Here is a 269,605-nt window from a genome sequence, read left to right on the forward strand (position 1 = left end):
TCAGTCAATTACACAACTGTGTCTCAGTAGCCTTGGTAGGGCCCAAATCAGGATATTCTTTGGGAAGTTTCACTTTGTACTGAGCCAAGCATAATCTCCCGGGATCTAAAATAGAAAATTCTAGACCCACCCCTCCACATCTTCGTTATTGAACCCAATATGTCACCCATTTACCATGTGCTCAAATCTCTACCTACTGCTGATTCTCAGATCAAATCGTAACCCAGGTTTACCATGGTCCAAACTCTGACATCTGATTGGGGCCATGTCATCCTGGTTCAGGCTGTCAGCCCCAAGCAGGTGGGTCAGTTTGCCTCACCCTGAGAGCAGGTTGCCAGGGCAACCATGAGGCTGCATAAAAAGAACCTATGACAGGATGCATATGAGAGAGACAAATGTCTTCACATTGAAGAAGGGGAGGAGTGCACCATTGGTTTTCCATCCTCCAGATGCACTAAGCTCCTACCTAAACTGTGCCCCCTCCTTCTTTGAAACACATCCCATCCTTAAGCCTTGGTAGGAAGGAGAGCCATCTGGAAGCCCTGAATCCTATGGAATGCTGAGTCTCCCTTCTCCTTACCCCTTAGTGTTGGAATTCTCATTCCCCAAAGTCTTGGATTTGACCTTGCCCGACACTGACTGGAGAGAAGCATCTTCATATTCACAGGAATGAGCCTTAGATCAGACTTTGCTCCTCTCCTGGGAGCTCCAGGACACTGAAAAGCCAAGCTTGTTACCAATACTTGCCCTTCCTTAAGTACATTAAATACATCCCAAATAGTTAAACAGATTCCTAAACAGCCAGGCCATTCTCCCTCCTTCTAACCCTCATCTCCTCGGCCTACGAAAGCCCAGATGTGTGATCCAGGGCTTGGCTTCCCCTGTCTTCCCCATCCCAGCATCCTTGCGGGAAAGGGCTGCTCTCTCTCTCTGCTTTCAGAAGGCAAATTTCCTTATCACCTATGAGTCACAAACCCAGAGAGTGGCCAAACATAGCCAAGCTGATGCAAGACCCTGGGAAGGGGAAAGCTGCAGGTGTGTTTGTGCTGGGAGGAGTGCTGACCCTCACCTCAGAGACACCTCCTCTCCAGATCCTCAGGAGGTATAAAGACAGGTCCTCCACCACCAGTCAGGCACACTCTACCACCATGAATCCACTCCTGATCCTTGCCTTTGTGGGAGCTGCTGGCGAGTTTCATGCCATGCCTCAGGCCCCAACCACCCCCTTTCCTGGCAGACACTTGCCCTGCCATTCTTGCCACCTTTCCCATTTTGACTGTGTTCTGATATTCTATTTCCTCCATCTCTCCTTCCCATCCTCCTTCGGCTCTCTTTAAGCCTCACCTGTTTCAGCTTCTCCATGATTTCACTCCCACCACTGTCATTCATCCATATCTGAGCTGTGGCTGGAGAAGCTGGGAAGGGAGACCAGGTGGGGCGGGCCCACAAAATGAAGCAGCAGCCTTCAGGCTTGGCTCCATAGCACCAGTATAGCACCATTATATCTGCTCTTAACCTCAAATGCACCTGGGGAGGTTGAAAAATTACTCATATCAGAGACTCAGCTTTAGAAGTTCTAACTTCATTCTCTGGGGTGCAACCTGTGTACTGGGCTTTTAACATTCCCGGGTGATTTTTAACATTTCCATGCATGCAGCCAAGGTTAAGAATTGCTGTTCTATTGGCCAATAACAATGTCTACCTTTGTTCTGCCAAAGTGAGCCTGGGGGCTGCCCTCAACTCTGCCCTGACTACACAAATCTGAGCTATGGGGGAAGCTGGTCATGGCCAGGTCTACGCAGCCAGGGGGTTTTCCTAGCTTGGCCAAAGTATACTGACAATCCAGGGCTCAAATCGCCAGGGGAAGTACACAGGTGATGAATAAAAGAGAGAAGCACTCAGTGGGTGAGACAACCACATCCCAATTCCTATCCCACTGGAAGCATTGTGAGGACATTCCTTGAATCCTCAGCCTGGTGACCCCGGGGAGAACTGAGCCCCTGCAGGGTACCTAGCTACATGCCCTGCAGACACAGAGACTTGGGAGCCACATGCAGTGATGCTTACCAGGGGTGACAGCGCTCCCTCCCTTACCTAGCCTCACTGTGCTCGTTAAGGATTTCTAATTAGCAGGAAGCAACCGAAGGCTGGGAGCGCTACCCCTAACATGCTACTGACTTGCCTTCTCCTTTCCCATCTCCACTCCAGTTGCTTCCCCTTTCGACGACGATGACAACATCATTTAGTGGTATACCTGTGAGGAGAATTCTGTCCCCTACCAGGTGTCCCTGAATTCTGGGTACCACTTCTGCAGTGGCTCCCTCCTCAGCGAACAGTGGGTGGTGTCAGCAGCTCACTGCTACAAGTAGTAAGTGTGGGGCCCCTGACTGCAAAGCTCCCAGCCAGGCTGCCTGGGAGAGCTTGGCTTCAGCCCAGGGAACTACTGAGGTTGGGTAAGATGGATGGGAGAGGTGGTGGAGAAGAAAACTTGTTGGCAGCAGCGGACTCTCCAGAGCAGAGAGCGAACACAAGACAGGAAGCTCTCACACCCAGGCAAATCCATGAAACAGCAAGGGTTGTGGTCATAAAAGCAGGCAGGGATGATCTTGGTGTTTGGCAGAGCTAGTAAGAACAGCAGGCAAGTACCCTTTGCTGGTTAGCTACACATCAAAGTCACTTAAGAAAGAGTTTTTAAAAGTACTGATGCCTGTGTCCTATCCCAGGGCAATTATCAGGAATTTTCAGGAAGAGGGTGTGAATATCAGTGAGTATTAAACATTCTACCTCTGGTAACTGTAGATTGTATAGACAGAGCTGAGAACTGCTCCCTACACCAAGAACTCTCAAACCTGAGTTTGCCTCAGAACCACCTGCAGGGTTGTTAAAGCACAAATCACTGGGACCCATCCCCAAGGTTCTGAGCAGTAGGTGGGGGTAAGGACCAAGAATTTACATTTCTAACAAGTTCCCAGGAGATGCTAATGCTATGGCTACCCTTAGGTTAGATTACACAGAAGGGTGGTGCTCACCAGGCCAAGAAAGGAGGGAGGAACAGGCACTGTGCACAGTTAGCAAAGGCCTGGGGTGAAGAATGCTGGGAAAACTTCAAAGAGCTCCTTGTGCCCACAGTGCTAGTGACTGTGGAGATTGTGGGAAAGAGGCTGGGAAGGAGGGTTAAGGAGCATCCTCCGGTGGAATCCTTTTGACTCTTCCCAACCCCATTACCACCAACCTCTGAAACAGAAAGGTCCTGGGTCTCACAACTTCACTGACCCCCATCCCTCTCCTGCCCATGTGATATGGCCACACACCCCACCCGATGCCTCCAGAGCTGCCCATGAGCAGGGAGCTTGAGGACCCTGGGGAAAGTAAGATGGGTGTCCCAGCTGTGGGAGAAGGTCTTCACCATGCCTGCCCTGCCCATCAGCCGCATCCAGGTGAGACTGGGAGAGCACAACGTCGAAGTTCTGGAGGGGAATGAGCAGTTCATCAATGCAGCCAAGATCATCCGCCACCCCAAATACAACAGTTGGACTCTGGACAATGACATCCTGCTGATCAAGCTCTCCATGCCTGCTGTCATCAATGCCCACATGTCCACCATCTCTCTACCCACCGCCCCTCCAGCTGCTGGCACCAAGTTCCTCATCTCTGGCTAGGGCAACACTCTGAGCTCTGGTGGTGAGTGGGACCCTTTGTCCTTCTCCTTCCCTCCATCCTCACAATTTCCAGAACAAACCATGCCCCTTAACTTGAATCCTCTCACCTCCAGGCTTAAGACACATTTCTAGTGCCCATTACACACAGGCTGTACAGTGGATGGACATCAGAGAGATGCAAAGTCTCAAGGACTTGGCTCCTAAAATCAAAAGACAGGACATATAGAGAACTTGCTTTGATCACGTCTTGGAAGGGGTTCAAAAATGATCATTCTGGGAACTAAAAGCCAGAGTCCCTTGCCAGGACTTAGGTTTCGGAGTCCTCTCCAGGGACAGTGTTCCTCTTCAATGTTCCATCCTAGATTATTGTCTCCTTCTCTGGCCTGATCTACACTTCTACTTTCTTTGTTCTCTTGCTGATCCTCACAGCCAACTATCCAGATGAGCTGCAGTGCCTGGACACTCATGTGCTGACCCAGGCTGACTGTGAAGCCTCCTACCCTGGAGAGATTACCAACAACATGTTCTGTGTGGGTTTCCTTGAGGGAGGCAAGGATTCCTGCCAGGTGGTTTGACCCCTTCCCATGCTGAGGTTCCCACTGATACCCAGGCCCCACCCAGGAAAAAGATTTGAACTCCCAAGGTGGCGGGGCTCAGGAGGCTCCCTGCACTGCCCCCATGGAGAAGTGAGGAAGACTCCCTTGGGCTGCATCCTGTCTGCTTAGGAAGAACAGAGAATGGGCCACTGTGCGAAGGACGTGGAGCCAAAGAGCTGGCTGGAAAGGAGTCTTTTAAGGTTCAGAGCAAATGTAGCTATATTCTTCCTCTTTCTCTCTCTTCATACAGCTTGTCCCTTCTTCTCCCCAGGGTGACTCTGGTGGCCCTGTGGTCTGCAACGGACAGCTCCAAGGAGTTGTCTCCTGGGGCTATGGCTGTGCCCAGAAGAACAGGCCTGGAGTCTACACCAAGGTCTACAACTATGTGGACTGGATTAAGGACACCATAGCTGCCAACAGCTAAAGCCTCTGGTACCTCTGCAGTCTCTATACCAATAAAGTGACCTTGCTTTCACTGTCTGTGTCTGTGCCTGCTCCCTCACACTGCTTCACACTGGAAAGCATCCTCCAATCTCAGGTCAGCCACGACTCCCCCCCTTAAAGGTAAGCTGAACCCTCATCTCCCAAAATGTGTTGCATGGTACACTAGATTAGCACATACAAATAGATGGAATCCAAAAATTATAAGAAACTTGGGAGAAAGGGGGGCACTGTTTTCTAGAGAAATGTGTGTTTCAGAAAGTTGGTCTTTGGTGGGGGGGTACTGATTTTTATTTGGGCTTCTCACAGTGGGTAGAGCTACTCTGCCTTCAGAACAATCACAGCACAGAAAATGTTGTCAGCATCTTCGAGGCAGCCCAAAAAATCCGACCAGCTGAATCTTCTTGCTAAAATACATCAAAAAAGACAAATGCTGTTGGTGATGACGTGCCTCTCACAGGAATATGTCAGCACCAAACCCTCAACCAAGCCCTCCCTCCTCATTCACCTGGAAAATTAGACTCAAGCAAAGCTCCCTGGCCTCCTACCTCTTCCCTCAGTTCCCTAGTTCCATCTCTGTGAGCAGGCTAGAGAGATGTTCCACCTACCATAGCGGGAGCTAGACTGCGACTTGGGAATCAAGCCAGGTCTGCACGCTGCATTTTCATCTTCTTTGCCTTTGGGGTAGGACGCCATATGAATCCCACAGTTAACACCAGCTCCCCACTCTGACCAGGGAAAGAAACTAGAGAGGGTCAAGATTCACCCATTTGATCAATTAACTGAGGTAGGTTTCATTTTCATATAACTTGCTTGCCTTTGAGATACTTCAAGTGACTTACGTGGGACTCCTTAAAAAAAAGTGGAGGGAAAGACATCTGAGCAGCCACTCTGGCCACATGTTGGCTGGCTTGCACCCACTGGATGCAGCAGAGGGAGGCAGGCCCCCTGGCACCTCTGGCACCTGCCAAAGCCTCTTCCAGGCAATTCTGAGAGGGACCATGTTGGGGCTGTAGCTCATCCAAGCTTGTCACCGAAGATCCAAGCAAGCTTCTCTTTGAAATTCCACCTTCATCTTCTGTCCCAAGTGGTTGTGGACACCCCTGGGAGCTGGTAACAAGGGCCAGGAGCAGCCAAGGAAGACAGACAAGTTCAGAGCACATTTCCAGTTACAGGGAACAGAGCACAGGCCTCCAAGTGTCCACAGAGCAGTGTGCAAATTGCAGGGATGAGTAGAGGAAAACCTCTACATGGAGCACAGCATTCCTGGCAAACACAAGGGACCGCAGTCCACATGCTGTGGAATAAACCCAAGTATGCATCGGACACTTGTTTGGTAAACAGTAAATGTGTAAGATCAATTACCTTGAGAGGGCCATCTGGGCTCCAGATATGTAGTTCATGTGAGGAGACGGCTACCACTCACTATCTTCAGAGGAAAACAGGGCTCAGGGCTTGCACACAATGGAGATACACACAGGTCACCCAGAACGTCAATACATACAAACATCACTTTGTTCAACATGGATTTTGTTTTTATGGAGTCCAAACGCAGACCGTAGTTCACCTTACAGCCTTGGGTTTGTCTGCTTTTGGAGACATATATCCAGTAGATAGATAGACAACACAGATACATTTTTTTCCCTTTCTTACTGTAACGTCAGTGCCTCGTCTGAATATCATCATCACTCAAGAATCAAGGGAAGAACAAAATGCTTCATATAAACAGGGCTGGGCAAGGAGTCTTAGTTTCCCCTGTTTTCTGTCTCCATTCAGATCATTCCTATCAAAGCCCAGCTGGTTACCTCAAGCCAAGAGACAGACATAAGGATCCCAATGGCCTTCTAGATGGCTGCTTCCACCTCCTACCTGGGCCACATAGAGTCTTTACACAGAAATCTGAGTTAGCCCTGTGAGAAGGGTTGACAGCACAAACAGTGCATGAAAATCACAGATAACCATGGTATATCTCGCAAGTGGTCAGTGTAAAATAAACCACCACCACCACCACAAAAAACACAAAACAAGCAGAAAAATGCTTATTCAAAAATCTAAGACAAAATACTGTGTGAGAAACAGGCCACGGGGTTGCCTTTTCTCAGGCCACACAGCTTTCCCATTCCATGTGCTCACATGGACCGTGAGATGTGAAAGTCTGCAGGGCGTGTGCTCGGGATCGAGGCTGGTACTGTTCACCTGTGGGTCCAGACCAAATGGCAAAGAGGCAGAAAGCTATAACTCTGTCCACCGCCACGGCTTAGGGCCTCCTTCTCACAGAGGCTCCAAAGAGCCCCCACCTCAGCCTTCACACAAAACATCTCCTTCTGGCTGAACAACAGCCAGGCTGGAGTGCCGTGGCATGATCTCTGCTCACTACAACCTCCACCTCCCGGGTTCAAGTGATTCAGTCTCCCAAGTACACGGGATTACAGGTGCATGCCACCATGCCAAGCTAATTTTTTTTTTCTTTTTTGTATTTTTATTAGAGACAGGGATTTACGATGTTGGCCAGTGTGGTTTTGAACTCCTGACCTCAAGTGATCCAGAGTGCTAGGATTACAGGTGTGAGCCACAGCTTCTGGCCCAGGCCCCATTTTTTAAAAAATAATTTCAAATTTTATTTTAGATTCATGGGGTACATGTGCAGGTTTGTTACATGGGTATACTGTGTGATGCTGAGGTTTGGGGCACAAATGATCTCCTCACTCAGGAACTGAGCACAGTACCCAATAGGTATTTTTTCAGCCCTTTCCACACTCCTTCTCTCTTCCCTCTAGTAGTTGCAGTGTCTACTCTTCCCATCTTTACATCCATTTTTACCCAATGCTCAGCTCCGACTTATACATGAGAACGTGATATTTGGTTTTCTGTTCCCATGTTAATTTGCTTAGGATTATGGTCTCCAGCTCCATCCATGTTGCTGCAAAGGACATGATTTCATTCTTTTCATGGCTGCATAGTATTCCATGGTGTATATGTACCACATTTTCTTTATCCAGTCTACCGCTGATGGCCACCTAGGTTGATTCCATGGCTTTGCTACTGTGAATAGTGCTGTGATGGACATGCAAGAGCATGAGTCTTTTTGGCAGAACAATTACTTTCCTTTAGGTAAATGCCCAATAAAGCAAGTGCTGGGTGGAAAGATAGTTCTGTTTTAAATTGTTTCAGAAATCTCCAAACGGTTTTCTACATTAATTTTTCCATGAACTGATTTACACTCTGGCCAACAGTGTACAAGCATTCCCTTTCCACTGCAGCCTCATGAGCATCTTCTATTCTGTGGACATTTTAATAATAACCACACTGCAGCCAAGCTCTTTCAAGCCCAATGTGGGGAACAGCCACAAACATCCCTTTTCCCAACGAGAATTCTTGCCTGCCCACTGGTAGAATTCTTGTTTTCAGCTGTCTTTCATTGTTTGCTTTTCAAAGAAAAACCAAAGGTAAAGTGGTATGATCTTCCACACGTGAACCAGTTTGTAGCCACCAGAGCCTGCTGGGAAGGGGCCCCTCACGCATGCATTGATCTTGTCATGTGGAATTTGAGAGATCTAGAAGCCCCACAGCAACCTACCATACAACTGCCTATCAGCGCTCATCCTTTCACAGGATTAGCTCAATTCTGGCTCTGCAGACACTGGCAGCCACGGGTGAGAAACCCTGGGCCTCTGTGGGCTTCCTTCATCACCCAGGGCCACAGTGGGCTGCCTGTCCTAGGCAGAGACACAGCAACATTCTCTTAAGCTGAAATTAAGCATAAACCCACTTCACCAATAATCATCTGAGGGCACAGTCCCTGCCTCCTTCCTTGGGGATTTTAAAACACACATCTCTCTGACCAAACAGGTAGGTGAGATCTGACTTTAAAGGGGGGAAAGTGGGATGAATTGGGGTATCAGGAATGAATCCCAAGTGTTTTTGTGTGGCGAATGGCATCCACATCCCAAAATATACTTGGAGATGGGGAAAAAAGCAGGAGAGGAGAAGGGTAAAAAAGGAGGACAAAGTGTCTGAAAGTCATTGAAAGCTTCTCTCATGGTTCTTTCTGGCTCTGGTTGCTTTGCCAAGGTCTTGAGTGCAGGCAGGGCTGGCTCTGGCTGGGAGCTGCTGCTCTGGAACATGGAAGAGTCACTTCACCTTCAGAAAGCTCATTTGCTCATCTGTAAAGTGGGCAATTCCATAGGTGGTTGTGATGATAAAATGAAAAAAAAGTTCTTAACTTATATGAGTGACATGCTGTATAGTAAGTTACATGCTATATAGGAAGCACACAGAAATGATTCACTGTTATGATAATGGAAGGACAGTGGTTTGGCATGTTAAGCACTAAACACAAGCCAGAAAGATATCTTAGAGAAGTAGACAAAGAAATCTATAGTTCAGAATGAACAGTACCAAGAATGACATGTCCCCCAAATTGAGCATGGGTAGCTGGATCTGAACCTATCCTACACATCTGAGTCTACAGTATGAGGTAACAGTCTTCACCTATAGCTATCTCCTCTGCCTGTAAGGTCATTCCTTTTTGAAGAAAGCTGACCTCAGACTATACTGTGATCGCTTAAGGAAGAGCACAAAATACTGGAGAAGGCTAGTCTTCAAGCTCTAGATACAGAAAATCCTCAATTCTTGGGTGTTACCTTTCAGAAAAAGAGTCAGAGCTACAAGCCCTGATCCAAAAATCCCTTTTTCCAAAAAAATTCTCCATCTTCTACCAAGGTTCACCTCCCTGTTTAGTGCACACTGGTGTCTATAGTTGCTAGAGCAAGAGTCTCTCCTTATCCTCTAAGGCAGGAGTTCTGTGAAGACCCCATGACAAGGGGACAAAATGAAATAACATGTTCAGCGACAACACAGCAAAACCCCATATTATCAATGCTCTAAAACCTAGCTACCTCAGGCTTGGCCAGTTATTCATGAGCAGAGAGGTGTGTCATCTACATGGCAGTCATGGCCTGGATGGGTCTGGAACTGTGGCAAGGTAAGGCTCTGAGAAAAGGTGCCAGGAGAAAGATGAATTCAATCATCTATTTCTGCCAGGAAGAAAAGCACCAGGAAGGAATCAGATGTACAGTTTGTCCTCTGGGGACCTCTGCCTTGATCCTCAATAAATCTCCTTTTAGATGCCACGTGCAGCAATTCCCACACTTCACAATGCTCTCCATGGCTTCTGTTGGCCTTATGGTCAGCTCTGCCAAGATCTGTATTCTTGGGCAAGACAGAATCCTTCTGAATCTCAGTCTCTTCCTCTATAAATGGAAATAATTTTGCTCCACACAAGTCACCATTAGCACGTTGGTGGGAAGTTAAACTGCGAAACTCAGCATAAACAAAGAGCAATGTACCACTGTTGCTTACGTGAAAACTCCCGTGAAGCAGTCAGGCACCATGCACCATCTAAGCATAGCAGCGTTAGGTATCAGCCTATTAGTGATTAGAGAGGGTACCGGGGAGAGAGGGGGCCTCAGAGCAGTGGGTCTCCTGGCTGTGGGGAAGCTGCCTCAGTGGCCATGCCAGGAGCTGAACCTGAAGGTACTCTGTGTGTCCTCTCAACACCATGGACCCTATTTTGGTATTTTTTTCCAGTTACCTCTGGTTTCCATTTGCTTCCTCCCTCTAGCCCCCTGGCCATGTCCGATTTCTCCAGCAAGTTTCTGAGCTTTTCTCATTTTGCTCACTGTCTCCAGAACATCCCTGCTTCTTTTACCTTTCAAAGAATTCAAACTTGAACTCTGCTCACTCCTGCCCATCACCAACATTAGCTCAGAGTTGATGAGAAGGGAAAGCACCCTCATAAGGAAGCCCCTCCTTTCCTTACATTATTAGACCTGAGCGCAGACAGCATCTCCATCTCCACACTGCTCTGGCCAGGTTATGCCTCAGTCAATTACACGACTGTATCTTAGTACCCTTGGTAGGGCTCAAATCAGGATATTCTCTAGAAAGATTCACTTAGTACTGAGCCAAGTATAATCTCACTACATCTAAAATAGAAAATTCTAGACCCACCCCTCCACATCTTTGTTATTGAACCCAATATGTCACCCATTTACCATGTGCTCAAATCCCTACCTACTGCTGATTCTCAGATCAAATCATAACCCAGATTTACCATGGTCCAAACTCTGACATGTGATCAGGGGCATGTCATTCTGGTTCAGGCTGTCAGCCCCAAGCAGGTGGGTCAGTTTCAATCACCCTGAGTGCAGGTTGCAAGGGCAACCATGAGGCTGCATAAAAAGAACCTATGACAGGATGCACATGAGAGACAAATGTCTTCACATTGAAGAAGGGGAGGAGTGCGCCATTGGTTTTCCATCCTCCAGATGCACTGAGTAAGCTCCTACCTAACCTGTGCCCCCTCCTTCTTCTCATCCCTATGCCGTGGTAGGAGGGAGAGCCATCTTCAAGCCCAGCATCCTATGGAATGCTGAGTCTCTCTTCTCCTTACCCCTTAATGTTGGAATTCTCATTCCCCAAAGCCTTGGATTTGACTTTCCCACTGAGTGACTGGAGAGAAGCATCTTCATATTCACAGGAACAAGCCTTAGTTAGATAAGACTTTGCCCCTCTCCTGGGAGCTCCAGGACACTAAAAAGCCAAGCTTGCTACCAACACTTGCCCTTCCTTAAGTACATTAAATATAACCCCAATAGTAAAATATATTCCTAAACAGCCAGGCCATTCTCCCTCCTTCTAACCCTCATCTCCTCGGCCTAAGAAAGCCCAGCTGTGTGATCTGGGGCTTGGCTTCCCCTGTCTTTCCCATATCAGCATCCTTCCAGGAAACAGCCGGTCTCCCTCTCTGCTCTCAGAAGGCAAGTTTCCTTATCACCTGTGAATCACAAACCCACAGAGTGGCCAAACATACTGATGCAAGACCATAGGAAGGGGAAAGCTGCAGGTGTGTTTGTGCTGGGAGGAGCAGTGACCCTCACCTCACAGACACCTCCTCTCCCCATCCTCGGGAGGTATAAAGACGGGTTCTCCACCAGCAATCAGGCACACTCTACCACCATGAATCTACTTCTGATCCTTACCTTTGTTGCAGCTGCTGGTGAGTTTCACGCCCTGCCTCAGGCCTCAACCAACCCTTCCCTGGCAGACACATGCCCTGCCATTCTTGCCACCTCTCCTCTTTTGACTGTGCTGTGATATTCTATTTCCTCCATCTGGCATTTCTTCTTCCCATCCTCCTTGGGCTCTTTTTAAGCCTCACTTGTTCCACCTTCTCCTTGATTTCACTCCCACCGCTGTTATTCATCCATATCCGAGCTGTGGTTGGAGAAGCTGGGAAGGGAGACCAGGTGGGGCTGGCCCATGAAATGAAGCAGTAGGCTTCAGGCTTGGCTCTGACAGCACCACAATAGCACCACTATAGCTGCTCTTAACCTCGAATGCACCTGGGGAGGTTGAAATTACTCATGCAAGACACTCAACTCTAGAAATTCTCACTTCAATTGTCTGGTGTGCAGCCTGTGTTCTGGGCTTTTAAGCTTCCCAGGTGATTTTTAACATTTCTAGGCATGCAGCCAAGGTTAAGAATTGCTGTTGTTTTGACCAATAATAACGTATACCTTTGTTCTGCAAAAGTGAGCCTGGGGCTTCCCTCAACTCTGCCCTCACTGGGCAGATTTGAGCTGAGGGGGAAACTGGTCATGGCCAAGTCGATGTCGCCAGGGGGTTTTCCTAGCTTGGCCAAAGTAGCCAGACAATCCGGGGCTTAAATAACCAGGTGGAGTACACAGGTGGTGAATAAAAGAGAGAAGACTTCAGTGCTTGAGACAGCCACATCCCAAATCCTATCCCACTGGAAGTATTGTGAGGATATTCCTTGCGTCCTCAGCCTGGTGACCCCAGGAGAGATCTGAACCCCCACAGGGTACCTAGCTACGTGCCCTGCAGACACAGAGACTTGGGAGCCACATCCAGTGATGATCACCAGGGCTGGCAGCGCTCCCCCCCTTGCCTAGCCTCACTGAGCTTGTTAAGGTTTTCTAATTAGCAGGAAGCAGCCACAGGCTGGGAGCGCCACCCCTAACATGCTACTGACTTGCCTTCTCCCTTCCCATCTCCACTCCAGTTGCTGCCCCCTTTGATGATGATGACAAGATCGTTGGGGGCTACATCTGTGAGGAGAATTCTGTCCCCTACCAGGTGTCCTTGAATTCTGGCTACCACTTCTGCGGTGGCTCCCTCATCAGCGAACAGTGGGTGGTGTCAGCAGGTCACTGCTACAAGTCGTAAGTGTGGGGCCCCTGACTGCAAAACTCCCAGCCAGGCTGCCTGGGAGAGCTTGGATTCAGCCCAGGGAAGTACTGAGGTTGGGTAGGACGGACGAGAGAGATGGTGGAAAAGAAAACTTGTTGGCAGCAGCTGACTCTCCAGAGCAGAGAGTGAACACAAGACAGGAAGCCCTCACACCCAGGCAAATCCATGAAACAGCAAGGGTTGTGGTCATAAAAGCAGGCAGGGATGATCTTGGGGTGGTGAGAGCTAGTGAGAAGAGCAGGCTAGTACTTTTGCTGGTTAGCTACACATTAAAGCCACCTAAGAATGAGTACTTAAAAATACTGATCCCTGTGTTCTATCCCAGGGCAATTAACTCAAAATTATCAGGAAGAGGGTGTGAATATCAGTGAGTATTTCACACTCTACCTCTGGTAACTGTAGAGTGTATAGACAGAGCTGAGAACTGCTGCCTACACCAAGAACTCTTAAACCTGAGTATGCATCAGAACTCCCTGCAGGCTTGTTAAGGCACAAATCACTGGGACCCATCCCCAAGGTTCTGATCAGTAGGTGGGGGTAAGGACCAAGAACTTACATTTCTAACAAATTCCCAGGAGATGCTAATGCTATGGCTACCCTTGGATTAGATTACACAGAAGGGTGGTGCTCACCAGGCCAAGAATGGAGGGAGGAGCAGGCACTGTGCACAGTTAGCAAAGGCCTGGAGTGAAGAATGTTGGGAAAACTTCAAGGAGCTCCTTGTGCCCACAGTGCTAGTGACATGGAGATTATGGGAAAGAGTCTGGGAAGGCAGATTGAGGAGCAGCCTCTGGTGGGATCCCTTTGACTCTTCCCCACTCCACTACCACCAACCTCTGAAGCAGAAAGGTCCTGGGTTTCACACCTGCACTGACCCACATTGCTCTCCTGCCCATGCAATATGGCCACACACCCCACCCCATGCCTCCAGAGCTGTCCATGAGCAGGGAGCTTAAGGACCCATGGAAAGGTGGGAGGGGTGCCCTGGCTGTGGGAGAAGGTCTTCACCATGCCTGCCCTGCCCATCAGCCGCATCCAGGTGAGACTGGGAGAGCACAACATCGAAGTCCTGGAGGGGAATGAACAGTTCATCAATGCGGCCAAGATCATCCGCCACCCCAAATACAACAGCCGGACTCTGGACAATGACATCCTGCTGATCAAGCTCTCCTCACCTGCCGTCATCAATTCCCGCGTGTCCGCCATCTCTCTGCCCACTGCCCCTCCAGCTGCTGGCACCGAGTCCCTCATCTCCGGCTGGGGCAACACTCTGAGTTCTGGTGGTGAGTGGGACCCTTTGTCCTTCTACTTCCCTCCATCCCACAATTTCCAGAACAAACCATGCCCCTTAACTTAAATCCTCTCGCCTCCAGGCTTAAGACACATTTCTAGTGCCCATTACACACAGGCTCTGCACTGGGCACCAGAGAGATGCAAATTCTCAAGGATGTGGCTCCTAAAATCAAAAGACAGGACAAATGGAGAACTTGCTATGATCACTTCGTGGGAGAGGTTCAACAATGATCATTCTGGGAACTAAAAGCCAGAGTCCCTTGCCAGGACTTATGTTTTGGAGTCCTCTCCAGGGGCAGTGTTCCTCTTCAATGTTCCATCCTAGACTATTGTCTCTTTCTCTGGCCTAACCCACATTTCTTTCTTTGTTCTCTTCCTGATCCTCACAGCCGACTACCCAGACGAGCTGCAGTGCCTGGATGCTCCTGTGCTGAGCCAGGCTGAGTGTGAAGCCTCCTACCCTGGAAAGATTACCAACAACATGTTCTGTGTGGGCTTCCTCGAGGGAGGCAAGGATTCCTGCCAGGTGATTTGACCCCTTCCCATGCTGAGGCTCCCACTGATAACCAGGCCCCACCAGGGAAAATGATTTGAACTCCCAAGGTGGCGGGGCTGAGGAGGCTCCCTGCAGTGCCCCATGGAGAAGTGAGGAAGACTCCTTTGGGCTGCATCCTGTCTGCTTAGGAAGAACAGAGAATGGGCCACCGTGAGAAGGACGTGGAGCCACAGAGCTGGCTGGAAAGGGCTCTTTTAAGGTTCAGAGCAAATGTAGGTGTATTCCTCCTCCATCTCTCTCTTCATACAACTTGTCCCTTCTTCCCCCCAGGGTGATTCTGGTGGCCCTGTGGTCTCCAATGGAGAGCTCCAAGGAATTGTCTCCTGGGGCTATGGCTGTGCCCAGAAGAACAGGCCTGGAGTCTACACCAAGGTCTACAACTATGTGGACTGGATTAAGGACACCATAGCTGCCAACAGCTAAAGCCCCTGGTCCCTCTGCAGTCTCTATACCAATAAAGTGACCCTGCTCTCACTGTCTGTGTCTGTGCCTCCTCCTTCACACTCCTTCACATTGGAAAGCATCCTCCAACCTCAGGTCAGACAGGGCTCTCCCCCTTAAACATAAGAAGAGCCTCCAGCTCCCAAATGTGTTCCATGGTACACTAGATTAACACATACAAAGAGGTGGAATCCAAAAATAAGAAGCTTGGGAGAAAGGGGGGCACTGTTTTCTAGAGAAACGTGTGTTTCAGAAAGGTGGTCTTCGGCAGGGGCTATTGTTTTATTTGGGCTTCTCAGAGTGGTTAGAGCTACTCTGCCTTCAGAACAATCACAGTACAGAAAATGTGTCAGCATCTTCGAGGTGGCCCAAAATATTTGACCAGCTGAAACTTCTTGCTAAAATACAACAATAATTACAAATGCTGCTGGTGATGACGTGACTCTCCCAGGAATGTGTCGGCACCAAACCCTCGACCAAGCCCTCCCTTCTCATTCGCCTGGAAAATCAGACTCAAATAAATCTTCCTGGCCCTCCGACTCTTCCCTTAATTCCCTAGTTCCATCTCTGTGAGCAGGCTAGAGAGATGTTCCACCTACCACAGCGGGAGCCAGACTGCGACTTGGGAATCAAGCCCAGCTCTTCATGCTGCATTTTTATCTTCTTTGCCTTTGGGGTAGGATGCCACAGTGAATCCCACAGCTAACACCAGCTCCTCACTCTGACCAGGGAAAGAAACTACAGAGGGTCAGGATTCACCCATTTGATCAATTAACTGAGAAAGGATTCATTTTCATAAAACTTGCTTGACTTTGAGACACTTCAAGTGAGTTATTTGGGATTCTTTAAAAAAGGTGGAAGGAAAGATCTGAGGACTGTGACACAACCAGCCACTCTGACCACACATTGACTGGCTTGCACCCACTGGACACAGCAGAGGGAGGCAGGCTTCATGGCACTTGCGGCACCTGCCAAAGCCTCCTTCTGGCAATTCTGAGAGGGCCTAAGTTGGGGCCGTAGCTCATCCAAGCTTGTCACCCAAGATCCAAGCAAGCTTCTCTTTGAAATTCCACCTTCACCTTCTGTCCCAAGTGGTTGTGGACATCCCTGGGAGCTGGCGCTAAGGGCCAGGAGCAGCCAAGGGAGACAGACAAGTTCAGAGCACATTTCCAGTTACAGGGAACAGAGCACAGGCCTCCAAGTGTCCATGGAGCAGCGTGCAAATTGCAGGGATGAGTAGAGTAAAACCTCTACATGCAGCACAGCATTCCTGGCAAACACAGGGGACCACAGTACACATGCTGTGGAATACACCCAAGTATGCATCAGACACTTGTTTGGTAAACAGTAAATGTGTAAGATCAATTACCTTGAGAGGGCCATCTGTGCTCCAGACATGTGGTTTGTGTGAGGAGACGGCTACCACTCACTATCTTCAGAGGAAAACAGGGCTCAGGGCTTGCACACAATGGACAGATACACATGGGTCACCCAAAACGTCACTGCATACAAACATCACTTTGTTCAACATGGATTTTGTTTTTATGGAGTCCAAATGCAGACCCTAGTTCACCTTACAGCCTTGGGTTTGTCTGCTTTGGGAGATATATATCCAGTTGATAGACAGACAAGACAGATACATTTTTTCCCTTTCTTACCACAATGTCAATGCCTCATCTGAATATCATCATTACTCAAGAGTCAAGGGAAGAACCAAACGCTTCATATAAACAGGGCTGGGCTGGGCTAGATGGGGAGTGTTAGTTTCCAGTGTTTTCTGTCTCCATTCAGATCATTCCTATCAAAGCCCAGCTGGTCACCTCAAGCCAAGACACAGACATAAGGATCCCAATGGCCTTCCAGATGGCTGCTTCCACCTCCCATCTTGGCCACTAAGACTCTTTACACAGGAAAGTGAGTCACCCCAGTGAGAAGGGTTGCCAGCGGAAATAGGGCATGAAAATCACAGATAACCATGGGATTTCTTCCAAGTGGTCAGTGTAAAATAAACCACCACCACCACCACCGAAAACACAAAAGAAGCAAAAAAAGTGCTTATTCAAAATCCAAGACAAAATACTGTGTGAGAGTCAGGCCACGGGGTTGCCTTTTCTCAGGCCACACAGCTTTCCCAGTCCGTTTGCTCGCATGGAACCGTAAGATGTGAAGGCCTGCAGAGCGTGTGCTTGGGATGGAGGCTGGTACTGTTCACCTGTGGGTCCAGACCAAAGGGCAAAGAGGCAGAAAACTGAAACTCTGTCCACCGGCACAGCTTAGGCCCTTCTGCTCATAGAGGCTCTGAAGAACCCCCACCTCAGCCTTCACACATATCCTTCTGGCTGAACTACAGCCAGGCTGGAGTGCCATGGCATGATCTCTGCTCACTACAACCTCTGCCTCCAGGGTTCAAGTGATTCAGCCTCCCAAGTAGCTGGAATTACAGGCACCCACCACTGTGCCCAGCTAATTTATTTTTTATTTTATTTATTTATTTATTTATTTATTTATTTATTTATTTATTTTGTATTTTTAGCAGAGACAGGGTTTCACCATGTTGGCCAGACTGGTTTTGAACTCCTGACCTCAAGTGATCCAAAGTGCTGGGATTACAGGCGTGAGCTACCGCTCCTGGCTCAGACCCCATTTTTAAAAAATATTTTCAACATTTATTTTAGATTCATGGGGTACATGTGCAGATTTGTTACATGGGTATATTGTGTGATGCTGAGGTCTGGGGCACAAATGATCTCCTCACTCAGGCAGTGACCATAGTACCCAATAGGTATTTTTTTAGCTCTATCCACCCTCCTTCTCTCTTCCCTCTAGTAGTTGCAGTGTCTAGTCTTCCCATCTTTATATCCATGTGTACCCAATGCTCAGCTCCCACTTATACATGAGAACGTGATATTTGGTTTTCTGTTCTTATGTTAATTTGCTTATGATTATGGTCTCCAGCTCCATCCATGTTGCTGTAAAGGACATGATTTCATTCTTTTCATGGCTGCATAGTATTCCATGGTGTATATGTACCACATTTCCTTCATCCAGTCTACCGCTGATGGCCACCTAGGTTCATTCCATGGCTTTGCTACTGTGAATAGTGATGTGATGGACATGTGAGAGCATGTGTCTTTTTGGCAGAACAATTATTTTCCTTTGGGTAAATGCCCAGTAATGGAATTGCTGGGTGGAATCGTAGTTCTGTTTTAAATTATTTCAGAAATCTCCAAACTGCTTTCTGCATTAATTTTTCCATGAACTCATTTACACTCTGACCAACAGTGTATAGGTGTTCCATTTCCTCTGCAGCCTCACCAGCATCTTCTGTTTTTTGACATTTTAATAATAGCCACTCTGCAGCCAAGCTCTTTCAAGGCCAATGTGGAGAAGAGCCACAAACATTCCTTTTCCCGAAGAGAATTCTTGCCTGCCCACTGGTAGATTTCTTGGTTTCATCTGTCTTTCATTGTTTGTTTTTCAAAGAAAAACCAAAGGTAAAGTGATAATGATCTTCCACACCTGAACCAGTTTGTAGCCACCAGAGCCTGCTGGGAAGGGGCCCCTCACGCATGCATTGATCTTGTGACCTGGAATTTGAGAGATCAATAAGCCCCGTAGCAACCTACCATACAACTGCCCATCAGCGCTGATCCTTTCATGGGATTAGCTCAATTCTGGCTCTGCAGACACTGGCAGCCACAGTTGACAAACCCTGGGCCTCTGTGGGCTTCCTTTGTCACCCAGGGCCACAGTGGGCTGCCTGTCCTAGGCAGAGACGCAGCAACATTCTCTTAAACTGAAATTAAGCATAAATCCACTTCACCGATAATCATCTGAGGGCTCAGTCCCTGCCTCCTTCCTCGGGGATTTTAAAACACACATTTCTCTGACCAAACAGGTAGGTGAGATCTGACTTTAAAAGGAGGGAAAATCGGGTTGAATTGGGGTATCAGGAATGAATCCCAAGCATTTTTGTGTGGCGAGAGGCATCCACATCCCAAGCTGTACCTGGAGATGGAGAAAAATGCAGGAGAGAAGAAGAGAAAACAAAGGGGGACAACGAGCCCTGGTTGCTTTGCCAAGGTCTTGGGCACAGACAGGGCCGGCTCTGGCTGGGAGCTGCTGCTCTAGGGGTTGGGAGAGTTCTGTTCATCCATGGTGCTCAGCAGCAGGGACTGGGGGCCGTGGTAGGTGCAGATGCCCAGACTCTCAAGCTTGCTCCTTGCATGGCTGGCAGGGGCATTGCTCCTTGTCACCAGGTGACTGCACAGGGCAGCTGTCATGGACATCCAGGGGGCCATCCAGAGCATCACTGATGAGCATGTTGAATGCTTTGGGGCCATCGTCATGTTGGCCCCAGTTGCACACATGGTATCTTCTCTTTGCTTGGGGCGAAGGGGGCGGGGAGGGGCGGGGATAGTCTGCCATGCTCAGAGTTGTAATCATTCAGCAGCTGCTCCATATATTCTAAATCCTTGCACAGGAAGGCTCCTCGGCCCAACTCCCCCAGGCTGGCCACACAGACACTGGGCTCCATTCCCAAGTCTTTGGTGGCTGCTGTGTCAGCTGGTGTCAGAGGCCCCAGGGTCAGCAATGAGTGGGGGTCTTGTGCTGCTTCTGCTAGGCCCAGCCAAGGGGCTGCTCTGTGCCTCCTGGGAGTCCCAGGGTCACTGCCACCTTAAGGGCCACATGCCATAGCTGGAAGTCACTATATGTTTGGGGAAGAGTTGGAGATCGGGAAACCATTCCCTCATAACAAGGTAGTAAATAGTTTGGCAAAAAACTGAAGATAAAGTGGCAGTGCTGAGTAATCATGGGCTTCCTACAGGTGATCGGGTTGATTTCTTGTTGCCACTGCCTGGCCTGAAGACAGTGCTTGGCTCAGCGGTGGCAGCAGACGAAGCAGCAGCTCAAGAGGATGATGATGGTGGCCCACACCAGCCAGAGCCACAGCAGTGTTTTTTGTCACAGGTGTAGCTTGGATTGTTGGTACCACACAGGCTTATCCCATGGGGGTTCACCCTGGGTTGACAGGGGCTGGGCAGCACCTGGAGGACCAGGAACACCACCCACACCCCCACACACACACCACCCAGACCATCTCCTCTGCAAGCCCCTCCTGCTCCTGCTCCTCCATCACAGCACTGCCCTCCTTCTGCTTCCTCTCCTCCTCTGCCCTCCAGAACAGTGGTCTTAAAGAGGTTTCTTGGCCTTGGCACTTCTGTGGGCTCCCAATGTGCTGATGTGTGACACGCTGGCATGCTTGGCAAGACCTCACTGCTGCCTTTGACTACACAGGGTCCTCTCTGTACCCAGAGCAAACATATGCAAGGAAACCCCAGCACTGACCGAATCAGCTTCCTCGGAGGCCCCTCTCCACATGTGCTCCTGCTAACCCAGTCTGTACTCCCCACAAGCTGATGTCCTGCTTGGAGATGATCGTGCTGGCCCTCTTGCCCAACAACTGGCTCCTGTGTCTGGAGGGGAGAAGACAAATCCTTGGTCTCCATCCCTCATGTTCTTGAGAAGTCTGCCTTTTATTCCTCCACAGAATAATACCAACATGTTTACACTATTCCTATGTATAGACATTTTCCCATTTAGTTTTCTCTCCCCTCCGGAGTGGTTATTAATCCAGCGGTACAGATAAGAAAACAGGTTCAAAGAGGCTTATTAGTTTACCCACGTCCCAAGCCCAGCAGATGGTAGGTCTGGGGTTGACTCCTCATTTGCCTGGCTTCAAAGCCCACGCTCTCTGTGCCCCGCCTCACATCCCGCTATGACTGTGGTCTGAGGTGATGACAAGTCCGTCAGCGCTGACCTCTGATGTTTCTCCAGCCCCCTGTCACTATCACCCATTCCCTTCCTCCCTGCATCTCCTGAGGGGCACCTCCCAATTGTCCCATTCCATGCGGCAAGACGACTGCTCTCAGAGAGCTCCTGGTTATGGCATTGCTCCCTACCCTCCCACAGTGATCAAACTAGAATTCAAGCTCCCTGGGGAAATGTAGGGTTCTCCTGGCACCACCCTTGCCCCCACTCCCAGTCTCATGCCTCTTCACTGCTCTCCTCCCCTGTCCCCTCCCCTGCTCAGAAGCCCTGGTGGCCCATCCAACAAGCCATGCGCCTCCTGCCTCTGTCTCTGGACACTATGGCACTCTCAGACTGGAAGCCGTTCCTAACCTCCCCTTCACCCTTTTCAGAAAAGTCTTCCTGATTCTTCCTTGTCCCCACCTCCCTTGGGTCTGGCTCTGCTGGCCCTCCCTCGGGTCTGAGGCAGCCATCCTCCTCCTGTCTCCGCTTGCCTCTGTCCTAGTCCTGCTCAGGTGCTCAGGTGCAATAGATGCGTCCATCCTGGCAATCAACTGTGTGCTCCTCAAGCGGGTACATCTTGTCTTACATATCCTGATATCTCCAGTGATTAAGCAAAGCCTGGGATGTAATAAGCACCCAGTGAGTGGAGGAATAAACATGGAGTGGAGGGAAATGTGCTGAGAAAAGAAAGACCCTTCCAGAAGAATGATTCTCAAAGAGTGGTCCCTAAGCCAGCAACACCAAAATCTCCTGGGAATTTAGGAGAAACACAAAAGCTAGGCCCTACCCCACACCCACCGAGTCAGATCTCCTGGGACAGGGCCCAACAAACAGCATATTTTTTTATTTGAGATAGGGTCTTGCTCTGTTGCCCAGGCTGAAGTGCAATGGCATGATCACTGCTCACTGCAGCCTTGACCTCCCAAGCTCAAGTGATCCTCCCACCTCAGCCTCCCAAGTAGCTAGGACCACAGGCGCACACCACAAACCCAGCTAATATTATTATTATTTGTAGAGATGGCAACCTCATATGTCGCTCAGGCTGGTCTCAAACTCCTAGGCTAAAGTGATCGCCTGCCCCTTTGCCTCCCAAGGTGCTGGGATTACAGGCGTGAGCCACCACACCCAGACAGCAACCTGCATTTTAACATATCTTCCAGGTCTTCTGATGCCCGCTGAAAACTTGAGATTGGATACGGTAATGACATCCTTAGGCCAGTATTGAAACCGCCATTGCAAAATTGTAACTGAGACAGTGAAACAGATCTGACCCAACCAACTCTATCTTGCGGTTTTTTTTGTTTTTGGTTTTGTTTTTTTTTTTTTTTTTTGGAGCCGGAGTCTCAATCTGTTGCCAGGCTGGAGTGCAGTGGCTCGATCTTGGCTCACTGCTACCTCCACCTCCCAGGTTCAAGTGATTCCCCTGCCTCAGCCTCCCCAGTAGCTGGAACTACAGGTGCACACCACCATGCCTGGCTAATTTTTTGTATTTTAGTAGAGGCGGGGTTTCACCATGTTGGCCGGGCTGGTCTCAAACTCCTGACCTCATGATCCACCTGCCTCTGCCTACCAAAGTACTGGGATTATGGGCGTGAACAACCGCGCCTGGCCTCCATCTTGCTTTTAACCTCCAAGCTGTCCTTATTCCTTCCCCAGCATAGGCTGAACTAACTTTGGGAAGAACTTAGTTTCTAGTTTGAAACAAAGACGGTAACAGTCCTTGCCCAAAACAAACCTCCTTTTTGCCTGGAGACTAGACTGTCTTATAGGACTAACAAATTTGCCAAAAGATTAGAAATTATGGTTTAGGAGTCACGTAGCTGGAGTCTGCAAGATTCCAAACCTCCCCAAATTGCTCCTGGGGATAACGTCACTATTGTAAAACCTAAGATCAGTGCTTGAGATATTTTAAAGACCCTGCACTTGATGCATCAGCTGGCACAACGCAGATCGATAAACTAGTTCATCTGATCTTGTGGCCCCCACTCAGGAACCGACTCAGCACAAGAAAGCAGCTGGGGTTTCATCTCCAACCCAACGGATCAGCACTCCCGACTCACTGCTTTCCCCTCCGCCCACCAAATTATCCTCTAAAACTCGGATCCTCGAATTCCCGGGGAGACGGCAAGATTTGATTTGAGTAATAGTAAAACTCCAGTCTCCCACACAGTCTGCTCTGGGTGAATTACTCTTTCTCTATGTCAATTCCCCTGTCTTGATAAATCGGTTCTGTCTATACAGCAGGCAAGGTGAACCTATTGGGCAGTTACGATATCTCTCTGAAAACAAGTCACTATTTTTTGTTTGTTTTTGTTTTTGTTTTGTTTTTGAGACAGAGTCTCTCTCTGTCGCCAGGCTGGAGTGCAATGGTGCGATCTCGGCTCACTGCAACCTCCGCCTCCCGGGTTCAAGCTATTCTCCTGCCTCAGCCTCCCAAGTAGCTGGGATTACAGGCAAGCGCCACCACGCCCGGCTAATTTTTTGTATTTTTAGTAGAGACAGGGTTTCACCATGTTAGCCAGGCTGGTCTCGAACTCCTGACCTCAGGTGATCCACCCGCGTCCGCCTCCCAAAGTGCTGGGATTACAGACGTGAGCCACCGCGCCCGGCTTCAGTCACTAACATTTTTACTGACTCTTCTGGCACCATGATTAACCCCGACACGCACTATCGCATGCAATTCTCACAACCCCATGAGGTAGGTATTATTATTGCTCCTAGCTTACAGATAAAGAGACAGAGTTTAAGAGGTTTAGCCACGCTACGGGGCTGCTGGGAGCCCGGCAGTCTGGCCACAGGAGGTCGGTTTCACGGAAGGGCAGGATGTGGCGGCATCTCCTGAATTTAAGGAGTCTTGGGGGCGCGGTGCTTCTCTGTCATTGGGCAACTCATTTTAGCCTCTTGGGGTTTCAGTTCCTCAACTGAGAACAAGGAATTTAGGTTGAAATGAACATGCTGGAAAGCTTTCAAGAATTGCACACGTGAAATGCTCTTTGCGTGTCTCCCGGTCTCCCACCCGCCCCCGACACAGAGGCGCAGGAGTAACCCTGCTCCCTTCCGCGTCCTCGCCCCACCACGAGCTGCGCATTCTTCTCGCCCCCTCAAGTGGCCGAGCTCAGATTGCAGTTACTTAGGTCTAAAAAAATAAGGAAAGGCTGCCCCCTGCTGCCCACATGGATGCATGACCCCAACCTGATACCTGCCTAACTGGTCTTCCTAGCTTTTATGGAAAAAACGCTGCATATGAGCTTGGGCATACCGTCCAGAGAGGCAAAACTGGGACAAACTCCATCGGAATTCTAAAAAACCATGATGCCAAGACAGAGTGGCATTATTATTTATAAGGCCAGTAGGGATGAGGGCCCCCACTAGGTGATTAAAAGACACTAACTTAGAGGATGAATTATTGATAAGTAAACGAGGTGAGTAAGGCAGGAAAACATGCAGAAATAGATCAAAATAAACTGAATATTTCAATTAGGAAAGGTACTGGCAAGAGGCTTTGACACAATCCAATGGATGAAAGCAATCAACTTTTTTTTTTTTTTTTTTTTGACAGAGTCTCACTCTGTCGCCCAGGCTGGAGTGCAGTGACTCAATCTCGGCTCACTGCAACCTCCACCTCATGGGTTCAAGCGATTCTCCTCCCTCAGCCTCCCGAGTAGCTGGGACTACAGGCGCACACCACCATGCCCGGCTAATTTTTTTGTATTTTTAGTAGAGACAGGGTTTCACCGTGTTAGCCAGGATGGTCTCGAACTCCTGACCTCATGATTCGCCCTCCTCGGCCTCCCAAAGTGCTGAGATTACAGGCGTGAGCCACTGCACCTGGCTGCAATCAACTTTTTATGCAGGCATTTGGTAGCATGTTGCGAGGTCCATCACTATTAATGCCGTGAATATACCAAATCCTCTTTTTCTTTCTTCCCTAAGTTCTAAGGGCCATGCCCTGGCACCAAACTTATGGCAGTCCTAGACTACCCTCTGATGTTCACCATGGCTTACCTCTGCCCTGTTCTAGTTGGGGACAAGCTGTGGGTCCCAAGCCTGGCATTGTAACAGAAACGCCCAGGGTAATTTTCTGTTTGTTTATTTAAATAAATAAATAAGTAAACTCAGTCTTGGAGATTTTAACTCAATAGGTCATGAAGACTACTCAGAAATCTACATTTTTCACAGTTGTCCAAGTGATTAAGTCCTCACTGAGCAAATTCAGGACAAGGAAACAACTTCTTACATAAATTCTACATAACTTCATACATAACTTCACACATAAACTTCTTTGGCAAAAAAAATGACTTTGTAAATTAAACAAGTAGGTTTTTAAAGTAGCATATTTTATTTAAAGCCAAATTTTCTTGATTTTTAAAATTAACTTAAGTTTGACTTTCAATAGACAATAGAGCTATATGACTCTAAAATGGAAACAACCCAGTAACGTTGACACTGGGAAATGTAACTTTTACTTCCGCTCTGTTTCTGTCTACTCCACCCATTCTTTCTTTTCTTTTTTTTTTTTTTTTTTTTTTTTTTTGTTTTGATAGAGTCTCACCGTGTCGCCCAGGCTGGAGTACAGTGGCGTGATCTTGGCTCACTGGAACCTCCGCCTCCTGGGTTCAAGTGATTCTTCTACCTCAGCAGCCTCTCAAGTAGCTGGGATTATAGTCACCTGCCACCACGCCCAGCTAATTTTTTTTTTTTTTTTTTTTTGTACTTTCAGTGAAGATGGGGTTTTGCTGTGTTGGTCAGGCTGGTCTCGAACTCCTGGCCTCAGGTGATCTGCCTGCCTTGGCCTTCCAAAGTGCTGAGATTACAGGGGTGAGCCACCGCACGTGGCCTACTCCACTCATTCTTAATAGGTCATCACTCTTGTCAGTTTCTGTTGTATCTTTACAGTGTTTCTGTATACAAAATGTATACAAAATCAAGTAAATACAAAAGTATAATTCTTCTTTTCCCCCCTCTGTTAGACAAAGGTGGCATCTAGTTATGCTATTCTGAGACTTTCTCTTTTCTGGGTTAATAATGTATCTTAGAGAATTTTCCATAGCAATATAAAATATTTTGATTCTTTTTTTAGCATTGAATATTACTCCATTGTGTGAACATATCACAGTTTATCCAGTCCCTTACTGATGGGCATATAATTCAATTTTGTCAGTCAAATTAGTGAAAAGTGTATTTTGATGAAGTTTTTTTAATTTTATTTTTCTTATTGTGATTTTTTTTCCCTTATAGTTAGGTACCATTTGGATTTATTTTTCTCTGAACAATTTACTCTTCACCTATTTTTATTGGGCTGCTGGATTATTTTCCTATTGATTTTTAGGAGTTCACCACATGTTGAGGAGATTAGCCCTGATGGTGAGAACTAGGAATATTTTTCCCAGATTGTTATGTATATTTTGATTCTGTTTATATTTTACCATGCGAGTGTGTCATCATTATGTCGTTGTTTGTCTTTTTTTTTTTTTTTTCTGGATTTTAAGTCATAGCTTAAAACCCTCCGAGTGACGCACAGCCTCGGGGCAGGGCCAGGGTAGTGATGGGGGCTGTGGCTTCTCTATAAGGACATGCCCCAACGTGACAACAGCTTGGAGAGGGGTGGGTACTGGAGAAGACCAGCCCCTTCGCCAAACAGCCTTACAAAGACATCCAGCTCTAAGGAGCTCAAAACATCCTGAGGACAGTGCCTGGAGGTGAGAAGGAAGCCCCCGGCCTGGTCCATACCCCACCACCAACTTGCATAATGGGGGGTGATGTCACCCACCCTCCACTCCCCTCAAAGGAGCAGCTGCTCTGGTGGTCTCTCCCAGGCTCTGGGGGCGGACCCATGGGAGGGGCTGTTTTTGTACAAAGCTGTAACATTGTGGGGACAGGGGGCCACAATGATTCAACTCTACGGGAAACCTTTACAAAAACCTCTCTGGCGGTCCCAACTCCCAGAGTCCTCTTCTTTCCTCCTGGGTCACAGGTCTTAATGCAATTTGGTTCAGAATGCCTCTGCCTCACTCCTGATCACATGTCAGACCAAGACTGTGGACAAGGACAGGCCCAGATGAGAACTAAAGCTTCCCAGGCAGAGAGAGGTCAGACATAAGAAGACTGCCTCAGGAACCTCACAAGTGGAGGACTCAGGGAGGGTCCCAATCCCCAAAAATTGAGACAAAGTCAGGTGGAAGGTTCATCGGAGGTGACCAGCTCTCCAGAGGACTCGGGAAGAAGTCAGGGGTATCTATAGATGGAGTCACAGGTTCTGGGCCCCTGCCATCCTCTGCAGGCCATGCACTTTCCCTTTCGATGGACCCTCACAGAGGGAGCATCTGAATGGGGCATCCTTTGAAAAAGGAACCTAGGACCCTGTGGATGGACTCTGTCATTCTCCATGGTCCTAAAAAGCAAAAGTCAAAGTGTTCTTCTGTGTAATACCCATAAAGCACAGGAGGAGATTTCTTAGCTCACTGTCCTCCATCCTAGCCAGGGCCCTCTCCCCTCTCTATGCCTTCAATGTGATTTTCACCTTGACCCCTGTCACTGTGTGAACACTGAAGCTTTCTTTGGACAAGGCACCAGACTCACAGTTGTAGGTAAGACATTTTTCAGGTTCTTTTGCAGATCCGTCACAGGGAAAAGTGGGTCCACAGTGTCCCTTTTAGAGTGGCTATATTCTTATGTGCTAACTATGGCTACACCTTCGGTTCGGGGACCAGGTTAACCGTTGTAGGTAAGGCTGGGGGTCTCTAGGAGGGGTGCGATGAGGGAGGACTCTGTCCTGGGAAATGTCAAAGAGAACAGAGATCCCAGCTCCCGGAGCCAGACTGAGGGAGACGTCATGTCATGTCCCGGGATTGAGTTCAGGGGAGGCTCCCTGTGAGGGCGAATCCACCCAGGCTTCCCAGAGGCTCTGAGCAGTCACAGCTGAGCCCAGGGTGATGGGGCAGAAGAGGGAAGGGGAGGGGGCCTCTCCTCATAGTTCCCTGAGATAGCCCAGAGAAAGCCCGGTGGGTAATGAATGAGCCACAACACCTCTCCATCTATCTGCTTCACTGACAGAGGTTCTCTGTAGATTCTTCGTATATTCCTGTGCTGGATTTTATAGGAGGCCACTCTGTGTCTCTTTTTGTCACCTGCCTGAGTCTTGGGCAAGCTCTGGAAGGGAACACAGAGTACTGGAAGCAGAGCTGCTGTCCCTGTGAGGGAAGAGTTCCCATGAACTCCCAACCTCTGCCTGAATCCCAGCTGTGCTCAGCAGAGACTGGGGGGTTTTGAAGTGGCCCTGGGAGGCTGTGCTCTGGAAACACCATATATTTTGGAGAGGGAAGTTGGCTCACTGTTGTAGGTGAGTAAGTCAAGGCTGGACAGCTGGGAACTTGCAAAAAGGGGCTGGAATCCAGACGGAGCCTTTGTCTCTAGTGCTTAGGTGAAAGTGTATTTTTGTCAGGAAGGCCTATGAGGCAGATGAGGAGGGGATAGCCTCCCTCTCCTCTCCACTATTTTGTAGACTGCCTGTGCCAAGTTAGGTTCCCCTACTGAGAGATGGGTAGACTCAGCTTGGAAGGGGTCACCTTGAACATCTCCTGTCTCCTTGAAGGGTGCCGGTCACGGCCATGACAGATAAAAGAGCCTCTGACCTTACCACCACGGTCCTACCGTTTCTCTCCCTCACACAGAAAGGAGAAGGTCACAGAAGAGGGAACTTGGGGGATCACACGGGGCCTAATTGGTCTGCTGACCACCGCATTTTGGGTTGTACCATTGTCTACCCCTCTACCCACCAGGGTTAAAATTCTACTAAGGAACAGGAGAGGACCTGGCAGGTGGACTTGGGGAGGCAGGAGTGGAAGGCAGCAGGTCGCGGTTTTCCTTCCAGTCTTTAATGTTGTGCAACTAATGAAAAACTGTTTTTTGGCAGTGGAACCCAGCTCTCTGTCTTGGGTATGTAAAAGACTTCTTTCGGGATAGTGTATCATAAGGTCGGAGTTCCAGGAGGACCCCTTGCGGGAGGGCAGAAACTGAGAACACAGCCAAGAAAAGCTCATAAAATGTGGGTCAGTGGAGTGTGTGGTGGGGCCCCAAGAGTTCTGTGTGTAAGCAGCTTCTGGAAGGAAGGGCCCACACCAGCTCCTCTGGGGTTTGCCACACTCATGATGCACTGTGTAGCAATCAGCCCCAGCATTTTGGTGATGGGACTCGACTCTCCATCCTAGGTAAGTTGCAGAATCAGGGTGGTATGGCCATTGTCCCTTGAAGGCAGAGTTCTCTGCTTCTCCTCCCGGTGCTGGTGAGGCAGATTGAGTAAAATCTCTTACCCCATGGGGTAAGAGCTGTGCCTGTGCCTGCGTTCCCTTTGGTGTGTCTTGGTTGACTCCTCTATTTCTCTTCTCTAAGTCTTCAGTCCATAATCTGCCTCCTCACTCCCTTCTTGGCTCATCCTCCCTCTTATGTGCATGGCTCTGCCTCTCCTAAGCCTCTTCCTCTTGCGCCTTATGCTGCACAGTATGCTTAGGCCTTTTTCCTAACAGAATCCCTTTGGTCCAGAGCCATGAATCCAGGCAGAGAAAGGCAGCCATCCTGCTGTCAGGGAGCTAAGACTTGCCCTCTGACTGGAGATCGCCGGGTGGGTTTTATCTAAGCCTCTGCAGCTGTGCTCCTATAATTCACCCCTCCACTTTGGGAATGGGACCAGGCTCACTGTGACAGGTATGGGGGCTCCACTCTTGACTCGGGGGTGCCTGGGTTTGACTGCAATGATCAGTTGCTGGGAAGGGAATTGAGTGTAAGAACGGAGGTCAGGGTCACCCCTTCTTACCTGGAGCACTGTGCCCTCTCCTCCCCTCCCTGGAGCTCTTCCAGCTTGTTGCTCTGCTGTGTTGCCTGCAGTTCCTCAGCTGTAGAGCTCCTTGCTTAGTCTTCAGGGCTGTGTGTTTCTTTGCTCTTCTTTTCATTGTTTTCTGGGACTCTTCTCATCTCTACTTTCTTAGTGGATGTATTGTTTTACTTTCCCTTTTTTAAATTGCATCTTCTCCATTTTTTCCTTCCCATTCTAACTCCACTTCTGCATTGTTGACTCCTTTTGGTGACTAGCTCTGTCTTCTATGTTAAGATTCTCCCCACTGCCAGCCTCCAGCACAGAACTCTGCTCATGTCTTCATCTCCCTCCTTCTTTCTTTCTCTACCAGTCTTAGAAGATGCATCTATGTCTTCCTGAGGTAGTTTGAAGGTTCATGAGCCAGGCATGACCAGGTTGGGGAGACAGGTGGTTTCAGGGTTGCTCTTGAGGCCTGAGGGCAGAAGTCCCTGTCACAGCATTGGGCGAGCTGCAGGGAGTCTCTGAGGTGCCTGTGTTTGGCAGGTGTTTGGGAGATAGGTCTGAAGAGAGTGTTACAACTGGAAACTGACATTATCTTAGCAACAGATAAGGTATAAAGAAGACAAAATGGGTAGGAGACTCTATTTTCTTTTTTTCTGAGACGGTGTCTAGCTCTATTGCCCAGGCTGGAGTGCAGTGGCACGATCTCGGCTCACTGCAACCTCCGCCTCCTGGGTTTGAGCGATTCTCCTCCCTTGGCCTCCCGAGTAGCTGGGATTACAGGTGCCTGCCACCAAACCCAGCTACTTTTTGCATTTTTAGTAGAGATAGGGTTTCACTGTGTTAGCCGGGCTGTTCTCAAACTCCTGACCTCGTGATCCGCCTGCCTTGGCCTCCCAAAGTGCTGGGATTACAAATGTGAGCCACTGCACCCAGCCAAGACTCCATTCTCTTAAGCCTCAGAATCTATGCTAGAACAATAGGGTAAAGGCCCCACCAGGAAGCCCTAGTACAACCTTCCCCATGCTGGGGAGGAAGCAGACAGGCGGTGGAGCGGGGTTGGGATGGGATGAGGTCTAGGATGGAGACATAGACAAGGGTGGAGGAATGGGACTCATAGGGTCTACCAAAGTTTAGGGGCTTGGGCAGACATTAGTGTAGGTGGGGACACACACCAAGACGTTGAGTGGAAAGTACAAATCACCAGATTCAAAGGCCTGGGTTCAAGGGGCTGTGGTGGGGGAGGTGTGCAATTTGAAAAGCAACTTAAGCTGCCTCCTCTCTAAGACATAGAAACAGAAGAGACTAACTTATATGAAAATCCTTTGTAAAGGATTTTGTAAAGGACTCAACTTGTGGTGACAATCCTTTTCATTCCTGTTGTTTATGATCACTAGGTCACAGGGTTTGCCTTTTTCCAAACCTGCATCTCAATTTTCCCATCAAAAACATTTCCCAAATTTGGATAAAGAACCCATATCTAGACTTGCCACATTTCTGCACCAAAAGCTCACTCTCATGGTTGGAACAGAGCCAAGCAAAGGGCACAGTAAATTGTGGTTTCTTCCACTCCTCATGTGTCTTCAGATGAAATCATTCTTTCCAATAATCCCAGAAATTCTTTCTCTCCTCTCTCAAGCATGTGAAAAGGTCCAGAGCTCTGCAGTGTGAGCTTTCTACTGAAATGGCCCTTGGACTTTGTGGTTCATTCATACTCAGTGGTCTAGCTTGTACTACTTTTGAGAATGCAAAGCTTAACTGTGGACGGATTCCAATCCTGGCCAGGCAGGGTTGCTGGACACTCTGAGAGAAGAAAGGGTTAATCCCATGACCATCAACTTCCATGGGATTTCAGCCATCCTGGACAAGCTACCACACCCTCCTGCCCCAGGGGAGGAGGAAATGTGGACCATCCCATCAGATATTGACCAGGTTTGGCTCTTTAAAGAGGGTTACATGCAAGAAAATAAAATTTTTTAAAAAGGTGCTGGGCAGGTGGGGGACTCAGATGTAATGGAAAAGTGTCTTTTCTAGAAAAGAAAAGCTAATTCTAATATGTGTCACTACCCCACGAGACAAATATATACATCTTGATTTAAAAAAGGAAAATTATAATTAGAAAAAGTCAATTTAGTTATTGTAATTATACCACTAATGAGAGTTTCCTACCTCGAGTTTCAGGATTACATAGCCATGCACCAAGCAAGGCTTTGAAAAATAAAGATACACAGATAAATTATTTGGATAGATGATCAGACAAGCCTCAGTAAAAACAGCCAAGACAATCAGGATATAATGTGACCATAGGAAGCTGGGGAGACAGTAGGCAATGTGCATCCATGGGACAGCATAGAAAGGAGGGGCAAAGTGGAGAGAGAGCAACAGACACTGGGATGGTGACCCCAAAACAATGAGGGCCTAGAATGACATAGTTGTGCTTCATTACGGCCCATTCCCAGGGCTCTCTCTCACACACACAGAGCCCCTACCAGAACCAGACAGCTCTCAGAGCAACCCTGGCTCCAACCCCTCTTCCCTTTCCAGAGGACCTGAACAAGGTGTTCCCACCCGAGGTCGCTGTGTTTGAGCCATCAGAAGCAGAGATCTCCCACACCCAAAAGGCCACACTGGTGTGCCTGGCCACAGGCTTCTTCCCTGACCACGTGGAGCTGAGCTGGTGGGTGAATGGGAAGGAGGTGCACAGTGGGGTCAGCACGGACCCGCAGCCCCTCAAGGAGCAGCCCGCCCTCAATGACTCCAGATACTGCCTGAGCAGCCGCCTGAGGGTCTCGGCCACCTTCTGGCAGAACCCCCGCAACCACTTCCGCTGTCAAGTCCAGTTCTACGGGCTCTCGGAGAATGACGAGTGGACCCAGGATAGGGCCAAACCCGTCACCCAGATCGTCAGCGCCGAGGCCTGGGGTAGAGCAGGTGAGTGGGGCCTGGGGAGATGCCTGGAGGAGATTAGGTGAGACCAGCTACCAGGGAAAATGGAAAGATCCAGGTAGCAGACAAGACTAGATCCAAAAAGAAAGGAACCAGCGCACACCATGAAGGAGAATTGGGCACCTGTGGTTCATTCTTCTCCCAGATTCTCAGCCCAACAGAGCCAAGCAGCTGGGTCCCCTTTCTATGTGGCCTGTGTAACTCTCATCTGGGTGGTGCCCCCCAGCCCCCTCAGTGCTGCCACATGCCATGGATTGCAAGGACAATGTGGCTGACATCTGCATGGCAGAAGAAAGGAGGTGCTGGGCTGTCAGAGGAAGCTGGTCTGGGCCTGGGAGTCTGTGCCAACTGCAAATCTGACTTTACTTTTAATTGCCTATGAAAATAAGGTCTCTCATTTATTTTCCTCTCCCTGCTTTCTTTCAGACTGTGGCTTTACCTCGGGTAAGTAAGCCCTTCCTTTTCCTCTCCCTCTCTCATGGTTCTTGACCTAGAACCAAGGCATGAAGAACTCACAGACACTGGAGGGTGGAGGGTGGGAGAGACCAGAGCTACCTGTGCACAGGTACCCACCTGTCCTTCCTCCGTGCCAACAGTGTCCTACCAGCAAGGGGTCCTGTCTGCCACCATCCTCTATGAGATCCTGCTAGGGAAGGCCACCCTGTATGCTGTGCTGGTCAGCGCCCTTGTGTTGATGGCCATGGTAAGCAGGAGGGCAGGATGGGGCCAGCAGGCTGGAGGTGACACACTGACACCAAGCACCCAGAAGTATAGAGTCCCTGCCAGGATTGGAGCTGGGCAGTAGGGAGGGAAGAGATTTCATTCAGGTGCCTCAGAAGATAACTTGCACCTCTGTAGGATCACAGTGGAAGGGTCATGCTGGGAAGGAGAAGCTGGAGTCACCAGAAAACCCAATGGATGTTGTGATGAGCCTTACTATTTGTGTGGTCAATGGGCCCTACTACTTTCTCTCAATCCTCACAACTCCTGGCTCTTAATAACCCCCAAAACTTTCTCTTCTGCAGGTCAAGAGAAAGGATTTCTGAAGGCAGCCCTGGAAGTGGAGTTAGGAGCTTCTAACCCGTCATGGTTTCAATACACATTCTTCTTTTGCCAGCGCTTCTGAAGAGCTGCTCTCACCTCTCTGCATCCCAATAGATATCCCCCTATGTGCATGCACACCTGCACACTCACGGCTGAAATCTCCCTAACCCAGGGGGACCTTAGCATGCCTAAGTGACTAAACCAATAAAAATGTTCTGGTCTGGCCTGACTCTGACTTGTGAATGTCTGGATAGCTCCTTGGCTGTCTCTGAACTCCCTGTGACTCTCCCCATTCAGTCAGGATAGAAACAAGAGGTATTCAAGGAAAATGCAGACTCTTCACGTAAGAGGGATGAGGGGCCCACCTTGAGATCAATAGCAGAGGTTAATTCAGCGTGAAAGGCAGTGATGGGAGCTGAAGAGGTTACTTCTAGAACAGTCTAGGAAGACACAGATGTTGAGTATAGGAATTTTCTATATCCAACTATACTGTTCTGCCCAGGAAAGACGTGCTCAGAGGAAGAGCCAACCTATACAGGTGTGTTCACCCTCCAGCTGGCCATGTCCCCGTGACTAACAAAGCTGGATTCCATAAGCATCACCCACCTTCCTTGCAGCTTTCTTATTGAGCACTCCATTCATCTTCATTGGTTCACCAAGTTGATTTCCCAGCTCCAAAGAAGAGAGGCTCTGACTTGCAAACTTATTTTCAATGGAAGATGTGTCTTCCGGTTTAAGTTACCCATCTGTTTATAAATCTCTCTCTAGTGAATTAAACCAGAATGAAAATGTCCCCTAATCATTCCTGGAAGGTTAGAAAATAAAGGTATCTAAAACTGAGAATCAGCCCCATTCCTACTTCTAGAATTCCTTCAAAAGCTCCTTCTGTTGTCTCACTGTCACCATGGTGATGGAGTCCCAAATCCCAAAGGTGGCACAGAAGACCGGATGATTATCCTTGTCTCCTTCCACACTCTCCTCACTTCTCTCATCCCTGAAGCCCCTGAGCTGCTTCTTTCAGGCCGCTTTGCACATGCTCTTCCTCCTGGGGTGACAAAGTACTCTTCTCCCCATGATAACTCCTGCTTAGACTTAAAGATTTAGCTCCAATGTCTTCCCCTCCAAAAAGCTTTCTCTGGCCCTTTCTTGCCTCTTCCTTACCTCTTCCTCCCTTGAGGCTGGATTAAATACACCTTTATTTTGCTATCACAGTGCCTTGTGCATAACCTTCTTTGTGATACATCACACTTGCTGGAAACTACCTCTTTATTTGTCTGACACCCCCAGGGACTATGAACTCCTTGTTAACAAGGATACATTTTAAGATAGTATCCCAGGGCTATAGTATAGTAACCTCAGTTTAGTGTAGACACCACATAGGTATGTATGAATAAATAAATGAATAAATGAGTGAACCCAAACTGACCCAATCCAGGAGCAATCATCACCGTAAGTCCTGCCTGAAATAGCCATTACCCTTCCATTTATAGGACTACACCACACAGTCTTCCCTCTTTATTGCAACACATACATGCATTCAAAGATGCGTGTGTGCATGTATGCACACGCGTGTATATGTTTATATTTACACACATGTACACACATCCACTCATTAAACACATATCCCTGTGATGTGTTGTTATCAACTTCCAAGAAAATTAAGATACCCAAATTACAGTCCCCAAGAAGCGTATCTGTTCACAGAGCAACTCAATCATGAACAGAAAGAGCCAAACGCAAGTCCATGCTTTGAAAGAGCAACATGAACTGCTTACTAAAATGCAGTCAGAGAGTGGCCCTCAATTTCTCACTGGGATAATCAGTAAAGAGTCTGAGAAGGTGGCAATCTCTTCAAAGGAAGAATTGGTCTCAGTTGTTCACTCTAGAGAATGGCCATGCTGGTCAGAGGCATGAACAAAAGCCCTAATGACATGGCTAGGTACCTCTGGGTAGGCCCGTTTAGCTGGTTGCAAGGTTCAGAAATGGGAGTGCTCAAAATTAGCGCTGGAAAGGCAGGTTGGTGCATGCCACTCTGGGAATAAACTTACCTCCATGCAACCAGCATGGAGCCTGCACATGGTGGATGTTCACTAAACACCTGTGGAGTAAATGAAGAATATGGAGTTCAGACATCGTTCAGGAAGCAACTGAACAAAGGGAAATTATAGAGGTTTCTGGATTGTTTGTCCTCCTGTCATAAGGTGCCATCAACTGCTCTGTGGATTTTCCTATGAGCTGCCTGCCACCCCTCGCTCCTCCCACCCACTTCACTATAAATGCCAGTCTGAGCAGGTGGGCACAGTGAGCCCCACCAGGGAGACCCAGTGACATAGATGGTCTGCTCAGGGTGATGCATGTTCCAAGGAGGGACCTCTCTGCCCCCCACCATTACCATCACTGTGACTTTCCCCAAGCCCTTCCCATTTTAATTCACTGCCTTTGTCTTTTCCAAGCCCCACACAGTCAGACTAACCTCTGCCACCTGCGCTTCCTGCCGCTGCCCAGTGGTTGGGGGAGGGGGACTAGCAGGGAGGAAACATTTTTGTATCATGGTGTAACATTGTGGGGACTAGCGGGAGGGCACGATGATTCAGGTAGAGGAGGTGCTTTTACAAAAAACCCTGATGCAGTAAGCATCCCCACCCAGCTCAGGGAATGCAGCTACCAGGTGGGAAGAGTTCTCTGGGGCTGGTCCCAGCTGTGGTCTTGCAGGGTCCCCCAACCCAGCGAGCACCTGTCCATCTCCCTGTCCAGACTCGGCTTCCAAGGAATAAGAAGGCCAAGACAGCAAAGTGGGATTATCACTCAGCACTTTTAATAAAACTTGTTCTTGACAAAGTACTTGCACATGCATTATTTATTAAGAACTGATGAAAACCCTGAGGGAAAGATATTGTCCCATCTTTCCAATGAGGAAACTGAGATCAGAGGTTACAGGTCATATAACTAGGAAACGGCAAGGTCTAGCCTGCAATATCGCCCAGCTCCAGCCGTTCCAGTACCACCAATGCCCCTTCAGATTTCAAATCCACTGTGTTGTCCCCCAGCCAAGTGGATTCTCCTCTGCAAATTGGTGGTGGCCTCATGCAAGATCCAGGTTACCGTGTCCAGCTAACTCGAGACAGGAAAAGATAGGCTCAGGAAAGAGAGGAAGGGTGTGCCCTCTGTCTGTGCTAAGGGAGGTGGGGAAGGAGAAGGAATTCTGGGCAGCCCCTTCCCACTGTGCTCCTACAATGAGCAGTTCTTCGGGCCAGGGACACGGCTCACCGTGCTAGGTAAGAAGGGGGCTCCAGGTGGGAGAGAGGGTGAGCAGCCCAGCCTGCACGACCCCAGAACCCTGTTCTTAGGGGAGTGGACACTGGGCAATCCAGGGCCCTCCTCGAGGGAAGCGGGGTTTGCGCCAGGGTCCCCAGGGCTGTGCGAACACCGGGGAGCTGTTTTTTGGAGAAGGCTCTAGGCTGACCGTACTGGGTAAGGAGGCGGTTGGGGCTCCGGAGAGCTCCGAGAGGGCGGGATGGGCAGAGGTAAGCAGCTGCCCCACTCTGAGAGGGGCTGTGCTGAGAGGCGCTGCTGGGCGTCTGGGCGGAGGACTCCTGGTTCTGGGTGCTGGGAGAGCGATGGGGCTCTCAGCGGTGGGAAGGACCCGAGCTGAGTCTGGGACAGCAGAGCGGGCAGCACCGGTTTTTGTCCTGGGCCTCCAGGCTGTGAGCACAGATACGCAGTATTTTGGCCCAGGCACCCGGCTGACAGTGCTCGGTAAGCGGGGGCTCCCGCTGAAGCCCCGGAACTGGGGAGGGGGCGCCCCGGGACGCCGGGGGCGTCGCAGGGCCAGTTTCTGTGCCGCGTCTCGGGGCTGTGAGCCAAAAACATTCAGTACTTCGGCGCCGGGACCCGGCTCTCAGTGCTGGGTAAGCTGGGGCCGCCGGGGGACCGGGGACGAGACTGCGCTCGGGTTTTTGTGCGGGGCTCGGGGGCCGTGACCAAGAGACCCAGTACTTCGGGCCAGGCACGCGGCTCCTGGTGCTCGGTGAGCGCGGGCTGCTGGGGCGCGGGCGCGGGCGGCTTGGGTCTGGTTTTTGCGGGGAGTCCCCGGGCTGTGCTCTGGGGCCAACGTCCTGACTTTCGGGGCCGGCAGCAGGCTGACCGTGCTGGGTGAGTTTTCGCGGGACCACCCGGGCGGCGGGATTCAGGTGGAAGGCGGCGGCTGCTTCGCGGCACCCGGTCCGGCCCTGTGCTGGGAGACCTGGGCTGGGTCCCCAGGGTGGGCAGGAGCTCGGGGAGCCTTAGAGGTTTGCATGCGGGGGTGCACCTCCGTGCTCCTACGAGCAGTACTTCGGGCCGGGCACCAGGCTCACGGTCACAGGTGAGATTCGGGCGTCTCCCCACCTTCCAGCCCCTCGGTCCCCGGAGTCGGAGGGTGGACCGGAGCTGGAGGAGCTGGGTGTCCGGGGTCAGCTCTGCAAGGTCACCTCCCCGCTCCTGGGGAAAGACTGGGGAAGAGGGAGGGGGTGGGGAGGTGCTCAGAGTCCGGAAAGCTGAGCAGAGGGCGAGGCCACTTTTAATCTTTTTTCTGGGGTGTTTAGAGAGAAGGTGAACGATGGAGGAGAGGATTTGTTAGGACTCTGGGAGAGGCGAGACTGGAGAGGACGAAGGGAAATCCTGGTTTGGGGAATGGGTAGGAGTGGGGGTAACTGCTATTCGTAGGCAAAAAGAGCTGAGCAGGCTGGGAACAGCGCGGGTGGGCAAGGGTCAGCACTGCGGGCAGGCGGGTGGGTGTTAGGGGGCAGAAATCCTGCAGCCGAGGGTGCAGTAGAACACAGAAGAAAAAGCCTGCCAAACAAAAGTGGAACAGAGAAGCCAAAAAGGGAGATGAACATGAGTCAGTGAAGAAAAGAATGAAAGTTTACTGTTTAGCAGTGTGGATCTCTAATCCGACTTAAAACTCCTTGTTCCCGATTCCTATTCCTCCTAAGCCAGAGATCCCTGGGTCCAGGGTGAGGGCACGGCATTCATGCTTACCCACGGGCTGGTCAACAAAGAGGTGCTGACCTGAGAGTAGGGCACATAACCTCAGCCACTGGGGTACACTTACCACCCCCGCCCCCGTGTAGCTCCCTCCCCTATCCTGAAATCTCCCTTAGCACACTAAGTATTCTAGGTTAAACAGCCCAGATGTTCAGGGAGTTCATTCGCCACAAACACACATTAAAATGCAGACAATTTGCCTGTGAGATGAGGAAAATTCTCTGGAAGATTTAGGCCCTGAGAGCTGAAAAGGGACCCTAAACATTACCTGGTGACAACTGCCCTGAGGCCAGAGAAGAGAACTCACAATATTGGTATATTAACCGGTACCATTTGTAGTTAGGCTGTCATTAATCTGGGTGTAATGGGGCTCAGCTACAGAGAAGCGTATCCAGAGGAAATGTGGGGTTCCTGCAGTCAGCTGGGGCACCGAAAAGACCCAGACTTTAGAACCAGATAAAGGCTGAGTTCGAACCTCTGGTTCTTTTGTGATGTGGTGACCTTGGGCAAATTAATGTGTGAACCTCAGTTTCCTCAACTATAAAATGTAATGAACAATACCTACCACTTACTATTGCTGTGAGGAAGAAAAGAGAGTCAACATGTACCGTGTACAGATTATTGATGTAATTCAATGGTTCTTTTCCCCATCCTCCTAGGAGGTCACTGGGGAGACAGGGGGCAGGGTCAGCCCAGTGCCAAAGGATGGGCAGGATCTGAAGTGTGGAAATGGAGTAAGGCTGTGTCTGTGTCAGAGGTGGGTTGGGAAGATGTGAGACAAACATCACAATTTTGCCTAAGGTGAATCCAACCCACAAGTAGAGCACAGGCCAACAGCAGCTCACTAGTACACATACTTACACCAGCAGCTCACTAGTACACACACTTACACCAGACGCTCACTGGTACACACTCACACCAGAAGCTCATTAGAACACACACACCGTCAGCTTGCTAGTACACACACTTACACCAGAAGCTCACTAGTATACACTTACACCAGAAGCTCACTAGTACACACACTTACTCCAGAAGCTCACTAGTACACACACTTACACCCACAGAGACAAGCCCCACACCACACGGACTCACAAATGCAGAAGAAGAGTTGACCCTGCCCTCATGTACAGATAGTATGCTGGTGTGTAGTGAGAGGCGGCTAGTGTTCGCCACGCCTGTTGCATCAATAACTATTCCACAGAACAGCATACATGGTCAAGGAATATTTTTAATATTTACAATGAGGACTGAGTGTTTGCTAAATGAAGAAATCAAAGGAGTACATTCTGGAGGGCTGGTAGACTCCCAGAGCCAGGGTTTTTGAGATGAGAGTGAAAATAAGCAGGCTGAGAGCAGAAAGAAAGAAAGTTCTGCAGATAGAAGTTAGGATATTACCACTTCGGCCCCAGCCCAGCCAGTAAATGTTTAGAAGCATAGTAGTAATTAGCAGGTAGGAGTTGTGGGGAGGAAAGGAAACTGACATGATGGGAAGCAGGACCAGCTACAAAATCTTCAGGACCAGCTCAGAATGAAAATGCCGGGGCTCGTGTTAAATCTTAGGATTTCAACATGGTGACAGCAGAGCACTAAACCAAGCAGGGGGCCCTTCTAGCAGGAGGCCCCATGGGGACCTAGGAAGGAGGTCACATCCATACAAATGTAAAGAAATGTCAGAGTAAATTTCCTCCATTGTCCAGGAGATTCGGAATAGGTTCTCCTAAGACTGATATTTCTTCATTTTAATAGAGTTGCTCAGAAATGAAAAACAATCAATGGGAAGAAAAAGAAAAAAAAAAAAGATAAGATGAGTAGGAGGGCAGGTCCAAAAGAAGTGATTCAGCAAAATGAAAGGGGTCCTCAGGGATTAAAGGGGATGAATTTACCTGTCATCCCTAAGAATCTACAAAGGAGATGCTCAGGACAGAAACTGTATCAACACAACTAGTAGCAAGAAGTTACTCTGATGATATCAGATGTTTATTTGGGAAACTTGCTAGTAGAGAAAGCTACATATAATATTTGGATGCAAAGGGACACAGAAGGTTGAAGAGTCCCTAATTTTGAAATAAGGGAAGATGACTAACTGTCTGAGCTGAGAAAACTCAGGGGTACCTGGAGGCAGAGGAATGGATAAGATGACTTCATGCACCACAAAAAGAAAAAACCTCACATTCTCATGAACGCACTGTAAAACCAAAGGATGTCCTCATGTGAATGCAAAAAATAGGCCATCTGTAAATCCAAAGAAAGCCCCCAGATCTAAAATGTCTCCCTCATCCCAGATTCCCCTTCATTCCTGAGCACCTTAGATTTGGTATAAATAACCTGCTTGGGAGGGGGCTTTTTGAATTCGTACATAATTTAACCTTCACACAGTTTCTGCAAAGTCAGAATGGTGATTATTACCTCACATGCAGAAAAAAGTGATAGGAATTTCTGTCTTAAAAGTCTTGTTGGTGGACAAAGGAAGTTCTAGGATTTGGATCTTGTTTTTTTGGGTTCCAATCCCTTGCTCCAGTTAAAAAACTACCACATAAAATGGTGAGAAGTAGGTAGGCAAGTTTTTATTGATAGAGAGGAAATCAAATAATGGCAATGAGGAGACATCACCTGGAATGTTAGGCAGTGCCTAACTGGGGGATGGACAGACAATGGGCAGTGCCAACCCATAGGGTGGATACAAAAGACAGGCAAGGAAGGGGTAGAACCATCAAAGAGGAATAGGCTGGTGACCCCAAAGCAAGGAGGACCTAGTAACATAATTGTGCTTCATTATGGTCCTTTCCCGGCCTTCTCTCTCACACATACACAGAGCCCCTACCAGGACCAGACAGCTCTTAGAGCAACCCTAGCCCCATTACCTCTTCCCTTTCCAGAGGACCTGAAAAACGTGTTCCCACCCAAGGTCGCTGTGTTTGAGCCATCAGAAGCAGAGATCTCCCACACCCAAAAGGCCACACTGGTGTGCCTGGCCACAGGCTTCTACCCCGACCACGTGGAGCTGAGCTGGTGGGTGAATGGGAAGGAGGTGCACAGTGGGGTCAGCACAGACCCGCAGCCCCTCAAGGAGCAGCCCGCCCTCAATGACTCCAGATACTGCCTGAGCAGCCGCCTGAGGGTCTCGGCCACCTTCTGGCAGAACCCCCGCAACCACTTCCGCTGTCAAGTCCAGTTCTACGGGCTCTCGGAGAATGACGAGTGGACCCAGGATAGGGCCAAACCTGTCACCCAGATCGTCAGCGCCGAGGCCTGGGGTAGAGCAGGTGAGTGGGGCCTGGGGAGATGCCTGGAGGAGATTAGGTGAGACCAGCTACCAGGGAAAATGGAAAGATCCAGGTAGCGGACAAGACTAGATCCAGAAGAAAGCCAGAGTGGACAAGGTGGGATGATCAAGGTTCACAGGGTCAGCAAAGCACGGTGTGCACTTCCCCCACCAAGAAGCATAGAGGCTGAATGGAGCACCTCAAGCTCATTCTTCCTTCAGATCCTGACACCTTAGAGCTAAGCTTTCAAGTCTCCCTGAGGACCAGCCATACAGCTCAGCATCTGAGTGGTGTGCATCCCATTCTCTTCTGGGGTCCTGGTTTCCTAAGATCATAGTGACCACTTCGCTGGCACTGGAGCAGCATGAGGGAGACAGAACCAGGGCTATCAAAGGAGGCTGACTTTGTACTATCTGATATGCATGTGTTTGTGGCCTGTGAGTCTGTGATGTAAGGCTCAATGTCCTTACAAAGCAGCATTCTCTCATCCATTTTTCTTCCCCTGTTTTCTTTCAGACTGTGGCTTCACCTCCGGTAAGTGAGTCTCTCCTTTTTCTCTCTATCTTTCGCCGTCTCTGCTCTCGAACCAGGGCATGGAGAATCCACGGACACAGGGGTGTGAGGGAGGCCAGAGCCACCTGTGCACAGGTACCTACATGCTCTGTTCTTGTCAACAGAGTCTTACCAGCAAGGGGTCCTGTCTGCCACCATCCTCTATGAGATCTTGCTAGGGAAGGCCACCTTGTATGCCGTGCTGGTCAGTGCCCTCGTGCTGATGGCCATGGTAAGGAGGAGGGTGGGATAGGGCAGATGATGGGGGCAGGGGATGGAACATCACACATGGGCATAAAGGAATCTCAGAGCCAGAGCACAGCCTAATATATCCTATCACCTCAATGAAACCATAATGAAGCCAGACTGGGGAGAAAATGCAGGGAATATCACAGAATGCATCATGGGAGGATGGAGACAACCAGCGAGCCCTACTCAAATTAGGCCTCAGAGCCCGCCTCCCCTGCCCTACTCCTGCTGTGCCATAGCCCCTGAAACCCTGAAAATGTTCTCTCTTCCACAGGTCAAGAGAAAGGATTCCAGAGGCTAGCTCCAAAACCATCCCAGGTCATTCTTCATCCTCACCCAGGATTCTCCTGTACCTGCTCCCAATCTGTGTTCCTAAAAGTGATTCTCACTCTGCTTCTCATCTCCTACTTACATGAATACTTCTCTCTTTTTTCTGTTTCCCTGAAGATTGAGCTCCCAACCCCCAAGTACGAAATAGGCTAAACCAATAAAAAATTGTGTGTTGGGCCTGGTTGCATTTCAGGAGTGTCTGTGGAGTTCTGCTCATCACTGACCTATCTTCTGATTTAGGGAAAGCAGCATTCCCTTGGACATCTGAAGTGACAGCCCTCTTTCTCTCCACCCAATGCTGCTTTCTCCTGTTCATCCTGATGGAAGTCCTCAAACACCATTTCCATACCCAGGCATTCTGGGTCCCCACTGGAGGGTTAGTCTGAAGGGCAATGGCTGGGCTTTGGAAAACCAGCAAGATGAGGACAGAGAGGAAGGCACACAGCAAACCATAAGCCCTTACCCAGTGCAGGACAGAGGATGCGGGCAGACCTATGGGTTACAATGTCTGGTCATTTCCCAATTCCAGATTAAACTGTCACCTGTTTTACCTTTAGTTTTATTAGTTTGTAGTCTTAACACCTCCAGCTTCTCTTGTTTCAGGATTTGGGCTTAAAATTGAGTGCTACTCTGCATGTCTAGTTTGAAATACTAGAGAAGGCAGAGTTGAGACAACTGATATGTAAAGCCTGGGGAAGAGTGATTTCTCAGGAGCGAGACACACTAAGTCAGGAGCAATGGGATATAGGGCCCAGTGGGGGCTGAAGTGCTATGTTCAGAGTAGCCCTTCCAATGGGCTTCTTCGTTTGATGGATGGAAACCAAACCACTCCAAACACAAGGTGTTAACTGCTCCTACTTGGGCAAAGACAGTTATCCTGTCAAGGTAAATTCTGCATACAGGCTGAATGCATTGTGGTAAAACACTACATGGAGGAAGAGGAGGAATGGGATTAAAGAAAAGGAGGCCTAGAACAGTGAGAGGGGCTGAGAGAGGCCATGTCGAAGTTAGTTGAGGAAGACTGTCAGGGGAGAGAAGAGAAGTCTGAAAGCAGAGAAAGGTTGGGAAAGAGGAGGGAGCCCTTTGTTGAGAGCCTGCTTGCTTCAGGCCTCAGGCTGGACGCTGCTACCTGTGCTGTCTGCATCTGCACAATGATCCCAGGAACAGGTATTATTTTCCCCATGTTATAGATGTGGAAACTGAAGATTACAGTTCAAATTACTTATGAGTTGTGAAACCGTGGCATGTTCTGCTGAAGATGGCAATTCTGGAAACTTTTTCCAAGTAGTTACCAGGATGGTGGGATTGCTCCTGGTATCTGGGTGATCCTAGAGCAGCTTCTCCCAAACTCCAGGCAGGGCCCATGGTAACACACTGAAGACACCTTAATGCCTTGGTGTCTTTGTTTCCCACGGCTGCCGTAACAAAGTACCACTGGTGGGTTTAAAACAATAAAAACTTATTCTCTCACAGTTCTGGAGGCTAAAGATACAACACCAAGATGTCAGCGGGTCATCCTGTATGACAGCTCTAGGGGAGAATCCTTTCCTGCTTCTTCCCATGTCTGATGGCTTCTGGCACTCCTTGGCTTGTGCCAGCATCGCAGCAATCTCTGCCTCTGTCTTCACATGGCATTTTCCCTGTGTCTCTGCATTTAAGCTCCCCTCTCCTTTCTCTTTTCAAGGCATGGTCTTAGGATTTAGGGCCCACCCTAAATCCAGAACAATTTTATTGAGAGATCTTAACAAATTATACCTGCCAAGTCCCTATTTCCAAATAAGGTCACATTCTGAGTTTCTGAGTGGGCATGAATTCTGGGGGAACACTCTTCTTCCCACTACACTGGGGATCTTGGAACTGGAGAAGAGGGTTCTCTGGTGGCAGCTTGCAAAGACCAGGAAAGGATGTGCTCACAGCAGGGATGGGGCCCAGGAAACTCATCACATGCCGGTCATTTCCATCAGTCGTAACTATCTCTAGACTGCTCAAAATGCAGTATAGTATTTTGTTGGCTATTGTTGTTACATATGTGCTGGTTTGTTTTTATATTGGCTAAAAAAAAGCCTAAAACAAAGGGGACAGGCTTTAGGCCCTAGACCAACATTCATGCTTCCCACTCCTTAGACCTGCGTGGAGGCAGCAGGCATATCCTTGTGGCTCCTCGCAAAGGTAGGACAGGAGGATGAGCAGCCGAGGGAACAAGGAAGCACTTCAGAGAGAGCAGAACTGTGGGGGCCAGAGGGCGCAGGCTAGGACTGGGGATATTGGAGGATAGTGGTTTGTGTGGGCAGAGCTGTGAGGGGCTGAGCAGCTGTAGTGCAAGATTAGAGTGGAGGTGGGAAGGGGGAAACACCTTGTAGAAGAAAGATAGTGTCTGTTAGTTTGATGGCCATCATCTTGGGGACGTGGAAAACGGAGGCATTAGCAGGTGGGAGGATGTGGGAGGAGTTTCTTGTTAGTACCCTAGAGTTTGCAATCAGACCCAGGTGAATGAATTCTCCTCTGGAGGATAAAAGGCCATGTGAATTTTACCCTCTCAGTCCAGGGGACTTGACAGAGATGGAGAGAGCTTCAAGCTCCATCTGGTCCTCCCAACACCCTACTTGACCCAGGGCAGGTTCCTCTTCCCAAGTTTTTACAGCCATTTCCTTGTCTCTCTCAAACAACACCCCCAACATTCAGCACGCATGCACTGGGAAGTGAATCTCTTCTGCCTCTACCTGCCTTTTTCTCTAGAATCGAAGTGGATTCTTCTGGGCCAATTCTGGGCATCCTCTCCATTCTTCCTCAGGTAACACTGAGAAAAGATGAGTTCGATGTAGGGCAATAATATAACTTACTGTAAGAATTGAGATACCATTGAAAATGAAAGGGGCCCATTGGCCACATGGGATGCTGGAACAAGAGGAGTAAACCAGGAATGGTCACAAGGCCCCTCCAGTGGAGAGGCTCTGAGGGAGTTTCTGGGTGCAGCATTATTCCTGCAAAGGGAGGTACTAAAGGGACTCCACACCAACCTGGACTTGTTGACTGGTTCAAACCTCAGGGCTGACCTAAGCATCATCCTATGAAGAAACCATGTGGACAGAATATAGGGCAAGGCAGGGACAACAGCATCCAACACAGGTGACACCCAGTGCAGAGCAAAGCATGCTTACTTATTGAAAAGAGTTACAAGAAAAGCATCTCTGGAAGAATGTCTAGGGTACCCCAAGTTCTCGCTGAACTTAGCATGGAGTAGCTCTTAAAGAGAAGAACTTCACCTGTGACCTTTACAGATTTATTTGGGAAATTGGAAGAAAAAGGGGGTCATCCAAATGGTTGTGTAATAAAATAACTTCTTTGTGGGGGAAATGGGATTCCCGTGAGCATCCCAGAGCCCCAGTCACCATCACTTCCTGAGAGGAAGAATCTTCCCATCAGCACCAGTATCCATAGAGATTTTCCTACTACTAGGCTCATTGCTGGGCCACATAAGGTTGGGGAGTGGGGATGGTCGGGAGCTGCTGGGACAATCCAAGAGAAAAAGGCTTTTTCTCTCTCAAGGGAGTGATTTCATAATAAGAGTTTGAGATAAGGGCAATGGATCCTAATAGATATTAAAGTCTCCATTTCCGTCCCTGAGCCATTTCCTCATTTTTCTTCTGTAGTGGCCCAGAAAGGAGGGGTGGAGATAGACTGATATCAGCCCCTAACAGTCTGTGTGACACACAGCCCCAAATGTCCTATATAGGAGAATCTTTGTGAGGTTTCTCTGGTTATAAATGAATGTGGGAATGGAATATTGGTGCTTTGAGACCTCTGTTGAAGCTGCATAGTGAAAACAAAAATGAGTTTTTGCTTCTTCCTCAGGTAACACTGAGCAAAGATGTCTAGCCATATTTTCATTTAGGGGTGTTGGGAGATGCTGGTGGAGATCACGGGAATGGCTAAAACCCAGAGGTGAACTCAGCTTTGCCATGGACCCATGAGTGAATCCATTTTCTGCTTCTCTACTGACATCTCAGACTCATCACCAGGTTCACTTTTACCATGTCCTAGAAACTCCCCTATGCTATATAAGAAGACTCATAGTATAGAATGGCATGAAGCATGGCCAACAGTTTTAATCACAGTTCATTTCCATTGCTTGTGGCAAACTCCCATGGCTCCCAAAAAGCTGATTTCTGAGGCTTGGGACCCCATAACCTAAGACTACCCAACCCACCTAGACTCAAACACAACATATTCCCTGCCTTATTCTAGGGTTGAATGTTCTTTCCTCCTATCTGGAAGCCTTCCTTTTCTTGCTGTCTGTGTTTGTGAATTTGAAGTTCCTGGGTTCCTTAACATCCCTACATCTCTGCCTGTCCTTTTATTTTTTTTATTGTGGCAGAACTTATGAATCATCTCCCTCCAACAGACATGATATTTTCTATTCGCCATCCCCCTCTCCTATAGACTCAACTACATGCCTTTCTCTCCCATCTCTATCCATAGTCTTTATCTCTGCTGCTGGTGGACTCCTGAGAGGGCTTCTTGGGGAATATGGGGCCCCAAAAATGAGTGAATGGCTTCTGTAGGTCAGCAAAAAGGATCTGAAAATGAGCCTACACCTGTGACTATTTCCAAAGGATTTTTATCAGCTTGCTCTGCAACTGATCTCAACTGCCCTCTGTGAATATGAGCATTTAATCCACACAACATGTAAAGCTAATTCTCAGCTCCTTTTTGCCAACCTACAGTTGCTATTCACTTATCTCTGGGACCCTATAGTCCCCCCAAAAGCCCTCTCAGGTGTCTACATGCAACAGAGTGCCCATATTCTGGCAAGAACCCATAAATCTATGCGAGACAGAATCATTAGAAACTTTAAAACTTGAGTTTTTGGAATGGAAAAAAAGCATGTAGTGGATGGATGAAAACATTATCGTAGCAAAGAAGATGTTGTAATGCAGAGACCTGGGTTTAAGCCTTAGTTCTGTCATTTATCAACTATGTGACCCTGGGCAAGTGATCACCTCTGAGACTCAGTTTTCCTTGCTGTAAAATGAGCTCAATTACAAGCCCAACTTCATAAGATCGTTTTATCTCATTTAACCCACACAACATGTAAAGCTTTTAGAACAATATCAGTAAGTATTAGGTGTTATTATAACTACTACCAACCTGAAGATTTTTTTCAGGCAAAACATTTTCAGTTTTCTCAATTTTGTTATTATAGGGCACAGTTTTGAGCACGTCCTACTTTCCATAGCCCAATCACTCCCTTCTGAAAACATTAAAGTTTGTTTTTATCCCTCTATCTTTTAAAAAATGTGTTGTACAGGACCTGACCCAGCACCAGGTGGGTTCTGACCTACAAAGAGTAAAGGGGGAACTTTGCCTCCTCTTTCTCAACATCTTATACGTTAGTTGGTTCCATTAGGACAATTTATCTACTTTTTGTACGCTCACCATCCCGTTGACTCACAGAGCTCACTTTGACTCACCCCCTGGGTGTTTTTTCACATATCCTTCTTTCACATATTCCCCTTCCTGTGTTCATATAGATGGTTTTCTCTGTTTGGTGGGGGAGGAGGGAGAGAGAGAATGTTTATCATGTTTATTCAGCTTATCTCTCCAACCTATTAAGATTCTGCAGGATTCTAATTTTGTGATTCATTATATTTATCCTTCTATCCTCATGCCATCTCAGATATGATCATCTTGCCTGATTCATTACTATAAGAGTGATTCATGAAATTCATAGCAAGATCACAGCTCAACAGAGACCCCACATTCCCCAAGCCTTGTCTGAAGTCCAGGAGCTGCTAAAACACAGAGAATTAGCTTCTGGTCCTCCTCTGGCCCCAGCTGCATGGCTCTGAACAACTCATTTTTATTCTCTGGGCTTATATGTCCTCCTCTGTGATATGAGGACATTGGGTAAAGTGATCTCTAAGAATCTTCAAACTCTGCTCTTCAGATTCTCTGATTCAAAGCCTGCAGTCTCTGAAGTACCAAGAGAATGGGAACTCAGAGAAGCTAAGCTCTTCCTGGCCTCAAATCATACATATCTGTGACATAGTCTCAGACAGTCTGATGGTGGAAGAGGACAGCACTGGCACTGGAGTCCCACAGTTAGCAAGAGTCAACTGGAGCCCTGACACCTGTTCCCTGGCCCTCCTCCATCAAAAAGGTCTAGGGCCATGAATGACAAGAAAATTGTGTTAAAAAGGAGAGTGGCCCTGAATCAAAAGGTGGGAAGTAATGAGATGTAAATCGGGGTCTTTTAGGTAATAGCTGACAACTGGGGTAGGAATGGGGGTTCTGAGCCCAGTGCTGGCTGCCGGGCTGTTTATCTCTGAGTCACATCAGCACCAAGCCACAGCAGCCACCTGCCCTAGCTCCATCTCTTACAGTCACAACAGGATGTGGTTTGACATTTACTGGGTCCTGCATCTGGGGTGCCTGTGAAAGTTGCTCCCTCCACCCACCCACCTTCAGAGCATCATGAGAACCACACTCACCGCATCCGGCACCCAACCCCCTCCTATGCTGCTCTTTCTACCTGGGCCCCTGGTTAGCATCCTGGCAGTAGAAATAGAACTTCAGAGGGGAGGGGCAGGGTCTCTAGAGGGGAATCTAGGTATCCCAGATCCATGTGCAGGCCTCCCCTCCCCCAACACATCTTTACACCTGCTGGAGGTTATGCACAAGATCAAAGGCCACAGTGGGCACCATGAAGATAGTGGAGAATGAAAAACAGCTGCAATAACTGCTCTGACCCAGTTGGGATCCCTTCTGGTCCCACATCACTCAGGCAACTCTCTCTTCCCACCTGCCCCCCAAACTCCCTTCCACCTCCCTCCACATGTATCCTCCCACTTCCTTCCACTCATGTAATGAGAGGTGCTGATGAGTCACAGGAGAGGTAGCCCTAGATAACCAACAGACTGCAAAACGGACAGTCCCTGGATGTCTGAGCCAGTGTTTGTGCACTGCATTGACTGGCTCCTCGTAGTTTTTTCCTGTAGTTGCTAAAGCCTGTAAGGTCTGTGTGATGAATATTTTCTAACACATCTTAGAAGAACATAATGCAAGACAGAATGAAAAACTAGAGAGGCAGAAACCCCCAAAGTAAGTAGTGGGAAATTACCAGGTATATAATAGGTCAAGCCTGCTCTGCAGGAGCTCAAGGGATTGTAGCATTCTTATCCCAAACCACTGAATCCTGGGCAAAAATAAGAAGTCGCCTAATTTTAGTATTACCAGCTTCCCAACCCCGGGCATTCTTCATCTTACTCAAGCTGTCCAGAGGCCCCAGGGTGACTCCCTATAAGTCCCATGGGTGGCTGAGATCTATTTAGAGGCACAAGGGTATCTCCTTATAAGTCCCATGGGTGGCTGAGATCTATGAGAAGCATCTTGGGGAGAGTGCCTCTGGCCACCAGCATGTGGCCCTGAATCTTCCATGTGCAACTGGCCAGGGAAGGAGATATATGGAAATAGTCATCCTGCACATCTGCAAAATCAGATGCAAATCCTGGAAGCTCTCCTAGAAAAGAGACAGCCTCATCTGATTAAAGGGGCAAGTGAGTTTGATGAATTATTGGCAAGAGACAGCATGTCTGAACAGGATCGGTCATCCTAAACTGCTTTCCTTTGTCCCCTGGAATTATAATGACTGTGGATTTCTGAGTCCTAGATGGTATGGAAACAGTTATGGGAATGAACAGTCTTGCATGAATAAGAGCAGATAACATGGAGGATGTTAATTTGTTCTGCTGAATTTAGGTGGCTTTCAAGCCTCTCCTTCAATGCTCACCTGTCTCTAGGATGCTCTGTGCAATGATCAGGACTTTTTTTCTTCAGATTCTCTAAAACTTACAATATTCACATAGACCTGCACATTTCTACACAAACTGACTCTCCTGCTTGCAATGTCATTTTGCTTATATAACTATTAGCCTCCTAAAGAGCTAAACTTAGCTACAATTTTATGTCCTTTGTGAAGTTTTCCAGAATTTTTGCAGTATATTACAGGAAGGAAAAATCTGCCTCAAGTCTCTACTAATTCTACTTGACTAGTGGTGATTGCCTGAGACATTTCTCTATTAATGAGGATTCTGAAGCTGTATAAAGCCCCTACAGAATCAGCATCTGAATAGGCACAGCATAGGGTTCAAGTTTCATGGTTTTGCCATCCAAGCATGTTTAGCATTTTAAATATTAATATTTATTACATACTTGTAGTTTATGATTTGAAATTTTTTAACTAAGTCTTCCTCTTGGGTAAGTTGTAATGAAAATAATCTTGTAAGCTTAAGGAGCGGAAAATAATACCTGTTGAAAATTAGAGCTTGTAATAGGGCTTTATAAACACCATCTCATTTAATACACATAACAATTCAATGAGGCAAGTTTTATAGGTGGGGAAAAACTTGAAACTTAGTAAAATTAAATAACTAGGTCAAGTTCATAACAACTAGCAAATTTTTAGACTACAAAAATCAAGTGCTTTGACTAAATCATGCTATGACTGTGCCCAACACCATCTCGAGTACATTTTATTTTTCTTTTTAATCCTCAAAATGACTCACTGTGTCCAGCAAATAATAGCTGCTTAATACATAGGTGATCCTTAAAGTTCAGTAGGGACCCCTGGGCATTATTCCATATGTTCTTGATCACTCTGTGTCTACATCTCAGATTTTCCACTTCAGATTAAATGATACTAGAAATATGCACGTGTCTGGATTGATCTAGGTTAAATGATGCCCGGAATGGAGTATTTTAAGACATCTTGTGCCCCCTTGTGGAGGGGAAGGGACATTAGAAAGAAAATCTTTTTAAGAACAAGGACTAGGGAGGGATGGGGATGAGGAAGGAAGCTCAGTTGCCAAGGTAACCATCGAACCTCTTCCCAGCCATCCACATCAGCCTTTTCCTCTCCTTCATTTCCATCCAAGTGATTTCTCTTTTTTAGAGCTCAACCATTACACACACGGTCCTCTTCTTGCGTATCTCTTGGATCACCATCTGTCTGTCTTTGCTACAAAGGAAGGGCTACAAGATAGTACAACAGGACATTTTTTAAAACCTCAAACATCACCAAAATTTCTAAGTGCAAGCTTATTTTTATTTTTTTTTTTTTTGAGACAGAGTCTCGCTCTGTCACCCAGGCTAGAGTGCAGTGGCATGATCTTGGCTCACTGCAACCTCCACCTCCCAGGTTCAAGTGATTCTCTTGCCTCAGCCTCCCAAGTAGCTAGTATTACAGACGCCTGCCACCACGCCCGGTTAATTTTTGTACTTTTAGTAGAGACAGGTTTCACCATATTGGCCAGGCTGGTCTCAAACTCCTGACCTCAGGTGATCCTCCTGCCTCAGCCTCCCAAAGTGCTGGGATTACAGGCATGAGCTACCACGTCTGGCCTAAGTGCATGTTACCTATACTAACAAAACCACACTTCTGCCTCGAATGAGAACAGTCTCCTGAACATCTTGCCTCTTTGCCTGACTCAAAGCCTCAGGTCTAAGCCTCCCCATAATTTCTAGTCTCAGCAGAAAGATCAATGACAGGAGACTCTCCAGGTGATGAAATTAACCAATTAAGTAACCTGGGTTGGCATCCTCCCGTTTGTTCACCAGCTCACCTCCTGCCACAGGTATATCCTTTCTCTCAGCCATATATGCACAAACCCCCTCCCCACGGCACACATAGAAGAATTTGGAAGACTAGAAAATCAGGCAAGGTATAGCACACCTTGAGGGCTGGAGTATGGTAGCCTGGGCCGGGACATCCATACATTGAGAACTTGACTATGTGCAGGCAAATCACAGGTTCTGCACACATACAATTTTTTGTTCTCCCTGAGAACTTAGTAGAGTCTTTTGTAGAATTCTCGCTTTATTCCATTGCTTTCACATTGGCCAGCAGTCAGAAACCTACTTACAAATATCCTCCACCCAGTCCCTAAGTGAAGGCCCCTGGGGAGTATGGTTAGGGCTCAGGAGAGGGTGGGGTTTTTGCACAGATGTCTGCCCCACCCAGCTCAGTGTGACACTCCAGGCACAGAGATAGAAGCCAGAGTCACTGAGAAGGAGCTTCTTAGAACTCAGGATGAACTGCCGGTCCTGGGGTCTGGAGGCTGAGAGATTCTGGGGCACCTCAGAGCTGATCTGGCCAATACCAACGGAGTAGAAGAGCAGCTGGAGGCCCCTGCCTGCAGCCTGTCGGTACCAGTATAGGTTGGGGTTTGATGTTCCCTCCACAGTGCACTCCAGAGAGAGCGGGCTGCCCACAGGCTGCACCAGGGTCGCTGGCCATTGATGAATAGTCTGAGATCTGACCCCTGTGGGAAAGATAAAGTGCCATTTACAGAGGAGCACCCCAGCCTGGCTTGCCTTCCCCAGACAGAGGGGCAGCTCAAGCTCTTGCATGACACAGGCACCTGGAATCCATCATGGGGAGTAGACTGGGGGAGCCAAGGATGCAAAGCATCCCTGGGCCAGGGAAGACCAACAGAACGAACTCCTTCTCAGGAGATAGAGAGAACTAAGAATCATCAGATCAGCCCCTAAGGCTAAATTCCCATATCTGTTCCAGACAATCAGGAATAGACTCAAGAGTGTCAAACCAACAGCTCAGACTCTGCATTCACGGGATTGGGGTGAGGGTGAGGATGAGAAAAGAGGCTTGCCAGAGAGGAGGGCACCCACCAAAGAAAGTGCCCAGGAGAAGGGCAAGGAGAGAGCAGAGCATCATCCAAGCCAGCCTTTCCTTCAGCTAGTCTGGGGGACAGACGCCTCCTCTTCTGGGCCAGTGATGTGGTCAGGCTGCTCCCTCTGGGAGATCTGCTGCCAGAGCAGAGGAATCCTACCCCATGAGCTGGGGAGGAAATGAGGCTAGTCTTCTTTTAAGAGTGTGGTGAATCACCCCCAGCCTCCCTGGGAACCAGCTATACTCTGCACTTGTTATCTTCTTTGCATTCCTGCTGACATCCTGGTATGTAAATATATTTAATGACTCATTATTTACCTGTAAACTAAAGGTAACTCTCCAGCTCCCCCGGGAGACATCAGAAGCCTGGGAAAGCTTCAGAGAAACTGTGATACTGATAGAAGGATGAAAAAAGATTTTAGTTTATCTGAAATTGGAAACTAGAGCTAGACATGTTACCTGGGAGATGAAAGGATAGGGCTCAAGAGATTCAGGTATTTTGGGGTAATCAAAGCAGAAATGCTCAGTTCTGAGGGCAGGAAGCTTCTATGACAGCCAAAGGGATCGCCTGCATAATCTTCATCCCTGGCAGACAGATTTTGAGACCTGGACAGGCATAATTAACTCCTGAACTGATCAAAGTTGGAATCTGCTCCATGTGTCTCTAATGGGCCAACTAGATCTAATTTATCCTCTAAATGCAATATGAGTAATAGGAAACATCACAGAGACTTGGAATCATATGGATTTGGGTTCATTTCACAGCTCTGCTTCTTGCTGGCTTGGGAACTCTCAAGCAAACCCTGATTCTCAATTTTCTTATCTATAAAGTGAAAATAATGATGACAATATCTAAAAATTGTTGAAAGATGCATTTTGCCTGGTGCACTGCAGGCAGGCACTCTTACATATGTTGGCTTTTTTTTTTTTTTTTTTTTTTTTTTTTTTTTGACTCCCTATGTCTGCAGCAAAGATTGGGAGATTTACAATGGCATGGGGTGGAAGGTAGGGGCTGAAGGGATCACGAGCCACAAAAAACACAGTCAAGCCACGAATTCATAATAGTAAGGATTCATAATAGCTAAGCATGGGACTCTGCTAGGTAGCTGCTAAAATGTCATTCTGCTGAAATGGGACAAAAGACCTTCAGATGCCTGGAGGACACCAGCACACCCTTGGAAACTCCTCTTCCCTCTGTCTTTGCCATGCTCTGTATTCTGAAGGATTCATATTCAGAACAATTACTTAGTTTGGGTTGGATGTGGTGGAGCGGTTTGAGATGAAAACCCAGGAAAGAAAGCCGTAAAAGTGGCTGAACAGGGAGAATAAGCTTTAAGCAAATAAAGCATTTGTAACACTTTCCCATTTCATCAGGGCCTAGTGATGTCATATGTTTGTTGTTGTTGCTGATGCTACAGTAACACAATTCCAAGTTAATGTTGGGGTTCTTGCTTCTGACAGTTTTGGCTGTAGCACATTTTTTTGTTTGCATTTGAATACACCATATGTATAGGGGAATGTTTTGTTTTTTATCATTTCAAAATGGAATTAATCCTCTTATAACATTTATTTAAATGATAAATCAAGTGGTAAATATAGTTTGCTTGCAGTGAACATTTGGAACATATGATGAAAAATAGCTATAGCCAACGCAAGAGCAGTTTTCATTGAACAGTTGTTCAATCTCAGTTTTTAATAAATCTGATAATATAATATCTGTGCATGTTAGGATTGCAGAGAGTGAAGCCAAAATAAATATGTGCACACATAGCCTATTCCTCCCTTTCTTTCCATTTCTGTTCTCTTTCCTCTTTGCTTTTGAAATTTTTATTTAGTCCTGAGTGGGGATGGGGTGGAGAGAAAGTGGACAGTGGGTGGTGGGAGATACAGGGAGAAAGAATGAGAATTGCTCTTGTTCTCAAGGGTACCGCATCACGTTTTCCTCTGGCTGGCAGTCTTTAACACCAGCGTATCCTATGAGACCTGACTTCACTCATCAGCTGCATCAGCTCAGTGTCATTACCACATGTAGACAGCAATGTAATCCTCCTTCTTAGAGATGCTGCAGCAGATTGGAGGGTGAAGAGATGTATCAGTCAGATCAGAGTAACCAGCTGGCTCCTGGCTCCTGATCATTGTCACAGCTCAGTAGCTGGAAGCTCCTTCCATATGGCTGATGCCTTTAAAAAAATCTCCTCAATCTCCATCCCCATCTGCAATACTGTTTAGTTATTCAATCATTTAAGTCATTCATGTATTGAAAAGAGGATGGGGATATGATCCCTCTGCTCTGTGGCAGTAGATCTACTAATGGGAGAGTCCTGGCCGCACATCTGGCCTGGGTCTGGAGGTGCCCTACGGAATTGAAAGCTGGCTGGAACTGTCATCTTAACATGTCCTGGTCATCTTAACGTGTCCACCTCTCTGGCAAGCCTCTTTTCAAGTCTTTTTGTTACCATCTTCAGCTTTTTCCCTCCATACTAGATTCTTAATGAATTGCTGCCAACAAGAGAAAGCTTTATACATGAAGAGAATGGCAATAAGAACTAACTCGTCTTTTTAATTTTAAAACTGGTATATATTCCTATATAATAGGAATGGAAGATACTTGCAAAGCCTATTTGTTCCTCTACAGAAGAGTTAAAAATTACCTGGGCTAATGGAAAGAAGGGAGAGTCAGCCAATTAGATGCTCCTGAATGCCCTGAATTGTGACTTACCTCTTCTTATCCACATCCTGATCAAGGAAAGGGATGAGAGAGAGGTGGAGAGAGAAGAAATGGAAATTCAAAAGTTTTGACGGCAGAGGAAAATTGTGCTTATTTCCAGAATGAGACGAACAAGGTCCTGGGTCCCTACATGTCATACTGGCTAGAGACTGGTAAGTAGAAATGACTTGTGGTCAGCAGAATAATGGCTCCCAAGGATGTCCACATTCTAATCCCCAGAATCTGTGCATGTGTTAGATTACATGGCAAAGGGGAATTAAGGTTGAAGATGGAATTAAGGTTTCTAATTGGATGCCCTTAGAACAGGGAGAGTAGTCAGAATTAATCAGGTGTGCCCCATACAATCACAAGCATCTTCAACATGGAAGAAGGAAGCAGAAGAGAGTCAAAGAAAGAGATGTGGACATGGAAGCAGGCAAGAGAGATGCCATGCTGCTGGCCCTGGAGGTAGAAGGGGGCATGAGCTAAGGAATGAAGGTGGCCTCTAGAAGCTAGGAAAGGTAAGGAAATGGGTTCTCTTCTAGAGCCCTCAGGGAAGAATGCAGCCTAGCTGACAGCTTGATTTTAACTCGGTGAAACCTGTGTCAGACTTCAGAGTTACAGAACTGTAAGATAATAAGTTTGTGTTGTTTTAAGCCACTAAGTCTGTAGTAATTTATTAGAGCAGCAGTGGAAAACATACATGGCTCTAGAATGTGTCTTAACAGAGGGACCTGAGGTAGTCTCCAAGAATCCCCAAAGATCTCAGGATAGATCAGGAATAGCCATTTTCTCATTCACAGGGAAACAGATTAACTGAGAGAAGCCATCAAGCCTGAAGAGACATCGTGTTTGAAATGTGTAAGGCACAGTGTACCCGCCGTGGATCAAAACAACCTGAAGGACAGACAGACAGACACACCGAGGATCAGCAGATATCAGTGGGGACAGGTGCTGATGATGGTGCAAATGAGAGTCATGAAGGAAAGTTAAATGATGACCAAAGACCAAGTACCTTCCCCACAATGCTTTGACAAGCGCTTTTATAAGCACCCTGGAATTTAGACACTACCCGGGGAGAAAAGGAAAGGGAGACAAGCATGAATTGTCTGAGAAACCCCTGAATTAATCATGTGTACCCCAATGCAACAAGGATCTAGATATAGAATAATTTTAATTATAGAAAACAAAATTATATTTTACCCACCCATATTTGATGCCCATGAATTTCACATCTACCTTACGTGCACATAAAATTCAAGCTTAGATAGACGGAAAACAAAAAATCAAGAAGCAATATTTGCCTTCTAATAACTTATCTATTGGAGGAGGTAAAAGATAGAAAAGTAGTTCAGATGACAAATACTAAAAGAGTTAGGAACTTCTGCTTCCACTTACGATGAAGGAACTTGTACTCAATCCATCCACTTTGTAATTCTCCTTGAGCTGCTGTAATAAAGTACCACAAACTGGGTGACTTAAAACAACAGAATTTATTGTCTCATGGTTCTGGAGCCTAGAAGTCTAAAATCAAGGTATCAACAGAGCTATGCTTCCTCTGAAACCTGGAAGGAAATTCTTCCTTGCCTATTCCTAGCTTCTGTTGATTTGCTGGCAAATTTTGACATTCCTTAACTTGCAGCTACATAACTTTAAACTCTGCCTTTGGCATTACATGGCATTTTCCCTGTGTGTTTCTGTCTTCCCACGGCTGTCTTCTTACAAGTACATCAGTCATATTAGGAGTCCACAGTGCTCCAGTATGACCTCATCTTAACTAGTCACACTTGCAATGACCCTATTTTCAAACAGAGTCACATTCTGAGGTACTGAGGGTTGGGATGTCAACATATCTTTTTCTGGGGGGATGGTGGGTATAATTCAATCCATTATACCCTCCAATAATAAACACCTAGAAAACTGGGCAATATACGTGAGATAATTGTTTTCTAATATTGGACAAGAGATGGCACAAAACTGTGATCCATAAGTGAAAGGAGACAAATGAGGTGCGTGCTGTGATCATTTCCGTTTTCTACCCAGAATTTCCTGGGTTACTGTACAAACAAGAGGGACCCAAGCAGAGCATGGCACCCTGAAATTCTTACTGAGCTGAGGACACAGCTCAGAGAAGAGGAGGCCATGCACGGAAAGAGCCCCGCAATTTTCATGAGGTCTCATTGAGTCTTTGGGTAAATACTAAGCTGGCATCCATTGGGTGAAACTCCACAGGGGCAGGCAAAGAATAAGTACTGGAGAATTAACAACTGCTGGTGAACTACAGTATGAATAATTACTAGATCTTGGTCGAGGCTGAGAGAGATACAGCTCTGAGCCATCAGAATAGCTTTGTTGAATACCTGGAACATTGAACAGGTATCCCAGGAAGCCCATAACTTAGAGTAGGACTCAAATGGCATAGAATAAGTCTACCGTCCATTAACCCTAACAAAGCTTAAAAGAGCCCTTGAAAGGAAAAGCAGACAAGTTGACCTGCAAGCAAGTCAACTGCCCACTAGAATAAAGCTCAACACTCTTTGAGAGAAGAAAACAAAATTCAGATAATAAAAAAGTAACATTCATAATGTTGAGCATCCAGTCAGAAATTATGGGATATACTTAAAAGCTGGAAAATGTGTCTATGCTAAGTAGTAATATTAGGCAATTGAAATCAACCCAGAAATGGCAGAGATGGTAAATTAAAATAATGGGACTTATAAATGGCTAATATACTAAAATGGCTATTATTAAATATGTTCAAGGATTTATAGTGAAACACAACATAATGAAGAATGAAACAGAAACTATAAAAAAGCTAAATAGAACTTCTAGATCTGAAAAATATCTGAAATGAAAATTTTGCTAGATAAGCTTAAGTTGGAGTAGACACTATAGGAGAAATGTCTATGAACAGGAAATCAGGACAACAGAAACTGTCAAAACAAGAGAGAGGAAAATAAAGCTAAACAACTACAAAAACTGGAAGAGGTCTCAGGGAACTCCCAAACAATATCAAGCCACCTAGCACACATATCATTGGAGTCTTCAACATAGAGGAGAGAAAGTGGTGGCAGAAAACAATTATTTTTAAAATAGTGGCCAAAATGTTTCATACATGATAAATAATATCCACCTACAGATCCAGGAAGCTTAGCAAAACCCAAGCAGGATAAGCTCAAAAAAGTTTGTTTATGAAAGAGATTACTTTCAGGTATGAGGCTCAGTTTAACTTTCACATAAGAGACAGACTCTGAGATGGTCCTTGAGAAGTCATAGGGTTTTAGACTGATAAAAATGACATTAAAAGGCAAGAAAGGATGAATGGTACAGAAATGACCAAAGGTACAGAGGCTGAAAGTACAGGACATCGGTGAAGAACAGTAAGAAGATGAACCTAAAGGGAGAGGAAGAGAATACATGAAGATAGGTTACAGTAGAATTTCCTAAAGCTTAACACATCTGTGTCTGAGGGAATTCTATGATGGGGTAACAGAGGCTGAATTTACCCTCAAACCTGAAACAATTAAAATGCATGAAATATATGAAACTCTGGACAACAGATGGCTCAAGACCGTGATCCCTGAAAGAAGTGAAATGAATAAAGTGAACCCTGTGATGGCCTCAGTTTATAGCCTGGAGATCTTTTTCAGGCAGTATTATAGGGAGGAGAAGCCCAAACAGCGCCTGGCAGTCTCTCTGAGTTAAGGAGACTTGCATTCAGGGTTTGAGGAGGCCAAAATGGCTAAAATTCCAGGGAAGAGACCCAGGGAGGAGAAAGCGGTGGGTGGGAAGTGCTCTGGAATGTGCATTGGACTCCCAGTGACTCTTCAACTGCTCTGACCAGTGAGTACAAGAAAACAACCTGAGGCTAGGGAGAGACCACTCGATGGATCAAGCAGAACCATCTCAAAGTCCACACGGGGCCGGGAAAAGATGGTGCTTCCATCAACCAGAGTGGGAGACCTCCTAACACAGAGGGCATTGAGGAGAATTCTCAGAAGCGGATCACCCCAGTCGCGGGAAGCAAATTTGCTGTACACTAAAGGCTGTCCTAGATACAACTTACAAAGCTCCAAAACAAGACTCAGAAATATCAAATTGTTTCTATGTAATCTATCTGCATCACAAAATAAAGTCCCAAATTTATTTAAGGGATACAAATACTCCAGTAGCTAGAAACGTAAAATTCAAATATCTGATATCCAATTTTAAAAAGTCATATATGCAAAGAAAAAGAAAAATATGGGTCATAAGGAGGAGAAAAACACTCAATAGAAACAGATCCAGAAATGATATACATGATGGAGTTAGCAGACAAGGCTATTAAATATATATTCAATATGTTCGGCAGGATAGAAGAGAGTGTACATATGTTAAGAAGAGACGTGGAAGATTTAAAAAAGACTGAAATAAAACTTCTTCCGATGCAAAATACAATGAATGTGATTTTATAATATACTGGATGGGATTAACAGCAGATTAGGTATCTCAAGTCAAACTTAAAGATAAGGTAATAGAATTCACCTAGGATAAAAACAGAAAGAAACTGACTTAAAAAAAGTGAGCAGAGCATCAGTGAGCTGTAGAACAGCATTAAGCAGCCTAATATTGAGAGTCCTATAAAACTGGAGGACTAATGCAGAAAAAAGAAATTGAATAACTAATAGCTGAAGCAGTTTTAAATTTAATGAAAAGGAAAAGCCACAGATTGAAGAAGTTTCATGAACTCCAAGCACAAGTAACATGAAGAACACTTTAACAAGATATAGTATCATTGGATTGCTTAAAACTAATAAAGAAAAATCTTGAAAAGCAGCCAGAGAATAAAAGACACACTATGTACAAATGAACACAGTTAAGAATGACTGCAGTCATCTCACTAGAAACAATTCAGGCAAAAGAGTGTGGAGAAACATCTTTAAATTATTTAAAGTAAAAAAAATCCTCTTAACCTAGTACTCTATATCCAGTGAAAATATCTTTCAAAAACATTGGCACAATAAACTTCTCAGACATGAAAAAACTAAAATAATTCTTTGCCAGGAGACACACACACTATAAGAAATGTTAAAGGATGTCTTTCAGACAAAATGAAAAAAAGTCCAGATGGAATTGGTAAGCCAGCTCCCTGTGAGGGATAAAAAGGAAAAAAGGGAAAAGCCTGGATTTATAGCATTTTGACCAATTTTGTGAATATAAATATTCCCACCATGGCCAAATTCAAGCAAACAACAATTTCTAACAACTGGTTCACAGAATTTCTGGATATTTAACAACTGGGTCCTATGAGCTGATACAAACCAACTACAGACTATTACAGATAGAATATCATTAGTAAATATGTAATAAATATAAAAAACAGTATTTGTGCCATTTAAAAAATCTCTTTAAAAATAATTGACTTTCTATTTCCAGTGAAAACAAAGTAAGGGACAAAATACATAAAGCACCAGTTGTCAAGACATTAGACATCAGGCAAGGAAGGACAAGAAAAAATGAGGTGAGTTTTATAATAAAACAAGCTTACCACCTTGAGACAATTTCCAGGCCATGGCACAGAGAGGGGAAATCCAGGGGGAAACCATCAAACTCCTCGAGTCAAGGAGACACAGCTGAGAGGAGAATAAGTCAAGTAGAGTTCACAGGGCTGAGGATAGCAGAGGAGAGAAGCGGGCAAAGAGAGAATTTGTGAGGTCATCAGAGAGCCCACCCTCAGTATTCAGTAGGGTATTAACAAGAGCATGAGTGTGAAAAAACCACCTGAGATTGGGAAAATAACCACACAAAGGATTAAAGAAAACAGTAACTGAATTTCATGTAGGGCCGGGAATAGTGTATAGTTTCACCAGCCAAACTCAAAAACATTAAAATTCATGGGGCATTGGGACAAGAGCTCAGAAGTGTTTGGGCTCAGAAGTGGAGGATAATGATCTCTAAACTAAATGCTGCTCTGCTGTCATCTAACAAATGATTAAAGCCAGGTACAAAAGCATCAGATTATTTCAAGAAATGTAACTGTATTCTAAAACAGGGCTCAAAAATATTTATAGAAAAATAAAAAGTCCAACACAAAATTAAAACTCAATGTATGGAATAAAATAAAAAAATTACCAAGCATACAAAAATAGCAGAAAAATGCAACGTATAATGAAAGGAAAACTGGCACAGATGTTAGAATTAGTAAAAAAATAATAATAATTTAATTTAAAAATAAAATAGTTAAGCTAGAGATGTTAAGCAGACATAGAAGATATTTTTAAAAGCTGCAAAGCCAACTTCTGGAGATGAAAATGACAATATCTGAGATGAAAAATACACTGGATGAGATTAATGATAGATTAGACAATGTAGAAGAAAATACTAGTAACCTAGGAAGATATAGCAACAAAGGCAAACCAAAAATGGAGGATAGAGGAAATAAAATAATTTTTGAAAGGAAACAGACAATTAATTGTTACAGGACAACTTAAAGTGAACTAACATAACTGGGGTTTTAAAAGAAGAGAAGAAAGATGGGAAGAAAGAAAAAACTATTGGAAGAAATCATGACTGAAAGTTTCTAAAGTCAATAAAACTCGAACCTCACATATCCAAGAAGCCTGACAAAACTCAAGCATACATACACAAAATACACCAAAGAATATCATAATCAGATTTCTGAAAATTAGTGTTAAAGAGAAAATCTTAAAAGCAGCCACAGGATAAAAACATGTTTTGTACAGTAGAACAAGATAAAGATGACAGAAGATTTCTTGGTGAAAACAAAGCAAGTGAGAACACAGTAAAGCAACATCTTTAAAATACTGAAAGAAAAATACTGTCTTTTTGATAATGACCAGCCTAACAAATGTGAGGTAATATTTTATTGTGGTTTTGATTTTCATTTCCCTAATGATTAATGATGTTGAATACCTTTTCATATCCCTTTTGGCCATTTGAGTGTCTACTTTAGAAAAATGTTGAATAATCAAAAAAGATGATTAGTGATGTTCAGCACCTTTTCATATACCTGATTATCTTCTTTGGAAAAGTGAAAAAATGAAAACATATATTCTTTGAAAACAGGCGGTTTGCCCATTTTTTTAAATGGATATTAACCCTTTATCAGACATATGGTTTACAAAATTTTCTCCCATTTCATGGTTTGCTTTTTCATTTTGTTGATTGTTTCTTTTGTCATGCAGAAGCTTTTTTAGTTTGATGTATTACCATTTGTTTATTTTTACTTTTGTTATCTGTTCTTTTGTTGTTACATCAAAAAAATTGCCAAGACCAATGTCATGAAGCTTTTTTTTATGTTTTCTTATAAAATTTTTGCAGTTTCAGATCTTACATTTAAATATTTAATCCATTTAAAGTTGATTTTCCGTATATAGTGTAACATAAGGGTTCAGTTTTATTTTATTTTATTTTTTTGGATACAGATATTCAATTTCCCAGCACCATTTATCGAAGAGGCTACCCTTTTCCCGTTGCATACTCTTGGTGCTTTTGTCAAAGATTAGTTGACCATATATGTGTGGGTTTATTTCTGGGCTTTCTGTTCGGTTCCTTTATTCTATATGTCTGTTTTTAAGCCAATACCATACTGTTTTGATTACTATAGATTTGTAATATAACTTGAGACTGGAAAATGTGATGCCTTCAGCTTTCTTCTTTCTTCTTAATATTGCTTTAGCTATCTAAAGCAATATTTAATCTGTGAAAATGCCACTGGAAATTTCATAGAGATTGCATTCAATCTGTAGATGACTTTGGGTAGTGTGGACATTTTCACAATATTGACCCTTCTGATCTATGAAGGTAGGATAGATTTCCATGTATTTGTATCTTCTTCAATTTCTTTCATCATTGTTTTACGGTTTTTAGTGTACAGATCTTTCACCTCCTTGGTTAAATTTATTTCAAGGTGTTTTATTCCTTTTGATGTTTGTAAATAGGATCATTTTCTAAATTTCTCTTTTACATAGTTCATTGTTAGTGTACATAAATGGAATTGATTTTTGTATGTTGATTTTGTATTCTGCAAATTTAATAAATTTGTTTATTAGTTCTAATACTTTTTTACTAGAGTCTTTAGGGTTTTATATAATTTAAGATCGTATCATCTGCAAACAGAGATGGTTTTACTTTAATAGTAATTTAGACACCTTTTATTTCTTTTTCTTTAATAATTGCTCTAACTAGGAATTCCAGTACTATGTAGAATAAAGGTAACAAGATGGCATATTTGTCTTGATCTTGATCTTAGAGAAAAGGCTTTCAACTTTTTACTGTTGAAAATGATGTTAGCTATGGGCTTGTAATATATTACCTTTATTGTGTTAAAGTATATTTCTTTTATACCTAATTTGTTGAGAGTTTTTGTCATGAAGGGATGTTGAAATTATCAGATGCTTTTTCTGCATCCGTTGAGATGATTATATGGCTTTTGTTCTTCACTCTGTTAATATGGTGTATCGTTTATTGATTTGTATATGTTGAGCCATGCTTGCATCCCAGGGATAAATCCCACTTGATTATAATGTATGATCATTTTAATGTGATGTCAAATTCAGTTTGCTGATATTTTGTTGAGAATTTTAACAACTATATTCATCAGAAATATTGTCCTGTAATTCTCTTTTCTTGTAGTATCCCTGTCTGGTTTTGGTATCAGGTAATGCTGGCTTCATAAAATGAGTTTAAAAGGACTCCCTCTTCTCCAATTTTCTGGAAACATTTGAGAACAATTAGCATAAGTTCTTCTTTAAATGTTTGATAGAATCTGGCAGTGAAGCCATCAGGTCCTTGGCTATTATTTGATGGGAAAAATTTTATTACTAATTTAATCTCCTCAATCATTGATCTGTTCAGATTTTTTTCTTCATGATTCAGTCTTAGTAGGTTGTATGTGTCTAGGAATTTATACATTTCTTCTAGGTTCTCCAATTTGTTGGTGTATAATTCTTCATAGTAGTCTCACAATTCTTTGTATTTCTGTGGTATCAGTTGTAATATCTTCTCTTTCATTTTGGATTTTAATAAAAAAAGAATCAAGTAGTACAAGTTACATTATCTCTCTCCAGTGGGATTATATTAGAAATTAATAGTAGAAAAATCTGGAAAATCTCCAAATACTTGGAAACTAAATACATGTATATAAACTACCTATGGGTCAAAGAATAAATCAAAGGAGGAATTATAGAGTATTTTGAAGTAAATAAGGATAAAAACGCAATATATCAAAAATTTTTGAAATGCAGCTAATTCAGTACACAGAGGAGAACTCATAGCACTAAAATATTTACATTAGTGTACAGTAAAGGATTAACCTTGCCCAAAGAAAGTTTTGGTCCTCCCTTTTCCCTAGGCTTTGGATCATAACTTTTAAACCCTTGGAATGTCCTGCCTGATTAAAATAACTTTGTTTATCTGGGAGGGTTTGGGCCATACCAGACAGCCTATGCTAACAATGATTTATGGTGGGGACTTTAGGCTACACAGTGTATTAGTGTGTCCAAACCCCTGTAAAAAGCTCTGGACAAACCTCCAATAAAAACTCTGGACACAAAGCTCAGGTGAATGACTCCAGTTTTAAAAATTCGAAATTTGTGTGAAACCACCAATAACTAAAGTAATATTGAGAAAAAAGAAAGTCAATACTTTATGCATACTGTGACACATCATTGCTGAGAGAAATAAGTGCTGTTTGCACATCTCTGCTGGGGACAACTGGAAGCTGCATGCCTACGCTCTCTTGAACCCTGCTCTATGAGCCTCTTCCCTTCACTGTCTTTAATCTGTATTTCCACTCTAATAAACTGTGAGTATTGTGGCCTTCTTGAATTCTTTGAGTTCTTCCAGTGAATCACTAAACAGGAGTGATTTAGTGGAGTCCTCTTGAATTTGCCACTAGAAAATGAAAGTTCTCAAATCAATGACCTCAGATTCCACCTTATAAACTAGAAAAAGAAGAGCAAATTAAGCCTAAAATTAAGCTGAAGAAAGAAGGTGATAAATATCACAGGAGAAATTAGTGAAATGGAGAACACAAAACCAGTAAAGAAAAACCAAAGTAACCAAAAGTTTGTTATTTGAGAAGATCAATAAAATCGATAGGGTGCTAGCAGACTAATCAGGAAAAAAGAGAGAAAATATAAATTACTCATATTAGGAATGAGAGAGAAGGTACTGCTACAAAATCTACAGGTATTAAAAGAATGTTAAAGGAATATTATAAACAACTTTATGTCAAAAAATTTTGAGCAGAATAGAGAATCCAAAAGTAGATCCACACATATTTGGACAACTGACTTTCAACAAAGCTGAAAAGGCAGTTCACTGGGGAAAGAATAGTTTTTCAGTAAGTGGTTCTGGAGCAATTAGCTAACCATATGCAAAATAACAATAATAAACCTCAACCTTGCCTTATACCAGCAACACATACTCACTCAAAATGGATTATACATTTAAACAGATTTGCTAAAACTATAAAGGTTCTAGAAGAAGACATGAGAGAAAATCTCAGTAATGTTGGGCTTATTAGTGATTCTTAAATAAAACACAAAAAGCATGAAGCATAAAAGAAAAAAGCTGAATTTCATCAACATTTAAAACTAGATGGTGAAAAGATAACACTAAAGGAATGAAATGTTTGCTGGGTGCAGTGGCTCACGCCTGTAATCCCAGCACTTTGGGAGGCCAAGGCGGGAGGATCACTGGAGGCAGGGAATACAAGACCAGCCTGTCCAACATGGAGAGACCCCATCTCTAGTAAAAATACAAAATTGGCCGAGCGTGGTGGCACATGCCTGTGGTCCCAGCTGCTCGGGAGGCTGAGGCAGGAGAATTGCTTGAACCCAGGTGATGGAGGTTGTGGTGAGCCGAGACTGTGCCATTACACTCCAGCCTGGGTGACAGACAGAGACTCTGTCTAAAAAAAAAAAAAAGAAAGAAAGAAAGGCACAGGTCCACACAAAGACACAAATTTTCATAACAATTTTATTTGTAATAGTCAAAATTTGGAAAAAATCCAATTGCCTATTAATGGGCGAACTAATGCTGAAATTGTCATGTATCCACACAAAGGAAAATTAGCAATAAAAAGAATGAACTATTTAAATTTAAAACAACATAGATAAATCTCAAAATAATATGATGAATAAAAGTAAAGAAACAAAAAAGAGTACATAGTTTATAATTGCATTATATTAAATTCTAGAAAACACAAAGAAATCTATAGTAATAGAAGAAGCACTCTATCAGTGTTTGTCTGGGAACAGCATGGAGAGAAGGATGGAATTATAAAAAGCCACAAGGCTATTCACAATAGCAAAGACATGGAATCAAACCAGGTGCCCATCAATGGTAGATTGGATCAAGAAAATGTGGTACATATACACCATGGAATGGTACGCAGCCATAAAAAAAGAATGAAATTATGTTCTTTGCAGCAAAATGGATGCAGTTGGAGGCCATAATCCTAAGCAAATTAATCCAGGAACGGAAAACCAAATATCGCATGTTATCACTTAAAAGTGGGAACTAAACATTGAGCATACATGGATATAAACAATGGAACAATAGACATTGTGAACTACCAGAAGGGGGAGAGAGACAAGGGGAAGTGTTTTGAAAAACTACCTATCAGGCACTATCTTCTGTACCTGGGTGACAAGATCTGTACTTCAAACCTCAGTACAAACCTCAGTATTAGGCAATATTCCCATGTAACAAATCTGCACATGTTCTCCCTGTATCTAAAATAAAAGTTGAAATTTAAATAAATAAATAAATAGCGGGCCACAGCAAAACTTTTGGAGGTGATGTGTAAGTTCATTACATTAAGTTTTATGATGGTTTCCCAGGTGTTTGCGTATGTCAAAGCTTACCAAATTGTACATTTTAAAGATGTCTATTGTTTGTCAAGTGCATTTTAATAAAGCTGTAAAAGAAAGAATTATTTTTGATACAGTGTTAGGACAACAGAAAACCACTGAGAAAATTTAAGCAAGAGAATGTCAATAATTAATGCCACATTTTAACTAATTAACTGCAATTAATCACAATCAATCAGTAAGAAAAGGTTTTGTGCTGAAGATTTTCCAGAGAGATAAGTAAGCAAGTATATCATGCATGCAGTGGAGCAGGGCAGAGCCTCATAAAATCCCTCTTAAACGTGTCTGTTCTTTTGCCAAATTTCCATTCTGGTTGCCAGCTACCTTTTTCCTCCTCTTTCTTTCCACAGCCACTGCCATCCTCATTATAGCCCCAGACAATTCAGCTCTTGAAAGTGTATCCAGCAAAACAAAAGTGTAACAGCAGCTCAGCACCACTTGGAAAGCAGTTGCATAGCCACCTCTTTCTCTACAAGCTCAGTCCTTCCTGAGGTTGCCCTCTCACCTATTCCCCTACATCAAAAGTGACTCATCAAAGTATTCAGTAGACAAAATTAGTCTCTATCCAGGGAGAATTCACTACTTGGAAAGTAAGATGTTCTGTTTCTCATTACATACAAAAAAAAAAAAAGTTGATAAAATCACAGAATTCAGTTTGAGAGAGAGGAAGATACTAAATGTCATTTGTCATTCTGACCTTGAAGTCACATTGAGTCCAATTCAATCAGAAAAGTGCAAGTGAAAATTTGGATTTTTAATGAGACACCAGGACTAGAAATACTGACTTCAGGGGTCATCCGCAGAGAGAAAATAGTTGAAATGTTTGGAATGGATGAGATCTCCAAAGCAACAAGTGAAGAAAAAGGAACAAAGGTCCAAAAATAAAAACTGTTGAACATCCACACTTATAGGTAAAAGGAGGGGAAAAGTAAGCTTAAGAAATTAAGAAAGTAGTTCTAGAGGGAAGACAAGAAATGGGATGGTATCTTGGAAGTTCAGAGGAGACTGTGGGTACAAAGAGGTGGCAGCAGGATTTAAAAGAACTTTAAAAATTCAGTAAAATTAGGACTGAATGACTTCACCGATGTTGTTGACTAGAGGAGGAGAAAGTAGCAGATTCAGAGCACTCATTTGACAAGTTTAGGGGCAGAGCGAGTAAGGGAGAGGTTAAAGGGAATGGTAGAGTTGAATACAGTCTTTTATTCCAACGTATTTATAGTCTGATTATATAGAAAGCCAAGAGGAAGAACTACATAAAGACAGGAAAATTGAAGATGCTAAAGAAAGAAGATATTTGAGAAACAAAGAGGCATGTGGATTAATTATTGGACATCAAGAAGGGGGAACTTTTTTCCTCTGAAATAGGAAAAGAAGAGAAAATGCGTAAAAGATAGACCTGCACTGAGGAAGGCCAACATACATACAGAAAGAGGCTAGATCTAATGATCGGTTGAATGTAATGTTTTTAAAAACCCACCATTTCACCCATCAGATTGGCATAATTAAAAGAATCAATAGTATCTGATGTTGGCAAGCATGTAGGGAAATAACATGCTCTCATGCACAGCTGGAAAGTAAACTGCAACAGTCTTTATGGAGGGTAATTTGGCAGTGTTTATTGAAACTCCACATGGCCGGGCGCAGGGGCTCACGCCTGTAATCCCAGCATTTTAGGAGGCCAAGGCGGGTGGATCACAAGGTCAAGAGATCGAGACGATCCTGGCCAACATGGTGAAACCCCGTCTCTATTAAAAAAAAAACACAAACATTAGCTGGGCATTGTGGCACGTGCCTGTCGTCCCAGCTACTCGGGAGGCTGAGGCAGGAGAATTGCTTGAACCCGTGAGGTGGAGGTTGCAGTGAGACGAGATCATGCCACTGCACTCCAGCCCGGCGACAGTGCAAGACTCCGTATCGAAAAACAAACAAACAAAAAAACACAAAAAAAACAAAAACTGCACATAACATTTGACTCAACAACTTACTTCTCAGAAACAATTCCATAAAAATACATGCATAGGTGGGCAGAAAATTTTGCCAGGACTTCTGTTATAGCCTTATAAAGGGCAAAGTATAGGCAATATGTAAATATCCATCAGTAGAGAATTGGACAGATAAATATCCATAACATACATTTTAACAACAGTTAAAATGAACAAAATAGAACAAGATGTGGTAACATGGAAATATCCCCAAGGTATGTTGTTCAGTGAAAAAAGTAAGTTGCCAAGTAATATGTACAAAGCAATATGGTTTATATCAAAACACATTCAAAACATACACAAAGCAGTTAGCATACACGTGTGTGTATATATGTGTGTGTGTGTGTGTGTATATATATATGTATGTGCCCACACACACACATATATATGTATGTGCCCACACATACATATATATATATGTATGTGCCCACACACACATATATATATATGTATGTGCCCACACACACATACACACAGATACACATTCATTCATTTAACCAAGAGTAATGGGGTGCCAACTATCCATTTCCATGAAGTTTATTTTAGTAGAGAATGCAAATACGTAGAGAGAAAAAGGACCGGAAAATGCACACAAGATTGATAATAATGGTTATTTCTGGAAAAGACAGCAAGAAAGAGAAGTGTCAAGATAATCTTTGATCTGCAGTGTTTATATTTTTGAGGTACATGTATTTTTAGACTATGTATTGAGAACCACCAATTATGAGTCCAACTTGCACTCCATTTTACTTATTTGAGAAGGTAAATAAGAGAATTCAGAACATTAGGCTCAAACTCCAATTCCTTTGCTTCAGTCTATAGTAAATACCTATTGAGAATAGCACCAAAAAGCAGTCAGAATGAGAGGAAAGAAAAAGAAGCAATGATGTGAATGGATGATCCCAGAAAGAGTGATACTATGTGGATTGAATATGCTGGAAATTTTTTTTAAATGTCAAGAAAGACCTGTCTTGTGAGACAAAGGCATGCAGTTTTTGTCCCATGTGGTGTAAGATTTAAGATCTAAAGGGTTACTCAATAGATAGGCTGTCCTCATAAATAAAGGCCAGAGAGAGAGAAACGAGAAAAGAACATTAATCAGTTACTGCATCATCTTTGGATGTGAAAATAGGTCAACAGAGAATGTTAAGTCATAGATTTCAAGGGGTCTGTAGACATTAAAGGCAAAGACCTCAAAGAATGACAAGCAGAGATAGGGTGGTAGAGATGGCCAAAAGCATATGAGTCCCCCACCACCCACCAGGGCCTGTCCTGCAGTGTTGGTTTTGGAGAGCCCATTGGTAGAGAAAAGTAGAAATTTTAGTATCCAAAGAGAAAAATCATGGTTTAGATAGGGCAAGGATGTGAATCTAGAAAGACACTGAGGAAACAAGAGAACAGCGTATACAACATAGCAGACATTAACTGCATAATGTGATTCACAATAGGGATGAGACTGGATGTGACCAACAGGATGGCTCAAAGGAACCAAGTCAAAACAGCCAGGATGGGGGTCCAGTGCACTGCCTCTGGGAGTGGTTAATTGGGATAATGGAAACATTGGGGCAGCGAAAAGAGGAACCATTCAGAGGAAAGTCAGAATGAGGACTGAGGTGTCTGGTTGCTCTCACTCCCAGAGCAAGATACATCAAAGAAGGAAAATCAAATTCAAGGAGCAAGAGGTCAGCATACGTGTGCACAAACACAAACACACACACCCCTACATACACACACATATACACATGCACACACATGCACACTTTCATACATGCACCCTAAGATTCCAAATGTAAGGATTGCACTGAGTCATACCAGCAGCAACAATCACTTGACCTGTCAGGGATGTTTATTTGTGACTATATTATGAAGAGAAGTGAGGATGTGAGAAAGTTTTACTTCATATCTCTGCTTAAAATCCTGCTGTGCTCTGTTAAAAGTAATGTGCTATATTATAATTGAATGGTCACTGACTAAGGGATGTTGAGACAAAAGAAATGTGGAAAAAAATTTAGGAAAGTAAGGAGTTACGAAAGAGGTGTTTTATGAAAAACAACAAAGTTTATGTGCAAATTGAAAATAAATGACAAAGAAAGTCCCAAATCAGTTTTGAAATTAGTAGACCAGCCTGGCCATCATAGTGAAACCCCATCTCTACTAAAAATACAAAAATTAGCTGGGCATGGTGGTGCGTGCCTGTAATCCCAGCTACTCGGAAGGCTGAGGCAGGAGAATCCCTTGAACCCGGGAGGTGGAGGTTGCCGTGAGCCAAGATCGCACCACTGCACTCCAGCCTGGCAACAGAGAGACTCCCTCTCAAAAAAAAAATAAATAAATAAATACATAAAGAAAAAAGAAAAAATTAGTAGACTAAAGAGACATAAAGGATGGATAATTTCTTTTATTCTTAACAGATAACATATTATATTATGAATACTTGCTGTGTCCAGGTGCCATCTAGTTGTTTTTAACATTATCACCCTTAAAATAAAGCTACATAATCCTGAGAGGCAGTTGTTATTTGTCCCACTTAACAAATGAAGGCATTGAAGCTTGGAGAGACTAAATTACTTGCCCAGAGTCACACTGCACAGGCAGCATCTGGGTCCAATCTAATGCTGACTGACTATGAAGCTCACGTGTTTAATCTACACACTGTATTATTTCCCATCATACAGCAAGAGCAGCAGGGATTTGTGTCGCAACTGTGCAGACACTGCAGTTTCTCTGAAATCTATTAGTTCTTCTTGTTCCCCAGGCACTGTTCTTAGTGTTGTGTGTGTTTAATTCAACTTTATCCTGATAAAGTCCCTATGCTGTAGGTGCTTATGTTGTCACCTCTACCCCACAGATAAGAAAGCTGAGTCAGAGATGAGTTTGAGGATTCTGCCCATGGTCAACAAGATTAGTATTTGAGCCAAGCTACCAAGCCAGGAGTCTGACTCCAAAGCTTTCAGTGGTAGAGAAAAGTAGAAATTTTAGTATCCAAAAAGAAAAATCATGGTTTAGATAAGGCAAGGATGTGAATCTAGAAAAAACACTGAGAAAACAAGAGAATACTGTGTGCAACACAGCAGACATTAACTGCATAATGGGATCCACAATACGGATGAGACTGGGTGCAACCAACAGGATGGCTCAAAAGAACCAAGTCAAAACAGCCAGGATGGGGGTCCAGTGCACTGCCTCTGGGTGCGGTTAACTGGGATAATGGAAGAAGTGAAGGATCAGAAGATAAGGATTAAGGAAAGAGAAAAGAACATGTATCAGTTACTGAATCATCTTTGGATGCCAAAATAGGTCGACAGAGACTGTTAAGTCATAGATTTCAAGGGGTCTGTAGACATTAAAGGCAAAGACCTCAAAGAATGACAAGCAGAGACAGGGTGGTAGCGATGGCCAAAAGCACGTCAGTCCCCTAACACCCATCAGGGCCCATCCTGCGGTGTTAGAATCTGTTACAGAGATAAGAAAGCAAATAAGGAGGGTAAAGAAACAAGTGCAGAGGCAAATAGCTTGTGAGACACGGGCAGAATTCATGAGATGTGCTAAGGATAGATAAGTAAGTTTGTAAACTCTGGGACACATATGACCAGATAAAATGTCATCTGAATGTGCCAAACATAGAAAAGAATAAAAAAAGCAAAACAAACAAAAAAAAAGGAACAGAAAGAAAGCAGTTGGTACAAGTGAGACTGACCACATAGGCAAAGGGAGAGAACCTTTGGAGCAGGCTCCAACTGAAGGCAGAGTGGTAGACACAGGGAGGATGAGTCATGATGAGAATCTCATTAAAGGAGTGGCACTCATCAACAGGGCCTACAGGCGGGAGGACACTTGGCTCTTAACACAGGACATTATTACAAAGCATTAGCCACTGTTTTTCTAGACTGAATAAGTAAAACAATTATCATCTGGGAGCCCTTGAATTATATTTACATAAAAAATAAAATCATCTCTTTGGTTGATTATATTAGGAAGCATTGGTCTAGGTAAATCGTTCCAGTTCACCATGAGTCCATAGATTCATTCATTCCCACAATGAAAGGTATTCATAGTTCATTAAGGTCAACTCATTACATTTGTGGATGAAAATAATGAGCACTAAAGTTGTTAAGCAATTTTCCTCACTTGATCAGTTTCTCATGGTCTGTTCAAGCTCAAAGAAAAGGTTGCTGTATAAACTAGACTGTCAATTTATAAATTTAAAATTCCATAATGAAAAATATTATTTCCACTGATTCTGGGGATGGGCTCTTCAGCCAGCACATTATTTTCCTGGAGTGGAGACGTGTAGGGAGACAATTGATAATTGGAGGTCATTTTGTAAGTTCGGGTGGTTCAGATGATTTGTTACATTAGCCTGGCTTAATCCGCTATGAATACTTGAACAAAAGGAATTCTCCTGCATTAAATACTACTTATTTATTCATCTGTTTATCTATACCTCTATAGTACACCTTTTATATTATCTAATTAGATCACAATGACATCCTCTTAACTATCTAAGAGGATGAATGTAAAATTTAAAAATTAGGCCCAAAAATTATAGAATAATGGAGAACTTGAGTTGAATAAGTGGATTGATTTTCCAGATGTGCCCCTGCTTTGACCTTTTGTGTGACCTTAAGATCTTTGGGATAAAATATTGACTACAAGGAAGATTTTATATTAAGAGCCTTATTCTTTTTCCTCTTCTCTTCTTTCTCCCTCTGATTTTCATGTCCTGCAGTTCACCCTAGCCAGTTAAATAAAGCCATCACCAATCCACAGAACTATCCTCTTCACTCCCATATTGAACAATGGGGTGTCACCTCCCCTGGGAAGGGGGACAGAGTTTGTTGGGATAGCCATAATAGATAATTATTTCGTTTACTTATCCCTTCTAACTAAGCCTCAATGCTCCCACATAATTATATCACTATTCATCAGATTCACTCTTAATTGGCTGTGTACCTCTAAGCAATATTCACACTTCATATATCCTTACATCTTTATTCTTTGATCCTTTAAAAATCCATAGTATCTCTTGACTCTTCACTTCACAATATGATGATATTGGTATCCTCAAACTTTCCTTTGTTTCTTTTATTTCCTTCCATGCAATACATTTGTCATCTGCACTTTTACTTTCACATTGTCAAGGCTGATAATATTTACATTCTATTAAGTAGCATAATCAAGTATTTTCATGCCTTGTCTATAAGTTGATTCTAAAAGTTGAAACAAATTGTGTTTACATTATTAGGACTTCATAAATAACTGTTCAGCACAAGGTCATACAGATATAATTACAGTTACTCTCTTTTATAATTTGATTTTTTTCCCCTGGAATAAAGTTCTGCTTTTCTTAAAACAGTTGACTTTATCATATCCTCAATTTACTTTTTACGCTATCTACCAAGTAAAATATTCTGCCGTGGCAAAAACCTGCTATTTGTCCCTCCAGTATCTGTTCTCCAATTTCTGCTCTAATAAACCAAAATTAAATTTAGCTTGGAGAGGGACATTCGGGATAAAAAAATGATAAAACTTTTTTTCAGATTTGCTTATATTCAGGTGCAGTCATTGACTTAGTTCTGATGAAGGAATGTAAGGTTCAGTGTTGTGTGCAACTTTCACTAAGAGTCCTAAAAAGAATCTTTTAGTACTGTGTGTCCATTCTTTTTCCCTTCCTCTATTCCGCTTTCTGGTATCTTAGAGGGATAGCTTGCACTCAACCTTGGGCTACTATTAGTACTTCAAGGGGAGCAAAGCAGACCATTGTTCTGGGTCCTAGATTTTGATGTAGCTGCTGCAGCTACTTGAAGTACTTACACTCAGGCTTTTATGTGAACGGAAAATAAACTTCCACCTTGCCAAAACTGCCCTGCAGCCTTCGTAATGGCTCAAGACTGCCTCACTCTGGGCTTCTTTCATGAGAAAAAACAAAACAAAACAAAACAAAACAAAACAAAACAAAGAAAACTTTTTTAGGGGGAGGTTGTTTGAGCTACAGTTATTTAACATCTCTTCCTAGCAGAAAAATTATAACCTAACTGACATAAACTCAGAAAGAATATCATTGTTTTGAACAAGTGCTTGACTCATTTACTTCATAAAGCAATACATGGAGGATGTTCAGAGTTTATTCTGGGTCACAGATGTAGGAAACTAAGTAAGACACAAGGACAGCTGGAGTGAGTCTAGTGAAACATATTCCTAATCAAATGAATTTTAGACTGGACGTCAATGGAAAACTATGGCTTCATTTAACTGGCTAGGGTGGACTTCAGGACACAAAAATCAGAGGAAGAAAGAAGAAAGGAGGAAAAAAATAAGGCTTTTAATATAAAATTATCCATGTAGTCAATATTTTATCCCAAAGATCTTGAGGTCACAGAAAAGGTCAAAATGGAGGCACAGCTGAATCAATCCACTTATTCAACCCAAGTTCTCCATTTTCCTCCAATTTCTGGACCTAATTTTTTAATTTTACTTTCACCTTTCCATATCCAAGATTATCCCTTTACCCACAATATCACCCTACTTCTGCTCACTTTATTCTTTTCAAAGCTCTGTCCTTCCTCCCTGCCAGCTTGAGATAAAAATCCTCAGAGCTCTTGAGTAGACCAGAAATCTGGCCTCTGTGTACCTTTGTCATATTCATATATAGACACAGTGGGAGTGGGGGGTGAGTAGAAAATCACTTAGCCACAGTGATGGTGTACAGGAAAGAGAGGACAGCAGTCTTATGGATAAATTGCTTACACGCAGATGCTCAGCTGAATCTGTAATGAAAAGGAAATCTGAATGCTTGGCCAAGGAGAAGTAAATTCCCTGAGGTCAATCCTTTGTTGTTCTCTTTGATCTTCAGTAATGGGTCAATCAGACCACCTGCCCCGAAGCTTAGATGCTGTCCACATGATTTGCTTGCTGTCACTGTGTCCTAGCCAGAGTCTTGGGATTTAGGTTACTCTCGCATTTAAGAGGCCTTTATTGGGAGAAAGGATAATAATACTTAACAATTATATTCTACTTATATGCCACTTCTGTGTATTTTTACATATATTATCTAATATAATCCTCCCAACCAACCTGAGATACAGGCAGGTGGTTCATTTTAAAAATAATTTATCATTTTAAAAATAAAATGTACTGTATATTTAGTTTATGATAGGCATGTATGAAGTATATGTTTAATCTTTACAACAGCCCAAGACTTAGACCATGTTTTACAGTTGAGTCAACCAGGGCACCCAGTTAGTAAGTGCTACTGGTATATAAATAAATTGTTAATGATTTTTTAAAATGCTAATGCCTACTGCTGATGGCCTGTGAGACAGTAGGGTGTGTATTTCTGTAGAGCAATTTGCTATACGTACATGAAGTCATAAAAAAGCAAATATTTTCTGACTTGGCAAATTTGCTTCAAAGAATTTGATCCAAGAAAATAATTAGACATCTAACACCTCAAGTACAAGAATATCCACTGCAGAGTTTTTTAATTGTGAAAAACAATACTGGCTGGGCGTGATGGCTCACGCCTGTAATCCAGCACCTTGGGAGGCCGAGGCAGGTGGATCACCTGAGGTCAGGGGTTCAAGACCAGTCTGGCCAACATGGTGAAACCCTGTCTCTACTAAAAATATAAAAATTAGCTGGACGTGATGGTGCATGCCTGTAATCCCAGCTACTTGGGAGGCTGAGGCAGGAGAATCACTTGAACCCAGGAGGCAGAGGTTGCAGTGAGCCGAGATCATGCCACAACACTCCAGCCTGGGTGACAGAGCAAGACTCCTTCAAAAAAAAAGAAAGAAAGAAAGAAAGAAAGAAAGAAAGAAAGAAAGAAAGAAAGAAAGAAAGAAAGAAAGAAAGAAAGAAAGAGAAAGAAAGAGAGAGAGAAGAAGGAAGGAAGGAAGGAAGAAAGAAAGAAAGAAAGAAAGAAAGAAAGAAAGAAAGAAAGAAAGAGAAAGAAAGAAAATACTGAAATAACTTAAATATTCAATCAGAGGAAATGAGTAGGTAAATTATAGTAAATTATAAAATGGAATATCTTTTATATTTCAAAACTTACTTTAGAATATTATTTAATGATATGCAAAATAGTTTTATTGGCATGAAACATCATATTACGCTAAGTGAAAAATTTAAGTTCAAAGTCATAGATTGAGAAAAACTCATTTATCTCCCCTCACTCCAAAATAAAAGCAATAAAGTATAGAAATATGTTATAGGAAAAAGTATAAAAGAGAAGAAAAGAACATAATTGTCAAATACTGGATGGAGAATATTAACAAAATAAGATTTTAAGGCCGAGGCAGGCAGATCATGAGGTCAGGAGATTGAGACCATCCTGGCTAACACAGTGAAACCCTGTCTCTAATAAAAATACAAAAAAATTAACCAGTCGTGGTGGTGGGCACCTGTAGTCCCAGCTACTCGGGAGGCTGAGTCAGGAGAATCCCTTGAACCCAGGAGGCGGAGCTTGCCATGAGCCGAGATTGCGCCACTGCACTCCAGCCTGGGTGACAGAGCGAGAATCCGTCTCAAAAAAATAACAATAAATAAATAAATAAGATTTTATGAGTTTCTCAAAGACCGGAGATGGATATGGCCAAGGTGATTTAATGTAAATCAGAGCGAAAAGAGACTAGCTCAATAGAGGTAGAAGAGAAAGCAGCAGGTGAGGCAGGGTCATTTTTATAGCATTCTATAAGCCCTTAGAGATGTAGTCAAAGCATGAGAAAGTGCTTAAAGTAAGACAACTGATTGAAGAACTGTATGTCCAATGGCTGCTGAGTCACACATCGCACACATGAGTATGTGTAAGGAAAGTGCCTATAAAGTGAAGCTGAATGAACTATCAGCCTAGGATGGGCAATGGCTTTCAGAGTACAGGCTGCCAGCTTGCTTATCTTAGAGTACAGCCTGCCTGTCCACATACCACACCCACAAACAGAAATCTTGCAGTCTTTGTATGCAGGGAAAAGGAAACTACTATCAGAAGAAATGTTAGTCAGTTACAGGTAATAATCAACATTTCTAAATTCATAATCATCTCGGACAACTGAGTATCAGCAGACATTTGATTAAAAAGAAAAGCAAAAGGCTCTGGCAAAGACAATTCTATAGATTTATCAAGCCATTTTATCATCCTCTGGGGAGTACAGAAAAACTACATTTCCCAGTATCCTTACATCTAGATTGGGCCTGATGACCAATTCTAAACAGGGGAATGCAGTAGAAACATAAGCCACCCAGGTTTGGCCAGAAACACAAAATCTCCTACATGTGATACTCCTCTCTCACTTTTTGCAGCAATAATGGGAATCCTAGAGTAGTGGTGCTCTGCATCTCTGAGTCATCCCTTATAGGAAAGTTGCCCCGGAGAACTCTCTGACCAGGATGATACGCATTGGCCTTTATGTGAGGTGAAAGCAAAACAAGAAAACTTACATTGGATTAAGGCACTAAGAATTTTGAGATTATTTGTAATAGCAGGTAGCATTAATTATTCTTACTAATATAGCAAAATAAAAGAGAAACACCAAGATAATTAAACAGAATATTGACCCCAGAGGAAACATATATAATTTTAGGAAAAGACAAAAACTTTAATTGAATTATAAGTCTAATTTTTCTTTTTTAAAATTTTGAGGCTGGGTGAAGTGGCTCACACCTATAATCTCAGCACTTTGGGAGGCGGAGTCAGGCGGATCACCTAAGGTCAGGAGTTTAAAATCAGCCTGATCAACATGGTGAAACCCCATCTCTACTAAATACAAAAAAAAAAAAAAAATTAGCCAGGCTTGGTGGCGCATGCCTGCAATCCCAGCTACTTGGGAGGGTGAGGTAGGAGAATTACTGGAACCCAGGAGGTGGAGGTTGCCATGAACTGAGGTCGTGCCACTGCACTCCAGCCTGGGCAACAGAGCAAAATTCCAACTCAAAAAAAAAAAAATTGAGAAAACGTTATATTTATTTATTTAAAAAAAGAGTAAAATGAAAAAGAAAAAGAATAAGGGACAGTTGACATAAGTTAAAAATTATTGCTTAAATGATAATTTCAGGAGAAAAGCTATTAATAGAAAACATATAAATCACAAACAAAAAAAAAGGATGAAAAGCAGTCAGGGGAAAGGTAAGCACAGTAGATAAATATTTTTTACATATTCTTATACAACTTCAGAATAGAAATGATAAAAAGAAAACCCTACAAACTGCAGAAAAAATAAATAAAACAAATTATCATGGGCAGAATTGAATCAGATTGGCAGCTGACTTCATACCAGCAACATTAAGTACTAGAAGTAAATGAAGTCAGGACTTCAGTCAGACTATAAAAGAAAATGTTTTACATCTCAAATACTATAACTAACCAAAATATTAATAAAGCATTAAGATAGAATAAAGTCATTTAATACAGACAGAGATGAAAGTTTTTCTATAAAGTGTATTAAAATATGAATTCCAGCACACACAAAAAATGTAGTCCTAAGGGAAAAAAAGCTGAAGATAAGAAATCAAAGTACAGTGAAACAAACTCCAAAATTCAGTAAAATTAAATCTCAGGATGGCCAGGATGTTGGTTCTGTGGTAAAACCAGGGAATAAGAAGTTCATATTAGAACAAGAAGTAAGAGCATTCTGCTAGAATATCTTAAGGAAGAAAATAAAATTTTTTAGGAAGAAATAGCATGCTAAGGAGGATGAATGATCTTAGTGAGAAAGTGAATGGATGCTCCATCCCGGGACTTTCTCCATGAGCCCATGTGCAAGGCCGCTCCAAAGACATCAATGGAAGTGCTACATGGGCTCAGTTACATGGACTTCCTTTGCAAGGCTAATAGGAGGTTATCAGCACCAGCAAAAGGAGATACTAAAGTTTAGTCCCCATCATAGCACCATTCTCAGGTGTTTAAGGAGATCTCCCAGAAGCCTGATTACTTTGAATCCCTTCTATCTATCTATCATTAGGGAGACATAACTTAATTTCACAGGAGTATGTACATATTCTCAAGAAGAATTTTCCTTCCTTACCCACAATGTTTCTGTCAGCACCATCATTCTTGGACTTATTGAATGACTTATTCATCATTTTGACATCATCTCTGACCAAAGAACATATTTTATGGTGTTGTAAGTGTAGACGTAGACTTACGCACATAGAATTATCTGGTTTTATCATGTGCCACACCACCTAGAAGCAGCTTGATTGGTAGAAAGACAGAATGGCCTGCCAATGGGTCAGTGAGGAGACCACCCTCTGAGAGGTTGGGGCACTGTTCTATAGTAGTGTTATATGCCCTAACCTAGTGGACAATATATTGCTTTATCGCTCATTGCCAGAACACTCAGGCCCAGGAAACAAAGAGTGGAGATAGGGATAGATTCTTCCTATCACACCTTAAGTGGACCACTTAAGGAATTTTGCTTCCTTTCCCATACCTTGTACTAATTTCTATCCAAGGGAGAAATTTTTCCTCTAAGAAATAAAGTCATTGTTCTATTAAATGGGAAGCTGAGATTGCCTTCTGGCATTTGGAGCTCCTCATGCTACTAAAATAACAGGCAGCAAAGGTGGTCACTGGCTTGAATGGATGATCCCCATGACCATTCATGGGAAATTCAGTGGCTGTTCCATAATAGTGACAAGCAGAACAATGCCTGGAACCCAGAGAATTCCCTGGGGTGCCTTTTAGCATCCCTTGTCCAATATATCTAGATAGGAAACACAGCAGCAACTCAATGAAGCCAGGATCCCAAGGACCAAGGACTCAGATCCTCTGGGAATGAAGATATGACTCACCCTACTAGAAAAGAACTTTGGCCTGCTAAGGTGCTGGTGGAGGACACAGGGCATAGGAGGTGGAATAAGGTCGTTTTGATTATTAATTTAGTACTCATGATCAGCTACAGAAGCAGGGACTGGGGCAGCCATGTTTTGTGTCATTTCAAGGACTGGGGCGGCCATGTTTTGTGTCATTTAATGCTTTCTTTTCCTCCCCTCCTTACAAGGCACACATTATGGGACGAGTCCTGGAATAGTGGCTAAAGCTTTAGGTTTCAGGAGGATCCAACTCAAGCCTCTGTTCAATCTCCTGGCTTCTTAAGGCAACTCAGACATCTGCTTTCCTTGATCCCTATACTCCTGAATCCACATTTACAGTTTCTGTTTCCTCCATACATCAGTTTGCACATAGGGTATATTCGTGAGGGTAACATTAGCTGCTGTAATAAGCGAACTCCAAGCTACATAGTGGCACGATCATGATGGAAGTTTATTTCTTGCTCATGTAGAGTGCTAAATGGTTGTTCCTGGTTGACGGGAGTTGCCTCTCCAAGGAGTAATTCATAGACTAAGGAGTTGTAATGGTTGTTCCCATCTGTCATTTTAAAAATGTAACTTCTGAGATCCTTCTGCTCATCTGTATCAAGTGAGTAAAAAGAAAAGAAAACAAAGATAAAGCACACCTGTCTATTGAGCTGTTTGGTCTGGAAGTGACACAGGTTATCTATGACTGCAAACACCAGGGAGAACTAGTCACCTGCACCCCTGGAGATCTCTCTCTCTCTCTCTCTTTTTCTCCTCCCTCATCTTCCAGCTTTACTGCGTCTTTTGTACTGCCCCAGATCCTCCTTCCTCTATCTCAGAGCCCATATGAAAACTTCCAAGTGGCCCTCCAGGCAAAGCCATATTGTGATTTTGCTATCTTAGGAAAAATGAACAGAGGTACATGATTATGACTGATTATGACTAATTATGGCAGATCATGACCATTATCCAAACAAAGATAACCCAGGGTTATCTGAACCTTTTCCTTAAAAATGCATGCCTGTCTGTACTGATAAAAAAAAAGTGAGCCTTACCCACCAATACTTTGTTCAGGAATCTTGTTTGCTTATACTTTTGCTTCCTTAATTGATTACAAGGAAAGTTGCCTTTTAATATCTCAAGGCAAAAGTAATTGCTAATGGATTTTCCTTCAAGACACCTGAGGAAGCACACCTCAGGGTTCTACTTCAGAAAGAGTGACATTAATGACCATAATACACCCTCTTCGTTGGTAGAATAAGAGCCTGCAGAAACCCAGCTTAAGGCCACCAATGACTCTCCTGTTGTCAGCACTCACTCTGTCCCCACCAGAATTACTGATGAAGCACGGAGACCTGAAGTAGCATAGCTGATAGCTGGATCTCCTTTGATCAGTAAATTTTATTGAGAAAAAAGAGTGATCCCCTTTGACTGCCCTCACTTTTTTGATATAATGAAATACACATCTAATTGCTATTTAAAAAATAATTAAACACAAAACCTTAAAATAATTAAACACAAAACCTTAAAGACTCACCCCATTATTACATAAAGCAATTCAGCTCTGCCTAAGCAATTATACCCACATTTATATATGCAGGACACACACACACACACACACACACACACACACACACAAAGGTGAGTCAACCTAATGTAGTCCCTGGATTTAAAGGGCAATTTCAGAGCACTTTGCAGTACTTAAGCATGCACACTGGAATCTCCCTTGCCCCAAATGTTTTACCAACACATTTCCTCCAAATAAAACAAAATGAAATAAAACAACACTCCCCAAGGAGAACTTTCAAACCAGCTGCTAAGAGGAAAAAACCAACAACGTTCTTTATCACTTTACACAAACTTCTACTTAGAATCTTGAATGTCTCACAAACTAGCTTGTCTCTCTGCCAACTAGTTTCTTAGCAGCCTTTTTATTATTATTATTATTCAGTGGCATTTAGCAGACGGAAAAACCCTAGATCACAGAGAAAGGCTCAAATTATAATCATACACAAACTTATCTGAGTTCCAACAAAAAGTCTTAAAGGCCCTAGTCACTTATTTATAAACACATGAAATTATTTGTTTCCATTTGGAAAAATAGACTGACATAACTGGAGAACACACTTATTACTCATAAAGCAGACGAAGCAAAAGTAGACATTTGACATATAATAAAACAACTTCAATATAATTAATGTAAATTACAGAAAGTTCCCATTTTTAGGAGTGTTGGATCCACCATCCTTACCACCACCACCACCATTACCACTACCACTAACATTAAAAAAAGAAAAAGGTGTTTAACTGGAAGCAGAATTGTTTTATAAAAATGCTTACAGAATAAAATTTTGTCAATATACTTCTGAGTGTTCAGAGTTTAAAGCATTCACCAAGGAAGCTATTCTAGAATCTCAAATTGTCTAGTTTTAAATAAGAAAAGAAAACTAAAAATAGAAGCAGACCTCATCCTTTTTTTCTTGTTGACCTCTTAGAACCGTCAGTTGCATACAAAGTTATTTCTAATTATAAGATATAAAAGTTCATAATACTTCCCACTCACTTGGCTTATTTGAAGTCTATTACAAGATATGTATAGATTCTCGTAGGAAACTTTGTTAACTTACCATCGCTATTAGTCTTCAGAATGAATTACATAAAATCAGAATGCATTGCTATGCCCCTTTGTAATCAGCTGCTTTGCTCAATTGCTACCAAATTCAAATTAAAGCAAATGATGGCTTTTGGAGACCATTAGGAATAATTATCCTTTCTACAATCCATAATTTGATCGTGGATAATTATGTGATGTAACAATAGAATAATTAGACTTATTTCTCTATCTGTGTTTGTGTGTGGCCTAGTCATGCCACATTTGCCAAATTATATTTTTAAATGACCTATTAAAATTATTCATCTCTATAAATGTAACTGCTAGAAAAGATTTAGATAATTGCAATGGATGTGTTACTCAAGATTGTATTTTATTTTCCTTTCTTATTACTAAAAATATTAATTTCAGTAAAAATGTTTTATACTGAATTATTTCAATGGGCTAGATACTATTAGTAGATAAGTAAGCAAATCTGACTTGGAAATCATTATGGAACATCAGTCCTGGGGAGGAGAAAGACAATCGTCAAAAACCACACAAATAAATACAGATTTACAATTGGAAACATGATGAAAGAAAAAACAGTCTTCTGTGAGTGAGTGTGATTGAAACAGCAACCTGTGAACTAAGATTTTTTTATTGTGGTAAAATATACATGACTTCATATTTATCATTTTAACCACAATTCACTGCCATTAAATATATTCACAATGTTGTACAACCATTGCCACCGTCTACACCCAAAATGTTTTCAGCATCCTCAACAAAAATTCTCTACAGATAAAACCATAACTCCTCCTTCTGCCCCTGGTATCTTCTATCTATTTTCTGTCGCTACAGATTTGCCTACTCTTGCTACCTGATCACTACAGTCTGAATGTTTGGGTCCCCTGAAGTTTTGTATGTTGAAATTCTAGCCCCCAAGCGGATGCTAATAGGAGGTAGGGCCTTTGGGAGGTAATTAGGTCATGTAGTCAGCGACTTCATAAATTAGACTAATGGCCTTATAAAAGAGGCCCAAGAAAGACCTCTTACCCTTCTGCCACGTGAGGATGCAGCAAAAAGATGACCATCTGTGAACCAGGAAGCGAGCCCTTATCAGACACTGAAGCTGTTGGTGTCTTCATCTTAGACTTCCCGTCCTCCAGAACTGTGAGAAATAAATTTTTGTTGTTAATAAATTTCTGTTGTTAATACCAGTTTATGGTATTTTGTTCTAGGAGCCTAAACAGACTAAGACACTGATACAACTGGAATCACACAGTATTTGTCCTTCTGTCTCTGACTTATTTCACTAAGTATGTTTTCAAGATCCATCCATCTTGTAGCATGATATAGTTTGGATGCTTTTTCCCCTCCAAATCTCATTTGGAAATGTAATCCTTCAATGCTGGAGGTGGGCCTAGTGGGGAGTGTTTGGGTCATGGAGGCAAATCTCTCATGAATGGCTTCATGCTGTCCTTGCAGTAATGAGTGAGTTCTCAGTCTGTCAGTTCATGCGAGATCTGGTTGTTGAAAAAACCTGGCATTTCCTCCCATTCTCTCTGCTGGCTCCTATTCATCTTCCACCATGACTGGAAGCTTCTTGTGGCCCTCACCAGAAGCAGATGTGGACACTATGCTTCACGTACAGCCTGCAGAGCTGTGAGCCAAATAAACCTCTTTTCTTTATAAATTACCCAGCCTCAGGTATTCCTTTATAGTGACACAGAACAGACTAATACAGAACACATACCATTCTGGCTAACACGGTGAAACCCCGTCCCTACTAAAAATACAAAAATAAAATTAGCTGGGCTTGGTGGCGGGCTCTTATAGTCCCAGCTACTCGGGAGGCTGTGGCCAGAGAATGGCATGAACCCGGGAGGCGGAGCTTGCAGTGAGCTGAGATCATGCCACCTGCGCTCCAGTCTGGGTGACAGAGCGAGACTCCATCTCAAAAATAAATAAATAAACATAAATAAATAAATAAATTACATTCTTTTTATGAGTGAATAGTATTCCATTGTGCTTGTATACAACATTTTGCTTATCTATTTATCTGTTGATGGGCATGGATTGTTTCCACCTCTAGGCCATTGTGAATAATGCTGCCATGATGATGGGTGTACGAATATCTGTTCTAGTCCTTATTTTCAATTCCTTTGGGTATACACCTAGAAATAGAATTGCTAGATCATATAGCAATTCTGCATTCAATTTTTTGAGGAACTGCCATACTGTTCTCCACAGTGGCTGCATCATTTTACATTTCCCTCCAGTGATGTACAAAAGTTCCAATTTCTCCACATCCTCACCAACACTTTTTACTTGCTGTTTTTTTAAATATAATGGCTATTATATTTTAAAACATTTTAATTATATTATTATTTTTAAAAATTATATGTTATTATATATAATATATTGTATAATAGCTATTATATATTACATACAATATAATAATATATATTATATATGTAATACAATAGATAATATATATCATATATATTATATAATAGTCATTATATATTTTTTATATATAATGGCTATTATATCCTAGAAAGCATAAAGTGATACCCCATGATTTTAATTTTCATTTCACTAATGAGGCTGAGCATCTTTTCACATACTTATTGGACTGTATATCTGCTTTGCAAAAGTGTCTATTAAAGTTTTTGACCACTTTTGAATTGCTTTGTGTTTTGTTGTTGAGTCTTAGGAGTTCATTATATATTCTGGATATTAATTCCTTAGCAGATATATAATTTGAAATTATTTTCTCCTATTTGTTAGGTCGTGTTTTTGCTTTCTTAATAATATCCTTTGATGCACAAAATTTTTTTAATCTTGATGAAGTTCAATTTATCTACTTTTTGTTTTGTGGCCTGTGCTTTTGGTATAATATTCATAAAAGTGTTGCTAAATCCAATCTATTGAGGATTTTTCCTAATGCTTTCTTCTAAGAGTTTTATAGTTTTAGCTCTGAAGTTCAGGTTTTTTTTTTATCCATTTTGAGTTCATTTCTGTATATGCTATAAAATAAGGGTCAAACTTTGGTCTTTTGCATGTGGATATCCAGTTTTCCCTGGAAAAAAACTGTTGAAAAGATTGTCCTTTGCCACTGAATAGTCTTGGCACACTTGTAGAAAATCAATTGACCGTGTATGTGATGGCTAACTTCTGGGCTGATAACTGATGTTTTAAGGATGGACTGGAGTTAAATTAGTCTGGCATTTAAAGTCTGTTTGGGGTAATTCTGAGTTATTCAATTTACTCTGGTTTTCCAGCAGCATAATATAGGGTGACACTAAATCCATTCTTCTTCCTCATCCTGCAACCAATGTGAGTCATAAATATGCCAGTTTTTATTTTTTCTAGTATCCAACAGGTCATGATGATTCAGAAAAGCAAAACTCCCAAGGCCACCTATTAATTCTCATAAATAGTACAGAATAAAGTTGCAAGGAAGAAGAACCTAATTATCTAACAGTTAGTGAAGCCCACCTTGCCCACAATAAGATTAGTAATTTACGCTATAATCAAGAGCAGTATCAGAAAAATTTCTTCCAGGCAATTAAAAGATTTGTGGCAGGAGAAGGGAAGGGGAGTTGGAGTTGTCAGTGGGGATTTAATGACAGTTAACGGGGGAAATTTCTGTAATTTGAACTAATTATATTTTAGATTTTTATTATCTATCAAATGTCTCTTCTTCATTAATTTACTTTGAAGGAAGGAATATATCCAGTTAAGGAATTTACTCTATTTTCCAATATGAAAATAAATAATTTCATGTCTTCACTTAAAGGGATTAAAATTTTATGCCTATATTTTTGTTGAATTTAAATATGAGTAGACCATGATTTTAAAAATCGTGTCCCACTTTCAAACTGCATCTTTTTAGGTTTCTAATAAATAAAAAGTGGGCTCATTTTCAAGTTATATACCTTTTCATGATTGCTGCTTTAGCTACACAAAGACTTAGATGAAGTTTGAAATTATTGCTTGTAAGAGCCTAATCAATTTTATAGACAAGTCAACATCACCTTCCTGTCTCTCCTTGGGTTGTGAAGGTGCAGGGAAGAGGAGGAGAAGAGAAAAGGTGGGAAACAGGGTAGGGATGGCAATTCCCCCCCTCCAATTACGTGTGTGAGTATGTTTATTTAAACTCCATGATTTAAATATTTCAAAATTATACATTTAATTTTAACAGCATTCATTTGTACTGTCACTGATGGTTGCATTGCTATTTGAAAAGTGAAATGGTCAAGTGCCCCCAAAATATTGTGTCTCTTTTATGTAAGACACAAAAAAATTGTGTTTTCTTTTACATAAATGTTTCTAGAAATGCAATAGACAACATTTATGTGTATTATGAAATGGGAGAGAAGTTTTTTGCTACATGAAGAAATTTCATGACGTACTTATTCCAATGACTTACCATAGAATTGTTCTGGAATATTATGCTTATTAAGACCTTGTACTTGGTTTGACATCTGTCACTTTAATTATGCTTTCTGTATTTTAAGGCTTTCTTGTTATCTTTTACCTATTTTGCTTTTGGATGAAGGAACCATGTCCATTTGCTTGTATCTTTTATCCATGACTTGTGAGGCTAACACCCTATTTTAAAGATAATCTTTCATGATTATCTTAGAACATTAAAATTCTTTTACCTAATTATGTCTGCAATAACTATTGACTTCCTCTGATGGATGTCAAGGAATTTTTCACTGATGACATCCCTGTCTTTGCTATTTCTCTTTTATATTTTGCATTATGACAACCTGGATATTTAAAATATTCTTTTAAAAACAGACTTTGTTATTATACTTACATATGATATTTTACTTTTGTCATCATAATTACCCTCAATTACTTAATTTTCCTCTTACTATTGATTCATGATTTGCAAGTTTGTATTTTGTTTTGTGTTTTATTTATCCTACAATTTTAGATAGTTTAAGTGATTATAACCACTTTTTCTCAATCACATCTTCCCTAATGAAGAATGCAATTGATTATTCATCTCCTAATTGTTCAGAGCACATTTGTAATGCATCTTGCTGGAAAACAGACTTGAGTGGCAAATTTTCTAAGAATTGCAGATTTGAAAATGGCCTCATCTTGCCTTTTGAGAATAATTAGCCCTTGGCTAAAGATCTAATGTCTGCGTCTGTATCTATTAGAGATGTGTGAAGTTGCAAGTAACACAAATTGCAATCACAGGTGTTTATTTTCCTCATGCAACAAGAAGTCTAGAAGTATATGGTCGCTAGCTTTGGCTCAGATGCCAATATGGTGCTGGAACTCCAGCCCTCATGTCTGTGGTAGGCAGAATATTGGTCCCAAAGATGTCTACATCCTAATCATTGGGACCTGTTGATACGCTCATTTACATGTCAAAGGAAAATGAAGGTTGCTAATCAGCTAACCTTGAGATGGGGACATAACCCTGGATTATCCCGGGGGGCCCGAAGTAATCACACAAGTCCTTAAAAGCGGAAGAAGAGGCCGGGCACGGTGGCTCACATCTGTAATCCCAGCACTTTGGGAGGCCGACGCGGGCGGATCACGAGGTCAGGAGATCGAGACCATGCTGGCTAACACGGTGAAACCCCGTCTCCACTAAAAATACAAAAAATTAGCCGGGCATGGTAGCGGGCGCCTATAGTCCCAGCTAGTCGGGAGGCTGAGGCAGGAGAATGGCGTGAACCCGGGAGGCGGAGCTTGCAGTGAGCCGAGACTGCTCCACTGCACTCCAGATGTTGCTGGATTTGAAGATAAAGGAGAAGACCTCAAACTAAGGAATACAGTGGCTTCCAAGAACCACACTGGGAAAAGTGAGGAAACAGACCCTCCTTAGTGACTCCAAAAGGAACACAGCCCTATCAATACCTGGATTTTAGCCCACGGAGGTCCACTTCCGACTTCTGATCTTTGGAACTGTAAGATAATAATTATGTGTTGTTTTCAACCACTAAGATTTTTTCTGGCATTGATAGAAAACCAATGCAATGTTTATGTTTATTTCAAAGTAAGACAGAGGAGAAGAGGCCGTGCCGGGGAATTTGATTATACCGGGAATTCTAAATTTAAGTTTAGGATTCCCTGGCTAATTTTCATATTTTTAGTAGAGACAGGGTTTCACCATGTTGGCCAGGCTGGTCTCAAACTCCTGGCTTCAGGTGATCCACCCTCCTCAGCCTCCCAAAGCGCTGGGATTACAGGCGTGAGCCACCACGCCCTGCCTGACTGTTATGTTTGTCTTCCCCCCGCCACTGTCCCTTTTTATCTCAACCTTTTAATATAGCTTCCACATCTGCTTTTAACTCATTAAGAATATAAAGTGAAGACTTTTTCTTTGAACTCTTACATCTTCATTCCTTTTCTACTTTGCTTCAGATTGTTAAAAGATCTCAAGTGCTGTCGTTGCTGTTTACTCATTCTTCATGTTGACTAGCTCCACTTTGTCGGTGGTGCTTTAAGTTCTGATGGGATAGATTCTCAGAATCCATTTGAATGTAGAGAGAGACGTATACTATAAGACAAGAGAATATGGGAACCAGGAAATGTGTCAGCCACATCTACAAGTAGAAGGCAGATCTCATAGAAATGCAGGCCACCCTTTCAGTTTAGGAAATGCAAATGTTTTCAGAGAGCACTATCTGGAGGCGCAGCTCCAGAAATAGACTGCATTCTACTGGAAGAGCCGACCAGGGGACCATCTGCTCCACATCATAGATCATCCCATCTCCTATATGCACCTGAATGGAAAAGATACAAACCAGGAAAGGAGCAAAGAATGGTGTGGAGTGTTGATCACTTCTGCTCTGCATATGAGGACTGCCCTGCCCAAAATCTTATTAAAATCTAGAATGTTTTCAAGTCCTATTGTTTGTATGGGTAACTGCAAAGGATTTGTTATTTTTCTTTTGAGATCATGTCATGGTTATTTTAGAAAGAGGACACTCCTAGCATTTCCCTTCACTCCACTAACTTCCTGGGGACCATCTTTGAGCATTAAACCTATGTAAAGACAGTGGTCTGGGGGAAAGTACCAGCAAGTATATCCTATAAAAAGGAGATAGAGATCTCTGTTGATTGCAGGGAAAAATGTAGATTACCGTGATCATTTTATTTCATTTGTGGCAGAGGCTGCTGTTCCCCTGGCTAACACGCTTTCTTTCTTCCTCTCTTAGGTTTAACAGCTTTAATTTCATTTTGTGCAGCATGTATTTTGCAGGTTTCAAGCAGGTAGGGGTGGTCACGTGACACTGTCCTGGCCAATAATACATATGAAGTCACTGAATGGATCTTCCAGAAAGGTTCTTTGAACAGTGCTAATTCAGCTGGATGTAGCGTTTTAATCCTGTTCCCTTCTTTTTCTTGCCTGAAATTTGTAGACCTCATAGCTGGAGCTCTGGCTAAAATGTTGACAATCTGAGAACAAGTCCTCATCCTAAAGTTGGAGTCTTGTTGACTTGGGACCTTCATCGTATTTCTGTGTTATCTAATTTGTTTAAACCACTGTTGTACAACTTTGCTGTTACATATAGCTGAAGTCAACCCCTAACTGAGAGAAAAGCCATCCTCTTTCTCTTGGAGGCACTAATATCTCTGAATACCTTGTTATTATTGCATGGTTAAAGTAATATCAAAGTGTAGGACTATGATGGGTAAACTTTAATACCACCATGAAGGGTATCCATTACCCTTGGTCTACAAATCAGTTGCAATCTAGGTTTGACTTTCAAACAAACCAGTAACATAGGAGAATTTTTGAACATTCTAGAAGTTTCTGAACAGAAAACAATAAAAGCTTTAGTTGTACAAATGGGCATTTAACACTTCCATTGGTAAAGTGTTTGGAGACTAGACTCCAGCTTTTAGGAAGTGCAACTGCACCTAGAGGCCACAAAGCCTCAAGACAGTTCAGTGAAGGGCCTGAGCCCTGTGAGGTCATGCATTGGGAGCTATAACTAATGTTTTGGAATAAGAGATAGGGGACTCAGAAGACTCCTTTATGGCTTTTTACTAGAATTCTTATCAGTGAAATTATTTGTAAAGCTCTTTGTTTATGACAACATCAGCTTACATTAGCTGTTCTAAGGGGAAATAAGGAAGAAGAAAATTGCACATCCTAGGGGAGTGAGCAAAGCCCAAGAAGGAGGCAAAAACTCAGAAAAAATGAGGCAGAACCAATCTAGGAGCCTTCCTATCTCACCTGGAGTTTTCTACTCAGCAGTTCCTTTTGGTTCCAAATTTACATAATAGATTGTTGTGTGCCAGAAATGATTAATTCTGTGAGCCATAAACTTTATTAGGTCCTGCCCATTAGCAATACTCCAGGGTTTTTTTTTTGAACAAGTCAAAAAAAAAAAATATATATATATACACACATATATATATAGAAAGAAACAGGGTCTCACTCTGTCGCCCAGGCTGGAGTGCAGTAGGACAATCTTGGCTCACTGCAACCTCCGCCTCCCGGGTTCAAGCGATTCTCCCACCTTGGCCTCCTGAGTGTCTGGGACTATAGGCATGCATCACCATGCCTGGCTAATTTTTGTATTGTTTGGTAGAGATGAGGTTTCACCATGTTGGCCAGGCTGATCTCAAACTCCTGACCTCAAGTGATCCTCTCACCTCAGCCTCCCAAAGTGCTGGGATTACAGGCATAAGCCACTGTGCCCATCCACATAGAAAAAGTTTAAATATTATTTTTTATTGATTCATTCTATAACACTTCTAAGCACCTGGAGTGTCCCAGGCACCAAACAAATTATAGCAAAAAATTTACATTAAACTTTAAAAAGGAATTCATTACTTTGCTTTTTAATAGCTGCAGGTTGCAGCATACTTTAACAATGCATTCTATGCTCTCCACCTACCATTAAAACTTGGTTTGATAAGACATAGGCAATTAGGATGCAAAGCCGACTAATCACAAATTTAAACCTCTTTGCATCCTGAGTATGACACTTCCTTTGAAAACTAGATGCCTCTCAAATTTTATTAACAAGACAAATATAACTAATTACACAAGCCTTGAGCAGCAAAAACTTCATTTCATATTATAGTCACCTAATATGAGGTATATCATGAAATAGAAAAGAAGGCAGATATTTTTACTGTTATGTCAATACAGGATACGTTGCAAATTACTACAGGAATTTCTGGGTTTTATAAAGTAACAACTACGGTTTGGTTTTGTCCATATTTTTATTTTAACATAATCTAGTTATGTGTCTTTTTTTTAAGTTTTCAATATAACCATAGATGTCTAGCAATCAGGCATGTTAATGTATGAGTTACGTAATTCCACACACAATGCAAATTCTGTTTCTTTGCAGAAGTCTTTGAAAGCCTTGGAGATAACCAGAAAATGAAGGAAGCCCTCCACCACTGAGTTTCAGGGCAAAGGGAAGAAACAAGATAAAGTAGAACCGTCAGTACAAGTGGAATTATTAATGACGTCCAAATGCAGTCATTAAATACTATCAGACTTATTTATTGACTCCTGATATTAAGAGTGAACAAACCCCTGGCCAAGTGGGAACTTGCTCGGTAGCCTTTATCTTTCTATCACTCATTCAGTCAATTCATTAAAGCCTGTTTGTCTCTCCCAGGTGACTCTTACTGAGTTTCATTGTTTTGTTTATTGTGTTTGTTGGCTCATAGATCTCTTTCACAATTTTCTTCGGCTTCTGAATGCTCTTTAAGTACCAGTTTTGATCAGCCCATTTGCTTTAATAAACAGGAGAGCAAGATGGGACAGGGCGATACAGGGAGAAAAGGGGGCAAAGGGAATCGCACCGGGTGCTTGTGCTCCCTAGAAAAACCAGCAGGTGGTAGCAACACTTCGTGGCAAGGCCCCAGCCCAGCTCTGTAGGACCCAAACAATAGACCCCAAATCCCCGTCCTCGGCTAGAGAAGGGGTTAGAGGTGGGCGGAAACACTTTTCCTCGCGGCGCCCCCTCGGTTCCTCAACCCTGCCTCCAGGCGCCAGCTGAGAGCACCTTGCACCGCCCCTCCTCACTGCAGGGAGGTTCTCTCCGGAGCGCGGGCGAGGGAGGAGGCACCCAGAGGTGCAGCGACTTGCCCAAGCCATGTCAGAGCCAGGCGTACAGCAGCGCTTCCCCTTTTCAACCCGACTGCCCTGCCCCTTGGGGAGGGTAGATGGAGGGAGGTTCGACTCAGAAGCCCCAACGTTGACCAAGATCCAGACACGAAAAGAGAAAAGAGTTCCCGGCTAGCACGGCGACGCTTTCATACCGAGACGCCCCCCTCTCCCGCTGCCTCGGCTCCCCCTACCACCGCCCGTACTCTCCCAGATTTCTCAGTTTGTCTTTCCCTCCACCCCCTGCTTTTCCTTCCTTCTCTCTTGCTCAGCTCACGCCCACCTTAGTTCCAAGCTGAGTAGGAGCCCCACTGTTTTAGTTCCTAGAGTTAAAGCCGAAGAGGAGGGAGGCGCGAGGGGGTGTGTGCAGGGCTCTGCCCTGCCCTGAACTGCCACGGTCCGCCAGTTGCGCTTCGCTCCGCGGGTGTCCGACCCAAGCCGAGCCCGAGCCCGAGCCCAGGCAGGGGCTTTACAGACAGCCTCTTCCCTTCCCACTTCCTGCAGGCGCCCCACGCGTGCGATCCTCCCGGCCAAGACCCGCGGGAGGAGGCCGCCCCCTTCCCGGCGCACAGGCGGGGCCCCGGGCGCGCCCCGCGTCTCCCCCGCGCGCCGGGGCGGAGGAGCGGGCGCCGCGCACTCACCGCCTAGGCCGGGAGGGCGGGCTCGGCTCCCCGGAAGAAGGGAGTGGGAAGGCGGCCAAAGGGGCTGAAGGGGCGGGCCGGGCCGGCTTGGGAGGGGACGCGGAGGGGGCGGGCCGGGCTGCGTTCGCTCCAGCCGCGGCTCTACAGCAGCGGGCGGCGGGACCCGGGACCCAGCTTGGCGACGGCGATCTCGACGCGGGCCCCCAGGATCTCCCGGCGCCCCACCTCTGGAGCAGCCCCTGCCGCCAGCGTCAGGTCCACCCCGGAATCCCAGGGACTCTCGGCGCCGAACGGACCCGGGCCGGGTGCAACGGGGTCCCCGGACTGGAGAAGACGCGGGTGGCACCGTGCGAGCTCCAGGAGCCCCGGGTCCACTGCGAGGCCTCGGGGGGCGCAGACCTGCAGAGACTGCGGCCAACGGGAAGGTGAGCCCGCGGGGTTAGCAGGCGGCGTTGTGGGGGTCGGGGACAGTATGCTTGGGGACAGAGGAATTAAGGTTTGCAAGAGTAGTGGGGCTCCTCAGCCCCTAGGTGGCTTCCTGAGGGAGTACTGAGGATCCTTCCTCAAGGCCAGAGTGGGGTTCATGAAGGGTGAGGAAACGGTCAACCTGGCTACTCCCCTCTCACTCCACTCTGACCTGGCATCATTGACACCGCATTACCCTTGCTGTTAGGATCCCCCAGTTGCGTTCCCAGACATTCTCCTCTGGCTCTGGCTTGGGAGTCCTAATCTGGGAGGGTCCTCGCAGAGACGGAGCTCCACGCTTGGAACAGGATTGCCACCCCTCTGACTCCAGTGGCATCACTCCAATCCCCTTGGAGCTGGGAGGAGTCAGGAGGCTGACCACACACCTGTCCCCTGCTCCCCACAAGGCACTGTCCCCCCCAGCTCCATGACCACAGTTAAGCCTTGGAGGTGGAAGGAACGCTTGGTTCCTGCTGCCCAGCCATCACCCCCAACGTGCAACCAAATTCTATTGCGTGCTCCTGCCCCAGCTCCACCCTCGCTCTGCTCCCTCCATCTGGGTGCTTGGCCCTGCTTGCCCCACACCCCCACCCACCGATCTTGGCCGTCTGGCACCCTCTCTCCTCCCATCCCTGGGGGAGCTGGCATGGACCCAGCATAGCAATGTTGTAATGTCCCTGGCAGCGCCCATGGAGCGGAGCTGCTGGGTCTGTTCCCAGTTAACCCAGGCCCTCCGCCCGCCAGGGGAACTTGACTGAGGCTCTAGGAGGGGAGATGCTGGTCCTGAGCTGAGAGACCAGTGGGAGGGAGCTGTGTGGGGCTGTTAGTAGACCACAGAAGCTGCCCAAGTAAGGGGCATTGGAGCATTGAGGCTTCTGAGTGCTGCTCAGTGGGGCCACTTGGCTTTTCAGAGCAGTGGGCCTTTTTTCTCAAAGGAAGATTAGCGTGGGGGTGTCTATGTACTTACCTGGTGGCCTCAGAAGGAGGACTTGTTTGGAGTCTATTACTCCATTCAGGGTGCAAAAAGATGGTTGGCAATGACACTGAGTTACCAGAATGCTGGGGAGCAACAGGCTGGGGTGGGCTGAGCATGGGAAAGGCAGGATCCTCCTTCTGGGACGGCTGTTCTGCTATCACTCTGTCCTGAGCCTGGGCCCTAGACCCTGAGTTCCCACTCTAGGTAGAAGGAGGATGGCAGGTTCTGGAGGGTTTGGGAAGCCTCAGGTTTCCCTTTCTTTACCCACTCCTCCCCGCCCCCCACTTGGCTCCCTCTCCCAGCCCAGGTGTTTCTGCAGAAGTACCTCCTGGGGCCAAGAGCAACTCACAGCCAGACTGGGGGTAGAGCAGGGGCCGAAGGTGAGGAAGAAGGGCCCATGGAACCACTCCGGAACCAGCACTGATGTGCATCTTCTGCCACAGGAAAGCAACAGCCCCCATCTACACAGACAGCATCTGCTCCCGCCCACCTCATCTCATACACATTCCCTTACACACTCCACCAGGTAGACACACATCCTCAGGCACTGCTGACGCAGGTGCTACTCCTGGCACTCAGGGGCTTTCTTCCACAACCTTCCACTTACTCATCTCTCAGGCACATTTGCCTCCTGCCTTAACACCCTCCCTTATGCTCTTTTCCAGAGCCACGCATGTCCCCGGTCAGTGCACAGAGTGGCTCATTCTAAGTGGCTGTCTGGCTAGACCTAGACACTGCCTGCATCTTAAAAGCCTCCCCCAGCTCCACAGCCTGGGAGTGGGAGGCACATTTGTCTGAGTCACAGTGCTCTGGGGGACATTCTCAGGGGCTGGAGGCCTCCAGGGACACAGGACTGTCCTCTGCTAGGTAATCTACAAATTGGCTTCTCCAGCCAAGGAAGCAGGGACTAGAAGAGCCGGAGGACAGCCACCTCCTCACTGTCTGTCCTGGATGCCTCCATGAAGCCTGATGATGGGATCCTTCTCAAGGCAGGAGGCCAGAGCACGAAGAGATCTCCAAGGTGGAGATTAAAGGATAGAGGCTTTGGCATTAAACTGAGCAAGGATTATACTGGAATTTCCTGGGCGTTTAACAGCTGTGGAACAGGATAGGGGACAGGGCCTGTGGTACTGACCCCTCCCACACTGACCTGTGTGGCTCACAGGTGTAAGGACCAGCCCAGCAACCACACCAGACATAAAACCTCGAACCGCTTTGCCCTTGGGACTGTTCTGTCCCTGCTGGACTCTGCAGCCTGCTTTGTCTCACTAAATTGTTCCTGTCTGGGCTCGGTTTGGGGCCATGCCCTTTACTATGTGTTCCCAGTGGACAGTCCCCTGGGTTCCCCTCTGTCCCTTCATAGCCTCATCCCTTTGCTTGACATCGTCGAAGAGAAGCATGCATGATGTCAGCAGCGGGACAGTTGGAACTTCTTGGGAGACAAGCTTAAAGACTAGCCAGAGATAACAATTATTTTGGTTTTCTTGTTGGCATTACTTCACTCATTCATTCTCAGCTCCTACTGTATTTCCACCTCTACCTTCTTCTTATAGATGAACATTTCTTGATATTTTGAAACATAGAAGGAAAATGGCATGGGGAGTGAATAAAATGTAAACGTATGCTTATTTGTCTAGGTTTTACAAATATTTTTCTTTTTTGTTTAGATTTTAATTATGAGATTTTACGTTAATTATAAAAATAAGGTATGCTTACTGTAACAAGAAAAATAATTGAATTATGTGTAAGACAAAATTAATGCCCCCACCTACAATCCTTCATTTCTACCTCCCACAGTAACCCATTTTAATGGCCTAATATGTCTTCTGCCTACCTTCCTCCAAGCTTATTTGGCTTACATTATTTAATCTTTAAAAATTCACTTTGTGGATTGAGGTGCATAAACTATATTAAGTAAGCTTGATTTGCTCATGAAAATATCATATTTAGCATTTAATTGGAGCACGATTAATTTTTTAAATTCTTACCAATTTACCAATTTAATTTACTTTTAAGTCATTCTTTTTTTTTTTTTTTTTTTTTTTTTTTTTTGAGACAGCATCTTGCTCTGTCGCCGAGGCTGGAGTGCAGTGGCACGATCTCGGCTCACTGCAAGCTCTGCCTCCCGGGTTCACGCCATTCTCCTGCCTCAGCCTCCCCAGCAGCTGGGACTACAGGCACACGCCACCACGCCCAGCTAATTTTTTTTTTTTTTTTTGTATTTTTAGTAGAAACGGGGTTTCACCGTGTTAGCCAGGACGGTCTCGATCTCCTGATCTTGTGATCCGCCCACCTTGGCCTCCCAAAGTGAAATATTTCATTTTTATAGCAACATAACTCGTAAGCTATGCTTTGTAACCTATGATTCTACAAATCTTTACTTTTTGCCAGTTTCTGAAAACAAAACACAACCTTGATACCTAAGAAACAGTCTTATTTTTGTAAACCAAAGAGATGTAGCAGGCTTGTGGATCTATTGTCTCTACTGTATCAAAAAGATATTAAGTGATATATCTATAAAAGAAGCTGAGAACATATTATAAAGTCATAGACTGCAATTTTTGTTACCTAAAACTTTGTCTAATCCGTCTCGTTTTCTCCACCATTGTTTTATGTTCACATTTCTGCTGCTTCTGGTTTTATATTTTTAAAACCTTATACACATCTGAAATGTGAATATTTTTCTAAAGGAGATAAGTTCTTTTGCACATTCTTGTGTTAGAGAATTTCTAAATACTGACCAGTTCCTTTTGTAAGTCAGAGGAGAGAGGACTCTCAAGCAGGCTGTGAGAGAGGAGCAAGGGGCCTGGCTTTGCAGAGGCTGCTTCCCATCTCTGTGGCAGGAGAAATGTACTGGCCTGTCCCTGGGATGCTCTCCTGGACCAAATGCAGAAGATGCTCCATGCCCACAACCATTGAAGACACCTTTGAAAAATCAAGTTCTGAGTCCTGCTTACTTAGCATTCCAGGCATGTGGAGCAGCCGTGTTCTTGTCACTTATGTTTCTGCCTTTGAAATTGGCTTCAAAAGAATCTGCAGTGGTATGAATTTGCTGACAGCAATTTATTCCATATCTTAATAAAGCTTCCTTTTTCTTTATTTGGATTCCTGCAACAGGGGTACACCCATATTCTTTTTATATATTAAAATTAAAAGTCTTGAATTTATCTGGTTTGTTTGATAAGTAAGAACTCACCTAACTTCCTAGTCTGACTCAGCAACAATTTTTTTTTTCTGAAAAAATGTATTTATAACCTTCAGTCATCTGGATCTGAATCTAAAAGAGGTCCTCATCAAACATTAGAAGTATCCTTCTGGGTACTTTAAGATCCTCAACCATTTCTTTTTAATGAATATCTTTGTTCTTAGTAAAATTTCAAAAAATTGCTGAAGTGGTCATCCACAGGCAGTGTCTCCATTTTCTTCTTTTCTTTATGCTGTTTCTTGATGGCAGAAGCTGAGTGGCCTTAACATCCATGTTTCATAATTGCTTTTGCTCTTTTCTGGATCTTCTGGAGGGAGGCCAGCTTCGTGTTGTCATTACGAGGCATGCTAAGGCTATGCAAGCACGCCCTATTGCAACCACAAGTGACTGTGTTCCTTGTAGTTCGGGTCATCAAAGCAAATATCTTGCTATTCATCTTCCAGAGTGTTCCATATTGGACAGCTGATACTATCTGCAGCGCATCTTTTCTATCTTGCTTGGCTGTCTTTCAAAATAATTCATTGAAATATTTCCAAAATATTTATTGTTCCTTCTTCATGATTATTTGCCTAGTTGTAAGCTTGAGAAGACACAGGGCTTACTGTTTCTTCTTTGTACAGATTACAGAATCCATCCATGTTCTGAGTGAAAGAAAGAGACTATTTTAAAGAATAACTTCTAGGCAAATGGTAAAATAGCCTTCATTGTTTAAAAACCTGCTGCTGGCATTTTCTTTCCCTGATAACAGTATTTCTAAGGACTCCGTGACTCTGGTTTGCTTCAGTGTGTCAAGCACGTCTCCAAATTAAGCCATTGAGAGTTTGGAGGGGATGCACTTACAACATGAATTACTTTAGGATATTTATTAAACAGCCACTGGTGACGGTGCCAAGGTTACAGAATTTAATAGCTATGCCTGCTTTTTACTTCATGATCTCCCCGTTCCTCTCCAAAGCATTTATTTCATCTGTGAAGGATCCTAGTAACATTTCAGACATTTTTGCAAAGAACATTACTTAAGAGCAATTTGCCATATGGAAATGCTCCTTACTTGTCTCCATAGGCTGTAAATTGAACTCTCTATTTCACAAATAGGGTTAAAGATGTATAAAAGGTGAGTTTCAGGGGCTAGTTGGCAGGTGCCCACTCTACATCAGCCCACGCGTATGTAGAAATGGTGTATTTCCATGATAACTTCATGGACAGCACAGCCCGCAGTGCCAGAAAAAAATTAGTAGGAATCAAATTATGATTTTCATATTTGTTGCAATTAAAGTTTCATAGTTTGATTTTTGTTTTATGATAGCTTTCAACAATCCCAAGGCCATATATATCCAGGAAAAACAAATCACAACTTCTCTTCTAATTGGCTTTTTTTTTGTTTTCCTCTCAGTTCTATGTCTTTTGAGCAATCTGGGCAACATGTCTCTTTTTTTTCTTCACAGAAATAAAGGGATTATAGTCCACCCAATTCACAGACTTCTGAGACTCAGACACGAGGAGAGATAGAGAACCGCCAATCTCTAAATCAACAAGCAAAGGAGGTGCCAAGCCTGTTTGTCTTCATTGTGACACTGGAGGTAGCTATTCCTTCTGTTCATTTGCTCGTGAGCTTAGTGGTGTACCTTCTGAAGGCACAGGAAGGTTTTATATAAGAGGTAGCTTACTACATAGTTCTGAGAAGCCATTATGAGGATATGAACACTGTTTTGATTAACTTTACTAAACAGTTATTATCCTATAGTTTTAAAGAAAATTTTAATCAATGATTTAGTTGAAAGAATACACATGCAAGAGTTTAAGAATGCAAAAATTTAAATGGATACAATTAATGAGAATACAATGAAAGTTAAGTCTCCCTTGCACTGGGTCTCAGTCCACTTCCTTTGCCTTTTTCACAGGTTTTGGATGCTCTTCCATAGATATCCTTCCATACATATGTATGTGTATATATCCTTCTTAACAAAGGGGAGCTTACTTTACACTGTTCTCCATTGTCCCACTTTCACTTGGAAATGCTTTTTATATCAGTGCATCAACAGTTGCCCGTATTTCTTTCTAAGGATGTACTATAATTTTACTGTCTTCCAATTGATGGACAGTTAGTTTACAGCCTTTTCTCTTATAAACAATTTGCAATTAATGTCTTTGTTCAAACATCTGTGCAAACCCATACAAGTATACAGTACCTGAAGGACACATTCTTACAATGTAGTTGCTGGAAAGATATTACCCAATTGTCCTCCCAAGAGAATATTCCAATTTGGATTCAAGCAGAGTATGTACAAGAGAACCTATTTCCCATATCTTGTCCAACATGGTAAAAATGGTGTCTTAGGCAACTGTGGCTGCCATAACAAAGTGCAATAGACCTAGTAGCTTATACACAATAGAAATATCTTTCTCACAGTCTAGATGCTGGGAAGTCCAAGATCAGGGTGCCGGCATGGTCAGTTCCTGGCGAAGCCTCTCTTCTAGGTTTCAGACTGCCCTCTTCTTTGTTGTGTCCTCGAATGGCAGAAAAAGGGTGAGAAAGCCCTTTGGGGTCTCTTTCATCTGGGCACTAATCTCATGATTAGTGAGGGCTCCACCCTCATGACCTAAAATTTCCTCCCAAAGGCCCCATCTTCTAATACCATCATCTTGGGAGTTAGGATTTCAACATATGAATGGAGGGGGGGCACAAATATTCCTTCTATAACAAATGGCCTGTTGCTGTAGTTTTAACCTGGTTTCCTTTCAATGTGAGCAAACAAGAAGCATCTTTTCATATGTTAAAGCCATAGGGTTATTCTTCTGTAAGCTCTAGGAAAACATGCACCCCTTGGGGCACGAGGATCTTTGTTCACAAAGTGTATGCCAGACCTCCATAGCTCTGCCCCCTCCCTGCACTGTCTCATTTATCAGACTGAATCTTCATGCCTGTGTTCTTTCTGTATTTATTCTGGTCCCTTCCCTCCCATCATACCCCACAGCCATCTTCCTGTGTCCCTCCCGCTTCACTGCTTCACTGCCCCTCTGAAATTTCTAGAGCATCCAGGTCCATCGGGGGTGGGGCGGTGTGGTGAGGATTCAATTCATGTGTCTGTAGGATGCAGCAGCTTCTTAACCAGCTGCCTTTAATGAAAATCTTCTAACTTCCAATACAGGGTGGCTGTTGGAGGAAGGGAGGAGAGTAAATGAAGAGAAAGAACTGGAATAACCCCTTGCAGAAAAAAAAAAAAAGGGTAAGATTGACCCAGAAACACCCTCTGCCCCACTTCTAGGAAGGAGAGCTGTGAGAAATGAACACAGAGACAGGGTCACACAGGGAGTAGGCACGAACACTCCAAGATGGTCAAATGTGCACCGGCTCAGGAGAGGCAGTATGCAACCTGGCTTCTGTCCCATGGTGGGTGCTGGGGCGATTGGAGAGCTGTAGGAGGAGACACAGACACGGGGTCAGCTTTTGGAGCTTGGGCTGTATATGAAGAAACACTTTCTTCCCACCTGCCTCTTCTGGTCTTGTGTGTCTCCTCAGGAAGCAAGCTTAGCTGTACACCCTGAGTCTTGCAAAAGCTGCAGCCCCACCCAGGAGCAGGGTGGTGGCTGGGGCGATGGTGGACGCCCTGAAGATGTCCCATGGCTACTGAAGGGGCTGCCCAGTTAGGGAACAGAGTGGCGGGCATGGTGTGTAGCCTATGGGTGCTGCTCCTGGTGTCTTCAGTTCTGGCTCTGGAAGGTAAGAGGGAGGGGAGACAGGAGAACCCAGACCTGCCATAGAGACCCAGTGAAAGGGGGAAGTGGGAAAGATTTAGAAAAGGTAGATAAGAGTGAAGACATCAATAAAGGGAAAGGCATGGTGAGGATAATGAAGACCCACATCAGATTTGTCAGAGAAAGGACCCTGATGGACAGCTGTGCTCCTGCTGGCAAAGACATGGGCCCGGGTGGGGCATTCTTTTGTTCGCGGTGGGAATAGAGTAGGGGCTGGCAGTGCTGGCTGGAGGCTTGGCCACTGTGTGCCCCTCTTATTTCTGGGCAGAGGTATTGCTGGACACCACCGGAGAGACATCTGAGATTGGCTGGCTCACCTACCCACCAGGGGGGGTGAGTGCCACTCTAATTCTGAACCTGAATCCCTTGGCCCTGCCCCTCCCTGTTCCCTGGAGAGTGGAATTCATGAAGGAAACCCTGGGTGAGGATTATGGGAAAAGGATCCCTCCCTCTAGAGCACCAAGATTTCAAGGTATCCTCTATCTGCTTTGCTTGTCATTAATTTTAAGTCTCAGTGGAAGAGATATGTCCCCTTCCCTATAACCTCTACCTCGCCGTGCTTAAGCCCGGAGCCCCTAAAGCTTCTCCTGGCCCTTCCTGCAGTGGGACGAGGTGAGTGTTCTGGACGACCAGCGACGCCTGACTCGGACCTTTGAGGCATGTCATGTGGCAGGGGCCCCTCCAGGCACCGGGCAGGACAATTGGTTGCAGACACACTTTGTGGAGCGGCGCGGGGCCCAGAGGGCGCACATTCGACTCCACTTCTCTGTGCGGGCATGCTCCAGCCTGGGTGTGAGCGGCGGCACCTGCCGGGAGACCTTCACCCTTTACTACCGTCAGGCTGAGGAGCCCGACAGCCCTGACAGCGTTTCCTCCTGGCACCTCAAACGCTGGACCAAGGTGGACACAATTGCAGCAGACGAGAGCTTTCCCTCCTCCTCCTCCTCCTCCTCCTCCTCTTCTTCCTCTGCAGCGTGGGCTGTGGGACCCCACGGGGCTGGGCAGCGGGCTGGACTGCAACTGAACGTCAAAGAGCGGAGCTTTGGGCCTCTCACCCAACGCGGCTTCTACGTGGCCTTCCAGGACACGGGGGCCTGCCTGGCCCTGGTCGCTGTCAGGCTCTTCTCCTACACCTGCCCTGCCGTGCTCCGATCCTTTGCTTCCTTTCCAGAGACGCAGGCCAGTGGGGCTGGGGGGGCCTCCCTGGTGGCAGCTGTGGGCACCTGTGTGGCTCATGCAGAGCCAGAGGAGGATGGAGTAGGGGGCCAGGCAGGAGGCAGCCCCCCCAGGCTGCACTGCAACGGGGAGGGCAAGTGGATGGTAGCTGTCGGGGGCTGCCGCTGCCAGCCTGGATACCAACCAGCACGAGGAGACAAGGCCTGCCAAGGTGAGAGCCCACTCGTCTTGCACTTGCCCGACACCTCCCACCCACCCCCAGCCTTTGGGCTCCTCTCTGAACACCCCAAAATTCATTTTATCTGCAAAAGGTCAGGAATAAGCCATCTTAGGAAAGGACCCTGATTTTCCCTAATTTTATTTCTTAAAGCACTCAAACTTACTATCACCCACTCATCTGAAATTTCTGGAATCTTCTGGAGCCTTTCACAGCAATTGCCTTCTCCTAAGTCTTCAGGCCTGAGAAGCGATGGAGACCAAAAGGAGTTTAGCTCCAGCTCCAGGGTTACTATGGAATAGAGTCCTTTGGTTCCCATTCGCCCTTCTGTTGGGAGGGTCCCTGCCTCGCTGGGCCAGGTGACAGGGACGCAGGTAGAGGAAGGCAGTGGATGGCAGCTAGGGAGAATGACTGCAGCAGCAGGCCTCCGCAGAGGGAGCTTATGCAATAAGCTGGGAACACCCACATCTGGCACTGGGCCTGTCTGTAACCCCCACTGCACCTCACTTTCTCCATCCATGGAAATGCAATTCTGTCCCAGCAATTGGCAGAAGAAATCTCTGCCTGAGGGAAGAGAGGGTGGGGTTCAGTCTTGGAAGAAAAGGAGAACCAGCTCTGGGGAAGAGAAGGCTGCGAGGATACCTGCCTGCTGTGTGTTGGGAGCTCAGGGTGGGTGGACAGAGCGAGTGTGACGCCCCCACTCTCCTCTGCCTCCTCAGCCTGCCCACGGGGGCTCTATAAGGCTTCTGCTGGGAATGCTCCCTGCTCACCATGCCCTGCCCGCAGTCACGCTCCCAACCCAGCAGCCCCCGTTTGCCCCTGCCTGGAGGGCTTCTACCGGGCCAGTTCCGACCCACCAGAGGCCCCCTGCACTGGTGAGTTCCTCACCCAGCCCTGCAATGGGAAAGAGACTTGGAGAGGGGCCAGAAGTGGGGGTAGCAGGCAACACTGGGGGCTCTTTGCATTTGGAGTGACTTGTTTTTCCCCTATTTTCTTGGCTTCCTCCCCTCCCTGTCCCCACCCCCTTCTCTCCCTGACCCATCCTTCCCTGGGCCCACATCCTGCCTCTCTGGGCTACCCCCACCCCACGCTCTTCTGTCTCCTTCCCTCTCGGCCACCCACCCTCCCCTGGCTCCTTCCTTCCTCAATCACCCCCACTGCTGCCCTCTTGGCCCTTGGACTGCCATATCCTCCGGCCCCCCAGGTCCTCCATCGGCTCCCCAGGAGCTTTGGTTTGAGGTGCAAGGCTCAGCACTCATGCTACACTGGCGCCTGCCTCGGGAGCTGGGGGGTCGAGGGGACCTGCTCTTCAATGTCGTGTGCAAGGAGTGTGAAGGCCGCCAGGAACCTGCCAGCGGTGGTGGGGGCACTTGTCACCGCTGCAGGGATGAGGTCCACTTCGACCCTCGCCAGAGAGGCCTGACTGAGAGCCGAGTGTTAGTGGGGGGACTCCGGGCACACGTACCCTACATCTTAGAGGTGCAGGCTGTTAATGGGGTGTCTGAGCTCAGCCCTGACCCTCCTCAGGCTGCAGCCATCAATGTCAGCACCAGCCATGAAGGTGAGCTCTTTTCCTTGGCCTTCAGGATCCCCTGCCTCCGCTCCTTTGAGCCCCCTTCCCTACTCCTGATCTCCAGCCTGGTCCACCCCTGCCGCCCTCCCCTCAAGGCTGATCCTGCTCCCAGGGACTCCTATCCCCATAATAATTTTCCTTTTGCACTCTAGTGCCCTCTGCTGTCCCTGTGGTGCACCAGGTGAGCCGGGCATCCAACAGCATCACGGTGTCCTGGCCGCAGCCCGACCAGACCAATGGGAACATCCTGGACTATCAGCTCCGCTACTATGACCAGGTGCGCAGGAGGAGTGGGGGTTCCGCAGTAGGGCTGGTAGGAGCTCATAGGCCTCACAGTGGGGCCCAGAGGTGACCAGGTGCACAGGAGGAATGAGGGGTCCGCAACAGGGCTGGCAGGAGCTCACAGTCCCCACAGTAGGGGCCAGAGGCTGAATGGGCAAGGAGAGGTGCCCAGAAGTGTGCAGCACTGGGCATGTGTCTGAGAGCCCTGTCAACCAGGGAGGGTGGCTGGGGGCCTTAGGGGCAGAAGCAGGGGCAAGAGGGGGCCAGGCAGGGAGTGAGTGGCTGTTACCCCCAGGCAGAAGACGAATCCCACTCCTTCACCCTGACCAGCGAGACCAACACTGCCACCGTGACACAGCTGAGCCCTGGCCACATCTATGGTTTCCAGGTGCGGGCCCGGACTGCTGCCGGCCACGGCCCCTACGGGGGCAAAGTCTATTTCCAGACACTTCCTCAAGGTGAGCGGGGGTCAAGGGCCAGATGGGCAGGTGAAGGCCCAAGTGGGTAGTGAGGAGAGGCCCAGGGACTGTCCGGCCTTGAACCCTGGCCCCGTGCTTCCCAACCAGAAGTTCTGTGGGAAAGGAGAGTGCCTTTTGCTCAGCAGCTGACCTAGGGGCTACTCGGGGAGGTGGGGAATTGTAGGGGTATGTATGCATGTTGAGTGTGGATATAGGAGGGCTGTGGGGATGTGTGTGTGTGTTGTGTGTCCCTGGGTGTGGATGTGGGAGGGCTGTGGGCGTGTGTGTGTGTTGTGTGTCCCTGTGTGTGGATGTGGAGGGCTGTGGGGATGTGTGTGTGTGTTGTGTGTCCCTGTGTGTGGATGTGGGAGGGCTGTGGGCGTGTGTGTGTGTTGTGTGTCCCTGTGCATGGATGTGGGAGGTTTGGGGCATGCGCGTGCATGTTGTGTGTGCCTGTGGTGTGTGTGGGTGCCTGGGCACATGAACAAGCACCTGTGAGAGACCTGGCCCACCTGTGACCCTGTCGGCTGGTCCCCCAGGGGAGCTGTCTTCCCAGCTTCCAGAAAGACTCTCCTTGGTGATCGGCTCCATCCTGGGGGCTTTGGCCTTCCTCCTGCTGGCAGCCATCACCGTGCTGGCGGTCGTCTTCCAGCGGTGAGTCCCCACCCCTGCCCAACTCTGCCCAGCACCATTAACTCCACAGCCAAACCTCAAGTCCTGCCAAGTCTGGAGCCCCCTGCAGAAACCTCACACTGGTGCTCCTCCCGTCAGCCAGCCCCTGCCCTGGGCCCCACGTGGAGATGGGCAGGAGGGCCAGGCTGTCGTCCCCCCTCCACAGACCGACTAAAGAGCAGTCTGGAGGGTGACAAGGGGGCAGCAAGGGGGTGGAAATGGGAGCGTCATCCCCAGTCACCGTTTTGTTCCTCAGGAAGCGGCGTGGGACTGGCTACACAGAGCAGCTGCAGCAATACAGCAGCCCAGGTGGGGATGAGGAGAGGAAATGGGTGGGGCTGGGGAACACATGGGTGGGGCACATGGCAGGCAAGGCTGGATCCCCCCAAGATTGGGGGAGCTCCTTGGCACAACCTTCTGGAGGTAAGTGGGCATGTCTGGGGTGCGCGGGCAGCCCTGCCTTTCACAACACGCTCATAACATACTCCACACCCCTCCAGGACTCGGGGTGAAGTATTACATCGACCCCTCCACCTACGAGGACCCCTGTCAGGCCATCCGAGAACTTGCCCGGGAAGTCGATCCTGCTTATATCAAGATTGAGGAGGTCATTGGGACAGGTACAGCAGGGCCAAAGCAGGGATCAGAGCGACGGGGCTCCCTTGTGGCCTCCGCTGGCCAGAGTCCCATCCAAACACAGCAGGACGCTGTGAGCCTTGATCCCCACCCCAACCTACACCTATTTTCCCAGGCTCTTTTGGAGAAGTGCGCCAGGGCCGCCTGCAGCCACGGGGACGGAGGGAGCAGACTGTGGCCATCCAGGCCCTGTGGGCCGGGGGCGCCGAAAGCCTGCAGATGACCTTCCTGGGCCGGGCCGCAGTGCTGGGTCAGTTCCAGCACCCCAACATCCTGCGGCTGGAGGGCGTGGTCACCAAGAGCCGACCCCTCATGGTGCTGACGGAGTTCATGGAGCTTGGCCCCCTGGACAGCTTCCTCAGGGTCAGTCCAGCCTGGGTGAAGGAGGAGGGTCCTTGGGTCCAGGAAAGCTTCCAGGAGACGAGGTCCTGTATCTTTGCTTCTTACCACCCCACCTTCCATGGTCTCCGTCCTTCCTTCCCAGCCATTTTCTGATTCGACACCCTCCCGCTCTCATGCTGTTGTCTGCTATGCAGTATGTTGAGGTCTCCCCCTGTCTCCGATCACTGACCTCTGCCCCCTGCCCCTTCCCCTCAGCAGCGGGAGGGCCAGTTCAGCAGCCTGCAGCTGGTGGCCATGCAGCGGGGAGTGGCTGCTGCCATGCAGTACCTGTCCAGCTTTGCCTTCGTCCATCGCTCGCTGTCTGCCCACAGCGTGCTGGTGAATAGCCACTTGGTGTGCAAGGTGGCCCGTCTTGGCCACAGTCCTCAGGTGAGAGCACAGCCTTGGGGACACAGCCTGGGGCCTTGTGGCATGCCCCAGCAGGTGCTGGGGTCGGGGGTGAGCTGGAATCTGGGGTAGGTACCTCAGCCGGGGTGTCATAGTCCCTGAAAGGAGGGAGGCTCTCCTGTGTGATGGGGAGATGAAAGCCTAGGCGACGGGGTTTGAGGGATTTCAGGGACCGAGACAAAGGGGATGAGGGAGGGGAGGAGACCTGCAACAATCTAGAACTACCTCCTGCCCTTCCCCCATTGTGGAGATTACACAGACTCCAGAGTCAGCACAGCTGGGTACAAATTCTTAACACTCTGCTCTCCAGCTCTGTGACCTTGGACAAGTTCACTTTCTCTAAGCTTCACCTTCTGCTTCTGTGAAATGGAGATAATATCATCCACCTTGGAGGGTTGTTATGAGGATTAAATGAGATGCTTGATGTAAAACCCTTAACATATCTGAGCACATAGTAGTTGCTCCATAAACGTGACTATTGCTTCTGCTTCTGTGAAATGGAGATGATATCATCCACCTTAGAGGGTTGTTATGAGGATTAAATGAGATGCTTGATGTAAAACCCTTGGCATATCTGAGCACATAGTAGTTGCTCAATAAACGTGACTATTACTATGATTATTACTATTTGCTTTTGACTTTACCCCTCAGGGCCCAAGTTGTTTGCTTCGCTGGGCAGCCCCAGAGGTCATTGCACATGGAAAGCATACAACATCCAGTGATGTCTGGAGCTTTGGGATACTCATGTGGGAAGTGATGAGTTATGGAGAACGGCCTTACTGGGACATGAGTGAGCAGGAGGTGAGCACTGACCTAGACACTGCTGATTTCCCACCCCGATCCCTCCCAGGTTGGAACATTCTAGGACCTCCATTCTCTACTCCGTTTGTATTCTAAGATCTCATGGCTGTTGGATTGCCATATCTTTGAGTTCCTTCTCCACTCCAACCTCATGCTCCACCAGATTCCAGCCCACCCTCTTACCCAACAAAGTACTCCCCTCTACTAACAAAACTTCCCATCGTCATAGTCTTCCTCTGACCCCCAGGTACTAAATGCAATAGAGCAGGAGTTCCGGCTGCCCCCGCCTCCAGGCTGTCCTCCTGGATTACATCTACTTATGTTGGACACTTGGCAGAAGGACCGTGCCCGGCGGCCTCATTTTGACCAGCTGGTGGCTGCATTTGACAAGATGATCCGCAAGCCAGATACCCTGCAGGCTGGCGGGGACCCAGGGGAAAGGTCTGGAGCTTGGGGCTAGAGCCTGGGAAAGCCAGGGAGGGTAGATGCAAACCTAAAGAAAACTGAGGAGAGGGGCTAAGATGAAGAGGAGACCTTGACCCTGCTTGCCCCTCCCCTCTTAGGCCTTCCCAGGCCCTTCTGACCCCTGTGGCCCTGGACTTTCCTTGTCTGGACTCACCCCAGGCCTGGCTTTCAGCCATTGGACTGGAGTGCTACCAGGACAACTTCTCCAAGTTTGGCCTCTGTACCTTCAGTGATGTGGCTCAGCTCAGCCTAGAGTAAGCAGGGAGTGGTGGGGTGGGGGCGAATGCTCCAGGCCCCTGGCTGGGGGTCGTATTGGGGATCTCGGAGAAGCTGGCCCAGATTTGATCCCTTCCCTCCCCACCAGAGACCTGCCTGCCCTGGGCATCACCCTGGCTGGCCACCAGAAGAAGCTGCTGCACCACATCCAGCTCCTTCAGCAACACCTGAGGCAGCAGGGCTCAGTGGAGGTCTGAGAATGACGATACCCGTGACTCAGCCCTGGACACTGGTCCGAGAAGGGACATGTGGGACGTGAGCCGGGCTCCAACAGCCTCTGTGAGAGATGCCCCACACCAAACCCAACCCTCCCGATGGCTGCATTCCCTGGTCCTCCGCCTCTCCACCAGCCCCCTCCTCATTAAAGGGAAAGAAGGGAATTTGCAGGTTTGGTGTGGTGAGGCCTCAGTCTGCAACAAAGGGTGAGGGAGGCCTCAACGTAGGAGCAGAGGGGTGGGGCCGGCAGATGGCACTGCAGAGATGCAGAAGGGCAGCTGGGCAGGGATCCGAAAACGACTTTATTGAAGATGGAGTTGGCAAGACCTAGCCCCACTTCCCACCCCCAGAGCCGTTCCTGTCTCCCTCACTCACACGCTTTCCACAAGCTCTGCACTTCCCTGCACCTGCCTGGGTGCCCTGGGAAGGGCTCTCTCCCCACTTATGACCCTGGGGTGGAGACCGAGCGCCCAAGCAGGCTGGCCTGTTTTTAAAGTGCTCTGACATGCAGTGCTCCTGTCGGAAGGGTGATGAGCAGGCCACAGGAGAGTTCCTCACGCCCTGCCAGCCCCGTGCTTGGGCTGGGCTTCCTCTGCCCCAGAGCTGAAGGAGTAATGCAGGCCTGGAGCAGTGATTCTCAACGTACATTCCTTGGCGTTCATGCTACTCCTCTTTCTCCCCTGGGGCCTGGGAGATGAGACCTCTGGGTGTTTGGTTTTTGTTTTGTTTGATGCACCCAGGAAAATGAGAGCAAGTTCCAGGAAGCGAAGTGAGAACACGCAGTCAGATCTGATATTCCCAGCTCTCCCCGTCCTCCAGACCCCTGTTGATTATCCCACGCAGGTCTCTCCTCAGGGTCCCTTGCCGAAGCCTTTCCCAATTGGCACTGCTGCGGGAGGTACTTCGAGACACTGAGGGCATAGGAAGGGACAGGTGGGGGCTGAAGGGACAGCCCAGCTCTAGTTTTTCCACTGAGTCTTTGTCCAAATCCTCAGAGCCCCGGGTGTGGAAGGCCTGTGCGTAGCGTTGGATCCGCTGCCGGTTGAGATCTTGCCTGTCTTCCACCCTGTGGAATGCGGGAGGACTTGAGACACAGCCAGGACTTGAAGAACAGATCCAAGAAGGATGCTTGTCTGTTATCCCCTGGTCCTCCCATCCCCGCCATTGCTGGCCTTTTCCCTTTTCTGCAGCCATGGTGGATGCCTGGGTCACTGGCCCCTTGGCAGCTAGGCCTCAGAAAGCAGCAGGCTCTGCCACAGACTCCCTGGATGCTTTGGGAAGTCTGAGCTCCAAACGGGACCCCTTCCTCACCAGCTCAATCAACAAGCATAGAGCCTAGGGAGCACACAGGCCTCCACAGGGAACCCAGGAGCCGGAAGCTGTCTGAGCAGGGGGATACCCTGCCGATGAGGCTTCTCAGGGGACACCTACCCCCGCATATCACTCACCGCAGGAACCAGCGGTCTCCCAGGCCATACTCCCGTCCGCAGATCCCGGAGCGAGGCCACAGGCAGCGAGGCAGCTTCCGCTCCAGCATCACTGTGGTGGCCACAATCTGCGTATGGGAACAAAAGGAGAAGTCAGAGATGAGGCTGGGCGCAGACAGAGGTAGGGGTAGGGCAGCCTTTGTTGACCTTCTTCAGTGGGAGAGAGTTGATAGAGCTTGAGACCAACAATTCTTTACCCAATGACCCAACATCCATGACGCAGCCAGGCCAGAGGCAGGAGAAAGACAGGAAGCAGAAGCCCCATTCCCAGGAGCACAGGCACCAGAGAAAGCAAATAGAAAGGGCTTTTAAGGGCTCCCAGATATTTTGACCCTACAGACATAAAGGCCACTTATAAATATAAACATCCCACTTAGAATATCAATATATATTCCTGGAGAAAATATTTTTCTGAGTGAACCTTATTTCCCAGCTTAGTTTTTCCACTCCGTTTTCTACACAGCATAGTTAAATGCCTTCCAGTTTGGGAAATTTCCATTATTTTGCTGAAATGATTTTTTTAGATAAATTATTTTCTAGGTGTTTTTTAAATGAGGATTTGATTCATCTCATGGTCTTCTCTCCCTATCTTGAAGATCTGGCTGAAGATAGCTTCTGCTACTATAGGAAGTTTTGGTGGCATTACTTTTTTAACACATCCTGCTTTCCATATCAAATTTTGCAGACTTAAATATTATCAAGAAGACTTGATACTCCAGTTTTTATTTGGGAACAAAATGTACTGAGTGCAATTTTAGCCAACGTTAATTTTCTTTTGATTTATTTCTTGTTGATTCCTCTAGAAAACACTGAGCTTTTAACTGTTGAGAAAACTGTGAGGCATTCTTCTCAGCGATTCCAGTATTGCCTGGTTGAATTGCTAATCAGTGCTTCTGTACATTTTGCATGATTTTGCTAGCTTTGCCACAACTGTCCAAACATAAGTGGGGTGGAGATATCCTGTCTCTCAGCTTGGCAGGTTCCTTGGTAGGAAGGGGATGACTTGCCCTAACCCTCCCTGCCACCAGGGGGCTCACCTGGGCCCTCCACAGCTCATCCCGCTCATGGGCCACTCGCCAGTGAGTGTCGCCCATCATGGCAATGAGGAGGTTGAGCATGAGCAGTGTGGCGATGATGGCAAAGGCAGCATAGGTGATGCTGTACATGAAGGGCAGGTCCACGTTGTAGTTGGCTGGGCCATCGATGATGGTAAGGAACAGCTCGAAGGTGCTGAACAGGGCCATGGGGTAGTCGTAGAAGTGGCCTAGCTCCTCGGGGTCCTCTGTCTGGAAGATGATATAGAAGGCTGCTCCACCCAAGGGGGTGAGGGTTACCATGGCAACCATGCAGACGACCAGCCCACCCCGGGCTCTGCGTGCATGTCCATCCTGGTCCCTTCATCTCAATATCACCAGCTCTGCAGTGCTCCAAACTTTGGGTTTTTACGGTCCCTAGTTTTGTATGAGCCTCATCTTGATCCTAAGAGCCACCTCTCCCTAACACTCCCGATTTTTCTCACCTCTGGAGGACGTCCCATCCTCTGATACCATAGGTCTCCTCTGATCTCTGCATTACTCCTCCTCCCCAAGTTTAGCCAGAGCCAGTGCCCCCTAGACTTCCTCATCTCTTCCCTGCCATGGCCCCTGGTCCTGGACAGATGATTACCTGAAGCAAAGCCCAGGATGACCACAGCCATCAGCCAGCAGAATCGCATCAGGTCGCCAAAAATCATCTAGAAGGAGCAGGAGGCAGAGAACATCTGCACACATTCCCCAAGCAATTGCCCCATCCAGCCTCTAACAGGTCTCACCCCGACAAGTCTCACAGCTCCACCCTCTGGGACAGGGATTGGCTATCTATGGCCTGTGGACCAGATCTACCTGACCTGCTTTGGTGTGGCCTTTGAACTGAAAAGGGTTTCTACATTTTTTAAAAGGATTGTTAAAAAAGAAGAAAAACATGCAGTGAGGCCATGTGTGGCTTGCAGAACCTGCAATGTCTACTGTTCTGCCCTTTATGGGACCGTCTGCTGACTGTGGCTCTGGGGCCTTTCTCTAGGGAGCTTGGGGGGAGGACTGACCTTCTGAATCATGATGGTGAAGGGGCCTAGCATCTGGAATCCTCGGGCGAAGTACATGACGTTGCACCAGCCCAGCACGAGTGCAAAGGACATGGGTACCACCTCCCCGCTGGCACTGATGAGCCGCATCACCATGGTCACCAGCACCATGAAGGCATAGGTGATGCTGGGGGAGCAGGGAGGAGGGTGATGAGGGGAGGGCTGGGATGATCCTGGGGACCTGACAGCAAGAATGTAGCTGGGAAAGTACCCACACATGCAGATTCAGCCTCCCCACACTCAATGCCCAGGGTCATACACACAGCACTAGAGAGGGGGCTCTGGAGCTAAGGTTCTTGAGAGGTCAGGAATCCAAGGAGTGGAACTGGAGCCCTGTTGAGGGAAGGGATGGGAGTGAGAGGAAGGAAACTCACATGAGGACATGGAATGGGCCCCCAAGGATGGTCTGTCCAAAGAAGCGAGTGACCCCCATTCTGAAGATGTCTGGAACCTGAAGAGGTCAGGGAGACACAAAGGCACTCAGATACCGGAACTTGGGCTGGATTCCTCGGGCAGACAGCCTCACCCAGAGTCCATCCACACCTCACCTCTACCAGCAGGATGATGATAGCCCCAATGACAGTCACCAGCTCCCCGACCAGCCGGATATCGTCCTTAGGGGTCATGTAGGCTTCCTAATGGGGGAGAAGAACAGTCAAAATGCTCAGGGCTTTCAGGCCTCTGCCCTGCATTTCCATGGTGCCCAGGGTCACCAGTCTTAGCAGATTCTTTTTAATCTGTTAGGTTTGGGTCTTCTCAAACTCTGCTCTCAGAGTAAGAGCGTATGTGTGTTTTTGTGGGCGTGCATTTGGAGTTTGTACCCATATATTTGAGATTAGAGCAAGGGGAGAAATGGTGTGAGGGAGGAAAGGGACACCAGTCTCTGAGGACAGAGAGCCAAGTCCTGCCCTGCTGATCTGCTCCTACAAGGGTGTCACCTGAAGTAGCTTCTGCTGTAAGAGGGTGTTGTCCCGGGGGCTCGTGCGGTTATTGGTCCTGGGCTTGAGGGGGCGGTAGATGCAGCACATGGTGAAGCAGATGATGTACAGCAGATATATGGCACCCAGCATGCAGAAGTACGGCCGCCCGTACCGCTTCCACTTGAGGCTCACCAGCTCCTTCACCGGCGTCTGGTCCAGGATCTGGCGAGCCTGCAACAGAAAGAGAACAGGTGGCTCAGAGACCCTGACACCCCTCCCCAGCCACAGCCTGCTGTCATGAGCCATACCTCCCGCTTCTTGGTGGTGATGATAAGTTCCAGCAGGGACTGCTCATCCCCTGAGGAGTCGATCTCTGTGAGGTCATAGAGAGTCGAGGTCAGTGGTCCATACGTCCACTGGGTGTGCTTCCGCTTCTGCATCAGGTGCTGAAACATCTAAGGGAAAGTGAAGATGACTCAGGAGCAGTAAGCAAAGGGGACGGTCACAGAGTGTGGATAGGATGCATGTGCAGGAGGACGGCACCCCTGGAGAAGGTGGCTGCCCTTTCATTTTGATGACAGCCTTTAGAGGGCAGAAGAACCCACATTCACAGTGACATTCATAGGTTCCTCATCCTCTCCCATGACTCCCTCCAGAGTTTGGAAAGGAGAGACGAGAGGCTGGAGGGCCCTGCTCTGGGGGCTGAAAGGGAAGGTGGGCTGGGGCATTACAGACAATCCTAGCATGGGATCTAGACTCTGTAACCCCCAATGCCTCAGGGGAAAAGGAGTGGGCAAGAAAGGGAACAGGTAACCACAGTGGGAGGGGTTGAAAAATTTCTGAGTTGAGAATGGGATCTAAGCATCAGGGATCGCGTTCACCTCTGTTTCTCCCAGGGCCAGCGGGATAGGTTGAGGGTCATTAGAAAGACACCTCAGGGATGGGGACCGTCTCTCACCACAGTGTTACCCTCCACTCCAGCCAGCTTGAAAGGGGTGAGACCCTGGTGATTGGGCACGAGGTCCAGGGGCTGCAGGTGGTCCCCATGTCTGTCGTAGGACAGCAACAGGTTGTACATCTGGCAGGCAAAGGTTTTGTTGGGCTGGAGGATGAGGATGTGTAACACTGTGTTTCCTGGGGAGGACACAGGGTATCATGTGGCCACTGGCCTAAAGTCCCTGATGTCCCCATCCCCACCCTGAGGTCTTCCTGAAGGTCCCAGCCCCTCTCCTCACCCTGTCCCTCACTCCCTGCAGCATCCCAGCTCCCCTCCCCATCTCAGCTCTTACCCAGGGAGTCCTGGGCCCGGATGTCAGCTCCATGCTCAATGAGCAGCCGCACGATCTCCTCACTGTTCACACAGGCAGCAAAGGACAAAGGGTGCTCCCCTGTGGACACAGAGAGATCTATGGTAGGAGAGTGCAGGATGGCAGGATGGGGTGGACAGTCTCCCCCAAGTGACAGCCTTATCTTCCCCCACATCTCAGCTCAGGGCTTGAGGACACTTTTCCTGCAGAACCAGAGGAAGGGTCGTGGGGTAAATTGGCCTCTAGTCTAATTAAGCCCTAGAAGGATTGCTCCTCCCAGCTGCCCAACAGATACGGCTGAAGACAGGATCCTCCTCTGCCTGGCCCTGCCCTGCCTTGCCCACCTTTCCAACTGCCCGTCCTCCAAGCCCAGCCCTGCTCTCACCAAAGTAGATGAGGTTGCAGGGACTACGGCGGAAGGCAGTGCCTGTGGCTCTGGCAGAGACACTGGCCCTGCGGGCAAGCAGGGCTCGCACCAGGTTCATGTTCTGGTTCACAACAGCGATGTGCAGTGCAGTCTGACCTGGCCCAGAGACAGCTGTCAGTCACGGGTCTGTCCCCAGGATCCTGCAGGGGGTCCCTCCCATATGCACCCCAGTCTCTTTCCCTCAGGGGTAGCCTGGGATGGAGAACAGGGAGCTCTCGGGTGTTCAGGATTCCCAGGGGATCCAGCTGCTGCCCATCTCTTCCTCTTCTCTAGGCCCCTGGCATTTCAGGGGGCAGGCGTTCTAGTGATGGGCAGTCAGGACTGACACGGAAGGGAGACAGAGAAGAGAAAAAAAGAGTAGGAGGCTCAGATCCCCTGTGTCTTTCCCAAATTATCCATCACAGAGACTGACTTGAAATACCCAACCAGTCACTCCTGCTCTTCACCCCAGACCCGTGGGCCCTCACCCTCATAGAGCTCAGATGTCATGGGCTCAAAGACCAGCTCCGGGGCAGCCTCCATCAGCACCATGGCGGCCTCCAGGTTGTCATAGAGGGCTGCTATGTGTAGCGCTGTTTCCCCCATGGCTCCTGGCATTTACAGAGAGGTGGGTTATATGGCTTCTGTGGGACAGCGGATTGGAGACGATAGATTCAGAGGCCAACAGCACGAGGTCCTGGGCACTCCTGGGAGGCCCCATGTGTGGGGCTCACCTAGGAGATCATGCTGCATTTGTGCTTCTTACCTCTCTGGTGCACCTTGCAATCCTCATACTTGAGCAACTTGTTCAGGGCCTGGACATCATTATCTTTGGCAGCTAGAAGGAGAGGAGACTCCCAGATCCTATGAAGGGATGGAATAGGAAAGCTGGAAACAGTGAGCATACCTAGTTGTGGAGGGAGAGGCCCTGGCTTGACTCCATTATTATACACAGATGTGTGTGCCTCAGCAGCAGGAACCTCAGGGTCTTCAATCAAGGCAGGTGGGGCCATTGATGTCTTTTCTCTTTACAGTCAGTAAATACAATCAACTTTTTGCCCATTTAGCATGCGTTTTGAGATTGTCCGTGACTGGTTTCCTTCCCCCCTACCGGGTCCTGGGACCAGAATGTATCATGTGTGAATGTATTATCAGTGCATTTCAGGTACGGAGGGGAGGAGTTCTATGTAGACATGTGCTTACCTGCTAACCAGTTTACCCCTGGAGTGGTCCTGTTTGACCCTCACCAGGTGCCCTGAGATTGCCCTCCAGGATAAGCCTTGTTTTGCATGGACCGAGGGGTGCAAGGAATTCCTGTCTCATATTTGTGGAGGGAGTCATATGCACAGGCTAGCAGGATTTCTCCTGTTGCACCATCCTCTGCCTACTCAACCTTCTCAGCAGAACCCTTTGATCCTGGCGCTTCCCTCCCAACAATAGCATCTTCAGGGCTTAACACAAAAGAACAGTGGACCATAAGAACAAGCCTGGCTCCAGGCCTTCCTTCCTCATAGGTGTTCATTCATTCATTCATTCATTCATTCATTCATTATCTCTGTCTCTTCCTTTCTGCCTCTCGTCTTTCTTCTCACATCATCTCAACAGCCTTCCTTCTTAAAGTGGACCCCTGGATCAGCAGCAGCACATGAGCCCTTATAAGAAATGGAAATGCTCTGGCGGACCCTTCCACCTAGTGAATCCAAATCTGCAGTTTAAGAAGATTTCCAGCTGATTCCTGGGCATATGAAAGTTGGAGAAGCATTGCTTAAGTGGTCCTTGCATGCAAAAACCGGTGGCGATAAATCAGAGACAAGCTCAGGGGTCTCAGTTTCCAAACAGCTCACATTAAAGTTTGCGAAACAGTGTTCTCCATCATTTTCAGACCAGCTGTCTAGAGGGCTTTAGATACTACTTTGTTTCGGCTATTGGCCCCTAAGACACAAACTATGGCCAACAATGACAGATGCAGAGAAAAAAGAGAATCCAATCTAGAGGATTCATTCATCGAATTTCATGTGCATCTGAATGTTCCCATTCTGTCTTCGGACCCTTCCTGGATTTACCCAATTTGGGATTCATGGATCCGTTTATTTTGCTGAGTCAGATTAGTCTCTCCTTATTATCCACTTCTCGCTTGTTTTAGGCAAAATTATCTTCTCTGAATCCCCAGATCATCTCTTTATTCTTATACCTACTGTGTGCTAAAAATCTCTTTTAAAATTAGAACTTACCCCAACTAAGACACATGGGTCCCTTTGATTCAATTTTCTCTTGGCCTGGAGCCATTTGGTCTTTCTATGGGAGTAAATGAAATAACTCTATTTATCCATAGTTTGACAATTATGTGACATACAAAAAGACATAGACAGGAGCTCACATTCTAAAGCGCTGGCAGTGGCAAGAAATTGACTCCAGAGCTGGAGGTGGGAGGGCAATCAGAGAGGAGACATCAGCTCACTCATCTCCTCTGCCTTGCCCCCATGCACAGCAGCTGCCACCAGGTCCTGTCAGTTCAGCATGGAAAGCTCTCTCTTCATTCAGTCCCTACCTCCTTGCTCCTGCTAACCCTCATTAATTCAAGTCTTCATTCTCTAGCCCAGATTAGCAAAATGCTAAGGATAAGGAACACAGAAGCTCTTTAAGGTCTTTGTGCAACTACTTTTCCACCCTCTGCACGTCCCACCCACTCCTTAGACCTGGCATTTTGGTCTCATCCTGTCTCAGCACTGCAGAGCACACCATTCTCCCTATGTCTGTGCCCATGAAGCTCTTTCCTTCTAGAATCCAACTCCCCCAGCCCGCCAATTGTTCATTGTGTCTTCTGCACTGCCTATGCCTAGAAATACACCTAGGATGGTGTAGATGCTCACTGACACCATCTGTAGAGTGAATGAATCAGCAGCAATGCCAAAAGGTGGTTTGAATTAACTGTTATTATTATTTTCATCAGCTGCCCGCTAAGCCAACTTTCAGCAAGCATATAAGTGAAAAATAGTACACTTGGTATGCAAACACAGCTTCAAAACAAGTTTTCCACATTCCCTCCATCACCACCACCACATCAACCATTTGCACAAAGCCCTCCTCTCTAGATACCCTAGACTGAGGGGAAAACAATCGCTAGCACCACATACACACACACAGACACTCAGAAGTTCTTCACTCTCTCCTGTGGCCTTACTTTTATTTCAGCATCTTTCACTGGGTGCTGTAATTGCTATGTATCTGTGTCCCTTCCTCTATGCTAAGGGTACTCGAGGGAAGAGACCAGCCACTAACTCTTCCCTGCCCTCCTCCAATATGCTTCCACGTTTGTGTCCCATTTTGACCAAATGTGTGAAAGATTGATGGCAAATCTAGAAATGGGTCCGAGAGAGCACCTTTTCCAAGTCCAGAGTTCTACTCGCTGTATCCTAGATGTTAGTGGTGGTATAGTCAGTGGCAGGCTCAAAGATTCCCCTTTGGTCCCTACACGTCTCTGAAGCTGAAAGTGTCCCCCATAAACCTCCATTCCCTATGAATTCTGACACTCTAGTGGCCTGGGGAAAACAAAAAGCTACTGTCAGACCCAGAGTTGCTAGAGTTACCAAATAAAAATACAGGATGCTCAGTTAGATTTGAATGTCAGATGCACAATTTTTTTTTAGTATAAGTATGTCACGTGCAATATTGGGGATACACTTATACTAGCAGCCTATTCGTTATCTCAAATTTAAATTGAACTGAGTGTCCTGCATTTTATCTGGCAACCTAGCCAGACCACACCCTGCGTGAAGAGCCAGCTTATGACCCAACCCAGCAAGGTTTGTAGAGAACTAGCCTCCTCCGACTGTGAACTCCAGACTCCAGCAAAAAGGGGGGCCCAGCCTGTGGACGGGTTTTGAAGGTATCCGGCCCAGCCATTACTTGCAATAACCTCATATGCCCACAAGGGGACAGCACAGAAAGCCCTAGCTCACCTGCTTGGGAGTAAGGCTGACCCCAAAACACCTGACTCTCCTTGGGTCCCTGAAGGAGGTGCACAGAGCTGACCTACTCAAAGATTCCTGTGCTTGGGGGACAAATAGATTTTTCAATAGCAACTTATCACAGGAGTTTAGATCACAACACGGGGGTCAAAGGCAGGGACACGGCTAAGCACCCTGCACATGACAGCCCTCACTGCAAAGAATTATCCTGTCCAAAATGTCAATAGTCCAAGGTGGAGAACCCCTGATTCAGAGGTACAATGATTCATAATCCGTTTTAGAATGAGGATTCTTCACTCGAAAAGGAATCAGAAATATCCTATACATAAAAATGTTTTCTTATGGATCACTAAATACTCAACTAAGGGAGAAACAAAAAAAAGTCAGATGAAGCCTTTTAAGCTCCCACTGATGAAGTAGTCAAAAGAGATTATAGAGCAAATCTGAAACTGTAACAATATGAAAGGTATTTTCAGGTTCTAGAATGTTTTCTTTTACTAGGCAATTAATTATAATAAAATTGAACGGTCTAGTTCAACATTAGCCTGGTGAAAACCCAACTAAGGGGTTCCTGGCACAAAATCTAGCACATTATTTCTTGAGCAAACAGATCAATGACCTCCTTCTCAGGGCTGCCTCTGGGCCACCAGGGAAGGATTCCTGACTTCCTCTCTCCGTCTCCTCCGCCCCACACCCTCATCTGCTCCTCCATCCTTGTAGATGTGTGCACTGTGTGCATGGGTCCAATTTGGTTTTTAGGTGCTGAGAAACAAGGCAGGATCACAAGACTCTTGAGAAAAGTTCAAATAAGATTTTTAGAGCTAGAAAGCCCCTCAGAAACTGAGTCAAATCTGCTCATGAAACAGATGGAGGAAGCAAGTCAGAGACAGAGCCACGACGCATGCCCCACTGGTCATTTCTTGGTCACGATTCTCAGTTTTAATCAGGGCTGGAAGAGGAGTTAGAGAAGACAGGCATGGGTCCCACTGGTCTCTCCACAAATACCTTTCCCACCAGTGAGTGTACCCTCTGGGCAGGGCTGGGGCTGGTACATAACAGGGTTGCTCGGAGTGCGTGGCTTCTTGCATTCCTGGGTGGATACAGTGCTGTGCAGGGGAAGTTCATGGCCCCTCTCATTCCCGCAGCATCTCACTCATTATCACTTTTGCTCTTTACAACCTTCTAACACCAGCTGAATAGTTCTCCCATGCTTCAGAAAAGGAAACTGAAGCGGCATAACCAAATCATTGCCAGAAGATCACACGGAGTTAAAGGCAGGATGCTTGGCCAAGAATCCAGCCCCAGGCTCTGACCACTAAATTATGTGGTTCTTCTAGTTTTATGGCTCCTCCTGATTTTTCTTGGAGGTTGGGGGGCAAGCCTGAGCAGTGACCACAGATGAAGGAAAGAGCGGTAATGTGTGGGGCGGAGGCATACATTGGGCACTTGTGGGCCACCTCCCTCCAGCTCATGTTCCTGGCAATGGGGATGAGAAAGCCAAAGTGGTTGTTTAGAGATTTGGAATCGGCTGCCATCCTAAGTGCCACAGCTCCTTTTGTGCACATGTCTATTTGCGCATTTACAAGTAGGCATGTGTGTAAGTATTTACCAAGGCAAGCGTGCACAATATACCAGAGAAACCCAGGGATGACTTTTCAGACACTCAATTCACACATTTCATACAGGTATTTAACCCTAAAAAAAGCTCCAACAAGCATCACCTTCCCTCCAAATTGCTCCTTAGATGACAAAGTGCCAGCACATGGGCTGGAGTGGGGTTCAGGTTAAGCAGCCTCTATGAAGCTGCCCAGGACACCCCACAGCAGCCGAAATCAGATCTCACACTTCCCCCTCTATGCTTCCAGAACACTCATTTACACCCTTCTAGTGATGTCTACTAAGCCCATCTTTAGCCCCGTATGTGCCTTCAGTAAACTTTGGTCATAGGAATGAGAACTCCCTGAGAGCAGGAACAGTGTCATATTCATTTTCTGCAGAAAGGTGGAGTGCCTTATGTTCAATAAATGTGTAATGCATTAAATATCAGGAAGTGAGAAAACCCAAGCCCAAGGGGGAGATGACCTGGAGGACACGGGAGAAAGTTGAGAGCTCGACTTGGATCCCAGCAATGTAGATTTAAGCAGAGCGGGCTGCGTGCTAAGCACCAAGAAACGTCCACTGTAAAAAGAGGAGTTTGGGTTCCCGATCATCCTGGAGAGACTCAAAGCCTTCCTTTCTCACTAGACCATCCTGTACCGCATGGAATCCCACGCAATCCCACCCCACAGTTCTCCCTGTGAGTCCCCTTTGGAACAAATTCAACTTCACCATTTACTTGCTCTAGGGTTCTGGGCCTGCCCCATTCATAGGGGGATAACAGGACCCACCTTCCATTATTGTTACCGGGATGACGGAGATAAGGCAGGTGGTAGTACCTAGTACAGCACTGGGTTCTCAATCATTGTGTGCTCCTTTCTTCCATTAGCTCACCCCTCACTTGTCCATATTGTTCCTATTTACTTAGTCATCCCATGTTTATCTCAATGCCCCCATGCCTTCTCTTTGGTTGACGGCACAGATTAGGAAACTCCCCTTGCAGGCAATTTCAGCATCCTTCTGGGAAGTGCCCACCCAAAGAAGAGTCATTGCTCTGGACACCTGATATCCAGCAAGAAGAAGGCCAAGAAAGTGCGGAGGCCAGTAAGGAGATCAGGGCAGGGAGGGGGGATCCCTCCCAAGGGTGACATCAAGCCTTTCTAGCCAAAGTCTGCAGAGGCAGCCCCCATATGATCTGAGGAAAAGTGAGGGCAGACAGGACATGCGGAAGCAGCCTATTCTCAGCCACTCAGCGCAGGGCCTCCCCTCTGCTCTCCCCTGATATCGCACACAGGGAATCTCCACCACCCCTTCCAATCCCCCAGGCCTTTTTGCACTCTGTGCCTGGATCCCCTGGCCCTGGGGTCCTAAGAGTGGGAAGAGGATGAGTGAAGCCAGTGAGGACGACCTACTCTCTAACAACAATGCCATTCTGTTGCCCCAAGATGTCATCAGCCAAACATGTGCTCCAGTCCCCACTCTCCCAGGCCTTGGGGGAGAGGTGGGCGGCTGGAGAGATGGGAAGCCATAATTCACAGAAAGAGACCATCCCCAACCCAGAATCCTTCAGCAAAAGAAAACACAGGGGCCTCCAGGCAGCCTCCCCGGTCAGGCTAAAGCAGGCTCCTACTCTTGGGGTCAGAGAAAAACCCTAAGGCACAAAGACTTCAGGCTTTCCTCTATGACCAGACATCTGCCTCCTTCGTGACCCAGGGAAAGCCCCAACAGGCAGGACTTCCTTCTAGCATGCCACCAACTGGGTAGAGAACTCTATTAGAGACCTTGAAGAAGAGACCACATGCAGGGATAGCCCTGAGTTCCGATTCCCTGCTCCTCTCCTGCTCTGTACTCCAAGCTGTCATGGTGAAGAAAGCAGGACACGGGTTTAGGAAGTTTTCAGGGGCTGGAAGCCACCAGTGAATGTCCTTAGGGCTTAAACGCTAGAGTCTCGATTTCCACCACCTGAATGCGGAAGAGCACAGGTCCTCGGAACATCTGTTATTTTGACCCGCTTCCCCTCAGTCCCCACCCGCACTGAGAGAGAAATACACCTCAAGGTTGGGTTTGAGCGTTGTAGGTCTTCATATCCCCCCAGTGCTGGGCAAATAGTAAGGCCTTGGTCAGTGTCTGATGAGACAGATACATAGGAATGGTCACTTTTTTCACATTTTGTCTTATTTTCTGGTTCCTGGTGTCCGCGGTTCTCTCTGCTTCATTCATTCAATCGTTCACTCATTCCTCCATGCGAACATATGTATACTATGTGTTCCTGCCAGAGAGACTGTTCTAGAGGCAAGCAGTGGAGATACAGAAGGCATTGTCCTCACCTGCCGTCCCCTCTTGGGTGGAGGGGCTGTGATGCTCTATCCTTACAAGCCCCAGCAAGACGCCTGGCCCTTAGAGAAGTACTCACAAGAGGCTTGCAGAATCGAATTAGATCTTAAGATAGTGAACACCTGTGCCCATCTCAACCCCATCCTCTTTCACCAGCCCTACAGGCTGAGGCTCTTAAGACAGAATGCTCCCAAGGAGCCAGTCCGGGCCTGGGAGCACCATCTGTCCAGCCAAAGGTGCCAAACAAAGACGGGAGGTGAGGGAGGGGTGAGGGGTAGAGGTGCAGGCCTGGGGAGGTGGGGAAGGGAGCAGACCAAGGGGGCCTTACCTCTTCTGCTGCAGCAGGTTCTGCTCATCTCGGCTCTGGGCCCAGGACTCCCGTCTCTGGAACCATCTGCAGAACTTGCTCCATAGGCAGAGAATTAGCCCTTTCTCCTTGGGCAGTGACAAACCCATGGGGTGTAGGGCCGGCTCCTTGGGGGCCTGAGGCCGAGGCCAGACCCTGACGGGACTCAGCCTTGGGGCCACATCAGCCCCCCCAAGGGCCGGCCCACCGTCTCCCTGTAGAGGTCCCGTCTCCTGTCTCCTGCCTTCCTGACGAGTTCCTTGGGAGTCTCCCAGCAGCCCCAGCCAGTTTGGAGAGGGCTGTGAGTTTGTTACACTTGGCAGAGCCAGCCAGGACTCTGCAGGGCTGGCCTGTCTGGAGCTCCTGCTGGGAGTGAGCAGGAGGAGCCAAAGCTGCACGGACACGCCCTCCCTCCTCCCAAATTACCTGAGATTTAAAGACACAGGCCAGCCACAGACCTGCCTACCAAGGGGGACTTGTGCCAACTCCAATTCTTTCTCCACCCAGGGCTCTCTCCCTGCCCCCAGGCCAGTCACAACCAGGGAGGCCTTCAGAAAGACTGGCGAGGCCTCCCTTGGACGTCAGAACACCCAGTGACCTACCCTGAGAGACTCTAGGCAGTGAGAAAGGAGGGGAGGAGTCAGGGCAGGCCCATTCCCAATGTTGAGGACTCCCAGGAGGGAGCGCCCCACTTTCCCACAGTGCCTCTTCTGCCGACCACCTGCCTCACTCTCTGCCTCCCCCTGCTTATGTCCTGGAGAATTCCATTTTCTGGACTCTTCCAGTTTCATTCTTGCCAGGCCTGAAATAGGTATATAAATTGCGAAGATACTCAGTTCTCCCAGACTTTCCTCTCAGTCCCCATCACCTTTGGGTCAGCAAACTTTTTCTGGAAGGGCTGATAGGAAATGTAAAGATGTTAGGTTTTGCAAGCCATGTACACTCTCTAATGTACGTTATTCTTTGGTTTTGTTTTGGTGGTTGTTTTCTAACCACCCCCAAAGATGTAAAATGCATTCTTCGCTCACCAGCCAGGGCACAAAATCTAGCTCTGGGCAGACCCCCTGCTCAGGAGCTCCACAGACTGTCCACAATGCCCCGTGCATGGGGTGGGTGCCCGATAAAATACAGGACACGTGGTCAAATTTGAATTTTAGATAAACAACAAAGAATTTTTTAGTATAAATATACCCCACGTTTTGCAAGTATTCTATCTGCCAGCCTTCCCGTGGAGGTGACATTCAGCTGCTACTGTGTGCTGGGCCTTTTAACTGAGCGTTCCCAGGTAAACTCGTAACAAACCTGCAAGGCAGGTATTATTATCTACATTGTATTGATGGGAGAAACCAAAGCTCACCATGGTAAAGGAACTCTCCCAAGGCCATAGAGGTGGCAGAGGCAAGATTCACACCCATCCCTCATTCCAAGCCCACTTCTTTCTCCCTAGCACACCTCCTCATTCTAACTGGCCAACAGAGCTTCAGAGAGGTTAAGTGACTCGCACAGTCATACAGAAGAATGATGGCATTAAGCATGGCCCATCGTCTTCCCACAACAAAGAGCTCCATCATGAGCTTGCTGGAAGCTGTCGGAAAGGTCATTTAGTTCAACTTTTCCACTGGAAAGGGGCAGAAGCCCGGGCTTATCCAACCTCCTGGTGCCAGCCAGGTGCCAATAGCCTAGGGGCAGGTGTCTGGGTGTTCAGAGTCACAGGTGTGTGGATCACTTCCTAGCTTCAGAGTCTGTTTTGTCCTAACTTTCTCTGACTCAGAGTTGGAAGACCCAGCCAGGGGAGTGTGTGTGTGGCGTGTGTATGGCGTGTGTGCCCATGTGCATTTGTGTGTGGTGTTTATGCGTGTGTTCATGATGTGCATCGGTGGGGTGTTTTGTGTGTGGTATGCTGTATGTATATGATGTGCCTGTGGTGTGTTTGGTATGTGTCTACGTGTGTATGATATATGTGATATGTGTAGGTATGGCCTGTAGAGCGTGTGGATGTGGTGTCTGTGATGGTATGTGTGACATGTGTGTTGTGTATATACGTATTGTGGAAAGATTGTTGCATGTGTGTTGTGTGTATGGTGTGTAGTGGGTGATGTATATGGTACCTTTAAGGTATGTGTGCGTGTACATGATGTGTGTGTGTGTGTGTGGTGTATACATGATTTGTGTAGTGTATGGTGGGTTTACTATGTGTGTATGTATGGTGTGTGTTGTGTGTGTATGTATGTCATGGGGTGTGTGTCATATGTGCTGTGTGTGGGGGGAGTCGGTGTGTGGAGGGAGGTGGATGCTGAGGTAGGGCAGGGGAGAGAAGGACCCCTTCAAGTGGAAAGCTATTTGTGTTCCTGCCGCTGGGCAGAGGCCAGGCCACGCAGTCCTGAGCAAACAGTTCAATTGGATTAGCTTCGTCCCCACCCACCTGGGTCAGTGGGTTCGGGCTGGGTTGGGGGAAGGTGCTAGAACCCAAACCTTGAACCCCAAGACCTTTGTGCCCATTAAGCCAGTGGTTTGTCGCTTCAAAGACCTATTTAGCTTCAAAGACCCCAGTTTAGTGTCTGGTGGGGAAGGAGAGAAAGCAATGAGGCCTTCGTTACGCTGGGGAGAGAGGCTGGGGGAGGGAGGCTTTGGGAGGGAGACTTAGGGAGGGAGGAGGATAGGAGGAGGACAAAGTTGTTTTCCAATGCTCTTCCTCTTCCTCAGCCTCCTCCACCTGGTGTTGTGCATGGATCAGCCAACAGACTCAAAATTGGGGTGTCCAGATGGGAGGGGAGGACAAGTTTGCAGGATATAAGCTTCTGGCTGCAATGTTCTCTTGGTCTTTGGACCTAACATCGTATCAGTAAGGGAAGGTGGCCCTAGGGTAGGTGGCACTACCCCCAGAAGCTCCTGAAAGCACCCCCACCAATCACTTTCAGTCTCGCATTTTTTTTTTTTTTTGAGATGGAGTCTTGCTCTGTCATCCGGGCTAGAGTGCAGTGGCGTGATCTCGGCTCACTGCAAGCTCTGCCTCCTGGGTTCACGCCATTCTCCTGCCTCAGCCTCCCGGGTAGCTGGGACTACAGGCGCCTGCCACCATGCCCAGCTAATTTTTTGTATTTTTAGTAGAGACGGGGTTTCACCATGTTAGCCAGGATGGTCTCGATCTCCTGACCTTGTGGTCCGCCTGCCTCGGCCTCCCAAAGTGCTGGGATTACAGGTGTGAGCCACCGCGTCCAGCCTCAGTCTCACATCTTAAACCTGCATCCCATATTGCTTGTTTCCAGGGGACAGGAAGGATGCCGTGGACCTCCTTCTCCCTTGAGACTAGCACAGCCCCCTCTGTGCCACTCCACCCCAGGGCAGCACCTCCTGACATGGGAGGAATCGGTTCTGTAACCCACAGTCAAGGAGTGGGCATGCCCAGGAGGCTGTGAGTTTTGGGGTGAAGGTGGTGAGGGGGAGACTGGAGATCCTGGGAGAGCACTCACGGGGCTGGCCTCTCCCGGTTCCCTTTCCCAGGCTCCAAAAATAATAAGACTTGTGTGACTTCTGAGTGAGTCGCTCTTCCTCTCAATGATTTTATCCATAATGATGAGTGCATGGCCTGACCTCTTTTCTGCCCTCGTGGTGGCCTCTGACCAAGCCCTGAAGAGAACCGAAGGGGTCAGGAGCCAAGAGGGAGGGAGGACAGGACTGGAGCAGGCAACCTGGGGACCAGGTGGTTAAACCAGTCCTCCCTGCCTGGGGCTGAGCCTCAAATGCTAAGTGAAAGTGAGGTCCTCAGGCTTCCCTGGGGGCCCCAGGGCAGAGTGTCAGAGCCTCCTCTGACGGCCCCTGAGAGGGGCAGAGAGGTCACAGTTACACAGTCCTGAGCTGGAGGCACAGGAGCTCCAAAGAGCTCCTGTGCCCCCGATGTTTCCGCATTTGGGGCACAATTTCTCGACCCCGGCACTATTGATATTTCGGAACAAATAATTCTTTTCTGCAAGGGCTGTCCTAGGCATTGTAGGAAGTTTAGCAGCATCCGAGCCTCCACTCACTGGGTGACAGTAGCATGTCCCTCCCCTCCATTGTGACCACCAAGGAATGTCTTTACACGCTGCTCATGAATGTCTTTACACGCTGACATTGGCAAAATCATTCTCCATTGAGAACCACTGATTTAGAGCCAGAAAAGTATATGTATAGTTTTTTTCTGGCTTTGTCACTTTTTATTTGTCCTATGTCTTTCTATGTTTCGCTCAGTTTTTCCTGTCTTACTGCCTCTGTCACTGTGCAATAGTATCTCTGCTCCCTTGCTCTTAGTCTCTGTGGTGAGGGGTGTGTGTGTGTGTGTGTGTAGTGTGTGTGTACATGCATTGCATGTGTGTGGTATTTTGGGGGTGTACTGGTGTATTTCTATAGTGTGTGTGGTATTTTGGGGGTGTATTGGTGTATTTCTATAGTGTGTGTGGTATTTTGGGGGTGTATTGGTGTATTTGTATAGTGTGTGTGGTATATGTGTTGTGGTATGTCAAGTGTCAGTGTGTGGCCTGTGGCAGTGTCCCCTGGCCTCTTGGAGGGCGTGTCCTTGCTCTCTGCTCATGAGGGATGGAACCAGCAAGGGGTAGTGAGGTCAAAAGCATTGCTTACTCACTCAGCTTGGAGTTTGTTCCAGTCACTGGGTTCACCAGCCGTGCGCCAACTCATAAAGCCTGCAAAGGAGCCCATGACAGTTAGTGCATGCACACACACACACCTGCAGACACACACACACCTGCAGACACACACATGCACACACACACCTGCAGACACACACACACCTACAGACACACACACAACCTGCACACACACACACCTACATACACACACCTGCAGACACACACACACCTGCAGACACACACACCTGCAGACACACACACACCTGCAGACACACACATGCAGACACACACACACCTACAGACACACACACACCTGCAGACACACACATGCACACACACACCTGCAGACACACACACCTACAGACACACACACCTACACACACACACCTGCAGACACACACACACCTGCAGACACACACACACCTGAAGACACACACAGACACACACCTGCAGACACACATGCCTGCACACACACCTGCAGACGCACACACACCTGCAGACACACACACACCTGCAGACACACACACGCACACACACCTGCAGACACACACATGCACACACACACCTGCAGACACACACACCTACAGACACACACACACCTGCAGACACACACACCTACAGACACACACACACCTGCGCGCACACACACACCTGCAGACACACACACCTGCACACGCACACACCTGCAGACACACACATGCACAGGCACACACACCCCTGCAGACACACACACATCTGCAGACACATACACATGCACACGCACACACACACCTGCAGACACACACACATGCAGACACACACACATGCAGACACACACACATGCACATGTACACACCACATATACACACATCAACATACACACATACACCCCATACCACACACACACACACAACCACCACACACACATGCACACCACATACTACACAGCCCACACACACCACACCCACATGCAGCACACACACAGGCAGCACACACCACCCATACCACACATACACACCACTTACATACCACACACACACAACCACCACACACACATGCACAGCAGACACCATGCAACCCCCACACAAAGCACACACATGCAGCACACACCTACCACACACACACCACATACCGCACATACTACATACCACACACACACCACACACACATGCGTCACACACCACACACATTGCACACACACCATATACCACACACATCATGCACACACACTACAGACACCGCACACACACACACACACACACACACACCCTACCCCCTACACCTCCCACCCCAGGGATGGGGGCGCGGTACGCTGCTGCGGTGCCTGACTGGAGGTATCTGACTGTCGCGCTGGCTCTGCAGTTCCCTGGGAAGCACTTTGTTCTGAAACTCTCCAATGTCCTTTTGTACTCAAACATCCAGCGCATCTGAAGAAATATGCTTCACCCACGGTCCCAATGCACACGAAGTCACTTCAACTTTCATAGGTCAAGAGGTCTAATTTATTGCAGAACTGCCATGCACCTTTCCCTAGAAAGTGACTTTAGTCCCGGATCCCTTTTCTCATCCCAATCACTCGTTGTAGCTCCATCCCTGGGGCTTCAAGCCCTCATTTCCTACCTCCCAGTCCTTGGCCCCACGGAGCCTCCGCGCCCAAGGAGCTTCACACTCCACACGCTTCCTTAGCAAGATCTGGGGGCAAGATCCAAGAGCAGGGTGGTTGAAGGGCTGAGTTGGAGATGAAAATAGGGCACAGGGAGGCAGAGGTGATGAGCAGCCACACCATGCAGCCAGTTTTACCATCTAGATATGCATGTGCACGTTATTTGACATAAATGTATGCATGGTGTATTTTGTGTCAAAATGAATCAATACATGACAGTGATGTTCCAGAGCAATTGTGTGTGTGTGCACGCAGGTGCCTGTTTTCCAGCATCTTCCCAGCAGTCTATAGATTTCAAGACCCACAGGCATTCAGTCCTCCTGGGCCCCTACCCCTGTGTAGAATGCACCCAAAGGGCATACGTGGGCATCTGTATGGCCACCGTCCCCTCTTCTCCATTTCTCCCCACTGTCTGCCAGTTCTCACCCCTCTCCTCTCCCACTCCCCTCCTCAGTGGAAGGTGGGTCCAACCTTGGGAGTGCTCATGTAGTTTACAGCCCCTCCATCACCCTCTCAATGAGTTTGAGTTCCCCAGCCAGAAGATGTCAGGGGAAGGGCTGAGTGCTGATCTGGGGAGAATGGGTACTGACCCTCTTGGGTTTGTGAGAGGAGGCCTGAAGCTTTGGAGGAAGCCCATATGCCCCACCTGCTCTGCCCAGCTGCAGCTAGAATCCCCCTGCCCCCTGCATGGGTCCCCTGACATCTGGTACCCGCAGGAGGATGCCAAGCTCTTCAGTCTTGCCCTGGGCCCAGCCTCTGGTCCTTCTGGCCAAGTTTCCCCCAAGCCTCTTTTTTCTGCCCCTCATCTTTTTCTCTCTTCCTCATGAGACCCCAAGTTCTCCTCCCTGTGAGAACTGGACCCCAATCCTCTTCACTCTACCATACCTGGCCCCATCTCTTCTCTTGCAGGCACAAAAGACAAACAAGAAGAGAGGCTGCAGCCCTTTGGGAAGCTTTACAAGTAGGCTAAGTGTGCCTTGCAGCGGATCGGCTTTCTGGGAGAAGTAAAATGGAAAGAGCAATTGATCTGTAATAAAGACAGCTGCATTCTAACCCCAGCTGACCAGAAATCACTTGGTGTCCTTGGCCAAGTCACTTACATTTTCATTTCCTGATCTACAAAAATAAGGACTCCAGATATTGAGTGCCCCTGTTCCCTTTTCCATTCTCTGCTATCCCAGGTAGCCCCCCTCAGCTTCCAGCTATAGGCAGGATGGAGCTCAAAGCTTCATTGTGTCAGAAAGGGCTCATCTCTCAGGTTAAGCCTGACTGTCTTTGTCTCTGAGTTACACAGGAAGGAGAGAGCAGGCCGCAGGCAGAACATGAAGACACAAAGCCTCTGATTCTCCTCTGACCTTCCGAATGACAGGATTCTGTGGTCCAAGTAGCTCTGGCTGAAGAGAGGATGAAGCTCCTGAACCATGGTGATTCTTGGAGCTCTGGAAAGCCACAGATATGGAGGGGACAACGTGCGTGTTCCCTCTGACAAGGCGGGAGTGGGCTGGCTCCCCAATCCAGGGCAGTGTCCCCAGACTCTGGACTCTAGGTCACCAACAGTTTTCACTCCATGAGAACCTGGCTGTTGCCTCTTAGCCAGAGAGTGGGGAAAGGAGGGTATGTGGGGGCCACTAAGCCCAGAGTAAACAGCATTATTTGGGGCTCAGAAGACAGGAACAAGCCTTTATCCCAAAGCCCATCATGGCTGTTAAAAATTCAAACCCAAAGCAGAATTCTTTTCCAGAAGCATGCAGTCTGCTCACCATAGCCTTCTGGGCAGCAGGCCTGCAGGGGTGGCATTTGATTGCCAATCTTCCCCTGGTTGTCCCCACCTGCACTTCTTATTCTTCTCTCTTCAACCAACAAACTCAGTGAAAGGGCAGACAGTGAGAAGAACTCTATTGAATTCTATTTAAGGCAAGCAGTCACCCAAACACCCCACCACCTCCTTAAAAAAAAAAAAAAAGCAAAATGCCAGACTTGGTTAAGAGTGGAGGATGGTTTAACATGTACAGACGGCCGGGCGCGGTGGCTCACGCCTGTAATCCCAGCACTTTGGGAGGCCGAGGCGGGCGGATCACGAGGTCAGGAGATCGAGACCATCCCGGCTAAAACGGTGAAACCCCGTCTCTACTAAAAATACAAAAAAATTAGCCGGGCGTAGTGGCGGGCGCCTGTAGTCCCAGCTACTTGGGAGGCTGAGGCAGGAGAATGGCGTGAACCCGGGAGGCGGAGCTTGCAGTGAGCCGAGATCCCGCCACTGCACTCCAGCCTGGGCGACAGAGCGAGACTCCGTCTCAAAAAAAAAAAAAAAAAAAAAAACATGTACAGACATGCCCAAACCATGGGAGGGGGACACACTGGAAGCAAGCTGCCTCTTCTGAAAGGTCTGGGTCTGAGGGGTCCAGGACAGAGAGACCCAGAAGCAGGGAAGGAGCAGAACTGAGGGGGAGGAAGTCCCCTGGAGGTGGAGTAGGGACACACCCAAGAACCTAGGGGCTGGGAGGCACCAGCGAGTCAGGGTGCAAACCTTCCCCAACTTTTCTCACAACGGGAGCTTCGCCCCTGGATAGAACTGCAGTAGGGAGAAGGTGGTGGCTCAGCCTCCCCCTAGACCACAGGGTAGTGCTAAGCTGAGACACCAGGACTGGGCAGATTCTGTGGCAGATACCTGAGCTGGGAGGCTGAGAGGAAGGTGGAGTGGCAGCAGCTGAGGGGGCCAGGAGGTGGTGTCCCAGCTGGGTACAGGGAGGGATGGAAGCCCAATAGTGTGTTCTCCAGATGACTGTTGGGAAATCCTGGACCTAGCTGGGCACCAGGAGCGTGAGGTCGCTAGTCAGTCACTACACTAACAGGAACTAGAAAATTAAAAAAAAAAAGACTTTAGCTATTCTGCAACTCCCCACCTCCCCAGCCTCCATCACACGATTCTTGGAGCATGGGGCATGGTTCCCTCCTGTGTGTAGTGCCCTGTGCACGTGGGAGTGTGGATGCTGGAGTGTGCAACTTGGCTTTGTTTGAGCATGTGTGTGCTGGTACAAGCATGGGGCAAGGTGGGAATGGGCGACAGCTGGAGTATACAATGATCTCCCGATAGGAATCTGTTTACCCATCACCCCTGTCATCACAGAGCTATGTGCTGTGCCCTGGGAGCAGTTCTCCTGCCCGGGGCTCCCACTTGCCCTCCTTTATCTTCTCCTCCTCCTTCTCCTTGCCTTGCCGAGGTTTCTAACTATAAGAGCTGACTTTGGAGTGTCTGAGGGAACCCTGAGTCTTCAAGCTGCTGGGAAGTCCAGGAACTGTTTCGCAGGCAGTACTGGGCCTAAAATTCTTGCAGGCAGACCAAAGTGCAGAAGGAAACTATTGGCACAGGGCTGCCGATCCGAGTCAACACTGAAGGTGCTGGTGGATGATCCTCTGACTGAAGTTGTGTGCCCAACATTGAGGGTGGCTGCTGCAATGTACTAAACACACTGTCAGAAGTGTGCAAGTGCCTGTGAGCTGACAGACTCAGAGGTGTCTTTTAGTTCCATTATCTGTGTTCACCCTTGCTACAGACTTTATGAAGAGGGTTGTGCTCCATCCACCAGGATCTGGATTTGTCCATCTGTCCATACAACGAGGGAGCCCTTGTGGAGACAGATCTCTCCGGGAGCCCAGAAATCCTGGGTCATTGCCCTGCTCCATTCTGGTGAGATCTGTGACTTCAATCAGACAATCTCTCTGAGAATCAGCTTCCTTGTCTGTAAAACAGGAACGCTTAATACTGCTCTGTTTACTTTATGGGGTTGTTTTTAGGATTAAAGAAGATAACGACCATGAAAAGACTTTATACACCATAAAGTGTCATATGAATGCAAGTCACTTGTTTTATCATTTTGCTTTGGGGGGAGTATTTGAAATCCAACCCATCTAGGAAACAGCTTTCTGGTAGAGACTTTAGAACTGTCTTATCTCAGGGGCTCTGAATTGTGAGGTAGAAGTACAAGGTCTTGGAGCCAGATAAATTTGGGTTCAAAATCAGACTCTGCTAATTACTGGCTGAGTGATATTAGTCAAATTGGCACACCCCTCTCAGCCTCAGTTTCCTTGTCTACAAAAGGAGCACGGTAATAGTCACTTGACCTTAGGCAAGTAACTCACCCTCTCTGGGCCTTAGTTGCCTGTCTGTAAAATTAGGATGACAACAGCTAACTTGCAGGCTCCTGAGAATTAGATGAGAGAGAAGAGTGTGGGAGGCAGCTGGCCCATGGCAAATATACAGTAATAGCCTCTGTTCTTATTCCCTCATTCTTCTCTTCTATGGCTGTTATTCTGCCTTGGAGCCCTTTCAGTGATAGACCACATTACCCTCTGGTGAGAAAATCCGCTCTCTCCCTCCAGGAGACTAGAGTAGATCCTGCCTCAGGCTGTTACCACCTACACAGGGTGGGTTTCTGTATCATCCCTTCCATAGACCTCACCCCCTGCTCTCCCAAAGAGACTGTTTACATCTAAGTCTCTTGTTCACTGTTGACTTGAATAGTGAGGAAATACGGGTTATGGCATTTCCCCTACACCAGGCTCTCTAATCAGGCCAATCCTGCCCCAGTTCAGGAAGATGCCCCAGATGATCTGTTCATAAACTCCAGCTCATCCTCTGAAGCCCAACTTGAATGTCACACTCTCTCTTTTCTTCCCTAGGCACCCAACTCTACCCAGTCAGGGCCAGTCCCTGCCTCTCCTGTGCCCCCACCTCTCTTCCCTCCTGCCCTGCATGGAAAGGATCTTACTGCATTAACATTGTCCCTTTGCTTGCCTATTTTTCCCACCTAGAGAGTCTCAAAGGAAGAGGCTAAATCACATCACATTCTTCTTTTTCCGCACTGGAGTGCCTGGCGTAGAGTTTATGATGAACTACGTTTTATGAGGAATGAGCTGTGCCTGGGAAATTGCAAGCTATTTAATAGGTATATTTTCTTTCCTAGGCCCCAAGGGTAAAGGTGGCCCAGTGTACAAGAGAGGGGCTCAGAAGGTGGTGAAGAACAAGGAAAGGTGGCAGGGAGGTGTGTGTGTGCCCGGTGGGGTGGGGAGGGGGTTTTTCAATCCCCAGCCCACACACAGAGAAATGGCCATCTGCTCTTGAAAGATTAATTGGCCTGGATAAGGTGGGAAGGGAGCAGCAACTAGGATGGAGGAAAGGACGTGGTGTATGTAGCAGAGACACCTGTCTCCCCAGCCATTCCCACCCTCCCGCCCTGAGCTTCCCCATCAGGTCTGGCCTGGGACCCAGAGGGAAGGAGTGATCACTGACCTGAGACCTGGGGGGTTGGCACAGAGGCCATGGAACCTGGGATTGCCTCCTTCTTGCCCCTCAGGTTCACCAAGTTCACCTGTGGAGGGAGGGAGAGAGAGAAGGGAAAGAGACAGAGATTTCTGCCTGGGTAAAGAAAGAACAAGTTGCTTGGGCAACATGGCTAAACCCTGTCTCTGCCAAAAAACAAACAAAAAACTAGCCAGGCATGGTGGTGCACCTGTAGTCCCAGTTATTTGGGAGGCTGAGGGCTGAGTTGAGACTGCAGTGAGCCACCATCACACCACTGCACTCCAGCCTGAGTGACAGCGTAAGACCCTGTCCCCCAAAAAAAGAAAGAACAAGTTGTTGCAACCCTCCCTTTGCAGCTTCCCTCTCTGGATGTGGTTTATTTAGGGAGAAGAGAGAGACTACAGGATGAGGGGCTGGAGTCTGAGAGTTCCTGAAGAAGTAAAGAGCCATCATTGGGGGGTTACCCTCTCTGACCTATGGGCATGACAGAGGCTCTAAGGACCTGGCCAGTGTCACCTTCATGGAGCCATGGCCTTTTATTTCTACATCTCTTTCCCTTATATCCTTATTTCTGAATTGGAAGACAGTGTCCAGAGGGGGCTCAGAAAAAGCAGAGGGAGCAAGAGCACAAGAGAAGGGAACCAGGGCAGCCCAAGGTATTGCAATCACTCCTTACAGCAGTAAAATTTTAGGAACGTGTGTGCTTTCACATGCTTGGTGCTATTTTCTTGTCATAATCATGTCAGGTACACAAGTCAGAAATTATCATCATCACTGACTGATGTACAGGTTTCCTCACTAATACCATGGCAGAGCTGGGGAGTAAAACTGGGTTTTCACATGCACACGTCATCCGGCAGGGGCCCCCGTTCTCGAGGGAGCTCTGCTCATGGGGATGAGAAAAGAGGCAGCGGCTGAGGTGGCCTTGGGTTAACCGAGCACCTAAGACAGTACCGACCAAAGAGGGCCCTGGTGGTGGTTGGGGCAGGGTGGTAGTGATGATGTGTCTTGGAGGCAGGTTGTAACCCTCAGTGGGCACCACAGTTTGGTCAGGAAGAAGAAAAAAAGCAGCTCAAGTAAAAGGGCCAAAGAAAGAAAGCTTTGTTGAAAAGAGAATGACCTTTAAGAATCATGAAGGAGGCTGGGCGAGGTGGCTCATGCCTGTAATCCCAGCACTTTGAGAGGCTGAGGCAGGCGGATCACTAGGTCAGGAGATCGAGACCATCCTGGCCAACACGGTGAAATCCCATCTCTACTAAAAAAAATACAAAAATTAGCTGGGCATGGTGGCACGTGCCTGTAGTCCTAGCTACTCAGCAGGCTGAGGCAGGTGTATCGCTTGAACCCAGGAGGTGGAGGTTGCAGTGAGCTGAGATTGCGCCACTGCACTCCAGCCTGGCAACAGAGCAAGACTCTGTCTCAAAAAAAAAAAAAAAAAAGGAATCACGAAGGAGAAGCTCTTCCTCACAGGTAAGTGCAGGAAGCACTGCACAGGTAAGTGTGGAGGCACACACTCAGGCTTGCCATGCTGCAGCTGGCTTGCACAAGCCCCTACCCCCTCAGGCTCAATTGATCCTAATTGCCGCCTCCTCAAACCCAGGGATAACAAAGAGGTGCAAGCAAAATGAAGAAGGTGTGTCCAGTCCTTCCCCAGGTGGCTCCAACCTGGCTGCCATCCCAGGGCAGAGAGAGGGGGGCCACACTTCACCAACTTCTCCCTGTCTGCATGACATCACTCAGCATTACCTGGTTAAAGTATTTCTCACCATGCCCATTTCTCATCTTTTCCTCATTAACCTTTAAGAAACAAGTGAGCTTGACTCAAGGAGGTAAATGATCCTTGACCTCATGTCAAGGCATTCTCTCAGTTTTTCCTGGAGTGATCTCAGGTGTGCCAAGCAGCCTTCTGGATGCCATTGTTGGCCCCTCTCTCTCTCTCCAATGTCTCTTCTCTGCCCTGCCATGCAATGCCATCCTGCTCTAAGGACCTGCTAAGACAGCCCTACCTTGGCTTACTCTCTCCCTCCTCCTTTTTTTCCCCTCCCTCAGCTCTGCCCAGACCTTATCTTGCATTTCTTCAGATGCAACACAGGGGGAGGAATGCTGACCTCTGGCCCCCATTCCTGAGGCTTCCGGCACAGCCATTCCTCAGGTGCAACTCAGCTGTTCTTACCAGAACCCAGCACCTTGTCAATAACATACTTTGCAAACGTCTGAGGGAGGGAGGCATTTTAAAAGTCCAGTGATGCCTCTGAGAACAACATTTTCTTTTTCTTTTCTTTTCTTTTTTTTTTTTTTTTTGAGATGGGGTTTCGCTCTTGTTGTGCAGGCTGGAGTGAAATGGCACGATCTCGGCTCACTGCAACCTCCACTTCCAGGGTTCAAGCAATTCTTCTGCCTCAGCCTCCCGAGTAGCTGGGATTGCAGGCATGTGCCACCATGTCTGGTTAGTTTTTGTATTTTTAGTAGAGATGGGGTTTCTCCATGTTGGTCAGGCTGGGCTTGAACTCCCGACCTCAGGTGATCTGCCCACCTTGGCCTCCCAAAGTGCTGGGATTATAGGCATAAGCCACTGCACCCGGCTGAGAACAACATTTTCTCATTGCTTTCCAGCCTCTGGCCTATGAGACATACAGAAGCATGAATATTTTTTTGCATTCTATATTCTGAAATAATCAGGGATGGGGGAGACAGAGGGGGAAGAATAGTAACCATTTGTGGGTACCTGAAGAATTCCTGAGGCAGAACGAGCAGTGGATATTTCTTCTACTCCCTGTCCCTGTCTCTGAAGTCCTGTATAGAAGCCTTGCAGCTGCCAGGCAGGAAGAGACATTTGCCATCTCGTTTAGCACACGGGTCACTTCCCACATCTGCCCTGCAGTGAGCTGATGTCTGTGTGTATGTGTTCTCTTCCCTTCTCACTTGGGCTCCTGAGGGCAGATGTGGAATCTCACAGATTATCTTAATGCCTCTTACAGAGGGTACCACATACCAGACAGTAAGTGCTGTCCCAGAGCTTTGCTGAAGGACTTCTTGCCCCCTTTTCCTCCTCCTCCTCTTATTCTTCATCTTTTTTCCCCTTCTTCCTTCTTCTCTTCTCTGTCAGTCCCCCTCCTGCCCCTTCTCCTCCACCACCTTTTTCCTCTTCCTCCTCCTTCTTCTCACTCTCTCTCTCTGTGTCTCATATATACACACACAGACACACACACAAATACATATTCACACACACGTATATTTAGGCTAAAAACATGTTCTAGCAATCACATTTGCATTGGTTTTTATTCTTTCCAAAGTGTTTCCACTCATATTATGTGGTCATCTTTAATTACTACAACCTCACTCAAAAGGCAGCTATTTTTTTTACCACCTTTGACAGGTAGAAAAAAAGTGGAAATATGTGTGGCCAGTAAGAAAAGTCAGAATAAAAATAGGTCAATCATTCATAGATTCAGTTAATAAATATTCATTTCACAATACATTGTACTAGGAATTATGCCAGGTACTGGGAATACAAGGGTGAATAAGATGGACATCATCTTTACGTTTGTGGAGCTCATAGTCATTTAAACAAACAAGTGCAATAAAGTCCAGTGTGTGTAATAAAAAGAAAATATAGGTGGTCTAGCAACATAAAGCAGGTAGTCTCTAACCTAGTCTAGGAGTGAGTCAGGGAGCCCCCTCTCTTACCACACATGTGCACATTCACCCACCCTAAATGTATAATCTTTAAGCTGAGACCAATAGGATGAATAAAAGTTACAGCGATGGGCCGGGCGAGGTGGCTCACACCTGTAATCCCAGCACTTTGGGAGGCTGAGGCGGGTGGATCACGAGGTCAGGAGATCGAGACCATCCTGGCTAACACGGTGAAACCCCATCTCTACGAAAAATACAAAAAATTAGCCGGGCGTGGTGGCGGGCGCCTGTAGTCCCAGCTGCTGGGGAGGCTGAGGCAGGAGAATGGCATGAACCCAGGAGGTGGAGATTGCAGTGAGCAGAGATCATGCCACTGCACTCCAGCCCGGGCGACAGAGCAAGACTCCTTCTCAAAAAAAAAAAAAAAAAAAAAGGCACAGCAATGAAAGAGGAAATGGAGGCAGAGGGGTAGAAAGGTCCAGAAATTATGAAAGCCAGGGGGAAGGAGAATATAGCACTACCCAGGAATAAAAATAATACATCATGGTAAAATCATGTGCAGAATGAGACACTTTAAAATATCCTAAGTGACAAAAGCAACAACTCCTTTTCTAATCTACTAAGCTATTATATGTATTTTAAGATAAACATATACATACATATACTTGGAAATGTCTAGAGTATTTTTGGAAGGATAAATAATAAACTTTCATTAGTGAATGTCCCTGAGAATAACAAGCAAGAGGCTGAGACAGAGATAAGAGAGCTTACTTTCCTAGATATCTTGTGTGCTGTTTGGGTTTTGTACCTTGTGATGTGTTATCTAATCAAAATTAGTTATTTTTCAAAGGAGAAATTTAGGGACTAGACTATCCACAAGACGTGAGATCAACTGGATATGAGAGTTGAGATAGAGGTGTGGAGGATGGGACGCCTAGGATCCTGGCTTAGGCAACTTTGTTGTGCTACCACATACTTGGTTGGAAACACTGGTGGAGGAGCAGGTTTGGTGAGGAAGAAAAGCTGTTCAGTTTGGGACATGTTGAGTTTGAGGTGTTTGTAAAACATCCAGGTAGAGCGGTCCAATCAATAGGCGTCCAAGCCGTTCATGCCTGGAGCTCCGGAGACAGATCTAAGGTGACGATAAGGAGCTAGGGATTCTGAGCTTGTGCATGGTAATCTATTGAATTAGGCAGGACTACCCAGGTGGTAAGGAAAACAGCCTGTGGACTGAAAATCTTTAAGGGGTCAGTGGAGGAGAAGCAGCCAGGACAGCTGCGATATGTGGCACAAGACGTGTTGAGAAGTGGCGCACAATTAACCGTAATCTGAATGCTACCGAGTGTTCAAGCAAAACTAAGACTGTTCAGTGGATTTAACTACAGGTATCAGTATCACGGAGAAGGCAGGGTCAAATCACAATGGGTTGAGGTGTCAGTGGGAGGCCAGTAGACAATGGGATTTACTCTTAAGAAGTTTGGCCCTGAACAGGGAGTAGCTGAAAGAAGAGGTGGGGTTGAGGGAGGGAGTTTGCAGTTTCTTCGAAAATGCAAAAGAATAGAGCATGCTTATTTGCTGACAGAGCTACCAGAGAAGGAGAAGTTGAAGATACACACGTGAGAGGGGTCAGAGGAGACAGTGATGGACACAGGGTGTGAAAAGACAGAGTGAGGAATGGATCTAGAACACAGATGGGAGTTTAGCTTTGCACAGGAGTGGAAGTTGTAAACTGAGAAAAAGATGTCTGAGACAAGTCTCGATCAATTTACAGGTTTATTTTGCAAGGTTGAGGACACAGGAAAAAGAGACACAGGCCACAGTAAGATCTGAGGCCTGCACTTTTTCCAAAGTGGGTTTTGAAGGCTTCAATATTTAAAGGGGTTAAGTGGCCAGGAGGGGAAGGAGAAAAGTTAAAGAAAAGTGGCGGAGAGTAGACAAGTGGTTACATTCTTTTGAGGCTTTGATTAGTGCTCACTGAATCCACATGTTGCATGTGAGAAGCAGGGGACAGAGGAACAGTCATTTATGTATTTGTGTCATGCTCAGTAAATCTGCACTTTACATAAGACAAAGTAAATTAGAGGAAGAAGTCAAATATGCCTTCATCCCAGGGTAGGAGGAGGGACGATTTCTATTCTTCTCTTCTCCTGTACCCGTGAAGATAAACTGTTAATTTATAATGTCAGGGTGAAGGAGGCCATCTGGGGAGCTAATGTGGCCTTCTGTCTTGAGGCTATCTGTTTAGGAACAAAAAGACAGGCAGTTTCCAAACTTTTTGGAAGAAAGGCAACTTCCAAAAGTTTGACTCAGTTTCCAAACTTAACTTTTCCCTTTCACATAGTGAGTTTGAGGTCCCAAGATGTTATTTTCCTTTCACATCCTCCCACCCTGTTCTTCCAAATCTTTCAGGGAAAGCATTGTAGAAGAAAGTGAGTGTCTGATCTCAGGTTTGGTCTGATCCCTTGTCACTAGGACAGTTTATTTCTAGAGGGTTAGGTCCCTCATTTTAGAAAGGATCATTCTTAGCAGGTTGTGAAGTTTCATGTTCCACAGAGAAAAATAGGGGAAAGAAGAGAGAAAGAAAACCAGTAGAAAAGGAGGAAAGATCATGACAACAAAAGGGGAAAGTAATCCTGGAAAACTGATTTAGGCTATATTGCTCTGAAGTCCATGAATGAGTAGGCAGGCACAAAAGTGGTTTATATATATAAATAATTTGCTGTTACTTTTCCCAAAGTTTAAGTTTCAAGTTTCACTTGGCAGAACTTTAAGAAAAGCACAGTTTTAATTTTAATTTAATTTTAAATTAAAATTTCTAGTTTTAATTTCTAGATTCCAAATGAGAAAAAAAAGGGAAAAAATGAAAGAAAAAGGAAAAAAAAAATGAACAGTAGTTTGGAGACTTGTAGCCAGGAAAGGACTTAGGATTCAGTCCAAATGCATTTTAACAAAGAATGAAACTGAGAAACAATTGATAAGGTGGGGTCTAAGAAGAGGTGTTTTATATGTTTTTTTAAAAAAAAAAAAAAACATAATTTTTATCTCAGTCCTCCATTTTTATCAAAGACAAATCATAGTAGGACTAATTTATTTGTAGAAAAGCTTTAGTTGTATTATACTTCACCTGATTCTTTGTATAAAGTGCAGCAAGAATAATTATTTTCTATTTAGGCTTTTTTAAAATTGACTTTGCTGGAAACTTTTTTATTTAAGGAATCTTAGTTTAGACTTTTTAAAGGCCCCAAGCCCAGTCAAGAATTTATTTGTGCCTGCAGATATCTGTATGAACTGGGCGAATGCCTCTCTTCTTAATCCCAAGATAACTTGGGGTTCCCGGGCCTGCCAGAAAGTAACGTTCTTTACTTATCACAGGTTGGGAACCCTGTAAAAGAATTGTGTAGGCAAGGTACAAGGCCAGTTTTTTTAAGGATCTTTTATTGGCTCTATAAGTCAATGGCAATTCCTTAAAACAGTTTGTTGTTTTGTTTATAGCTTAAAATATTTCATTCTAGTCAAAGCTTTAGTAAAATAATAGTCTCCAATTGTGTCCTGTTACAAAAGAAAGCAGATTCTTATTGAGCTCATACAAATAACTATATTGTTATAAATTAAGAATACTCAAAAATAGTTTTCAAATTCTGGAGAAATCAGGTAGAGAGAAAGAAATATGCTTTAAATTTTGCTCACAAGAGCATATTTTACTCAATTGTTAAAAGCTGTAAACAACCCAAAAAATGAAAAGAATCACCAATGTTTCAGACAAAAAGATCACACAAAAAATTATTTTAGTCTTCTATTAGCTCAGTTCATGCAATTAACCTCTGTTCTATTTGATATTGGGTCAACAATCCTCATGAATACATCAGATCTCCAGGAGTGTCCTGGAAGATTTTTTTCCTCTATTTTAATGGCACAATCTCCAAAGCTGTCAGAAACCTGCATTTAAAAGTATCCATCTGATACAGTTTGGCTTTGTGTCCCCACCCAAATCTCATCTTGAATTGTAATCCCATAATCCCCACATGTGGTGGGAGGGACCCAGTGAAAGGTAATTGAATCATGGGGGGCAGTTCCCCCCATGTTGTTCTCATGCTAGTGAGTTCTAATGAGAACTCACTCATTCAGTGAGTTGCCCACTGTACTCTAGCATGGGCAACAGATGGTTTTATATGGGGCTACCCACTTTGCTTGGCACTTATTCTCTCTCCTGGCACCCTGTGAAGAGGTGATTCTCCAGTGATTCTAAGTTTCCTGAGGCTTCCCCAGTCATGCAGAACTGTGAATCAATTAAACTTTTCTTTATAATTTACCCAGTCTCAAGTATCTCTTCATAGCAGCATGGGAATGAACTAATACACCATCAGAGTCCTATAACTGATTATAAGCAACTTTTTGAAAAGGAACAAAGTAAAATAATAATTGTGAATGACAAAAGATATCCACAGTCAAAGATATAATTGACAAGGAAATCTGGTTATTTCTGTGGCACACAATAATTTACCATAATTATAATTATTACTGATCACATATACCAAGACATATTAAAATTATAAGAATATTATACAATTTTGGAACACATAACAATAGCACATTTATATAAATATATTTCAAAGAAAGTTACACACCATTTTATACTTGGCAATGCCTCCTGTATGATTTTAACATATCAAATAAGCCAAATATGCCTCTGTTGGACATTTAAAAGTCAGTTTGAGGTTAAAAGACTGCATTTAGAATTTAATCTTGGAAAGTTAGTCCAACATTAAAAGTTTAAAGCACTTGATATCGCAAAATGAGATTACAGGTCATTATAATCATTTAGCTAAAGTGATAACTCACCAATTTTAAAAAAAAGCAGAAATCTTTACTCCTTGATAAAGAAGACCTCAGTTTTCTAAAAAATAGGACCTAATAGAGACAGTGTGAAGCCAACTGAATCTGTCTCTCCTCTCCTTCTTCTTTAATTTTTTTGGCAGTTTATTCAAAGGGCAAATGAAAATCTTTTACTATCTCTTAATATTATACAAAAATCTTATTTAAAAGAGAAAACCAAATTTTATTTTTGTATTACTGTATTGTTAATTCTAAAGCTTTAATAGAATCTTATAAGCAAATCTACCAAATTTTAATTAGTTTGATTGTAAGGTAAGATTTCCATGAGGCTTTTATAAACTTTACAAATTTGTGTTAAAGAACACATCAATATTCCAAGAAAATCCTGCCTCACACAGGTGCTCAGATTCTGACCCTGCATCAATGTGCTATTTATATGAATGTTCAATTTGTATAATATCTAAATAATCCCCTTAAAATTTTAGCCAAACTTGATCACACACAAAATTCCTTTTACAAGATCAATCTTCCACAAACCTTCTACGACTTGCTTAAACCTTCAGTTTTGTCGTTTCTGTTAACTTGAAACAGTCCTTAAAATCCTCTAAACTAGAAAAAAACACTTTCTCTTAAAAAAGAACCACACTCCCATGACTTATTTTAACATTTGTTCTCCAAAAAAAAACACAGCCTACCTGTTTAATACACATTGTATGTACCTAGTAGTTTTAATTACATTCATTAATTTATAATGTTAACTCTTAGTAATTCTTATTTTAGTGAAAAACCTAGGCAGTAAGCAATTTTAATTACATACCAGGTGCACAAGCCAGGACAAAGGACAATACCTGGGGGCAGGCCAAGGGCTCAAATCAAAAGACATATAAGTTTATAGACAAGTTAAGCAAGTATTAAAAAGATTACAGGGCTAGTGCAGTGGCTCATGCTGTAATCCCAGCACTGTGGGAGGTCGAGGCAGGTGGATTGCTTGAGACCAGGAGTTCAAGACTAGCCATGGGCAACATGGCAAAACCCCATCTCTAAAAAAAATACAAAAATTAGCTGGGTGTGGTGGTGCACACCTGTAGTGCCACCTACTTGGGAGGCTGATGGGGGAAGATTACTTGAGCCCAGGAGGTCGAAGCTGCAGTAAGCAGTGATCACACCACTGTACTTCAGCATGGGCAACAGAGCAAGACCCTGTCTCAAGAAAAAAAAAAAAGGACTACAGAAGCAGAATTTTAAAGTGCTTCTACTATGAAGAGAATAAAGAAGAATGATGGTGACTGAGCAGTTTTACATACCCTGCCACCACTGTGTCCCAGTGTGTGCGGGCGTGTGTATACACATTGTGCAATCCCTCACTGCTGGGCACTCAGCCCTGGGCTGGTGTATCTGAATTAACTGTCTGTGGTTTCACAAATACCACTTACTTCTTTGTTATCCCAGACCACAGTCCTTTGAAAAGCTGACATGGCTTTTTGCTAAGGGTGATGATGGGGCTGGGATTAGAAGTATAGTGCTGGAGACACAAGAGAGGCTGACCATGAGCACCTATAATGGGTGCCCTGGACACATGATTCCTAATTTCCCTCCTGGAGAGGGATGACCCTTCCTCTATTGTTGCTGTTCCTTTCACAACTCAGTGTGGGGCAAAGGGAGATGGGAATGGAGGATGGCTATGTCAGGAGAACAAGCAGGAGCCTGTTGCCTCCAGGCACAAGGATGATTAGCTGCTAGGGACAGAGCAGGAGGGTCCTGGAAAAGAAATGATTAGGCCATTCAAATATAGGCCTAATTTACCATACATTCTTAAAAACACACCAGGATGCAAACACTTCAGACTGTGAGCCTCAAAAAGCAAAGATAAGGCAATTCAACAACAACAAAAACCTAATTCGAAAATGGACAAATAAACTGAAAAGACATTTCTCCAAAGAAGGTATATAAACATCCAATAAATAGGTGTATAAAAACGTGCTCAGTATCATTAGTCATTAGGGAAAGGCAAATCAAAACTACAATGTGAAGCCACTTCACACCCATTAGAAGGGAATGTAAAATGGTGAAAGCTATTGTGAAAACCAGTATGGCAGTTCCTCATAAAACTAAACATAAGAATTGTCTAGCAATTCCATTTTTAGGTGTATGCCCAAAGTATCTGAAAATAGAAACTAGAACAGATATTTGTATACCATATTGATAGCAGCATTATTCACAACGGCCAAAAGGTAGAAAAAACTCAAATGTCCATTGGTAGATGAATAAATAAACAAACTGTGTCAAATTTTGGACTAAGATTGCAGAATCCCACTTACATAAGATACCTAGAATAGTTAAATTCATAGACAGAAAGCAGAATATTGGTTATCAGGGACCAGGGCAGAGAGATAGCTGGAGAGTTATTGTTCAATGGGGATTAGAGTTTCAGTTCCGAATGATGAAAAAGTTCCATAAATGAATAATGGTGATGGTTACACAACAATGTGAATGTACTTAATGCCACTGAATGGCACATCTGAAAATGGATAATATGGTAAATTTTATGTGACATGTATTGTGCCACAGTAAAAAATTAAAGAAGGCAAGAATAAGGAGACTTTTTTATTGCAGTTGGTGTTTGCTTGCTAAGTGGAGAGAGAGACCTACAGGAGGCTGGGAAAAAAAGAAGGGCCACAACCTCTATGCCATGCCTGGCTCTTCCCACGTAAGCCCTGGGGAGCCAGAAAAGCCTCACAGCTTACTACTTTCTAGGGGCTGCGTGGGGCAGAAGAGAAATGGTCCTGACATTAATCTAGCATCCCTGCCTCATGTCTTTAGTTGCCAACCTCCTTTTTCCTGAGATGGGTGACTTGCAAGAGCCCAGAAAATACGTGAGACAATCGATGACCATTGCCCATTGCCAGAAATTCTGATGTGAAGTGTGAGGCATGACCCTTTAGGGATTGTTCTGTCTCACCCTCCCATGATTAACAGGCACAGAAGTTAGACACTTGCATAGGCAGAGGTCTCCGTCTCTGTCCCCGCCCCCAGGCCAACCGGGAGTAAGGTCAAGAGTGATAGCGATGTTAATCAAAAATGGTAGACCTCCTCTCCATCCCCCTCACTAAGGTTCAGTCCAAGATTCAAGTGCCCCAGGGTGTTTTGACGAAGGATCTCCCAGCCTCGGTGACTGCTGCTCTGGGACGCGGTCCGGGACAGGGAGGAAGTTGGAAGAGCCAAAGAGGCTCTGGCTAGAGTCCCACTCTCAGCCCCAGAGGGCTGTTTCTCAGATGGATGCTCCTGGTCATCCTCCTTGTCTGAGTTCTTGAACACTTCCACATAGCGAAGCACTCGCAGAGGATTCTGATCATTGTGGTTCTCAACCCTGATAAGGGGAAAGGGGAAAGGACTCAATCCAGGTGGGGAGACATGGGCAGGGGAGAAGTAGAGGTGACCATTTAGAAAGCAGGGTCAAGAGGGAAGCAGAAATAAGGCAGCAGAGTTGAAACAGGAAGAGTATCTGGGATCAAGTGAAGGGAGGTGATGGAGGGCAGGCTAACCTGGGATAGAGATAATGGAGGCTGAGCAATCAGGGCTTGCAGGGTGGTAGGACGCACACAGGTGTGTGTGTGTTTGTGTGTTACTAATACGTAGGAATGTGAAAGAGAAAACAGAGCCAACTAATAGATAAGCGTGTCACAAGGATGACGAGATGCAATTCAGGAAGTAAATTTGAGGAGAGAGGAGAGTCACGCCGGGAGATGAGGGCAGAATATGAAGGAGGAAGTTAGATCCAAGCCAAAAGTACACTGGAGATGAAGGTCAGCTCAGAACAAGGTTACAGCAAGTCTGGTAACCCATGCTGACGTCTGAGCATGGACACATGCACACAACCTTTTACACGTGGCTGCCCTGAGGTACACACAGCATTCTTCGTACCCCTCCACTTCAGCTCCAGCCCCCTCCCCTAGACAGGCTAATGTAGGCTCCAGGACGCCTGTCGGTCACCCTTGCTTCCGTGGCCTTATACACATCTGCAGTTTTGCATGTGCACACCATCACTCACCGCAGGAACCAGCGGTCCCCCAGCCCGAATTCGCACCCACAGATCCCGGAGCGAGGCCACAGGCAGCGAGGCAGCTTCCGCTCCAGCATCACTGTGGTGGCCACGACCTGGAAGGAGGCAGGAGATACAGGAAGAACTCTGAAAGAGCCATGAGGTTCAAAGAGGCACTGAGGCCACTGATAAAGGGAACCAAAGGCAATCTGTGAGATAGGACACTAGAGGTCAGTGGTGAGAACAGCCACCTATTCACCCCACAGCCTGTGCCAGGCACCATGCAACCAGCTTCACTCATCAAGAAATGAGAGAGGATTTTTTGTGAGTGTTTTGAATAAAATAGTTGCCCTTACATTACTATTCACTCATGGAGAATGAGTCACTCCAAACTAATCTCAACTTCTTTTTCATATAAAAGCCACAGACCAATTATCTCGATTTAAATAAAATGATTAAAGAGAATCTCTACGATCTTGGGGATGAATTGATACTGTTACTGTTCAGGGAATTTTCAGCAAATTAAATATCCACATCTTAGGAAGGAAAAGGGTTGATTAATGACTGCAAGTTGGCAGGGAAATTTCTGGTAGCAAGTCCACCACACGTTCTGTCCTTTGCTCAGCCCTCATTAATTACTTAGATGAAACATGGGAAACAAGCTTATCAAATATGCCTGTGACACAAAACTGGGAGGGATATGTAATATGTGGGGCAACAGAAGCAATATAAAATTATCTCGCTAGATTGGAATGCTGGTGTAAAATCATTAACAAGAAATTTAAGTAAACCAAATCTAAGGTCCTATATTTACATTTAGGAAGCTTAGATAAGTGAGTCATAGAACAAAGGTGTGGGAGTGCTAGCTGATCACAAGCTTAATAAGGGCCATTTGTATATTTGCTAAAAGACCTGACTCAGCTTTAGGTACCCTTAGCATTATGTCCAAGTAAGGAAAGGCATAGTCCCGCTTTGTACCGCATTGCCCTAATCATACTGGGGACTATTCTAGTTTCAAAGAAACCATGATCTATTAGAGCATGGACAAAAGGGTGCAATCAGAATAGATCAGAACCAGGAAGGCTTCCTAATTGAAGGAGTGCAATCTTCAAAATAGCAAATTCTTCACCTCATGTTTTTCTACTCCCTATCTTCCTCATTACTCCACACTTCTTTCAGTTTCTTAATTGCACCAAGTTCCCTCCTAGCTCAGGACTTCCAGTCATTCTGTGCTCTTACCCTGGATAGCTGTTCTTCTTTGCCTTGAAAGAAATGTTTATTGTTCCTCCTGAGCCATCATGCAGCCCCGTCCTTCCTCGGGTAACAGCACCCATTTTTCATTTAGGGAATTGCTCCCTCATCACTTTTAGTGCATTGGTTTGAGTGGACTGGGCTTCACACAGTTGTGCTTAATTAATCTATTTTCCCCCAAACCTCCCCTCCACCACCATCACCAACACCTCCACTATCTAGTCCTTGGTCTTTCCTTAGATTCAACGATGTGCCTATGACCCGAATGTGTTCCCATGAGATGGAACATGGAAGGAATTGGCAGGGGGAAAGATGTTCTTTTAAAGCCTGCAGTTTTGCCTGGCACCAGGAGCCTCACAGAATACAACGTGAGTGGGGCCCTCGGAGCTGCGTGTTGCATTGCACATCCTCATTCTTTTTGGAGTTTGGAGCTTCTAGAAATGATCTCACAAACACGATGGGAGAGCTTGCCTTAGAAGAGAGGTCAAAAGAGAGCCGAACAGAGGAATGGATGTAATGTATAAGATGTGGATCTGCATTCTGGCCAGATACCTCTAAAGTTAGTTTAATTCTCTAAACTTCCCATTTATGAGGACTAACACATCCTCTTCCCCCTGTTTAAAAATCTGCAAGTCTGTTTGAGTTTGGTTTTCTGTCCCTGTAGCCAAGAGTCCTAATTGCTACTAACCTTGACCTTCATCCTTTTCCCTCCTTCCTTTTAACTACCTAGTTCTTGCTCACCTTTGGGTTCTCATCTTAAATGTTGCTCCCTCAGGAAAGCATGTCTTCACTTCCCAGTCCGATTCCTCTGTTGTATCCTCCTCTTAGCACCTTACATTCTCTATAGCACTTTTGCTGCTGTAATTTTACAGCTTTTTGTGAAGTCATTCACTTCATGCCCGTCTTTCCAACTAAACCGTCAGCTCCATGAGGGCACATATGGTGTCTGTTGTGTTTATGCTCATGTCCCTAGCTCCTAGGCATTTGTCAACACATAGCAGGGTCTAAATGATCATCATTAAATGAATGAAAAGTCTAAGGGAAAAATGATGGCTATATTCAAATATTTGAATGGTGCTTATATGGAAGAATGTGTTCTGTGATATATGAGAGGGAAAGACTGGCGCCAAAGAATGAAATTTTAAGAAGATAGGTTTTAGCTCAATGCGACATAAATGTCTAATAACAAAATCTTTAAAAATATGGGAAAACTCCCTTCCTCCCAACCTCTACCTGAATTTGCAAGATAATAAGGTACTAATCAGCATTAGAGAAGATATTGAATGACATTCTGACCAATAAATGATTATTATGTTAAGTAGGAGGTCAACTTGAGGGCCATTGAGGGTCACTTCTAATTCTAATATTTATCAGTCTATGGTGATATAAAGAAAAGATCATAGAGAAACAGGGATTTACAGAAGCAAATAGAAGATAAGATCCAAATTGAAAACTGGAATATACCAGAACAAGGTCACTTCTAGTTCCCACTGGACTCAAGGATCAATCCTAGGTCTACTTTTCCCCTGTGAGCAACAACCCCACCTCTTGCCACTATCGTCCATTTAATCCTCCTTCTGTCCCTTCCATTTATCCACATGTACCTCAGGTTTACACAAACCTCTTCTGAGGTGACAGCCTCACTGGGTTTTTCTGTGACTCTTTTAAGAATGATCCACCATAACATTTTCCACTTTGATTTTTCTCTCCAACCCCTGCTTCTTAGCAAGACTAACACAAATAAACTCACCTGGGCCCTCCAGAGCTCATCCCTCTCCTGGGCCACCCTCCAGTGGGTGTCGCCCATCATGGCGATGAACAAGTTGAGCATGAGCAGTGTGGCAATGATGGTGAAGGCGAAGTTGACAATGCTGAACATGAAGGGCAAGTCCACGTCGTAGTTGGCAGGTGCATCAATAACAGTGAGAAAAAGCTCAAAGGTGGTGAACAGTGCCATGGGGTAGTCATAGAATTGCCCCAGACTGGTTGGGTCCTCTGTCTGGAAAATGATATAGAACGCTGCTCCGCCCAGGAAGAGGACATGGAGATGGGATAATGGAGTTATCACAATAAGCATGGACATGGTTAGCACTTATTCTATCTCTGATCTATCTATCTATCTATCTATCTATCTATCTATCTATCTATCTAAATACACTTGCACACATGCACAGATAATTACATACTAATAAATGTAGTTTCCTGTGGAACTGTCTAACCCTAAGATGTCCTATGATTAAGTTCACCACTCTGGGTAATGGTCATGGTAATAGTCATTTAACAACAACAAAATTGTGTGTGCAGCGTGTGTGTTTGTATGGATAATGGATAATAGGTCACCTAACTGGTTTTTGCATTTTAGAAAACCAAATACTTAAAAGGCAAGTTATTACAAGAATGTATGGAATCCTCAACAATTTTTAAAGAACAGAACACATGAACAGGCTAAAAGAAGAGCCCCTTTTTTAATCTTGATGGCCTCTAGATAACCCTCCATCACTCTGACCTTCCCTGAGTGAACCTGAACCAACATAGGAAACGGATTCCTGCTTAGGGTGGAGCCTACTGGATAGCAGTGAGCGTAAGGGAACTTCAGGACAGCGCTGGACTGCTTGAAAGCCTCCTCACTGCATAGGGAGCTGAAGCACATTCTGAGAGCAGAAACAGGGTCTATGACAAAGCATTGCCTCCTTATTTATTTAAGAGAAAAGCAAGTGCAATGGCCAAGAAGTGAACATTTAGAGAGTTCTGGATAGAGGACATCTACAGAAAGCCACTCTGGGACCATCACCTCATTTTGTAATCTGTGTTATGTATAGATGTAGATGGCCAGGGAGTGGGAGGAAAGGGTACATAAGGGCTTGGGGTGGAAAACTCCAAACAGGCAGAACGCCATGGTTTTACTCTTTCACATTTCAGATTTTGGTGGGGGTTTTGTTGTTGTTGTTTTGTTTTGTTTGTTTTTTGTTTTGGTCTGTTGTTTTGTGGGAATCCCCATTGAACGGGAAATCCCTGAGGACAGTAATAGAGTCCTCTGCACTGAGTCATTGCTTTTTAGAGATGGGGGGATCCTTCTAGTGCCTCTTCTTGTCTAATAGATGGTCAGTTGCAGACACTGAGGACTGAATTTGAGCTACTGGCCTTTTGCTTTTCAGACCTGGGCCTTCCTCTTTCTGCCCCTCCCTAAGGACTTTCTTCTGCTCCTCCACCCACCCTCTCCTTCCCTCTGGCTGTTTCCACCTGCCTGTGTTTTCCTGCTGTGCCGTTCCTTTCTTTTGCTCCCTGGCACTTTCACTGGCTGTGCCTTGACTGGGTGCCTGTGTGTTCCTGTTCTCCCAGTCTCTCTTCACAACTCTTCTTTTTTGTTTTCTCTGTCATCTTCAAACTGTCCAAGCTGTTTTTCTGCACCTCCTTTTTCTAATTCTTTCATATTTTTCTCAGCTTTAAATGACCACATATAGAAAAAAAGCAAGTTATATGTTGTTGAGTGCTTTAGGTTTCCTCTTCTGAATTGTAAACATAGGAGAGTTAAGCATGGCACTATCTCTGTTTGTCCACATGGTTTTCTGAGATCCATGACTGGCCAGTCTTTCCTGTTTAATGCCCTGTTCTCACCAAAAGTCTTTTCCTGTCTCTCCTTTAAAGATCTTGCAAGGCAGTTAGTGAACATAAATCTTATTGGCCCTGAACACATGGCTTTACGTTCCAGGCCAACCTGAGTGGCCCCTGGTCCTATAAATATGGGTGTGCTTTTAGACTTACCTTCCAACAGGAAAAAACAAAACAAAAAACAAACAAAAAAAAAGAAAGCAAAATGAAGTGCAAATGAGAACTGAGAGCAAGAATGAGAGTGAACTTTCTGGAGAACTAGATCTGCTGATCTAGTAGAGGAGTGTATGGTGCCTTACCGGAGGCAAATCCCAAGATGACCACAGCCATCAGCCAGCAGAAACGCATTAGGTCTCCAAAAATCATCTGCAGGAAACAGAAGGAAGAAAGGGTGGGATGATTCCTTTTCCACTGCTTTTGAGCAGCTAACGCTAACAGATCAAGAGGCCCCCATAGTTCTACCAGCTCCATTCTACCTCCATCCCTCTGTCTGTGAAGGTCTTGTGCCTGAGGCGGAGGAAGCTTCGGGAAAGCACTGACCTTCTGGATCATGATGGTGAAGGGACCCAGCATCTGGAATCCTCGAGTGAAATACATGACACTGCACCAGCCCAGCACCAGGGCAAAGGACATGGGCACCACCTCCCCATTGGTGTTGGTGAGCCGCATCACCATGGTCACCAGCACCAGGGAGGCATAGGTGATGCTGGGGGAGCAGAAAGCAGAGAGTGAGAGACAAGCTGGAACTATTTTAGGTCCCTACAGCATAGTGGTGACCGGGGTGGTATCCACACACTCAGGCTTAGTCTTTACACCTAAAACGCACATACAGTTACACCTACAAGTCCACTGGAGAGAAGTCCTTGGAGTGAGAGTGACCTGAGGCCTAGAACTCAGAGAGTGAGCTGGAGACAGGAAAAGATTCTGGTAAGGAAAGGCAGGGGGCTGGAATGAGGGGATACTCACATGATGACATGGAATGGCCCCCCAAGAATCGTCTTTCCAAAATAGCGAGAGGCACCAACCCTGAAGATGTCTGGAATCTGGGGAGAGGACGGCAAAGCAAAAATACAATGTGGACTGCGGTACAGTCTGGGCCTTAGATGGGATGGGATTAGCCTGGACCCCGCCTGCCCCTCACCTCTAGGAGCAGGATGATCACAGCCCCAACGATGCTCACCAGCTCCCCCACCAGCCTGATGATATCTTCACGTGTCTCATAGGCCTCCTATGTGGGGAAATTCAGAAGAAGTGCTTTCTGATGGGCAGAGTCAAATCCTTTTGTGCAAATGATCGAAAGCTGCTAAAGCCCATCCAAAATAAAGGAAACTCCCCTTCCCACCAGCATCACCCCACCCCCATTGTACTTGCCATTGTGGGTAACTCTGTGACCAGGACAGGAGTCTATGTATCCAAGGTTTAATAGACGTCACATATGCTAATGTCTTGAGCTACCATCTAGCAAAATCGCCTTTTCTATAGATGCTGTAAGCAGAAATTTATGATGTATATACTGAGCAGCTGAGAACACATTTCAGCGCATCAAGTGAGCTAACAGGAAGAGGTATTAGTGGCTTGGGATGGTTTCAGCTATGTGGAAAGTCCACCTTTTCCAACCTCATCATGGCTTCTAGTGGGAAGAATACACTGTAAACATATCACAGAATTCAGGTTCCCTCACGGATCCGGAATCTACTACCTCTAGTGAGACCTTGAACCATTCATGGAAAATCTCTGAACTTGAGTTTTCTCATCTGTAAAATGGAGGCTACAGTGCTTACCTCCCAGAGTCATTGTGAAGCTTACATTAATGATATATTTACATGAACTTTATAAATCATAAATCACTATAGATATATTCACTGTGGTTTTATGATGATTTGACATTACAGAAAAGAGCAGAGAAGGGGCTAGAGACACTATGAGGAAGGGTCCCTGCCTATCCTGAGCAGTAGTTGTAGAAGGTATAGTCCAAGGGTCAAGGTGGAATGAAGACCACCCTACTTCAATGCATGTTACTTCACGGTGAAACTTATGCAATATCACAGATGTAGTGCTAGAATCCTACATTAATTATCCTTATGTTTTTGAAGTTATGAGCTCACTTGAAAACATAATAAAAACTGTATATCTTCTTTCTACAAAACTGTGTTCCCATGTAGACAATTCCCACATGATATTGCACAAATAATTTCAACACATGCAAGCAGCCTTTTGACTTTTGGGAGCTCTGTTGTCCAAGGTCACATCTCCAAATAGTGCACCCAAGAAAGGAGTTGAGAGTCCCCTGGGGCCAGCAGGAAAGCTGATGATTTGAGCCAGGGAGAATGTGGTCCCTAGTTAGCATAAGGAACGGCAATTATCCCTGCTCTGCTAATCAGCTGGAACCTGTAAGCATCTCTCCAGACTCTACTGCAGCAGCACACTCACCTGCCCGGTGAGAGGCAGTGCTTTTAACACAGGGAACCAAGAGAGACTAGGAGAGAAGCTTCTGTCTGTGTGTCTGGAGAACTCTGTGGTCTAACAACCTGTGACCAGACATCAGTCAACACTTTTTTTTTTCTTTTTTGGCTTAAAAAATGGTATGCTCTGTAAACTTTTCTGACATTTATCTCTTGAGAAACTGGTAAATTTTATTTTATCATATAATAGCAAATTTCTTTTTTTACTTGCTTCCAAAGAATTTCAGAGTTTTTGTTTTGTTTTGTTCTATTTTTTTGTGTGTCTGGTTTTTTTTTGTGCGTTTTTTTTGTTTTGTTTTGTTTTGTTTTTTTGTCCTCAGCTCTAGCAGCTATCTTTGAATTCCTTCTCTTCTCTCCTGAAATTCAGTTCACGGACTGTGTTCTTTTTCTTTATCTTAATGTTTCTATAGCATCTGTCTTTTATTGTAAAACATGCCAACTCCTTCACAGAGTCAGGTAGTGAGTAGGAGGATAAATAACAAATACATTACTTCAGAAACAAAATAACATTAAATATAGAAATAACTGCATCTATGCCATATATGTGTCTATAAAAATATTTTTATTTTAAAAATGTCGTGTCTTGATTTAATATGTCTGAAAAGATGCTACCAATCTTTTCTTGGCTCAAGAAGAAAAGGACTACACATAAGTTGGCGAGGATGGCTGTGAAGATCAGGGTGCCCCTAGAATCCAGCCAGGGAGTCACAGCAGCCATTCCTTCAGGAGATGAAAATGTGAAACCCCTCTAATGCTGGGGACAGTTTTGGTCACCAAATTCTCCTGCTGGGGCTTCCTCTCACCAGTTCAACAGATTTCTTTACAAGTACGCATTACTCTGCACAAATTCACTAATGAGTAATGGAGGTGTTCAGAAACCCCAATTTTTTGCCTCTGCACTGCCTGGGATCTGACTGACCTAGAGTAGCTGCCTCCAGCACTCTGTCCCCGGGGTCCTTACCCTTAAACCAGGCTGCAAAGTGCCACAGACTCCTGAGAGCCCCCTTCCTTGCTGCTCTACAAGACCAGAATACAAACCCTTCTGTAGGGTTTTGTTTGCTTTGTTTTATAAACTAATCTCTCTGGAAAACAAAAACAATATATGTATGTAAAAGTTGCAATAGAAGTAATGATAATATTGGGCTTTTAAAGCACTTTGATTTTCTTTAGACTTTCTGGGGAACTCCAGTGTTTCACACTGATATAAAATGTTAGCTCTTGCTTTAGAATAGATACTCTTTGCAAAGGTAAGGAAGATTTCAGTATTTCAGAAATGGAAAGGGGCATTAAATTGAAGTGCTAATAGGCTTCCCTTTTAATTAACCACCCTTGCACCCCTAGAATTAAACCCTAAGCCCAAACTGTAATGGATGTTTCTTTTAATTTTAAAAATTTTATTCTTTGGGAATTGCATTCAAGATTTTTTTTTCTAGATTGAGATGCTGATTCACAACTCTCTAGATTTAGGGTCCTTATGAAAATATTGTTGCCTGGTTATGTTTGGCAAAGTAAATTATCAGGGCACCCATTCTCCAGCCTTACTCATTCAGTTCCCAATTCTCTCTGACATGTTTTCCTTTCCCTTGGTTAACAGAACTTATGCCTTAGGGCAAACCCATGCCATCTACCATCTAGTTTACCCTACATCTATTTCCGCTCATTCAACCCACCCCGCACAATGCTTCTGAATTGACCTTTCTAAAACACAGATATCATCCTGAGACTTATCTGTTTAACATCATTCCTAGCTCCCCAATGCCTTCAGAATAGAAATGCAGGAGAGGTGGCAGTGGAGAGTGTTCTTTAATCTTTATCGTCACAGAAATTCACTAGATAATGTCTAAATTTGATTAGCAAGTAGAGATAGAAGGATTTGATTCCAGGGATGTGGAGGTGATGACAGGAAGGAAGAGCTAAAAGAAAGAAAAACTGGTTGTCCCCTGTGAGTAAGACATGGGTGAGAAAGAGGGGCTGTCCAGGACGCAGTTGCTCTCTATCAGATCTGCCACTTGATTTGTAAGTCATGAGCACGATGTACGTCATTTTCTTTTAATTAGGAAAGCTCACTGTGAGATAAGAATTTAAAAAATAAAACCAGAGTACCAAACGGGATGTACAAAACCCTCCCTGCTATGGCCCCTGCCTTGTGTCCTCATACCCTGTGTGAGCTCTGGCCACATTGAGCTATTGGGGTTCTGGGTTGCTAAGTTGGGTCTCTGCACAGGCTATGCCACTTTGTCAGAATGCCTTCCTCCACCATGTTGACCTGGCTCACCCTCACCGATGCCTCAAGACTCAGGTCAGGCCAACACTCCTCCTGGGCCTCCTTTCCTGCCCCTCCATGCCCAGGTCATGTGTCTCTCCTGGGACATGTGGGGCTGCTGTGTATTGACAGCCCTCTCCCAGCACACTGAAAGTGTCTGGGTACCCCATGTCTCACCAGTAGTCTTAGAGCTTCCTGAGGGCAGGGATGCCTCCCTCCTACTTTTTATCCACAAATGCACACAATGTGGTAGGCACTCAGTTGGTAAGAAAGGAAAGAAGGAAGGAGAAAAAGGAGAGAGGAGACAGCAGGTGCAAGTTAAGCATTGCCTAAGAGACGCAGAAGGGTGGTAAGGAGGACAGGAAGCGGGGATGGAGAGACCTATCTGGAGGCCTAAGAGGAAAAGAATGACAACTAATCGTGCTTTTCTGAAATTTTCAGATTCCTAGATCAAGGTCACCTAAGCAGGCCTGGCTAACAACGCACAGAGAAGGTACTCCAATACATCCCTTTAAAAATAAATATCATCTAACAATGACTGGAATTTTTTACTCCACAACATGGCTTGCAATTTAATGAGCTTTCAACAACCAAATCCCCTATGCAGGCTGGCATTTATACGTCACTGAGAATTGGCCTAATGAGATTTGCTCTCACTTCCCAGCCAGCTGAGTTCATTGCCTGGAAGGAAATGCCCAGAAGGAGTGGGCAAAGCAGTGCCTGGGGCACTACTGGGTCGTAAGGGCCAGGGATGTACTATGTGGAAAGGATGGGGAACATAGGCCACCACAGTGGGAAGTGGGTAGGCCCCAGAACCAGTTGTCCAGCCCAGCTCTAGACCTTTTTCCCCCCCATGATCCCAGACTTGCAAAGGAATGAAGTTTTCAGAGAAAGCTCTGCTAGCTCTTACAAAGAGCTTCTCCGATTCCCTAACTGGGCATGAGTTCCTAACCAAGACTGCCCATCAGAATCAAGTGTTAAGTCTTTGTCACAACACACATGTCCAGGCCAACCCTGGGTTAATTTGGATCAAGAACCTGGCATTTACTTGAAAAGTTCTGTAGGCGTTTTGGACGTGTATCCCAAGTTGAGAACCGCTGGGCCATAAAGAGAGAGAGAGAGATCTGGTTCCCATGTAAGTCAAGCTGCCTTCCAAAGGTTAATTTCATGTCCCAGTCTCTGCATTTTCTCAGGGGTATTGGCTTGGGAGATTACCCCTTTCTTCTGAAGAGTCTCCACCCATTCCCACAGAATTATGACTTGCCCTATATGCCAGTAGGTTAACCCCATCAAAAAACAGTGCCAATTATCAAAACTGGAGAGGAGTATCTGGGGGTATGAATCAGTATCTGGGGGTATGAATCTTTCTATATCTGATCCTCTCCCACAGCACTTCTCAAGCGCCTCTCCTCTTGACAGGGAAAGATGAGATGTGTAGATACACGTGAGTGTGGCAAGCCCTGGCTAGCCAATAGAGAAGACTGGGACCTAGCACATCACTCTGGAGGGAGAAATGGCCTTGTCTGGTGTTTAAAGGTGAGGATTCTGAAGGGAGGCAGACTTGCAGCCCAATCCTAGTGCTGTCCTTGCTAGCTCAGTGTCTTTGCCAAATTATTCAACCTCTCTTGACATCAGATTCACCATCTTTAAAGTGGTGATGATTGCATTTATTTGTTAGGATTTCTACAAAGATTAAATGAAAGAATAATGCTTTGTCACTCAAAACGCGGTGCACAGAATCACAACATTGGCCTCACCTGGCAGCTTGCTGGAAATGCCAAGTCTCAGGTCCCACCCAGCCTTACTGTCAGAATCCACAGTTTAATAAGGCCTCAAAAACACTGATGAATGCATGTGTTCATGATCAGTGCTCAGTGGATGTTATTTTTACCTACCGGGCTCCCTGGTTCTCCTCATCTCTTTCCCTGTCTATAATGTGCTGTGCTTGTTCCACCATGAGTTGGTTAGGACCCCTCAACAAAGTTGTATAGAGTTGGCAATCAGTTGCTTTTCAAATAGCAGTGGTGCTTTGGATTGTTCAGAACTTACGAGGGATGATGATGTGTGGACAAATAGATCCCACGGACTGTGATAGGTAGAAGATGATTTTTAAAAGATGGAAACACAGTAGGGATGATTTTGCCTTCAATAAGTCTCCTGATGCCAATCCCTTCCCTCTATCTCCCCACTACATTCCTAGGCCAATCCACCATTTTTTTAAATTTATTTATTTTGAGACGGAGTCTCATACTGTCGCCTGGCCTGGAGTGCAATGGCGTGATCTCGGCTCACTGCAACCTCTGACTCCCACGTTCAAGCGATTCTCCTCTCTCAGCCTCCCGAATAGCTGGGATTACAGGTGCTCACCACCATGCCTGGCTAATTTTTTGTATTTTTAGGAGAGATGGGGTTTCACTATGTTGGCCAGGCTGGTCTCAAACTCCTGACCTCGTGATCCGCCGCCTCAGCCTCCCAAAGTGCTGGGATTACAAGCCTGAGCCACCGTGCCCAGCCAACATTATCTTTTGCTTGCTAAACTGTAATAGCCTCCTGACTGGTCTCCCAATGTCCTTCCTACCACCCCCCACATCTGTTACTCACCATGCAAGCAGAGTAATTTTTCTAAAACAAAAATTACTCTGTACATCCCCCTGTTTAAAATCCTTCTGACTTCCCATCCCCCTGGGGATAAAGCGTAAAACCCTTTAAGACTATATAATTTGAGAAGGATCTGTCTGGACAACCTCACCTGGAGGTACCCAACCCAACTCTCTGTGCTCTAGTGAATCTTCTTTCAGTTCCTAGACTTTGGTGAGGTTATTCCTGCCTTGAGGCGTTTGAATATGCATTCTTTCTGTCTAGAACTCTCTTTTCACGTTGAATTCATACCTAGATCTCAGCTCAGTCATCTTTCTCAGAAGCAGGCTCTGGCCTCCCAGAGGGACCAGGCCCCTGTTATAAGTTTTTTCCCCACTCTGTGCTTTTCTCATCATAAGAAAAAAATAATATTGATGCCAACAGTCACAGATTATAATGAAGTATCTATTTGTATGATCGTTTGATTAATACAAACCAGTCTGTAGACTCCAAGAAAGCAGACATCATGTGTGTTTTGCTCAGACCATGGCTGTTGAATTTCCAACACCTGGAACAGCTGTTTAGCCTATATGAGGCTCTCAATAATAATTTATTTAATGAATGGATTAGCAAAATATTTCTGGGAAAGAGAAAATCAAAGGAGGGCTCAAGAGAATCTTTTTCAAAAGTCAAAAAGGAGATGTGACGAGAAATTTGAACTCCCTGCTGAACAGTAATCCGGGAATCTAAATGACCAGAGTGGTGGGCCTAAGACTGGAAAGGCAGAGCTGCACTTACCTCAAAGATGGAAGCCACGGGTTCTCAACCTTGGCAGAACATTTGGCTCACTCAAAGAGTTTCTTAAAAATACCAAGGCCAGAGCCTCAGCTTCAGACATTCCAACTTATTAGGTCTACTAAAGTGTAGCCTAGGAGCTAGTCATTTTACTAGCTTCCTAGGTTTCTAGTGTACAGTCTGGGTTAAAAATCACAGATCTGGCAGGAAGTAGGATTTTCCTAAGGTCAAACAAGTATTAAATTTCAGAGTTAGGGCTAAAACCCGAGCTGCTGGACTCCAGGACTTTGAGCTTTTTACTCACCTGGAAACCTAAGAGAACTAGTACTATAGTGCATGCTGCTCTGCCTAAACCAAGTAGAAATATATGGAGATAAGAAGTTAACTCAAATTAATAGAGTTCTGGGAAATCTCTAGTAAAGCAGAACTTTTATGGCTGAGCAATGAGGTGTCTTAGAGTCATTAAGATAGCCCCCAAATTGGATAGAAATAAACTAACTCCAGCTTTACAAACATCAGCTTTTGTGTAGTTTTTTGCTACCTTATACAGAGGAATTTGTTTTCTCTCATCTGTTCTGAGATGGTGCTGTTGCACTACTCTTATAAAATGCCAGATATTAAACTAGAAAGGATCTTAGGGGTGATGGAGCCCAGTGATTTCCACAGATCCCAAGAGATCTGCAGAGGAAGTCCTGAAGTGACTGAGATCCCTGTGATCCCAGAGTTATTAATATAATTGGACAGTAAAGTATTCATTCATCTAAGAAAAAGCTCCACCAGCTAACTAATATGTCAACAATTGCATGAGTCAAATCAAGACACTGTATTTGTGCGTTTTCATTTTTTCTAAGACTTTCAAGTAAGAAAACAGTAGGAAAAAAAAGGAATTTCCTATTATTTAAAAAATCTGGTGCACTGTGAAAACAGAATCTTTCAAATCATGATGATAAGTTTAGGAGCCCCTGATCTAATCCAAATGGGCTTACTACTGAATAAGAAGAACATAGTCATCCCATAAATCAGGGCCAGGGCTCAAAGCATAGGGACTTTTCATTAGCGTTCTTTGTTATCTAACCCCTTCCAGCAGCATTCTCAATCCTCTTACCCACCCACTTCTCCACCAAGAAAAGAATATCTGAAAGTCCAAAGTCTTCTCTTTGAGCTGAAGTGGCTTTCACTGAAGCAGAAGGCAGAAAGGGTAAAAATGCCAAGGAACAAGAAGGAAGGCAGAAGAGAGAAAGAAAGAAGGATGGGTCAGGTGTTCAGCTATAATTATGCTTCTGAGTCCTGAAGCAAAGGAGGCGGTCTTTTACATACAGACTATCTGGATCAAAGAAATGTGATTGTACATAACTAGCCCTGTCCCAAAGAGAAAGAGACACACAGGAAGGAGAGTTTTGGTTATCAGTGGCTCAGCATTGCCCACCTTTTAACCCAGAGTCCTGTCTACCTTCAAAATGCAGAAAATCTCCAAGTAAATTTGAGACAAAGGAAGGTTGGAGAAGACATATCTGAGGAAATAGGGCCAGGAGCATTGGAAAAGTCCAGTCATCCCCACCTTGTTTGTGTTTTCTCAATTTCTAATCACTCCTCCCTCCACTTGCCATCTCCTAACTGTCCTTATTTTCCTCATGTCTCCATGCCAGGGACAACTTTTGCGGCCAGACTGAGATGCATGCAGCACAACTGCTTCCAGTGTCTCTAACACATTCAGGCTTGTCCTCCCCAGGCAGCAAGACCTACTTGGTGAGAGGCAGTGTATCTGGACACATGACACACTGTATATATATACATATATATATATATACATATACATGTATATATATACATATATATATATATACATATACATGTATATATATACATATATATATACACACATATACATGTATATATATACATATATATATATATAGACATATACATGTATATATATACATATATATATATATATACATATACATGTATATATATAAAGGCAATTCTAAAAACAGGAGAGATGGAGTGTCTCTACCTAGCATAGGGTTCATTTGGGCTCTTTGCCCTGTTCTTTCTCTGTGCATATCGCTGTCTTTGGTCTAAACAAATTCAGGATTTTTGCTTCTTGGCTATAGAAAGTTTATATTCTCTTTCCGACTGAAACTACCCTGCTTCCTAGTCCAGGCTGAGCTATACCTATGGCTGCTCTCTCCTGCATTGAGATAAATCTCCAATCACTCAGTTCTCACTTGCTTTGCAAAATTCTTTTTCCTGGTCTTTTGCTTTCTGCTACATACCTACATCACCTTCTGTGTATTTTCAGCTCACCAGGACAAAAATTTTAGTAATCCACAAAGAGTCAACCCCTCAAATATAGCTACAGTTGTTAAATATATATATTCAGAAGTGCTCATTAGAGTCTACCCTTTCTGTTGCACAAAAAGGAGGTTTACTTTCTTCAACAGCAGATTTCTATATTTACTGTGTACCTCGAATCAGTCCTCTTCCTAACCCTAGTTTTCCCTTGGCCACCACAACACAGAATGGCAGGCCCACAACACTAAATGGAGCCTCAGAGAGTATTTACTTCAGCCTGATACCCAATCCAGACATCCTTCTGCAGAGTGTCTGACAGGCAGTCAGACAGCTGACACATTATTCCCATGGGCCCATATAGACAGCACACAGAAGAGGGTGCAGGCCAGCAGGGCTGTCTGTGTTGCCCAAATACAACAAAAATGGACTCAGAAATGGACTTGGAGCACAATTTTCCTCCTTTTGAGCAATAGAGTTTACCTTGAACATCCCACTAAAAAACCCTGATACTTTTTGTAAATTACCAAAAAATTTCACAAAAGCACAGGCTTACTCATGCCAAGCACTCTTTCAAAGTTTGTGTGAGAAAATCCACAGCTCCCTGGACAAATGCTCTTGTGCTCATTAAACCCCATCTGTGGCCTCCTGGTCTCATGTCTAATTTCTACCTGGGTGTTTAGGAGCCTACACCTGCTGGAACCCAGAGCGTGGCATCGTCCCTGAGTAGCATGGCTTCGTTTCCAGCACCATCACCCCTTGATGCAATTCTCTCTCATCCCCTTCTGAGGAGAATCACCTGTAGTAGTTTTTGCTGGAGGATGGTGATGTCTCGAGAATGAGTGCGGTTGCCACCACGAAACTTAAGGGGGCGGTAGACGCAGCACGTAGTAAAGCAGATCATGTAGAGCAGGTACAAGGCAGCCAGGATGCAGAAGTACGGCCGGCCATACTTGTTCCACTTGAAGCTCACCAGCTCCTTCACTGGGGTCTGTTCCAGAATTTGGCGAGCCTGGCATGGAAGTAGAGTGAAACTTGGGGTGACCAACACAGAAGGATGTTGTTTATCCCACTGGGGGCCAGAAGAGGCAGGGCAGCAACCATCACTCACTCAGCTCATCAGTCACTTATTTGACGGACAAATAGTATATTTCCTGCATATGGCTGGGCCTTGTGCTAGTGATACAGGTAAATGACTATAGCAGTAAACACAAGGCACCATAGCACCAAAGAGGATTTAAAGGATGAGTAGTAGTTAGATGAGTAAAGGGAGAGTTAGGAAAGATCATACCATAAGCTAACAGCAGTTGCCAGGTCAGGAAGGTCTGAGAAGCCATTGCCCATTTGCAGTTGAGATGTGGTTGGGGAGAGGGGAGAATCTATTGGGAGTGGTAGTCAGAAATGATAATGACTGAGGAAGAACAGGGCCAGGTCATCATGCATCATAAATGCCAAGGTAGGAAGTTTGCATTTTTTGTTTTTTCTAAATATAACAGAAAGCAACTGGGGAGTTCAAGCAGGGAAGTGGTCAGATTTGCTCTAGAAGTATTATTGGGCTGGAAAGAAGCAATGGAGGTTACAGGCAGTAGGATGTGGCAGGGTGGGATGGTGCTCTGAAATAAGCAGCCAGTGAGACGTTAAAGATACACAGGAGAGGGGATGATGGACGGGAGGAGGCATCTGAGAAATTAGAAAGAGACAGATTCAAAGCACAGTAGAGTGATTAGCCATTAACAGCATGAATATCTTTTCTACTGAAGCTGGAGGGGAGGAGAGAGACAGTGGGCAGTTTCCAGACATGCTCGGCAGTGTAGGGCAGGAAGCTGAAGGATCCCCAGCCAGAAAGCCTCTATTTTTGTCCTAAATCAGGAGTCTAGGTCTTCTGAACTGCAGCTGAAGGTAGTGAAGGATGTGAAAGGGGGCTAGAAAGGAAGATTTATGGAGGAAAAAAGCAACTGACCCAAGACACTTATGAAACCTGCTGGAGAATATTGAGAATAGCTTAAATCAAAGACCAAGGATATGTGGTGGCGAAATCCACACAGTGGGATTGTGCTTTTAATACCTAAGAAATCCTGCTCAAAGTGTATCTGTTTCCAGGGATATTCTCTGAGGAAGATCTCACAAACTAGCCACTCAACTTTTCTTCTATTCGTTAGTATTAATAATCATTCATGTTTTCTGGATCTATAAGGATTCCTGGGAAATTGTCACTGTGGCAGATACAAAACAGAAACTACATCTTGGCACTCTCATGGAACGTTCTGAAACCTGGAAGTCTTTTCTCCTCTCTACTGCAGTCTTCAACAAATTTTCGTTTCCCTCACATCACTCAACCCAGCATTGTTGAATGGTCTATACGTTGCTCCCTCTCTAAAAAGCTCTTTTTTTTCTCTCATCTTCCTGTGACTCCCAATTCTTCCTTGAAGATCCAGCCCCAGCATTTCCTCTGTGACATCTTCTCTGGTCTATCCAAGCCAAGTTAACTCTACCTCAATGTGGCTGTCTGCATGCATGGTACACACAACTATTACGGCATATGTCATGCTCTGTTGCAATTATTCAGGACAGGGACTGAGAATTGAGGAAGTTGATGAACAGGAACTGTGTTGTATTTATTTCTGTACTGTTTGTTTCTTGTGCAGTGCCTGACATACAGCGGGTGTTCAATATGCTTGTATTAGTCCATTCTCATATTACTATAAAGAACTACCTGGCACAGGGTAATTTATAAATAAAAAGGTTTAATTGGCTCATGGTTCTGCAGGCTGTACAGGTTCTGGAGAGGCCTGAGGAAACGTACAATCATGGCAAAAGGCCAAGAAGAAAGCAGGCACATCCTACATGGCCGGAGCAGGAGGAAGAGAGAGCAGGAGGAAGAGAGAGCAGGGGGAGGTGCCACACACTTTTAAACAACCGGATCTTGTGAAAACTCACTATCACGAGAACATCAAGAGGGAAGTCTGTCCCCATGATCCAATCACCTCCCACCAGGCCCCTTCTCCAACACTGTGGATTACAATTTGACATGAAATTTTTGCATTTGGACACAAATGCAAACCATATCAATGCTGAACCAATGAATGAATATGAGGAAACAGCTCTTATTTGGAGTTTCTCATCTGAAATGATAGAAGGCGAAAGGTAGGCAGAAGGGACTGGAGCTAAGCAGAGAGACAGGGGATTCAGGAGAGGAGTGTGCATTGGACTTTCCCCCATGTCCCAGGAGACTATTCTCATCTCCACCTATTATAAGGCTGGGAAGTGTCTCAGGCCCAGGATCTTAGTAAGTGGACAGACTCTGCACAAACACTAAATTCCCTCACATGACAGGCCTGATCCTCCTTGGCATCCATACCTCTCGTTTATCAGAGGAGACCACAAGCTCCAGGAAGGACAGCTCCTCTCCCCAGGAGTCGATCTCCGTGAGGTCGTAGAGAATGGAGGTCAGGGGTCCATACGTCCACTGGATGTGCCTCCGCTTCTGCATCAGGTGCTGGAACATCTGAGAGACCACCAGGATGAGTCAGGGGGCCAACGTGTGAGAAGGTGGTCGAGGAGAACAACTCCATTGGATGGAGCCAGTTGCCCACCCCTTGAGACAGACAGACAGTGGGAACCAGCAAACCTCTGCATCTACAAGCTTTCCCTTTTTTGTCATCTTTCCTGCTCCAAAACCCCAGAAAGTGCAGAAAGAAGAAAATAGGCAAAGGAAGCTAGAGCTTTGGGTTATCACAGCACATGCATTAAGGTAAGGTTCTCAAATCCTCTTGAGTCAAGGACCATGAAGCTGAAGATTTCAGTGATGGAATAGGAAGCAAGGGACCACCATCCCTTTGGGGAGTTTGGGGAAAAGGGATTTTAGAGAAAGGTGGGCCCTTCACCTCTATTTCTCCCAGGGCCAGCAGGATAGGTTGAGGGTCATTAGAAAGACACCTCAGGGATGGGGAGCGTCTCTTACCACAGTGTTACCCTCCACTCCAGCCAGCTTGAAGGGGGTGAGACCCTGGTGATTGGGCACAAGGTCCAGGGGCTGCAGGTGGTCCCCATGTCCATCATAGGACAGCAGCAGGTTGTACATCTGGCAGGCAAAGGTTTTGTTGGGCTGGAGGATGAGGATGTGTAATACTGTGTTTCCTGGGGAGGACGCAGGGTATCATGTGGCCACTGGCCTAAAGTCCCTGATGTCCCCATCCCCACTCTGGGGTCTTCCTAAAGGTCCCAGCTCCACTCCTTACCCTGTCCCTCGCTCCCCACAGCATCCCAGCTCCCCTCCCCATCCCAGCTCTTACCCAGGGAGTCCTGGGCCCTGATGTCAGCTCCATGCTCAATGAGCAGCCGCACGATCTCCTCGCTGTTCACACAGGCAGCAAAGGACAAAGGGTGCTCCCCTGTGGACACAGAGAGATCCATGGCAGGAGAACGCAGGATGGCAGGATGGGGTGGGCAGTCTCCCCCAAATAAGGGCCTCCTCCTCATCCCCCATATCTCAGTTCTAGGCTGAGGGACACTCGTCCAGCAGAACCAGAGGAAGGAACCATCAGGGGAATGGGCCTCTGGCTTAATTAAGCCCTAGAAGGGCTGCCCCTCTCAACTGCCCAACAGATGGAGCTGAAGGCAGGACCCTCATGCCCTGGCCTCCCTCTGCCTTGCCCGCCTCTCCAGCCAACCATCCTTCAAGCCCAACCCTGCTCTCACCAAAGTAGATGAGGTTGCGGGGACTATGGCGGAAGGCAGTGCCTGTGGCTCTGGCAGAGACACTGGCCCTGCGGGTGAGCAGGGCACGCACCAGGTTCACATTCTGGTTCACAACAGCGATGTGCAGTGCAGTCTGACCTGGCCCAGAGACAGCCATCATCAGGGTCTCCCTCTGTCCCCAGTTCTCTCAGGGACACAGCATCCCCCACCATCCCTCTCAGGAGGTTCCTGATAGATCTTTGCTAGACTTCTGCCCTGGGCTTGGCAGGGTGGCCTGGGACTAAGAGCAATTCATCCCTCAGGCTGCCCTGCTCATTGACCTACCCTTCAGTTATTGGGAGCCAGCAGGGGATTGCTATGAATATAATCATTCTCATGTTGCTATGAGAGAAAGAAATTGAGATAGGTCCTACAGGGACTATGGGAGGTTTGAAAGGAAATGCTGAAGGAAGCCACAGATTGGTAAAAGCCAAGACCAGGACCTTTGCATTTCTCCCAACTCAACGGAGCCCATCCTCCTGACCCTCCATCACCCCACCCCAACCCATCCTTCAGAGGCCAATTTTAAGAGACAACAGCACACCCTCCATCTCAAAGTTTCCACCTTGAATTACCATGTAGGCTCCTTACCTGCAAAAGCCTCACATGTGGTGGGCTCAAAGACCAGCTCTGGGGCAGCCTCCATCAGCACCAAGGCCGCCTCCAAGTTGTCATAGAGGGCTGCTATGTGCAGCGCCGTCTCCCCCAGGGCTCCTGGATTGGAGTAAGACAGAGATGTTAGACACTTTTCAGATTCCCTTGAGGAAGGGGCCTCAGGCTCCAGAGACACCCTCCAAGGCCCTATTTCACAAACTCGAAGTCTTGGGGAGGAGGAGTAGGTTCTTCTGCCCCCACCTCCATCCCATTAAATCCAGATCCCACCTCTTTGTCGAACGTCACAGGTGCAGTCCAGTAGAAGTTGCCTAAGAACAGACAGGTCATTTTCCTTGGATGCTCGAAGCAGTGGAGACTCTAGAATCCTGGGGAAAGGTGAACGTGAGTTTGGAAGAGACAGTCATAGCAGAATGAGGCCAAGAGCAAAGGGGATCTAAGACATTCTTTAAGACCAACGTGACTCACACAGCGTGCAGTGACAAATTGGAAAGAAGTGCCTACTGGACTCGAATGACCGAGGGTGGACTTGGGCAAGGGTCAGCCCCAGGGCCTTCCTTGCAATTCACATCATGGTGATTCTCCTGTGAGGATGGCCCTTGAAGCTCTGCTGGAGGGGAAGAGTTAATAGGAAGAGAACCTGTAGTCTGGAAAGAGTGGTCTGAGAGTCTCTAAGAAGAGGACCCTAGGCTTGGCTGAATTCATCTAACCTGAGTAACTGTCTCAGATCCTGGATAGTTGGAGAGCGGGACAGAGGGCACTTCCATCTGCGGTCCCCCTGCTCCTGGGCCTGCTGAATCTACTGTCTTTAACCAAGGGGAGTTTGGGAGACCAAAACACAGAGGGAGGAGGAATGGATCGACTGCTAGATCTTTCCTAGGCATTTTGAAATTTGTGAAATTTGTGAGGCACTAAAGTTCTGACTACTCCCTCAGGCTATTTTTTTTTTTTTTTTTTTTTTTGAGACAGAGTCTTGCTCTGTTGCCTAGGCTGGAGTGCAGTGGTACAATCTCAGCTTACCGCAGCCTCTGCCTCCCAGGTTCAAGCAATTCTTGTGCCTCAGTCTCCCGAGTAGCTGGGATTACAGGCACGCACCACCACGCCCAGCTAATTTTTTGTATTTTTAGTAGAGATGGGGTTTTGCCATGTTGGCCAGGCTGATCTCGAACTCCTGAGCTCAGGCAATCCGCCTGCCTTGGCCTCCCAAAGTGCTGGGATTACATTGCGCCCAGCATCCTCAGGTTATTTAGATACAGGTCCCTGCAGGGGGTGGAGAGTTGTGGGGTGAGTTACAGGGTGCCTCTTTCTTCTGCATTATACCCTTAGATGCAAAGGTCTAAACAGCTTGTTTATGTGGGTGTCTCAAGGCAAAACAGGTTGAGATACTCATTCTACAGGACCTCTGTTAATCTTTGCTTCTACCATACCCAGATTTGAACCCAGAAAGAGATAAAGCTGGAGCCTCTCCAACTAGACATATGTGTATTGGCCCCAAAGGCAAGCACATGGTGTAGGGGGAAGAACAGAAAGGACAGGCCGATGAGTGGCTCCTCTGAGGTCCCCACCTCCAAATCCCTCTCTTCCAATAGCCCCAGGAGCCAGGGCGAAAAAGTGTTTTTATTTTATTTATTTATTTTTTTTGAGACGAAGTCTCACTCTATTGCCCAGACTGGAGTGCAGTGGTGCGATCTCGGCTCACTGCAACTTCCGCCTCCTGGGTTCAAGTGATTCTCCTGCCTCAGCCTCCCGAGTAGCTGGGACTACAGGTGCCCACCACCATGCCTGACTAGTTTTTTTATTTTTGGTAGAGACGGGGTTTCAGCATGTTGGCCAGGCTGCTCTCGAACTCCTGACCTCAGGTGATCCACCCATCTCGGCCTCCCAAAGTGCTGGGATTACAGGTGTGAGCCACCACGCCCAGCCAAAGTGTTTTCATTTAAAGAAGAAGCTTTTAATCTAAAGGTGGGGCCTGGTTTTACCTGTTAAGGCAGTGCTCCTAGGAGGGGCCTTTGTGAGGAGTCAGTTCCCTGCCCCGTCTCACCCAGGGAATCAGTCCCAGGGAGCCTGGTGTCCCTGACCAGCCTAGAGTGGTCAGGGCTGAGATTGCAAATTCACCCCCATCCTGAGGCCACTGCACAAACAAAGTCCTTGCCTCCCTGGCCCTCTATCCCCACTGCCCCTCTGCAGAGGGTCCAAGTTGGGGCTGGAAGCTCACTTTCTCAGAGACCCAGGGGTCCCACTCTAAAGCAGGAAGGTGAGATTCCACTGGAGGTATTGGGTGGGGAGATGAGGAAGCAGAGGGCTTGACAGTATGAGGGCTCAGAGGTACTTGGGACCAGGCCCAGTGTAAACTGCAAATGCAGGACCCCTTGTTCAAAATTATTAAGAACTTGAAGATGAGGACAGCAGGGCATTGAACAAAGCACAGGAATCTTCTGGAGTACAGGGGAGCCCTTTGTGACTGCTAATGTCTGCTCAACAACCTCACCCCTCAGGCAGCTGTTGGGTGGGAGGCAAGCCCCAAAACACTTGGAGGAAGAAGCAGCCCACAGGATTCGTCCCTGCCCCAGCTGCTCTTCCTGGGACTGGACCTCAGGGCTAAGCCATGAAATGATTTACCTGCAGGTGTGCTAGCCCTGCCCGAACTAAGAGCTCTCCAGGAGCAGGCACAAGTCTCATTCAATCTTTATGTCATTGGGATCTAACACCCCTCTGCACACAGTAGACTCAATAAAAGGCAGATGGACTGAACTCAGAGCCCTCCAGTGTCACCTGAGCTGCCCTCCTCCACTGGTCAGCACCCAGTGTTACACCAAACAAAGCGCTCCTCCCCTTTCCCACACAGTCCACTTTCATTCAAATGAATGGCGTTTCCTTATCGTGCTTCCACCACCCACAGGAGTGCATCCCTTCTTCAGCAGCCTGCTTCTGCCTTCCCTCCCCATCCCACACAACCTGGCTTCTTCCCTCTGGTCCTTTTTGGTCCTTTCACTCCCCCTTGGCTGTCATTCTGCCTCTGTCCTTAGGTCTACCCTCAAGATTTTCCTGTGTGGCCCAAAGCCACATCCTCCACCGCCACTAAAAGGGGCCAGCTGGGATTCTGTAATTAGGTGGGCTGGAAGGAAAGGGTATGTCTGAGTGACTGGCACTGACAATACACTTCTAGGGTGCTGTATTCGGAAAGCAGGCCCAGGTGGGTCAGAGGGTCTGAGGATCACGGCGGTAGGGCCACGGATCGTTCTAGGAAGCCTACCTCTTCTGCTGCAGCATATGAAGCTTGTCCAGGTGCTGGTCCCAGTCTTGTTCTCTGACCAGAAAGGAGGGCAGAAGTTTCTGGAGTTGGCTCCCGGGCCCTTCTGCCTTAGGTAGAAAACCCCCCATGTCTTCTCCTTGCAGACACTGGCAGATTATAGAAATGTGGCGAAAGAAACAGGTCTAGGATGACAGCAACTGAGCAAGAGATGGGGTCTATTTGGGGCTGGGACTCTGAGTTTATCTCCTGTATGACTTGTGTATGCAGCATGCAGCTTGTAGGTGTGTGTGTGTGCATGCAGTATGTGGGTTGTGGGGTGTGCGTGTATGCACAGTGTGTGGCTGTGGTGTATGTGTGTGCATGCAGTGTGTGGTTGTGAGGTGGTGTGTGTGCATGCAGGTGCGCTGAGGGGACTGACCGCCCTGCCTGGGGAGAAGTGCTTTTCCTGGAGGGGGAGGAGCTCTTTGCAGAGCTGAGCCCCACAGCCACAGAACCACCCTGGGGAAGAAAAGGAGGAGGGGAAGGAAGGTTCCTAACTGTGGGCTGGGATGGCTGAGACCCGAGAAGCTAAGAGGTGGGGCAGAGGAATTTGGAAAAAGAAAAGGGATGGAAGGTGGGTCCACAAACAAGGTGCACAGTTAGTTGCATGAGGGAGAGGAGGAAATAAAGACTTCCAGCTCAAGAGTCAGGCAGAGCCTGGTTCAAATCCTGACTCTTATCCCTTACAGTTAGGTGAGCTTTCTGAGCCTCAGTTCCTAACCTGTGAAATTGGGGTAACGGCTATGCCGTCTCACGGGAGCATCTGTAAAGCATGTGTCACAAGTACTCAATCACTGCCGATCCTCCTTCCACAAGAGGGCTCAAGAGACCCCCGGGCTGCTTCTCAGAGCTTCCCATTTATGTGTCTTGTGGTCATCTCTGTCCTCAACCCTGTACCTCAAAGGAGGGTTTCTGACCCCCACTTCCCAGGCCAATCCCTCTCTGTGAGAAGTCCTCATGACCGTGACCGGCCAGCTTCCTGGAGCGTCGCCGAGCAGGCTCTGGTACCTGGGGACGCAGGTCAGAGGAGCCCCCAGGGGCCTCGAGTTATTATGGAGGTTGAACAGCAGAAACTGAGCAAAGGTAGACGACAAATAAATCGTGATTCCATGTTTGGGACTCTTTCCAGGAATGAAACACCAGGAGGAATAAGTAATGTTGCACTATTTTATATATTTTATATTATATTTTATATATTAAGTAGTTTCCCTTATCCACAGTTTCACTCTCTGATGGTTCAGTTACCTAAGGTCAGCCACAGTTGGAAAATAGGTGAGTACAGTACTATAACATATTTTGAGAGACAGAGAGAAAGAGAACATTCACATAACTTTATATTATTATAATTTTCATTTTATTGTTGTTAAACTCTTTTTTTTTTTTTTTTGAGACAGAGTTTCACTTTCGTTGCCCAGGCTGGAGAGCAATGGTGTGATCTTGGCTCACTGCAACATCCACCTTCCAGGTTCAAGTTATTCTCCTGCCGCAGCCTCCCTAGTAGCTGGGATTACAGGTGCCCACCACCACGCCTGGCTAATTTTTGTATTTTTAGTAGAGACAGGGTTTTACCATGTTGGCCAGGCTAGTCTCGAACTCCTGACCTCAGGTGATCTGCTTGCCTCGGCCTCCTGAAGTGCTGGGATTACAGGCGTGAGTCACTATGCCCGGCCTAAACTCTTCACTGTGCCTAATGTATAAATTAAACTTCATCATATGTATGTATGTATGTATGTATGTATGTATGTATGTATGTATGTATGTACGTGTAGGAAAAAAGATAGTATATACAGGGTTTGGTGCTATCTAAGGTTCCTGGCATCCACTGGGGCGTCTTGGAATGTATCCCCTGAGGATAAAAGGTGACTACTGTATATGATAGCTTGTATTTATGTTCTCATTTTTTTTATTATTATACTTTAAGTTCTAGGGTACATGTGCACAATATGCAGGTTTGTTACATATGTATACATGTGCCATGTTGGTGTGCTGCACCCATTAACTGTCATTTACATTAGGTATATCTCCTAATGTATCCCTCCCCCCTCCCCCAACCCCACGACAGGTCCTGGTGTGTGATGTTCCCCTTCCTGTGTCCAAGTGTTCTCATTGTTCAATTCTGTTCTCATTGTTTTCAAAGAGGTACATCAATATTATTGAATTGCATTCACTCAATAGACCTATCAGGTAAATGAGAACAAGGAAGAATTCCGTCTGTGAGAATTCTTGGGTGTGCTGGCCCCAAGTCCCATGGCTAGTGGCGAGACTGTAACTGGCCATGAACTTGGGATCTCAGCTCCAAACCACTCTCCAGACCTTGTTGCTTCTTGGGAATCTTTTGGCTGTAAAGGTGTGAGAGACCAGCGTGAGGATACGCTGGGACTCTCCCTCTGGGGGTCTTGAGGAGTGGGGACTGCCCCCTTCTTTTGTTGTAAGAAAGAGAGATCTGCTCCCAAGATTGAGGGATGGACAAAATAACCTTTAGAGAAGGACAAGAATTGAAAGGAAAATAAATAAGGAAACTAAGAGGAGCTAGTGTTCATTGATGTTTCAAAAGGGGGAAAATTTGGATCTTTTTCTTATTAAAAGCCAAAAGGAAAAGTTAAGTAAAAAAAAAAAAAGATACAGTGGAATTATGTTCTCACTGGGAGTGGGGAGGGCTCAACTTGTGGGACATTTTTCTGCCTCGCTGGGGGTGACGCCCTTGTGGAGTGACTTCCAGTCTAAGGAGATGGAGGGAGCGATAAGGGTGAGGTGGGGGTTGTAGATGCCTTGATAAGCGAGGCAGGTCAGGAAAGGAGCACCTGCCAAGGAAACTACAACCCATAAAGCTGGTCCTGGGGCGGGGGGGTTGGGACATGGGGGGCCGGCAGGGGAGGAGGCTGGCCCAGTCTGAGCTGCACAGAGCAGGTGTGCAGGGACTTGCCGCCAAGGGCATGTCCAGGGGTCTGGGGAAGAGAAAGGGGAGGCCCAATGCTCAGGCCCCCCCACCCGCCATCCCTGGGCCTTCGCCCTCTCACTTGCCCTTCTCTGCCTACCTCGTCCTCTCCAGTGGGAAGGGCATGGACAAGTAACCTGGGTGAGGACCATGGTGTCCCCCGGCAGTCCCAGCTGGTAGACCAGAGATTTGGAGTCTCTCCTGTTCTCTCCTTGCCTTCTCTCCAGACTGTTTCTTCCTCTTGTGATATTCGACATCACCATTCTATTTTTCCTTTTCTCTCCTTTCTTTTCATGCCTCTCTCAGCTTTCTGCAAGTGAGGACATCTGCAAACTCTCGCCTTCAGAGAGCAGCTTCCCTGCCACTGATGAATGGTCAGTAATGCCTCCAGGCACTCGGGAGAACTGGGCTGGGGGCACCAAACTACACCGTCAAGTCCCAGAACCCTTCACGCCAAAGCAGCCTGACCTCTTATTCTAACATAATAAAGAGGAGGAGGAACCATAATACCTAGATTTCCATTTTTAAAAATTACACTCCCACCCTACGTGGCCACAGCCATCTACGAAAAGGATTCAGGGCCGGATGCGGTGGCTCATGCCTGTAATCCCAGCACTTTGGGAGGCCGAGGCGGGCGCCTCACGAGGTCAGGAGTTCGAGACCAGCCTGGCCAACATAGTGAAACTCCGTCTCTACAAAAAAAAATTAGCTGGGCCTGGTGGCAGGCACATGCAATCCCAGCTACTCAGAAGGCTGAGGCAGGAGAATCACTTGAACCCGGGAGGTGGAGGTTGCAGTGAGCTGAAATTGCGCCTTTGCACTCCAGCCCAGGCAACAGTATGAGAGACTCCATCTCAAAAAAAAAAAAATAGAAAGAAAGAAAAGGATTCAAATACCATACCTTAAAACTAACTGTGGCCAGGCGCAGTGGCTCACACCGGTAATCCCAGCACTTTGGGAGGCCGAGGCGGGCAGATCACCTGAGGTAGGGAGTTCGAGACCTTCCTGACCAACAGAAAGAAACCCTTTCTCTATTAAAAATACAAAATTAGCTGGGTGTGGTGGCACATGCCTGTAATTCCAGCTACTCGGGAGGCTGAGACAGGAGAATCACTTGAACCCAGGAGGTGGAGGTTGTAGGTGAGCTGAGATCGTGCCATTGCCCTCCCGTCTGGGCAACAAGAGTGAGACTCCATCTCAAAAAAAAAAAAGTGATTATCACTGGATGGTGGAATTATTAGCCTTTTTGGGGTTTTGTATTTTTCTATATTTTCTACTTTGTAATAAGAAAAAATATTTAAGGGATTCCCTGTTTTCTGCAAGAATTTATCTCTTTTAACACTGCGGAGGTCAGGCGGGTGGTGGTGGCAAGGAAATGGAAGTAATGGAAACAACTCAGTTATTTCCACTCAAGCCTGCCCGGGAGGCAATTCTCACCCCAGCCGCCCTCCCCATTCATTCCCACAGAGCTGGAGATGGCTTCTCTTTTTGCCAGGAAACCAAGAGGCTGCTCCCCCAAAATAGCCAGGAGGGAGGAGATTAGTGATGGTTTTTTCCATTCAAGCATCATTCTTTGGATCTCACGTCAATGGGTTCAAGGTGGGGTGAGCAGGGTCACCTGCCTACTTGAATCTTTCCTTACTCACCTTCAAGCGACCTCCGTACCACTCCCTAGTCCCTTGTCATCTGGCTTGGACCATCAGGAAGTGTGTAAGAGATGGTGTCTGCTGTATGTGAGACAGCATCCATGTGGGCATGTCTGCTAACACGAGTAAACTCTGTGGGAAAGCATCTCTTTGTGTGTTTCTGTCTGCAGTTCCCTCTTGCAGAAAGGGTGCCTGTCTCCGCAGTGTCCTTGGACCTGCATGTGGTATTTCATTCAGGTCTGGTATGCATGGATGAGCAGGAGCAGTGTGAACTGGTTATGAGAGTTCAGGAGTGACTAAAGTCTTCTCTTACCTGTCTTAGCAGCCATCCTGCATCTAATGGCCTATGTCTCTGTTGCTGGTTTTCGAAAAAAGGCCTTCATTCTGTCTCCCTAACTCACAACCCTCCAACCATCTCTGCCCAAGAAGCAGTTGGGGGTGATTACCCACAGCCGGTTACTGCCAACAGATCTGTGCTCACCAGGCTCATGGGCAGGAGGCGCATCCAAGTACTGAGGCAGGATTCTCCCAGATCTGTTATTTGGGATCCTAGACTCCCTGCCGCACTGCGGCTTCTCTGCAGACTCTAACTCCTTTTGCCAAGCAATGAGGTTGGAGATGAGCCTCTAACAACCTTTTCTTTCGTCTAAGAGTACAGAAAGGTGTAAAATGAAAGAAGAGGGTGTTTCAACCTGGTGGTACAAGAGGACAAAGGCTAGAAAAGTGGGAAAACCAGGGGAGGGTGAAGAGAGGGTGTGAATGGGCTCTACCAGCTGCAAGGCACCCTGCTCTTTGTCTCTCGCTCTCTCTCCGTTCACTCTCTCTTCATCTGTCTCTCTGTCTCTGCGTCTCTATCTCTCTGTCTCTACCCCTCAGTTTCTGCCTGTCTCGGTCTCTTTCTTTCTCTCTTTTTCTATGTCTCTGTCTGTCTCTGCCTGTCTATGCCTGTCTCTGTCTCTGTGTCTTTTATACACACACACAGCATGTGCTTTTACCCATCCTTACCCTATGCTCCTCCCCATCTTTATTTTCTGGCAGACCCATGCTTCATGTAGAGCAGCATGTTCATACCCACGACTTGAGAATCCTGTCCGGCTCATCTGTTCTGGGCCTCATCCTATGCAAACCACTCTTGTTACAGAAAGGCCACATAGAATAGTGGGAAGATATCATATTTAAAAGTAAAAGTTAATCAAGAGTCCTTTTCTGCCCCTTAGTATTTGGGCGATTTTGAGTGAGAGAGTCATTTTTTCTGTGAGCCTCAGTTTCCTCATGAATGTAATAGATATGAGAACACTATGATTTTGCAGTCCTGGTTTCTACGTGGATCTAATGGTGTAATGGATATGAATGTACATTGCAAGCTGTTAAGTCATTTCTGCTAAATACAGAATGACCCACTGTGGTCATCTTGGAAGCCTCGGCCATCCCTGCTGGCTGTGCTCCATTCTTGTGCCTCGCCATTGGAACGCTCTAGTGAGCCGGAATGAAGTTCAGGCCCATGGCTGTGATGTCACAGAACATGTGAAGTCAGAGGTCCTATGGAAGGTGAGGGGAGAAAATGCCCCTGGAAAGGGTTAAGGGCCAGGACAGGAATGGGGCAGGAGGTGCACGGATCCTGCTGGGCACTGGGAGCAGGGGGCGGCCAAAGGCAGTGGGTGGGCAGGTCCATGCCTCCCCTGGCCCCCCAGCTCTGCAGGGCAGTGTTCCTGGTTCCTATCTTGCTGCTGCTGCAGGTGAAGCCTCTGAACGGGAGCCCAGGCCCCAAAGATGGGAGCCAGACAGAGAAAACGCCCTCTGCAGGTAGGTGGAAAAAAAGACAGGAGCCATACAGAGAAAACACCCTCTTCAGGTAGGTAGAAAAAAAGACGGGAGAGTCTGGAGGCTCAGGGTGAGGTCTGTGTGAGGCCAGGCCCCAGGTCACTGATGAGGCTAGGGTGAGACCTGACATAGGTCTGGTTTATGGGGGGTAACTCCAGCCACTGATGGTTATCATGTGAAATAATAGTGTCGGCTCACCATGGGCCAGCTGAGCTTGCATGCAACTTCTGTGTGTGTAAGCATGGTGCATTTGGCTGGCTTTTGTCATGCTTCAAGGTGGCCCCTGACTCCCCCAGTGTTGAAACCCTAGAGGAGGCAGCTAACCTTAGGAATGGTGTGTGTGTGTGTGTGTGTGTGTGTGTGTGTGTGTGTGTGTGTGTGTGTGTTTGAGTTGGGGCTGTGATTGAACACAGACCAGAAAAAACCTCTAGAAAGAGCATCCCCTCTCTGGTGAAGGCTAAGGATATGGGCAATTGGGACTGCAGCCCTAGGCTTCAACGTGTTTTTCCTATTCTAACTTCTCCTTTCTGGTTCAGGCCAGGGTCAGGGCTCAGTCCTTGTCCTTTTCCCCTGTTCCAGACCAGAATCAAGAACAGTTCGAAGAGCACTTTGTGGCCTCCTCAGTGGGTGAGATGTGGCAGGTGGTGGACATGGCCCAGCAGGAAGAAGACCAGTCGTCCAAGACGGCAGCTGTTCACAAGCACTCTTTCCACCTCAGCTTCTGCTTTAGTCTGGCCAGTGTCATGGTTTTCTCAGGAGGGCCATTGAGGCGGACATTCCCAAATATCCAACTCTGCTTCATGCTCACTCACTGACCCTCCCTCCCTCCTGGGCTCCAGGTCACAACTCCCAAAGGAGATGCAGGCATGGCTCTCTGCCTCTGATCACCATCACTGTATCTCAAGGTTCAGCAGCAGAGATACCAGTTGCCATCAGTGCTAACTGACTGCCTCTCCAGGTTCGGAGTTTCATCTCCCAGGGCCAGAGACAGCAGACCCACATCCTTCTCTCCCACACCTCTCCTGGTTTTGTTCAGGACAGCAGATTAGAGGCAGGAGGCAATGACAATAAAATAACGATAAAATCCTGAGAACAATTGGGAGCAGCTTTCCGATACTTAATCCAAGCCCTTCTCGTCTCCAACTAGACTGCTTTATTGTCCAATCTTTGGTCCACTGGGTGGCCTTCAAACCCACCAGGTCACCAATTGTTGATTCTTTCCTTTTCTTGTGTCCATGAAACATTTTTGGCATTTCTCCCTCTTATCTTTTCTAACTTCAGGGTATTTTTCTCCCGTACAGTTAATGACTTCCAGGCATAGAACATAGCAGGAACAAGTCATTAAGAGACAAGCGGAAGCCAAGTGCCAGCTTTTATTTTTGGAACAGAAGCAGAAAGGAAATCTTGCTCTGATTCCATGGATGTGACCAGGGAGGTGTTGGTCGATATTTCTGTGCTGTGGCATCTTTGGTAACCAAGTTACCAGAGCTGGCAGCGGCTGGAGGGGTTCAAGAGAGCACCACGTGCACAGCGGAAATACCTGGCAAAGGCTGGGGTGCTGCTGAGGGGCCCGTGGACTCGGAGGTGTGGAGGGCTGTGAGTGTCGTGAGAGTCCTGGGGGCTGGGCTTCCTACACATCACCTGAGCAGGAAGAGAGGTCATTGAAGGGGGAGGGTCCACAGGACAAAGCTGACCCGGTGACAAGGGGTGATCAGGGACAGCAGACAAAGAGGGGAACCAGGGGATCAAGTGCCCCAAGGGCCACATGGAGCATTTGAAATGTATAGTTCATTTAATCTGGCAATAGGAGTCCAGGAGGAGGGCCTGGGCTGTGTAATGATACCATTTATCAATGACAGAGAGGCAGGGTCTAGCGCAGGAGCTCTGGGGTGAAGTCTAATCTAAGCGTGTTGAAGACCTGGCACCTGAGTCTGTTGAGGGAGTACAGGGTGCTTAAGGAGGTGATGTCAAGTGGGCGCCACACCTAAGGTCAGGTGTCTGAAGAGGAATGTGGCACACAGTCAGCCTGTCGCAGGCTTTTTTTTTTTTTTTGTGAGACTGAGTCTTGCTCTACCACCCAGCCTGGAGTGCAGTGGCATGATCTTGGCTCACTGCAACCTCCGCCTCCCAGGTTCAAGCGATTCTCGTGCCTCAGCCTCTCAAGTAGCTGGGATTACAGGCGCCCGCCACCAAGCCCAGCTAAGTTTTGTATTTTTAGTAGAGACGGGGTTTCACCATATTGGCCAGGCTGGTCTTAAACTCCTGATCTCAAGTGATCCGCCCACCTCGGCCTCCTAGAGTGCCAGGATTACAGGTGTGAGCCACTGTGCCCAACCACAGGCTCATTTTTAAGGCATCTGTATTTTGGGGGTATGAGAGGAAAAAAAAGTTGGTCTCCTCCTCTCCTGGAGGAACTTGGGAATAGAGTTTTTTCTACCTTTTGAGTTGTGGGGGTGCTGAACTAGGTAGAAGAACCTGTAGTCATCTGAGGGGTGATTCCAAGGGGTAGGGAGGGAAGAGAAAAGATAACAGTGAGGACATCTGCAGAAGAGGGTTTGGGGTATTTGACGGAGTGTCTGAAGAGGGGACTTCCATGAGCTTCAGTAATAAGGCGTTCAACTGACATAAAGCAAGCTGTGGCGGGAGGTGGCCGCTGCCTACCTGGGCATAGCTTCGAAAGAAGATCTGCTGGGGGCTGAGGTCCAGGCTGGGCAGGACAGTCTCCCCATGGTGCCGTAACAGCCTCTTGCTGTATGCCTGGGTAGGGGTGGGTAGAGAAGGGCCATCAGGCTCTAGACCTGTGGCCATTTGAAAGTCCCTCCACACAGTACCCAAAACCCATGGCCCTTGCTCACTGGTTCTGCACTGACTAGTTGATCTGAGCCAGAAGAAAGAGTACTTCCCAGAAGACCTATAGATGTCCTAAAATGGAGGATCTCTGGGGTAGGAGGGGGATCCCCAAGTTGCCGTCTATTCAGTGGGGATGCGAAGGGCAGAAAGCCATGCAACTGTACTTGTGTCAGGAATGGTGGAAGGAAAACTTGAGGACATGTTTTCTAGTCTGCCAGTACACATAAACTGTGGCCCTTGACACTTGCATACCTGCAGCGCGATGGCTAGCCCCCCAACGTCTGCAGCATTCTCTAAGAATGTGAGGGAGTCATTGAAGGAGGTTCTGCTAGGTAATGGAAAGGCAGCATAATGGCGCTTCAGGCACAGGTGAGCTTCCTGGAGGGCATGGTTGTCACAGGCGAGGCAGCCCCCAGGCAGTACTGTTGAAAATGGGACAAGAGAACATACAGCAAGAGAACATAGGGTTGGTGCTGCCTAGGTGAGGATGTGGGTGGTACCACAGACTGAATCAGCTCCCAGGAGCATGGCAAAGTTCCCAGGACTGCCCCACCTCAAACCCTCAAATAACCTCCCTTTCCCCTCCAGGCCTCCCTTGTGGTCTTCCCTTAGGTTCCCTATTATCCCACCTCCCAGTGGCCCCTGTTACCCACAGAGCTGGTAGAAGATGTGCAACAGCTCGTGGGCCATGATGCTGCCAGCAGCGCCAAAGTTCACGGCTCTAGGGAGACAAGGGCTTATTTGACCCCCAGAATCTCTCAGCATTTGTGACCCCAATTCTCCAACCGTAAGTCCCATCCATCATAACACCTGTCGGCCCCTCTTGGGAAACTCCCTACCTACCCTTACAGAGTGACCCATACCTGGGATAGCCAGGGTGGAAGAATGGGGGTTGGAGGAGTCCAGCTGGAAAGACTACCACATGGTCAGATACCGAATAGTAAGCATTGACGTCCCAAGGGGACACCTTCCACCTGTGGGAAGAGGACATGTGAACTCCAGCCCCCACCACGTATTGCCCTGCCACCCTGAGACCTACACAGTCCCTCCCAACTACCATTACTGTTCATGCTGCCTGCCCTGAGCCCTGGCTTCCTTTCCTGTGAATCATGGATGGGTCTCTCTGGGATGGAGTGCCTGTGTCTCCCCTGCTGTCATACCTGTGTTGGGGGTGAGGCTGCAAGAAGCTCTGGACAATTCTAGCTCGGAGGGACCGGACACAGCTCAGGACAGACTGCAGGAAGCTCGATCCAAGCTGTATCTGGGGAAGAGGCAGGAGGTGACTTGGGCACACAGAGACTTCTATAGATGCACGCTGACAAACACCAATGGGACCATTTGACCCCAAACAGGCAAGCCCTGACAGGCAGGCATCCAGGGATTAGGAGAGAGCAGCCCAATGGCATCACTACACAGCACACCCAGGCTTTACACATATCAGCACACAGATGAACACGCCCAGACAAGTCACAGGATGCATGCATGTGTGTTGGCACATGCGTTGGGACCTGAAAAGATTCTGTTCTTCTGCCAGCAAGACGTACAGTGTGGATATTTCCCCATCAACCCCAGCCAGCACCAGAGTAAGGACAGAGCTAAGTCACCCAGGGAAAACTGATTGTCCAACAAAGACTTAGGAGGGTCAGAGAAGTGACGAGAAGTCAAGGACTGAAAAGGAGCTGGAAAACACAGGGACCCACATCGTTGTATTCTTGTCGGGCCAGCTCTGGCTTCAGGGCCCATTCTGAAGCCCCCATCTCCACCTGCAGTTGAGCAACCTGGAGAGAGACACAGAAGAGGCTAGGAATACTCTCCGAGTCTACCAGAGGAAATTTCTCCCACTCGTTGCCCTGTCCCAGCCTCTCACATTGTTGCCAGTGTGAGTATACAGCCCAGTGGCTTCCCTACTTAGCATGTGCCTGGGGGGGCCTTTGGCATTTGCTTCCAATCCCCATCTCGCTTGTTCCAATACTCCATTCCCTGCACAGGCTCCCACACCAGCCAGGACGCCTGGCCTGACCTTGTCCTGGGCCATGTTCTGGGTCTCCTCATTCATCCAGGGAAGGTTTCTGAGGCGAGTGATGAGGGCATCCCGGATCGCAGTGAATAATTTCATGGCCTGTGGGAGTGAGGTCCAGGGACAGGGGGACAGGATCAGGAGAGGCCTCAGCCTGGCCCTGCCCACAGCTTCTGACCCTTGGAAAAGGGCTTGGCCCCAAGGAGCTGCCTGGGCTGGAGCTGCTGCTAGAGGAGCAGCTCAACTAAAGCAACTAAAGGATCTGTGGAGAAAGGAAGGCAGTGCCAAGCCCACAAAGGGAAGGTGGGGCCTGGCCATCCGTGAGGGCCATCAGGGAGATATAGTTCCTTTCCATGGGGAAATAGCCTGACACAGGAGAAAGACAGTGTCCTCACTCCTGGGGGCAGGAACACCTCTCAGAAATCAGAGGGAGGAGAGGGCTGTCATTTTCTCCTCTGGCTCAGGGCTCTTGTTCTCACACTGTCTTTTTTAAACCGTCCACTCCCTCTCCTCATCCTCCTGAGCTCTTCAGCTTCCCAGCAAGTCCCCCACAAGTCTCCCTGCCTTCACAACGTGAGTGTGTACTCACTGCTTCCCCAGCCACCTGCCATCTCATGTAAATCCTTTCCTGGAGGAAAATGAAAGGCAATATCGAGAGCCTGGGCTCTGGCATCAGAATGCCTGAGTTCAAACCCTGTCTCTGCTTTTTGGTAACTGTGTGACTTTGGGCAAGTCACTTAACCTCTCTTTGCTTCAGTTCCCTCTTGTATAAAATCAGGATCATAATAGGAACTAAATGACGTAGTTCATGCAAAGTTCTTGAAGGAGTCCCAGGCATGTGGTAGGTACTCAGAAAGTATTCAGTGGTGATTTATTTGATTTATTTGCCCTCTTCAAGATTATGTCATCTGTTCTGATGTCACGTCATGTGTTGTTAAAAAAATCTTAGCTACAACAGGGAGGAGACTTAGAGATGATAGTGTTCAATTTTCCTTTTTTTTTTTTGGAGATGGAGTTTCACTCTTGTCACCCAGGCTAGAGTACAATGGCGTGATCTCGGCTCACTGCAACCTCTGCCGCCCAGGTTCAAGCGATTCGCCTGCCTCGGCCTCCCGAGTAGCTGGGATTACAGGCATGCACCACCACGCCCAGCTAATTTTGTATTTTTAGTAGAGATGGGGTTTCTCCATGTTGGTCAGGCTGGTCTTGAACTCCTGACCTCAGGTGATCCGCCCACCTCAGCCTCCCAAAGTGCTGGGATTACAGGTGTGAGCCACCGAGCCTGGCTCGATTTTCTCATTTGATGGTTGAAGAAACACAAGACCAGGAAAGTTGGGTGACTTGTCCAAGTGAGAGCATGTCATGGAGAATTTGTGGCCTGAAGCTGAACTGTTTCCACACCAGGGATGGAGCAGGCCTTTGGGTTCCCTCTCTCAGTGGCCCTTCTCTGACTGCCCAATTCCCCAATCACACACACCACTGAGAAAGTCAAAGTTAATAGAAGAGGGAAGGCTGCTTTGGGTAGGAAGGGGTGGAGGGATGTGGGCTGGGAAGAGCTCTCACATACAGCACTTCGGGTGCTCGGGCCAAAGGCCTCACGAACAAACAAAGCCGCCAGCGTGGGCTCGAAGAACGTGCCTGTCTCCTCCACGCACTTCATCCATCGTGGGCGGGCAGGCTATGGAGACAAAGCTGGAATGAGTGGCTCCTGTTCAGGACTCTTTCCTCATCTGTCTCCCCAGTCTTCACTAGATCTTCATTCCCAGAGGGTGCTCTTTTGACTGGACTTTCTGGGTTTCATCTGTTTACTATCCCTTAGGGTGATGCACATCACCGATCAGTACAAGAAAAGCACAGCTTCCTCAGAGCTGGTCTCATGAGCCTGGCTGAGTAAATCCTTCATGTTATTGCCTATTGAATTTGACAGCAAGGCCTCTAGGAGGCATCATCCTGGGGTTTCAAAAGCCTCCTGGGAAGAAGATGAGAACCCAAACTCATACCTCGGCAGTCTGATGTTCCCCCTGTTCCCCCACCACCACTCTACTCCGGGGTCCCAGCAATGACTTCCATCCTCCATGCTTCTTTGCTCAAAACGGAGATTGCGGATGGAAATTCTGTCCTACCACCATCACCTTTATCCTCTCTCCAGGTGGGCATGGTGTATCATACTGTAGCATCTTGTAAAGAAAAAATTATCAGAGTAGAACTGGGTTTTAGATGCCATATTGTTTGCTAGGAAAAGAGGACACAAGACAAGACTCAGTGTATAAATTCATAGAGCTGGAAGACTTCCAGCCAAGTCAGAGAGGAGAGAATAGAACAGGAAGGTGGAGGGCTTTCACTGCAGAGGCAGGAGGCCATGGACAAACATCCAAGAGGGCAGTGCCAGCTGAGGACCTCAAGAATGAGAAACAGAAGAGACAGATGCTGAGAAGGTCTTGGCGGTGGGCTTGCATGGCTTTAAAAACTTGACCAAGGCATAAACCCAGAGATGACACGGTAAATGGAGACACACACTCAAGGAACCCAGGGACAGGAGGAGGTAGCTGGCCTGAGGGAAAGCTGAGCTGGAACTGATAAATACCAGCTAATATGCTAATTTGGGTTAGGCAGGATGAAGCCTCAAAACTTTATTCCTGTGATTTTTTTACTTCCCAAAGACCTGCCCACGGGGAAGGTAGGAAGGCTGCCACTAATACTCTCCCCGCAGGAGCTAGGCTGGTCCTGGGAATGGAGGGGGTTTATGTACATCCCACTACAGGAAACAGACCAAAGAGGCCAGTCTGGTAGTCACTGAAGAAAAAACTCCCGAACCCACCAGTTAAAGAGGTTATCATTTTGGAGGTTGCTGCAGGCCTGGCTGTCCACATCTGTGTTCTATTGAACCTTGAGGTCTGCTAACCTTGAGTCTTATTTTTATTTTTATTTTGTAACAGAGTCTCACTCTGTGACCCAGGCTGGAGTGCAGTGGTGCAATCTCGGCTCACTGCAACTTTCACCTCCCGGGTTCAAGTGAGTCTTCTGCTTCAGTCTCCCAAGTAGCTGGGATTACAGGTGGCTACCACCAGAGATGAAGTTTTGCCATGTTGGCCAGGCTGGTCTCAAACTCCTGGGCTCAAGTGGTCCATCTGCCTTGGCCTCCCAAAGTGCTGGGATTGCAGGCAAGAGCCACCGCACCTGGCCAACCTTGTCTCTGATAAAGAGAAGAGGCTCAGATTCTTCTCATGCTGCATGAGTTGGAGCTCTGAAACAACAGGAACTAAAAAGAAGTCCGGGTCTGAAAGCAATTATAGGCCAAGTTGAGAATCTGCCAGCCACATTCTGCTGGACAAGCTTGGCTCCAGGAATACCTCTTACCAGACAGTTGCTACATGTGGAGCAGCAACCAGCATCAGCAGGGAGACCACTTGAGCTTGGAAGTGTAGATCTGCCTATTCTTCTCACCCCTTCTCATTCTTGATTTGTTTCCTGATGCCCTTTGCTGGAGCCTGATCATTTCTCCAACATGCTTTGCCGTGGGACCTGACTACTGGATAATACAATCGCCACCTCAGACCACTACTACAGCTCTCTCTCAAGATGTGGAATGGTAGTGTATACCACATTGACTGCAAAGGGAGAGTCAGAGAGAGAAAGAGAGGGAGAGAAATAGAATTCGAGAAAAAAAAGTCTCCAAAATATAAACAATAGAAGAAATACTTCAAACCCAAGATAATGAAACTCAGTGGACTAATTTTAGGGCACCAGAAAAAAAAAGTTCCATATACAACCTCAGAACCACAGATAGTATTTGAGAAATGATAGAAATCAGGACAGATTCTAAGAGTCCGGAGGGAAGCAAAAATTTGACCAATCTTCTATAGGATGAAAGGAAATTTTAGGGATTACGAGCCAACCAGGAATCCTTAATGTTAATTTCTAAACAAAATTGTGGAACGAATCATTAAACAGTTTTTTAACACTTGGAAAATAATGTGTAACTACTAAGGGCTATGATAGGATCACTGAAGAAAAATAATGCCAAAATGATAAAAATTCTTCTGGCTAAAAGGCTTATGTAACTGAGGCATATGAAAGACCGGAAGCCGCAAACTCCAATAGGGGCCATGCAGAGGCATAACAGAGAACAGCAGTGCAACATCAGAGCTACAGGCTGTGGTGGGGCTTCAGAGAGCGCACCCAGCCCTGAGCTGCATCATGTAGCGACAGTCAGTTGTTGCCACAGGAGAAGGGTAGCCCAGTGTTTCCCAAGCTTCACAGACACACACACACACACACACACACACACACACTAGAAACCTGAATGCTGGCATGCCATATCCTAGTTTTTGAATGTTGGTGATTAATTCAAAGTTTGCAAAAGATTCTACAGGCTAACAAAACACATCTATAGACGAAATACATCCTCAAGCACCACTACCATCCTACCACTGAATAGAGTATTAGCACTTACTAAGTTTGAGTTATTAACTTAAACCCCTGTGGTTCAGTGACACCAGTTGTCGAAATGAAAACAATATCTAGTCTACCTTCCTCACAGGTTTGGGGATCAGGTGAAATAATACCTTTCAAGTACTCTAAGGCACTACCCCACTCTGTTGGCATTATCTTGATTTAGCCAGGCTTGAAAAACACAGATTGAGTCCTCGTGAATTAGATAGAGAAACTGATGTTGAATGATAGTGCAATTTGAGTGGAGTCTCATCTGGCTGAATCAAAAGTAAACATCAATGGTGAATGATTTCAAGTTAACTTGACCTCCAGTGACATTCCTACTAAGAATCCTAACTACCACTCACTTAGCATTTCCTTTCCTCATTTCCTGTTTTGCTTTTCTTCATAACACCTCCTAACATATTTTATTATTTTATTAGTTTGTTTATTGTCTTTCTTCTTTCACCAGGATATGTGGCTGAAGGCAGGATTATTTATTTGTCTTTTTTGTTCATTGCTGCATTCCAAGTGCCTGGAGAAGTACCTGAAGTACACTAGGTTCTCAATAAATGTTTGTTACATAAATGAATGCATAAATCCATATCTAGGTCTTCAATAACCTGACCCGATGCCCTTCTCCCTTCAGGATCTTAACAGTAGTCTGGACGAAGATACACTGAATAAAATTGCAAATGATCCAAAGCTGGAAGACCTGAATAAATTGAGATGTTGGGCTGAATATAAATCATTCACATTTAATCATCACAAATGTGAAGTTCTGCTTTTACTTCTCAAAACCCACCTTCCCAAGTTTCATAAAAGAAAACCTGACTTAACAGCCATTTTCATTGACTATAACTCTATTCAAAACTAATCATCCAAAGATGGGCCAATAATGAGATTTAGAAATCTTTCTGTATAAGGGCACTATAAATTATAATTCATTCAAAAGAATATGATCAGAAGTCGGTAATTAATGGCCACTGAATAAAACCAAACATTTTGATCATATCAAGGCCAAACTCTAGGTGATGTCTTTGATTCCATTCTCCTTCTCACATCACTCATCATCAGGACATCCCATTACTAACCTTAAAATATGTTCTTTTAAAACATAAATGAGATAAATCCCTCTGCATGTCTTTATTTCATACAGAGAGAAGCAAAAGTCCTTCAGCAACCTACCAGACCTTGTATGGTTCTCTCCTTCCTGCTCTGATTCCCTCCCCACTATTGTCCTAGTCACTCTGATCCAGGTGCCCTGGCTCCCTTGCTGATTCTCAAACACCTGGAGCATGCTCCAGGGGCATCAGTGGACACAGCAAGCCTAGTCTTCTCCTCTCAACCAGAGCCACCAGGAGGATCCCTCACCCTGCACCAAGTTTTAGCCAGCCTGCCTCCTGCCCTGTCCCCATGAGATGATACCCCTTTCTTCACCAGAAAACTCCTTCCTCTCTCTAGACATTTTGTCAGTTCTGCCTCCTGCACAGAGATGCCACTGATCCTTCAAATGCTCCCTGATCTCTCCCTCTTGGGAACTCCAAGAATATCTGCTGTCTCAACCAGGATCCCCTGGGAACACAGCATTTACTTAGTGTACAGTTGTTTTTGCACTACAGGGACAGAGTTGAGTAGTTTGTAACACCAACCATTTATGGATCACGAAGTCGATATTTACTATGTTGCCCTTTATAAAAAAGTTTTCTAACCTTTGTTTGTAGCACCTACTTGTTTCTCAATCCTGTATAGTGTGTGGTTAAAAACATGACTTTATGAGCCAAAACATCTGTTTTGGAGTCTGTTCACTTACTTGTGAGCTGTGTGGTCTTGAGAAAGTTTCTTGACCTTTCTGAGCCTATTTTTGCTTCTGCAAAATGGGGATTAAAAACCTCCAAGTGTTTCTGGAAGATTTAAATGAATAACCTGTCCCAAGTGCTGACAGACAGTGACTACTCCATGTATAGCAGCTATTATCATTATTATTAAGTGCCATCTTTTATACTATTGTTCCAGAAAGGTGAAGTGGCGTCCCCAAGGTCACACAACTATTTGTTGGCAGAGATTAGTTCAGCTTTTAAGCCCAAGGACAATTATGTGCCCTAGTGGAAAAGATAATGGCTTCAGGACATCTAAGCCTTCTGCATTCTTTAAGCCTAAGCCTCAACATTAGCACTCTTACAGCCTCCAAGAAGTGCCATGAGGCCATGGTGCTGGCATTTATAGGTAGCTGTTTGTTGCCAGGATTTTGTAGCAACCCCAATTAAGATAACTTGGGGCTCTGGTCTGCTTCATCTGAATCAAGAGAAAAGCTGGGCAGAAGCTTCTTGGCCACTCTCCAACCCAAGTGATGTTCCTCAGGAAGACTGCTTTTTTAGCACAATGAGTAAACAACACAGACCCTGGAGCCAGACTGCCAGGGTTCAAATCCTCACCCCACTAACTTACTGTCATACCTGAGCAACTTCCTTATCTTTCGTGCCTCTGTCTCCTCCTCTTTAAAATAGGAACCAAATGGCATCCATGGTACCTCATGGAATTGTAAAGATTAAATCTAAATCTAGATTTAGATCTAAAGGATTTCAGAGTGTCTAGCACACCATTAGCTCTTGATAAGCAATAACTACATTCCAGTCCCTGTGAATACATTTATCTTCTCTGAATTCCACAGCAATTTTAGGTTGCCAAAGCAGAGAGTTTCTCCAAGGCAGGGAAATGGACCACAAATTACTAAGAAAAAAAATCCAGTGATTTTTAAGACTAAACTGAGGCCTTCACTGAGGTTGGGATGTATCCAATGTACTAGACTCTTCTGCTTGCATTTGGATATATCCAACTTGGGATTTCAAGATTCTCAGCAAAGGAGCATCTCTGCATCTTATGTAATAAGTAGACTCTGGTTAGTGAAGTGCATTTTCTACCCAGGCCCCTCCTCAGATATATCCACATCTGTGCCACAAAGTCTACATGTGGCCCAGTGGATCCCACTGGATGTCAGAGATAAACTCTTTGTGAAGCACGTTTGAACATGGAATCAACTAGACATAAGGAAGGCCACTGCGTAACATATCTCTCTGTCATCCCAATAAATTGTAAGCTCTAAGTCCAAGTTATCCTGAGCAAATAGTGTAAGCATCATGACAAAGAAAGGGCAGTTTTGATAATATCAGAGTTTTATATTTGAGCTCAAACACCCAGCAAGAAGCCAGAGAGGTAGTCAGGCTGGGAGATGTGTGCCTGAAGGTCTGGCACGTGGCATCTTGGTTTTCAAGTTAAACTTTGTCTGTCCAACTTGCCTGCTTCTATGGAAAGCCAAGACATGGAGGGGCATCTACCATCACGGCCCCCTCCCTGAGAGAGAGATGCCGACATTTACCCCTCAAAAGAGTAGATACTCCTTTCGAGTATCTGGGCAAATACACCCGCTCCTCTCCTCACCATGGGTGGTTGCTCTGTCAGTTCCCGCAGTTTCTGGCTGAGCTTTCTGCGTGCCTCCTGGAATTGACTGTCCAGGGCTGGAGAAAGGGTCACCACCAGCCCTAAGATCATGTGGCTCTGCAGAAAGTCCCTATGGAGACAAAAGAGACCCACACATATACCCCAGGAATCTGGGGATGCTTCAAGAAGAGCCTCTCCTTGTGTAAGTCACCTTGATACTCGTGAAGGCAGCTCCTTCTCCTCTGTATTAATAAGTGTTTTAACATGCACCCAAGTCAAAAAGAGCTTTTCATGATGTAGGTTGGGGTGGGATCTAGCTCCTTAGTAAAAGAAACTAGATGAAGAGGCAGCCTTCAAAGTCACAGGGAAAGAAAGTTCTGGGCTAGATGGAGTCTGGACTCATGTCATGAAACAGATTCTGCTTCCACAGTCAAGATATCTCTGGTTATCCTCAGATGTATCTCATAAGCATAAGTAAGCTGGTCTCTGTGACTGCTCTCTCCTCCACCAGCAATGCTCCTGCCAGGGCTGCATTGCACCCTTATGTAAGCCTGCTCACTGCCATGTGAATGGGCAGCTACCTCCCTCAAAAAGGATTTCCAGATGCTGCTGCCACCATGAAGAAGGCCCTTAGGTCCAAGCCCCTGGAAGAAAGCCACTGCTTTCAGGTGGTAGCCACCCAGGTATCAGGGGAGGCAGAGAGCCCAACAAAGAGCCACTCTTTCATGTCCCCAACCCCAACACCCCCTTGATTTCCTGACACCAGCAGAAATGCTCTTAGACATTGTTTCCCATAAGAGCTCCAGCATCTTCACACCACACCTGAGGAATGGCCCCTCCTCTTCCTTTCTTCCCCTAAGCATCCCCAGCCTTCACCATGTTCATCTCCTCATCTCATGTGCCTCCTCCTCCTGCCCACAGTCCTCAGCTGCTAAAAAGACATACATACACTTAACTGTCTTCTGTGTCTGGGTCTTCCAGCATCTTCTACAGCTCAGAGGCTCTTGACTGGCTGGTGTTCTACTCTCAGGAAACCCCGTGTCTTGGCTGACCCTGCGTTCCTCATGTCGTGTGTATCCTCCCTTACTCGTGCTCCCAAGACACATCCTTCTTGATCCCTCCATCCTCTCTGTGCCACCCACCCCACGCTTCTCTGCCCGCACAGGTGGCAGGTTCCTCTTATCCTCCTGGGAGGCCCTTACCAGCCTGCCTTCCCCAAGGTTTCCTTTGCCCCCAAGATCTACGGTGCTCAGGCTCTCCTCCATTTCCATGATCTCCCCAATCCCACCTGCGGCGAACCTCTGCTTTAGCAGCATCTCCTCCACCAGTTGTGACATGTTTTTCAAATATTCCACGTCATGGACCACGAGGGACTGAGAAGGGCTCAGGGACATCGGTGTGAATGTCGCTTGCAAGCAGGACAACCAGTCGATGGCGGGGGCCATTTCCTTAGAGGAGGGACACAAAGCTGAGGGGGAAAAGGAAAAGAGAAGGAAGGGGAAAGGGCTTCCCCTTGGGTGTGAGAAAAAGAAGAGAACAGGCTAACTGGGGGAGGGGATGGAGTCAGAGACAGAATGAAAAGGTATTAAGGGCACTAGGAGGAAGAAGGAAAGGAGGTAATGTTTGAGAGGAAGATCCCCATGCCCACAGTCTTCTGGCCCCCAGTTCCAGGCACCTTGAGCTGGTCGATAGTGACCATCTGGAAGAGCTTGCCCTGTGCCCGCCGCTGCTCCAGGGGCCTCAGAAACTGGAACAGCCGTGAAGTGATGGAGATTGACAAGGAAGAGTGTTCTTGCACCTTGCTTGGGTCTCCTCCCAGCAAGGTTCCCAGCTGATTCAGGTAAGTCAGGTATTCCCGAAAGATCTGGAGGAAGGAAATGTCAGTCACAGGTGCCAGAGGTCCCTGCTTTTCTCCTGGCCTCAGAGGGCAGGGCCTTTGTCCATGTGCCATCTTACCTGGGCATAGATCTTCTGTTCTTGATCTTGCTTGAGGGGAACATCAAACTCTGGCTGGTCTATCTGGGCACAAGAGAGACTGGAGAGAAGCAGGGAGCATGGCGGATGGAGAGGGCAGGTGTGGGGAGGTGGGGAATATACCATGGGAGATGGCCTTGGGAGATGGACACAAAGATTGGACAGAAGAGAAGCAAGAGTACAAAGAAAGGGAGGGATTAAGGGTTGAGGGGCATGAGAAGAAGAGTCCAGATGTGAAAATGGGAAGAGATGGTGAGTATTACAACCAGTGTGGGTGTGCCCAGCAAGGCAGAAGCATGATAATCAGCATCTTAAAAGGAGCTATTCCTTGTCTCAGGAACAGGGCCAGGGTGAGTGAGGTGAGGAACCTGTCCCAGGTACAAAATCTAAGAGGTACCAAAAACTCAGTAATCAAACTGCAACCTAACTTAGGAGTATATTCTTGCAACAGGTAGCTCCATCTCAGCCAGCCATACCAGCTGATCTTCAGGCAACCACAGGCTGTCAAGTGATCAGACCATGCCCATTAAAGACAATTGCTAAGCTGTAACCAATCAAGCTGTTTCTGGGTGTCACTTCCTCTTTCTGTAAATACTGCCTGCCTGCATTGTTGGGTGGAGCTCTCTGAACCTCTACTGCTTCAGGATGCTGCCCAATTCATAAATCAGTCTTTGCTCAAATAAACTCTTTTTTAAAAAAACTCAGTAATCAAGATAAATAATTAACATTTTAAAAAATCAAAATTACTACCAAAAATGTATGATAAATAAAATCTCAAAACTTTGCTTATCATGGACTTTTTTTCCCCAAAAAAACATACTTTTAGTCAATTTTGAAAAGAATCATGATGTGTTCAAGAAAAGTCCTCAATGTATTTTTGATTCATTTTGAATAAAAAAATTAGTATTTTCAAAAAGATTCACACAGAATTTTGTCCCATTTTTTGGGAAAAAAAGCATAATCTTTTTTCAAAAAAATTCATAATGAAGAAAAGTTTGATATTTTGTTCCATCATGTATTGTTGCATTGATTTTGATTTTTTAGGAATATTTAATAAAATACTATTTATCATGATACTGAGTTTTGGGGACCTTCTTAAATTAGCACCCCAGGTAAGCACCATGTATATTTCACCTTAGTCTGGCCCTGATGAACCCTTGTTTCTATTCTGAAGATCTTTGCTTCTACTCTTTCCCTTTTCTTCTCCAATTTCAATATCCCACTCTTATCTTGAGCCATATACTTTTCCTTCTGTCTCGAAAAAAACTTTCACTTGACCCTTTTGCTACATTGTATGTCCACAGTTCAAAGAACAAAAAAGCATCTATGCCCATTGTTTCCACTTTCTTATCTTCCTCCTAAGCTCTGTGCAGTCTGTGTCCACTGCCATAACTGTTTGGAAAGTATCTCTAGGTATCCAAGGGTGTCTTCTCATTCCTTCTTCTCTGAGCTGACCCCTCCTTCCTGAAGCTCCTTTTCTTTCCTTTGTGGCCCACCATACTGGTCTAGCTCCCATCTCTCCAATAGTACTCTCTCTTCCCTGGCTCCCTTCTGCCCTCAGTCTTTGGACTTCTCTTTCTGTAGTCCATTCTTCCTACCTGCTTTTAACCCAAGAGACTATCCAGGCTCACACTGATGATAATCACCCTCCTCCCACTCACACTAAATCAAAACAATGGGATCACTGTGTAATCCCCCACTTTCTTTCTTTATATCCAATCAGTCACCAAATCCTCTAGAAACAGCATGAACTATCATCACTAGGGTGAAGTTGCCTAAATCCTTGTGCCTGGCTCTTCCTTTCCATTTCTACCTCTATCTCAGGGCCTCAAAAATGCTCATTTAGTTTCCTCAACACCCCCAGACTGACCTTCAAAACTGCTGACTCTACGCACAACCATCAAAATACTTGCTCTATGCACAATTGTCATAAGAGTTGGATGGCCTCAGTAGCTCTTTTTTTTTTTTCTATTATGTCAAATGTTTCACCTTCGCCTGGCTTCTTAGAAATAATCAGGCTCAACCTTATGTCTTCAGTCTCACTTTTACCTCCCACTGCACCCCACCTTGCCTCCCAAATCCTCAATTAAATAGATCAGCCTCCTCACTGACTCCACGAAGGAATCACACCATTCCAGGTCCTCCCCCTGGCTCAGCATTTCCAACGCCCCATAGCTTCACCTCCACTTGTGTGAATTAACCATGTTTCAAGGCTGGCTTAGCTCACCTTCTCTCATTCTCTCCTCTCTGAGCCTCTCCTTAACCAGATCTTAACCGGCCCCTAAAGGCCACATCAGTTAAACTCCTGAGCAGACTGTTTAAAACTAAATTTTAGAACACCTCATAATGATAATCAATTCTTCTTTTGTACTTATCCTTTGGTAATTTTGTGGCTCTTTTGACAGTAGGGCCCAAATATGCAGATAGCATTACATTGTTTAACCACAAGAGTGATAGCTCCAGTGTTTTTATTTAGTTACTCACTCACTACAAATACCTGGCAAAACTTCTAGCTGCCTGGCCCTGTGATAGGTCCTGAGAAACAAAGGTGAATAAAGCATGGTCCTGTTCTAAAGAGGCTCACAATCTTCAACACAGAGTGATAAATGCTGAGAGCATGAGGAAACGAAAGTAGGGAGAGCAGGGCTTCACCTAACTCATAACTAGGGTGTCGGTGAAGACTTCCTGGAAGAGATAATAAAGCCAACATTTGAAAAACATGTAAGTTTTCCAGGTTCAGTGTGGGGGATGGTTGCAGGCACAGGGAGCAGCATAGGCAAAGAACTGAGGAATATTCCTGGAAGCAGCAGTGAGTCAGCATGGCTTGGGGGTAAGGGAGAGAAGGAATGTACGGGAGATAAGGCTGGAGAAGTGTGTAGGGGTCAGATCACAAGGTGCTTGCAAAGCTTTACTAAAGATTAGGGACTAGATTCTGATGACCTGGCAAGCCACTGGGTCACTGACAAGCATTTAAATACAGACAGTAGCATAGTTAGTTAGCCCTTGGTTTAGAAAAGTTCCCTCTAGTAAAAATAAAGAGTAAATAAAATGAGGGCAATCCTAGAGATAGGAGGACTGGTTAAGGGGCTCTGAGACTAATCCAGATTAACAGTAAGAAAGACCAGGCCTACTTCTGTCTTCCCAGCACTGGCTCTGCTGCTCCATTTCCCACCCCCAGCTAATGTCCCTGACTTTCACATCAATAATTTTCCCTTAAGGTAGGGTTGTTTCCTATATCACACAGGTGTCCTCTCTTCCCAACCTGCAACCTTCCTCTAAGGGATGATTGGCTAGAGTTGGAGGCAGGCCAGGTCCAACTGTGTCTTCGCCAGTGCATCCCTCACCTGGATGACTGGTGTGTGTGGAGAGGCAGGATGAGGTCCTAGGTAGGCTCTGAAGAAAGGGAAATGGCCATACTGACTCATCAGAAGTCTCAGCGTTCGGTTAAAGTTTAAGGAAGTCCATTTACCAGAGATGCGCCAGCCTCCAAGCTTTAAAGGAGAGAGAGGGGGCTGAGCATAAGGATCCGTGGAGCCCATCCCCCATTGTCTGGATCGGCTCTTACACAGCTGCTACTGCCTGACCTCTGCCCTGCGCCCTTCGATTCCTCTAGGAAGCCACATCTATCCTTTTTTATCTGCCTTCTCCCAAGGTCCTGATACTTTCATAGGGCATAACCATTTCCATCTCCATCTCCCTCCTAGAAATTGGGGGGCCCTAGGAAGAAGACCCACCCTCTAGAAAAAAAAATGGCAGCCCTAAGCATGCATTGGTCCCATATGTTATGTATCCAGAAAAGTTAATATCCCAACTTTTCTCACCTCCTCAATAACTTGTCTGAGGGGACCAGTCCCTGCAGCTTCAATGGCAAGTGTATCCATGCAGGAGTTGTAGAACTGGAAGGCTTTCTCCTCCCCAGAGCCTGGGTGCCAGGAATTCTGGACCTCTAGAAAGGAAGCATGGGAGTGAGGACTAAACTCTGATTTTTTTTATCTTGCCCCAAATTCCTATCAAAGGGGTCTGGGGAGTCATGCCCTATATCATAAGTTCTCATCAGATGGGTTTTATTTAACCCATGTAACATGATTTACTTTCTAACCTGATTCTGGCATAACATTACGAGACAAAGAAGAAAACAAAAATATTTTACCCCAAAACATGTTTCTTTGCCACATTTTGAAATGGCCCTGCAAAGCTGTTCTTTGTGGAGGAAAATTTGCATCTGTAAAGCATCTCTATTAGCTATTAACATATCTCATTAACATAGCTAGATCTTTTGATTAACTAAGATCTGAATAGGAAACATTTGTCACCTATTGTCTCTAAGGGCAGCCACTATAAGACTTCAAAAGAACTTCGGTCTCCGCAATCTTTATCTTACCCTGAACATTCCCTTTCTATCTATCCCAGATCTTTAGACAAACTCAAGCAACTGTCAATCCGGAAATGTTTAAATTCACCTGTACCCTGGAAGCCACCCCCACCCCTTTGAGTTGTTCCACCTTTCTGGACCAAACCAATGTATTTCTTAAATGTATTTGATTGATGTCTCATGACTCTCTAAAATGTATAAAACCAAGCTGTGCCCCAGCCACCTTGGGCACATGTTCTCAGGATCTCCTGAGGACTGTATCATGGGCCATGGTCACTCATATTTGGCTCAAAATAAATCTTTTCAAATATTTTACAGAGTTTGACTCTTTTTGTCGGCAGGAGAATTAAAGGAGTGGCAACTGGTATAGAGGCAAAGAGGGAGGGTGGGAGACAGGGAGCTTACAGGAAAGAAAGACTCCCACAGAATATGGAAGGAGGGGGAGGAATAGAGATGAGGAAAATAAGAAAGATGAGAGGACTGCCCAATTTGGAATGGATCAACTTGATGAAATGATGAAAGCAGGGAAAGAGAATGAGGAGAAGAAGACAATATGGAAAATAAAAGAAATGTGGGGAAGAAACCAAGAAGGAAAAGACAGGGAAGAAAGGAGAAAGGTAGCAATAAGTGGGATATGGGCAAAGGAGAAAAGAGAGAAATGAAAGACAAAAGAAATGATTGAAGAAATTAGACAAATTCAGGGAACTAGAGAACTTTAAGGATTTGGAGAGAAGAAAACTCATAAGGAAAGGTTTAGCAAAGAGAAGAAACAGGGGAAGACTCTTCTAGTCCAGACTCCTCATCCATTGATCCCAGGAAACAAACACACTACAATAATCAAATGCAAGTCTCTCTGAATCATCCACCCTCTAATATCTAACACTCTTTTCACCCTCAGTCCCCCTGATATCTATTCATCCCATTGTAGGCAATATAATTTATCCTGAGCATATTTTTTCTTTTTATCTCTGTGCCTTCCCTGAAAGTATCCATTTACCCAAAGAGAGGCCCCCTCCCACTCTTTCCCCATCAAAAAAAGAGGGCAGAGGGGTGCATTTACTTTTCCCAGATTCTAATTGATAGTGTCAACACATTCTTTAGGTTCCCTTGCACTGGAAATGCATGTCTATCTTATATGTTCTTATTCCCAAATCCTCACCACCATCCACCAACTTCCTGGGACGCACTTCCAACCTCCTACTCAGTTTCAGCTCATCCTTCTGGTTTTCCTCTCAGTCCTGGCAGTTTTCCTCTCCAGCCTCCATCTGCAGGAACTTTACTTCCACTGCCAATTAACTCAGCTCTCCTCTTCTTCCAGCATATCCTTTGTACTTACCCACTTTTTCTCTTATGCACAGTGATGAAGCCCTCTCTCACTTCTCACCCCACCATCCTACCCCTTTCATTCCACCATCATCCATCATCTCCAATCATCCATCTCTAACATCCCACTTGTTCCAGGTCAACTTGCTTGCCATGGTTCAAGGTTTCAATGGAGAAGCAAGAAGCAAGAGATCATTGTGAGAGAGGGGAGCTCCGGCATGGTGAGAGGGAGAGGGTAATGTTGACAAGGAGTCATTGGGAGACTGAGGTTTTGGAGGTTAGAGAATGAGAGTGATGGACAAAAGAATTGAAATGCAGGAGATGCTGAAGAGATGCTTGTGGAGGAAAACACCATGCATAGGATAGAAACTGAACATTTGGAGGAAGCAACAAAGATGGAGCTTGCTAAAAGGGACAAGTTGGAGAGAATGGAGTAATTATGGATACATGGAGAAGCAAAGAAGATGGAAATTAGATAAAGAAAAAAATGCAGAAAGGGACCAAGAGAAACGGAAGAAGGGTACCCAAGGCAAGGCAACAGGAAACAGTGAGAGATGAGCAAACCCAGGCAGCTCCCGCCATCCTGCCTCTTTTACTCCCCCATCATCTCCAATCATCCACCCGTATAATCCCACCTGGGATGGTGCAAATCAGTTGTTCCACAACTACACAGGGTTTGGAGCAGTCATGGTCATTTTAGGCACAGAGTCACCCACTTGCACAGAGCATCTTCCACCCTGCTTTCCTCACCCAGTATTCTCCGAAGTCGGTTTTTGTTCTTTGTGGCAAGCTCCTGAAAAGAATTATTGGTCTCTTTGGCCCTTCCACAGGCAAAGCTGAAGAAGTCGGTGCAGGGGGCCACACTTGTGTTCCCAGAGGCCAGGTAATGATCCCGGAGATCCAAACACACAGATGTCTCACAGGGGCCTGTGGGGAAAAGCTCAGAGCTGGGAAAGAAGAGGCAAAAAGACAAGGGCTCCCCCAAGGGGCTAGGCAAAGAACATCAGGTGAGTAACTAAGTGGGGAGCTGATGAAAAAGAAATGGTTAGGATGCAGGGAGGAAGAAGAACCATGGGGACCCCAAGGGTCAGGGTGGGCAGAAGCCCCAGGAGCAGGGACTGGGCCTGGGCCCCAGGGCTGGGGGAGGGCTGACTAGGTTAGGGGGTCTGGGATCTTGCTTACGAGGGCCACAGTTCTGGAAGTTGTAGAACAAAAGCACAGAAAAACAAAGGAGCAGGCCCAAAATCAGGATAGCTGTCAGCACCCGCCTGGCCACTGCCCATGGCCTGCTCCCTTCCACGGGCAGCCTCTCTTCTGGAGTGCTCTGTGGGAGGAACCAAGAGGTGAAAGATACAAGATGGGGGTTGAGAGACAGGGATGGGAAGAAGAGGAGAGAGAATGAATCTGTTGGTGCTACAGTCCCTTTATACAGAAATAATTATCCCAATTCTTCCTAAACCCAGCCCTACTTTAACTCCTGGGAGATGAGAAAACAAGGAATGTCAACTGTTTTGGGTGAGGATGAAGCAGACAGTTAGTAGATGAGTGTTTGTGGGATTTTAGAGCCGAGAGTGACAACATCAGTGTATTCCAGACCCAGGAGAGGAGGCCACTTACCTCTTGGCTCCAGAGAGTTCCCATTCCACCTGCCTGGCTGCGTTCCCTCGGCTCTTCCTCACTTTGGTCCCCACCTTCCTGAAGTGAGTGGAGGGAGAAGGAGGAGAGAGAAGCTGGTTCAGGAAATGGTGCATTGAAGAGAGTTTTATCAGGCCATTTTGATACCCTCGCTGCCTGCCCTGCCCCCACACACATATTTTTATCTCGGAGCAGTGTTCCCAGATGGGCTTCAGAACGAACCTGTCCCCTGAATGTGCCATTTCTCGATCCCTCTCCCATTACCTCCCTCTCTCCCCACCTTTCTACTCTGTAAGCCTTACATTCCCTCCCCTCCAGTGGGGGCAGGACTTTTGCACACAGCCACCCTCACCCCTCCCCGCTAAGCCTCTGACTCCAAAAGGGGACTTACCATCTGTCTATCTTCTGTGGCTCCAGAATCCTTCCTGGTTCCACTCTAGGAGCTGATTCGGAGGACTGGGGTCCAGGAAACACCCCCCGCCCCAGTTCCTTGATCCTGGAGAAGGGGCACTTCTGCTGCTCTTTCGCCTTGTCCCCAGACACACAGGACTGGCCTCTGGGTGGAGCCTGCTTATCAGTGGGGGGCACCCAGGCTTCTCCTCCCCCTTTATCTCAGCTTCTCAGGGGAGAAGAGGGAGGGAGTCTTCACTCCCCAAGCAATCTTGCCCTTGGTCTGCTCCTTTTGTCTTGCACTGTGACTCTGCCCATGAAGTTCCTTTATTTCTAAAATATTCTTCCTTCTCTCATTTCTTCTGTATTAAAAAAAATATGAGGCACAGTAAAATTTTAAAGAGTTTATTTAAGTAAGAAGCAATTCATGAATTGGGGAGCACCAGACCGACAAAGGTTTAGTGTTGCGATGACAAAATGTCAGAGGCAAGCATTTATTGGGAAGTTATAGAAGCAAAATGAAACATTATTTGCTTAGTTTGCAGTTACATAATTGCATTTTTTAGGTAACTTTTTGGAAAGTCCCTAGTCACATAATCATATGTTAGTTGGCTGCTTATCATTGGCTGGGGTTAAGTTTTATTTGTTGTAAGCATTTATCAGAAATTGACCCAAGTTAAGTTTAATTTATGTTTGTAGTTTTAGCAAGAATATGGCTATTTTTAAGGTCTTTGGCTTTGTTTGCCTGGGAATTTTTCAGGCCCAGTCTCCATTTTAATTTTGTTTTCACACCTCTCTGATTGGCTTTTCTGGGATTCATCAATTCCCAGGTCAAATGCCACCTTTCCCAGGAGGCCTCCCAGCTCCATGCCCATTCACACTGTTCCCAAGCATGCTTAATTGTTTCTCTCGGTGTTTCATAGCTCTGCTGGCTGCTGGCAAAGTCATGCATTCAAAAGATCACCCAGCTAGGAGACCCTAATCTGCTAATTATTAGCTCTGTGACAATAAACAAGCCACTTAAACTCTGAGGCAGGTAAGCAAGTTTTGTCATCTGGAAAATGAGGGTAATACTTGCCTATGCCTACCTCATAGGATCTCATGCCTTCTACAAAAGAATAAGGCTTTACTGAGCCCCTCTTTCTTTCATTCTGCTTTCTGTTACACTGATAGCTTGCCTCTTCATCTCCTTAGTGATTGAAAACTATGTCATAGCATGTACAGTGTCTGGTTTTCATTCCTGCCCACCCAAGATGCTTTCTAAATGTTAATAGAAATGAATTGCATTCCAAGCCAGAAATCCTCTTTCTCACATCATATTAAGCCCTTACCTGTGGTCTGAGAGAGGCAAGCACATTTCTGGGGGAAGGTGTTTCAACTCTGTCCTTGTTTCCTCATCCCAGGAAAAAAATAATGTAATTTATTAGGTTAGTCTTGCAAATGATCCCCTGGCGATATTTCCAGATTCCATCAGCACTGTGCTAGGGCCATGGTGCACTTGCCAGGATGAGGGTGGGTGTGGAGAAGTGGAGTAAAGCCATTGTGCCCCCTGGGGCCAGCTGGTCGGGTATCATGAAAGTCATAAAGAAAAGTCAGAACTTCATACATTAGAAAAGAAAGCATTGGGAAAAATAAGGCTTTTGAGGAAAGGTGTGGCAAGATACAATAATATCTAAGAAACGCCGGTGTGGTATTGGGGATCTGGACTGATTGGATAAAAGACAAGAAACAGAGTGGTTAGTTTGGTGTTGCAGGAGTGATGAAGGGAGGGCCCGGCCCAAGGGGATGGCAGAGGGGAGGGAAGTGCGTAGAAAGAAAAATTGTATGGAATAAAGTCATGGCAATGGATTGAATGGAGGAGGGGTTTATGATAGAGCCACAGAGGAGCTCCAAGTTGCATTTCTGCATGACTAGGGGAATAGTGATGCCAGCGAACAATGGAATTTTGATTAAGGGGGGAGTAGGAATCAGAGTGAGGGGAAAAAGCTGACTCAGGATTCTAGAGGTGTTTGGTCTGTGTGGGTACACCCTGATGGTGCCTCCTCTTCAAACTTCCCTTCCACAGAAAGTCCAATACTCTCCCCATGGGCTTTTAGCTTCCTTCACACATATTCCCTTCCTCACTCCTTTTCTATCAATCAAAGCCCCTGAGCTGATGTTTCCCTAGGAAGATGATAATGGAGACCACTTAGATTTGATAAGAGAAAGTTGAAGATGGAGTGTGCTCTGTGACATTTGCCTATGGACAGCCACCACAGCCTGGACTTAGGTTCTCTCCCTGTCAGAGAAGCTGAGCCAGCCACAGGGATAGGGCAGCACAGCTGCCAGGTCCACCATTCCTACTCAGCCTCCTCCTGAAGGCCAAGCAACCTCCATCCTGGGAGCTGTCTCAGGAGCAGGACTTCTTCTTATCACCCATATCCTACTCCATGGTGAGTCATCACCAGCACAGCCATACCCAGTCACGGGAGTGCAGCAGCCTTCACTCAGATCTAAGCCCCGAGAAGAGGTGTGTTAACAGCTGTGGCACATGGACCACATTTATCTTTTCGGATGCTGCCTCCTTCTTGCCCTCAATTGTCCTGTCTGTTTATTTTAATTCCAGGAGGTTTTGTTTCATGCCATAATAGTATCAAAATAAAATATTGGTAATAATAAAAATAACCACTTTTTACGGAGCACCTTCTTTGTGCTAGGAATGTGCTAAATGTTTTGCTTGTACATTTTCCTTCAGTCTTCACAGCAACTTTCTGAGGGAAATAACAGCTTTTATTTTCCCCATTTTATAGATGAGCGGTCAGAGAGATATGAAAGTACAGTGAACTTACTCAAAGTTACAAAATTAATAATTAGCAGAACCGAGAATTGAACCAAAGCCTTAACCATTGAGCCTCTCAGTCACTAAGTATCTGTTTTTTGGAAGTTTCTTCATAGTAAACATCTTCCTTCATCTAAACTCTTCTTTTTAAACTATGTTTCACTGCTTGGCCTTGTGAGGTGACAGTTTTGGGGACTAGTATTCTCAAACTCTCTAACATCCAGTTTCATCATCTGAAGATCATGGCCTTTGCCACAATGTTCTATCCATAATCAGCTGCCATCTACAGTGGATGTGGTATCAAAATCAAGGACAGGACATTAATCTGTCTATTGTGACACTCTCAAGTGTGCACATGACTGGCAATTTGCTTCTAAGATCACTCGATTGCAGTGATAGCCACTAAGAAGCTACCCCCTAAAGAACAATAAACCCAGTTCTGAGTGAACCGAAGTAAGCCTTGACATCACAAGCAATGTTGAGGACTTTGCCCAGAAGATGATGGAGAAACAGATCATGGGGGGCAGGTTTTGGGGTGCACTGATTGCTCTTTCAAAGGAAGCAATACTTGAGAATTGGGGAGCTCCTTTGGGAAAGAGTAGCTTGTAAGTTCAGTATACCACAAAGTGGCTTTTGAAATAATTTAAGTGATAAGTAGATGGACCTCTTTCAATATGTGTGTGTGTGTGTGTGTGTGTGTGTGTGTGTATATATATAAATATATATTTATATTATATATATTATATATATATTTATATTTATATTATATATATTATATATATATTTATATTATATATATATTATATATATTATATATGTAATACATATTATACATATAATATATATAATATATATATATATTTTTTTGAGACTGAGTCTCGCCCTGTCAGCAGGCTGGAGTGCAGTGGCGTGATCTTGGCTCACTGCAACCTCCGCCTCCTGGGTTCAAGCGGTTCTCCTGCCTCAGCCTCCCGAGTAGCTGGGACTGCAGGTGCACGCCACCATGTCCAGCTAATTTTTGTATTTTTAGTAGAGACGGGGTTTCACCATGTTTGCTAGGATGGTCTCGATCTCTTGGCCTTGGCCTCCCAAAGTGTTGGGATTACAGGCATGAGCCACTGCACCTGGTCCAATATTTTCATTTTTATATACATTTTTCTTTTATAGATATATGACTCTAAGAAGACTAAAATACATAGCCTCTGTATTTTTATTAAATCAACTAAAATATACTAAACAAATAATAGCTGTATTGGTACTTGAATATGTCAAAAACTTGAAGAAAATGCTCAGAAGTCTGGAGTTTTAATTATGTATGGGTAGAAACAGCTCAAAAGGAGGATCTTTGTCCTTTTTTATTTTCTTTTTGGTATTTTCTACATGCCACCACATTTTTCTTCCTAATCCAACAGGTTTTGAAGATAGTACTCTGAATACAGAGACTCTAATAAGTTGTGTCAATTCAACATATGTTTCCTCAAGAAAATTTACATAAGTTCTTGCTAAAACCAAGGTCTTAGTCAACTACTACCATAATAATGCTTTGTTACAAACCACCCAAAACTCAATGGTTAGAGGAACAAGCATTTATTCTTTTTTTTTTTTTTTTTTTTTTTTTGAGACAGAGTTTTGCTGTTGTTGCCCAGGCTGGAGTGCAATGGTGCAATCTCGGCTTACCACAACCTCCGCCTCCCAGGTTCAAGCGATTCTCCTGCCTCAGCCTCCCGAGTAGCTGGGATTACAGGCATGTGTCATCACACCTGGCTAATTTTGTATTTTTAGTAGAGACGGGGTTTCTCCATGTTGGTCAGGCTGGTCTCGAACTGCTGACCTCAGGTGATCCGCCCGCCTCGGCCTCCCAAAGTGTTGGGATTACAGGCATGAGCCACCGTGCCCAGCAAGCATTTATTCTTATGTTTAAATGTCTCACTTGGAACAATGAGAAACAAAAGAATGGGACAAGCTGTGTGGTCTCCCTCTTAGCAAATGTACCAGTTACTTATTACTCCATAATAAACAACCCCTTATTTGGTGGCTTAAAAAAAATTGGCTCTCCATTCTATGGATTGGCAAATTAGGAAGAGCTGAAGTATCCTCTGTGCTCATTTGCATCTTTGGTTTCACATAGCAGGCCATTTCAGGGCTACCTAGTCCAGGATGGTCTCACACACATGGTTCTTGGTTGGCTGGGGCTGTTGGCCAAGGTGCCTCAGATCTCCTCCATGAGGCCCCTCTAGCAGGCTAGCTTGGGCTAGTTCCCATGGCAACTAGATTCTAAGAGAGCAAGAGTAAATGCTGCAAGGATCTGGAGACCTAGGCTTGGAGTTATACAATATCACTTCTGCCATATTCTATTTGTCAATTCAAGTCCCAAGGCCAGCTGAGATTAAAATAAACTCCACCACTTGAGGGGAGGATTTGCAAATAATTTGCAGTCATGTTTAATATGCCACAGGAGAAAGACAGTTTTCCTTTGAAGCAACCTATCATGAACAGATCACTGAACCCGGGAGTTGGAAAACTTGGTTTTCAGTCCTACATCAGTTTTAAAGTAGCTGGGTAATTTTTACCTACTTTTTTTCACCTCAATAAAATCTAGCACTGAAAACCTATGTTTCTAGGTTTCTAGTCTGGTCTCTGTTTCTTTTAAGGGGGACTTTAAGGTCCCAAGTCTTCTAAAGTCTCTTAGGTTTAAGGTCAAAGCATTAGATCAATGTATGGCAACTGATTCTCTCCCCCTTAAAGATGACCATAGATGAAAGAAGGAACTATCTAAACCCACTAAGCCAGTCCTGAAAGTGCTGGCCAAGGAGATTAAGTAGAGGGTCATATAGCAGCTATTGGGACTCTTCCTTAGGAGATACTTGGTATTTTTCCATTGCCTTGGCATGATTTGTTGTTGTTGTTGTTTTGTTTTGTTTGTCCCTTCTTCTATTCTGCTGCCTAGAAGGAAGATGTTTCCTTCTAGGAAGATAAGGATGACAGGAATGAGGTTCACACTTGGGGGAACTGTTAACCTCTTGAGCTAGAAGGAACCCAGCATCTGGGTGCTGTGGACGTTGTGGAGAAAAGTGGCCATGTCGGCTCTAGACTGCATCTCTACAAACTTTTACATGTGAGAAAATTACTATTTTCTTTAGGCTACTGTAGTTTCTTTCTATTACTTAAGACTAACTTTAATCCTACTAATAGATAAATATTAATACCTAAGATAAATGAGGTTTGACCATGTCTACCTATTCAGTGTTGTTAGATACAGATGACCATGTTGCGAACTGCACAATTTTAAGGATTGACAATTACATGAACTAAAACGTGCATGGTTTTCTATAGGGTTGAGCCACACAACAACCTTGTACCTAACAACTAGTATGATGTGGAAAGAGGAAGTTGATCTCATACTAACGTGTTGTTCCTATACTTCTTGTTGGTTCACTCAGAGACCTCAATATTCTTGCTCAAGTTGTTCAACTTGTGTTTTTTCTCTTTTCTTTCTTTTATACACAGGGTCTCGCTCTGTCACCCAGGGTGGAGTGCAGTGGTGCAATCTTGACTCACTGCAGCCTCAACCTCCCAGCTGTATGACCTTGAATTGAACACCTCTTTTTGAGATGGGGTCTCACCCTGTGACTCAGGCTGCAGTGCAGTGGCATGATCACAGCTCACTGCATCCTCTCCCGGGCTCAAGCAATCCTTCACCTCAGCCCCACCAAGCAACTGAGACTACAGGTACACACCACCACACCCGGCTAAATTTTTGTTTACTTTGTAGAGATAAGGTCTCACTATGTTGCCCAGGCTGATCTTGAACTCCTTGGCTCAAGTGATCCACCTACCTCAGCTTCACAAAGTGCTGAGATTACAGGTATGAGCCCCTGCACCTGGCCACTTTTATAAGTCTATAACTGTTGGAATCCTCCCAAGAAAATAGAAACAGCTCTAGGTATTTCAGAGAAAACTTAATACATCTAACTAGATACATAGGTAATAGAAGAATTGAGAAGTTAAATGGGTGGGGGAGAGAAAATGAGGCAGTCCTAAAATTATCAACAGAAGAAAACTACCACAAATCTTTAGTTTAGAGGAACAAAGAGGAGAAGGGGTGTTACCAGAGTCTGGGAGTTGTAGCACGTGCAGAAGATGGACCATTCTGGACCTTCTCAGCAAGCTGGGATCTTAGAAGAAAGAACTATTTGGTGGGAGATGGAGCCACTGTGGACATATGCCTGCCCTTGGAGGTGCCCCCTGAGGCAGAGAGAGAAAACAAGAAACATCCTGGTTTCATCTCTGCTTCCACCCTCTTCCCCTTGGCTGAATCTTTGCAGAAGTCAGAAAGAAAAGAGCCTGGGGAAACAGTTCCTCGTGATACAGAGCAGAACAGAGGAAGCCAGGAAACTGACCTGCAAACAGGCAAATGACTGGCACAGAGTATTTGTAGGAGTATTTGATTTGTGCGTAAAGGCACTGGGAACACGCAGTACTGCTTCATAGCCCAAGTTACCACGGGTGGCTCAAAGCTGAGCAGAAAATGCTCTTTTATGCAGAACTCCTCAGTATCTTGAAAATTAGATGTTTTTATTATCTGGAAACAGCATCCTTGAAATAGACATTGCTATTCTTATGATAGTCTGCAACAGCAGTAATAAAGGTAAGCCTCCTTCAAATACCTCTGTAGATAACAGACATTAACTCAGAGAAATAAGAGCAAAAGAAAAATAACACAGTGGATGCTGCATAGTAACCACAGCTGACTGGATGATTTATTTCCTGTGAAAACCTACCCCTCAGGGAATTCCAAAAACACTTGAAGTGAACTTTTTGGGAGAGGCAAGAACAGGATATTTGAGGTGCTGATGTTCATATGACATCATGTGTATCCCCAGATGAATGGATCAGGCATCATTTGAATTCTATGAATATTTACTTCAAGAGTGTAGTCTTTATTAATAAGCAAGCTTGGTCTATGGTTTTTCTTTTTAAAATGTCATTTTTATAGCCTGGGCAACATAACGAGATCTCATCTCTATGAAAAATTTTAAAAATTAGTCCTAGCTACTCAAAAGGCTGAGGCTGAGGTGGGAGGATAACTTGAGCACAAGAGTTCAAGGCTGCAGTGAGCTATGAAGGCAGTGACTTTGTGACTTGCAGAGTGAGATGACTTCCCCTGGGTTTTCATTTAGCCTCATATATCCCAGTCATGGAGGTGAATAATTCAGAAACCCAGAAATGAAATGGATGCAGACAATAAGAGCCCCAAGGAAAGCCTGCTCTCTCCAGCAAAAGGAGCAGGAAAAGGGCAGCCTACCAAGACAGAAAACATAATAGTCACTCTATTCAAGCCAATTACCACAGAAAAAATGGTGGCTCCTTTCCCATCCATGCCAGCAAAGGCTGACAGGAAAGCCTAGATTTCCACCTTTGAAAGGCATAGTGAGGCATGCAAACAACCTCCCACCACACACACACACACACACACACACACACACACACACACACACACACATGCGCACACACACACACACACGTGGTATCAGAGAAGGCCAAGTAGGGAGCCAGAAATTTCATCCTCACTGGACAATAAAGAGGCCCCCATCCCCTCCTGTCAGAGGTGCTGGTGGAGGGAGAGTCATGACTTTCATCATCAGTCAGTAGTAAGAAGAGCAAATCACCCCCCAGCCATAGTGTCATTGGAGGCCGTGTGGGAGTCACTCCTATCCCTCCAGACAGAAAGTCCTACCCCTTCACACAGAAAGGTATCAATAGACACCAAATGAGGGCTTGAAATCCTAACCTTGCCCAACAATAATGAAGAGTCTTAAACTGGGTTGTCAACAGAGGTCAACTGAGGAAACCGAATTTCTACTCTCACCAAAATGGTGCTCCCTACTGCCACCACTCTGCTGGAGAAGTGCCTGAAAAAGCCAGCTAAAATAGAAGGTTTAAATAAGATCTAGGTCCTCATAACATAGTACAAAGATGCCCAAGTTTCTATGAAAATCACTCATTATACCAACAACCCTGGAGATCTGAAACTGAAAGAAAAAGAAAAAGATAATCAATAGATATTAGCATAGAGGCCAGGCACGGTGGCTCACGCCTGTAATCCCAGCACTTTGGGTGGCCAAGGTGGGTGAATCAGCTGAGGTCAGGAGTTTGAGACCAGCCGGGGCAACATGGTGAAACCTCATCTCTACTAAAAATATAAAAATTAGCCGCTCTTGGTGGTGTGCACCTGTAATCCCAGCTACTCGGGAGGTGGAGGTAGGAGAATCGCTTGAACTTGGGAGGTAGAGGTTGCAGTGAGCTGAGATCACACCATTGCACTCCAGCCTGGGCAACAAGAGAGAAACTCCATCTCAAAAAAAAAATATATATATATATATATATCTGTATATATTTTAGCATAGGGATGATAGAAATGTTAGAATTCTGTGATAATGATTTTAAAGCAATCATAATACAATTGGTTAAATGAGCTGAAACAAATAAAAGAAAAGGAGTTTCAGCAAAGAAACAGAGGATGTAAAGAAGAGACAAACAAATTTTGGAACTCAAAAATGCAAAATTAGAACCCCAAAATAAATAAATAGCCCAAATTTAAAACTCAGTGGATGGACTCAACAGGGAACAGATGGGTAAAAAAAGCAATGTACTAGAAGACAAAACAACATAAATTACCCAGTCTGAATAACAGAGAGAAAAGGGACTGGGAAAAATTTGAACAGAGCCTCAGAGATCTGTGAGACTATAATAAAAGATCTAGACTGGGCACGATGGCTCACACCTGTAATCCCGCACTTTGGGAGGCCGAGGTGGGTGGATCATGAGGTCAGTAGATTGAGACCATCCTGGTCAACATGGTGAAACCCCCATCTCTACTAAAATAAAAAAAAATTAGCCAGATGTGGTGGCACACACCTGTAGTCCCAGCTACTTGGGAGGCTGAGGCAGGGGAATCGCATGAACCCGGGATGCAGAGGTTTCAGTGAGCCAAGATTGGGCTACTGCACTCCATCCTGGCCACAGAGTGAGACTCCGTCTCAAAAAATATATATAAATAAATAAAGATCTAACGTACATTTCATCAGAAAAAGGAGGGCTAAAAATGTGCTCAAATAAACGATAACTGAAAACTTCCCAAATTTGGCAAGAGACAAACACCTACAGATTCAAGAAGCTGAGCAAATCCCAAACAAGATCAACCCAAAAAAATCCACACTGAGACGCATCATAGTTAAACTTCTGAAAACTAGACACACAGAAAGATATTAAAAGCATCAAGAAAAAAATAAAGTCTATATTGGAAAAACAATTCAAAGGACAGTGGATTTCTCATCAGAAACCATGGAGGCCAAAAGGAAGTGACATAATGTTTTCCAAGTGCTGAGAAAAGACGACTGCAGCCCAGAATCCTATACTTAGAAAAAATATACTTCAGGAATGAAGAGGAAGTCAAGACATCTCAGATGAAGGAAAACTAAGAGAAGTTACCATTAGCAGAACCATCCTAAATGAATGACTGAAGAAAGTTCTCTAAACAGGAGTGAAATTACAAAAGAAAGAAGGAAACTTGGGGCCGGGCACAGTGGCTCATGCCTGTAATCCCAGCACTCTGAGAGGCTGGGATGGGCAGATCACCTGAGGTCAGGAGTTCAAGACCACCCTGGCCAACACGGTGAAACTCCATCTCTACTAAAAATACAAAAATTAGCCAGGTGTGGTGTTGCATGCCTGTAATCCCAGCTACTCGGGAGGCTGAGGCAGGAGAATCGCTTGAACCCAGGAGGCAGAGATTGCAGTGAGCTGAGATTGTGTCATTGTACCCCAGCCTGCGCAAAAAGAGTGAAACTCTGTCTTAAGGAAAAAAGACAAAAAAAAAAAAAAAAGGAAACTTGGAACATCAGAAAAAAACATAGTAAACCAGTATATAGGTAAATACAATAGACCTTCCTTTTTGTGAAGACTTTGAAATTGTGTTTGATGATTGAAGCAAAAATGAGACTATATCTGATATAAATGTAGAGAAAGACCATTACATTATAATTATGGGAGAAAATAAGATGACTATGATTAATTATGTACATGTAACATAATACTAAAGTAACCACTAAATTTATTAGGGCAAGGGCCAGGCATGGGGCTCACACCTGTAATCCCAGCACTTTGAGAGGCCAAGGTGGGTGGATTACTTGAGGTCAGGAGTTTGAGTCCATCCTGGCCAACATGGTGAAACCCTGTCTCTACTAAAAATACAAAATTAGCCAGGCATGGTGGTGTGTGCCTGTAATTCCAGCTGCTTGGGAGGCTGAGGCAGGAGAATCACATGAACCTGGGAGGCAGAGGTTGCAGTGAGCTGAGATCACACCACTACACTCCAGCCTGGGAGACACAGCAAGACTCTGTGTCCAAAAAAAAAAAATATATATATATATATATATATGCATGTGTGTATATATATATATGCAAGAAATACACCCAAAAAGACTACAAATAAATCAAAATAGTTTGAAAAATGTTCAAGTAGCCCACAGAAAGCCATGAAAAAATAGAGAAATAAAAGAGAGAATAAACATAAAACAAAAAATTAAATAAATGTTACACTTTAATGCACCAATAATTACATTAAATGTAAGTAGTCTGATAAACCAAGTTAAAGACAGAGACTGGCAGAGTAGGTTACATCCCCCCTTATATGCTCTCTACAAAAAATTCACTTAAAATATAATGATATAGACAGCTTAAAAGTAAAATATTGGAAAATGGTATATCATGCAAACATTAATCAAAAGAAAGGAGGGGACCAGGCGTGGTGGCTCACGCCTGTAATCCCAGCACTTTGGAAGGCGGAGGCAGGTGGATCACGAGGTCAGGAGATTGAGACCATCCTGGCTAACAGGGTGAAATCCCATCTCTACTAAAAATACAATAAAAATTAGCCGGGCGTGGTGGCGGGTGCCTGTAGTCCCAGCTACTCGGGAGGCTGAGGCAGGAGAATGGCGTGAACCTGGGAGGCAGAGCTTACAGTGAGCTGAGACCACGCCACTGCACTCCAGCCTGGGTGACAGTGCAAGACTCCATCTCAAAAAAAAAAAAAAAAAGAGAAAAAAGAAAGGAGTAGTTTTATTAATACCATGTGTAATAGACTTCACAGCAAAGAAAATCATCAGAGACAGAGATATTATATAAGATTAATCCACCAAAAAGACATAGCAATCCTAAAATTGTGTGCACCAAACAACAGAACTGAAAAATATGTGAAACAAAAACTGATAGAATGGGAGGAGAAATAGATAAAGTCACACTTACAGTTGGAGATTTTAACACCCCTTCTCAACAAATTATAAACTATGTAGACAAAAAATCCTCAAGGATATAAAAGAACTCAGTGTTCTAATTAACACGTATAGCACACTTCACCTAACAGCAGAATAGACATTCTCTTCATGCCCACAAAACATGTACCAAAGTAGACGATATCTTTTTTTAAAACTCAAAAATTTTAAGAGAATTGAAATCATACAGGGTGTGTTCTCCGGTTAGTGGAAATCAAAGAGCAGAAAGATAACAGGAAAGTTTCTGAACACTTGTAAACTAAGCAACAGACCTCTTAATAATCTGTGGGTCAAAAAGGAAGTCTCAAGGGATTTTTTCAATACAGTGAATTGAATGAAAATGAAAACACAACAATCAAAATTTGTGCCACACAGAAGGATTGAGAGGGAAACTTACAGTGCCAAATGCACACATTAGAAAAGAAGAATAGTCTCAGATCAACAATGTAAGTTCCCACTTTCAGAACCGAGTCAGAGGCTGCCTGCAGTGACTCACGCCTGTAATCCCAGTACTTTGTGGGGCTGAGGTGGGCAGATCACTTGAGGTCAGGAGTTTGAGACCAGCCTGGCCAACATGCCGAAACCTTGTCTCTACAAAATATAGAAAATTTAGTTGGGTGTGGTGGCACATGCCTGTAGTCCTAGCTACTTGGGAGGCTGAGGCAGGAGAATCACTTGAACCCAGGAGTTGGAGGTTCCCGTGAGCCAAGATCACACCACTGTGCTCCAGCCTGGGCCACAGAACGAGACTCTGTCTCAAAGAAAAAAAAAAAAAAAAGAACTGAACCCAGCCAGAAAGGAATGAAATGAACCCAAAACAATCAGAAAGAAGAAAATAATAAATATAAAGAATAGAAATCAATACAATTAAAAAACAGAAGAGAAAACTAATGAAAAAGAGCTGGATCTTTAAAAAGATAATGATTAAAACTGACAAATCTCTGGCAAGACTGACAAAATGAGAGAGTGAGAAAGAGAAGACACAAATTACCACATCATCAATATCAGAAATGAAACAGGGGATAACACTATAGTCCCTGCAAACATCAAAATTTCATGAACAATTCTACATGCATAATTTGACAACCTAGATAAAAATCAAATGATTTATTAAAAAAATACAAACTCTTACAATGCATTTAAGATAAAGTAGGTAATTTGAATAGCCTTAAAAGGAAATTTAACTTGTAATTTAAGAGCTCCCAAATGAGATATTGCCAGCCCCTAGTGATTTTATGGGAAAAACTAATAAACATTTACAGAAGAATTAACACCAATTCTATATACAATCTCTTCCAGAAAATATGAGAGGAAGAAATACTTTCCAATTCATTTTATGAAGCCATTTTCACCCTAATGCCAAAACCAGACCAAAAAAACACACAAAAAACCCTGCAGACCAATAATCCTCATATAGCTGAAAATTTCATAATAAAATATTATCAAATAGAATTCAGTAATATGTAAACATTATTCTCCATGGCCAAGTAGGATTTATTCTAGGAATGCAACATAGGTTTAACATTTGAAAATCAATCAATGTAATCTACCATATTAATGGGGTAAAGAAGAAAAATCATATAATCGTATCAGTTAATTCAGAAAAAATCATTAGACAAAATTCAACACCTATCCATAACAACTCTCAGAAAAATAGGAATAGATTTGACACAGTGCATCTACAAAAATCCCATAGCTGGCTAGGTACAGTGGCTCATGCATGTAATCCCAGCACTTTGGGAGGCTGAGGCAGGTGGATCACCTGAGGTCAGGAGTTTGAGACCAGCCTGACCCATACGGTGAAACTCTACTAAAAATACAAAAATTAACCTGGCATGGTGGCATGTGCCTGTAGTCCCGGCTACTCAAGAGGCTGAGACAGGAGACTTGACTGGACCCAGGAGGTGGAGATTGCAGTGAGCCAAGACCGCACCACTGCACTCCAGCCTGGGCTCCGTCTCAAAAAAAAAAAAAAAAAAAAAAATCCCATAGCTAACGTGATATGTGATAAGGGACTGAATGTTTCCCCCATAAGATCAGAAACAAGGTAAGCATGCCTAATCCACTCCAATCACTCTTATTAAATGTAGTGCTAGAAGCTGTAATAACTACAACAAAGTAAGAAAAAGAAATAGAGGGAATACAGATAAGAAAAAAAGAATTAAAATGGTTTCTGTTTGAAGATAACATGATTGCCTACATAGAAAATTCCAAAGAATATACAAAAAAAGTTTAGAACTCAAATGTGAGTTAATTAAGGTCACAGGATACAAGATAAACATACAAAAAACAGTTGTGTTTTTATTTGCTAGCCATGAACACGTAGACATTCAAATTAAAAATATAATAACGTTTACAGTCACTCAAAAAATACTTAGCAAACAAAGCGTGTAATAGTCAAGGTTCTTCAAAGAAGTAGACCCAACAGGATGTGTATATATATAGTCATGCATTGCCTAACAATGGGGATATGCTGAGAAATGTGACTATGCAGTCTCATCATGTGAACATCATAGAATGCATTTACACAAACCTAGATATTATAGCCTACTATACACGTAGGCTATGTGGTATGGCGTATTGCTCCTCGGCTATAAACCTGTACAGCATCTTACTGTACTGAACGGTGTAGGCAATTGTAACACAATGGTAAGTAGATATATATCTAAACATGGAAAAGGATTTTTTCAGCTCCATTATAATCTTATGAGACCACTGTTATATATGTGATCTGTCATTGACCAAAACGTCATTGTATGGTGCATGACTGTACATGTATGTAAGATTTTTTGTTGGTATAGACAAAGTTATTCTATAATTTATATGAAAAAGAAAAAGAATATATAAAACAATTTTGAAAAATAAGAATGAAGTAGGAGAAATCCATTTACCTGGTATCAGCAGTGATTACGTAGTTACAGTAATTAACAATGGTAGTGCTGGAGGGACATAGAGATCAGTGAAATAGAACAGAAGTCAGAACCCGTAAATCGGCCCACATAAACATATCAAGCTGATTTTTAATGAAGTGCAAAAGCAATTCATTGGAAGAAATCCTTTTCAACAAATGTTGCTAAAACAACTGGACATTCATAGGCAAATAAATGAGCCTTGACCTCAGTCTCCCATCTTATATGGAAAATAACCCCAAATAGATCATGGACTTAAGTGTAAAACATAAAAATATAAAATTGAGAGGAAAAAGCATAGGAGAAAATCTTTGCAACATAGGGCTAGACAAAGATTTCTGAGACTTGACACCAAAAGCACAATCCACAAAAGAAGAATAAGTAGGACTTCATCAAAATTAGCAATTTTGCTCTGCAATCAACCATGATAAGAGGATTAAAAGATAGACTACAGACTGGGGGAAAATATTTGCAATCATGAATCTGACAAAAGACTGGTATCTAAAATATATAAAAATGTTCCACAACTCAACATTAAAAAAACAAAAAATTCAATTTGAAATGGGCAATAGACATGAAGAGATATTTCATCAAAGATAATATAAATATGACAAGTAAGCTCATTGAAAAATGTTTAAAATTATTAACCATTAGGAAAATGCACTTTATATGGCAGTGAGATATCACTGCATATCTATCAGAATGGCTAAAATAAATTATGACAACCAAATACTAGAGAGTATGTGGAAAAACTGGATCACTCATATATTGGTGGTGAAACTGTAAGTAAAATGGTATAGTTTTGTAGAGACATAAAATGTTATATTCACATAAAATCTCTACGCAAATGTTTACGGTAACTTTATTCATAATAAACAATCCGGTCACATTCTGATGTCCTTCAATGAGTGAATGGTTAAACAAACTGTAGTAATTTATACCATGGAATATTACTCAGCAGTAAAAAGCAGTAAACTTTTTTTAAACTTTTATTTTAAGTTCAGGAGTAAATGTGCAGGTTTGTTATATAGGTAAACTTGTGTCATGAAGGTGTGTTCTACAAATTATTTCATCACTGAAGTATTAAACCTAGTACCCATTCGTTATTTTTCCAAATCCTCTCCTTTCTCCCACCCTCTACCCTCTGATAGGCCCCAGTGTGTGTTGTTCTCTCTATGTGTCCATGTGTTCTCATCACTTAGCTACCACTTATAAGTGAGAACGTGCATTATTTGGTTTTCTGTTCCTGCATTAATTTGCTAAGGATAATAGCCACCAGCTGCATACATGTTCCCGCAAAGGACATGATATCATTCTTTTTCATGGCTGCATAGTATTCCATGGTGTATATGTACCACATTTTCTTTATCCAGTCTATCATTGATTGGCATTTAGCTTGATTCCATGACTTTGCTATTGTGCATAGTGTTGTAATGAACATTCGTGTGCATGTGTCTTTAAAATAGAATGATTTATATTCCTTTGGGTATATAATCAGGAAAGGGATTGCCGGGTGAATGGCATTTCTGTTCTTAGGTCTTTAAGGAATTACCAATTACTGTCTTCCACAATGGATGAACTAATTTACACTCCCACCAACAATGTATAAGCATTTCTTTTTCTCTGCAACCTTGCCAGCCTGTTATTTTTTGACTTTTTAACAGTAGCCATTCTGACTGACGTGAGATGGTATCTCATTTTGGTTTTAATTTGCATTTCTCTAATGATCAGTGATATTGAGCTTTTTGTCATTTGATTCTTGGCCGCATGTATGTCTTCTTTTGAAAAATGTCTGTTCGTGTCCTTTGCCCACTTTTTTATGGGGCTGTTTTTTTTTTGTAAATTTGTTTACAAGTTCCTATAGATAATGCTAGATATTAGACCTTTGTCAGATGCATAGTTTGCAAAAACTTTTTCCCATTCTATGGGTTCTCTGTTCACTCTGTTGATAGTTTCCCTTGCTGTGTAGAAGCTCTTTAGTTTAATTAGATCCCATTTGTCAATTTTTACTTTTGTTGCAATTGCTTTTCGTGTCTTTGACATGAAATCTTTGCTCATTTATATCTCCTGAATGGTATTGTCTATGTTGCCTTCCAGGGTTTTTATAGTTTTGAGTTTTACATTTATGTCTTTAATCTATCTTGAGTTAATTTTGTATATGGCATAAGGAACTGGTTCAGTTTCAATCTTCTGCATATTGCTAGCCAGTTATCTCAGCACCATTTATTGAATAGGGAATCCTTTCCGTATTGCTTGTTATGGTCATATTTGTTGAAGATCAGATGGCTGTAGGTGTGCAGCCTTATTTCTGGCCTTCCTATTCTGTTCTGTTGATCTATGTGTCTGTTTTTGTACCATTGCCATGCTGTTCTGGTTATTGTAGCCCTGTAGTATACTTTGAAGTCAGGTAGTGTGATGCCTCCAGCTTTGTTCTTTTGGCTTAGCAGTGCCTTGGTGATTCAGCTCTTTTTTGGTTCCCTATGAATTTTAAAATAGTTTTTCCAGTTTTGTGAAGAATCTCAATGGTAGTTTAATAGGAATAGCCCTGAATCTATAAATTGTTTTGGGTAGTATGGCCATTTTCATGATATTGATTATTCCTATCCATGAGCATGGAATGATTTTTCATTTGTTTGTATCATCTCTGGCTTCTTTGAGCAGTGTTTTGTAGCTCTCCTTGTAGAGACCTTTCACTTCCCTGGTTAGCTGTAGTCCTAAGCATTTTATTCTTTTTGTGATAGTTGTAAATGGGATTGTGGTCCTGATTTGGCTCTCAGATTGACTGTTATTGGTGGAAAGGAATGTTAGTGAATTTTGCACATTGATTTTGCATCCTGAGGCTTTGCTGAAGTTGTTTATCAGCTCAAGAAACTTTTGGAGTGGGACTATAGGCTTTTCTAGATATAGAATCATGTCGTCAACAAATAGAGATAGTTTGACTTCCTGTCTTCCTATTTGGATGCTCTTCACTTCTTTCTCTTGCCTGATTGTTCTCCTGGTCAGGACATCCAATACTATGTTGAATAAGAGTGGTGAGAGAGGACATTCTTTTCTTGTGATGGTTTTCAAGGTGACTGCTTCCAGCTTTTGCCCATGCAGTAGGATGTTGGCTGTGGGTTTTCCATAGATGACTCTTATTATTTTGAAGTATGTTCCTTCAATGTCTATTTTATGGAGAGTTTCTAACATGAAGGGATGTTGAATTGTATCAAAAGCCTTTTCTGCCTTTATTGAGATAATCATGTGTTTTTTGTCTTTAGTTCTGTTTATGTGATGAATCACATTTATTGATTTGCATATGTTGAACCAACCTTGTATCCCAGGGATAAAGCCAACTTGATCATGGTGAATAAGTTTTTGATGTGCTGCTGGGTTTCATTTGCCAGTATTTTGTTGAGGATTTTTTGCATTGATGTTCATCAAGAATATTGGCCTGAAGTTTTCTTTTTTTGGTTGTGCCTCTTCTAGGTTTTGGTATCAGGATGATGCTAGCCTTGTAGATGAGTTAGGGAGGAGTCCCTCCTCCTCAATTTTTTGAAATTGTTTCAACAAGAATGGTACCAGCTCTTTTTTGTATATCTGGTAGAATTCGGCTGTGAATCTGTCTGGTCCTGGGCTTTTTTGTTTGTTTGTTTGTTTGTTTTGTTAGTAGGCTATTTATTACTGACTCATTTTCAGAGCTCATCATTGGTCTGTTCAGGGATTCTATTTCTTCCTGGTTCAGTCTTAGGAGGGTGTATGTCTCCAGGAATTTATCCATTTCTTCTAGATTTTCTAGTTTATGTGCATAACGGTGTTCATAATATTATCTGATGGTGTTTGTATTTCTGTGGGGTCAGTGTAATATCCCCTTTGTCATTTCTAATTGAGTTTATTTGAATCTTCTCTTTTTTCTTCCTTATTAGTCTAGCTAGTGGTCTATTTTATTAATTTTTTCAAAAAAACAGCTCCTGGTCAATCTCCTTCAGTTCAGCTCTGATTTTGGTTATTTCTTGTCTTCTGGTAGCTTTGAGATTTGTTTGCTCTTGGTTCTCTAGTGCTTTTAGTTGTGATGTTAGGTTGTTAACTTGAAATCTTTCTAACTTTTTGATGTGGGCATTTAGTGCTATAAATTTCCCTCTTAACACTTCCTTAGCTGTGTTTCAGAGATTCTGATATGTTGTATCTTTGTTCTCATTAGTTTCAGAGAACTTCTTGATTTCTGCCTTAATTTCATTATTTACCCAAAAGTCATTCAGAAGCAAGTTATTCAATTTCCAAGTAATTGTATGGTTTTGAGGGAATTTCTTAGTCTTGATTTCTAATTTGATTGCACTGTGGTCAAAGAAATTGTTTTTTATGAATTCAGTTATTTTGTATTTGCTGAGGAGTGTTTTACTTCCAATTATGTGATCAATTTTATAGTATGTGCCATGTGATGATGAGAAGAATATATATCCTGTTGCTTTTGGATGGAGAGTTCTGTAGATACCTATCAGGTCCATTTGATCCAGTGCTGCGTTCAGGTCCTAAATATCTTTGTCAATTTTCTGTCTCTATGAGCTGTCTGATATTGTCAATATGTTAGACAACAGGGTGTTAAAATCTCCCTCTACTATTGTGTGAGTCTAAGTCTCTCTTTGTAGGTCTCTAAGAACTCGCTTTATGAATCTGGATGCTCCTGTATTGGGTGCGTATATGTTTAAGAAAGATAGCTTTTCCTGTTGACTTGAACCCTTTACCATTATATAATGTCCTTCTTTGTCTTTTTTTGTTTTTGTTGGTTTAAAGTCTGTTTTGTCAGAAACAAGGATTGCAATCCCTGTTTTTTTCTGTTTTCCATTGTCTTGGTAGACTTTTCTCCATCCCTTTATTTTGAGCCTATGTATGTCATTGCATGTAAAATGGGTCTCTTGAAGACAGCATACCAATGGGTCATAGTTCTTTTATCCAGCTTCCAGTCTTTTAATTAGGGTATTTAGCCCATTTACTTTTAAGGTTAATGTTGATATGTATGAATTTGATCCTTCCATCATGATGTTAGTTGATTATTTTGCTGACTTGTTTATGTGGTTGCTTTATAGTGTCACTGGTCTGTGTACTTCATTGTGTTTTGTAGGGGCTGGCAACAGTCTTTCCTTTCCATATTTAGTGCTTCCTTCAGGAGCTCTTGTAAGTCACATCTGTTGGTAACAAATTCCCTCAGCATTTGCTTGTCTGGAAAGGATCTTATTTCTCTGCTTATGAAGCTTAGTTTAGCCAGATATGACATTCTGGTTTGGAATTTCTTGCCCCCAATCTCCTCTGGCTTGTAAAGTTTCTGCTGAGAGGTTCACTGTTTTGTTTTGTTTTGTTTTTGAGATGGAGTCTTGCTCTGTTGCCCAGGCTGGAGTGCAGTGGTGCAATCTCGGCTCACTGCAGCCTCTGCCCCCCCAGGTTCCAGTGATTCTCCTGCCTCAGCCTCTTGGGTAGCTAGGATTACAGGTGCACACCACCATGCCCAGCTAAATTTTATATTTTTAGTAGAGATGGGGTTTTGCCATGTTGGCCAGGCTGCTCTTGAACTCCGGACCTCAGGTAATCCACCTGCCTTGGCCTCCCAAAGTGCTGGGATTACAGGCATGAGCCACCGCACCCAGCCAAGAGGTCCACTGTTAGTCTGATGGGATTCACTTTGTAGGTGACCTGACCTTTCTCTATAGCTGCCTTTAACATTTTGACCTTGGAGAATCTGATGATTACACGTCTTGGGGATGTTCTTCTTGAGTAGCATCTTACTGGAGTTTTCTGCATTTCCTGAATTTGAATGTTGGCCTCTCTAGCTAGGTTGGAGAAGTTCTCAAGGATTATATCCTGAAATACATTGTCTAAGTTGGTTCCATTCTCCCCAGTGTCTTTCAGGGACAATGATGAGTTACTCAATCTCTTTACGTAATCTTATATTTCTCAGAGGTTTTGTTCATTCCTTTTCATTCTTTTTTCTCCATTTTTGTCTGACTATCTTATTTCAGAAAGCCAGTCTTCAAGTTCTGAGATTCTTTCTTCCACATGGTCTATTCTTCTACTAATACTTGTGATTACATTATGAAATTCTCATAGTGTGTTTTTCAGCTCTATCAGCTTAGTTATATTCTTTTCTATACTGGCTATTTTGTCTGTCAGCTCCTGCATTGTTTTATCATGGTTTTCAGCTTCCTTGAATTGGGTTTCAACATATTCTTGTATCTCAATGATCTTCATTTCTATCCATATTCTGAATTCTATTTCTGTCATTTCATCCATGGCAGCCCAGTTCAGAATGCTTGCTGGAGAGGTGATGTGGTCATTTGGAGGAAAGAAGGGACTGCAGTTTTTCTTTTATTTTTATTCAAGTTTTGAGTGTTCTTCCATCAGGTTTTTTTTCTCATCTTTGTGGGCTTATCTACCTTCAATCTTTGAGGTTGTTGACCTTTGGATTTTTTTTTTTTTAAAACCTATTTGATGACCTTGAGGGTCTGATTGTGGTATAAGGTGGGTTCAGTGAACTAGCTTCATTTCTGAAGGATTTTAGGAAGCCAATGCTTAGCTCCAACTCCTATACTGTGTTCTCTAACTGGAGGACTTGCATTAGGCCCCAGTTTTGTTCTCTGGCTCTTTGAGGCATGGCATGCAGTGTGCTGGTGGTGGGGGTAGTGCAGTGAGGTGCAGCAGCTGTGGCAGAGTGCTAGTGGGTGCCAAGTGCCTGCCTCCTTGCAGTTGTTCACCACAGTGACAGAGGCAATGCAGCTGGGGTGGGGGACAGTGGGGTGAGGCACCCTGCTGGACACTGTGTATAGTTGCACTGGAGGTAGTGTTGGGTCTGGTGTGGGGTGTTGGCTGGTGCAGGGTGCCTTCTCTATGCCCCACAAGCAGGAGTGATTGTTCAGGGTGGAGGAGGATGTGCTGTTCTCTGCACAGTGTTAGTTCGGGGCCAGGCACTGGCAGGGGTGGGGCTTCTGACTCTGTGCCCACCAAGGTTCCATCTGCAATGGCAGCCTGCAAAGGGAAGTAGAGCAGACTGCTCTCCCCTCCACTGACAGGGCAAAGAAAACAAACCCCTTCCACTCATGTTGGCATGTGCCAGCAAAGTGATGTGGGGAGTTGCTATGTGCCTGGAGGAAGCTTCAGTATGGGAGGGAATGGTAGGCTTGTGTGTGGCCATGGAGCCACCCAGCTGGAGCTGTCCACTGATGAGGCACAGTCCACCAGCACAGAAGCTATTGTGGTGGGCCCCCAGGGCACTGGAGATTGCCCTGCAAGAAGGTGTGGCCTGGCTAGGGCCCTAGGAGAGGCCAGTAGACCAAGGGGTGTTCAGGTTGGACCAGCCTGGTCTGATGGGCAAGACCATCCTGAAAGATCAGGTCCGACAGTTCCCCTAGGGTTAAAGTCTCCTATGGGAGCAAGTCAGGCCTGGGGGATGGCCATCCCTGGAGGTGCACCACTGCAGACACTCCCACATCAAACCCTCAGGCTCCACATCAGCTGGCTTGCTGCCTGTACCGCTTCTCTAAGTAGTGCTCCCTGCCAACTCGAGTGTCCATGGTGGTTGAGGAGTCTCCTCCTGCCAGGTTCCAGAGGCCTGTGGTGAAATCAGGTGGTCAGAGGCCCTGGCACTATATTTGCCAAAAGGTGATCCACACTATGTACTCTTTCTCCCATTTTTTACTTGGCAATTGAAGTCTGCTGCAGATGCATCTCATTAGCAAAGCTCTGGTAAAAGCCTGTGCGACTGCAAGGGAGTCTGGGAGAGCATGGTCTGATTTCTATCTTGGAGAAGAGGGATTTATAATATGGGAAATTCTCCAAACATAGAAAGACATTCAAAAGATACTTTTGAGTTACAAACACAACAAATGTCCACTACAGATAGAATACCATGTTTTGTAACTAAGAGACTATATTTGCTTTTTGAAGATCTAAAGACAATTTTCAAGTTCTGCTGGATAGAATAGGTAGGAGGGAGAAGGGAGTATGTTTCTTTGATAAATTATCCACTTTCTCCTTCAGTTCTTGGTGTTCTCTATTTCTTGATTCAATATTAATATATTGTATTTTTATAGAAACACATACATTTCACTTATTTAATTTTAGTAGCATATAACTGTGCCTAACCCTTCTTAGTTTTAATATTGTTCTCCATTGCTATATATCCTCTCTATTTCTAATTTTATTTTATTTTGTATTTCCTTTTTATTACAAAATATGTTTATTATAGCAAAATTGAAAATCATAAAAGCACACAGAAGAAAAAATCATTTTTACTTTAGTAAAAATAGCTGTAATACACCTAGTAATAGCTGTAATAAACAGCCCATTAGCCATTCCACCCATACCCCATTGTAAAACAGACATGAGGTTTAGATGGGATTCACTCTACCATTATATCTGGGATGGATCATATTTGACCTGAGCAAACCAGAGTGATTTTATTCCCCTGCCCAATGTGATTAGTTCAGGTAGAGTCATAGTTAAACCATTCAGTGTCTGGCACTCCTTGTCATAGTGATTGGTTCAGGAGTGGGCACATGACCTATGTCGGTCTAGTTTTAAAGAAGCCCAAGACATATGTTTGTTAGGATAAGACCACCATCCAGGCCTGACTAGCACAAGGGAGAAAACTTTTAGCTCCAGAGCTGCTTGAAACCTAACTGAAAATACATCTTATACTCAGGAGATGGAGTTAAAAAAAATTGTCTTAGTCCATACTGTGTTGTTGTAACAGAATATCTGAGACCGGGTACTTTATAAAGAAAAGAGGTTTATTTTGCTCATGGTTCTGCAGGCTGGAAAGCTCAAGGGGCATGGCACTGCTATCCATTCTGCTTTTGGTGAGGTCTTTATGCTGCCTCACAATATGGTGGAAAATCAAAAGGGAAGCAAATATGTGCAAAGAGGCAAAATCAAGGAGAGCCCTGGCTTTATAACAACCCATTCTCAGAGAACTAATCAATTCTCAAAAAAACTAGTCCATGCTCAGCAGAGCAAAAACTCACTCACTATCATAAGAACAGCACCAAGTTATTAATGAGGGATCCATCCCCATGACCCACACACTTCTCATTAGGCTCCACCTCCCAACACCACCACATTGGGGATCAGATTTTGGCATGAGTTTTGGTAGAGACAAACCCTACTGAAGCCGTAGGCTGAAACTATGTCTTCATCCCATTATTAGACTCTCTAGCATCGTAATCTCAGAGGTCTAGACCCAGGTTGTTGCTTTTACTTCTTAGTTGAACAAGATAAGATTTATACAGATTTATCATTTGACAAAGCAAAATGTGTATTTTGGCTCTAAACCTACTCTAGATCTACTTGTGTGGCTGTCTTAGTAAGGGGTCTCTATGATAATTCTCTTTTGGGGACCTGGAGTCTCCCTAGCAAATCCTATTTTGAAATAAAATTTTCTTACTTTGCTTTCCAGATTGTCCTCTAAATTTTCTAAAGCCTGTGGTCCATAAATATAGAACTGGCGGATGTAACTTGATTTTATTACAGCAGTCTGGGTTTTGGTGCCAATGCTATGTTGAAATGTAAGAGTGTTATTGGATTTGTACTATCTATATTTAAAAGACTGGTGGGTTACTTGAGCCTGGAATGCCTAACAACTTCTGAGAAGGGTCAGAACCACACTCTGTTCACTCAAAAAAGAGATGACCCAGAAGCTGGCTGGCTGTGAATGTCTAAAGCTACATGACATACACCCTGTCCTGGCTTCTACTGTGGAACCTACGGAAACCCACTTAAAACTGTTGTGCCTCCACTGACTAAACCTGAGGACAGCCAGTTGCCTTGAAGGCCTCCAGGCTGTCAGGAGAAGCCCCCCCTTACCCCCCCGCCACAATTTCTCTCTCAATATTTCCAAACACACTGTGCCTGGGGTAGTGAGAAGCCCTACAGTAATATTGTATACTTTATTTTATTTGAGATCCTCCTCTGTGAGCAGTGGTGGGGCAAAGCTAGCATGCTTCCTTCATACCTAGAGATTCACTCACTTAGGGAAATAATCCATTCTAGTTCCTCTATGTAAGTCAAAAGACAGTCTGTATAAAGTGACCACTGACTCCCATTCTCATATTTATAAATGGCAGGTCTTGTCTTCATTCCTGACAGGCTCTTCTCTTCTGATGTCTCAGTTGTCAGTTCTTCTCAATTGGGTGTGAAAACTCTAATCTCTAGTATGTCTTAAAACCTCTGTGTATTTTGTACCTGTCTCTGACCATGACATGGGATGGGGGAGTTCCACTGCCTCAGGCAATGCACTACCTTCTCTAGGTCTCCACTTCATCTTCTGGCCTAGGGAGTTTTGGGAGTTGCTGTTTCTGAAAAAAGACAGGTATTGGGAGTTGGGTAGGGCCAGGGTGAATGTGTGTTCTGACACCCAGAGGGAGAAAGAGGCAGACAACATACAAGTATACAAATGAATAGTATAATTTCAGGTCAAGATAACTGCTGTGAAGAAAAATAAAGCAGAAAAGGGGGACAGAGAGAAATGGTAGGGTGTAATGAGGTCATTTTTGATAAGGTGATCCAGCATTTGAGCAGAAGGAGTAAAGGAGTTGCCTATGTGAGGATCTGAGGGAACACGTTAAACTTTCCTTTACGTGTGGTGGGATGTCATTGGGCAGATTTTAAAGGCTTGTCCAGGCTCCTGGGGGAGGTGGTGTTAAATGGAATTACTGCAAGATCCAGGCAAGAAATGAAGATATGGATTAAAGTGATAGGAATGAAGGTGGCAAGAAGCAGCTGAAATCAACATATATATATACTTTCCTCAAAGGTAGCACCAGTAGGGCTAGTTGATTAATTCCGTGTGAGATGATAATGCTGAGGTTGATGCCTGAATAGTTGGATGAACGGTGGCGCCATTTTCTGAGGGAAAGACAATTGAGGGAGGAACCATATGTGAGTGGGTACATGTGGAGAGCTTACTTGGTTTTAGATGTTTAAATTAAGGGATGTTTATTAGACTTTGAAGAAAAGATTTTGAGTAAAATTTTAAAAAGTGATTAGAGCTTAAGGGAGAAATCAAGGCCAGGGATAACAACTAGGAAGTTTGAATTGAAATATATTATAATTACAGCCAAGGGACCATAGAAAATCACCCAGGGATGAAGTCAGAGCATGGGCCTCTCTAACATTGGACAGACAGAAGGAAAATCCAAGAAAAGAGATTTTTTTTTTTTATTGTAGATTCAGGAGGTACAGGTTTGTTACATGGATATATTGTGTAATAGTGAGATTTGGGCTTCAAGTGTACCCATCACCCAAATAGTGATCATTGCACCCAACAGGTAAGTTTTCAACTGTCACGCCCTCCCCATCTTTGAAGTCCTCAGTGTCTATTATTTCCATTTTTATGTCCAAAGTATACTCATTGTTTACCTCCCACTTATAAGTGAGAACACATGGTATTTGATTTTCTATTTCTGAGTTATTTCACCTAGGATAATAGCCTCCAGTTCCATATATGTTGCTACAAAAGACACAGTTTCATTATTTTTAATGGCTGCATAGCATTCCATCATATATTTATATATAATGTGTATATCACATTTTCTTTATCCAACGTCTGTAGATGGACACTTGGGTTGATTCCATATCATTGCTATTGTGAATAATGCTGCAATAAACACACAAGTTCAGGTGTCTTTTTGATGTAATAATTTCTTTACCACTAAGGAGATACCCAGTACTGGGATTGCTGGGTCAAATAGTAGTTCTATTTTTAGTTCTTTGAAACATTTCCATATTGTTTTCCATGGAGGCTGTACTAGTTTACATTCCCAACAACAGTATATAAGTGTTCCCTTTTCTCTGCACTTTTGCCAACATCTGTTGTCTTTTGACTTTTTATTAGCCATTCTGACTGGTGTAAGATGGTGTCTCATTGTGGTTGTAAGATGCATTTCTCTGACGATTAGTGGTGTTAAGCCTTTTTTCCTATGTTGGTTGGCTGCTTGTATGTGTTCTTGAGAAACATCTGTTCATATCCTTTGTCCTCTTTTTAATGGTTTTTTTTTTCTAATTGAGTTACTTGAGTTTTTTGTAGATTCTGTTTACTCTGTTGATTATTTCTTTTGCTATGCAGAAGGCTTTTAGTTTAGTTGAAGCTAATTTGTCTATTTTTGATTTTGTTGCATTTGCTTTTGGGGTCTTTATCATAAATTCTTTGCCTAGGCCAACGTCTAGAAGAATTTTTCCTAGATTTCCTTGTAGGATTTTTATAGCTTCAAGTCTTACATTTAAGTCTTTAATCCACCTTGAATTAACTTTGGTATGTGGTGACAGATAGGGGTCCAGTTTCATTCTTCTGCATATGGCGCTCCAATTTTCACAGCACCATTTATCTAATAGGGTGCCCAGGAAAGGAGATTAAGTTAGGGAATGTTAGGACTTTTTTCTCTCCCTCTAGGTGTGTATATTGATTTTTTATTTTTATTTTATTTTTTTTTGAGATGGTGTCTCCCTCTGTCACCCAGACTGGAGTGCAGTGGGGCGATCTCTGCTCACTGCAACCTCTGCCTCCCAGGTTCAAGTGATTCTCCTGCCTCAGCCTCTCGAGTAACTGGGATTACAGGATGCACCACCACACCCAGCTAATTTTTGTATTTTTAGTATAGACGGGCTTCACCATGTTGGCCGGGTTGGTCTCAAACCTGGACCTCAAGTGATCCACCCACCTCAGCCTCCCAAAGCGCTGGGATTTCAGACGTGAGCCACCACGCCCAGCCTGATGTTTTAAAATTGAATATGTCACATTGGGGTACCCATACAGATATATTTATGCGCTAGAATTATTCTGTTTTAAAAATTATATTTTTATCACAAGTTTATCCATTTTCTTCCTCTCATCAAATAACTAGCTTTTAATTTTGTATATAATTATGCCAGTTATTTTCCAGGTTATTAATTCATGCTTTTATATTCCTTCCCTATTTTGCTTTAAATTAATACTTTATTCTGTTCTAGAATTCTACAGTATAATCATTTTTTCATGAATATCTCTTTTTTATTTCTTCTTATTAAAGACCTTTAAATGAGTACATTTTCTTCTAAACACTGTTTTGGCCTACGTCCCAATACATTTTAATATGCAGAGCTGTGTATTATTACTTTAAAATATATTTTATTGCATTCTTAATTTGTTTCCTAAGCCAATTTTTACTTATAAAAAAGTATTTTTAATACTAAAAAAATTAAACAATTTGTTAAGATTCTCATTATTTACTTCTTTTTAAAATATGGTTAAAGCATGTAATGGGCAGAATTTCTGCCATTAAGAAGTTGGTGGTTAATATTTGTAAATATATCCTTATGGCTTATTTAAGATTTTTTTGGTAACAGCTATACACCGATATAGTTTTAATTTTCTCGTCTAAGTTTACAATTTATTGAAGTTGCCTGAGTAACTGGATTGACCAAGTATTCAATATTTTCATTAATTAGTTTTATTATCATCTTGATATTTTCAGTCCCTACCTTTCCCACCCCTAAGAATCACCATTCTTTTTTGAGGTAATCCTGACCAAGAAGAATTGCATCCAAGGTATTAGTACTGCCCATGCAAGGAGTCTGTGATGAGTCCTCTTTTTCCTAAGAGGTTATTTGTGATGACTGGGTGAGCCTCCAGAGTTACTGTTTTCTTACCATGACCTATATATCGACTGATGCAATAGAAATTCTGCCCTCATTTCTGGTTGTAAAAACTCTAGGACTGGATAACAGCTCCACCTTGACCATTGTTGTTCCCTGGGGAGCTTGATTTTGCTCCCTAAACCCTCAGTAGCTGGGTGAAGAGAGGAGTCAACCACAATTATGCATTCCCAGTTACTTCCTGGTGCTGATGCATCCTGCATTGGAGACCTACTACTACTTGGGATCTTCTCAAAACATTGACTTCTGCCAAAAGAAATCGTTGCCACTAGTATCTACCCCTCTTAGAAAGTCATTATATTGCTAAGACCAATTCTGACTTCCTTTTTCTGCCACACGTGAAATATTGAGTTCTAGTATGACTGCTACTTGAACTTGCTAACTTCAGTGATGTGCAACTCAGATCTTTCTCCACAAATGCATTATTTTGTGATTCTTTTTGTGTTATTCCATGTTCTCAGAGAAGCAGATGTCAAAACCAGATTAACCATGCAGGTGCTTATTAGGGGGAAATGTCTGTGAAGGAATATGGAGAAGGAACCAGAGAACATTGGGAAGAGTCATCAAGCCACAAAGCAAGTCTGACCTGGACTGAAGGATGCAGAGAGACAAGGTTAGTGGAAACTTTCTAGACATCCACATTGTCTAAGAAGGTTGGGAAAACCAATGGGGAGTCCTCAAGCGAAAGTTGCAGTCAGAGATAATCCTTGTCTCCAGGAATAGGTTGTGCCTTAAATCCCATGAGAGCAGTATGTAGGTGGCATAGCCTCCCATAGGGATGGATTCCAAAGCTGGCAGCTGGAACTCTCCTCAATTAGCTCCATATACTTGGAGGTTTGCAAAGAGAATTTTGATGGCTGCAACATTCTCCTCCATGTTAAACAATTGTGCATTAATGTTTTAATGATACATTGTTTAATTGAATGTAAAGTTGTTAAGTGTTCTTTTCTATTGTGCCTTTTCATTACATTATATAGTTACCCCTATGCTTAATAATTTATGTGTTGATTTCTACTTTTTTTTTTTTTGAGACAGAATCTCACTCTGTCACCCAGGCTGGAGTGCAGTGGCGCTATCTTGGCTCGCTGCAACCTCCGCCTCCCGGGTTCAAACAATTCTTTAGTAGAGATGGGGTTTCACCATGTTGGCCAGGCTGGTCTCGAACTCCTAGTCTTAACTGATCTGCCCACCTTGGCCTCCCACAAGGCTGGGATTACAGGCCTAAGCCACTATGCCACGCTATGATTTCTACCATTTTGAATATTATGTATACTTTCCCTGTAATTTAGAAATGTCATAGCTCATCTCCAATTTTTAAAATTGTATAAATTGACTTTGTTTTTCAATTTAGAATGATAGTTTTCTGAGAGATGGGTTTTATTTTTGTTTTTGTTTTCCAAAATAGTAATTATGGTTGAAATCCACTCAACGAAATTGTTTTGTCCCCTTCCTATACTTCTTATCCTGTTTTGCTTTAACAATTATGCCTTTTTATACATAGACAATATTTACATGTTCTTCTAAAATGAGTTGAAGATAGCTTTATTTAATTCAATTCCACAAAGTTAACTAATACAAAGATTTTTTACTTCCAGTTCCAAAATGGCAATATAGAAGCAAGATGGTTTCACTTTCCCCTGCAAAAAACTGAAAACAGTTATACAGTGCCAAGATTTTCACCAGCAACAACCCAGAAGTCAAATACGAGAATGAAATAGTTTCCAAGGCCACAGAGAAGTGAAAAAAACTAAGCAGATGGTAAGAGAATCGGACTTACACATCTGCAAAGCTCCTCCCCCACCATTCTGCCCAGCAACAAGTACATGGAAAATCGTCCCCCAACACAATCTACACTTGAAAAAGTATGATTGAGGGAGTTAACCAGCTTCCCCATCATCTTGGGTGCTCTGGCAGGAGACCTTTTCTTGCCTTAACCCAGAGAAAGCATAAAGACTGCCTAAAGGGAGAAATATCCCTAGGGAGAGGCAGAGACAAAGTGTGTAGGCATGACTAACATCCACAGCTGCGGAAATTGATCTATTAGCTAAAGAAGACGCCAAATCAGAGTGGTTGTTCAGCAGCACCATGCTTTAGAAGGTACATTCCACAGGTCCCCTGGGCACAAAGCCCTAGCCAGCCTTGATACCACCTAGATAATCCCTTTGGGATCTCCCCCATTCAGGATAGGCAGTGCTCTGATCATTTACTACAGCTGAGGTGAACCTGGCACCATCTTGAGCTGAAAAAAGGGCAGCAACCTAGCAGTAAAGATTCACTAAGCATATATGTCCAATAAAAACCAAAACAAGCTGGACAGAGAAGATTGAAATGAACAATCCTTTAATGCAAACATATAGACATATACCCACAAGAAACAACTGCAAACAGAGAACCATGACCTCCCTAAAAGAACAAAACAAAAATCCAGTGACTGACCCTAATGAGATGGCAATACGTGAGCTCTCTGACCAAGAATTCAAAGTTGCAGTTTTGGGTAGTGAAATAACCTGCATTTTACTCATGTGACAAACCTGCACATGTACCCCCTGAACCTAAAATAAAAGTTGGAAGGAAAATAAATAAATAATAAAACTTAAATCTCACTTTAAAAAGATGTTTTGATCAAAATAATTTTCAATTGTTTAACATAAAGACTAAAATAATCACCTGTAATGACGAGCTAGTGACATTATTCAGTACAAAGATGTTGTTATTAATGAGGAGGAATGTTATAATAGCACGTATCTGAGTTGGCATAGCTATTCATTGCAAAGGTAAAGGAGCATGTGGAAGTATTCTTGGAACCAACCCCAATGCCCATCAATGATAGACTGGATAAAGAAAATGTGGCACATATACACCATGGAATACTATGCAGCCATAAAAAAGAATGAGTTCATGTTCTTTGTAGGGACATGGATGAAGCTGGAAGCCATCATTCTTGGCAAACTAACACAGGAACAGAAAACCAAACATCACATGTTCTCACTCATAAGTGGGAGTTGAATAATGAGAACACATGGACACAGGGAGGGGAACATCATACACTGGAGCCTGTCAGAGGGTGGGGGGCAAGGGGAGGGAGAGCATTAGGACAAATACCTAATGCATGTGTGGCTTAAAAACTAGATGATGGTTTGATAGGTGCAGCAAACCACCATGGCACATATTGTATACCTATGTAACAAACCTGCACGTTCTGGACATGTATCCCAGAACTTGAAGTAAAATTTAAAAAAGAAGTACTCTAGGAGGTCAACTAAGAGAATGTAAATAAAAATTTAAAATTAGACAGCAACCTAGCAGTAAAGATTCAGTAAGCAAATGTATCCATTAAAAACCAAAATAAGCCAAACAGAGAAGATTGGAATAAATAATCCTCCCATGCAAAGATGTGGACATATTTCCACAAGAAACAACTGCAGAGAATCATGACCTCCCCGAAAGGACAAAGCAAAAATCCAGTGACTAACCCTAAGGAGTTCAGTTTAACAGAATCAAGAACAAAAAAAATATAATTATTTCAATAGATGCTGAAAAAGTATTTCATAAAATTCAACATCCCTTCATGATAAAATTTCTCATAAAAATACATATAGAAGGAACATATTTCAAAGCAATAAAGGCCATATATGACAAACTCACAGCTAACATCATACTGAACAGAGAAAAAATTGAAGGCCTCTCCTCTAAGGACTGGAACAAGATAAGGATGCATACTCTCACCACTGTTATTCAATAGAATACTGGAAGTCATGGCCAGAGCAATTAGGCAAGATAAAGAAATAAAGGGCATCCAAATTGGAAAGAAAGAAGTCATATTAGCCTTATTTGCAAATGACATGTCCTTATACCTAGAAAAACCTGAAGACTGTATCCCTCAAAAATAACTGTTAGAACTGATAAATGGGTTCAATAAAGTTGCAGGACACAAAAATCAACATACAAAATTTAGTGGCATTTATATGCACCAGCGTCAAACAATCTGAAAAAAATAATCAAGAAGACGATCCCACTTACAATAGCTACAAAAAATATAAAATACATAAGAATCAATCTAACTAAAGACATGAAAGATCTATACAAGGAAAACTGCAAAACTCTGATGGAAGAAAGTGAAGAGGACATGGAAAATGGAAAGATATTTCATGCTCATGAATTGGAAAAATTAATAATGTTAAAATGACAATATACCAAAAGCATCTTACAGATTCAATGCAATCTCTATCAAAATGTCAGTGACATTCTTCACAAAAAACAGAAAAAAAAATCCTAAATGTATACATAACCACAAAATATCCCAAATAGCCAGCTCAATCCTGAGCAAAAAGAACAAAGCTGGGGGCATTACACCACCTGACTTCAATATTTACTATGAAGCTATAGTAACTGAAACAGCATGGTACTGGCATCAAAGCAGACATATAGACAATGGAACATACTAGAGAACTGAGATATAAACCCATGCATTTATAGCCAACTCATCTTTGACAAAGACACCAAGAACATACACTGAGGAAAGGATAATCTTTTCAATACATGGTGCTGGGATATGCAGAAGAATGAAATTAGACCATTATCCCTCATCACATACACAAATCAAATCAAAATTGATTAAAGACTGAAATCTAAGACCTGAAACTATGAAACTGCTGGAAGAAAACTTTGAGGAAATGTTCTAGCACATTGATCTGGTGAAAGATTTCTTTGTCTAAGATCTCAAAATCACAGACAACCAAAGCAAAAATATGATGAGATTACAGCAAGCTAAAAACCTTCTGCACAGCAAAGGAAACAGTCAACAAAACGAGAAGACAACTCGCAGAATGGGATAAAATATTTGCAAAGTATCTACCTGACAAGTGATTAATAACAGCCAGAATACATAAGGTGCTCGAAGAACTCAATAGCAAAGTAAACAAACAAAAATAATTCAGTTTTAAAATGGGCAAAAGATCTGAACAGACATTTCTCAAAAGAAGACATACAAATGATCAACAGGTATTTGAAAACAATGTTCAACATCACTAATCATCTGAGAAATGCAAATCAAAACCAAAATAAGATATCATCTCATCCCAGCTAAAATGACTTGTATCAAAAAGACAGGCAATAACAGATGCTGGTGAGGATGTCTAGACAGGCGAGCCCTCATCCACTGCTGGTGGGAATGTAAATTATTGCGGCCCCTAAAAAGAATAGCATGGAGGTTCCTCACAAAACTAAAGATAGAACTGCCATGTCATCCAGCAATTTTACTACTAGGTACACATCCAAAACAAAGGAAAGCAATATATTAAACAGAGTGCAGAGTCTCTGCACTCTCATGTTTAATGCAGCACTATTCAAAATAGCCAAAATTTGGAATCAACCTAAGTGTCCATCAACAGATGAATGGATTAAAAAATGTGTTATATGTACACAATGAAATATTATTCAGCCATAAAAAAGAGTAAAATCCTGTCGTTTGCAGCAACATGGGTGGAACTAGATACCATTATGTTCAGTGAAATGAGCCATGCACAGAGAGATACATATTGCATGATCTCACTTATATAAGCTAAAAAAGTAAATCTCATGAAGACAGAGAATAAAATGGTGGTTACCTAGATGCCAGGACGGGTAAGAAGGAGGGAGGGATAAAGGGGAAAATAATAATATAAATGTATTTATTATTATGGTACGTTTAAAACGGTAAAGATTGTAAATTTTATACATATATTGTACCTCAATTTTTTTAAAGTGTAAACAAAATTTCTATTTCTAAACTGGAAAAAAAATGTTGGATTTCTTTCTTTAATGTGAAGTTTTGTACTAGTGGGTTTACGTCTAAATGTTTGTCTCCATTCTCTTTTTTGATCTCATCTAGGGTTTTAAATCCAGCATTATACTAGTCATGACATCAATCCATTAGCTGTCAGGGTTCTCAATGATAGCTTTCAACATGATTTTCCCACTCAGTAAGTTTCTTAGAAAAATAACTTTAAATGTTATTCAGAGATAATAAATGTGGTCAGCAAATCTCTCTCTGGCCTTTGAATCTGTGAGTAATTTTTCTACTTTTTGTTTTGTTTCCAAATAAATGATCACCTAACCAGAAAAAATGGTCTTTGGGGGAGTAGGTTTTCTTCAATAACTTACAAATATTGTCCTCTTCAAGGATTTTATGATATAGGTTCTAAAAGTTGTAGTCATCCTAGGCTAGGCACGGTGGCTCATGCCTGTAATCCCAACACTTTGGGAGGCCGAGGTGGGTGGATCATTTGAGGTCAGGAGTTTGAAACCAGCCTGGTTAATATGGTGAAATCCCATCTCTACTAAAAAAAATACAAAAATTAGCTGGGCATGGTGGCAGGCAATGGTAGTCCCAACTACTCAGGAGAATGAGGTGGGAGACTCGCTTGAACCCGGTAGGCAGAGGTTGGAACGAGCCGAGATCGCGCCACTGCACTCCAGCCTGGGCAACAAGAGCAAAACTCTGTCTCAAAAAGAAAAAAAAAAAAAGAATAAAGGTTGTAGTCTGCAATATTTTGAATATTATCAGTTTATTTTTAGATTCACGTATCATCATTACATTGCATTGAAATAAAAGGTGGAAGCAAGTAACTGTGTTGGCTTGTTTACCAGTTTTTTTTTTTCTATTATTGGTCAGTATGTTTCTGGATGTGAACGTCTGATACCCAACCCGAACTAATTTAGTCAAGAAGATAATTTTTTTCCTATGTAACCACAAGAAAGGAAGAGGAGCAGTGGTATAGCTGGACTATTTTGCCCTCAACTCCTTATCATAGCTTCTTTCTAACACTGGCTCCATTATCTCTTCTGCAACCTGGCTTCCTCCACGTGGGTGCTCTAGGAATGCACCTTTGAGTCCCAATATCAACAAAGGAATGACACTCCTTCTCCTCCAAGTCCAGTTTGGCATATGCTGAGGGAGAGCTGTGATTGGTCTTGCTTGAGTCAGGTAGACACCAACACCACCTCTTATCACTGGGGTGAAGTGGTGTCTAAATGGTTGGCCCAGTTTGAGTTATGTGTGCACCTTCAGGCCTATCATCACTTGTGGTCAGGTGCATAGACTGGGAAGGAAAATCACATATTCTTAAGCCAAATGTTTGCAAAGGTGAAAGGAGCATTTCCCAAGGGAAAAAGTTGCTCCCTCAGAGAAAGGAGGAAGGCATTCTAGGCAGATAAAACAATTCCTATTCATTATAATAACTTTTAATCATTTGACACCACCTATTCAGAAATTCTCTTTATATCCAAGACAGATTATTATACACCATTCTCAAGTTTTGTCATTTTTAATGCTTTATTTTAATCCAATTATAGTTTGGGTTTGATTTCCTAGTCTATCCCATCAATTAACTTTTCAAGGTTAACAACAATAATCTTCTTTATAGACACTTTAAAAATAACTTTACAAAATCAAGAACTACAGCTATGCATAAAGTAATGTGAACATTTCTGGCCCGTTGTCCATTCACCCCATATCTTCAGCCAAGTGATATAACAGGTCAATGGGTATCTTTCTAACCCTTTTCCTAATCATATCCTAAGACACACAGACACACACACACACACACACAGAAATGTTTTTAAACAAAATATATGATACCTTGTATGGTATTCTATAGCTTTCTTTTTATTTATTTTAAAGTAGTCAATTTTATATATCAATATATATAGTATTCCCCACTTCTATTTAATGGTTACGTAGTAAGTATTCCATTTAATAAATACAACAGAATTTATTTAATCAGTTCCCTTTCCTTAGACACTTAAGCTGCTTCCAGTTGCATTCTTTTATTTTATTTATTTTTATTTTTTTGAGACAAAGTCTTACTTAGTTGTTCAAGCTGGAGTGCAGTGGTGTGATCACACTTCACTGAAACCTTGACCTCCCAGGGTCGATCCTCCCACCTCAGCCTCCTGAGTAGCTGGGACTACAGGTGCCCGCCACCAAGCCCAGCCAATTTTTAAAATTATTTGTAGAGATGAGGTCTTCCTATGTTGTCCAGGCTGGCTTTAAACTCCTGAGCATAAGCATTCCTTCCGCCTCGGCCTCCCAAACTGCTGGAATTATAGGCGTGAGCCACTGCACCCAGCCAAGTTGAATTATTTTAAAGCAAAAGATATATATGTTTCCAACAAGGGATATATGTGTTTCCAACAAGGGTGTATGTGTCCTTTTGTACATATCTCCGCACCCTCGCATCCTCGTGTAAGTACATTTAGAAAAACAATTCCTGGAAATGGATAGCTGGGTCAAAGAGTATGCCAGCAATAGTCCTAATCACTCTGTTAAATGGTTAATCATTATGTTACCACCTCTTTTATTCTAACCTGTCCTAGATTAATGACTGCTACAATTCCTCTCATTTATTTGCTAAAACATATTACCCATTCTTTAAATTTTGACTGTGATTGTTGGAGTCATTCCACTGTAGAAAAGTTAGAAGTTTCTCCTGAGCTCTTATAAAGTTGTTTTCTTGTACAAGAATAATTTTCCTGACTCCCTTTTTGCATATCTACTGCCAATTTTTGATACTGATGTTTTCATTTGTGTTCAATAGAAAAAGAAATCTCTGACCAATTACTCTGGCATTTGGTGATATCTTCAGTTAAGCATTTAAAAATATACTCCAAAACACCACCAACCTGAAATGTGTTATTCCATTTTCCAGAGACTCTAAGTTTTAGACTTAATCATCAAAAGTTTTTATATTTTATTTAAATGTTAGGCATGAAAATCAGTCTTAATAGATTCTATTGAGCATACCTGAATGTCTTCTTGGTTTCTCAAGACGATCATTAGGATGCCACTGTCATATATACATGATCTCAGAGAAGGTTTGCTCCTGCACTAAATGAACAAAAATGTCTTAAGTCCTTTGGTCAGCTTTGTACAGTTGGTTTTTAATTTCTCTCAACATGTCTCTTGATTGAGAGCTAACACACTGCTTGTTGTTTTCAGTAGACCTGTCTTTTCTTATCTCCTTTCTATGAGTAAATCATTTTATCAAGCTTATTTCCAATAAATAAACAAACAGATAAAAGGGACTCTAACAGACTTCCTGTGAGTAAAGTGGCTAAGCTTTATGTGGTTCATGGACTTTGTAACATTTATTTTGTCTGCTTGCTGGTTTATTTTGCTATTTTCTGATTCCTAGCTATGTTCTAGAAAGACTACATAGTTGAGTTTTGGATTAATAAGATATATATGTTAATTATAACACTTAGAGAATCAGGATCATATAGTACCCCAAATACAGATGTTTTTAAAAGTGCCAGAATATCAAAAGAAGATATAACTATATTCAAATATTAAAGCATCAAAGCATAATATACTTCCATGGTTCAAAATTTTAAAGGATACTTTGAAACACTTTTCTATCTGATCCTCCTCCCTCAAGGCAACCAATGTTATCACTTTCTTCTGTGTCTTTACAGAGGTAATTTTAAGCATATACGTCTGCATAAGCAAATGCATACAAGCACATTTTCTTTTTGTACAAATGGTAGTATATCGAACATATGTCCTATGCAGTACAGATCATTGTATATTTATACATAAGACATTCTTGGTTCTTGTTTCCTTTTTTAATAACTCCAGATTATTCCACCAAATGGAATACATACATTATTTCCCTGTACACAATATCTAAATGACAATTTCTAGAAGAGGAATTGCTAGGCCAAAGCGTAAAAGCATTTGTCACTTTAATATATATTACATAATTGCCCTTCATGCAGGCTATTACATTTTACACTACCTATTTTCACGCAGTGTACTATAAAACTTTTTGACATTTGCCAGTTTAATAACTGAAAATAGTATCTTAATATGGCTTTAATTTTTATTGTTCTCCTTATGAATGAAGATGAAAATATTCTCACATGTGCTTATCTTTTGCCCATTTTTCTGCTGAGTAGTTTTATTTTTTTCTTATAGGAGCTTTTTACACATGATGCAAACTAACCTTTTGTGATATGAGTTGAAATTGTTTTCTGGTGTTTTCGTGTGTCTGTTTACCTTGGGGTAGTATTAACCATAGCAAATTTTTAAAAAATTCTTCATAAAGTCAATCTTCTATGACATCTGTGTTTTAAGTCATCCTAAGAAAGGTCTTACCCATTTTTATAAACATTCTTTTATTTCTTATGTTAAATCTATGTTTTTTTTTTACATTTAAATATTTGACCCATTTTAAACAGCCTGGTATGACATAGGCAGTAATGGAATTAACTTTTGTTTTTTAGGTAGCTGCTAGTTTGTTTGACCATTTATTGAATAATTCATTTTTTCCCAATGATAGTACTGTTTACATTATAGCTATATAGTCTGTTTTACAGATGTAGTTATTCCTCATTATGCTTCTATTTCAGAATGTTTTTGAAAATTTTTTGCTTGTTTATTTTTCCATAATAAAAAGTTTAATCTAAGCTGGGCACGATGGCTCACATGTGTAATCCCAGCTATTCAGGCGGCTGAGGTGGGAGGATCACTTGAGTCCAGCAGTTCAAGTCTGTAGTGAGCTATGATCATGCCACTACACTCCAGCCTGGCTGACAGAGCAAGACTCTGTCTCTAAAAATATAAATGAATGAAATAATGCATGAATAAAATGTAATCTGCTTCTCTAGATTTAAAAAATACTATTGATTTTTAAATTGTGATTGTATCATTTTTATGGATACACTTAGAGGAGAATTGATATCTTTGTATTGTTTACTCCACCTTTCCATTTGCTCAAATCTACTTTTGTGTCTTTCAGGAGCATTTTTTTAAATGTCAATCTAGTTTAAATGTAAATCTTTACTTGTTAAGCTTATTCCTAATAATGTTATATTTCTTTGCTTTTGCTTTTGTAAATGAGGTTCTTTCCTTCCATTATATTTTCTAACTTAATGTGTTTTATATGTGAAGTCTTTTGACTCTCAATATAAATTTTGTGCCCAGCCACATTGGTTTTTTACTTTATTTTGTTGAGATTTCCAGATAAACAAATTATTTAAAATTCATGTTAATCTTTTTTTCTCCTCCTTTTTAACATCTTGGCCCTGCATTTTTTTTCTCTTGTCTAATTGCATAGGCTAACATGCCAGAAATTTTAATTAGTTTACATAGAGATGCAGTACATAAATTTAAATTGAAGATCTGTCATTACATAAGACAAAGGGTATGTGTGTTATTATTTATTTTAGATTGGTCCATCCTCTCACCAGGAGCTCAGGCAGCTGTTAAACTCTGGAAAGAGGGCCTAAAAAAGATAGGGGTATGGATAATGGAAGCCCTGCATAAATTCTAAGCAAAGTGGCAGAAAGCACTTTCTAACCCACCATCCTGCCTCGAGGGAGGGCAAAGACTGATGTTAATGTCTTTGCTGACCTCTTCTGGCAAATCTGAAGTTAGCCAGAAGATGGAAGATTTGATTGGTTATTTTTTTCACTTCGATTTCATATGATCACAAAGTCCCTGGGTTTGCCTGATTCGCCTGTTTGAAAAGATTTTTCAATATCCCAGAAGTTGTTTTTAAAGTCCACACTTTCTTTAACCTCTCAGTATTCTTCTTTTCTTCCTCCTCTTTTATAAAATATTCAAAGCTTTATCTCCCTTCCTTCTCTCACATTTTTGGCTGTTCAAATATCTCTTATCCACCATTATCTTCCCCAATTGACTTTATTTCTGAGCTCCAAATTCATGCAGTCCTTGGAAACAGGGCAAATAAATGGGAAGTCAGTTTGCATGTGAAAACTGATCAGCTTGGCTGGAACAGTTTCAGTGGACAGTGGCAAGGAGAATCCAACTTGCTGCGGATTAAAAAAAAATGCATGGGAAGTATGGAAATAATAACAGTGGGTATGTACTTGTATTTCAAAAGCTTTGCAGGAAAGGAGATATAAGATTGGATGGTAACGTAATGGTTAAACAAGGATAAGAAAAGGGCATTCGTTCATTCATTCACTCATTGTTTAGGGTGTGCAGTGGCCCTGCAAATGCCCCTCTCACATCTCTAACGACAGGGAGCATAGCTGACTGGCAGCCCTAGCTGCTATGCTCCAAAATCCTTCTCATGTCTTAGTTAGGTCATGCTTCCCACAGACTGCTCCTAGCTAATGACTGTGGCTGGCAGGGAGCCACTCAGGTAAGCAATGTAAACTCAAGAAGAACTCGGTGCACTTGTTGGACTTTGTTAGAGCTGCACTGCAATCGCAGACTCTTCCACTCAGTCTTCCCACCTTGACTCTCTCCTTCATAATGCTCACGCCCCCATCACTATCTGATGGCTCTCGCTGCCTTCCCAATGCCAGGCTTCTTCCTTCTTCTCCCTCTGTATTTTCCCAAAGAAATTGCTCAGACTTCTGATCCTGCTGGGTGTCTCCTTCTTGGAAGACTCAGCCTACCACAGAGTGGAATAGCCTGGAGCAGGTTTGTAGGGTAAGAGTAGAGGTGAGAAAAGAGTGCTTTACTTCCCATTTCTCAATTGCAGATTTCTTCCCAAATTTTCTAGTCTTTGTCTGTCTGCCAGACTGGTGTGCTGCTGTCTTGCTACACCTTCCCGTCTTTGCATTTTCCTGATGTGACCCTTTACCTTGTCCCAATTCTGAACTTTCTATCTAGCTTTCAACCTAGGTAGACCAAAGGCATCTGAGCAACATCGGTGTACTCCGAGGAAGGCAGCCATCTTCTCCTAGGGTTTTGTTTCGGCTGCTGAAATATTGCCCTCTTGTGGTTGCCTCTATAATGACATATGAAAATTAACATTTTCATATGTCATAGAATTTCAAGGCCACAAGAAATAGGCATTTAGTACCAAAATAATTTAAAGAAGTGCCAGACACAGATCTGTAAGACATTAAAAATGCCATGACAATCCATTGGCCTTTGTTTCACCAGCAACCCATGCTATAAAGAAAAAGAGTGTTTACTAGAGGGAGGAAATTCACGGGAGTAGAGTTTTATAGCTCCTTCTCCCACATGCCCTAGGCAAGGAAAGGCCGTCTCCAAGAGGCTTAGGTCCTTTACTTATCCTATAGAAGTTAGGTCTGTTTCTTAGCCACTTCCTGGTTGAACACAAAGTCCCAGAAGACCCACCCTGGTGCCCCTAGGGGAGTGACATGGTGAGAGAAACTCAGGAAGCAATGTAGCCAAACCCAGGTTCAGCTGCTCACTGCTCAAAAGCCCAGCATGAGACACGAATTGGTGGGAGGAAAAGCATGTTCATTCGGAGAGCCAGCAAACCGAGACGATGATGGAATTGCATCTTAAAGTACCATCTTAAGTCGGTACAAATTGTACCCTTTTTATGTTAATGCTGGAGGAGGAGGAGGGGGTTGGGATGGAGAGGTGACCAATGACCTCAGACATCCGGGCACCAGCGAGGGTCTGAGGAGGCGGGGAACTTTCTTGTCTTCGGTCAGGTCATGATGCTCCTATAAATCTTTAACAAAACTTCATGCAATTGTTTACATAAGTCTCCTTTAATCCCAGAGTTAGTTTTTAAAACTACATGATTGCCGTTTTTGCGTAATATCTCAGTGCTCTAAAATTATCCTAGCCTACATGCAGGCATGGGTAAAGGTCCCTGAAACAAAAATGGAGTTAGTTATGTTAGTTCTCTTGCTGTTTCACTGTTACAGCAATGAACACCTACCTTCAGAGTCTGAGAGAGCAAAGAGTCCTCTTGCCTTATTAGTGGGAAGTTATGATAGCAAGCTGGTATTCCTATCATTGATAGGGCAAAAGGGGCCACGTGGATGCCATGGGAATGATGAACCTTGGTGAAGGTTCCTGGCCCAAAAGTGGTACCTCCTCAAATGAGACCCCAGCACTGAGAGGCTGTAAGTTTAACAAGCACAGGAATTGAAGGGGATCACAAGGCAATGTGAAATGCAGGTGTTCCTACAAGGTATCTAAAGAATCCACAAATGCACCCAGTAAGAAAGATACCGTTTGGATGCTTGCCCCGCAAAAGGGCATCAGCAGCTAGGGATGGGACAAACAGCTCCAGGCAAGTGAAGAGACATCATCCCCTTCCCCTTGACCTCCTCTTCCCTGTCTTAATACCATAGGATCCAGGCAAAGATGGGGGATTGGAGTAGATGAGTAAGGAGGAGTGAAAAGAGCAAACCATTTCTGCTCTCCACCTGCAGGTCTCTAAATAGCCAGTCAGCTCTGATCAGTGGAAAAGAAGTTCTTTAAATTGGATTCAATATTGAAGTTCTAATATAGATTGAAAAGCACAGTTTAACACCTGATAATGGGTCTTCATGAACACTATGAAGGCATTTTTAAGCAAAGCAAGGAAAATTACAGGATCTGCCCTAAATGTGACAGGGGAAGGACAGGGAGATCTGATGGAGCCTGTTGGAGGCAAAGAGAGAGGGAAAAATAAGGTTTTGTCCTATTTCTATCCCATTGAATTTAGCACATTTAATAAATCGACTACACACACCTTAAAACGTCCTTACATAATACAGGATGAATGAAAAGGTTCTGCCAATGAAGTGAATTGAAGTATTGTCAGGGCCCTTTAAGGGAACCCTATATCTTATTCCTAGTTCATGTCACTCCTCTTTAGGGACAAGGATCTTCCAGTGCCTGGGGCTTCTCTAATTTTGTGGACGTCAAATTGTGTAACCCTTATAACCCTTACAGATTCCTGTATTCCCTAAGGCCACTCTTAAGGAGCTCATACAGGGAACAGACAGATTTCTTCTTCTCTTGATCTCAAAAAGCATTGCTCGTGATCGTTTTTGATACTTCAAGACTGCCATATTCTTTCGGATCTGGCCAATGCTGTGTACGTTCAGGAGCATGAAAAGCATATTGTTGCATTTCAACATCACATATAATTTTAAAACTAGTTAGTTACAATAAATTAATGGTTGCTTGGCAACCAAAGAGCTGAGGTTTTGAAAGGAAGTACTCTATTACTGTTCAAATTAGAACAGCAAGACTTGTTGAAATATTCTGAGTTCTGTTGAATTCCTTATGATGGAACCAAACCCAGGGAAAAACAAGGGAACACTCACATTTTACAGCTCAGTTAATTTTAGGAGAGTAGAGAGGAAGTAAATTGCATCTCATCTCCTAGCTTGGGTTGGAACTGCCCAATTTAAGAACAAGTACTAATTAGCTGAAAGTAAAGCTCAGCTGTGACTTGGCTAAAAATGGGACCTCTTGCAAAAATGTACTTAAAACTGCGTGTGATAGATCTGATTCACTTTGCATGTGAAAACTGGACTCATACTGACAAAACAACGTGTGGGGGAAAGAGTTTGGGAGCATTTTTAAGACTTCAAGATGTTTGTTAGAGAAATGACCATCTAGTTTGCCCATAATGTAACCAGAAATAAAATCCAAACTGACATTTTGGCCCAGAGTCTTGATGAGTATCTCTAGCCAACATTCACTTGGTTGGCTAATGGTCAATCTAATAACCAAGAAATAGAACTGGATATCAGAACAACAGTTTTGATAAAATAAAGGAAAGGAAGACAGGCTGGATAATTCGGAGCTTTCTAACAGGGTTTTGGAAATGTGCATAAAGTTTTGGAGAAAATTTAACCAATCGTTTTGAAGCCTTCCATTAGTAGCAACTCAAAACTATTCAAAAGACTGAATGGTGAATTAACTCATTTTATTTTGAAACTCCTCTGTGCTTAGCTTTTGACTGAATTTAAATTTCTGTTGGAGCAAGCTAAGTTGTTTTAATTTTGATGTTCAAGTCAATTAACCTCTTATTGTGACTTTTTGCCTTAGTTATACAAATAAAATTTTATATAATGTTGGAGACTCAATCATTTTGATGCTGACATTTCTTAATCCTACACATGGTCACATACCCTGGAAAGATATACAAGGCTCTGAAAACACAGCTGCCACGGGGAAGTGAGATTGGATGGCTGGGAAAGAGATTGCTTTTCATGTTATTTGTTTTCACGTGGTCCTATACTTGTGTACTTTTTGAACTTTATGCCATATGAATTTATTAATAATTTGACAAATCAATTTAAAACCAACTTTAAAATCAAATTTCAAATGCATGTGGTTCAAAGAAAAGCACCATGATAGAATTGAAAGAACAGGATCTGGAATTAGGGACCTGAATTTGAATCTCCTCTTGGCGTTTGTGTAGTTAGGAGAACTCGGGCAAGTTACCTGACATCTCTGAATCCCTGTTTTCCTTATCCTTAACGTGGGACAGAGTATTTAATTTACATGGTTTGGTGAGGACAAGGCAGGTAATATCTCTCTGACAGACCTACTTCATGGCATGTGCTCCATGGACTGGTTATATTATTGGTAGCATTCAATATATTCAGTAAAAACAGTATAATGTGTGCCTTCTGTAATCCCCAAGGAGACAGTAAATGTGTTGGTAACATCCCAGTTAAATGCGTACCTGAGAACAGGATTTTCCCAGACATAGCAACATGGGTTTACAGTTTTAACCATTTCACCAACCTCTGCCCCAGGCTCTTCTGGAGGGAATCAACACAGCATTGAATCCCTTTCAATTAACCTTTCTTCTTAAGATCATAGTTCTATCAAACTTTTAAAAATTAGTTAAATTGGCCAGGAGCGGTGGCTCACGCCAGTAATCCCAGCACTTTGGGAGGCCGAGGCGGGTGGATGACCTGAGGTCAGGAGTTCGAGACCAGCCTGGCCAACATGGCGAAACCCCATCTCTACTAAAATAAAAAAAATTAACAGGGCCTATTGGCAGTTGCCTGTAATCCCAGCTACTCAGAAGTCGGAGGCAGGAGAATAGCTTAAACCCGGGAGGCGGAGGTTGCAGTGAGCCAAGATCGCGCCACTGCACTCCAGCCTGAGCAACGAGAGCGAAACTTCGTCTCAAAAAAAAAAAATAGTTAAATTGTGTTTCCCTATTCATGGAAATCATTCTGCTATTATTCTCAGTGAGTGTCTTGGTTCGTGGGTCTCCCTCAAACCATTTTTTAAAATTTGATTTGCTTCAGAATGTCTCTTATTTTTGTTTCAAGTTTTCAAAAAATTGTCCCCGATATTTTCGATCTTTTGTGTTTTTTACTCTCCCCCTCACTCTGGCAATAAGCACAGGCTCTGCCCCCTTTCTCCCTTCATCCTCCGGGGAACAGGCTTTGCAGTCGGAGGCCTGAGCGCCCCGGTACCTCCGCTGCACTACGTAGAGCTGCCACCAGGTGGAGCTGAATCCACACCTCTGAGACCGCACACGCCTCTGACACTTGGCATCGTGGCCTCTCTGGGTCCTGATTCTTTGGAAGGTAGGCGGTAACAACAAACTGTTAATAAAAATTAATTAACTTGGAAAATGAGAAAAATACAATGATAGCAGAAACTATCTCAAGCAAAAATCATTTCATATAATCTCGTCGCTGTAATTAGCAGCATCCACGGAAGACGGTGGCTTCCTCTCATATAGATCCAGTTTAATACCCCAGGCTCAGCCCATTAGTCTCTCCTTCACCTCATTCGTTCTGCAGTGTGTTCCTCTGAGCGCCTCATAGTCACACATCTGCAGGCAGTGCACAATGCCTTTTGCACACGGTCGAGGTCCTTGAACTGAGTACTTTGTGCATGCTATTGGCCTGGAGATTACACAGGCTGCAGAACATGGCTGGCTTGGGAAAGGCAGCACACGGTGGCTACCAAACTCCTTCAGCGGCAGAATTCCCCTAACAAATTGTGAGAATCCCCCACTTGACGCTAAAAGTTATTAAATGGATCCTTTTTATCCCTTCGTTGAGAAAATTCATGCAATACAAAAATTGCAAAATCAGCAATACTCTTCAATGGGTGGGCATTTTCTTTGTAAGAGCATCAGCTGCATACGCTTGAATGTAGCCAGTATTATTTAGTCAGCGCATTGGCAGTGGTTTGTGAGCACCTCACAATAGTGGCTGGGAAACCTCAGGGTAGCTCTTTGGCATCAGCTAGAACCAAGTTGAAATACAATTTCTGTCACTTTCAAGATGTTTCTTAACCTCTGTGGCCCTCACGCTCTTCACCTGTAAAGTGGAGATAATAACCTTTTCTTAGCAAGGCTATTGTATTATAAATAATGTGTGTGATGGATGAAACTGGAGGTCATTATCTTAAGTGAAACAACCAAGACACAGAAAGACAAATACTGCATGTTCTCATTTATAATTGGGAGTTAAATGATGTGCTCACAGAGTGTGGAATAATAGACAATGAAAACTCAGAAGAGTGGGGAGGAAAAGAAGGATGGATGATGGGAAATTACTTAATAGGTACAATAAACATTACTTGAGAGATGGATACCCTAAAAGCCCTAACTACTATGCAATCTATGCATTTAACAAAATTATCTCCTAAATTTAATACAATTTTTTAAAAAAAGCAATAATGTATGCAATGTCTTCATCATGACGGCTGGAAGTATGTTGTCAGTAATGGTAGTCATTATTGCTAAAAGCTAAGTTTCACTCCTAAGCAGCTTTGCTGTTTCTGTGGTATTTAGAGTCTCTCCCATCCTTGCCTACTGGACCCCAGCTTTTCTGCCCTAGTGTCAGCCAGCTGAGCTAGTGTCCCCCGGAATTTGCATGCATGAACTCTCCCTAGCTCCACCAGCCCCTGCCTCTGTTCCTTGTTCCCCAGCCCTGACTTTGTGAATCTTCCTTTCACGGCCTCAAGTCGTCTCCAGTTCTGCTCTAAGCTGAATCATCCTTTCTAATGTATAGTCCTTTCTTCCTTACTCAGTCCCCAAGTCTCCTTCCATCTGTCTCTGTCCCTCCACACATTGAATGGTCTTCAGTTACCTTGATATCTACTCACATGTCTCTCCATCTTCCCCATCTCTCCAATTTCCCACTCAAATTTATATCAACACATCATACATTTATTTTAGCTCAAGGGAAAAAAATATAAATATAATCCATATAAATAAGACACTGGCCCATTTACATCATTAGACAAGTCATTCTTTCTAATTATTTTTTTCATCTGAAACTTCTTCTAACACCTTAATTTTGCACGCTGACTTTAGAAGTGTTTACTTGTATATTTCAACTCGTAACGCCGCATGGTCTACGCATACAGCTTATACTCTCGCTCCCCCCATCACACACAACATTCTAGAAGCATTACTCACCATAATACCACCTTTCTTTCTAGAAAGGCCCAAAAATCACTGCTGCAACATTTTTGATCTGGGCCTCTTCTCTCTTAACATGGCCTGGGTCTCGAGCTTTCTGCAAAGCAGCAGATCTTCGTACACACAGGGGAACAGAGCGGCAGTCAAAAGGCTTGATCAGGCAGCTGTCCGCTGCACTGTGGCCCCTGCCTCACCCCAGGTTTCTGCTTCTGTCGTGCCCAGCCTGCCCTTGGAAGGGCTGGGTAATCTTACTTTGAGTTTGTAGTCTTGCTTATAGATTAATGAACAGACTCCTTCATTTATCAACATTCACTTATTTATGTTTCCTTCCTTTCATATTTTAGTTACACTTTCTGCACCCTGGGAAATTCTTTTTAGGATCTGACTATGAATCTTCCTCTATTTCCATTGGTTCCCTGAGCAATCTAACCAACTTGCAATCTTTGTTACTGTTAATTTGCCTATGACATATAGATATATATATTATTATATACATATTCTTTCCCTTGCACCTTTTCCTATTACATATATATTTTTATGTGTATCATATATAACACATATATATGTATTATATCTATAATATATGTTATATATAATATCCTATGAAAATATATATGGATCATATATATATAATAGGAAAAGGCGTAAGGGAAGGGAAAATAATCCATATATGTTTTCTTGGTTGGGCGCAGTGGCTCACACCTGTATCCCAGCACTTTGGGAGGCTGAGGCAGGTGGATCACGAGGTCAGGAGTTCGAGACCAGTCTGGCCAACGTGGTGAAACCCCGTCTCTACTAACAACATAAAAATTAGCCGGGTGCAGTGGTGCATGCCTGTATTCCCAGCTACTTGGGAGGTTGAGGCAGGAGAATCACTTGAACCCAGGAGGCGGAGGTTGTGGTGAGCCGAGATTGCACCACTGCACTCCAGCCTGGGCAACAGGGCGAGACTCCAACTCAAAGAAAAAAAAAAGAATAGATATGTGTGTTCTTTCCCTTGCACTGTTTCCTCCCTAGTCTACCTTCTGTTTTGTCATTCAGCAGACCCAAGCTCAATTCCTAGCACGGACATGACTAACCATGTAACCAATGATTTATTGTCCAAATTCAAAGAAAAAAGAAATCCAAAGATCAAAGAAAAGTGTAGATGATCTCAGATGGCTCTTCCACCTCTGAAGCTTATGGCCAGATGTGAACCTGCTCCTTTAAATGTGAACCTCCTCCTTATGGCCGGATGTGAACCTGCTCCTTAAATGTGAACCTCCTCTTTATGGCCGGATGTGAACCTGCTCCTTAAATGTGAACCTGCTCCTTAAATGTGAACCTGCTCCTTATGGCCAGATGTGAACCTGCTCCTTTAAATGTGAACCTCCTCCTTATGGCCGGATGTGAACCTGCTCCTTAAATGTGAACCTGCTCCTTAAATGTGAACCTGCTCCTTATGGCCAGATGTGATCCTGCTCCTTTAAATGTGAACCTCCTCTTTATGGCCGGATGTGAACCTGCTCCTTAAATGTGAACCTGCTCCTTAAACGTGAACCTGCTCCTTATGGCCAGATGTGAACCTGCTCCTTTAAATGTGAACCTCCTCCTTATGGCCGGATGTGAACTTGCTCCTTAAATGTGAACCTGCTCCTTATGGCCAGATGTGAACCTGCTCCTGTATTTTTTATGTTCTTCATCTCCTAAGAAGTGGTCCCTCTCATAGTCACAGGAGTGGATACCTGACCTAAGCTCATACAACTCAGAATGGGTAGAGCTGAGACTTGGGCCTAAGTCTGGCTGTAAATTCCATGTTTTTCCACGAATTGTTTTCCAATGATGAGACGAAATTCAGGGGAAAGAATCTGGGCCTCTGAGAAAGCTACTCTTCTGCACTTATAGCCTCTCCAGAGTAGTTTTCTGATCAAATTTTAAAGTGTTCTGGGAGGCTTCAGGAAAGTAGCTCATCCGTGAGAAAGAAAGAAAATAACCTGGCAGAAGCTGGTTACCTTCTGAAATCCCAACTCCTGAGCGGGGAGTTCTTGCTTGTAAGATCGCTTTCTGAATGTCCTCATGGTTGACTTAACATCAGCTGAGTCTTCTATGAAATGTCTATTTAACGTGACTAGAAATGCATGCCAAGAGATTAACGCTGAGCGGGGCCAAGTCCCAGCTGAAAACGGGTGTAAGACGCAGGGGACCCAAGATTTTCTGCCTGATGATACTTACTTTTCTTTCAAACATGAAATAAAACATACCCCCCACAGGGGATCCACCCTTCTTTTGCTCCCCCATCTAATTAGAAAGATTGACTTGTCTAATGATATAAATTGGCCAGTATCTTCTTTATATGGATTATCTTTATAATTTTTCCCTTGAGTTAAAATAAATGTATGATGTGTTGATATAAATTGGAGTGGGAAATTGGAGAGATGAGGAAGATGGAGAGAGTTATGAGTAGATATCTATCTAAGTTACTTATTTCCCCCTCCAGGCCCAGTTGGCTGTTCCTCCTCTGTGCTGCCATGCTCCCCTGCACACTCCTCTGTGGGGTGCTTGTGACCATGTGCTGTTCACTGACTCGTCCCTCTCCGTCACTGTACTGAGCTCTTGGATGGATGAGCTGGATTTCATCTCTGAGTTCTCAGTGCCTAGCATAAGGCCTGATGCTGAATGAGTATTCATTCAGAGTGTGTATGTGCGTGTGTGCGTGTGTGTGTGAGAGAGAGAGAGGAAGAAGGAGAGGGAGAATGGGGGGTGGAAGTGAAGGGGAAAAGAGAAAAGTAAAAAGGGGAAAAGGGAGAAGAAAAGAAGTAAAAAATGAAGGAACGAGGCCAGGCGCAGTGGCTCATGCCTGTAATCCCAGCACTTTGAGAGGCCACGGTGGGTGGAACACCTGAGGTCAGGAGTTCGAGACCAGCCTGGCCAACATGGTAAAACCCTGTCTTTACTAAAAATACAAAAAGTAGCCGGTCATGGTGGTGGGTGCCTATAATCCCAGCTACTCAGGAGACTGAGGCAGGAGAATAGCTTGAATCCAGGAGGCAGAGGTTGCAGTGAGCCGAGATCATGCCATTGAACTCCAGCCTGGGTGACAGAGTGAGACTCAGTCTCAAAAAAAAGAGGGAACGACTGTGAGATACGTCTGGATCAGCACTTCATTCCTTACCTGACTCCTGTAGATTTCTCTAATAAGAGGCCCATTCATGGTGCTTTGGATCTCTGGGAATAAGTTTTAACTCACATATTACTCTATACCACAGCCCTCGACATATCTGAATATTCCTCTGTCTCCAGTGATGGTTACTCATGTAGATGGCTGTAGGGGAAAAATCGGGGAACTGCTACTAGACATACTTGTCATGGTGTCGCAGGGCCCTACCTCTGGTGCCTCAGATTCCTTTTCGTTTGATAGATCGTGGGTCTGTGGACTAGCTCAAATCTGGAGATTTGGCAAAGGATCCTGACTTTCCAGTGGGGTGACTGTCCTTAGCCTTTTTCTTCTACATTCTTGATCTCTTTCAGTTATGTATATTCAGCAGAACTCTTGTTAGCTGCCCACACAGCCTGCCTCAAGAACACTATGTTCTGTGAGCCATCTCCAAAGATCCCTGCAATTCAGCCTGCTCCTATCTACCAGTTCAACCTTTCTGCCCAATAGGGTAAGTCCACCCGCTTTGCATCTGACAGTTAAGCACTGCCACCTGGCCTCTGCTGTTCTAGTTATCCATGTCCCCTTGCTACTAGAGAACTCAGTTCTGTAACAGCAGCTCCTAACATAATCCACCCCAGCTAATACTTTCTTTTACAGCACATTCTTTTTAATCATCTTGCTAGGCAGAGTGTCCTCCAGGTCTCCTTGGGAACATGATCAGCCGATAGGCTTTTCGGTCTTACATAGTAGATCCATTATAGCATTTCCACTCTTCTAAGCCTTTTGATCCTTTCCTTTATCGTCTTCCAAGGCAATTTTTGGCATCTCCGCTTAATTTAATGAAGGATGTTACTTTTTCCAAGCTTCCATGAGTCAGCAAATAGCATATATTTGACTCATTTTCCAAGCTCCTTGCCAGCGTATTAAATCCTGCATGATGGGAGAGTGGCTTCATGTTAACAAACTCTTCCTTATCCAGCTTTATCTTCCAGTCACCCCCTGGATCCACTGGCCTCTGGATCCACCCACAGGCATCTCTCCTAGTACCTGCTAGTGCACATTGGCCCATTCTTGCAGGAGCTCTGGGGTACAAAATCTCTTTTCTGTGAGCAGCCTCAGATCTTCCCCAGCTTATGTTGATATTTAACCCTGTGTATGAATCGGGTAGAAGGAGAAGAGGAGGGAGCAGTTTCTGAGGAAGACAAGCATCGTCTCGTAAGGCACCAACTTTATTTGAACTCTTTGCATATTCCTAAAGTAAGAGAGGGTGCCATATCTTCCAATAAGGGAATGAGATATTTCTGCAGCCCAAGGGAGTTCAGAGAAATCTGGGTGTTCAAAGTTCTCAACTGCATTTATCTAGAAATCTTTACACCAAGACTGAGTCCCACTCATTCCCTATCATGAGCCAGTCTTTGCTACAGGAGATTTGGTTAGACTGAATGAATCTTCTTTGAAATTCTGTTACTTTTACAGTTCAATTCTGAGTCTTCTCTTCACTTTGTCAGCCCTTTGACTGCAGGGAGTGTCTCTTTAATTGCTGCCAAAGAAGCTTTCTGACTCTCATACCTTTAAGTAGAGCTGAGCGTGTCATTTTCTCTCCTCAACAATGTTGGGGCACTTAGCAAACATTGACTGAATTCCACAGTCCTTATAGTTACTGTTTTCCTTGAACCTTTCAAATACTGGTGCAAAGAGGAGAAAATCTTAACAACTGCATTCACTCCATCATCTCATTGCTCTGGGGTCTATCAGTACCTCCGCTGATGCAGTTCTCTCTGACATCTGCCAGCAAGTGACCCACCTCCAGATTGTCTGCTTTTAGAACCACTTCCAAGAGACTTGGATTGGGCTCCCTAGGAGCGGAGCCTGAGACAGGGATTCCTGTGGAAGTGACATATGGTAGAAATGCTGTCTGGGAAAAGGGAGGAAGGCAAGCAGGATAAGCCAAGGGCAGAGAGCTAACCCGGGATATGGTTTCAGCCACATCCCATAGGACCTCCATAGAGGTGATCTTGTGATGAAACCAGTGGAATGGCTTTTTGTATCTCTCTGTCAGGCAGTCTGCCTCGGGCTGTGGGGATTTTTTGGGGAGGGGTAGAGTATAAATTTGCATGAGGTGGTTTCTGTTCAGCCTACTGTGATTCCCTGAAGGGGAGGTTGTAAGCATTTTTAGAAGACAATTCTCACAGTAGCAGGGGGGTGGGTGTTAGAGTGTGAGTGTGGGGCAGAGAAGCATCAACAGCTCCCAATTCCATGACATGTTCCAAAAAGTCACCTAAGAGAAGACAGAACTTTTTGATATTTAGGGAGAGAAAAGTCTAATACACAAACGGATTTGGCTTAAGCAACTGGACAGAAGATCCCAACATCAAGGAAATGTCAAAGCTATAGATAAATTGTGTGTTTGCATGTATAGGGTTAGATCCCTGGTTAATTCTCATTAAATTATAAGTTTTTGTTGTCCTCAGGACTGCTGCTAACATCCCATTCTCAAAAAGTGAACAGGAGGCAAAAATAAAAGTTAAAGAAAAAAGCTTTATCCCCTTTACCCTAATTCTGGAAAAGAGCATCCAAGTATTTATGTAATGGTGAAGAAGAGAAAACAAATTTAAAATCTGGTCATTTCTCTAAGAATGGTATTTAGTGTTAACCATATGAAAGAAATTGCCAGTAAATCTAGGGAAAAAGGGTATATGTATGTATGTATGGGTGATTTTGTGGAAAACTGTTCAAAACAGTTTTGAACCGTGCAGGTTCATGGCCTTCAGAACAATAAAAAATAAATTCAGGAGAAAAAGTTGCAAACAAATTGTTTTACCAAGACCACATGGTCCAGGCATACTGGAAATAATGACCAAGAGATGAAGAATTATCCCTCATACAAATATCTATCTGGTTAGGCCAAAGAGAGAACAACATCAAAAACAGCTGTGATAACACTGTGAAGATTTCAAAATATCTCACAAATTTAAAGTATTCTACTGGTTATTGTTTCTGTGTTAAACCCAATGTGTATACCCAATCTAAATACCCTGAGCCCAAGATAACAGCAATGCATGACTAAAGGAATGTGTAGCATATGGTTCACTAAAGACCACCAAACATCTCGACCTCCCAACCAGATTAACTGAACCCCTCAGACTTCAAGCTCAACCGAAGAAGAGGTTTGTTCATGTCCAGATTTTAAGTGTTTTTCTTAAATAACTGTTTTCACAATTATCCTTGTTTATCTGGCCAGACAGTCTGCAGAGCTTCCCTGTCAATCATAGTTGCTTTAAATCTGCTCACCAATAGTTACAATGTCTGGATCAGCTCTGCATTGAGTTCTGTTGTTTTTTTCTCTTGAGAATGAATTGTTTCCTTGTCTCAAATTTTTTTAAAAAAGGCTGTAAATTGTATGTAGAACAGCTGAAAAACAATCCATTTTCAAGAGTAAAAAACAATGGAACTCAATGCAGAGCTGATCCAGACATTGGAATGATCGGTGAGTAGCTTTAACACAACTATGATTGACAAGGAAGCTCTGCAGACTGCCAGGCCAGTTAAACAAGCATAATTGGTGAAAAAAAGCATTTAAGAAAAGCACTTCAAGTCTCTGGAAATTGTACTGAGAGCATACAGCAAACAAAGAAAACATTTACTTAAGAAAATCTATCAAAGCTTGGTCAGAAGAGTGAGAGTCTATGATATTTGAACTACAACCCACTACCTTCCTCCCACCTCCCAGCTCATTACGATAGGAAATCCACTCCAGGCACGTGCAGCCAAGAGCACTGGGCTTCTTTACTATCAGCTCCCAGTCAAGGGCTCTGGTATCTTCCCAGAAGGGGTAGGTAGCCAAGCATTGCTCATCCCTCTCTTTTCCATGTACACATTGCAGAAATTAATTTCCAGGAGAGGAAAGACGAGAGGTCAGAGACTTCCTGCTATTACCCAGTCCTCACTCATAGGGCAGGGGACCTGGCTCGAGAGAAGCATGCTGAGGATGCTAGGATCCCACTCATCCTCACTCACAGAGTAGAAGCTCTACACCAGAAAAGGCAAAGCAGGAAGTGCAAAGCTGCTACCCCTGTCTGCCACCCTGAAACTAAAGCAGAGTTGTCACTTAGTGAGAGCTGCACCACCATCCTCACCCCCAGCTCAAGAGCTATGGCTCAGATATTTTGCTCAGGGGAAGAGCCAGGCCATAAAACAGAAAGCTCTGAAAGAATTCACTTTGTTTGAAAGAGAGGGTAGGAAAGTTCAAGTCCAACGAAACTCTCAAAAACAATGAAGGTTTTAGTGGAAGGCAAAGAAGAAGGCTGATACATTCATGAGAGGTAAGAAATAAATTATAGACCAGATAGATTAACTGGGAGACCCTGAGAAAGAGAGAGCTAAGAAATCTGACCTCAAAGCCACTGCTATAAAGGAATCCAAACTTAATTGTATCAGACTATGGAACAATTTACAACCCAGGCATTATCAAAAATAATAGGACCATCAGCTGGCAATTAGTGGAGCCTAACAATTGTGTGTGATCAGTGTGACAGTCAAAGAATCCCTATTAAAATCACTATTACTTCAGGATCTGCATACATAACCAAGACTGCACCCTCTAAGAGCAATGCTAGAGAGTACACACAGCCAGGGAAATAGTCATGTATCACTTAATGGCGGGAATACATTTTGAGAAATGCATTGTTTAGTGATTTTGTCATTGTATGAAAATCATGAAATGTACTTCAACAAACCTAGATGGTACAGGCTAGATGGTATAGCCTAGTGCTCTTAGGCTACAAACCTGTACAGCATATTACTATACTGAATACTCTAGGCAATTGTGACAGTGGCAAGCATTTCTGTATCTCAACATAGAAAATATATGTTAAAAATACAGTATAAAAGATAAAAAATAGTACACTTACCATAAACAGAGCGTGCAGGACTAGAAGCTGTTCTGGGTGAGTCAGTGAGAAATGATAGGTAAATGTGTTGACCTGGGGCATTGCTGTACACTGCCTGCTGTAGACTTCATAAACACTGTGCACTTAAACAACACTACAGTTTCTTTCTGAAATAATAAATAAACCTCAGCATATTGTAACTTTTTTACTCTATAAACTTTTTTTAACTTTTGGACTCTTTTATAATAACACTTAGCTTAAAACACAAACACATTTTACAGCTGTACAAAAATACTTTCTTTCTTTAGATCCTTATTTTATAAGCTTTTTTCTATTCTTAATTTATTTTTTACTTTTTAAACTTAAAAAAGAAAAACGAAGACACAAACACACACATTAGCCTAGGCCTACAAATGGTCATGATCATCAGTGTCACTGTCTTCTACCTCCACATCTTGTCCCAATGGAAAGTAGTCAGTGGCAATAAAAAGCATAGAGCTGTCATTTCCTATGATAACAGTGCCTTCTTCTGGCATAACCTCTTGAAGGATCTGTCTGGGACTGTTTTATAGTTAACACCTTTTTTGTAAGTAGAATGAGTATATTTTAAAATAATGATAAAAAGCATAGTATAGTAAATACATAAATTAGTAAAATTAGTATTATTGCCAAGTATTATGTACTGTGCTATACTTCTAACTCTATGTGCTATACTTTTATACAACCACAGCATGGTATGCTTGTTTGTTTATACCAACATCACCACAAACACATGAGAAACGTGATGTGCTATGATGTTACAACAGCTACCATGTCATTAGGTGATAGGAGTTGTTCAGCTCCATTATAATCTTATAGAACCACCATCTTACATGCAGTCCATCATTGACTGATATATTGTTATATAGTGCATGACTATAAACAAATTGATAACCAAATTACAATAATAATCCCCTGGAAGTGAGATAACAGTATCCATAGTGATACAATATAATATCTAAAATGTGTAGTTTTCAACAAAAAATTACAAGATATGCAAAGAAACAGGAAAGTGTGACTCATACACAGGAGGAAAAGCTAACAATAGAAACTGTATGTGAGAGGGACCAGATGGCATATTTAACATTTAAATTCAAAGTAGACATTATAAATATGTTCAGAGAATTAAAGGAAATGATTTTATTTAAAAAGTAAAGAAAAGTATGATGATAATGTTTCTCTGAGTAGAGAATATCAACAAAAATATCAAAATGATAAAAATGGCCACATGGAGATTCTAGAGTCTGAAAGTACAATAAGTAAAAAATTAACCAGAGGAGCACAACTGTATTTTGTAACTAATGGAAGAAATAATGATTAAACTTCAAGATAGGTCAATAGAAATCACGCAATCCAAAGATCAGAGACAAAAAAGAAATACAGAAAAATGAAAAAGTGTCAGAGAAATATGGGATACCACTAAGTGTACCAATATACATGTAATGGAAGTACCAGAAGGATAGGAGAGATACAGAAGAACGTAAAAAATATTTGAAGAAATCATGGTTGAAAACTTCTCAAATTCGATGAAAAATATTAATCTACTCACCCACAAAGGTCAATAGACTTCTAGTAGAATAAACACAAAGAGATCTACAGTAGACAAATAATAGTAAAATCTCTGAGAAACAAGGAAAAAAATCTTCAAAGCAACAAGAGAAAGTGTCTTCTCACATCTAATGGAACATCTCACATCTAATGGAATCAGTAAGATTAACAGCTGACTTCTCATCAGAAACAGTTGAGACCAGAAGGGAACAGGATGACATATTCCAAGTGGTGAAAGAAAAAACAAGGTCAACCACAAATCCTATAGCTGGCAAAATTATCTTTCAAAAATTAAGGCAGAAGAAAGAAATTCTGAGATAAACTAAATGAGAGAATTTGTTGCTAGCAGACCAAACTTACAAGAAATACTAAAGGAATTTCTGCAGACTAAAAGCAAGTGACATCAGACAGTGTTTATAATCCACATAAATAAAATAAAAAGCATTGATAAAAGTAAGTTTTTATGGTAAGTAATTATAAGGAATATATAGTAAGTAATTATAAAAGAAAGCATAAATGCATGTTTATTCTCTTCTTTTAACTAGTTTAAAAAAACAGTTACATAAGACAATAAGTATATACCTTATTTGTGAATGGAAAACATAAAGAAATGTAATAGATTTACCAAAAATAGCACAAAAGAGTTAGCTAGGAGCAGAACAGTTTTGGAGTAATGAAATGAGATCAGATGTAAATGTGAATCTGAGAAACAAATGAAGATAACCAGAAAAAATAAATAAGGTTAACATTACAAATGCTAGAAATATGCAAACGTTCTCCTTTCTTCTCCCATCTCCTTTAAAATTATAAGTAACAATTATAACAATATATTGTTAAGTTTGTAAGTAGGTGAACTATGTATTACAACAATAACAGAACAAAAGGAGGAAAAAGAGAATAGAGCTATATAGGAGTAATGCTCCTATATCTCACTGGCATTGTTAGTATAAATCTGAAGCCAATCTGATAAGATATATATGTTAAGCTCTAGAGCATTCATTTAAAATACAATTTAAAAATCAACAAAGGATTTAAAATGTTATACAGTGATCCCTCAGTATCTGTGGGTGCTTGGTTTCAAACCAAGGTTCCAAAAGAGGAACCCCACAGATACAAAAATTCACAGATGCTCAAGTTCTTTATATAAAATTGTATACTATTTGCATATAACCTACATACATCATCCTGTATACATTAAATCATTTTAGATTACTTATAATACCTAATACAAGGTAAATAGTTGTTATTCTATATTGTTTAGGAAATCATGATTTTTAAAAAGCATGTACATGTTCAGTACATACACAACCAACCTTTTTTTCCCAAATATTTTTTATCTGCAGTTGGTTGAATCCAAGATGAAGAATCCATGGATATGAAGGGTTGACTGCCATAGAAAAAATATTCACTTAATGCAAACATAATATGTGTAATGAAAACGTTAAATGATGTTGTTGAAAAGGTGGACAACATGCATAAACAAGAAAAGGTTTCTGATAGACAGCTTAAAACTATAAGAAAGAATATAATGGAAATGTTATAAATAAAACCACGATATGGGAGATGAGGAATTATTTTCACAGGTTCATTGGTAGATTCAACATAGCTGAAGAAAGAATTAACAAACTTAAAAATAGGCCACAGTGTATGCATAGTACAAGTTTCCTAGGTTTCCTACTGCTATGGTTTGCACGTCCCTTTCAAAACTCATGTTGAACTTTGGTGGCCATTGTAATAGTGTTGAGAGGTGGAACTTTTAAGAGGTAATTAGGTTATGAGGGTTATGCTCTCAGGGATAAATTAATGTCATTATTGGGGGAGTGGATTCATTTTCATGAGCATGAATAAATTCGTGTGAGGGCAAGAGAGTTCAGCCTCTCTTGCTCTCTCTCCCTCTTGCATTTCTGCCTTCCACCATGGAATGACACAGCATGCAGGCCCTTGGCAATGCCAGCACCATGCCTTTGAACTTCTCAGCCTCTGAAATCATGAGCCAAATAAACTTCTTTTCTTTATAAATTACTTAGCCTGTGCTAGTCTAACAACAAAAAACAGATTAAGATAGAAAATGTGCACCAAGAGTGGGGCTTTTGCTATAACAAATACCTGAATATGTGGAAGTGGCTTTTAGCTGGGTAATGAGCAGAGGTTGGAGGAATTTAGAAGAGCAGGCTAGAAGAATCCTAGACTACCATAAATTGAACACTAAGGGAAATTCTGGTAAGAACTCAGAAGAAAAGAAGAAATGTAGAAAAATCTGAAACTTTTAAAAGATTACTTAGGTGGTCGTGATAAGAATATTGATAGAAATATGAAAAGTAATGGCCATTTTGATGAAAGCTGAGACAGAAAAGAGGAATGTCCATCCTTTTTTTAAAGTAAAGGCCATTCTTTTTATGAGGTGGCAAGGAACTTAACTGAATTGTGCCTGTGTTAGTCTGTTCTCACATTACTATAAAGAAATACCTGAGACTGGGACATTTATCAAAAAAAAAGAGGTTTAATTGGCTCATGATTCTATAGGCTGTACAAGAAGCATAGTGGCTTCTGCTTTTCAGGAGGCCTCTAGAAGCTTCTAATCATGGCTGAAGGCAAAGGAGATGCAGGCTTCTTACATGGCAGGGGCAGGAGCAAGAGAGAGAAGGGAGGTGCTACACACTTTTTAAATGGCCATGTCTCATGAGAACTCATTCACGATCTATCTCAAGGACAGTGCCAAGGGGAATGGTTCTAAACCATTCATGAGAAATTTGCACCCATGGTTCAATCACTTCCCACCAGGCCCCACCTCCAATACTGGGGATTACAATTAGACATAAGGTTTGGGCAGGGACACAGATTAAAATTACATCTGTGTCCATGCCCATGGGTTTTATGGAAGGTAGAATTTAAGAGTGATGAATAAGACTATCTGGTGGAAGAAATTTCTAAGCAAAATATTGAAGGATCTGCAAGGCTACTTTTAACCATATGCAGTAAAATGTAAGAGAAAAGAAATAAAGATGAAATCTATAACCAAAAAAAAAAAGCAGAATGAAAAGATTTTGAAAATTTTCAGCCTGCCCACATAAAGAATGAAAATGTGTGTTTAAGAGAACAGACCAAGGGTGTGACCAAGTGACCATTTGCTAATGAGATTAGTATAAATAGAAGGGCTCATCAAGACAATGGGCATTTCAGAGATCTTTGAGGCTGCTCATCCCATTACAGGCCTAGAGATCTAGGAGGGCAGAATAGCTTTGGGGAATGGGCACAGGGTACGCTTCACAGGCCACCTGGAGTTGCTGCTCCCTGCATTCCTGGACAGTGTTCTTTGGCTGCTCATGGTGTGGTTCAAGTAACCCCAGGTGTGGCTTGACCTACCACTCTGGAAGGAAGGTACAAATGGTAGACTTTGGTGGCATCCATTTGGTGTTAATTCTACAGGCATGCACAGTGGAAGAGCTACAGAGGCATGACTTCCTCTACCTAGATTTCAAAGGATGCCATGTGAAGCCTGTGGGCTCAGGCAGAAACTTGCTGCAGGAGCAGAGTCACCACAGAAAGTCTTCACCAGGGGATGCCTAGTGAAGCCATGGGAGCAGAAATGCCCCTGACACTCAAGAACTGCAGAGCTACTAGTGTGCAATGCCAGCCTGGGAGAACTGCAGGCACTAGACTCTAACCTGTGAGAGCTGCTGAGAGGACTGACCACAGCAAAGGCTTGAGGGCTCAACCCCAACCCCAGCATGCCCAGGATGTGGGACATGGAGTCAAAGGAGATTATTTTCCAGCTTAAAGACTTAATGTTGTTTTCCCTATTGGGTTTTAGACTTACTTGGGACCAGTCAACTCTTTTTTCTTGCCTATTTCTTTCTTTTGGAATGGAAATGTCTATTCTATGCCTGTCTTACATCATATTTTAGAAAGATGTAACATTAATTCACAAGCTCACAGATGAAGAGAAATTTTCCTTGGGGTAAATCGTGCCTTGAGTCTCACCCATATCTGACTTAGATGAGACACTTGTCTTTGGACTTTTTTTTTTTTTTTTTTTTTTTTTTGAGACGGAGTCTCGCTCTGTCGCCCAGGCTGGAGTGCAGTGGCGCGATCTCGGCTCACTGCAAGCTCCGCCTCCCGGGTTCACGCCATTCTCCTGCCTCAGCCTCCCGAGTAGCTGGGACTACAGGCGCCCGCTACCACGCCCGGCTAATTTTTTTTTGTATTTTTAGTAGAGACGGGGTTTCACCGTGTTAGCCAGGATGGTCTCGATCTGCTGACCTCGTGATCCGCCCGCCTCGGCCTCCCAAAGTGCTGGGATTACAGGCGTGAGCCACCGCGCCCGGCCGTCTTTGGACTTTTGAGTTGATGCTGGAATCAGTTAAGACATTTAGCAGCTATGGGGAAGGGATGAATGTATTTTGTATGTGAGAAGGACACTACTTTTGGAGAATGAGGGGTGAAGTGCTATGACATGAACGTCCCCTCCAAAACTCATGTTGAAATTTAATTACCATTGTGACATTGTTGAGAGGTAAGACCTTTAAGAGGCGATTAAGTCATGAGGGATATCCCCTCATGAATGAATTAGTGTTGTTTTCACAGGAGTGAGTTTGTTATTCTGAGAGTGGATTTGTTATGAAAATGAGTTTGGCCCTCTCTTGCCCTCTCACTCTGGCCCTCTCTTGCCCTTCCACCTTCTGCCATAGGATGACACAGCACCAAGGCCCTTGTCAGATGCCGGTGTTATGCTCTTGAATCATAAGCCAAATAAATTTTCAGTGTCCAGAATCATAAGCCAAGTATGTTTATTTTCTTTGCAAATAATCCAGGCTGGTATTATTTATATTCTGTTATAGCAATGCAAAATGGACTACCACTATCTTATTATGACTATACTAGAACCTAATTATAGACATCTACTATCTAATTATTTGGATCTTATATCTTATATTTCTACCAGAAGTTGGTTTTTTAAAAACCCTATTCGCCAGCATTCAGATCAATACTTAGTATTCTCAGAGTTTTATGTTTTTCCAATCTGATGGATGTGATACAGTGGATGGCTAAGTAAACTTTGGCAAGTTATTTAAATTCTCTGAGCTTCTATTGTCTCATCTCTTAAAGGATACTTCTCTGGATTAATGAATTAGAAAAAAGGTATTCTTTCTGGTCAGAACAGATCCTCATTTACTGGGCTTGGAAACCATGGGCACCTTTGTTTAAGCAAAAGTCTCCCCTTTCTCCAGCCAATGCAGTGCCACCAGAGTCCATTGGTTGGCTTGCAGAGCATGGGCTGGCTGAATTTAAAGCTCATTCCCCACCTTGTCTGGTACTTTAATGCAATGCAAACTACCCAAACATACATGACGGTTATCACTCCTCACAGGACAAGACAACCTGGCATCCTCACACAGTACTCTTCAAAATTCTCAGTAGCCTCATCATCCCACTGCTGAACAGCTCAATTTTCTCACTTACTTTAGGGCTGGTAGAATCTGCTGATTGTTGTTGTTTAGGTAAACTTCTTCCTTATAAGGACTTCTTCCAATATTATGTGAAATTCCAACAGTTACACTACCAAACAGCCAATCCCTATAATTTCTAGAAAGCCGGGAGTCAAAAGAATGGCCTCTTATTTTTAAAAAATTCTGCCCACAGAGAAGATACACATGATGGTACTGAGACTGTTGGATTTGAGAGACGGAGAATCAAAAGACATTATAAAGTTTGAAGTCTAGATCTGGATACAGTCTGAACAGACATAGTTGTGTTTAACAGCCATAAAATACAGGATGCTCTCTAGAATTAGTCATTTAGTTCTTATTTGCCCCTGTCCCTATACTCACCACAAAGAAGGGCAGTGAAAGGAATATGCTGAAGCTTAACAAAAATAAATTTTCCTCCATTTTTATCCTCAAATATTTTTATCTTCTTTACACCACAAATATCTCCTGAATGAGAAGCATTCCAATCCTCATATCGCCATTCTAGACTGGTTCTGTGACAAAACGTAAACAGTGTTACACTTCCTTTCCAGTATCAATGGGGCAGAGAGAAAGAGCTTTAGGATATCTAAAATGCATATGGCCATCTTGCCAAAAAATTGCACAAAAATATAGGGAAGAACTTAGCAACAGGTGATGAAGGACCAAAGTGAGCATCTCTACCTTTCTACTCTGATTAGGACACCTTTCTCAGTACACCTCCCTCCACACTTCCTCCCTTCCCCAGAAAATACATTTTCAGAGATGGACTATGAGGAAATGAGTTGGGCTAATAGAATTCTTACAAAAATGTCTGCATTTCCTTTCTCTAGTCCCCCCCAAATCACAAGAATATGTTCAACAGTGGAAACAGGCAGGAACTAAGGCTATGAGAGTCTCCTGGACAGACAATGGATTTCATTATTACCAGCCTAATCTACTTCCATGGTGTGATGGCGAATTGTACACACTCTTTGACTTTTGTAATGAGAGGATAAGAGAAAAGAGGAGTTAGAATTTTCTAGGTGACTTAATAATTAACCCTGAGGCTTGGACCACCTAAAACTGACTTACAGAACAGCTAATCTTTCAGGAGTTGACAGCAGCGTTTCATCCCATCTCGGAGGGCCTCTTTGACTTTGTCATTCCGAAGAGTAAAGATGAAAGGATTCAGGAAGGGGGTTAACACAGAAACCAACAGGGAAACTATCTTATTGTACTCAACTCCCTGTGTTTGCTTGGGTTTCACGTAGAGAAACAAGCAGCTGCCATAGCCAATCACAACACAGGTGAAGTGGGAGGCAAAAGTGGAGAAGGCTTTCCTCCGGCCAGAGGCTGACGGGATCTTGAGGATGGTGGAGATAATGTAGGTGTAGGAGACAATCGTAGGGATCAAAGAACCAATGAGAATAAAAACAGCCATTAAGAAAAGGATAAACTCTGTGAGAAGAGTGTTATCGCAGGACAGTTTGAGCAATTGCCCTCGGTCACAGTAAAAATGGTCTAATGAATTTGATTTGCGGAAGGTAAACTGAAATGTGGCATAGATGGGCCAGATTTCAGAAAGAAATCCAAACACCCATGACACTATTACCACCCAAATACAGGTACTGCTGTTCATAATGATGTTGTACCTCAAAGGGTTACACACAGCCACATAACGGTCCACAGCCATCACTCCAAGTAATGCAAACTCCATGGTCCCACAGGAAAAGTTGAGCGATACATGTAGAGAAAGATACTGTCTGCATCCCAGGAAGAGCAATCCCCAAAGCATCATGGGGACAATTATGGTTGTGACCAGGATCTCCAGGGTAGAGAGGTGGCTGAGGAAGAAATACATGGGGGACTGCAGACGTTTATCCACACAGACAATCACAATGATGACCGTGTTTCCCATTAATGTCACTAAATAGAAGAAAAAGAATATAGCAAAAAGAATGTGGTGTAGTCCTTGGGACCCAGGGAAGCCTAGAAGGTGGAATTCAGTGGCACTAGAGTGGTTGTCCATCATTTAGTCCTTGATTCTGCTTGTTTTGAAGCCCAGAGATTAAAAGAGAGGTGGCATTGCTCCACATGGTCCTGCTCTCAAGAGAGAAGGAAGAAAAATTAGGTTAAGAAACTATTTCCAACCTGAGAATCAGGTGACATGTCCCTGCTACTGTGGTCGGCACATACATAGCTTGAGGTACATGTTGTCATCCCAAGTCTACAAGTGAGGCTCTCACTTCCCTGTGTAACCAGCCCCCTAGAATGGGTGAAGACATCTTCTTCTACTGGTGGTGAAATACCTTCCTTGCCTTTTTCCCCATTAAATATACCTTCTCTCGGGGGCAGAGGCTAAGACCTTTTAAATAGGCCAGTTTTAAAGGTGAGTCAATCAGGTCCCTCCGGTCCTGGAGTTACTTTCTCTTAGGTTAACTGTGCAAGATGACACAAAGGCATTTTATATGATGTTCAAAGGACAGAATTTTAAACCCCAGCTCTCATCTGTAATGGTAATGCATAGACCCACCTTTGGGGCCAGCAGAAAGGAGGCAGAGGATGTAAGACTAACATCTCTGCTGTTCCAGATTTTAAAATCTCCATTTTACAGAACAGCAAGATCTCTAAATGAGAACTCTAGAGCTTGGGATAATTTCCCAGAACAGATCCATTCTTCTCTAATTCCATTTTCCTTCCAAAGTTGTGGGAGGAAGGAAAGATGGCACCTGGCACAGAAAAGGAATAGATCTGGGACCGCCAGCTGTTAAGGATGCCTGGCTCTCTGCCTGTCGCTTCATTCCATTATTCAAATGTCACCCTTTCCAAAGACTCTTTCCAATCACTCTGCCCAAAACAGAAAAGACACACTTATTATTGGACTTCCATTTTTTTAATAACAGTTGTTATTACCTTGTATTATGTCTAATTATTTACTTCATTCCTTTATTTAACAATAAACAAATGTAGTCATGAACAGAACAAAGAAAATTCCATGCCCTGTGGAGCTTATATTCAAGGAAGAGGTGGGGGCTAGACCACACACAAGACACCTAAGTAAAATATGCAATAGTTTAGTTTGCTTATCATGTCACAGGGAAAAAAATAAGCAAGAAAGAAGGAGAGGAAATTTAAGTGTATTTATTATTTATCAACGGCATTAGAATATAAACTCCATGAGGGCTAGGACATGTCTTCACTGTTGTATTCTGAGGCTGGCACATAAAATGTACATACATAAATTAAGTAGTTATATATTTTATATATATATATCATATATCTTTTATATAGATATAGACAGATACATTATGTGAAATGAATATATCATAGATATATCTTATATATTAAATTATGTATTAATTTATCACAAGGTAACCGAACTAATAGCTGTGTGAGTCAAGATTTGAACCTAGGTCTGTCAGATTTCATCACTCACACAGCTAACTACCACACCTTATATTATATTATTATCTTATATTATTTATCTTATTTATATAAGATATATGAAATAAGATATATGAAATATATCTTATATTATATAAAATATACATATATTTTTTATTTATAAGATATTTAAATACATAAGATATATGTATCATATACATAAAATAAGTAGTGCTGACAAATTTTGCTAGATGAGGTATGGATGGATGGATGGATAATATATGATTAAATAATACTTGTTCTGGCCAGGGCCTGGGCCACATTCCCTCAATCCTATTCTGGTTGGTTTTCCTTCCTGCCTCACATTACCATTTTCCCTCCTGCCCT

At 44.5% G+C, this 269,605-nt stretch overlaps 7 protein-coding genes, 4 long non-coding RNA genes, 3 pseudogenes, 18 gene segments (V, D, J or C) and 1 further gene, besides 67 other annotated features; 24 read left to right on the forward strand and 9 right to left on the reverse strand.

Moving 5' to 3' along the window:
* TRB (T cell receptor beta locus) overlaps window positions 1-54,021 on the forward strand; it is a 514,277-nt gene extending 460,256 nt beyond the window's left edge.
* PRSS3P1 (PRSS3 pseudogene 1) lies at window positions 1,149-4,715 on the forward strand (annotated as a pseudogene).
* Window positions 4,965-5,841, reverse strand: LOC124901763 (uncharacterized). Its single transcript, XR_007060566.1, has 2 exons — window positions 5,305-5,841; window positions 4,965-5,103 (listed from the first exon to the last, which is right to left on the reverse strand). It is a non-coding gene; the product is annotated as an uncharacterized LOC124901763 (long non-coding RNA).
* On the forward strand, window positions 11,704-15,294 carry PRSS2 (serine protease 2). Of its 3 annotated transcripts, NM_001303414.2 has the most exons (6): window positions 11,704-11,756; window positions 12,783-12,942; window positions 13,296-13,337; window positions 14,000-14,253; window positions 14,653-14,789; window positions 15,090-15,294. In NM_001303414.2, exons 1-6 carry the CDS (start codon window positions 11,717-11,719, stop codon window positions 15,240-15,242), a joined length of 786 nt encoding a protein of 261 aa, NP_001290343.1. In that variant the 5' UTR covers window positions 11,704-11,716; the 3' UTR covers window positions 15,243-15,294. The 3 variants fall into 3 exon arrangements, 2 of the variants coding, with proteins under 2 accessions (NP_001290343.1, NP_002761.1); NR_130149.2 differs by lacking the exon at window positions 13,296-13,337 and having other exon boundaries at window positions 12,857-12,942; NM_002770.4 differs by lacking the exon at window positions 13,296-13,337.
* WBP1LP1 (WBP1L pseudogene 1) lies at window positions 19,376-20,271 on the reverse strand (annotated as a pseudogene).
* Window positions 26,919-26,927: a recombination feature (5'D_nonamer).
* Window positions 26,928-26,939: a recombination feature (5'D_spacer).
* Window positions 26,940-26,946: a recombination feature (5'D_heptamer).
* Window positions 26,947-26,958, forward strand: TRBD1 (T cell receptor beta diversity 1). The segment is given in 1 exon segment: window positions 26,947-26,958. A coding segment is annotated over 1 exon segment (12 nt), but the record flags the coding sequence as incomplete, so codon positions are not given.
* Window positions 26,959-26,965: a recombination feature (3'D_heptamer).
* Window positions 26,966-26,988: a recombination feature (3'D_spacer).
* Window positions 26,989-26,997: a recombination feature (3'D_nonamer).
* Window positions 27,586-27,594: a recombination feature (J_nonamer).
* Window positions 27,595-27,606: a recombination feature (J_spacer).
* Window positions 27,607-27,613: a recombination feature (J_heptamer).
* Window positions 27,614-27,661, forward strand: TRBJ1-1 (T cell receptor beta joining 1-1). The segment is given in 1 exon segment: window positions 27,614-27,661. A coding segment is annotated over 1 exon segment (48 nt), but the record flags the coding sequence as incomplete, so codon positions are not given.
* Window positions 27,723-27,731: a recombination feature (J_nonamer).
* Window positions 27,732-27,743: a recombination feature (J_spacer).
* Window positions 27,744-27,750: a recombination feature (J_heptamer).
* On the forward strand, window positions 27,751-27,798 carry TRBJ1-2 (T cell receptor beta joining 1-2). The segment is given in 1 exon segment: window positions 27,751-27,798. A coding segment is annotated over 1 exon segment (48 nt), but the record flags the coding sequence as incomplete, so codon positions are not given.
* Window positions 28,336-28,344: a recombination feature (J_nonamer).
* Window positions 28,345-28,356: a recombination feature (J_spacer).
* Window positions 28,357-28,363: a recombination feature (J_heptamer).
* Window positions 28,364-28,413, forward strand: TRBJ1-3 (T cell receptor beta joining 1-3). The segment is given in 1 exon segment: window positions 28,364-28,413. A coding segment is annotated over 1 exon segment (50 nt), but the record flags the coding sequence as incomplete, so codon positions are not given.
* Window positions 28,931-28,939: a recombination feature (J_nonamer).
* Window positions 28,940-28,951: a recombination feature (J_spacer).
* Window positions 28,952-28,958: a recombination feature (J_heptamer).
* TRBJ1-4 (T cell receptor beta joining 1-4) lies at window positions 28,959-29,009 on the forward strand. The segment is given in 1 exon segment: window positions 28,959-29,009. A coding segment is annotated over 1 exon segment (51 nt), but the record flags the coding sequence as incomplete, so codon positions are not given.
* Window positions 29,204-29,212: a recombination feature (J_nonamer).
* Window positions 29,213-29,224: a recombination feature (J_spacer).
* Window positions 29,225-29,231: a recombination feature (J_heptamer).
* Window positions 29,232-29,281, forward strand: TRBJ1-5 (T cell receptor beta joining 1-5). The segment is given in 1 exon segment: window positions 29,232-29,281. A coding segment is annotated over 1 exon segment (50 nt), but the record flags the coding sequence as incomplete, so codon positions are not given.
* Window positions 29,694-29,702: a recombination feature (J_nonamer).
* Window positions 29,703-29,714: a recombination feature (J_spacer).
* Window positions 29,715-29,721: a recombination feature (J_heptamer).
* TRBJ1-6 (T cell receptor beta joining 1-6) lies at window positions 29,722-29,774 on the forward strand. The segment is given in 1 exon segment: window positions 29,722-29,774. A coding segment is annotated over 1 exon segment (53 nt), but the record flags the coding sequence as incomplete, so codon positions are not given.
* On the forward strand, window positions 32,428-33,875 carry TRBC1 (T cell receptor beta constant 1). The segment is given in 4 exon segments: window positions 32,428-32,814; window positions 33,256-33,273; window positions 33,426-33,532; window positions 33,855-33,875. Coding segments are annotated over 4 exon segments (533 nt in total), but the record flags the coding sequence as incomplete, so codon positions are not given.
* Window positions 36,411-36,419: a recombination feature (5'D_nonamer).
* Window positions 36,420-36,431: a recombination feature (5'D_spacer).
* Window positions 36,432-36,438: a recombination feature (5'D_heptamer).
* On the forward strand, window positions 36,439-36,454 carry TRBD2 (T cell receptor beta diversity 2). The segment is given in 1 exon segment: window positions 36,439-36,454. A coding segment is annotated over 1 exon segment (16 nt), but the record flags the coding sequence as incomplete, so codon positions are not given.
* Window positions 36,455-36,461: a recombination feature (3'D_heptamer).
* Window positions 36,462-36,484: a recombination feature (3'D_spacer).
* Window positions 36,485-36,493: a recombination feature (3'D_nonamer).
* On the reverse strand, window positions 36,716-37,425 carry LOC124901762 (uncharacterized). Its single transcript, XR_007060565.1, has 2 exons — window positions 37,342-37,425; window positions 36,716-36,984 (listed from the first exon to the last, which is right to left on the reverse strand). It is a non-coding gene; the product is annotated as an uncharacterized LOC124901762 (long non-coding RNA).
* Window positions 37,071-37,079: a recombination feature (J_nonamer).
* Window positions 37,080-37,091: a recombination feature (J_spacer).
* Window positions 37,092-37,098: a recombination feature (J_heptamer).
* On the forward strand, window positions 37,099-37,148 carry TRBJ2-1 (T cell receptor beta joining 2-1). The segment is given in 1 exon segment: window positions 37,099-37,148. A coding segment is annotated over 1 exon segment (50 nt), but the record flags the coding sequence as incomplete, so codon positions are not given.
* Window positions 37,266-37,274: a recombination feature (J_nonamer).
* Window positions 37,275-37,286: a recombination feature (J_spacer).
* Window positions 37,287-37,293: a recombination feature (J_heptamer).
* TRBJ2-2 (T cell receptor beta joining 2-2) lies at window positions 37,294-37,344 on the forward strand. The segment is given in 1 exon segment: window positions 37,294-37,344. A coding segment is annotated over 1 exon segment (51 nt), but the record flags the coding sequence as incomplete, so codon positions are not given.
* Window positions 37,424-37,430: a recombination feature (J_heptamer).
* TRBJ2-2P (T cell receptor beta joining 2-2P (non-functional)) lies at window positions 37,431-37,476 on the forward strand (annotated as a pseudogene). Its single transcript is given in 1 exon segment — window positions 37,431-37,476. A coding segment is annotated over 1 exon segment (46 nt).
* Window positions 37,553-37,561: a recombination feature (J_nonamer).
* Window positions 37,562-37,573: a recombination feature (J_spacer).
* Window positions 37,574-37,580: a recombination feature (J_heptamer).
* Window positions 37,581-37,629, forward strand: TRBJ2-3 (T cell receptor beta joining 2-3). The segment is given in 1 exon segment: window positions 37,581-37,629. A coding segment is annotated over 1 exon segment (49 nt), but the record flags the coding sequence as incomplete, so codon positions are not given.
* Window positions 37,704-37,710: a recombination feature (J_nonamer).
* Window positions 37,711-37,724: a recombination feature (J_spacer).
* Window positions 37,725-37,731: a recombination feature (J_heptamer).
* TRBJ2-4 (T cell receptor beta joining 2-4) lies at window positions 37,732-37,781 on the forward strand. The segment is given in 1 exon segment: window positions 37,732-37,781. A coding segment is annotated over 1 exon segment (50 nt), but the record flags the coding sequence as incomplete, so codon positions are not given.
* Window positions 37,825-37,833: a recombination feature (RSS_nonamer).
* Window positions 37,834-37,845: a recombination feature (RSS_spacer).
* Window positions 37,846-37,852: a recombination feature (RSS_heptamer).
* Window positions 37,853-37,900, forward strand: TRBJ2-5 (T cell receptor beta joining 2-5). The segment is given in 1 exon segment: window positions 37,853-37,900. A coding segment is annotated over 1 exon segment (48 nt), but the record flags the coding sequence as incomplete, so codon positions are not given.
* Window positions 37,945-37,953: a recombination feature (J_nonamer).
* Window positions 37,954-37,965: a recombination feature (J_spacer).
* Window positions 37,966-37,972: a recombination feature (J_heptamer).
* Window positions 37,973-38,025, forward strand: TRBJ2-6 (T cell receptor beta joining 2-6). The segment is given in 1 exon segment: window positions 37,973-38,025. A coding segment is annotated over 1 exon segment (53 nt), but the record flags the coding sequence as incomplete, so codon positions are not given.
* Window positions 38,162-38,170: a recombination feature (J_nonamer).
* Window positions 38,171-38,182: a recombination feature (J_spacer).
* Window positions 38,183-38,189: a recombination feature (J_heptamer).
* On the forward strand, window positions 38,190-38,236 carry TRBJ2-7 (T cell receptor beta joining 2-7). The segment is given in 1 exon segment: window positions 38,190-38,236. A coding segment is annotated over 1 exon segment (47 nt), but the record flags the coding sequence as incomplete, so codon positions are not given.
* Window positions 41,775-43,263, forward strand: TRBC2 (T cell receptor beta constant 2). The segment is given in 4 exon segments: window positions 41,775-42,161; window positions 42,678-42,695; window positions 42,839-42,947; window positions 43,237-43,263. Coding segments are annotated over 4 exon segments (541 nt in total), but the record flags the coding sequence as incomplete, so codon positions are not given.
* Window positions 45,437-45,838: a transcriptional cis regulatory region, noted in NCBI's record as "candidate enhancer chr7.5162 targeted for multiplex CRISPR interference". NCBI's record gives its function as "positively regulates EPHB6 gene expression with high confidence in K562 cells {active_cell/tissue: K562}" and the evidence as "EXISTENCE:mutant phenotype evidence [ECO:0000015][PMID:30612741]".
* Window positions 49,123-50,322: an enhancer, noted in NCBI's record as "P300/CBP strongly-dependent group 1 enhancer chr7:142506073-142507272 (GRCh37/hg19 assembly coordinates)". NCBI's record gives its function as "activates an origin of replication core promoter dependent on BRD2, BRD4, P300/CBP, MED14 and CDK7 cofactors, with strong dependence on P300/CBP, by STARR-seq in HCT116 cells {active_cell/tissue: HCT116}" and the evidence as "EXISTENCE:reporter gene assay evidence [ECO:0000049][PMID:35650434]".
* Window positions 49,123-50,335: a biological region, named in NCBI's record as "P300/CBP strongly-dependent group 1 enhancer GRCh37_chr7:142506073-142507272". NCBI's record gives its function as "regulatory_interactions: EPHB6".
* Window positions 49,444-50,335: a transcriptional cis regulatory region, noted in NCBI's record as "candidate enhancer chr7.5163 targeted for multiplex CRISPR interference". NCBI's record gives its function as "positively regulates EPHB6 gene expression with high confidence in K562 cells {active_cell/tissue: K562}" and the evidence as "EXISTENCE:mutant phenotype evidence [ECO:0000015][PMID:30612741]".
* Window positions 53,281-53,289: a recombination feature (RSS_nonamer).
* Window positions 53,290-53,312: a recombination feature (RSS_spacer).
* Window positions 53,313-53,319: a recombination feature (RSS_heptamer).
* On the reverse strand, window positions 53,320-54,021 carry TRBV30 (T cell receptor beta variable 30). The segment is given in 2 exon segments: window positions 53,320-53,611; window positions 53,979-54,021. Coding segments are annotated over 2 exon segments (335 nt in total), but the record flags the coding sequence as incomplete, so codon positions are not given.
* Window positions 54,931-58,170, forward strand: LOC105375541 (uncharacterized). The gene is made up of 2 exons (XR_001745392.2): window positions 54,931-56,859; window positions 57,490-58,170. It is a non-coding gene; the product is annotated as an uncharacterized LOC105375541 (long non-coding RNA).
* Window positions 79,207-79,908: a transcriptional cis regulatory region, noted in NCBI's record as "candidate enhancer chr7.5168 targeted for multiplex CRISPR interference". NCBI's record gives its function as "positively regulates EPHB6 gene expression with high confidence in K562 cells {active_cell/tissue: K562}" and the evidence as "EXISTENCE:mutant phenotype evidence [ECO:0000015][PMID:30612741]".
* Window positions 95,810-111,827, forward strand: EPHB6 (EPH receptor B6). Of its 11 annotated transcripts, none has more exons than XM_011515879.2 (21): window positions 95,810-96,119; window positions 101,786-101,920; window positions 102,242-102,280; window positions 102,751-102,867; window positions 103,490-103,567; window positions 103,861-104,061; window positions 104,365-104,429; window positions 104,700-105,483; window positions 106,209-106,364; window positions 106,694-107,050; window positions 107,215-107,339; window positions 107,640-107,802; window positions 108,342-108,456; window positions 108,731-108,783; window positions 108,975-109,094; window positions 109,226-109,473; window positions 109,708-109,881; window positions 110,551-110,700; window positions 110,948-111,141; window positions 111,264-111,419; window positions 111,530-111,827. In XM_011515879.2, exons 6-21 carry the CDS (start codon window positions 103,962-103,964, stop codon window positions 111,636-111,638), a joined length of 3,069 nt encoding a protein of 1,022 aa, XP_011514181.1. In that variant the 5' UTR covers window positions 95,810-96,119; window positions 101,786-101,920; window positions 102,242-102,280; window positions 102,751-102,867; window positions 103,490-103,567; window positions 103,861-103,961; the 3' UTR covers window positions 111,639-111,827. The 11 variants fall into 11 exon arrangements, 10 of the variants coding, with proteins under 10 accessions (XP_011514181.1, XP_047275939.1, XP_047275940.1 ...); XM_047419983.1 differs by having other exon boundaries at window positions 109,711-109,881; XM_047419984.1 differs by having other exon boundaries at window positions 107,733-107,802.
* Window positions 107,160-107,693: an enhancer, noted in NCBI's record as "H3K4me1 hESC enhancer chr7:142564181-142564714 (GRCh37/hg19 assembly coordinates)". NCBI's record gives its function as "activates a minimal SCP1, AML or CMV promoter by ChIP-STARR-seq in naive H9 embryonic stem cells {active_cell/tissue: H9 hESC(naive)}" and the evidence as "EXISTENCE:reporter gene assay evidence [ECO:0000049][PMID:30033119]".
* Window positions 107,968-108,903: an enhancer, noted in NCBI's record as "H3K4me1 hESC enhancer chr7:142564989-142565924 (GRCh37/hg19 assembly coordinates)". NCBI's record gives its function as "activates a minimal SCP1, AML or CMV promoter by ChIP-STARR-seq in primed H9 embryonic stem cells {active_cell/tissue: H9 hESC(primed)}" and the evidence as "EXISTENCE:reporter gene assay evidence [ECO:0000049][PMID:30033119]".
* On the reverse strand, window positions 111,942-126,479 carry TRPV6 (transient receptor potential cation channel subfamily V member 6). Its single transcript, NM_018646.6, is given in 15 exon segments — window positions 111,942-112,723; window positions 113,106-113,212; window positions 114,182-114,450; window positions 114,810-114,876; window positions 115,225-115,390; window positions 115,638-115,714; window positions 115,812-115,898; window positions 116,202-116,414; window positions 116,492-116,638; window positions 117,142-117,317; window positions 117,473-117,571; window positions 117,876-118,013; window positions 118,385-118,507; window positions 118,663-118,760; window positions 126,123-126,479. Coding segments are annotated over 15 exon segments (2,298 nt in total). The 5' UTR covers window positions 126,371-126,479; the 3' UTR covers window positions 111,942-112,440.
* Window positions 121,658-121,952: a silencer, noted in NCBI's record as "tiled region #15349; HepG2 Repressive non-DNase unmatched - State 13:Ctcf". NCBI's record gives its function as "represses a minimal TATA promoter and a strong SV40 promoter by Sharpr-MPRA in HepG2 cells {active_cell/tissue: HepG2}" and the evidence as "EXISTENCE:reporter gene assay evidence [ECO:0000049][PMID:27701403]".
* Window positions 142,641-142,841: a silencer, noted in NCBI's record as "peak6804 fragment used in MPRA reporter construct". NCBI's record gives its function as "represses an SCP1 promoter by STARR-seq MPRAs in K562 erythroleukemia cells {active_cell/tissue: K562}" and the evidence as "EXISTENCE:reporter gene assay evidence [ECO:0000049][PMID:32103011]".
* TRPV5 (transient receptor potential cation channel subfamily V member 5) lies at window positions 148,835-174,480 on the reverse strand. Its single transcript, NM_019841.7, has 15 exons — window positions 174,066-174,480; window positions 171,083-171,180; window positions 170,792-170,914; window positions 170,162-170,299; window positions 169,756-169,854; window positions 169,425-169,600; window positions 168,822-168,968; window positions 166,263-166,475; window positions 156,216-156,302; window positions 156,041-156,117; window positions 155,615-155,780; window positions 155,374-155,440; window positions 153,216-153,484; window positions 150,224-150,330; window positions 148,835-149,542 (listed from the first exon to the last, which is right to left on the reverse strand). The coding sequence occupies exons 1-15, from the start codon at window positions 174,191-174,193 to the stop codon at window positions 149,248-149,250; spliced, it is 2,190 nt and encodes a 729-aa protein (NP_062815.3). The 5' UTR covers window positions 174,194-174,480; the 3' UTR covers window positions 148,835-149,247.
* On the reverse strand, window positions 176,461-177,684 carry LOC105375542 (uncharacterized). Its single transcript, XR_928065.1, has 2 exons — window positions 177,140-177,684; window positions 176,461-176,580 (listed from the first exon to the last, which is right to left on the reverse strand). It is a non-coding gene; the product is annotated as an uncharacterized LOC105375542 (long non-coding RNA).
* Window positions 180,218-181,602, forward strand: LLCFC1 (LLLL and CFNLAS motif containing 1). Of its 2 annotated transcripts, NR_160290.1 has the most exons (3): window positions 180,218-180,233; window positions 180,422-180,488; window positions 181,086-181,599. NR_160290.1 is itself a non-coding variant. In NM_001382496.1 (2 exons), the coding sequence occupies exons 1-2, from the start codon at window positions 180,356-180,358 to the stop codon at window positions 181,319-181,321; spliced, it is 369 nt and encodes a 122-aa protein (NP_001369425.1). In that variant the 5' UTR covers window positions 180,218-180,355; the 3' UTR covers window positions 181,322-181,602. The 2 variants fall into 2 exon arrangements, 1 of the variants encoding a protein (NP_001369425.1); NM_001382496.1 differs by having other exon boundaries at window positions 180,218-180,488; window positions 181,086-181,602.
* On the reverse strand, window positions 181,848-203,097 carry KEL (Kell metallo-endopeptidase (Kell blood group)). 3 transcript variants are annotated; one of them, NM_000420.3, is made up of 19 exons: window positions 202,938-203,097; window positions 202,529-202,606; window positions 202,094-202,235; window positions 201,662-201,838; window positions 199,038-199,162; window positions 198,561-198,707; window positions 195,199-195,261; window positions 194,918-195,106; window positions 194,542-194,690; window positions 193,243-193,372; window positions 186,941-187,051; window positions 185,377-185,475; window positions 185,057-185,134; window positions 184,517-184,617; window positions 184,220-184,330; window positions 184,010-184,077; window positions 183,609-183,778; window positions 183,168-183,263; window positions 181,848-182,147 (listed from the first exon to the last, which is right to left on the reverse strand). In NM_000420.3, the coding sequence occupies exons 1-19, from the start codon at window positions 202,938-202,940 to the stop codon at window positions 181,986-181,988; spliced, it is 2,199 nt and encodes a 732-aa protein (NP_000411.1). In that variant the 5' UTR covers window positions 202,941-203,097; the 3' UTR covers window positions 181,848-181,985. The 3 variants fall into 3 exon arrangements, with proteins under 3 accessions (NP_000411.1, XP_005250050.1, XP_047276313.1); XM_005249993.2 differs by lacking the exon at window positions 202,938-203,097 and adding an exon at window positions 202,769-202,832; XM_047420357.1 differs by lacking the exon at window positions 186,941-187,051.
* Window positions 198,512-199,227: an enhancer, noted in NCBI's record as "H3K27ac hESC enhancer chr7:142654865-142655580 (GRCh37/hg19 assembly coordinates)". NCBI's record gives its function as "activates a minimal SCP1, AML or CMV promoter by ChIP-STARR-seq in naive H9 embryonic stem cells {active_cell/tissue: H9 hESC(naive)}" and the evidence as "EXISTENCE:reporter gene assay evidence [ECO:0000049][PMID:30033119]".
* Window positions 202,861-203,056: a silencer, noted in NCBI's record as "fragment chr7:142659214-142659409 (GRCh37/hg19 assembly coordinates)". NCBI's record gives its function as "represses an EF-1alpha promoter that drives an FKBP-Casp9 reporter gene in an ReSE screen in K562 erythroleukemia cells {active_cell/tissue: K562}" and the evidence as "EXISTENCE:reporter gene assay evidence [ECO:0000049][PMID:32094911]".
* Window positions 205,179-205,580: a transcriptional cis regulatory region, noted in NCBI's record as "candidate enhancer chr7.5193 targeted for multiplex CRISPR interference". NCBI's record gives its function as "positively regulates KEL gene expression with high confidence in K562 cells {active_cell/tissue: K562}" and the evidence as "EXISTENCE:mutant phenotype evidence [ECO:0000015][PMID:30612741]".
* OR9A2 (olfactory receptor family 9 subfamily A member 2) lies at window positions 266,934-267,866 on the reverse strand. Its single transcript, NM_001001658.1, has one exon. It carries the CDS (start codon window positions 267,864-267,866, stop codon window positions 266,934-266,936), a length of 933 nt encoding a protein of 310 aa, NP_001001658.1.
* Between the last annotated feature and the right edge of the window lie 1,739 nt (window positions 267,867-269,605).

This window comes from Homo sapiens, chromosome 7 (assembly GCF_000001405.40).
Source record: "Homo sapiens chromosome 7, GRCh38.p14 Primary Assembly".
Taxonomy (NCBI): Eukaryota; Metazoa; Chordata; class Mammalia; order Primates; family Hominidae; genus Homo; species Homo sapiens.

What these genes read in the sequence shown, in the direction of transcription:
- TRPV5 (NM_019841.7), bottom strand. Translation starts at nt 174,193, where the DNA reads ATGGGGGGTTTTCTACCTAAGGCAGAAGGGCCCGGGAGCCAACTCCAG. An exon ending in TCTCCTCTGATAAACGAGAG is followed by an intron (nt 166,476 to 168,821) that starts GTATGGATGCCA and finishes CTTCCATGCCAG; the next exon opens with GCTCGCCAAATTCTGGAACA. An exon ending in TCCAGCAAAAACTACTACAG is followed by an intron (nt 156,303 to 166,262) that starts GTGATTCTCCTC and finishes TTCCCCACATAG; the next exon opens with GAGGCCTATGAGACACGTGA.
- EPHB6 (XM_011515879.2), top strand. Translation starts at nt 103,962, where the DNA reads ATGGCTACTGAAGGGGCTGCCCAGTTAGGGAACAGAGTGGCGGGCATG. An exon ending in TCACCTACCCACCAGGGGGG is followed by an intron (nt 104,430 to 104,699) that starts GTGAGTGCCACT and finishes CCCTTCCTGCAG; the next exon opens with TGGGACGAGGTGAGTGTTCT. An exon ending in AGGAGACAAGGCCTGCCAAG is followed by an intron (nt 105,484 to 106,208) that starts GTGAGAGCCCAC and finishes CTGCCTCCTCAG; the next exon opens with CCTGCCCACGGGGGCTCTAT.
- PRSS2 (NM_001303414.2), top strand. Translation starts at nt 11,717, where the DNA reads ATGAATCTACTTCTGATCCTTACCTTTGTTGCAGCTGCTG. An exon ending in TACCTTTGTTGCAGCTGCTG is followed by an intron (nt 11,757 to 12,782) that starts GTGAGTTTCACG and finishes TCTCCACTCCAG; the next exon opens with TTGCTGCCCCCTTTGATGAT. An exon ending in GCAGGTCACTGCTACAAGTC is followed by an intron (nt 12,943 to 13,295) that starts GTAAGTGTGGGG and finishes GTTCTATCCCAG; the next exon opens with GGCAATTAACTCAAAATTAT.
- OR9A2 (NM_001001658.1), bottom strand. Translation starts at nt 267,866, where the DNA reads ATGATGGACAACCACTCTAGTGCCACTGAATTCCACCTTCTAGGCTTC.
- LLCFC1 (NM_001382496.1), top strand. Translation starts at nt 180,356, where the DNA reads ATGCCTCCCCTGGCCCCCCAGCTCTGCAGGGCAGTGTTCCTGGTTCCT. An exon ending in AGAGAAAACGCCCTCTGCAG is followed by an intron (nt 180,489 to 181,085) that starts GTAGGTGGAAAA and finishes CCCCTGTTCCAG; the next exon opens with ACCAGAATCAAGAACAGTTC.
- KEL (XM_005249993.2), bottom strand. Translation starts at nt 202,807, where the DNA reads ATGGGAGAGGGATCGAGAAATGGCACATTCAGGGGACAG. An exon ending in AGAACATGGCCCAGGACAAG is followed by an intron (nt 185,135 to 185,376) that starts GTCAGGCCAGGC and finishes GTCTCTCTCCAG; the next exon opens with GTTGCTCAACTGCAGGTGGA. An exon ending in CCCGACAAGAATACAACGAT is followed by an intron (nt 184,618 to 185,056) that starts GTGGGTCCCTGT and finishes CCTCTTCCCCAG; the next exon opens with ATACAGCTTGGATCGAGCTT.